The sequence below is a fragment of the Thunnus thynnus genome, chromosome 1 (genome assembly GCF_963924715.1).
Source record: "Thunnus thynnus chromosome 1, fThuThy2.1, whole genome shotgun sequence".
Taxonomy (NCBI): domain Eukaryota; kingdom Metazoa; phylum Chordata; class Actinopteri; order Scombriformes; family Scombridae; genus Thunnus; species Thunnus thynnus.
Window position 1 is genome coordinate 41,492,350 of NC_089517.1, and position 288,358 is coordinate 41,780,707.

The window sequence follows — 288,358 nt, forward strand, 5'->3', positions numbered from 1 at the left end:
TCACTTTTTACCGGGGTTCATCACTATGGTAACTTATGCTGAACAGCTAACCTGCTCCGGAGCAGGTTAACTTCAGAGGATCGGGTCACAACCTGTCAACACTGCGACCACTGACCAATCAGATCACTGGAAAAACAAATGAGTCATCATTCCCACAAGATCCCGACATGGACAATAAAATGACAAGTAAAAAAGAGCAATATATATTTTTATAGGTCAGTGGAAACATTTTATTGTTCCAGACTTTCTATTTCCGCTTTGGTTTTAAAACAGAGCCTCTAACAAATGGAGAGATAGTTTACAACACTAAACACATAATGATTATTTTAGCTGCCTTTTAATAGTATAAAATTTGTTTTATCCCTGGAGTGACAGCTGACAGTGTGAATGATTTTTCCATCACTACAGCTCAGAATAACATCATACAACTATGTGATGATAACGAAATGAAAACAAAATATTGTCTTTTATCAGAAAAATAGTCCACACTGTTAATCGGCTCCCATGATTATAAATGCAACATTTGGGTCAGATAGACCTCATCGGCCATTAACTACTTTTCCACTCTTTGCTTCAGTAGCAGAAACAGTTTGGCATTACTTTAAAGTTTCTTTTTTATGTGACATATTCAGAATGATTTCTATATCATCCAATTAAATAGCAAAAATACTCTCTCTATACTCAAGTTCAGTGAAGCCAGATAACGAAAAGATATCCTGGGTATGTTGAACTTGCTTCGTAGTACAGGCCTCAGCCCTATAACCCCAAATGTTTAACCGACTCACCGAGTGATGAAATAACACCATTGGTAAGCCAGCCCAGTGATGGAGTTTCCCCATTGGCCGTTGCTCTTTCAAAATGAATTGGCTCAAATTTTACATTACATCTTCAGGGGGCATTTACAATGGAGCCCGAGTGCAGCTCACTCTCAGCTGGACTGAGGTTGTTATAATGAGTATTAATTTAAATATTTACTATTTTCAACATAAGTGCAAAGTTTTGTGAGTTTTCGCACATCCTAAAGGCCTCGAACGTGTTCATTAAATGAAAATTGACACACAAAATCCAAAATGGCTGACTTTATGTTGGGTGGGAAATGAGAGCAGTGATCCCACCAAATTTCATGAACATCAAAGAAACTTTGTTCCAAAATGGCTCTGCATTTGGGGGCACTGTGGAGCACTCTGGCCACGCCCGAGCTCAATCATTGCAGAAATTTGCAATTTTTGCCAGCTCTGTCCCAATTTTCAGTTTTTGAGCTTCCCAAGCTCCCCAAAAATGCAATGGCGTACTAGAATATAATAATTAGAGCTGCAAGCAGGGCATGTTCGGGTATGCTGCAGTCGAAGGGTTTTATTATGGGTATGTAGACGGTTTTAGGCCTAGTTAAAATGATAACAGTGTGAGAGCTATCTTTGCTCTTTATTATTATTTTGTGAGAGCTGCTGCATACGTTGTGCTATAAAAACCATTCAAATGTCAATGTGTGCAGCTCACTCAGCAGATGTTTGCTTGTATTGTACTTTATTGTAATGTCTTACAGTGATTGTATATACATTTTTAAATATTAAAATTTATAATGGCAGTCTATGGGAGGAATTGTCCAACTGATTTGGAGCCTTTGTCACTTTGACACTCAACTGCTCGGATGTCCCTTATCCTACAGACGCCATTTGAACTTCAAAATGTTCACAAAACTTCCACTTTTGTTTAGTGATATCTTTTGTAGTTTTTCAGCAATTTAAGCCCAAAGTCAGGGGGTTTTCAGACTTTTTCAGGTCTCACCAGTGTGTCATGTGATCAGGCACAGTGGAGAGCACAGATAATTTTAGACCAGAAATGTTTTCTAAACTGCTGTCACTCCCACAATTTTAACTCCTCAAGCACATATCTTGTCTCAGTATGTTACCACAAGCCTCCTCTCTCTCAAAACGTGAGTACATTTCACATAGGACTTATAGTTTTTGAGATCTGAACCTTAATTGATAGAGAGTCCCTGTCATGTTCTCATTGACTGCAATACAGTCTGCAGGATGTGTGTCTCCTCTCACTCCGGTTTCTTAAACTTACAGATTCTCTCTTCTTTCAAACACTTTTTGCACATATCATTCATTCTCATGTTAAACTAGTCTTGCTTTCACTAATGATGTACAAATCTCTAGGCTTCAGGCTCTGGTTTGAGACAAATACATTTTCCTCATCAAAATGGAGATTTTTTCCTCACATTTTTGTGAATGTCTGTTGGCTCAGTGGTTTAGAACACTGTTCTCTGATGAGCTTCAACTTAGATGAAAAGGTTGTGTGTTTGATACCCGCTCACTGCAGTGTGTGTCTCATAATATTGCTGTCATGTACAAAGTTGCTTTCCATCTCTATCATGTACCATAAGTTAATTCCTCTCTAGCTTACTTCAACATTATCACCTAAAGTGTGGATTGCTATTCTTGTTAAATACATCTTTTCCACTTCTACAGATCCTGTCTGAGTAGTCCAGTGGTTTAAGTTCATGTCACCTCTCAGCTCCTTTTAGATCCAAAGGTTGTGAGCTCAAGTCCCACTCAGGGCAGAACTCAGTAGAGTTGAAGGATGCAGGAGTGCACAGCTGATGTCAATCTGCTTAATGAGCTGAACTGAACTGCTTTTTTTGTCAATTTCATGCAATTGGCAGACTAAATACCAAAATCTGGCCTAGCATTGCTGTGAGACATGTTAGCTCAATGCATAGCATGTCTGTCTTATAAACCTTAGGGTGTAGGTTCAATTCTACCCATTGCTAATTTTAATCTTGGTAGATTTTTCAATAGTGTTCAGCTTCCAGTTATGCAATCTGAATCCACTTTCAGCAATCACACGCAATGTCTACAGAAATTGCATTTTCTAGTTACATTTTGAGAGAGAGGAGGCTTGTGGCAACGTACTGAGGCAAGATATGTGCTTGAGGAGTTAAAATTGTGGGAGTGACAGCAGTTTAGAAAAACATTTCTGGTCTAAAAATATCTGTGCCCTCCACTGTGCCTGATCACATGACACACTGGTGAGACCTGACAAAGTCTGCCAAACCCCTGACTTTGGGCTTAAATTGCTGGAAAACTACAACAGATATCACTAAACAATCTGATAACTTTGAAAGTTCAAAGTTTTGTGAACATTTTACAGTTTGAATGGCGTTTGTACAATAAGGGACTTCCGAGCAGTTGAGTCTCAAAGTGACCAAGGTTCCAACTCAGTTGGACGGTTCATCTCATAGACTGCCATTATAAATTTTAATGTTTTAAAAAATTATATAAAATCGCTGAAACATGTTACATTTCAGAAAAATACAAGCACACATCTGCTGAATGAGTTGCACAGATTGACAGTTGAATGGTTTTTATAGCACAAAGTATGCAGCAGTTGAAATGCCACAAAAAACGTACGGATGACGGAATAAGAATAAAGCCTGAGAAGCACGATGTGTGATTGCTTCCTACGGAAAATGCATGTGAATGCTAAATACTGAAATAAATCGCAAATCATTGCTGAAAATACTAAACACTCGTTCAGGATCCCCATCAGTACGAATACAAGTTGATTACCATGGCATGTTACATTTAACAGATTTGGCAGTTAATAAGTTGTATAGTGGTGTTTTATTTATGACCACAACGTGGGGCTATTGGTGCCATAATTCAGTATGTTGTGCAGATTCTCATGGAAAACTTATCTACCAAGCTTCACTTCATTAAAGACAACAGAATTGCAGAAATATCATGTTAAAAAGTTACTTTAGCGCCCCCTTTGGGCAAAATTTTATGAAATGTTACACACTTCTGACAGTTCACCTTGTGTACAAAATTCCCAAATTTGGTCACAATCCGACTCTTAATTGAGGAGTTATTGTCCATTAAGTGCATTAGGCCACGCCTTCAAAAGTTTGCTAACCGATAACAGAAAAAACAAAGTTTGTCTACATTTTTTTGTATAAATTGTGCTTGTAGAGTGTAAGATGGGGAAGTAAGATCATAATGTTTTAAAAAATTTTGATAAAATTTGAAGGCCTGAACTGTCAGTGCGTGATGTCACTCATGACATCATGCACTCTAAGTTTGAACATTCCGTGCAATACACACTAATGTAAACATCTGAGAAGGGCTGAAAATTTCATAAAACTTCAACTGTGATTGTGTAAAAACCGTAAAAGATATCAAAAAGCTGAATACAAGTTTAATAGCTGAAAGTCTTGTGACCCGTTTAAAGCTGAAATGAAGTCTCTAGCTGAAAGTATGTGGAAGTAGTTGAATGTCAAAGTGGGGTGGGTTGAAGAGGATTTGAACATTCCGTCCATTCATTTCAATGGCAGAAATTTTTTGGAAAAAGCTGAATATTTTAAAAAGTATAAAAGATACAAAAAAGCTGAATACAAGCATAAATGTCCTTAAAGAGCTGAACATTTTGATATTTGAATGGTTGAAATAGCTGAAAGTATGGAGGAGTTGAAAGGTTGCGAAAAACGTACAGAAGAGGAAAAAGAATAATAATAATAACTAGAAAATGCATTTCCTGCGGAATATGCGTGTGAATGCTGACAGCTGAAATGAATCGCAAAAAATTGCTGCATAAAAGTACTTAAAGAGCTGAATATTGCGATATTTGAATGGCTGAAATAGCTGAAAGTATGAAAGAGGTGAAAGGATGTGAAAAAACTGCATAAAAGTATTTAAAGAGCTGAATATTGCGATATTTGAATGGTTGAAATAGCTGAAAGTATGAAGGAGTTTGTGAAAAAAGTATGGAATAATGATAATAATAATTAAAGCTGCAAGCAGCGATGATCGGGCCCTCGCGTCCTTGCGTATGTCGGGGCTCGGCGCTGGTGAAGGGCTTCTGTCACGGGCATATAGATGTCCCCAGACCTGGGCTGTTTTCAGACAGTGCAAGGGGAGATTAACGTCACATCCTCAATCACCTACTCTGCCTGCTGCAGGGGCTGCTGCATTGAAATGTCGTAGGGGGCCCCATGGAGCCAGTTTTCATCACTGACTGAATATTGCTATTTAGACGTGTTCAGGCTGGGAGTCTTATCAAACATATAAAGTTTGGTGTAGACTCCAGCATTTACACTAAAGTTATAGCAATTTCGCCTGTCATGGGGAAACATCAAAACTCAACGCCACGCCACGGCCATACGCTTCAATGATAACTAAATCTTTTCATAGCTTTTGATCACACACTAGTGTAGATGACACACACTGATTTTGAAGTCGTTACGATGAATTCTGTAGGAGGAGTTCGTTAAAATACAAGGTATGCGAAATGGTCAAAAAAACGCGAAAAATTACCACTTTTATGAAGATGGCCGACTTCATGTAGGACTTACAATACGGCTCCAAGAGGCTTTTTGAAAATTTTGAAATTTTCAAGGGGGCGCTGTTGAGCCATATTGCCATGCCTATGCAAATGACCTATCCAGGATTTTAACTGATGTCGCTCCAGACATGTGTGCCAAGTTTCGTGACTGTATACCCATCCCTTGTCCCTAAAATACAGCATCGTATTTCATGGCGAAGGATGTGTCGCCATGGCAACGGCGTTTGGTCATGGGTCATGACCTGCCCAATGTAGCATCACCAAGGTCTTACATCTTAGCTGAGTCAATTTCAGATGCATCGGCCAAATTTCCTAGGAGTAATACAACAAAGAACGACGCATGATATTTCCTGTTGCCAGTAGGTGGCGCAATGACTGTCACTAAATATGGGCCTGAAAATGTGTTCAGACTGGGACTCTTAACAAGCATATGAAATTTGGAAAAGATCAGACCATGTGGAGTCAAGTTATAAGGCTTTGAAATTTCATGGCGAGACATCGAAATTCGCCGCGTCGTCATGGCAACACCTTTCGAAGAAAAGTCATCTATTAAAGTTTGAAGCCGATACCATTAACGCCCTCGGAGGAGATAGCGTTTGTTCAGGGGCCAAAATTGGGGCAAAGTCTTATTTTGAAAAGCTGATTGCAGACTTCTTGTTGGATTTAGGTCAGGGGTGTCAGCGTATGATTTGTAGGTCTTGATGAGACGAATAATTGAGTTTTGGTTCGATCTCTCTACGACATTCCTACGGGCCGTGGCGGCCGTTTTAGATACAGAGGTGGCGCTCTCGAGCACATTTTGGCACCTCGGGGGTTAATTTTTACATTTTATCAAATTTTTCACCAGACCTGATGTGCGTGCCAAATTTGGTGAGTTTTTGAGCATGTTTAGGGGGTCAAATTTAGAGTTAAAGTGGCGTATTAATAAAGAATAATAATTAAAGCTGCAAGCAGCGTTGAACGGGCCTTTGCGCCCAGGCGCACAGCAAGCCGCGGCGCAGTCAGCTAAGCTTCTGGGAACCAAGAAAACGTTTGGAGATGATCAGTGTGAGAGTCTTTTGACACACAATACTAACCAGTGTCTCTCTGTGAGCTCAACCCTCTTTTCACAGACAATTATGAATTATGAAATCAAATTATTGTTAACCTTAATCAATAATTCAGGCACCAACTGTAGGATCTGTGAGGAACACAGTTGATTATTTGCAATAATTATCAATTATCAATAATGATTAATTATAACAATTAATAGAATTATTAATATGAACTAACAAATACGGAGCACCACCCGGAAACCGGGACTAATAACCGAACAAGGTAATCTCATAAATCGGAGTTCACCTAGAATGTTAATATCTGAGAGATAATCATTCGAACGGTTGAATTCGAGCTCTGACTCCTTCAATCAGCCACTTTTCACAATATGTTACCAATAATGACAAAAGAACTTCTCTTTAAAGATATAACAGTGTTTATTAAACTTAGCAAAATTAACAAAGTTAACAAATGCTTCATTCAATAAATAGCTATTCTAAAATCTAATTCTACCAAACAAAACACAAACAGCTTTGCACAGGGTTGGACACTTGCAGGTTGGACACTTTTGTCCGACATTATCTGACCATCAGATGTGCAAAACGATGTCGGTGCGTGTATCTGTGCGCGCGTGAGTGTGGTGTTAGTCACAAGAGAGGGAGGAGGGAAAGCGATCGTGAGAGAGAGAGAAGCGGTTCTTTTTCCACAGAGAGCGCACGTATGGACGGCAGTCTGTAACGCACGTTGTCTGGTTTCAGATCGACAAATCAGTTTACTTTCTCACTCACGGCAGGACAAACACAGCAGTAGTCCCGAGCGGGACAAACACAAAATAGTCTAGCGTGGTCAACACAACTAACAGGCAGCAAACAGGCAGCAGCGGAGCGTTAACTGCAGCATGACCGAAAGAAGCACAACCAGTTAGCCTCTGCTAGCCTCTCAGCTAACCCCGGCTCTCTGTTTAGATCCAAACGGAGCACCGAGTCCCGATTTGTTATTTAGGTTAAAGCGGAGAGAATCAGCGGGTCTGTCGGCCAGCTGAGTGAAGTGAAACCTGCGGAAAAAACACCGTGACCATCACAGTAAAACAGTCCGTAGAGAACTACTGTGTTCAGCTGCACAGATAGGAAATCCCTCGGCTGACAGGATGTACCACTCTGTGAGGAAAAATATTTTACCCTCCCCTTTTTGGTTTATAACAACGGTTGGCAACCAGCATATTAGGTGCATTACTGCCACCCTCTTCCTGAGTTTTTCCCTCATATCAGCTATAGTCTTTCTTGATCATTAGTACAATATATGATCACATGTGTAATAGTCCCCTCAGCCAAGTTAGAAAAAATATGTGCATGTATGAACAACAGCAATTGGAGAAGATGACAGTCAAAAAGTAATCATGTTAAATAATCATGATCTCAATATTGAACAAAAATGATCGTGATTATAATTTTTGCCATAATCAAGGAACCCTTAAAATCAGCAAATTGTGATTTACATACATACACACACACATACACACACACACACACACACAGTTTAAATATGTATGTGATAAATTGTAAATATGTATGTAATGAATTGTTTTCTGTAAGAAACTCTTACTTGAACATTTTTCAGTGTGCTCCTAAAGTTGTATGTATGCTCCTAATTTCTTTCATTTAGGAGCACATGTACTCCTTGAAAAAAAGTAAAGATTGAACACTGCTGTCAGATGTGTAGAAACACTAAGTAAGTGGAGTGTGGCACAGTCTAAGGGCTTCTGTCACAGGCAGTAGATGTTTACTTTACCCATCCCCCCCCTCCCATTCTCTCTCTCCCTCTCAGTTGGAAGGAAGGATTTCAAAGTGATCTTCTTGTGAAATATCCTCATAAATCCCATAACTTTGGCCAAATCCTACATAAAAATCACATTTTTATGATGTGCGTGCCAAATTTGGTGAGTTTTTGAGCATTTTTAGGGGGTCAAACTTAGAGTTAAAGTGGCGTATTAATAAAGAATTAAAGCTGCAAGCAGCGATGATCGGGCCCTCGCGTCCTTGCGTTTGTCAGGGCTCGGCGCTGGTGAAGGGCTTCTGTCACGGGCATATAGATGTCCCCAGACCTGGGCTGTTTTCAGACAGTGCAAGGGGAGAATAACGTCACATCCTCAATCACCTACTGTGCCTGCTGCAGGGGCTGCTGCATTGAAATGTCGTAGGGGGCGCTATGGAGCCAATTTTCATCACTGGCTGAATATTGCTATTTAGACGTGTTCAGGCTGGGAGTCTTATCAAACATGTAAAGTTTGGTGTAGACTCGAGCATTTACACTAAACTTATAGCAATTTCGCCTGTCATGGCGAAACATCAAAACTCAACGCCACGCCACGGCCACACGCTTCAATGATAAATAAATCTTTTGATAACTTTTGATCACACACTAGTGTAGATGACACACACTGATTTTGAAGTCTGTAGGAGGAGTTTGTTAAAATACAAGGTATGTGAAATGGTCAAAAAAACGTGAAAAATGACCACTTTTATCAAGATGGCCGACTTCCTGTAGGACTTACAATACGGCTCTAAGAGGCTTTTTTGTGCGTCTTCACATGATACATAAGCCTCCCGAATTTCTTTTTCCTAGGTTAATCTGGAAGGCGGGGCTACAATTTTGAAATTTTCAAGGGGGCGCTGTTGAGCCATATTGTCACGTCTATGCAAATGACCTATCCAGGATTTTAACTGGTGTCGCTCCAGACATGTGTGCCAAGTTTCGTGATTGTAGACCCATCCCTTATCCCTAAAATACAGCATCGTATTTCATGGCGAAGGATGTGTCGCCATGGCAACGGCGTTTGGTCATGGGTCATGACCTGCCCAATGTAGCATCACCAAGGTCTTACATCTTAGCTGAATCAATTTCAGGTGCATCGGCCAAATTTCCTAGGAGTAATACAACAAAGAACGACGCATGATACTTCCTGTTGCACTCTGGCCCGTCGGGATCAGATCACGCTTTTTAAAAATGAAGGATATTTCTTACAAGTGTGGTGTGCTTTTATTTTGAAAGTTTGATTGACATGTGTACTGTCAGGTGTGTAGAGACAATAAGTAACTGCAGCTGGACACAGAAAAATACTCATATATTTGAATGGAGAGTGTGAGCGAACCCACACCTTTTTGAACATTTACTGCTTCCACATAATTTTAGATACAAACTTCATTTGAACTTTAAGTGAGTCACGAGACTTTGACCTACAAATCTTGAATTTACATGTGTTTTCTATCTTTTATTGTTTTTGAGATATTAGAGTGTGAGTTTTAAAGTCTTTTCTTGCTCCTCCTGTGATTTTATAATGAGTGTGTATTGCGGAATGTTTCACAGCACTGAGGGAGTGACATCACCAGGAGCAGTTGGAGAGGAGGATTTTAGAGAACGCTTCTTGTGAAATATCCTCATAAATCCCATGACTTTGGCCAAATCTAACATTAAAAATCATATTTTAGTAGGAAATTTCGTTGCGAATCCATTGATACAGGTTTGAAAGTGGTCAGACCTATAGTTTAGACGCCAGAAGCCTCTGTTTGACACAAAGGCCTCCCCATTGGTTTACATTGTAAGGTGTAATGTCGCACTCCAACTTTCAGGGCTTACTAAATCTAAACCGTTCGAGTTATTACAAAGTTTTTAATAACTTTTGCTCAACACAGTGTGATAAGTCATGTATTCAAGTTTGAAGCCGATACCATTAACGCCCTCGGAGGAGATAGCGTTTGTTCGGGGGCCAAAATTGGGGCAAAGTCTTATTTTGAAAAGCTGATTGCAGACTTCCTGTTAGATTTAGGTCAGGGGTGTCAGCGTATGATTTGTAGGTCTTGATGAGACGAATAATTGAGTTTTGGTTCGATCTGTCTACGACATTCCTACGGGCCGTGGCGGCCATTTTAGATACATAGGTGGCGCTCTCGAGCACATTTTGGCACTTCAGGGGTTTAATTTTTACATTTTATCAAATTTTTCACCAGACCTGATGTGCGTGCCAAATTTGGTGAGTTTTTGAGCATGTTTAGGGGGTCAAATTTAGAGTTAAAGTGGCGTATTAATAAAGAAAGAATAATTAAAGCTGCAAGCAGCGTTGAACGGGCCTGCGCACGTCGGGCCGCGGCGCAGTCAGTTGAGCTTGTGGGAACCAAGAAAACGTTTGGAGATGATTAGTGTGAGAGTCTTTTTACACACAATACTAACCAGTGTCTCTCTGTGAGCCCACCCCTCTGTTCACAGACAATTATGAATTATGAAATCAAAATATTGTTAACCTTAATCAGTAATTCAGGTACCAACTGTAGGATCTGCGAAGAACACAGTTAATTATTTGCTATAATTATCAATAATAATTAATTATAACAATTAACAAAATTATTAATATGAACTAACAGATACGAAGCACCACCCGAAACTGGGACCAATAACCGAGCAAGGTAGTCTCATAAATGGGAGTTCACCTAGAATGGCAGTCTGTAACGCACGTTGTCTGGTTTAAGATCGACAAATCAGTTTACTTTCTCACTCACGGCAGCACAAACACAGTAGTCCCGAGCAAGACAAACACAAAATAGTCTAGCGTGGTGAACACAACTAACAGGCAGCAAACAGGCAGCAGCGGAGCGTTAACTGCAGCATGACCGAAAGAAGCACAACCAGTTAGCCTCTGCTAGCCTCTCAGCTAACCCCGGCTCTCTGTTTAGATCCAAACGGAGCACCAAGTCCCAATTTGTTATTTAGGTTAAAGCGGAGAGAATCAGCGGGTCTGTCGGCCAGCTGAGTGAAGTGAAAAAAGACCGTGACCATCAAGGTAAAACAGGTCGGCGAAAACACGGCAGCTGGCTCTGAGTGGAGTGGCGGAGAGAACAGCAGAGACGACTCGGCGAAGACGCGCAGGGCAGAGCCGGTCCACGTTATCCCGAAGTAACTTCATTTCCTCTTTCTCGGGGGAATTTGAGGACGCTGGTTGCAGCAGCGGTCTCTCTCGGGTCCAGGAATGTGTTCGGGTGAACACGGGCAAAGTCTCGTCTCGTCCGACGAGGGGAGTCTTCGATGAGGGGAAAACATGTTCGTGGGGTAGTCAAGCTAACTCACAGGGGAACAGGAGTTACCCCTAGCTCAGTGACATGGGAAAGACGTGTAGTTTGGGCGTGCTCGCTTATAAAGGGGTGGTGATGTCATGGCTGCGTCCTCAGGACGCTCCGCTGTGCAGGAGCATCTCCGCCAATGAGGGACCGATGTTGACTGGTCCCTGCTGAGGTGTGAAAATCGCAAAGCATCCTTGGAAATGGAGTTTGCTCCACCCTCATGGCAGGTCCATTACAGTTTTAATACGGAGCTCCGGAACTCCAGCCTTCCTGAGTTTTTCCCTCATATAGGCTATAGTTTTTCTTAATCATTACTACAATATATGATTACATATGTAATAGTCTCCTCAGCCAAGTTAGAAAAAATATGTGCATGTATGAACAACAGCAATTGGAGAAGATGACAGTCAAAAAGTAATCATGTTAAATAATCATGATCTCAATATTGAACAAAAATGATTGTGATTATAATTTTTGCCATAATCAAGCACCCCTAAAAACAGCAAATTGTGATTTACATACACACACACACACACACACACACAGAGTTTAAATATGTATGTGATAAATTGTAAATATGTATGTAATGAATTGTTTTCTTTAAGAAACTCTTACTTGAACATTTTTCAGTGTGCTCCTAAAGTTATATGTATGCTCCTAATTTCTGTCATTTAGGAGCACATGTACTCCTTGAAAAAAAGTAAGGATTGAACACTGCTGTCAGATATGTAGAAGCATTAAGTAACTGGAGTGTGGTGCAGTCCAAGGGCTTCTGTCACAGGCAGTAGATGTTTACTTTACCCATCCCCCCCCTCCCATTCTCTCTCTCCCTCTCAGTTGGAAGGACAGATTTCAAAGTGATCTTCTTGTGAAATATCCTCATAAATCCCATAACTTTGGCCAAATCCTACATAAAAATCACATTTTTTTGTAGGAATTTTCGTCGCGAATCCATTGATACAGGTTTGAAAGTGGTGGGACTTATAGTTTAGACGCCAGATGCCCCAGTTTGGCACAAAGTTCATGCCCAGAATTTGCCTCCCCATTGGTTTACATTGTAAGGTGTAATGTCGCACTCCAACTTTCAGGGCTTACTAAATCTAAACCGTTCGAGTTATTACAAAGTTTTTAATAACTTTTGCTCAACACAGTGTGATAAGTCATGTATTAAAGTTTGAAGCCGATACCATTAACGCCCTAGGAGGAGATAGCGTTTATTCAAGGTCCAAAATGGCAAAAAATGGTATTTTGAAATTGACATTGCAGATTTCCTGTTGGATTTAGGTCAGGGGTGTCAGCGTATGATTTGTAGGTCTTGATGAGACGAATAATTGAGTTTTGGTTCGATCTCTCTACGACATTCCTACGGGCCGTGGTGGCCGTTTTAGATACATAGGTGGCGCTAGAGAGCACATTTTGGCACTTTGGGGTTTAATTTTTACATTTTATCAAATTTTTCACCATTCCTGATGTGCGTGCCAAATTTGGTGAGTTTTTGAGCATGTTTAGGGGGTCAAATTTAGAGTTAAAGTGGCGTAACAAGAAAGAATAATAATAAAGAAACAAACACACGAAAAACAAGAGGGTCTTCGCCCTTTGGGCTCAGGCCCTAATAAAGAAACAAACACACGAAAAACAATAGGGTCTTCGCCCTTTGGGCTCAGGCCCTAATAAAGATTTGGATAACAATACACACTAACTAGAAAATGCAATTTTTGTAGAAATTGCGTGTGATTGCTGAAAGCGAATTTAGATTGTATAACTGGAAGCTGAAGAATATTGAAAAATCTAGCAAGATTAAAATCAGCAATGGGTGGAATTGAACCTACACTCTCATGCGTGTAAGACAGACATGATATGCACTCCGCCAAAGCTGGGGAACAATTATCTGTATAAGAAGGGGAAGAAGGGGGGAGAAGGGGGAGAAGGGGGGAAGGAAGAAAGCGAAATCACCGAGTTTGAATCCCATCCAATGCCACCAAAAGTTGAAGGTTTTTCCTGTGGCAAATGTTTATAATTTGTTTTTATTTGTTGAAATCCAAGTTCAATTCAATAATACACGATTACTTATAATATTAAATGCAGGGTGATTGTTTTCATGGCTGTTGTACCTGAATCAATTACATGCGGTCAACAGGAGGGAAGGAAGAAAAAGAAAACACAAAAGGCGGCCGTCAGAAGTTTAAGACTTTTCTAGCGGCAAATGATTATAATTTGTATTTATGTGTTAAATGTTTATAATTTGTGTGTATGTGTTAAAAATCCAAGTTCAATTCTTCTTCTTTTTGTTTTTTAGTGGCTTTTGGCATCTAAAATGTTGCATTACCGCCATCTACTGGATTTAATTTAAATAAGGTGTCATGGCTGAACATACCATACATTTTTCCTTCTTCCACTATTCTATTGCTATTATTCTTTTTTTTCTATTTTTATTTTGATATGTATATATACACACACAACATATATACATATATGGCCACTGAGTCTGGATTTGATCTCATGGTCTTCTCAAATAATTTATTTTGTATTTTGTATAATGTGTTTTGTGTGTTTTTTGCTTTGCACATTTTGTTGTTGTGCTGTTGTATGTTTTGATTGTGGGGGACTGCAGATGTAAATTAGCTTTGAGCTACCTCTGGTGCAGTGCATCATTTATGTTAAGAACTGTACACTGTCCCGATAAATAAATACAATTTACAATATATGCATGACAAAGTAAACAAGGCACCCGTGGACACTTACTTACTGTTTTTATTGAAAACAACTTCAAGTACGACACAATATACTTTCTGGAAGGGAAAAGTAAAATGGTTGCTGCTCTGCAGTGTATACATGAGAGCAATCTCTTCCAAATACAGTTTCAGAAATATGAAAGAAAAACATCTAACATATTGATAAAAATAAAGCAGTGCAAATTGACCACTTGTATTATAAGTCAACAAATGAATTCTGTTATATAGTCAGAGACTTTGCTGAGAGTGGAGCTCTCTCATCGATCAGACTGATAAAATAATAATAAAATATTAAAAAATACACATGTTCACAATTTTGTCTTAAAACTCTTGAACTTACAATAATTACAAAAAAATTCATTCAATTTTCTGATGATTGACTTGTTTCAGCACAAAAAATATTCACAGTAATATCAACAGTTAAAACTTGAGTATACCTAAAAAACATTAAAAACATCAAATAAGTAGTCAAAAAAGTATCAAAAAGAGCAGGGAAATGTATCAAAAAGAGCAGGGAAATGTATCAAAATGTATCATGAGTGTTTTTCTCATCTGCTCCAGCCACTGTTCTTTGCTGAGAGTCTCAGTGTTTGGGCAATATATTTTGCCCTTGTATTGGCTATGGCCAGTCTCTTGTGTGTGAAACTGTCCGCAACTCTTGCAAGTGTACGATGTGACCGACCGATTGTATTTGCGCTTCACTTGCGCAGCTGTGTCACTGGCAGGACTGTCAGAGGCAGTGTTGGTGGCACTCGGTCCAAGGACAGGACTGGGTGACGTCAATAACTGTGGCATGGCACCAGTTACTAAAAACAGCTGTGGTGGTAGTGCTGTTGGCTTAGGATGAATAAGCCTCAGCTCTGAGGTACCTGGAAGCTGCAGTGAAGGCGTTGATGGTTGGATCTAGGTGGAAAGTGACTGAAGGTGGGGGGCTGATGGCTCTGTAGAGGTAGCTGAAGGCTTGATCCGCCGAAACCTGGTTTTTGCCTGCCCAGCTGTGTTGGGTGGCATGTGGTAAGTGTGCATCTGATGGTGATATTGTGGAGGAACTGCAGGGTGTGTCTTTGCAAGTGTCAGTGGTTCACCTGCCACCGGCCGTGCCTCAGGCAGTTGCAACCCCTGCAGAAGCACAGAGACTTCCTGACCTTTCAGCCGTTGGTTATGCCACTGGATGAGGGTGGTCTGATTTACCTCAACCAGTTGAAGGGTGGTTTGCTGCATTATTACCCCGTTGCACAAAATCAGCTGCCTAATTTTTTTGTAGTCCTGCAGAATAAGAGACCATCTTGACATGCTGTGCTGTCCCATTTTTGGGGGGCTTGTGTGAATGTTGCACAGCCTAACAAAGATAGTCTCAACAAGATGACAGCAGTCAGGCCACTGAGCAGGCAAGCCACTTGAACCCAAAACACACCTCTTAGTGCTCTCAACACCAGGAGTAAAAACTGCCTTCTTTTTGGGGGACCTGAAGCGGCCTGTCAACAACCTGTCCTGATGCCGAGCAGCATACACAACCCTGTCCTTATCAAATTGTTCCAGGTTCTCCCACAGACCCACAACGGTGCTGGCCTGCTGATTGGTCAGTGTTAGGCCCGTCTCTGTACGCAGCTCTACCAGGTACTCTGCCAATTCATCCACACTATCCATTCCTGGTATGTTATGCCGATCCACTGCCTGGAAAAATAAAACAGATGTTTAAGACTGGCTCTGCAGTATCACAATTTCCTTGTGTCTACTTGAGCTTTAGTTATGACAAAACAAACTGACATGCAGTGTATTTGATTTGTATCTGTGTTGCTCATGAATAGATATACTGGTCTAAAAAGAGAATTGAGTGAATCATCACTTACAACTTGCTGAGAGCACACTGGGGGGGTAGACTGGAAAGGAGGCACAGCAGATGGAGGCTGGAATGGAGGTACTGCAGACTGAGGCTGAAGAGCAGGCACAGTGGATGGCAGCTGGAGAGGAGGCACAGCAGATGGCAGCTGGAGTGGAGGCACAGCAGACTGAGGCTGGACTGGAGGCACAGCAGACGGGCTGGAGTGGAGGCACAGCAGACAGGAGCTGGAGTGGAGGCACAGCAGACTGAGGCTGGACTGGAGGCACAGCAGACGGGCTGGAGTGGAGGCACAGCAGACTGGGGCTGGAGTGGAGGCACAGCAGACTGAGGCTGAAGAGGAGGCACAGTGGATGGCAGCTGGAGAGGAGGCACAGCGGATGGCAGCTGGCATGGAGGCACAGCAGACTGAGGCTGGAGTGGAGGCACATCTGATGGCAGCTGGAGAGGAGGCACATCTGATGGCAGCTGGAGAGGAGGCACAGCAGATGGCAGCTGGAGAGGAGGCACATCTGGAGGCACACAGCAATGCCGCCAAAGCACACAGCAATGCCAGGCCAGATTCTGCTGTTTAGTCTGTCAGTTGCATGAAATTGACAAAAAAGCAGTTAACCTCAGCTCATTAAGCGGATTGACATCACCTGGAGTCCTTCATCCTTCAACTCTACTGAGTTTTGCCCTAAGCAGGGCTCGAACTCACAACCTTTGGATCTAAAAGGAGTTCCAAAATAACATGACCTTGAACCACTGGACTACTCAGACATGCTGTATAATATAGGAAAAGATGTATTTAACAAGCATATCAATCCATATTTTAGGTAGTAATATTAAGGTAAGCTAGAGAGGATTTGAATTTTGGTACAGGATAAAGATGTGAGGCAACTTTGTACATGAAAGCAATGTTATGAGGAGCACTGCAGTGAGCCGGTATTGAACACACAACCTTGTCATCTAAGGTATTACTGATCATAAAAGCAGTGTTTTAAACCACTGAGCCAACAATCATTCACAAAAATGTGAGGAAAAAAATCTCCATTTTGATGAGGAAAATGTATTTGTCTCAAACCAGAGCTTGAAGCACAGAGATTTGTACATCATTAATGAAAGCAAGACTAGTTTAACATGAGAATGAATGATATGTGTAAAAAGTGTTTGAAGGAAGAGGGAATCTGTAAGTTTAAGAAACTGCAGTGAGAGAAGACACACATCCTGCAGACTGTATTGCAGTCAATGAGAGCATGACAGGGACTCTCTATCAATTAAGGTTCAGATCTCAAGAACTATAAGTCCTATGTGAAATGTATTTACATTTTGAGAGAGAGGAGGCTTGTGGCAACATACTGAGGCAAGATATGTGCTTGAGGAGTTAAAATTGTGGGGGTGAGACCTGTTTAAAAAAAATTCTGGTCTAAAAATATCTGTGCTCCCCACTGTGCCTGATCACATGACACAATGGTGAGAACGTCTGTAAAGCCCCTGACTTTTGGCTTAAATTGATGAAAAACATTTTATAGTTTGAATGGCATCTGTAGGATAAGGGACATTCGAGCAGTTGAGTGTCAAAGTGACAAAGGTTCCAGCTCAGTGGGACAGTTCGTCCCATAGACTGCCATTATAAATTTATAAAATCACTGTAAGATGTTACAATAAAGTACAATATAAGCAAACATTGCTTTCAGCAATCACACAATAAAGAGTGCGAAGAACAAAGTGTGATGCTTTCAGCAATCACACAATAACGAATAAGAAGAGGCCCTGTTGCACCTTGGAGATGGGAGCAGAGAGAAGAGATGGTGCAATGGGTGTGTAACATCCCTCAGGATGCTGTTGGCTCTACGGAGGCAGCGTGATCTGAATATGTCTTCCAGTGAGGGCAGGGGGAGTCCGATTATTTTCTGTGATGTGTTCATGACCCTGTGGAGAGCTTTCCTGTCTGCTGCAGAGCAGTTGGTATACCATGTTGTGATGCAGTATGTCAAGACATTCTCTATACAGCAGTGGTAGAAAGACTCAAGCAGCTTCGTGGACAGGTTGGTTTTCTTAAGTAGAGCCACTGTTGAGCCTTCTTGATCACAGCAGCGGAGTTGATTGTCCAGAAATGTGAAGAAATGTGGGTTGCCAGAAACTTAAAGCTGGAGACCATCTCCACTTCTCACTTAATGTTTAGGGCGTAGTGGTCCTCTCCTCTCCTCTCCTTCTTTGTTTATGTAGGTTTTAGAGGGTTAAACAAAACATTTAGGCCCCTGTTTTCATGCCTGCATGAGGTACAAAGTACAGTGGTGCAACAGCAAAGCTATTTTCCTAGGGCGCACTGAGGTTATTTCCTCAATTGCACCAGTTTGGTATCTTGGTAGCTGCACTCCATTTGGCCACGCTGGCACACTCACTGCTTGTTACATAGCAACAAGGACAGGGAAACCCTCTAAAATGGAGCTGATATGATGCTGATCTGCTGATGAATCAGTTTATAAACAATGGATGACAATCTGAGAAAAGCAGTAGTGGTCCTTGTTGAGGACAAAATATCACAGGATGAACAAGATATCAATTCGAGCAATGCCATTGCAACTCTCTAAGTTGGCCAGACTTAGACTGCGTTCACATTACAGGCCTTCATGCACACACACCCTATGGGCCTTATTTTAACAATCTAAAGTGCATGGTCTGAAGCGCATGGCGCAAGTGCATTTAGGGTGTGTCCAAATCCACTTTTGCTATTTTAACAGTGGAAAAATGGTCGCAGTGCCAGGCACATGGTTGTCCTTAGTCCCCGAATTAATCATGGGTGTGTTTTCGGCGTAACATGCAATAAACCAATCAGAGTGTCATCTCTGTGGTGTAGCCTGACCGGAGTGGCTGGTCACTTGGTAGGAGGCAGACACAGGAAACCTTATCCAGGTATCACAAGGTGGTTTATTTACAAGAAAAAGTGGCACCATGCTACACATGTAACAAAACAACAAAAAACAAAAAAAATTATGTACAAAACAAAAAAAACAACTAAATAGTTAACTTGGCCTAACTGATCAAAACTCAACTCATATCAACTGAACTTATATTAACTTATCATCATGTGCACACAGCTACACACTGATGTACTAACCCCCCGACAGCCAAAAAGCAACTGCTTAAATAGACCCTTCCATCAGCAGTCCATCAGAGTCAATCTGGGCTGTACCATTGCTGCAGGTGCATCCCATGTCTCTGCTAAAACAGGTCAGAGATAAAGTTATTCACTCTTACCAATCTCCATGGTGAAACACTTCATCATAGCTCACCACACAACACACTTCCAACCATACATACACTGATCAAAGTCACAGTAAATAACTCACTTAACATAATTAAGTACCACCCCCGCCACATTATCCAACCCAGTGACATCACCAATGATGTCACCCAGTGTATAAATACAGGCCATTGTTGGGTGCCTCCTCCTTTTGTCTGTGGAGCACATGGTGAGTATGGTAAGTAACACAGAAAGAATAGAATTGAATTATGAAATGCAGACTTCACCCAATAAACAATAACTAAACTTAACAATACTTGTCGGTGTTTTACTTTAACCAAAAATGTTGCTGGTATGTGAACTGTAACCAGACATAATGCAAACCACAAACAAACCCGGGATAGTATGTGTCTGCAAGTTACAGATTGATCATAAACATGTGGCTAAACAAACAATTACCAAGCATGGTTAAATTTGTGAGCTATGTGGCATTGATGGTGAAAGTAGGGACAAATGGTGTATTCTCACCCACTTTGTCACAATCTCCCATTCCCTTTAAAAGCCAGATGTGCTTGCACCCTGGTGGATTGCTATCATGATGGCATATTTGCCAAGTAGTAAGAAGGAGAGGAAACAGATCTGCTTGTGCGCAAAGTGAAAGCGCATGATCCATAACGAGCACACTGGCCCCTGCTGCTCCTCACGTGGCCAGCCCCCGACCACCAGTTTAAGATCCTGTTCATTAATTTGTTGAGTGTATTTTCGTTCAGTTTTTGTAAAGGTTTATTTTTTAATACAGCTTTGGTTTCTTTGAAATCGTTTTGTTCAGTAATGGAGTAACAGGTCAAATCAGGGGGGGTTTAATTGTTGACAGTATGGAAACCTGATCAATGTACTCTCAAGAATGTTAAAGAATATTTTTAAAATATTGTTCATAAATTAAATCATTAATTTTAATCATGTAAAGAATCATTAATACAGTTATCAGGACTTGATCAGCTCTCCAAGGTGCTGGCAGCAGCTAGAAGCTGTGCAGATTTATTTCCTTTGTTAGTTTAATTGTTTTCACCTCATTTATTTCCTCATATTGATGCCGCAGGAAAGTCGATCTGTGTCTGATCTGTTGTTGCCCGTCTGTTTAATACCTACGTGTATTGCCATGATTTGGTCAAATGATTAGACAACTTTATCCGTCATTACCGAGAATAGTTAATTCTGATAAATATTACACAATAATAGTCTTTCACATTCTAATCCTTTTATTTGTAATCTTATGCATGTTTGTGCACTGCTGCGCGTCCTGTGTATGTAACAAGCAGAGTTACGCACGTTGTGCACCCACCTTTGTTGGCACATATTACTGTCTTGATAATGTGCCCTTAAAATAACAGCGAAACACTGCGCCTTTGACTTCAGACCAGGTTTTTGTTGGTCAATAGCGCAGTCGCTTTCTGCTGCCTCAAGCAAGTGCATTTGCTATTTAAACAACATGGGTGCTGGATGGGAAAATGACAACTGCATCAGTGTTAAACTAACAAAGACACTTGCGTCGCACTTGGCGCCTCTTTGCACCGAGCGTAAGATAGAGCCCTGTAAGTGTCCAAACCTGATTATGGTGGCTAGTAGTTGTGCTACCGGTGAGGTGGCTGTAAGCTATAGCTGTTACTGTTAGCTTGGTCAGCTAACAACAGTGTTAGTTGCGTGGTGACAAACGAACATGTCCTCTCAGGCCCTGTTTACACCTGACATTAACATCCGTCTTGGGTGGTCTGATCACAAGTGAACAGCTCTAAGTACAGGTGTGAACACACTCAAGATGCATTGAGGACGCATTGAGACTGTTTGCTCAGACCACATTCAGAGGTGGTCTGGGCCACATTCTTTTAGCAGTGTGAACACAACGTGTCCTGGGCTACTTTGAAGGACTGCCTATTCAACTGACATCCTCTATTTCCTGGCAGACTAGGCATGGGAAGTGCATTGCTGCCTCCTGGTCTGTGAACCCTCCATCCAAAACTGTGTTCAACTTGTTTGATAATAGGATAAAGAAATGCATTATTTAGTTTTTCTGTTTTTTGTGTGAATTAAAAAAAACCTCACTTCCCGTTTTTTCCTGTTGCCTAACCCTAACCTGTTTTCATCTTCAGATTGGCAATTGGAATAGAAATTAAACCCACACCTCTCAATGGAGAGACACAGCTGCTGGGGGATCATTGCATATAACTCTATTTTTGTTATATATATTTGTTCAGACCCGGCGCTAGAGCAAATCAATAGGACAGGCATTTGATTTTCGTGAGGGGGAACACAACATATTGTATATTTATTTATCCTGTTATCAAACAAGTTGAACACAGCTTTGGAGGGAGGGTACCAGGAGCTGTAGAGTGGACTTTAGTGGACTTTGCCTCAGGAGACTGCTGTTTGTTTCCAATTTCCAACCGTTAGTGTCACATTTCCAACCACGAGTGAATTTTTTTAAAAATTGTAATTTCGATCATCCCTTAAAGGACAGGTTCACAATTTTTGAAGTCTTTCTTAAAACAATAGTCAGGTGCCCAAATGAACATTGAAATATATTGAAACAATAAAATTTTTCTTGCTGTAATCATTTCTCCTGTCCATACTGACCATTAGAAGACCCCTTCATAATGCACTTACAATGTAAGTGGTGGGGGACAAAATCCACAAGCCTTCTGTGCAAAAATGTATTTGAAAGTTTATCTGAAGCTAATATGAAACTTCAGCAGGGGTGCACAGTAACAAAGTACTTGAGTACTGTACTTAAGTACATTTTTTGAGTATCTGTACTTTACTTGAGTACTATACTTTTTGGAAACTTATGACTTTTGACTCCACTACATTTTTATGAAGGTTCTTGCTACTCATTACTTTGAAGCATAGCTTTGAAATCAGCGGATGAATTTTATCTCTGCTGTGGGCTGCTGACAACTCCTCAAGTGCTTCTGATGAAGACGATTTCTTCTCTAATATGAAGCATGTACACACACAGGAAACGACCAAACAACTGAATGCATACCTGATGTGTATAGCTGAAGGTATAGACATGTTGACATCTTAACCAGCTGTATCCAACCTGTCACGCAAGCTAAACACAGCCCTGCCTGCATCTGCTACCTGTGAACGGCTTTTCAACACAGCTGGTTTGATCCAAGAAGGGGAAGAATTAATTCACACAACTTCAAAAACCAGCTTCTTCTGAAGTTGAATAAAGACTTCTTCAAGTTTGACTAGTTTGACCAGACTGATAATTTTATGTGAGATGGACAGTACAATAGCTTTCTACCATATTTACAAGCTTTTTATTCTACAGGTTCTACAAGTCAGTGCATTTAGTATGTTGTTTAAAAGTCATTAAGTTATGTAAATGCATTGTGGCAACAATATAAGAATTAGTTGACATTAAAAAGAAATTGTACTTTTGAATACTTAAGTATTTTTGAAAGCAAGTACAGCATTTGACTGAACAACTTTCACTTGTATTGGAGTAATATTTGACCAGGAGTAGCTACTGTATACTTTGACTCAAGTAATTAAGTTGTGTACTTTGTCCACCACTGAACTTCAGCCATCCATATCAGTCAAATCAGCTTCTTTCCAAAGAAATACAAAAAGGGAACTGGATGATATAAAAGCTGTAAATGTGGCAGATATCAACTTGATACGACTAACTCAGACTCATAGAAGCTTCAGATCAACTTTTAAATGCATTAATGACTGTGTAAACACACTGTGGATTTTGCCCCCCATCACTTACCTTGAAAGCATATTTGAAGGGGATCTTTAAATAGCCAGTGGAGGAATGATTACAGCTAGGAAAACCACTATTGAACAATCACTGTTCAATGGACACCTGATTGCTGTTTTAAGACAGACCTGAAAATTGTGAACCTATTCTTTAACCTTAACTCTGTGGTTATTATTGTTGCCATGATGACAAAGGTTGCCTAACGCCTGGGACACAATGGAAGCGTGAGCAGCGTGTGTGTGTGTGTGACACTGAACTGCTGTGTCTTGTGCGCTTGCAGCGTCCACACAGGCAGCATATTAACTGCAACGCTTCTGCTACTGGCAGCCCTATCTTTCTCGTTTTCCCTGTCTATTTCCAGGTGTAAGGAAATTATAACTTTAACCCACACCAAGTGTTTCTCTAACATTAACACAGTGGTCAGTGGTTTTACCCAAACCATGATCTTTTCCTAAACGTAACCAAGTGTTTTTTGTTCCTAAACAGACAGACCTTAACCACAGCACTATAACATCATAAAACATCATTACTGTTTAAAAAGAATTTTTTGGAAAGCATAGACAAATGATGTTGTCCTACCAATTATTGCTGTGTTTAGGAGTGTTTTCTAATTGGCGCCAGATTAGAAAACACTCCTATGTATCATTCTGGAGTCACATGGTCAAACAATATATGTGGTCGCTTAATTTGGAGGACTTGTTACTTTTTTGGTATGCTAAATAAATTATGTACACCAGAGAGAAGAATGTAACAAATATATACATCTCAGAAGACTATACTTCTACACCGGGTGACTACAAGTCATTGCAGGTGAACCTGTAACAACACAAATATCTCATTCATTAAATTGTCAGACACAGCATGAAGGTTTCTCTTAACAGTTATGAAAAGATTCAGTGCGCGGGAATGGCTGTATATATGCTGGCGAGTCTGTGAATTTAATCAAACCTGTTACAGAAATATGTGATATGGAGTAGGAATGGAAAAAGTATGAACTGTGTAGGGTGTGTGAAATGATAAAAACAAACAGTAGGAATAGGAGTTAATATTATGTAGCACTATGGATTTAATTTGATTGGATAAGGCTGTAGACAGAAACAAAGGAGTACATGGAAATAAAGGATGAATTAATACATAAAGATGAATTCATCTCTGGGGACAGGCTTTTTTAATTATCCAAAATCAGTTTGACACACACTACTTCAGTTATTGTTTACAACTTATCATTGGTTTTACAGGCTGTATTCTTGTATGTTCACTTTTAATTTATGTATGTTTTCTCAAATATTTTTTTTCAAATATGTTTATCTTATGTTTAACTGTTAAAAAACAAATAACAGCTGATAAGTTGTTTTCAGATGTTTCAGTCTTTTAAATATCAACATTGATATCAGCCTAAAAAAACAGCAGCTTTAATGTAGGTGTGAGGTGGCCATTGTTCTATTCCTCACCTTATCTTTTGTGAAGGTGGAATTTCAGTCAAAAACTTTTTTAAAAATTATCTTGTTGCTGTAAAAGCATTCAATTTTATGTTGCATTTATTAAATTTGTGAAATTGTAAAATTGTGTCTTTATGTGGTTAAGGGAATACAACCTGAAGTACATAAAGAGTTTATAGAAAATTAAGAAATTATTCCTCATAATATTGCCTTTATATGGACCGTACCACATTACACTTTAAGCCAGGGAACTGTCACGTGTACTTTCACTTCCGTTGCAAAGAGCACTAAATACCAAAAATCGCTTATAAAGCACAATCTTTCTTTTCAGAAGACAACATTCTACACACATCCGTTTAAATATATTTTGAAGCACGTCACGTATAATGTTGGCTCGCACCAGTCACAGCCCCCCTACCGAGTAGCTGCCCAATGGTAACGGCCCTGCAGGAGAGGGACTGCCATTTTAACAGAGCTAAATCTCAAAAGTGATATCTTCCCCCCTGTAGTCAGCTTGTTTTCCATAAGTAGAACATTAATAACGTGATATTGTAAGCAAACATCCAAAACGACATCTTGTTTTTAAGTCAAATTGTCTGTGGCGTAAAAACACGGGTAAGTTTGTCATTTTAATTTAGTAAACGCTATTCTAGCTAACTAACGTTACCATAACATACGTCTGCTGCTGTCGCTATGTAGATTCTTATTGGCTGACAAGCATTGATGTGCTTGATGTAGCTGTTAGTCTGCTGTGATGAGCTGATTGTGACATTATTATGTTGATCAAATGACGTCATGATAGAGTTGGTTTGGCTTGCATATGGTGCAGTTATTCAGTAATAGTACCTGGCTTTGCTACAAAGCTTTTTAAATGTAGAAGTTGACGGTATTTATACCCGAAAGATGGTATGCACGTGATGTCACCGAACGCGGAAGCTGCCACTGTAACTCCTCCTACATGTCAGGATCAATATCTGTCAGGATCTGTCTGGTAGTGTGCATTCAAATGAAGAAACCTTACTAAAATAGTAACAATGATACAACAATAATGATACAATGGTACAACTTTTATTGTAAGTTTACACTGAAATTCATTTAGCATCCTTAGGCAGTTCTGTTCAAAACATTTTCACACAGATTAAGCAGTTACACATGTGAAACTGTTCATAGATGTACAAAACACATCAAACAATCATGACCATCATACGTATCACATTATATCCTCTGGATTCAGATCTGAATTAGCAGCACACTGATTTTGGTTTAGCAGCAGGATAGACTGATGTATAAAAGAATTCTTTCAGTCTGTTGCGTTTAAATTGAGGGACTCTAAATCGCCTGTTGGAGGGCAGAAGTTGCCTAAGTTGAAGAGAGACTCAGCAAAGTGGTACTTCGAAATGTTAACTATTCACACAGTTCACTGAATGAAATATCATAAAGTGAAAATATGTTAAAAAACCTAGAATGCTTTGAACTGCTTTGAACTCTGTGATTTTGATCAGGCAGACAAATCATACTTTGAAATGGGATCCTATCAGGGCTTACATTTATTTTTAAGAATTTAATTTTGAAGTCATTTAGGTTTAGAGTTCAGCTCTTGAAGAAACTGAATTTGCAGGTAACTACAACTGATATCTGTTGGCTGAGAGGACACAAACTGTTTTGAGTAGCAGTGAAGGATATAAAATGTTGATTAACTATGTATCCATTGCAATAACAGTAGCCTATTGGCTATGGCTCTCCTTATTTTTCACATGCAACTTTGTCCAAAAGCTGGAAGTTCTGATTGAGAATTATAAAGCTGATAACCATAAACTATTGATCCGATATGAATGACAGTTTAAGTGGGAGAATGTGATGTGATTTTACTAGAGAAGACAGTGAGCACTGCTTCACTCATTAGTGTTATGGAAAGCACAAAAATAAGAAGAGTGTTTTTGGCTGAGTAGACATCTGCTTGCAGAGAGCACACAAACAACACAAACAGCCAAGTTTCATTTTGTCATCAAGTTACTCATGTAATTAATGTTAATTAGCAACAGCTGATATGAAATTTAAATGTTTACCTCAAAAACTGTTGTTTACTTTCCAGAGTAATTATGAATTGTGATGTTAAAAACATAGCCGTTGCTAGTAATTTGTAGTGGCTGTGGCTCAGGAGGTAGAGCGGGTCGTCCACTAATCGGAAGATCGGCGGTTCGATTCCTGGCTCCTCTGGTCTGCATGTCGAAGTGTCCTTGGGCAAGAAACTGAACCCCAAACTACCCCTGATGGCTGTGCCATCAGTGTATGAATGTGTGTGAATGGGTGAATGTGACTAGTAGTGTAAAAGCGCTTTGAGTGGTCAGAAGACAAGAAAGGCACTATACAAGTACAGTCCATTTACCATTTATTAGTATTAAGTTGAACCAGAATACTTCACAACTGCCATCATTAAACATATATTGACATGCTACAGCACCAGACTAGAGAAAAACAGTTCATGCAGTGTAGTGCTGCACTGCTCACCTATCCATCATCTGCTGCTGTCTGTCTGTCTTTCTCTCCAGTGTTTTCCCCAAGGATTTTCTCCAGAGGGGGTGTTAGGCCCCCCGAAACTACTAGTTTTGTTGTGGGACGTGCATGTCATGGATACAGACTCTTAATCAAGAGAAATTTGGTGCAGGTTGGACAATGTACATTCAAGTTACAACTTCCTGCTTCATCACAAAACATCGAAGATCACTGCATCGCCACGGCAATAGCATACAGTGAAAACTCAAGATTTTGATAACTTTTCAACTTTTCAAAGGTCTTAAGACCTTTACAATAAAATGAATGAATGAATAAAATTTGAAGTCAGTCAAGTTAAATCTCTAGGAGGAGTTTGGTAAAATACAACACCTTTAAATTGCAAAACTGCACTAAAATGGCAAAGTAAATTAAAAATGGCTGACTTCCTGTTGGACTTTGGTTATTGCTCCAAGAGGCTTTTTTGTGTGTCTGGACATACATGTGACTACCAAACTTTGTTCATGTATGTCAGATTTAAAGATGGGGACCTTGATTTTAAAATATTGTAGGGGGGACTATTGTGCCATGTTGTAACGTCTCAGTCCAAGACCCATGTCATGCCAATTCTGATGAATGTGCAAACTTTTGTGAGTTATCGAGCACCCCTAGCACCTCAAAAATGCTAAAAGTAATTAGAGGGCGCTATAGAGCCAACATGTCACACCCAAGCCCATTTTTACTAATGCATACTAGTACAAACATACCTGCAAATTTTCATGAGTGTTTGCACATCCTAAAGGCTTCAGACGTGTTAGTAAAATGAAAATTTATGCATGGAATCCAAAGTGGCTGACTTACTGTCTGGCAAAAAAATTCTAACAAAAATTATTTCTGGGATAGAATGATGAGAGAAATGATCCCACTGAATTTCATGAAAATCAAAGCAACTTTGATCCAAAATGGCCATTGACTTCCTCCCATCAATTGGTGGCGCTATGACTGTGACTCAATATTGACATGTAGATGTGGCCTGGACCTCTATCAAGCATAGGACATTTGGGCCAGATTGGAAAAAGTCTGGTGGAGTTACAACAACTTCCTGTTTCATGGCAAAGCATGCAAATTGACCAGCACGCCACATCAAGGGAGTTACACAAAAACTCAAGATTTTCATAACTTTTCATCGCAAAACTCTTAAGATGACACCCACGAAATTTGAAGTCAGTCGGTTCAAATCTCTAGGAGGAGTTCGTTAAAATACAACGCCTGCAAATGGCAAAAATGGAGCAAAAATTGCAAAGTAAATTCAAAATGGCTGACTTCCTGTTGGACTTAGGGTATCGCTCCAAGAGGCTTTTCTGTCCGTTTGGACATGATACATGTACCTATCAAATTTCATTCACATACGTCAAATTAAAGGTGGGGGCTTTGAATTTGAAGTTTTGTAGGGGGTACCTGTGAGCCATTTTCCCACGACCTAGCCTGAGACCCATATCAGATATTATGTTTCACTACTTTTGACGTGTGTGCCAAGTTTCGTCAGTTTTTAAGCATCTCTAGCCACTCAGCTTCCTGTTTCATGGTGAACAATGCATCGCCATGGCAACAGCTTTTGGTAAGAACTCAAAAGCTTCAGGAGTTATCATCAACAAGGTCTTACATCTTAGCTGACTCAATTTCAGGTGCAGGAGTAATTAGACACAGCATTTGCACTAAAGTTATAGCAATTTCGTCTGTCATGGCGAAACATCAAAACTCCACGCCACAGCCAAATGCTTCGACGATAGCTAGCTAAATCTTTTGATAACTTTTGATCATACACTAGTGTAGATGACACACACTGATTTTGAAGTCGTTATGATGAATTCTGTAGGAGGGGTTCGTTAAAATACAACGTATGCGAAATGGCCAAAAAAACGCGAAAACTGACCAGTTTTATCAAGATGGCCGACTTCCTGTAGGACTTACAATATGGCTCCAAGAGGCTTTTTTATGCGTCTTGACATGATACATATGCCTCCTGAATTTCATTTTCCTAGGTTAATCTGGAAGGCGGGGCTACAATTTTGAAATTTTCAAGGAGGCGCTGTTGAGCCATATTGTCACGTCTATGCAAATGACCTATCCAGGATTTTAACTGGTGTCGCTCCAGACATGTGTGCCAAGTTTCGTGACTGTAGACCCATCCCTTGTCCCTAAAGTACAGCATCGTATTTCATGGCGAAGGATGTGTCGCCATGGCAACGGCGTTTTGATATGGGTCATGACCTGCCCAATGTAGCATCACCAAGGTCTTACATCTTAGCTGAGTCAATTTCAGGTGCATCGGCCAAATTTCCTAGGAGTAATACAACAAAGAACGACGCATGATACTTCCTGTTGCCAGTAGGTGGCGCTATGACTCTCACTAAATATGGGCCTGACAATGTGTTCAGACCGGGACTCTTAACAAGCATATGAAATTTGGAAAAGATCAGACCATGTGGAGTCAAGTTATAAGGCTTTGAAATTTCATGGCGAGACATCGAAATTCGCCGCGTCATCATGGCAAAACCTTTCGATAAAAAGTCACCAACTTCATAATATACGATCTCCAAGGTCTTTAGGCTATTCTGAGTAAATTTGAGGTGGATCCCATCACCGTGCGACCCACAGAGCGTCAAAGTGTAAAACATGTAACTTCCTGTTGCCAGTAGGTGGCGCTATGACTTACATCCAATATTGACACAGGAATGTGTTCAGGACAGGACTCTTTCCAAGCACAAAAGGTTTGGGTCTCTTAGGATCGTGCATGCCGGAGTTATGGCCGTTTGAATTTTCACGGCAAAGGATCGAAATTCGCCGCCCGACCACACCCCCTCGGCAATGTCGAAAACTCACCATTTTGATAACTTTTCATCTCCCAGGTCTGTAGATGATACTGACCGAATTTCAAGTTGCTGAGGTCAAATCCCTAGGAGGAGTTCGTTAAAGTACGCGGGCGAAAAACGGCAAAATTGGCCTGAAAATCGCAACTTTGAACCAAAATGGCTGACTTCCTGTTGAATTTAGGGTATGGCTCCAAGAGAGTTTTTGGTGTGTCTGGTCATGATATATAAGCACACCAAATTTCATTGTTCTACGACAATCTGTATCGTGGGGCTCGCTTTTCTTAATTTTCTAGGTGGCGCTGTCGAGTGAGTTTTGGTACACGTTTGTAGAAGTTATTTGAGGTCAAAGAGTTGTAATAATAATAATAATAATAATTAAAGCTGCAAGCAGCGATGATCGGGCCCTCGCGTCCTTGCGTATGTTAGGGCTCGGCGCTGGTGAAGGGCTTCTGTCACGGGCATATAGATGTCCCCAGACCTGGGCTGTTTTCAGACAGTGCAAGGGGAGAATAACGTCACATCCTCAATCACCTACTCTGCCTGCTGCAGGGGCTGCTGCATTGAAATGTCGTAGGGGGCGCTATGGAGCCACTTTTCATCACTGACTGAATATTGCTATTTAGACGTGTTCAGGCTGGGAGTCTTATCAAACATGTAAAGTTTGGTGTAGACTCAAGCATTTACACTAAACTTATAGCAATTTCGCCTGTCATGGCGAAACATCAAAACTCAACGCCACGCCACGGCCACACGCTTCAATGATAACTAAATTTTTGATAACTTTTGATCACACACTGGTTTAGATGACACACACTGATTTTGAAGTCGTTACCATGAATTCTGTAGGAGGAGTTCGTTAAAATACAAGGTATGCGAAATGGCCAAAAAAAACGCAAAAATTACCACTTTTATCAAGATGGCCGACTTCCTGTAGGACTTACAATACGGCTCCAAAAGGCTTTTTTGTGCGTCTTCACATGATACATAAGCCTCCCGAATTTCTCTTTCCTAGGTTAATCTGGAAGGCGGGGCTACAATTTTGAAATTTTCAAGGGGGCGCTGTTGAGCCATATTGTCACGTCTATGCAAATGACCTATCCAGGATTTTAACTGGTGTCGCTCCAGACATGTGTGCCAAGTTTCGTGACTGTAGACCCATCCCTTGTCCCTAAAGTACAGCATCGTATTTCATGGCGAAGGATGTGTCGCCATGGCAACGGCGTTTGGTCATGGGTCATGACCTGCCCAATGTAGCATCACCAAGGTCTTACATCTTAGCTGAGTCAATTTCAGGTGCATCGGCCAAATTTCCTAGGAGTAATACAACAAAGAACGACGCATGATACTTCCTGTTGCACTCTGGCCCGTCGGGATCAGATCACGCTTTTTAAAAATGAGGGATATTTCTTACAAGTGTGCTGTGCTTTTATTTTGAAAGTTTGATTGACATGTGTACTGTCAGGTGTGTAGAGACAATAAGTAACTGCAGCTGGACACAGAAAAATACTCATATATTTGAATGGAGAGTGTGAGCGAACCCACACCTTTTTGAACATTTACTGCTTCCACATAATTTTAGATACAAACTTCATTTGAACTTTAAGTGAGTCACGAGACTTTGACCTACGAATCTTGAATTTACATGTGTTTTCTATCTTTTATTGTTTTTGAGATATTAGCGTGTGAGTTTTAAAGTCTTTTCTTGCTCCTCCTGTGATTTTATAATGAGTGTGTATTGCGGAATGTTTCACAGCACGGAGGGAGTGACATCACCAGGAGCAGTTGGAGAGGAGGATTTTAGAGAACGCTTCTCGTGAAATATCCTCATAAATCCCATGACTTTGGCCAAATCCTACATAAAAATCACATTTTTTTGTAGGAATTTTCGTCGCGAATCCATTGATACAGGTTTGAAAGTGGTCAGACTTATAGTTTAGACGCCAGAAGCCTCTGTTTGACACAAAGTCCATGCCCAGAGATTGCCTCCCCATTGGTTTACATTGTAAGGTGTAATGTCGCACTCCAACTTTCAGGGCTTACTAAATCTAAACCGTTCGAGTTATTACAAAGTTTTTAATAACTTTTGCTCAACACAGTGTGATAAGTCATGTATTCAAGTTTGAAGCCGATACCATTAACGCCCTCGGAGGAGATAGCGTTTGTTCGGGGGCCAAAATTGGGGCAAAGTCTTATTTTGAAAAGCTGATTGCAGACTTCCTGTTGGATTTAGGTCAGGGGTGTCAGCGTATGATTTGTAGGTCTTGATGAGACGAATAATTGAGTTTTGGTTCGATCTCTCTACGACATTCCTACGGGCCGTGGCGGCCGTTTTAGATACATAGGTGGCGCTCTCGAGCACATTTTGGCACTTCGGGGGTTAATTTTTACATTTTATCAAATTTTTCACCACAACTGATGTGCGTGCCAAATTTGGTGAGTTTTTGAGCATGTTTAGGGGGTCAAATTTAGAGTTAAAGTGGCGTATTAATAAAGATTAAAGCTGCAAGCAGCGTTGAACGGGCCTTCGCGCCCTTGCGCACGTCGGGCCGCGGCGCAGTCAGTTGAGCTTGTGGGAACCAAGAAAACGTTTGGAGATGATCAGTGTGAGAGTCTTTTGACACACAATACTAACTACTTTCTCTCCGTGAGCGCACCCCTCTGTTTATCACAGATAATTATGGATTATGAAATCAAAATATTGTTAACCTTAATCAATAATTCAGGCACCAACTGTAGAATCTATGAGGAACACAGTTGATTATTTGCCATAATTATCAATTATCTAAGATAATTAACTAATTATAATAATTAATAGAATTATTAATATGAACTAACAAGCACGGAGCACCACCTGGGAACCAGGACCAATAACCGAACAAGGTAATCTCATAAATGGGAGTTCTGCGAGATATCAACATTCAAGGGTGAACAAAGAAGGGTTGAATTCAAGCTCTGACTCCTTCAATCAGCCACTTCTCACAATATGTTACACACAATAATGACAAAAGAACTGCTCTTTAAAGATATAACATTGTTTATTAAACTTAGCAAACTTAACAAAGTTAACAAATACTTCATTCAATAAATAGCTATTCTAAAATCTAATTCTACCAAACAAAACACAAACAGCTTTGCACAGAGTTGGACACTTGCAGGGGAATGCGTGTATGTATGTATGTATATATGTGTGTGTGTGTGTGTGTGTGTGTGTTAGTAGCAAGAGAGGAAGGAGGGAAAGCGATCGTGAGAGAGAGAGAAGCGGCTCTTTTGTCCACAGAGAGCGCACGTACGGACGGCAGTCTGTAACGTACGTTGTCTGGTTTCTGATCGACAAATCAATTTACTTTCTCACTCACGGTGGCACAAAAGTAGCAGGTGTCCCGACCGGGAAAAACACAAAATAGTCTAGCGTGGTGAACACAACTAACAGGCAGCAAACTTAAAATACTCCTCAGAGTAAAGCAGAGAAAAATGGACTCGGCGGTCCGTCAACTCACACAACAAGAACAATAGCAATAAAGCTAAAAAGGCTAAATGCTAAACAACAGCAACTGATGCTGAAAAGAACACACAACTAACACTGCCTATGCCCAGACTTATGCCTCTTACTTGGTCGCTTCAGAAAGTGCGCAGGTTGTGTGTGTGTGTAGTCCGTCTTAATGTCCATCTTTGTTCTTGGCTCGGAGGCAGACGGTGCCGTTCTCGCACGTCGGCGAAAACACGGCAGCTGGCTCTGAGTGCAGTGGCGGAGAGAACAGCAGAGACGACTCGGCGAAGACGCGCAGGGCAGAGCCAGTCCACGTTATCCCGAAGTAACTTTATTTCTTCTTTCTCGGGGGAATTTGAGGACGCTGGTTGCAGCAGCGGTCTCTCTCGGATCCAGGAATGTGTTCGGGTGAACACAGGCAAAGTCTCGTCTCGTCCGACGAGGGGAGTCTCCGTCGAGGGGAAAACATGTTCGTGGGGTAGTCAAGCTAACTCAGAGGGGAACAGGAGTTACCCCTAGCTCAGTGACATGGAAAAGACGTGTAGTTTGGGCGTGCTCGCTTATAAAGGGGTGGTGATGTCATGGCTGCGTCATCAGGACGCTCCGCTGTGCAGGAGCGTCTCCGCCAATGAGGGACCAATGTGGACTGCTCCCTGCTGAGGTGTGAAAATCGCAAAGCATCCTTGGAAATGGAGTTTGCTCCACCCTCATGGCAGGTCCATTACAGTTTTAATACGGAGCTCCGGAACTCCAGCCTTCTTGAGTTTTTCCCTCATATAGGCTATAGTTTTTCTTAATCATTACTACAATATATGATTACATATGTAATAGTCTCCTCAGCCAAGTTAGAAAAAATATGTGCATGTATGAACAACAGCAATTGGAGAAGATGACAGTCAAAAAGTAATCATGTTAAATAATCATGATCTCAATATTGAACAAAAATGATTGTGATTATAATTTTTGCCATAATCAAGCACCCCTAAAAACAGCAAATTGTGATTTACATACACACACACACACACACACACACACACACACACACACACACACACACAGAGTTTAAATATGTATGTGATAAATTGTAAATATGTATGTAATGAATTGTTTTCTTTAAGAAACTGTTACTTGAACATTTTTCAGTGTGCTCCTAAAGTTATATGTATGCTCCTAATTTCTGTCATTTAGGAGCACATGTACTCCTTGAAAAAAAGTAAGGATTGAACACTGCTGTCAGATATGTAGAAGCATTAAGTAACTGGAGTGTGGTGCAGTCCAAGGGCTTCTGTCACAGGCAGTAGATGTTTACTTTACCCATCCCCCCCCTCCCATTCTCTCTCTCTCCCTCACAGTTGGAAGGAAAGATTTCAAAGTGATCTTCTTGTGAAATATCCTCATAAATCCCATAACTTTGGCCAAATCCTACATAAAAATATCATTTTTTTGTAGGAATTTTCGTTACGAATCCATTGATACAGGTTTGAAAGTGGTGGGACTTATAGTTTAGACGCCAGATGCCCCAGTTTGGCACAAAGTCCATGCCCAGAATTTGCCTCCCCATTGGTTTACATTGTAAGGTGTAATGTCGCACTCCAACTTTCAGGGCTTACTAAATCTAAACCGTTCGAGTTATTACAAAGTTTTTAATAACTTTTGCTCAACACAGTGTGATAAGTCATGTATTAAAGTTTGAAGCCGATACCATTAACGCCCTAGGAGGAGATAGCGTTTATTCAAGGTCCAAAATTGGCAAAAAATCGTAATTTGAAATTGACATTGCAGATTTCCTGTTGGATTTAGGTCAGGGGTGTCAGCGTATGATTTGTAGGTCTTGATGAGACGAATAATTGAGTTTTGGTTCGATCTCTCTACGACATTCCTACGGGCCGTGGTGGCCGTTTTAGATACATAGGTGGCGCTAGAGAGCACATTTTGGCACTTTGGGGTTTAATTTTTACATTTTATCAAATTTTTCACCATTCCTGATGTGCGTGCCAAATTTGGTGAGTTTTTGAGCATGTTTAGGGGGTCAAATTTAGAGTTAAAGTGGCGTATAAATAAAGAATAATAAGAAAGAAACAAACACACGAAAAACAATAGGGTCTTCGCCCTTTGGGCTCAGGCCCTAAATAATAAAGAAACAAACACACGAAAACAATAGGGTCTTCGCCCTTTGGGCTCAGGCCCTAATAATAATTAAAGCTGCAAGCAGCGTTGGACGGGCCTTCGCGCCCTTGCGCACGTCGGGCCGCGGTGCAGTCAGTTGAGCTTGTGGGAACCAAGAAAACGTTTGGAGATGATCAGTGTGAGAGTCTTTTGACACACAATACTAACTACTTTCTCTCCGTGAGCGCACGCCTCTGTTTATCACAGATAATTATGGCTTATGAAATTAAAATATTGTTAACCTTAATCAATAATTCAGGCACCAACTGTAGCATGTATGAGGAACACAGTTGATTATTTGCCATAATTATCAATTATCTAAGATAATTAACTAATTATAATAATTAATAGAATTATTAATATGAACTAACAAGCACGGAGCACCACCCGGAAACCAGGACCAATAACCGAACAAGGTAATCTCATAAATGGGATTTCACCTAGAATGCTAATATCTGCGAGATATCAACATTCAAGGGTGAACAAAGAAGGGTTGAATTCAAGCTCTGACTCCTTTAATCAGCCACTTCTCACAATATGTTACACACAATAATGACAAAAGAACTTCTCTTTAAAGATATAACATTGTTTATTAAACTTAGCAAAATTAACAAAGTTAACAAATACTTCATTCAATAAACAGCTATTCTAAAATCTAATTCTACCAAACAAAACACAAACAGCTTTGCACAGAGTTGGACACTTGCAGGGGAATGCGTGTGTGTGTGTGTGTGTGTGTGTGTGTGTGTGTGTGTGTGTGTGTGTGTGTGTGTGTGTGTGTGTGTTAGTAGCAAGAGAGGAAGGAGGGAAAGCGATCGTGAGAGGGAGAGAAGCGGCTCTTTTGACCACAGAGAGCGCACGTACGGACGGCAGTCTGTAACGTACGTTGTCTGGTTTCTGATCGACAAATCAATTTACTTTCTCACTCACGGTGGCACAAAAGTAGCAGTTGTCCCGACCGGGAAAAACACAAAATAGTCTAGCGTGGTGAACACAACTAACAGGCAGCAAACTTAAAATACTCCTCAGAGTAAAGCAGAGAAAAATGGACTCGGCGGTCCGTCAACTCACACAACAAGAACAACAGCGATAAAGCTAAAAAGGCTAAATGCTAAACAACAGCAACTGATGCTGAAAAGAACACACAACTAACACTGCCTATGCCCAGACTTATGCCTCTTACTTGGTCGCTTCAGAAAGTGCGCAGGTTGTGTGTGTGTGTAGTCCGTCTTAATGTCCATCTTTGTTCTTGGCTCGGAGGCAGACGGTGCCGTTCTCGCACGTCGTCGAAAACACGGCAGCTGGCTCTGAGTGGAATGGCGGAGAGAACAGCAGAGACAACTCGGCGAAGACGCGCAGGGCAGAGCCGGTCCACGTTATCCCGAAGTAACTTCATTTCCTCTTTCTCGGGGGAATTTGAGGACGCTGGTTGCAGCAGCGGTCTCTCTCGGGTCCAGGAATGTGTTCGGGTGAACACGGGCAAAGTCTCGTCTCGTCCGACGAGGGGAGTCTTCGATGAGGGGAAAACATGTTCGTGGGGTAGTCAAGCTAACTCACAGGGGAACAGGAGTTACCCCTAGCTCAGTGACATGGGAAAGACGTGTAGTTTGGGCGTGCTCGCTTATAAAGGGGTGGTGATGTCATGGCTGCGTCCTCAGGACGCTCCGCTGTGCAGGAGCGTCTCCGCCAATGAGGGACCGATGTTGACTGCTCCCTGCTGAAGTGTGAAAATCGCAAAGCATCCTTGGAAATGGAGTTTGCTCCACCCTCATGGCAGGTCCATTACAGTTTTAATACGGAGCTCCGGAACTCCAGCCTTCCTGAGTTTTTCCCTCATATAGGCTATAGTTTTTCTTAATTATTACTACAATATATGATTACATATGTAATAGTCTCCTCAGCCAAGTTAGAAAAAGTATGTGCATGTATGAACAACAGCAATTGGAGAAGATGACAGTCAAAAAGTAATCATGTTAAATAATCATGATCTCAATATTGAACAAAAATGATTGTGATTATAATTTTTGCCATAATCAAGCACCCCTAAAAACAGCAAATTGTGATTTACATACACACACACACACACACAGTTTAAATATGTATGTGATAAATTGTAAATATGTATGTAATGAATTGTTTTCTTTAAGAAACTCTTACTTGAACATTTTTCAGTGTGCTCCTAAAGTTATATGTATGCTCCTAATTTCTGTCATTTAGGAGCACATGTACTCCTTGAAAAAAAGTAAGGATTGAACACTGCTGTCACTGCTGCAGTCCAAGGGCTTCTGTCACAGGCAGTAGATGTTTACTTTACCCATCCCCCCCCTCCCATTCTCTCTCTCTCCCTCACAGCTGCAGAGAAGATTTTAGTGTACTTTACTTAATTCCTACATAAAAATATCATTTTTTTGTAGGAATTTTCGTCGCGAATCCATTGATACAGGTTTGAAAGTGGTCGGACTTATAGTTTAGACGCCAGATGCCCCAGTTTGGCACAAAGTCCATGCCCAGAATTTGCCTCCCCATTGGTTTACATTGTAAGGTGTAATGTCGCACTCCAACTTTCAGGGCTTACTAAATCTAAACCGTTCGAGTTATTACAAAGTTTTTAATAACTTTTGCTCAACACAGTGTGATAAGTCATGTATTAAAGTTTGAAGCCGATACCATTAACGCCCTAGGAGGAGATAGCGTTTATTCAAGGTCCAAAATTGGCAAAAAATCATACTTTGAAATTGACATTGCAGATTTCCTGTTGGATTTAGGTCAGGGGTGTCAGCGTATGATTTGTAGGTCTTGATGAGACGAATAATTGGGTTTTGGTTCGATCTCTCTACGACATTCCTACGGGCCGTGGCGGCCGTTTTAGATACATAGGTGGCGCTAGAGAGCACATTTTGGCACTTTGGGGTTTAATTTTTACATTTTATCAAATTTTTCACCATTCCTGATGTGCGTGCCAAATTTGGTGAGTTTTTGAGCATGTTTAGGGGGTCAAATTTAGAGTTAAAGTGGCGTAACAAGAAAGAATAATAATAATTAAAGCTGCAAGCAGCGTTGGACGGGCCTTCGCGCCCTTGCGCACAGCAGGCCGCGGCGCAGTCACCTAAGCTTCTGGGAACCAAGAAAACCTTTGGAGATGATCAGTGTGAGAGTCTTTAGACACACAATACTAACCAGTGTCTCTCTGTGAGCCCACCCCTCTGTTCACAAACAATTATGGGTAATTATAGATTATGAAATCAAAATATTGTTCACCTTAATCAATAATTCAGGCACCAACTGTAGGATCTGCAAGGAACACAGTTGCTATAATTATCAATTATCAACAAGAAAGAAGAAAGAAACAAACACACGAAAAACAATAGGGTCTTCGCCCTTTGGGCTCAGGCCCTAATAATAAATAATTATAACAATTAACAGATTTATTAATATGAACTAACAAATACGGAGCACCACCCGGAAACCGGGACTAATAACCGAACAAGGTAATCTCATAAATGGGAGTTCACCTAGAATGTTAATATCTGAGAGATATCAACATTCAAGGGTAAACAAAGAACGGTTGAATTCGAGCTCTGACTCCTTCAATCAGCCACTTTTCACAATATGTTACCAATAATGACAAAAGAACTTCTCTTTAAAGATATAACAGTGTTTATGAAACTTAGCAAAATTAACAAAGTTAACAAATGCTTCATTCAATAAATAGCTATTCTAAAATCTAATTCTACCAAACAAAACACAACCAGCTTTGCACAGGGTTGGACACTTGCAGGTTGGACACTTTTGTCCGACGTTATCTGACCATCAGATGTGCAAAACGATGTCGGTGTGTGTATCTGTGCGCGCGTGAGTGTGGTGTTAGTCACAAGAGAGGGAGGAGGGAAAGCGATCGTGAGAGAGAGAGAGAAGCGGTTCTTTTTCCACAGAGAGCGCACGTATGGACGGCAGTCTGTAACGCACGTTGTCTGGTTTCAGGTCGACAAATCAGTTTACTTTCTCACTCAAGGCAGCACAAACACAGTAGTCCCGAGCGAGACAAACACAAAATAGTCTAGCGTGGTGAACACAACTAACAGGCAGCAAACAGGCAGCAGCGGAGCGTTAACTGCAGCATGACCGAAAGAAGCACAACCAGTTAGCCTCTGCTAGCCTCTCAGCTAACCCCGGCTCTCTGTTTAGATCCAAACGGAGCACCGAGTCCCGATTTGTTATTTAGGTTAAAGCGGAGAACAGGCAGCAAACAGGGAGCAGCGGAGCGTTAACTGCAGCATGACCGGAAAGAAGCACAACCAGTTAGCCTCTGCTAGCCTCTTAGCTAACCCTGGCTATCTGTTTAGATCCAACCGGAGCACCGAGCCCCGATATGTTATTTAGGTTAAGGTGGAGAGAACCAGCGGGTCTGTCGGCCAGCTGAGTAAGTGAAACCTACGGAAAAAACACCGTGACCATCACGGTAAAACAGTACGTAGAGAACTGCTGTGTTCAGCTGCACAGATAGGAAATCCCTCGGCTGACAGGATGTACCACTCTGTGCGGGAAAATATTTTACCCTCCTATTTCTGGTTTATAACAATGATTGACAACCAGAATATTAGGTGCATTACTGCCACCCTCCGCTTCAGGCTGTGAACCAATGATTAAATCCTACACATTATTCCTGTCTGTCTAATAAACTACATAACGAACCTGCTGCTCCACCCATCCCCCCCCCCCCCATTCTCTCTCTCTCCCTCTCAACTGCAGAGAAGGATATTAGTGTACTCTACTTGTGAAATATCCTCATAAATCCCATAACTTTGGCCAAATTCTACATAAAAATGACATTTTTTTGTAGGAATTTTCGTCGCGAATCCATTGATACAGGTTTGAAAGTGGTCGGACTTATAGTTTAGACACCAGATGCCCCAGTTTGGCACAAAGTTCATGCCCAGAGATTGCCTCCCCATTGGTTTACATTGTAAGGTGTAATGTCGCACTCCAACTTTCAGGGCTTACTAAATCTAAACCGTTCGAGTTATTACAAAGTTTTTAATAACTTTTGCTCAACACAGTGTGATAAGTTAAGTATTAAAGTTTGAAGCCGATACCATTAACGCCCAAGGAGGAGATAGCGTTTATTCAAGGTCCAAAATTGGCACAAAATTGAGATTGCGGACAATGATGAGATACATAAACGCGAAAAATGACCACTTTTATCAAGATGGCCGACTTCCTGTAGGACTTACAATACGGCTCCAAGAGGCTTTTTTGTGCGTCTTCACATGATACATAAGCCTCCCGAATTTCTTTTTCCTAGGTTAATCTGGAAGGCGGGGCTACAATTTTGAAAATTTCAAAAGGGCGCTGTTGAGCCATATTGTCACGTCTATGCAAATGAAGTTTCGAGGATTTTAACTGGTGTCACTCCAGACATGTGTGCCAAGTTTTGTGATTGTAGACCCATCCCTTGTCCCTAAAATACAGCATCGTATTTCATGGCGAAGGATGTGTCGCCATGGCAACGGCGTTTGGTCATGGGTCATGACCTGCCCAATGTAGCATCACCAAGGTCTTACATCTTAGCTGAGTCAATTTCAGGTGCATCGGCCAAATTTCCTAGGAGCAATACAACAAAGAACGACGCATGATACTTCCTGTTGCGCTCTGGCCCGTCGGGATCAGATCACGCTTTTTAAAAATGAGGGATATTTCTTACAAGTGTGGTGTGCTTTTATTTTGAAAGTTTGATTGACATGTGTACTGTCAGGTGTGTAGAGACAATAAGTAACTGCAGCTGGACACAGAAAAATACTCATATATTTGAATGGAGAGTGTGAGCGAACCCACACCTTTTTGAACATTTACTGCTTCCACATAATTTTAGATACAAACTTCATTTGAACTTTAAATGAGTCACGAGACTTTGACCTACAAATCTTGAATTTACATGTGTTTTCTATCTTTTATTGTTTTTGAGATATTAGAGTGTGAGTTTTAAGGTCTTTTCTTGCTCCTCCTGTGATTTTATAATGAGTGTGTATTGCGGAATGTTTCACAGCACTGAGGGAGTGACATCACCAGGAGCAGTTGGAGAGGAGGATATTAGAGAACACTTCTTGTGAAATATCCTCATAAATCCCATGACTTTGGCCAAATCCTACATAAAAATCACATTTTTTTGTAGGAATTTTCGTCGCGAATCCATTGATACAGGTTTGAAAGTGGTCGGACTTATAGTTTAGACGCCAGATGCCCCAGTTTGGCACAAAGTCCATGCCCAGAGATTGCCTCCCCATTGGTTTACATTGTAAGGTGTAATGTCGCACTCCAACTTTCAGGGCTTACTAAATCTAAACCGTTCAAGTTATTACAAAGTTTTTAATAACTTTTGCTCAACACAGTGTGATAAGTCATGTTTTCAAGTTTGAAGCCGATACCATTAACGCCCTCGGAGGAGATAGCGTTTGTTCGGGGGCCAAAATTGGGGCAAAGTCTTATTTTGAAAAGCTGATTGCAGACTTCCTGTTGGATTTAGGTCAGGGGTGTCAGCTTATGATTTGTAGGTCTTGATGAGACGAATAATTGAGTTTTGGTTCGATCTCTCTACGACATTCCTACGGGCCGTGGCGGCCGTTTTAGATACATAGGTGGCGCTAGAGAGCACATTTTGGCACTTCGGGGGTTAATTTTTACATTTTATCAAATTTTTCACCAGACCTGATGTGCGTGCCAAATTTGGTGAGTTTTTGAACATGTTTAGGGGGTCAAATTAAGGATTGAAGTGGCGTATTAATAAAGAATAATAAAGAAACAAACGCACGAAAAACAATAGGGTCTTCGCCCTTTGGGCTCAGGCCCTAATTAAAGCTGCAAGCAGCGTTGGACGGGCCTTCGCGCCCTTGCGCACAGCGGGCCGCGGCGCAGTCAGTTGAGCTTGTGGGAACCAAGAAAACGTTTGGAGATGATCAGTGTGAGAGTCTTTTTACACACAATACTAACCAGTGTCTCTCCGTGAGCCCACCCCTCTGTTCACAGACAATTATGAATTATGAAATCAAAATATTGTTAACCTTAATCAATAATTCAGGTACCAACTGTAGGATCTGCGAAAAACACAGTTAATTATTTGCTATAATTATCAATGATCAATAATAATTAATTATAACAATTAACAGAATTATTAATATGAACTAACAGATACGAAGCACCACCCCGAAACCGGGACCAATAACCGAGCAAAATAGTCTCATAAATGGGAGTTCACCTAGAATGTTAATATCTGAGAGATAATCATTCAAGGGTGAACAAAGAAGGGTTGAATTCGAGCTCTGACTCCTTCAATCAGCCACTTTTCACAATATGTTACCAATAATGACTAAAGAACTTCTCTTTGAAGATATAACAGTGTTTATTAAACTTAGCAAAATTAACAAAGTTAACAAATGCTTCATTCAATAAATAGCTATTCAAAAATCTAATTCTACCAAACAAAACACAAACAGCTTTGCACAGGGTTGGACACTTGCAAGTTGGACACTTTTGTCCGACGTTATCTGACCATCAGATGTGCAAAACGATGTCAGCAGGCAGCAGCGGAGCGTTAACTGCAGCATGACCGAAAGAAGCACAACCAGTTAGCCTCTGCTAGCCTCTCAGCTAACCCCGGCTATCTGTTTAGATCCAAACGGAGCACCGAGTCCCGATTTGTTATTTAGGTTAAAGCGGAGAACAGGCAGCAAACAGGCAGCAGCGGAGCGTTAACTGCAGCATGACCGAAAGAAGCACAACCAGTTCGCCTCTGCTAGCCTCTCAGCTAACCCTGGCTCTCTGTTTAGATCCAAACGGAGCACCGACTCCCGATTAGTTATTTAGGTTAAAGCGGACAGAATCAGCGGGTCTGTCGGCCAGCTGAGTGAAGTGAAACCTGCGGAAAAAACACCGTGACCATCACGGTAAAACAGTCCGTAGAGAACTACCTTGTTCAGCTGCACAGATAGGAAATCCCTCGGCTGACAGGATGTACCACTCGGTGAGGAAAAATATTTTACCCACGCCTTTTTGGTTGGCAACAACGGTTGGCAACCAGCATATTGGGTGCATTACTGCCACCCTCTTCCTGAGTTTTTCCCTCATATCAGCTATAGTCTTTCTTGATCATTAGTACAATATACGATCACATATGTAATAGTCCCCTCAGCCAAGTCAGAAAAAATATGTGCATGTATGAACAACAGCAATTGGAGAAGATGACAGTCAATAAGTAATCATGTTAAATAATCATGATCTCAATATTGAAAAAAAATGATCGTGATTATATTTTTTGCCATAATCAAGGACCCCTAAAAACAGCAAATTGTGATTTACATACACACGCACGCACACACACACACACACACACACACACACACAGAGTTTAAATATGTATGTGATCAATTGTAAATATGTTATAATGAATTGTTTTCTTTAAGAAACTCTTACTTGCACATTTTTCAGTGTGCTCCTAAAGTTATATATATGCTCCTAATTTCTTTCATTTAGGAGCACATGTACTCCTTGAAAAAAAGTAAGGATTGAACACTGCTGTCACTGCTGCAGTCCAAGGGCTTCTGTCACAGGCAGTAGATGTTTACTTTACCCATCCCCCCCCTCCCATTCTCTCTCTCTCCCTCACAGTTGGAAGGAAAGATTTCAAAGTGATCTTCTTGTGAAAAATCCTCATAAATCCCATAACTTTGGCCAAATCCTACATAAAAATATCATTTTTTTGTAGGAATTTTCGTCGCGAATCCATTGATACAGGTTTGGAAGTGGTCGGACTTACAGTTTAGACGCCAGATGCCCCAGTTTGGCACAAAGTCCATGCCCAGAATTTGCCTCCCCATTGGTTTACATTGTAAGGTGTAATGTCGCACTCCAACTTTCAGGGCTTACTAAATCTAAACCGTTCGAGTTATTACAAAGTTTTTAATAACTTTTGCTCAACACAGTGTGATAAGTCATGTATTAAAGTTTGAAGCCGATACCATTAACGCCCTAGGAGGAGATAGCGTTTATTCAAGGTCCAAAATTGGCAAAAAATCGTACTTTGAAATGGACATTGCAGATTTCCTGTTGGATTTAGGTCAGGGGTGTCAGCGTATGATTTGTAGGTCTTGATGAGACGAATAATTGAGTTTTGGTTCGATCTCTCTACGACATTCCTACGGGCCGTGGTGGCCGTTTTAGATACGTAGGTGGCGCTAGAGAGCACATTTTGGCACTTTGGGGTTTAATTTTTACATTTTATCAAATTTTTCACCATTCCTGATGTGCGTGCCAAATTTGGTGAGTTTTTGAGCATGTTTAGGGGGTCAAATTTAGAGTTAAAGTGGCGTAACAAGAAAGAATAATAATAAACAAACAAACGCACGAAAAACAATAGGGTCTTCGCCCTTTGGGCTCAGGCCCTAATTAAAGCTGCAAGCAGCGTTGGACGGGCCTTCGCGCCCTTGCGCACGTCGGGCCGCGGCGCAGTCAGTTGAGCTTGTGGGAACCAAGAAAACGTTTGGAGATGATTAGTGTGAGAGTCTTTTGACACACAATACTAATCAGTGTCTCTCTGTGAGCCCACCCCTCTGTTCACAGACAATTATGAATTATGAAATCAAAATATTGTTAACCTTAATCAATAATTCAGGTAGCAACTGTAGGATCTGCGAAGAACACAATTAATTATTTGCTATAATTATCAATTATCAATAATAATTAACTATAACAATTAACAGAATTATTAATATGAACTAACAAGCACGGAGCACCACCCGGAAACCAGGACCAATAACCGAACAAGGTAATCTCATAAATGGGAGTTCACCTAGAATGTTAATATCTGCGAGATATCAACATTCAAGGGTGAACAAAGAAGGGTTGAATTCGAGCTCTGACTCCTTCAATCAGCCACTTCTCACAGTATGTTACACACAATAATGACAAAAGAACTTCTCTTTAAAGATATAACATTGTTTATTAAACTTAGCAAAATTAACAAAGTTAACAAATACTTCATTCAATAAACAGCTATTCTAAAATCTAATTCTACCAAACAAAACACAAACAGCTTTGCACAGAGTTGGACACTTGCAGGGGAATGCGTGTATGTATGTATGTGTATGTATGTATGTGTGTGTGTGTGTGTGTGTGTGTGTGTGTTAGTAGCAAGAGAGGAAGGAGGGAAAGCGATCGTGAGAGGGAGAGAAGCGGCTCTTTTTCCACAGAGAGCGCACGTACGGACGGCAGTCTGTAACGCACGTTGTCTGGTTTCTGATCGACAAATCAATTTACTTTCTCACTCACGGTGGCACAAAAGTAGCAGGTGTCCCGACCGGGAAAAACACAAAATAGTCTAGCGCGGTGAACACAACTAACAGGAAGCAAACTTAAAATACTCCTCAGAGTAAAGCAGAGAAAAATGGACTCGGCGGTCCGTCAACTCACACAATAAGAACAATAGCAATAAAGCTAAAAAGGCTAAATGCTAAACAACAGCAACTGATGTTGAAAAGAACACACAACTAACACTGCCTATGCCCAGACTTATGCCTCTTACTTGGTCGCTTCAGAAAGTGCGCAGGTTGTGTGTGTGTGTAGTCCGTCTTAATGTCCATCTTTGTTCTTGGCTCGGAGGCAGACAGTGCCGTTCTCGCACGTCGGCGAAAACACGGCAGCTGGCTCTGAGTGGAATGGCGGAGAGAACAGCAGAGACAACTCGGCGAAGACGCGCAGGGCAGAGCCGGTCCACGTTATCCCGAAGTAACTTCATTTCTTCTTTCTCGGGGGAATTTGAGGACGCTGGTTGCAGCAGCGGTCTCTCTCGGATCCAGGAATGTGTTCGGGTGAACACGGGCAAAGTCTCGTCTCGTCCGACGAGGGGAGTCTTCGATGAGGGGAAAACATGTTCGTGGGGTAGTCAAGCTAACTCACAGGGGAACAGGAGTCACCCCTAGCTCAGTGACATGGGAAAGACGTGTAGTTTGGGCGTGCTCGCTTATAAAGGGGTGGTGATGTCATGGCTGTGTCCTCGAGACGCTCCGCTGTACAGGAGCGTCTCCGCCAATGAGGGACCAATGTGGACTGCTCCCTGCTGAGGTGTGAAAATCGCAAAGCATCCTTGGAAATGGAGTTTGCTCCACCCTCTGTCACAGGCAGTAGATGTTTACTTTACCCATCCCCCCCTCCCATTCTCTCTCTCTCCCTCACAGTTGGAAGGAAAGATTTCAAAGTGTGGAAAATCCTCATAAATCCCATAACTTTGGCCAAATCCTACATAAAAATATCATTTTTTTGTAGGAATTTTCGTCGCGAATCCATTGATACAGGTTTGAAAGTGGTGGGACTCATAGTTTAGACGCCAGATGCCCCAGTTTGGCACAAAGTCCATGCCCAGAATTTGCCTCCCCATTGGTTTACATTGTAAGGTGTAATGTCGCACTCCAACTTTCAGGGCTTACTAAATCTAAACCGTTCGAGTTATTACAAAGTTTTTAATAACTTTTGCTCAACACAGTGTGATAAGTCATGTATTAAAGTTTGAAGCCGATACCATTAACGCCCTAGGAGGAGATAGCGTTTATTCAAGGTCCAAAATTGGCAAAAAATCATACTTTGAAATGGACATTGCAGATTTCCTGTTGGATTTAGGTCAGGGGTGTCAGCGTATGATTTGTAGGTCTTGATGAGACGAATAATTGGGTTTTGGTTCGATCTCTCTACGACATTCCTACGGGCCGTGGCGGCCGTTTTAGATACATAGGTGGCGCTCTCGAGCACATTTTGGCACTTTGGGGTTTAACTTTTACATTTTATCAAATTTTTCACCATTCCTGATGTGCGTGCCAAATTTGGTGAGTTTTTGAGCATGTTTAGGGGGTCAAATTTAGAGTTAAAGTGGCGTAACAAGAAAGAATAATAATAAAGAAACAAACGGACGAAAAACAATAGGGTCTTCGCCCTTTGGGCTCAGGCCCTAATTAAAGCTGCAAGCAGCGTTGAACGGGCCTTCGCGCCCTTGCGCACGTCGGGCCGCGGCGCAGTCAGTTGAGCTTGTGGGAACCAAGAAAACGTTTGGAGATGATCAGTGTGAGAGTCTTTTGACACACAATACTAACTACTTTCTCTCCGTGAGCGCACGCCTCTGTTTATCACAGATAATTATGGCTTATGAAATTAAAATATTGTTAACCTTAATCAATAATTCAGGCACCAACTGTAGCATGTATGAGGAACACAGTTGATTATTTGCCATAATTATCAATTATCTAAGATAATTAACTAATTATAATAATTAATAGAATTATTAATATGAACTAACAAGCACGGAGCACCACCCGGAAACCAGGACCAATAACCGAACAAGGTAATCTCATAAATGGGATTTCACCTAGAATGCTAATATCTGCGAGATATCAACATTCAAGGGTGAACAAAGAAGGGTTGAATTCAAGCTCTGACTCCTTTAATCAGCCACTTCTCACAATATGTTACACACAATAATGACAAAAGAACTTCTCTTTAAAGATATAACATTGTTTATTAAACTTAGCAAAATTAACGAAGTTAACAAATACTTCATTCAATAAACAGCTATTCTAAAATCTAATTCTACCAAACAAAACACAAACAGCTTTGCACAGAGTTGGACACTTGCAGGGGAATGCGTGTGTGTGTGTGTGTGTGTGTGTGTTAGTAGCAAGAGAGGAAGGAGGGAAAGCGATCGTGAGAGGGAGAGAAGCGGCACTTTTGACCACAGAGAGCGCACGTACGGACGGCAGTCTGTAACGTACGTTGTCTGGTTTCTGATCGACAAATCAATTTACTTTCTCACTCACGGTGGCACAAAAGTAGCAGTTGTCCCGACCGGGAAAAACACAAAATAGTCTAGCGTGGTGAACACAACTAACAGGCAGCAAACTTAAAATACTCCTCAGAGTAAAGCAGAGAAAAATGGACTCGGCGGTCCGTCAACTCACACAACAAGAACAACAGCAATAAAGCTAAAAAGGCTAAATGCTAAACAACAGCAACTGATGCTGAAAAGAACACACAACTAACACTGCCTATGCCCAGACTTATGCCTCTTACTTGGTCGCTTCAGAAAGTGCGCAGGTTGTGTGTGTGTGTGTAGTCCGTCTTAATGTCCATCTTTGTTCTTGGCTCGGAGGCAGACGGTGCCGTTCTCGCACGTCGTCGAAAACACGGCAGCTGGCTCTGAGTGGAATGGCGGAGAGAACAGCAGAGACAACTCGGCGAAGACGCGCAGGGCAGAGCCGGTCCACGTTATCCCGAAGTAACTTCATTTCTTCTTTCTCGGGGGAATTTGAGGACGCTGGTTGCAGCAGCGGTCTCTCTCGGATCCAGGAATGTGTTCGGGTGAACACGGGCAAAGTCTCGTCTCGTCCGACGAGGGGAGTCTTCGATGAGGGGAAAACATGTTCGTGGGGTAGTTAAGCTAACTCACAGGGGAACAGGAGTCACCCCTAGCTCAGTGACATGGGAAAGACGTGTAGTTTGGGCGTGCTCGCTTATAAAGGGGTGGTGATGTCATGGCTGTGTCCTCGAGACGCTCCGCTGTACAGGAGCGTCTCCGCCAATGAGGGACCAATGTGGACTGCTCCCTGCTGAGGTGTGAAAATCGCAAAGCATCCTTGGAAATGGAGTTTGCTCCACCCTCTGTCACAGGCAGTAGATGTTTACTTTACCCATCCCCCCCTCCCATTCTCTCTCTCTCCCTCACAGTTGGAAGGAAAGATTTCAAAGTGTGGAAAATCCTCATAAATCCCATAACTTTGGCCAAATCCTACATAAAAATATCATTTTTTTGTAGGAATTTTCGTCGCGAATCCATTGATACAGGTTTGAAAGTGGTGGGACTCATAGTTTAGACGCCAGATGCCCCAGTTTGGCACAAAGTCCATGCCCAGAATTTGCCTCCCCATTGGTTTACATTGTAAGGTGTAATGTCGCACTCCAACTTTCAGGGCTTACTAAATCTAAACCGTTCGAGTTATTACAAAGTTTTTAATAACTTTTGCTCAACACAGTGTGATAAGTCATGTATTAAAGTTTGAAGCCGATACCATTAACGCCCTAGGAGGAGATAGCGTTTATTCAAGGTCCAAAATTGGCAAAAAATCATACTTTGAAATGGACATTGCAGATTTCCTGTTGGATTTAGGTCAGGGGTGTCAGCGTATGATTTGTAGGTCTTGATGAGACGAATAATTGAGTTTTGGTTCGATCTCTCTACGACATTCCTACGGGCCGTGGCGGCCGTTTTAGATACATAGGTGGCGCTCTCGAGCACATTTTGGCACTTTGGGGTTTAACTTTTACATTTTATCAAATTTTTCACCATTCCTGATGTGCGTGCCAAATTTGGTGAGTTTTTGAGCATGTTTAGGGGGTCAAATTTAGAGTTAAAGTGGCGTAACAAGAAAGAATAATAATAAAGAAACAAACGGACGAAAAACAATAGGGTCTTCGCCCTTTGGGCTCAGGCCCTAATTAAAGCTGCAAGCAGCGTTGGACGGGCCTTCGCGCCCTTGCGCACAGCGGGCCGCGGCGCAGTCAGTTGAGCTTGTGGGAACCAAGAAAACGTTTGGAGATGATCAGTGTGAGAGTCTTTTTACACACAATACTAACCAGTGTCTCTCTGTGAGCCCACCCCTCTGTTCACAGACAATTATGAATTATGAAATCAAAATATTGTTAACCTTAATCAATAATTCAGGTACCAACTGTAGGATCTGCGAAAAACACAGTTAATTATTTGCTATAATTATCAATGATCAATAATAATTAATTATAACAATTAACAGAATTATTAATATGAACTAACAGATACGAAGCACCACCCCGAAACCGGGACCAATAACCGAGCAAAATAGTCTCATAAATGGGAGTTCACCTAGAATGTTAATATCTGAGAGATAATCATTCAAGGGTGAACAAAGAAGGGTTGAATTCGAGCTCTGACTCCTTCAATCAGCCACTTTTCACAATATGTTACCAATAATGACTAAAGAACTTCTCTTTGAAGATATAACAGTGTTTATTAAACTTAGCAAAATTAACAAAGTTAACAAATGCTTCATTCAATAAATAGCTATTCAAAAATCTAATTCTACCAAACAAAACACAAACAGCTTTGCACAGGGTTGGACACTTGCAAGTTGGACACTTTTGTCCGACGTTATCTGACCATCAGATGTGCAAAACGATGTCAGCAGGCAGCAGCGGAGCGTTAACTGCAGCATGACCGAAAGAAGCACAACCAGTTAGCCTCTGCTAGCCTCTCAGCTAACCCCGGCTATCTGTTTAGATCCAAACGGAGCACCGAGTCCCGATTTGTTATTTAGGTTAAAGCGGAGAACAGGCAGCAAACAGGCAGCAGCGGAGCGTTAACTGCAGCATGACCGAAAGAAGCACAACCAGTTCGCCTCTGCTAGCCTCTCAGCTAACCCTGGCTCTCTGTTTAGATCCAAACGGAGCACCGACTCCCGATTAGTTATTTAGGTTAAAGCGGACAGAATCAGCGGGTCTGTCGGCCAGCTGAGTGAAGTGAAACCTGCGGAAAAAACACCGTGACCATCACGGTAAAACAGTCCATAGAGAACTACCTTGTTCAGCTGCACAGATAGGAAATCCCTCGGCTGACAGGATGTACCACTCGGTGAGGAAAAATATTTTACCCACGCCTTTTTGGTTGGCAACAACGGTTGGCAACCAGCATATTGGGTGCATTACTGCCACCCTCTTCCTGAGTTTTTCCCTCATATCAGCTATAGTCTTTCTTGATCATTAGTACAATATACGATCACATATGTAATAGTCCCCTCAGCCAAGTCAGAAAAAATATGTGCATGTATGAACAACAGCAATTGGAGAAGATGACAGTCAATAAGTAATCATGTTAAATAATCATGATCTCAATATTGAAAAAAAATGATCGTGATTATATTTTTTGCCATAATCAAGGACCCCTAAAAACAGCAAATTGTGATTTACATACACACGCACGCACACACACACACACACACACACACACACAGAGTTTAAATATGTATGTGATCAATTGTAAATATGTTATAATGAATTGTTTTCTTTAAGAAACTCTTACTTGCACATTTTTCAGTGTGCTCCTAAAGTTATATATATGCTCCTAATTTCTTTCATTTAGGAGCACATGTACTCCTTGAAAAAAAGTAAGGATTGAACACTGCTGTCACTGCTGCAGTCCAAGGGCTTCTGTCACAGGCAGTAGATGTTTACTTTACCCATCCCCCCCCTCCCATTCTCTCTCTCTCCCTCACAGCTGCAGAGAAGATTTTAGTGTACTCTACTTGTGAAATATGCTCATAAATCCCATAACGTTGGCCAAATCCTACATAAAAATATCATTTTTTTGTAGGAATTTTCGTTGCGAATCCATTGATACAGGTTTGAAACTGGTCGGACTTATAGTTTAGACACCAGATGCCCCAGTTTGGCACAAAGTCCATGCCCAGAATTTGCCTCCCCATTGGTTTACATTGTAAGGTGTAATGTCGCACTCCAACTTTCAGGGCTTACTAAATCTAAACCGTTCGAGTTATTACAAAGTTTTTAATAACTTTTGCTCAACACAGTGTGATAAGTCATGTATTCAAGTTTGAAGCCGATACCATTAACGCCCTAGGAGGAGATAGCGTTTATTCAAGGTCCAAAATTGGCAAAAAATCATACTTTGAAATGGACATTGCAGATTTCCTGTTGGATTTAGGTCAGGGGTGTCAGCGTATGATTTGTAGGTCTTGATGAGACGAATAATTGAGTTTTGGTTCGATCTCTCTACGACATTCCTACGGGCCGTGGTGGCCGTTTTAGATACGTAGGTGGCGCTAGAGAGCACATTTTGGCACTTTGGGGTTTAATTTTTACATTTTATCAAATTTTTCACCATTCCTGATGTGCGTGCCAAATTTGGTGAGTTTTTGAGCATGTTTAGGGGGTCAAATTTAGAGTTAAAGTGGCGTAACAAGAAAGAATAATAATAAACAAACAAACGCACGAAAAACAATAGGGTCTTCGCCCTTTGGGCTCAGGCCCTAATAAAGAAACAAACACACGAAAAACAATAGGGTCTTCGCCCTTTGGGCTCAGGCCCTAATTAAAGCTGCAAGCAGCGATGATCGGGCCCTCGCGTCCTTGCGTATGTCGGGGCGCGGCGCTGGTGAAGGGCTTTTGTCAGGAGCATATAGATGTCCCCAGACATGGGCTGTTTTCAGACAGTGCAAGGGAAGATAAACGTCACTTCCCCATTCACTTATTCTGCCTGCTGCTGGATCTGCTGCATTGAAATGTCATAGGGGGCGCTATGGAGCCAATTTACATCACTGACTGAATATTATCATGTAGACGTGTTCAGGCCTGGACTGTTCTCAAATGTCAACTTTCAGGCAGATCCGACCATGTTCACTAGAGTTATAGCAACTTCCTCTGTCATGGCGAAACATCAAAACTCAACGCCACGCCACGGCCACACGCTTCAATGATAACTAAATCTTTTGATAACTTTTGATCACACACTACTGTAGATGACACACACTGATTTTGAAGTCGTTACGATGAAGTCTGTAGGAGGAGTTCGTTAAAATACAAGGTATGCGAAATGGTCAAAAAAACACGAAAAATGACCACTTTTATCAAGATGGCCGACTTCCTGTAGGACTTACAATACGGCTCCAAAAGGCTTTTTTGTGCGTCTCGATATGATACATAAGCCTCCCGAATTTCATTTTCCTAGGTTAATCTGGAAGGCGGGGCTACAATTTTGAAATTTTAAAGGTGGCGCTGTTGAGCCATGTTGCCACGCCTATTAAAATTATCTACATAGGATTTTAACTAACATCACTCTAGACATGTGTGTCAAGTTTCGTGACTGTAGAGCCATCCCTTGTCCCTGAAAAACAGTATCGTATTTCTTGGCGAAGGATTTGTCGCCATGGTAACAGCGTTTGGTTTTGGGTCATGACCTGCCAAATATAGCATCACCAAGGTCTTGTTTATTAGCTGACTTAATTTCAGGTGCATCAGTCAAATTTCCTAGGAGTAATACAACAAAGAACGACGCATGTTACTTCCTGTTGCCAGTAGGTGGCGATATGACTTTCGCTAAATATGAGACTGAGCATGTGTTCAGACCGGGACTCTTAACAAGCATATGAAATTTGGAAAAGATCAGACCACGTGGAGTCAAGATATAAGGCTTTGAAATTTCATGGCGAGACATCGAAATTCGCCGCGTCGCCATGGCAACATCTTTCAGCGAAAAGTCACCAACTTCATAATGTACAAACTCCAAGGTCTTGAGGCTATTCTGAGTAAATTTGAGGTGGATCCAATCACTGTGCTACCCACAGGGCGTCGGAGCGTAAAACATGTAACTTCCTGTTGCCAGTAGGTGGCACTATGACTCAGATCCAATATTGTCACATGGATGTGTTCAGGGCAGGACTCTTAATCAATCACAAAAGGTTTGGGTCTCTTGGGATCATGTATGCCGGAGTTATGGCCGTTTCAAATTTCATGGCGAAGGATCGAATTTCACCCCCCAGCCACGCCCCCTTGGCAATGACGAAAACTCACCGTTTTGATAACTTTTAATCTCCTATGTCTGTAGATGATACAGACCGAATTCCAAGTGGCTGAGGTCAAATCTCTAGGAGGAGTTTGTTAAAGTATGCAGGCTGGAAATGACCAAATCGGTGTCAAAATCGCAACTTTGACACAAAATTGCCGACTTCCTGTTGGAGTTAGGCTATGTGTCCTTGAGACTTTTTGGTGCGTCTGGTCATGATACATATGCATACCGAATTTCGTTCTCCTACGACAATCTGTATCGAGGGGCTCAATTTTCTTGACTTTCTAGGTGGCGCTGTCGAGCCATTTTGTCCCGCTTTATTTCGAGACCCATAAAATATCGAAATTTTCGCCAGTCCTGACATCTGTGCAAATTTTCATGAGTTTTCGTGCATGTTTAGGCCCTCAAAAATGCGTTTGTTTCGGAGGAATAATAATAATAATTAAAGCTGCAAGCAGCGATGATCGGGCCCTCGCACCCCAGCGCATGTCGAAGTGACGCTCAGTCGAAGGGCTTTTGTCAGTGACTTGTTGTGTAAAGTTTGAGGCAGATCCAACCGTGTACACTCAAGTTATATCAATTTCCTCTGTCATGGCGAAACATCAAAACTCAACGCCACGCCACGGCCAAACCATCATGATCATACACTAGTCTAGATGACACACACTGATTTTTAAGTCCTTACCATGGATTCTGTAGGAGTTCTTAAAATACAAGGTATGCGAAATGGCCAAGAAAAGGCGAAAATGTACCATTTTTTTCAAGATGGCCGACTTCCTGTTCGACTTACAATAAGGCTTCAAGAGGCTTTTTTGTGCGTGTTGACATTATACATGTGCCCTGTGAATTTCATCTTTCTACGTTAATCTGGAAGGCGGGGCTGCAATTTTGAAATTTTAAAGGAGGCGCTGTTGAGCCATTTTGCCACGCCCATTCAAAGCGACCACATAGGATTTTAGCTGACATCACTCCAGACATGTGTGTCAAGTTTCATGACTGTAGAGCAATCCCTTCTCCCTGAAAAACAGTATCATATTTCATGGCGAAGGATGTGTCGCCATGGTAACAGCATTCAGTTTTGGGTCATGAGCTGCCAAATGTAGCATCACCAAGGTCTTGTTTATTAGCTGACTTAATTTCAGGTGCATCAGCCAAATTTCCTAGGAGTAATTAGACAAAGTACGACGCATGATACTTCCTGTTGCCAGTAGGTGGCGCTATGACTTTCGCTAAATATGAGACTGAACATGTGTTCAGATTGGGACTCTTAACAAGCATATGAAATTTGGAAAAGATCAGACCACGTGGAGTCAAGTTATAAGGCATTGAAATTTCATGGCGTCACATCGAAATTCGCCGCGTCGCCATGGCAACACCTTTCGACGAAGGGTCACCAACTTCATAATATAAGATCTCCAAGGTCTTGAGGCTATTCTCAGTAAATTTCAGCTAGATTCCATCACCGTGCTGCCCACAGGGCGTCAGAGCGTAAAACATGTAACTTCCTGTTGCCAGGAGGTGGCGCTATGACTCATATCCTGTATTGTCACATGGACCCGTTCAGGGCGGGACTCTTATGAAGCACAAAAGGTTTGGCTCCCTTAGGATCATGTATGCCGGAGTTATAGCCGTTTCATTTTTCATGGCGAAGGATCGAAATTCGCCGCCCAGCCACGCCCCCTAGGAAAGACTAATGAGAATTGTTTTAATAACTTTTAATCTCCTATGCCTGTAGATGATACGGACCGAATTTGAAAGTCCTGGGGTCAAATCTCTAGGAGGAGTTCGTTAAAGTATGCGGGCTGGAAATGACAAAATCGGTGCAAAATTTCAACTTTGATACAAAATGGCCGACTTCCTGTTGGAGTTAGGCTATGTGTCCTTGAGACTTTTTGGTGCGTCTGGTCATGATACATATGCATACCGAATTTCGTTCTCCTACGACAATCTGTATCGAGGGGCTCAATTTTCTTGACTTTCTAGGTGGCGCTGTCGAGCCATTTTGTCCCGCTTTATTTCGAGACCCATAAAATATCGAAATTTTCGCCAGTCCTGACATCTGTGCAAATTTTCATGAGTTTTCGTGCATGTTTAGGCCCTCAAAAATGCGTTTGTTTCGGAGGAATAATAATAATAATAATAATAATAATAATAATAATAACTCCTTCAGTTTCAATAGGGCTTCGCACCGGTCGGTGCTCGGGCCCTAATTAAAGCTGCAAGCAGCGTTGAACGGGCCCTCGCACCCTTGCGTATGTCGGGGCTTGGCGCTGGTGAAGGGCTTCTGTCATGGGCATATAGATGTCCCCAGACCTGGGCTGTTTTCAGACAGTGCAAGGGGAGAATAACGTCACATCCTCAATCACCTACTGTGCCTGTTGCAGGGGCTGCTGCATTGAAATGTCGTAGGGGGCGCTATGGAGCCAGTTTTCATCACTGACTGAATATTGCTATTTAGACGTGTTCAGGCTGGGAGTCTTATCAAACATGTAAAGTTTGGTGTAGACTCCAGCATTTACACTAAACTTATAGCAATTTCGCCTGTCATGGCGAAACATCAAAACTCAACGCCACGCCACGGCCACACGCTACAATGATAACTAAATCTTTTGATAATTTTTGATCACACACTACTGTAGATGACACACACTGATTTTGAAGTCGTTACGATGAATTCTGTAGGAGGAGTTTGTTAAAATACAAGGTATGCGAAATGGTCAAAAAAACGCGAAAAATGACCACTTTTATCAAGATGGCCGACTTCCTGTAGGACTTACAATATGGCTCCAAGAGGCTTTTTTGTGCGTCTTCACATGATACATAAGCCTCCCGAATTTCTTTTTCCTAGGTTAATCTGGAAGGCGGGGCTACAATTTTGACATTTTCAAGGGGGCGCTGTTGAGCCATATTGTCACGTCTATGCAAATGACCTATCCAGGATTTTAACTGGTGTCGCTCCAGACATGTGTGCCAAGTTTCGTGACTGTAGACCCATCCCTTATCCCTAAAATACAGCATCGTATTTCATGGCGAAGGATGTGTCGCATGGCAACGGCGTTTGGTCATGGGTCATGACCTGCCCAATGTAGCATCACCAAGGTCTTACATCTTAGCTGAGTCAATTTCAGGTGCATCGGCCAAATTTCCTAGGAGTAATACAACAAAGAACGACGCATGATACTTCCTGTTGCACTCTGGCCCGTCGGGATCAGATCACGCTTTTTAAAAATGAGGGATATTTCTTACAAGTGTGGTGTGCTTTTATTTTGAAAGTTTGATTGACATGTGTACTGTCAGGTGTGTAGAGACAATAAGTAACTGCAGCTGGACACAGAAAAATACTCATATATTTGAATGGAGAGTGTGAGCGAACCCACACCTTTTTGAACATTTACTGCTTCCACATAATTTTAGATACAAACTTCATTTGAACTTTAAATGAGTCACGAGACTTTGACCTTCAAATCTTGAATTTACATGTGTTTTCTATCTTTTATTGTTTTTGAGATATTAGAGTGTGAGTTTTAAGGTCTTTTCTTGCTCCTCCTGTGATTTTATAATGAGTGTGTATTGCGGAATGTTTCACAGCACTGAGGGAGTGACATCACCAGGAGCAGTTGGAGAGGAGGATTTCAGAGAACGCTTCTCGTGAAATATCCTCATAAATCCCATAACTTTGGCCAAATCCTACATAAAAATATCATTTTTTTGTAGGAATTTTCGTCGCGAATCCATTGATACAGGTTTGAAAGTGGTGGGACTTATAGTTTAGACGCCAGATGCCCCAGTTTGGCACAAAGTCCATGCCCAGAATTTGCCTCCCCATTGGTTTACATTGTAAGGTGTAATGTCGCACTCCAACTTTCAGGGCTTACTAAATCTAAACCGTTCGAGTTATTACAAAGTTTTCAATAACTTTTGCTCAACACAGTGTGATAAGTCATGTATTAAAGTTTGAAGCCGATACCATTAACGCCCTAGGAGGAGATAGCGTTTATTCAAGGTCCAAAATTGGCAAAAAATCGTATTTTGAAATTGACATTGCAGATTTCCTGTTGGATTTAGGTCAGGGGTGTCAGCGTATGATTTGTAGGTCTTGATGAGACGAATAATTGAGTTTTGGTTCGATCTCTCTACGACATTCCTACGGGCCGTGGTGGCCGTTTTAGATACATAGGTGGCGCTAGAGAGCACATTTTGGCACCTTGGGGTTTAATTTTTACATTATATCAAATTTTTCACCATTCCTGATGTGCGTGCCAAATTTGGTGAGTTTTTGAGCATGTTTAGGGGGTCAAATTTAGAGTTAAAGTGGCGTATTAATAAAGAAAGAATAAAGAAAGAAACACACGAAAAACAATAGGGTCTTCGCCCTTTGGGCTCAGGCCCTAATAATAAGAAACAAACAAACACACGAAAAACAATAGGGTCTTCGCCCTTTGGGCTCAGGCCCTAATTAAAGCTGCAAGCAGCGATGATCGGGCCCTCGCACCCCAGCGCATGTCGAAGTGACGCTCAGTCGAAGGGCTTTTGTCAGTGACTTGTTGTGTAAAGTTTGAGGCAGATCCAACCATGTACACTCAAGTTATATCAATTTCCTCTGTCATGGCGAAACATCAAAACTCAACGCCACGCCACGGCCAAACCATCATGATCATACACTACTCTAGATGACACACACTGATTTTGAAGTCCTTACGATGAAATCTGTAGGAGGAGTGCGTTAAAATACAAGGTATGCGAAATGGCCAAAAAAAGGCGAAAATTGACCAGTTTTTCAAGATGGCCGACTTCCTGTTCAACTTACAATAAGGCGTCAACAGACTTTTTTGTGCGTCTTGACATTATACATGTGCCCTGTCAATTTCATCTCTCTACGTTAATCTGGAAGGCGGGGCTTCAATTTTGAAATTTCAAAGGGGGTGCTGTTGAGCCATTTTGTTACGCCCATTAAGAGGAACTACATAGGTTTTTAGCTGGTGTCTCTCCAGACATGTGTGTCAAGTTTCGTGACTGTAGAGCAATCCATTCTCCCTGTAAAACAGTATTGTATTTCATGGCGAAGGATGTGTCGCCATGGTAAGAGCATTCAGTTTTGGGTCATGAGCTGCCAAATGTAGCATCACCAAAGTCTCGTTTATTAGCTGACTTAATTTCAGGTGCATCAGCCAAATTTCCTAGGAGTAATTAGACAAAGTACGACACGTGTTACTTCATGTTGCCAGTAGGTGGCGCTATGACTTTCGCTAAATATGAGACTGAACATGTGTTCAGACCGAGACTCTTAACAATCATATGAAATTTGGAAAAGATCAGACCACGTGGAGTCAAGTTATAAGGCATTGAAATTTCATGGCGTCACATCGAAATTCGCCGCGTCGCCATGGCAACACCTTTCAACGAAGGGTCACCAACTTCATAATATAAGATCTCCAAGGTCTTGAGGCTATTCTCAGTAAATTTCAGCTGGATTCGATCACCGTGCTGCCCACAGGGCGTCAGAGAGTAAAACATGTAACTTCCTGTTGCCAGGAGGTGGCGCTATGACTCATATCCTGTATTGTCACATGGACCCGTTCAGGGCGGGACTCTTATGAAGCACAAAAGGTTTGGCTCTCTTAGGATCATGTATGCCGGAGTTATAGCCGTTTCATTTTTCATGGCGAAGGATCGAAATTCGCCGCCCAGCCACGCCCCCTAGGAAAGACTAATGAGAATTGTTTTGATAACTTTTAATCTCCTATGCCTGTAGATGATACGGACCGAATTTGAAAGTCCTGGGGTCAAATCTCTAGGAGGAGTTCGTTAAAGTATGCGGGCTGGAAATGACAAAATCGGTGCAAAATTTCAACTTTGATACAAAATGGCCGACTTCCTGTTGGAGTTAGGCTATGTGTCCTTGAGACTTTTTGGTGCGTCTGGTCATGATACATATGCATACCGAATTTCGTTCTCCTACGACAATCTGTATCGAGGGGCTCAATTTTCTTGACTTTCTAGGTGGCGCTGTCGAGCCATTTTGTCCCGCTTTATTTCGAGACCCATAAAATATCGAAATTTTCGCCAGTCCTGACATCTGTGCAAATTTTCATGAGTTTTCGTGCATGTTTAGGCCCTCAAAAATGCGTTTGTTTCGGAGGAATAATAATAATTAAAGCTGCAAGCAGCGATGATCGGGCCCTCGCACCCCAGCGCATGTCGAAGTGACGCTCAGTCGAAGGGCTTTTGTCAGTGACTTGTTGTGTAAAGTTTGAGGCAGATCCAACCATGTACACTCAAGTTATATCAATTTCCTCTGTCATGGCGAAACATCAAAACTCAACGCCACGCCACGGCCAAACCATCATGATCATACACTAGTCTAGATGACACACACTGATTTTCAAGTCCTTACGATGAAATCTGTAGGAGGAGTGCGTTAAAATACAAGGTATGCGAAATGGCCAAAAAAAGGCGAAAATTGACCAGTTTTTCAAGATGGCCGACTTCCTGTTCAACTTACAATAAGGCGTCAACAGACTTTTTTGTGCGTCTTGACATTATACATGTGCCCTGTGAATTTCATCTCTCTACGTTAATCTGGAAGGCGGGGCTTCAATTTTGAAATTTTAAAGGGGGTGCTGTTGAGCCATTTTGTTACGCCCATTAAGAGGAACTACATAGGTTTTTAGCTGGTGTCTCTCCAGACATGTGTGTCAAGTTTCGTGACTGTAGAGCAATCCATTCTCCCTGTAAAACAGTATTGTATTTCATGGCGAAGGATGTGTCGCCATGGTAACAGCATTCAGTTTTGGGTCATGAGCTGCCAAATGTAGCATCACCAAAGTCTCGTTTATTAGCTGACTTAATTTCAGGTGCATCAGCCAAATTTCCTAGGAGTAATTAGACAAAGTACGACACGTGTTACTTCATGTTGCCAGTAGGTGGCGCTATGACTTTCGCTAAATATGAGACTGAACATGTGTTCAGACCGAGACTCTTAACAAGCATATGAAATTTGGAAAAGATCAGACCACGTGGAGTCAAGTTATAAGGCATTGAAATTTCATGGCGTCACATCGAAATTCGCCGCGTCGCCATGGCAACACCTTTCAACGAAGGGTCACCAACTTCATAATATAAGATCTCCAAGGTCTTGAGGCTATTCTCAGTAAATTTCAGCTGGATTCCATCACCGTGCTGCCCACAGGGCGTCAGAGAGTAAAACATGTAACTTCCTGTTGCCAGGAGGTGGCGCTATGACTCATATCCTGTATTGTCACATGGACCCGTTCAGGGCGGGACTCTTATGAAGCACAAAAGGTTTGGCTCTCTTAGGATCATGTATGCCGGAGTTATAGCCGTTTCATTTTTCATGGCGAAGGATCGAAATTCGCCGCCCAGCCACGCCCCCTAGGAAAGACTAATGAGAATTGTTTTGATAACTTTTAATCTCCTATGCCTGTAGATGATACGGACCGAATTTGAAAGTCCTGGGGTCAAATCTCTAGGAGGAGTTCGTTAAAGTATGCGGGCTGGAAATGACAAAATCGGAACAAAATTTCAACTTTGATACAAAATGGCCGACTTCCTGTTGGAGTTAGGCTATGTGTCCTTGAGACTTTTTGGTGCGTCTGGTCATGATACATATGCATACCGAATTTCGTTCTCCTACGACAATCTGTATCGAGGGGCTCAATTTTCTTGACTTTCTAGGTGGCGCTGTCGAGCCATTTTGTCCCGCTTTATTTCGAGACCCATAAAATATCGAAATTTTCGCCAGTCCTGACATCTGTGCAAATTTTCATGAGTTTTCGTGCATGTTTAGGCCCTCAGAAATGCGTTTGTTTCGGAGGAATAATAATAATAATAATAATTAAAGCTGCAAGCAGCGATGATCGGGCCCTCGCACCCCAGCGCATGTCGAAGTGACGCTCAGTCGAAGGGCTTTTGTCAGTGACTTGTTGTGTAAAGTTTGAGGCAGATCCAACCATGTACACTCAAGTTATATCAATTTCCTCTGTCATGGCGAAACATCAAAAGTCAACGCCACGCCACGGCCATACCATCATGATCATACACTAGTCTAGATGACACACACTGATTTTTAAGTCCTTACGATGGATTCTGTAGGAGGAGTTCTTTAAAATACAAGGTATGCGAAATGGCCAAGAAAAGGCGAAAATGTACCATTTTTTTCAAGATGGCCGACTTCCTGTTCGACTTACAATAAGGCTTCAAGAGGCTTTTTTGTGCGTGTTGACATTATACATGTGCCCTGTGAATTTCATCTTTCTACGTTCATCTGGAAGGCGGGGCTGCAATTTTGAAATTTTAAAGGGGGCGCTGTTGAGCTATTTTGCCACGCCCATTCAAAGCGACCACATAGGATTTTAGCTGACATCACTCTAGACATGTGTGTCAAGTTTCATGACTGTAGAGCAATCCCTTCTCCCTGAAAAACAGTATCATATTTCATGGCGAAGGATGTGTCGCCATGGTAACAGCATTCAGTTTTGGGTCATGAGCTGCCAAATGTAGCATCACCAAGGTCTTGTTTATTAGCTGACTTAATTTCAGGTGCATCAGCCAAATTTCCTAGGAGTAATTAGACAAAGTACGACGCATGATACTTCCTGTTGCCAGTAGGTGGCGCTATGACTTTCGCTAAATATGAGACTGAACATGTGTTCAGATTGGGACTCTTAACAAGCATATGAAATTTGGAAAAGATCAGACCACGTGGAGTCAAGTTATAAGGCATTGAAATTTCATGGCGTCACATCGAAATTCGCCGCGTCGCCATGGCAACACCTTTCAACGAAGGGTCACCAACTTCATAATATAAGATCTCCAAGGTCTTGAGGCTATTCTCAGTAAATTTCAGCTGGATTCCATCACCGTGCTGCCCACAGGGCGTCAGAGAGTAAAACATGTAACTTCCTGTTGCCAGGAGGTGGCGCTATGACTCATATCCTGTATTGTCACATGGACCCGTTCAGGGCGGGACTCTTATGAAGCACAAAAGGTTTGGCTCTCTTAGGATCATGTATGCCGGAGTTATAGCCGTTTCATTTTTCATGGCGAAGGATCGAAATTCGCCGCCCAGCCACGCCCCCTAGGAAAGACTAATGAGAATTGTTTTGATAACTTTTAATCTCCTATGCCTGTAGATGATACGGACCGAATTTGAAAGTCCTGGGGTCAAATCTCTAGGAGGAGTTCGTTAAAGTATGCGGGCTGGAAATGACAAAATCGGTGCAAAATTTCAACTTTGATACAAAATGGCCGACTTCCTGTTGGAGTTAGGCTATGTGTCCTTGAGACTTTTTGGTGCGTCTGGTCATGATACATATGCATACCGAATTTCGTTCTCCTACGACAATCTGTATCGAGGGGCTCAATTTTCTTGACTTTCTAGGTGGCGCTGTCGAGCCATTTTGTCCCGCTTTATTTCGAGACCCATAAAATATCGAAATTTTCGCCAGTCCTGACATCTGTGCAAATTTTCATGAGTTTTCGTGCATGTTTAGGCCCTCAAAAATGCGTTTGTTTCGGAGGAATAATAATAATAATTAAAGCTGCAAGCAGCGATGATCGGGCCCTCGCACCCCAGCGCATGTCGAAGTGACGCTCAGTCGAAGGGCTTTTGTCAGTGACTTGTTGTGTAAAGTTTGAGGCAGATCCAACCGTGTACACTCAAGTTATATCAATTTCCTCTATCATGGCGAAACATCAAAAGTCAACGCCACGCCACGGCCATACCATCATGATCATACACTAGTCTAGATGACACACACTGATTTTTAAGTCCTTACGATGGATTCTGTAGGAGGAGTTCTTTAAAATACAAGGTATGCGAAATGGCCAAGAAAAGGCGAAAATGTACCATTTTTTTCAAGATGGCCGACTTCCTGTTCGACTTACAATAAGGCTTCAAGAGGCTTTTTTGTGCGTGTTGACATTATACATGTGCCCTGTGAATTTCATCTTTCTACGTTCATCTGGAAGGCGGGGCTGCAATTTTGAAATTTTAAAGGGGGCGCTGTTGAGCCATTTTGCCACGCCCATTCAAAGCGACCACATAGGATTTTAGCTGACATCACTCTAGACATGTGTGTCAAGTTTCATGACTGTAGAGCAATCCCTTCTCCCTGAAAAACAGTATCATATTTCATGGCGAAGGATGTGTCGCCATGGTAACAGCATTCAGTTTTGGGTCATGAGCTGCCAAATGTAGCATCACCAAGGTCTTGTTTATTAGCTGACTTAATTTCAGGTGCATCAGCCAAATTTCCTAGGAGTAATTAGACAAAGTACGACGCATGATACTTCCTGTTGCCAGTAGGTGGCGCTATGACTTTCGCTAAATATGAGACTGAACATGTGTTCAGATTGGGACTCTTAACAAGCATATGAAATTTGGAAAAGATCAGACCACGTGGAGTCAAGTTATAAGGCATTGAAATTTCATGGCGTCACATCGAAATTCGCCGCGTCGCCATGGCAACACCTTTCAACGAAGGGTCACCAACTTCATAATATAAGATCTCCAAGGTCTTGAGGCTATTCTCAGTAAATTTCAGCTGGATTCCATCACCGTGCTGCCCACAGGGCGTCAGAGCGTAAAACATGTAACTTCCTGTTGCCAGGAGGTGGCGCTATGACTCATATCCTGTATTGTCACATGGACCCGTTCAGGGCGGGACACTTATGAAGCACAAAAGGTTTGGCTCTCTTAGGATCATGTATGCCGGAGTTATAGCCGTTTCATTTTTCATGGCGAAGGATCGAAATTCGCCGCCCAGCCACGCCCCCTAGGAAAGACTAATGAGAATTGTTTTAACAACTTTTAATCTCCTATGCCTGTAGATGATACGGACCGAATTTGAAAGTCCTGGGGTCAAATCTCTAGGAGGAGTTCGTTAAAGTATGCAGGCTGGAAATGACAAAATCGGTGCAAAATTTCAACTTTGATACAAAATGGCCGACTTCCTGTTGGAGTTAGGCTATGTGTCCTTGAGACTTTTTGGTGCGTCTGGTCATGATACATATGCATACCGAATTTCGTTCTCCTACAACAATCTGTATCGAGGGGCTCAATTTTCTTGACTTTCTAGGTGGCGCTGTCGAGCCATTTTGTCCCGCTTTATTTCGAGACCCATAAAATATCGAAATTTTCGCCAGTCCTGACATCTGTGCAAATTTTCATGAGTTTTCGTGCATGTTTAGGCCCTCAAAAATGCGTTTGTTTCGGAGGAATAATAATAATAATAATTCCTTCAGTTTCAATAGGGCTTCGCACCGGTAGGTGCTCGGGCCCTAATAATTCCTTCAGTTTCAATAGGGCTTCGCATCGGTCGGTGCTCGGGCCCTAATAACTCCTTCAGTTTCAATAGGGCTTCGCACCGGTCGGTGCTCGGGCCCTAATAATAACTCCTTCAGTTTCAATAGGGCTTCGCACCGGTCGGTGCTCGGGCCCTAATAACTCCTTCAGTTTCAATAGGGCTTCGCACCGGTCGGTGCTCGGGCCCTAATTAAAGCTGCAAGCAGCGTTGGACGGGCCTTCGCGCCCTTGCGCACAGCAGGCCGCGGCGCAGTCACCTAAGCTTCTGGGAACCAAGAAAACCTTTGGAGATGATCAGTGTGAGAGTCTTTAGACACACAATACTAACCAGTGTCTCTCTGTGAGCCCACCCCTCTGTTCACAAACAATTATGGGTAATTATAGATTATGAAATCAAAATATTGTTCACCTTAATCAATAATTCAGGCACCAACTGTAGGATCTGCAAGGAACACAGTTGCTATAATTATCAATTATCAACAAGAAAGAAGAAAGAAACAAACACACGAAAAACAATAGGGTCTTCGCCCTTTGGGCTCAGGCCCTAATAATAAATAATTATAACAATTAACAGATTTATTAATATGAACTAACAAATACGGAGCACCACCCGGAAACCGGGACTAATAACCGAACAAGGTAATCTCATAAATGGGAGTTCACCTAGAATGTTAATATCTGAGAGATATCAACATTCAAGGGTAAACAAAGAACGGTTGAATTCGAGCTCTGACTCCTTCAATCAGCCACTTTTCACAATATGTTACCAATAATGACAAAAGAACTTCTCTTTAAAGATATAACAGTGTTTATGAAACTTAGCAAAATTAACAAAGTTAACAAATGCTTCATTCAATAAATAGCTATTCTAAAATCTAATTCTACCAAACAAAACACAACCAGCTTTGCACAGGGTTGGACACTTGCAGGTTGGACACTTTTGTCCGACGTTATCTGACCATCAGATGTGCAAAACGATGTCGGTGTGTGTATCTGTGCGCGCGTGAGTGTGGTGTTAGTCACAAGAGAGGGAGGAGGGAAAGCGATCGTGAGAGAGAGAGAGAAGCGGTTCTTTTTCCACAGAGAGCGCACGTATGGACGGCAGTCTGTAACGCACGTTGTCTGGTTTCAGGTCGACAAATCAGTTTACTTTCTCACTCAAGGCAGCACAAACACAGTAGTCCCGAGCGAGACAAACACAAAATAGTCTAGCGTGGTGAACACAACTAACAGGCAGCAAACAGGCAGCAGCGGAGCGTTAACTGCAGCATGACCGAAAGAAGCACAACCAGTTAGCCTCTGCTAGCCTCTCAGCTAACCCCGGCTCTCTGTTTAGATCCAAACGGAGCACCGAGTCCCGATTTGTTATTTAGGTTAAAGCGGAGAACAGGCAGCAAACAGGGAGCAGCGGAGCGTTAACTGCAGCATGACCGGAAAGAAGCACAACCAGTTAGCCTCTGCTAGCCTCTTAGCTAACCCTGGCTATCTGTTTAGATCCAACCGGAGCACCGAGCCCCGATATGTTATTTAGGTTAAGGTGGAGAGAACCAGCGGGTCTGTCGGCCAGCTGAGTAAGTGAAACCTACGGAAAAAACACCGTGACCATCACGGTAAAACAGTACGTAGAGAACTGCTGTGTTCAGCTGCACAGATAGGAAATCCCTCGGCTGACAGGATGTACCACTCTGTGCGGGAAAATATTTTACCCTCCTATTTCTGGTTTATAACAATGATTGACAACCAGAATATTAGGTGCATTACTGCCACCCTCCGCTTCAGGCTGTGAACCAATGATTAAATCCTACACATTATTCCTGTCTGTCTAATAAACTACATAACGAACCTGCTGCTCCACCCATCCCCCCCCCCCCCATTCTCTCTCTCTCCCTCTCAACTGCAGAGAAGGATATTAGTGTACTCTACTTGTGAAATATCCTCATAAATCCCATAACTTTGGCCAAATTCTACATAAAAATGACATTTTTTTGTAGGAATTTTCGTCGCGAATCCATTGATACAGGTTTGAAAGTGGTCGGACTTATAGTTTAGACACCAGATGCCCCAGTTTGGCACAAAGTTCATGCCCAGAGATTGCCTCCCCATTGGTTTACATTGTAAGGTGTAATGTCGCACTCCAACTTTCAGGGCTTACTAAATCTAAACCGTTCGAGTTATTACAAAGTTTTTAATAACTTTTGCTCAACACAGTGTGATAAGTTAAGTATTAAAGTTTGAAGCCGATACCATTAACGCCCAAGGAGGAGATAGCGTTTATTCAAGGTCCAAAATTGGCACAAAATTGAGATTGCGGACAATGATGAGATACATAAACGCGAAAAATGACCACTTTTATCAAGATGGCCGACTTCCTGTAGGACTTACAATACGGCTCCAAGAGGCTTTTTTGTGCGTCTTCACATGATACATAAGCCTCCCGAATTTCTTTTTCCTAGGTTAATCTGGAAGGCGGGGCTACAATTTTGAAAATTTCAAAAGGGCGCTGTTGAGCCATATTGTCACGTCTATGCAAATGAAGTTTCGAGGATTTTAACTGGTGTCACTCCAGACATGTGTGCCAAGTTTTGTGATTGTAGACCCATCCCTTGTCCCTAAAATACAGCATCGTATTTCATGGCGAAGGATGTGTCGCCATGGCAACGGCGTTTGGTCATGGGTCATGACCTGCCCAATGTAGCATCACCAAGGTCTTACATCTTAGCTGAGTCAATTTCAGGTGCATCGGCCAAATTTCCTAGGAGCAATACAACAAAGAACGACGCATGATACTTCCTGTTGCGCTCTGGCCCGTCGGGATCAGATCACGCTTTTTAAAAATGAGGGATATTTCTTACAAGTGTGGTGTGCTTTTATTTTGAAAGTTTGATTGACATGTGTACTGTCAGGTGTGTAGAGACAATAAGTAACTGCAGCTGGACACAGAAAAATACTCATATATTTGAATGGAGAGTGTGAGCGAACCCACACCTTTTTGAACATTTACTGCTTCCACATAATTTTAGATACAAACTTCATTTGAACTTTAAATGAGTCACGAGACTTTGACCTACAAATCTTGAATTTACATGTGTTTTCTATCTTTTATTGTTTTTGAGATATTAGAGTGTGAGTTTTAAGGTCTTTTCTTGCTCCTCCTGTGATTTTATAATGAGTGTGTATTGCGGAATGTTTCACAGCACTGAGGGAGTGACATCACCAGGAGCAGTTGGAGAGGAGGATATTAGAGAACACTTCTTGTGAAATATCCTCATAAATCCCATGACTTTGGCCAAATCCTACATAAAAATCACATTTTTTTGTAGGAATTTTCGTCGCGAATCCATTGATACAGGTTTGAAAGTGGTCGGACTTATAGTTTAGACGCCAGATGCCCCAGTTTGGCACAAAGTCCATGCCCAGAGATTGCCTCCCCATTGGTTTACATTGTAAGGTGTAATGTCGCACTCCAACTTTCAGGGCTTACTAAATCTAAACCGTTCAAGTTATTACAAAGTTTTTAATAACTTTTGCTCAACACAGTGTGATAAGTCATGTTTTCAAGTTTGAAGCCGATACCATTAACGCCCTCGGAGGAGATAGCGTTTGTTCGGGGGCCAAAATTGGGGCAAAGTCTTATTTTGAAAAGCTGATTGCAGACTTCCTGTTGGATTTAGGTCAGGGGTGTCAGCTTATGATTTGTAGGTCTTGATGAGACGAATAATTGAGTTTTGGTTCGATCTCTCTACGACATTCCTACGGGCCGTGGCGGCCGTTTTAGATACATAGGTGGCGCTAGAGAGCACATTTTGGCACTTCGGGGGTTAATTTTTACATTTTATCAAATTTTTCACCAGACCTGATGTGCGTGCCAAATTTGGTGAGTTTTTGAACATGTTTAGGGGGTCAAATTAAGGATTGAAGTGGCGTATTAATAAAGAATAATAAAGAAACAAACGCACGAAAAACAATAGGGTCTTCGCCCTTTGGGCTCAGGCCCTAATTAAAGCTGCAAGCAGCGATGATCGGGCCCTCGCGTCCTTGCGTATGTCGGGGCTCGGCGCTGGTGAAGGGCTTCTGTCACGGGCATATAGATGTCCCCAGACCTGGGCTGTTTTCAGACAGTGCAAGGGGAGATTAACGTCACATCCTCAATCACCTACTCTGCCTGCTGCAGGGGCTGCTGCATTGAAATGTCGTAGGGGGCGCTATGGAGCCAGTTTTCATCACTGACTGAATATTGATATTTAGACGTGTTCAGGCTGGGAGTCTTATCAAACATATAAAGTTTGGTGTAGACTCCAGCATTTACACTAAACTTATATCAATTTCGCCTGTCATGGCGAAACATCAAAACTCAACGCCACGCCACAGCCACAAGCTTCAATGATAACTAAATCTTTTGATAACTTTTGATCACACACTACTGTAGATGACACACACTGATTTGAAGTCGTTACCATGAATTCTGTAGGAGGAGTTCGTTAAAATACAAGGTATGCGAAATGGTCAAAAAAACGCGAAAAATGACCACTTTTATCAAGATGGCCGACTTCCTGTAGGACTTACAATACGGCTCCAAGAGGCTTTTTTGTGCGTCTTGACATGATACATAAGCCTCCTGAATTTCATTTTCCTAGGTTAATCTGGAAGGCGGGGCTACCATTTTGAAATTTTCAAGGGGGCGCTGTTGAGCCATATTGTCACGTCTATGCAAATGACCTATCCAGGATTTTAGCTGGTGTCGCTCCAGACATGTGTGCCAAGTTTCGTGACTGTATACCCATCCCTTGTCCCTAAAATACAGCATCGTATTTCATGGCGAAGGATGTGTCGCCATGGCAACGGCGTTTGGTCATGGGTCATGACCTGCCCAATGTAGCATCACCAAGGTCTTACATCTTAGCTGAGTCAATTTCAAATGCATCGGCCAAATTTCCTAGGAGTAATACAACAAAGAACGACGCATGATACTTCCTGTTGCCAGTAGTTGGCGCTATGACTGTCACTAAATATGGGCCTGAAAATATGTTCAGACCGGGACTCTTAACAAGCATATGAAATTTGGAAAAGATCAGACCATGTGGAGTCAAGTTATAAGGCTTTGAAATTTCATGGCGAGACATCGAAATTCGCCGCGTCGTCATGGCAACACCTTTCGACAAAAAGTCACCAACTTCATAATATACGATCTCCAAGGTCTTTAGGCTATTCTGAGTAAATTTGAGGTGGATCCCATCACTGTGCCACCCACAGAGCGTCAAAGTGTAAAACATGTAACTTCCTGTTGCCAGCAGGTGGCGCTATGACTTAGATCAAATATTGACACATGGATGTGTTCAGGACGGAACTCTTTCCAAGCAGAAAAGGTTTGGGTCTCTTAGGATCGTGCATGCCGGAGTTATGGCCGTTTGAATTTTCATGGCGAAGGATCGAAATTCGCCGCCCGACCACACCCCCTCAGCAATGTCGAAAACTCACCGTTTTGATAAATTTTCATCTCCCAGGTCTGTAGATGATACTGACCGAATTTCAAGTTGCTGAGGTCAAATCCCTAGGAGGAGTTCGTTAAAGTACGCGGGCTAAAAACAGCAAAATTGGCCTGAAAATCGCAACTTTGAACCAAAATGGCCGACTTCCTGTTGGATTTAGGGTATGGCTCCAAGAGACTTTTTGGTGCGTCTGGTCATGATATATAAGCACATTTAATTGAAATGTGTACTGTCAGGTGTGTGGAGACAATAAGTAACTGCAGCCGCAAAAATACTTGAATAGAGAGTGTGAGTGAACCCATACTTTTTTGAACATTTACTGATTTCACACAGTTTTAGATACAGACTTCATTTGAACTTTAAATGAGTCACAAGAATTTCACCTACAAATCTTGGATTTACATGTTTTTTCTATCTTTTACAGTTTGTGAGATATTAGAGTCTGAGTTTTAAAGTCTTTTCTTGCTCCTCCTGTTATTTTATAATGAGTGTGTATTGCAGAATGTTTCACAGCACTGAGGGGAGTCACATAACGAGGAACAGTGCGAGAGGAGTACACTTCTGGTGAAATCTCCACATAAATCCCATTACTTTGGCCAAATCTTGCATTAAAAATCATATTTTAGTAGGAAATTTTGTGGCGATACATTGATACAGGTGACAGTGGTCAGACTTATAGTTTAGACATCAGAAGCCTCTGTTTGACACAAAGTCCATGCGTCCCCCATTGTTTTACATTGTAAGGGGTACATTTGATGTGATGTGACACTGCAACTTTCACTTATAAAATCCAAACCGTTCGAATTATTACAATGTTATGAACTACTTTTTTTTCAGCACAGTGTCATAAGGCGTCTATTAAAGTTTGAAGCCGATGCCATTAATGCCCTCAGAGGAGATAGTGTTTTTTCGGGAGCCAAAATTGAGGAAAAGTCTTATTTTGAAAGGCAAATTGCAGACTTCCTGTTGGATTTAGCTCAGGGGTGTCAGCATATGATTTGTAGGTCTTGATGAGGCAAATAATTCTATTTTGGTTTGATCTCTCTACGACATTCCTATAGGCCGTAGTGGTCATTTTAGTTACATAGGTGGTGCTAGAGAGCATATCTTGGCACTTTGGGGGTTAATTTTTACATTTTATCATATTTTTCACCACAACTGATGTGCGTGCCAAATTTGGTGAGTTTTTGAGCATGTTTAAGGGGTCAAATTTAGGGTTTAAGTGGCGTAATAATTAAAGCTGCAAGCAGCGTTGGCCAGATCATTTTGCTTTTTAAAAATGAGGGATACTTCTTACAAGTGTGGTGTGCTTTTATTTTGAAAGTTTGATTGACATGTGTACTGTCAGGTGTGCAGAGACAATAAGTAACTGCAACTAGACACAGAAAAATACTCACATATTTGAACGGAGAGTGTGAGTGAACCCACACCTTTTTGAACATTTACTGCTTCCACATAGTTTTAGACACAGACTTCATTTGAACTTTAAATGAGTCACGAGACTTTGACCTACAAATCTTGAATTTACATGTTTTTTTCTCTTTTACCGTTTTTGAGATATTAGAGTTTGACTTTTAAAGTCTTTTCTTGCTCCTCCTGTGATTTTATGAGTGTGTATTGCGAAATGTTTCACAGCACTGAGGGGGTGACATCACCAGGAGCAGTTGGAGAGGGGGATTTTAGAGTACGCTTCTTGTGAAATCTCCCCATAAATCCCATGACTTTGGCCAAATCTTACATTAAAAATCATATTTTAGTAGGAAATTTCGTGGCAAATCCGTTGATACAAGTTTGAAAGTGGTTAGACTTATAGTTTAGATGTCAGAAGCCTCTGTTTGACACAAAGTGCATGCCTCCCCATTATTTTACATTGTAAAGGTGATGTAGCACTGCAAATTTGAGGGTTTATAAAATCCAAACCATTCGAGTTATTTCAAAGTTTTTAACAACTTTTTTTCAGTATAGTGTCATAAGTCATCTTTGGGGATTCATTTTTAAATTTTATCAAATTTTTCACCACACCTGATGTGCGTGCCAAATTTGGTGAGTTTTTGAGCATGTTTAGGGGGTCAAATTTAGGTCTGAAATGACGGAATAATAAAGAAAGAAAGAAGAAGAAAGAAACAAACACACGAAATACGCCCTTTGGGCTCGGGCCCTAATAATAATAATTCCTTTGGATACAAGAGGGCTTCGCGCTGGTCAGCGCTCGGGCCCTAATAATTCCTTTGAATACAATAGGGCTCTGCGCTGGTCAGCACTCGGCCCTAATAATAATACTTCCTTTGGATATGAGAGGGCTTTGTGCTGGTCAGCACTTGGGCCTTAATAATAACAATAATAACAATGATAATGATAATAATATTTGGTGCTCAGGCCCGAATAATGATAGAGAAGAATAATTCTTTCAGTTACAATAGGGCCTTTGCACCATTAGGTGCTTGAGTCCTAAAAATATTTGATAATATTTATTCATTAATAAATAAATATTGTTAATATTTATTTATAACACATAATTAAATATAGGCCCTATGGATGATAGATGGACCAATCAGTGTATCTTAAAAAACAAATCTCAATTCTCACACCATCTATATGGTCCTGAATATAGATCAGTATTTGTATTACAACAAAATGACAAAACTTACTTATGGGGAATTAGTTTGGTCAAACTTAAAGCCAAATCAAGACAACAATTTGACTCATTGATGAATCAGTCAGATGAATGATGAATCAGCATGTTGTTTCCTAATAACTGAAAATAACTGTCAATCTGAGGTCTACAACCTTTTAATGGCTTAAGAAACCATGTTAATTGAGTTGTTGTGTAGTGTTAGTACTTGCTATTCAAAGATCTGTAAGTCCTTTTATAGCAGGTTCTAATCTTGTGTTTTGACTTTTGTTTGTTAGGATGTCCTTTAGTTTGGATAACAGATTGTGCCTTTAAAAATATTTACAGATCAGTAATTCATCTAGATACAGGTGTAAATCATACCTTACCAGTTTTTTCTGCCTCGTGCATTGATTGTGGTCATGTCTCTCCATCACCTGATGCCTGGGCTACCTCTATGTGTTTATCTTTCCTCCTTAAACTGTTTCTTTACATCTTGAATCACTTGCACCTTTGCACCACAGTTTGCACCTCTTTTTGAATCAATTCTTTACTTTCTTTTTGTTTTTCTTTCAACACCATTAATATTACATCCTGCAATTCTTCCTCTTCTTCTTCTGTCTCCTCCCCCGATTCCTCCACTCACTCTGGTAATGTAAAAAGCCTTCATTTTAAAAGTCTGATTGAGCATGAAGCAGAACTTTAACTTGTATGGTGTTAATTACAGTAATTGTGGAGAAATAACACACAGTGGGAATACACCAGCAGTCAAGATATCCAAACTATCAAGCCAAATTAACATTACTGTAATGTAAAGCAGCAGCAGCAGATAAACTGGAAAGTTTATAAGCTGCTACTTATGTCAATTTAACAAACTTAAGCTTCACTGAAGAGCTTTTCTAGCTACTAACTTTGATGTATTTTGTCTGACATTATTCGATGCTGCACAAGATGCATGCGTCGGCGTTGTGTTTGTCCACTACAATGGCGTCTACTAAAGAGTATACGCATACAAGATAATACGTTGGTGTTGTGGTTGTTCAACAGAAACTGTTATAAATTGACTTTTATGCAGTTTTAAGCCACATTTTTATGATTGTTTTTAACTCTATCTTTTAACTGGATAAAGGATTTTAGTCATTGGACGTCTGGATCTTAAGTTATCAAAGAAACAAGCTGAGCAAATGTTAGCAGCAGCGCGGTTAGCAGCCCCTCCCGGAAGTCTGGTGCTTGCGTAACATCATTAGAGAAACATTGATTTCTTTTATGTGAAATAGCTTTATTCAGTATTTTACAGTTTTAATCGCTGTGTATGTTTGCTTTTGGAGAGGAGGAGACCTCTTAGAATAATTTGGCTCCCAGTAGAAACCTGCTGAACATCTGGATCTAAAGTTATCAGAGAAACAAGCTGAGCAAATGTTAGCAGCAGCTCAGCTAACAGCCCCTATCGGACGTCCAGTGCCAGCCGAACAGCGTCAGAGAAACATTGATTTTTAACGTGAAACTGTTTTATTCAATGTTTTTGCCTGTTTTAATCACCAGATCTGTTTGTTCTGGAGAGGAGGAGACCTCTGCGGAGAATTCGGCTCCCAGTAAAAACCTGCTGAACGTCTGGATCTTAAGTTATCAGAGAAACAAGCTGAGCAAATGTTAGCAGCAGCTCGGCTAGCAGCCGCTACCGGACGTCCTGTGCCCACTGAAAACAGCATCAGAGAAACACTGATTTTCAAAGTGAAAATACTTTATTCAGTGTTTTTACCTGTTTAAATCACCGGGTCTGTTTGTTCCGGAGAGGAGGAGACCTCCAGATAATTCAGCTCCCGGTAAAAAGATCCTGAATGATGATCACTGGAGTAATCCTAACCCAAAGAAGCTGGTTGTTTACCGATGAAGACAACAACTCCCATGATCCCACGCTACTTCACACCGTCATCACACTCCGTCTTTTGTTATTGTTTTGATTGAGACCCCTAGTGGCTGAAATTACATATTGTGCGTGATGTCACTGACTAACACACCTCACATCTTCAAGTCATGTTGCAGTTTGGTTAATTTACTACAATAAACTATTTGGCATTTATTGGCATTTTGGTCTCCTTTCCTGTTTTTGTCATGGCCTAAGGGCTGGGTTATGACAATATCAATAACTAAAGGAAAACCAAATCTAAAGAGAACTTTACTGTTGTACATATTATGTAGAATAAATCACCAGAATTCTGGAAAAAAAGAGTTATTTTCATCTTTGCTGCTGGGCCAGTGAAAATATATAAGGGGCCAGTAAAACTATCTACTGGCCAAGTGGGCCAGTGGGGAAAAAATGTTATGTTGAACCCTGAAAAAGCAGAGAAATTTGTAAACCCACAAAGAACTTAACAGTTATATTACCAGTAGCGCTGATTGCTGCTCTCCACACCTCCACATCACTGTGTAGGAATTTGTGCACTCAAAAATCTTTATGATTTTATGGGGGAATTATAAATTATTATTGTGCACAACTCCAACATGAAATTATTCGTCCAGTGACATAACTCATATTAGAGTATGTGTAATAATAGGGAAATAGTCTTCCTTGTTGGACACACAAGAGAGGTCAATTATAATTATGATTGTTATTAATCTTAATAATGATTTTGCAAGGGTATAGGTCTTTTAAGGTTAAGTGACTGAGATGCAAGCATAAGAAAACACAAACAAGTTCACCTTAGTTACATACACATTTATTACTAATACTACAGATACAAGTACTTAACACTACAACATTTTACAAACAAGACACAAGAGGGAAAGGGAAACTGGTACACAAGGCTATGGCTTCTGAAAGTTCGAAATGCATGATGCGGAGTTATGTATTGTGTAGTTGGTATGGGAAACCTGATAAACAGATGAGATAACTGTTACCTGAGAAGCAGCAAGTCAAATAAACGGTACCACAGCTTAGTTCAGAATTGCCAACTGAAATTACAAATCATGAAAGCACCAGGGTTTAAGCAAGTTGATGGAGGTTTTGTATGAATACTTGCTTGCTCCCTAGGGTAGCTTCTTGTTGAGAATGGAGTCCGTTGTGCTGGGGTGAGGAGCTGGAGTCTGGATCTGGTAGTGATGAGTGAGTCGGCCGGTCCAGATTTGAAAAGTTCCCATTGGAAGAGAGCTCCTGATTTATGCTCTCATGCTCTCCTAGGCTTGATCCTCAACTCATGACTCCAGATTCAGAAGATGCTCTGAGTCACATCTTCAGACTAGCAAACTGCAAGCTTTCCACCGGCATGGCAGAAAGCAAGAAGAACCAGCAAGCAGCATCAAGCAGTCCAAAAGAGCTACCCAAAAACAGCTTAATAACAGCTTAAAAAACAGCAAAGGCAAAAACAGCACAGAGTCTCAGATAAGACACTGTTTCAAAGTTTCAGTCTGCCCGCCCAGATGGTGCATCTTGGCCAATCCCAGGGGTGGCAGTGTTCTGGGGGAGCAAAGTCAGTCCCCCCCTGTCCGCAGACAGTCGAGTACAGTTCCTGAATATGGTTACTCCATTAAACAAAGTATTTACAAATTAACAATTTAATGATTCCTAATTTTGCAATTTGGATAGTAGCTTTAGCGCTCTGACAGTGAAACAAGCAGATCAGTACCAAACATGATAGGGTTATCATGGATGATGGGATTATGTTGGTGGTACATGTCCTGGCTTAAAGGTAGTGGATTAAAGGAAGTCTAACCAAAATACATAACAACACACATATGATATACACACATACAACATACAACAATAATTGACAAAATTAGACATAATCTAAAACTAATCCATGGGTTTTACAGTCCCAGGTCTTTGGTCTGACTGCAAACGGCAGGGGTCCATGCCATTTGAGGGTGTGTGTGTGTGTGTGTGTGAATGCGGCATGGCATATAGTGCAGCATGTCTTGTGCCTTATGCTGGTTTGCCCAGTGATCAGTTCTTGGGTTGGTCACTCAAGTCCTGAAAATCAAAATCCACAGTGGGATTAAAGTTGTTGTCAGCTCGTCTGTGTGTGATTGGCTCTTAGAGGTGAGTTATGATAACCAATGGTCATTTATCCAAATGGTACTATCAATTCACACTGGGGTATGAATTGATCTGCCTATCTTGCTGGCTCTTGTAGCTTGAAGGATCAAAGATGATTTGGGTCAGTGGTCTGGTTTGGTGACCATGCAGGAGATTGGGGGTTCCTTATCTGAACCTTTCTGTTTGCAGGAGGTTGTTTAGATGGTCTGGTCAGTGAGGAGTCTTGGACTCTCACTTTATTGGCCAGGATTCCTGGGGGCTGAAGAAAGAGCTGGTCTGTTGTTTGAGGCTTGTGCTGTCTGCATTCGAAACATGCAGGGACTTTATCCTACAACTGCTAACAACTACCCGCAGATCTGTGAGGAAAACATGATGTGTGTGAGTTTGTCAGTCAGGTAAAATGCAGTTGTCTTTCTCACTGAATATTACAACTAAACACCCGTAAGCTAGCCCCACTTCAGTGGGTTCATGGCTTGTGCAAGTTCATAATGTTCAGTTCACACAGTTTCAAATAAACTAGTTCATACTCATAGTTCATAATTTTTAATTTTGAACTAAGTTCACAGTCCCAAAAAATGAACTAGTTCACATTCATTTCTTTCATTTTTTTTTAAATTGAGCTGCTCTGGGCTACTCTTTTTCAGCAGAACCTCCTCCTACCCATCCATCTCCAGCCCCCAGTTATTGCTACTGCCCATTTCCCAAACTAAATGAATTCCTGTATAGCACTAAAGAATCGCAGAAAGTGAATCCTTTTAAAAGCCAAGAAAAAACAATGTGAGTATATGTTTTACCACTAGGCTCTGCATCTAAAAAATCCTGGAGAATATTTTGAACTGCAGTTACTGTGAACACCAGAGTCCAGAAGATGCTAAGTATCAAGATCCTAAGTACCAACACAGGCAAAAATTGTAAGAAAAAAGAACCAACTAAGGTTGTGCCTAGTCTGCTCAAAGTACAATACTCAGCCAACATATTTTAACATATTCTAAAAAGAAAACAACTAAATGTAAACATTGAGTAAACAACGAGTGAGTCATTCTCATTCATTTTGATATTCTGTCTTCCTGACTTGTTTGCCCAGACAAAAAGCACAGCTCTGAAAACTCAGAAACGCACAGCATTTAGCTTTTAACAAACATAAATAGCTTTCAACATATCTTCTTTTTAGAAGCTGATCTCCCTTGTGTATTTTGGGTGTAAAAGTCAGAGCCTTTGGCCAAAGCCTCACAGTGCAGTTTTCAGCCAACATATTTTAACATCCTCTAAAAAGAAAAGAACTAAAAGTAAACAAATAAACAAACATAAAAAGTAAGTCATTCTCTATTGTTCTCATGCAGCTACACCTCTGCACACCAATACACTTATCCACAATATGTTGTACCACTTCCATAGCCCTACATAAAAAGTCACAAATCACAACAATAGATACTACCAGTCCAATCCACCAATAATAGAAGCTCAAATCTTTTTGTTGGCATTCAAAAGAAGATGCCTTTCGAAGTTGGCATCACTAAGCCAGTTTCTCCTGGACCTAAATATTTGACCACCAAGCTGAAGAGCCTCTCTACTGGAGTGCTTGAGGGGAGTACAGTGTTGTACTTTATGAACAACTTTTTGAGTTTGGACACAAATATGTACTCAGCAAACTCATCTGTTGTTGGTACATCCAAATAACTACTTCAGTCTGCTTCAGTTTTTCTGGGATTCTGTGGGGTCAGTTAAATCTGAAAAATGATGCTGCAGTGTCTTTCTTGCCAATGTCACCACTGGACTGGAATTGATCAGAGCCTCTTTCAATCAATCAATTTTCAATCAATTTTTATTTATATAGCGCCATATCACAACAGAAGTCATCTCAAGGCACTTTTCACATAGAGCAGGTCAAGACCGTACTCTTAATATACAGAGACCCAACAATTCCCCCATGAGCAAGCACTTGGCGACAGCGGTAAGGAAAAACTCCCCTTTAACGGGTAGAAACCTCAAGCAGACCCCGGCTCTTGGTGGGCGGCCATCTGCTTTGACCGGTTGGGTTGAGAGAGAGAAAGAGAGAGGGAAAGGGGGAGGGGGGACAGAAGAAAAAAATCACAACAACAACAACAACAAGCACGAGCAGCAACAGCCAGGGAAGGATGCCATCAGGACTGTGAAGGACCGCGAAGGTTCGGCCCGGGACTCAGCTTTTCCTGTGAGATGAGAAAGCACAAAAAACTCCGGGGAAGAAGCAAAGTTAGTGACATGCATTGATGTTACATGAATGCATACAGATGGAGAGGAGGAGAGAGGAGCTCAGTGCATCATGGGAAGTCCCCCAGCAGTCTAGGCCCATAGCAGCATAACTAAGGGCTGATCCAAGGCGAGCTTGGTCGGCCCTAACTATAAGCTTTATCAAAAAGGAAAGTTTTAAGCCTACTCTTAAACATAGAGAGGGTGTCTGCACCCCGGACTGAATCCGGTAGATGGTTCCATAGAAGAGGAGCCTGATAGCTGAAGGCTCTGCCTCCCATTCTACTTTTAGAGACTGTAGGGACCACCAGTAAGCCTGCATACTGGGAGCGCAGTGTTCTAGTGGGATAATACGGTATTATGAGCTCTTCAAGATATGATGGTGCCTGACCATTAAGGCCTTTGTAAGTTAGGAGAAGGATTTTAAATTCTATTCTAAATTTAACAGGAAGCCAATGTAGTGAAGCTAAAATCTTTGCTTCTGAGTCATCAGAGTCATCTTGTTTCAACATCGTTTCAACATCACTCAGTACTGCAGGTGTTTCTCCTCATCTTCTACTCAGTCAAGCCTGAATGTTGGCAGCAGCATAGCTGCCAATATGTGTTCCTTCTTCTCAAGCAAGCCTTCCAGTCTTGTTCTCAGTGACTGCATGTGATCAGACTTTTTGTAGCAGTGGGCTTTGTGCACTCATCTGGCAGACCATTCAAAACACTTTGCATTTGCACGATGGTTGGAGCCAAGTACCCAAGAAAGATGCTCTTCTGCCCCTGGAGGATGTTTAGTGCAACTGCTGTGTATGAAGTTGAAAGAATTGGCTAAAGCCAAACTCATCACAGACAGTGTGCAGGATAAGTTTGTCATATGCAGGAATGGCAGTGTCACCAGCCTCATTGGCATCTGCCTTGGGAGTTCATGTTGCTATGTGAGCCAGTGTGACGTCCCTCTCTCTGCTTTGCTTAAGAGGTTGCTTTGGCTTCCTGGCCCAGGAGCCAGTGGGCGGGGTTGGAGAGGATGTCAGGGAACTGCCTGCACCTGGTTGGTTTAGGCCTCCAGCCTATTTAGGTGTCTTCTTTGTTGACGTCTCGCATCTCTTCCTTCCAAGCCTTCACGAGCCAGATGGGTTAAACTTTTGTTTTGTTTTGCTTGCATGCATCACATATTTCACTCATCCACACATTGCATTCATGACTGATTTAGCCTACTATCATTTTATATATATGTATATATATATATATATATATATATATATATATATATATATATATATATATATATATATTAGTATTAAGTTGATGATGAATGTCATTTTTAGAAGCTTTATTCACATGTGATTCCCTTCTTTTGTCACTGACTCTGAGCCAGTTCATGACAGCCAGTCCACAAAGCAAATGCCTTTCCAAAAACAGCCCTAAAAAGTGTTTTGTATTGTCTGTCAGTTACCTTTTCCGTGTCTTTGGCAATAAGATTTAAGGTGTGAGCCATGCACCCTCTGTGAGGGGGAAGACGGAGATATTCCAAAGTTAAGAGAGGCTCACATTCCATTTTATCATCTTCATCTAAGCTCTCACTAGCAGCAGCAGTAGGAAAAGTAGATCCTGATTCATTGTCATCTTCATTTGCTTCATCATTGTTAACAACTGGCTCTGGATCATCAATAGCTATCCTCCACAAAACAGCTCAACCCTTCAACAAAATTTGCAGTGTTTTCCATTATGGTAAACACAATCTTGTTTTGGATTATGAATTCGTTATGCATATCTGTCAGTGCTTTTGCTAACACATTGTGTGTGTGCTCTTTTTTTGTGATTGAATTTTTTATTTTGTTTCTTTACAGTGTACCGATAATAAATCATATACATATAGCCGCATGTATTTCATTAATATGTGTCCATACATCTCTTTACACATTGTTGTGAACAGTGTAACTCAAGAAAGGAAAAAGAAGGAACCGATAATCCCACCCTCCCCTCCCCTCCCTGCCCACCCTGGCTTACTGCCTTCCCTTACCCTGGCTGGTTTTGGATGACTTGTGATATCTAGGAGTAGGTAGATAGTAGTATCTATAGAATAGGGGGGAAAGTTATTAAATAAATAAATATTAATATAGAAAAAAGTAAAAAGAGAAAGGGGAGATAAATACATAGAAAAATGATAATCAAATCAAATAATAATACTAGTAATAGGACTACTACTAATAAATGTATACACACATATACCGCATGTGTACACATACTATGTATATACAAAAAGTAATGTATTAACAATAATTAAATAATAAAAAAATAATTTAAAAAATACATTTAGCATAGTAAGCCATACATTATTGGCCAACCTGGTTCATATAGATAGATTAAGCCTAACCTTCTCCATTGCCTTAAACAGAACCTCAGCGTTATTTGTCATGGCCCCATTTGACCAGGCAATATAAAGTTCTAGAGAAATTATGTCAAACAACAAGGCAATCCAGTGAGTAATATGCAGTGTATGTGGGGGCTTCCTCCTCTGTATAAGCATTTTCTTTGCAGCTGTCAAACCTAAAGGCAACATTCTTCTCTGAGAAAAATTAAGAGATAATGGAAAATCGTCATTTTAAAGTATAGTAATCAGGGTACAGGATATGTCAATTGCAGTTACACCTCCCATCAATATCTTTGATATGCCAGCATGCAAGTACTGCAGAGCTTCTCTGAGACACATCAGTTTTGTTGAGCCAGTGAATCATGATGCCTATAAACGCTTTGTTCACAGCAGACCAGCAATCTGCAGGTGTGCATACAGCATCGATTTAAGAAAGTGCAACCTTTAGGTCACAAACATTTTCCTTGAATGCCTTGTTCAACAGTGTCTGTACCTGCCTTCTTGAAGGCACATACCTGGATGGCTGCAAACCAGTAACTAATCTGATGAACCATGGTTTTTCGATCTTGCTCAAAGGCTACAGATCTCCTACGATGTAGTCTAGTACAAGTCTGTCCACTTGTTGGGAAACGGTCCTTTACAAGATGCTGTGAGTTTGACTTGGGTGGAGGAATTCTGTGGCTGTTGGCTCATGATCTTACTCTTTATTAATGATTTCTTGTGCAGTTATTTACACTGTAGTATAGTAGTACACAATAGTTATTACACTGTGTTCATGGTGTCCTGATAATGACAGTAATAAGGGTAATGGAAATGGCTGGCGGTATTGATACTGTCAGCATGTTTCACCACAGTATATAGTAAAAACAGTATACTGGCATATCTTGCAGTGCAACAAGATCTGCCAGTAAGGGAGATTGGTACAAGCAATTTATTAACAACTGATGAACAAGAAGAACAATGTTTGCAGAAATGCTATGTCTTTCTTGTCTTTTACACCATTCTGTCCGCAGTCAACAAGATAATAGTTAGAATTTTATCATTAAAGAAGCTCATATAGTCGTTACTACTGAGAGCTATAGGAATACATGGATCAGTAGAGTTATGACTCTTTGTCAGCCTGGCCAAAGTGCTGAAAAGGAACCTAGGGCAGTTTTTATTCTCTTCTATTAATGCTGAGTAATAGGCGGCTCTGGCATTACAGAGGGCCTTCCTATATGTTTTAAGACTATCTTGCCAGACTAAGCGAGATTCTTCTACTTTGATGGAACGCCCAAATCCTTTCCAATTTTCGCGATGTTTGCTTTAATTTGCGGGTTTGGGAGTTATACCATTTAGCTAACCTCTTATGTTTTATTATCTTCTTTTTTAAGGGGGCGATGGAGTCGAGTGTTTGTCTTAGTGAGCCTGCAGCACTATCAATAAGATTATGAATTTGGGAGGGACTTAAGTTAACATAAGAGTCCTCTGTAGTATTGTGACATGGCAGTGAATTCAGTATTGACGGAATTGCTTCCTTAAATTTATCTACAACACTATCAGATAGACATCTAGTGAGGACATTTTTGTCTAATGGTGTATAATCCAGTAATAGGAATTCAAAAGTTATTAAAAAATGATCTGATAAAATAGGATTTTGTGGAAAAATTATTAAATGTTCAATTTCAATCCCATAAGCCAGAACAAGGTCTAGGGTGTGGTTAAGACGGTGAGTGGGATTATTTACACACTGAGAAAAGCCAATTGAGTCTAATAATGAGATAAATGCAGTGCTGAGACTGTCACTATCAACGTCCACATGAATATTAAAATCACCTACTATAATTACTTTATCTGTACTAAGGACTAAACACGACAAAAACTCTGAGAATTCAGATAGGAATTCAGAGTACGGGCCAGGAGGACGATACACTATAACAAATAGAACTGGCTGTAAAGTTTTCCAGGTTGGCTGAGAGAGACTAAGAACAAGGCTTTCGAATGAGTTATAATTAAATTTAGGTCTAGGGTTGATGATTAGGCTTGAGTTGAAAATGGCTGCAACTCCTCCTCCTCGGCCAGTGTCTCGAGGAATATGAGTATTAATATGACTGGGGGGAGTGGATTCCTTAAGGCTGACATATTCTTCATGACACAGCCAGGTTTCAGTGAGACAAAATAAATCAATATGATGATCTGAAATTAAATCGTTTACTAAAACAGCTTTAGGTGAAAGAGATCTAATGTTCAAGAATCCACATTTAATTATCTTATTTTGTTGTACTATTGCAGTAGTGGTTTTAATTTTTACTAGATTTTCATGAATGACTCTTCTTTTGTTTACTTTGGATTTAATTGATTTATGTGGTCGGGGGACAGACACAGTCTCTATGTGGTTTTGGGTGGGTAACTGCTCTAATGGAAGCGCAGAGAAGCGTGTAGGACTGCAGCTCTGCCTCCTGGTCTCAACTGTGGGTTGTCATGGTTTTGGTTTACTAATAAACTTGGCCATATTTCTGGATATGAGAGCAGCTCCATCCAAAGTGGGATGTATGCTGTCTCTCCTAATCAGACCAGGTCTTCCCCAGAAAGTCTGCCAATTATCTATGAAGCCCACATCGTTTGCTGGACACCACCTCGACAACCAGCGGTTGAATTGTGACATGTGGCTATACATGTCATCACTGGTCAGATTAGGCAGCGGTCCAGAGAAAATTACGGAGTCCGACATTGTTTTTGCAAATGTACACACCGACTCAACATTAATTTTGGTGATCTCCGATTGGCGTAATCAGGAGTCGTTGCCGCCGACATGGATGACAATCGTACCATATTTACGTTTATTCTTAAGCAGCAGTTTTAAATTTGACTCAATGTCGCCCGCTCTGGCCCCAGGAATACATTTAACTATGGCTGCTGGTGTCACTAACTTCACGTTTCTGACTATGGAGCTGCCAGTAATCAGAGTTTGTTTCTCAGCGGGTGTGTCGCTGAGTGGGGAGAACCTGTTAGAAACATGAACTGGTTGGTGGTGAACCGTGGGCTTCTGCTTAGGGCTATGCTTCCTTCGGACAGTCACCCAGCCGCCCTGGCTTCCCGGCTGCTCGGGAGCTACCAGGGGAGTGGGAGCTACGCTAGGTCGGCCTGCACCGAATACTAGGGGCTGGCTAACTATATTAGCAGCTGATTGTTTTTCCATGGTGCGGAGCCGTGCTTCCAATTCACTAAGCCTTGCCTCCAGTGCTGCAAATAGACTACACTTATTACACTTACCACTATCACTAAAGGAGGCAGAGGAATAACTAAACATTTGGCACACCGAGCAAGAGAGAGCAGGAGAACGAGAGGGAGAGAGAGAAGCCATCGCTAACTGCTTAGTTTAAGTTAGCTGCTAGTGCTAGCTGCAGAGCTAAAGTGACTAACAACTTGTGCGATTAGCGAGAAAAGTCGCTAAGAGAAAAGCGCTGAGAGTGCTTGTGTAAAACTAGCGAAAGTTTAAATATACAGCAGATATTAATCCACAGTAATGTGATATATATAGGAAAATGAACTGAGATGAGAGCAGCAACAACGCTATCAGTAGACACAGTTGGCAACCGGAAATGATACAATACGCTTACCGTAGCACGTCAGCTGTCCCTGCTTAATTATGACAGTCTTCATTTTTTCAAAGTGAGCATTTTACAAAGGGCATGACAATAAAAATATGTATTTCAAAAAACATGATAAGGTTAATATTACGCAGAGTTACAAGAATTACACCATTTTACATAATTTAAACTTCATTATTAAGACTATCTCCCATAAACAACTGAGTAAATAGGATGAGCAAAATTTCCTTAGCAGAATAGACTATCGGTCCTACAGCTATCCCTCTACAACACTAAATGGGAAGGGTGACTGCCAGGGGACTTAGTGGTTCATCTCTCCCTAATAGTCCAAACACCCTGTGGAGAGAGATACAAGTTAATCACCCCCACACAGGAAAGAAATATGATATAAAAGAATTCATTAACTGTCTCTCTACACTTTATATATATATATATATATATATATATATATATATATATATACCGTGGGCTATATATATATATATGTATGTATTTAGTCTTTCTATTATTTATTGAAAACAAGTAGACAGACATCATAGACTTCATCTTTTTGTTGTGACAACATCGAGCTGGACTTTTCAGTCTGTCCAGCCCAGCACTTGCTGTGTCATAACTATTGTGTGTGTTTATGTAAATGAGTAGTGCAGCATAGCCAATCGATTGCATGTTTCTATTTTTAAGATTATTTTTGGCATTTTCATCTTTATTGGACAGTCAATAGTGAAGAAGCAGACAGGAAAAAAGAGAGAGATAGAGACGGCGATAGGGGCATGACCATAGACTGTATATAAATATGGATGACGCGTCTCCACTTCCTACGGTTATGCAAAAGGGAAGCCAAAATATCTCCTTTTCAAGGGCTGCCATCTTGCTTGTGTGACGGCATTTGGAACCAGAGTCTCTGCAGCAGAGTGGGCGGCAGGATGACAGCCTGTGGAACATGCCCCCTCAGCTGTCCTGCTTCCTGATGGAAGTTTGAGAGTGGCTGTCACAGCTGTCAATCATGACGTCAGACCCCCTTTTTATAAAAACTTTTCTGAAAAATGAGCACATGAACATACATCAGTGTGATAAGAACTATCTAAAATGACAGAAACCGTCTTTGGGAAAAATTTATTTGACTGGTACTTTGATTTTTTAGTTTGGCTCATGTCCCATCCGCTAACATGGAGGGGGCAGGATTTATGACCTATACTTCAGCCAGCCACCAGTGGGCGATCAAGACATTTTTGCTTCACTTTTGGGGAGCCGTCATGACGTCCATATTTATATACAGTCTATGGGCATGACATGAAACAGCTGGAATCGAATCAGCAGCATCGCAGCTCCGAAGGTGCTCCCAATCGCATGTTTTTGACACCGTAACTGATGTGTTTTGATTTCAGACAGTAGACTGTAATGTATTAAGGGATGAAAAACAGGATGTTCAAAAAAGGAAGTCCAGCACTGGGCCTTTTACAAGAATGATTATTCATGTTCTATCAACTGTAACTGTTATGCTTACATAATAATGTATCTTCTGATCCTTCTGGTAATTTGTAAAAGTTTTTAACTGTGTTTCTGCTGCTGTTATTACAAACATGTCTGAACTAACCCCAAGCCTCAACTCGCCCATAGCTTTGGTACATCTGTGGAGCTGTGATGTTTTACCTGTGATGGTCTAGGGCTTATGGCAAACACTGTTTGTAATAGGCTATGAAAAAACAAAAATATTGAAAAATCAATGATATTGCATTGTTTTTTTGAAAATTTGCTGTACTTGTTACGACATATGGATAACTATGTTGTTGCCCCTTACTGGCCTGGAGTGCAAATGCCGACATAGCTTCACCCAAATAAAAACACCATTATTGGCTCCAACAGGGATTTGGAATGAGGTTTTCTCGCTTTTGGATCAGAACTGGGTTTCAATTCTGCTCTCTATCACTGTGATATCTTCGGATATCAAAACACATGCCAAGACTTCATCTTCAGTTGAACTTGCTTTATTACTGACAACAATTGGTAGCCTTTGACTAGAGAAAACTGTGAGAAAGGCTGTAGATTCCACTATCGCTCTGAGGGGGAAAATTTTAAACAACCGTAATGCACTGCATGCAAGGCTACTCATGGTGTCTTTATGGAAGACAGGTGGCAAAGGCACTTTCCAGTAGGGTGGCTGGTTAACAGAGACAAAGTTAGCATCAATCAGCATTAATCAGTGTTATATATCTTTACAAAGACTTATTTTCACCTACAAAATGTTTTTCCTCATCAAGTCTGATTATTTTGTAGGTAGTTAGTGAGAGTTAGTAATGTGGATCATTGCAAACTTACAGAGAGCTGAAGAAAAGTCAGAATGCTGCCAGGGCACATCGGTGGACAATCAAAAAACCTCAGTCTGCCATCTCCATCCCAGCTTAGTTTGGGAAAAAATGGTGCACAAAGGGGTGAAAGACAACAACCAATCACTGTTTCTTTTAATGCTATGGACAGCGAGGAACTGGGACCTAACTGTGCTAAAGCTGAATGCAGCCATGTAACAGTGCGTTCACACATATGGATGCAAGGTAGTAGGCAGTCTCTGTTGTGAAAATACTGCACTCTAAAGATGGCAGCTAACGCCTCTTGTTGGGAATAGTTATTTTCTGCAGCTAAAAATGTGCGAGATGCAAATCCTGTAGGTTTCTCATTTCTGCCCGGCATGCAGTCAGCAAGTACTGCTCCAACTTGATATGGCAAAGAAACGCAGGAAAGTATCAGTTCTGATCATAGTGCACTAACACACTGCTGGATTGTAAAAGTTCTTTAGACTACTTGATGGTCCTTTCCTGCTCAGGCCCCCAAGCCCACGATACATCCTTCCAAAGCCATTTATGCAGAGGTACCAGCAATGTAGACACGTTTTGCAGGAACTTCTTTGTCACTTCTGTTACTGATGTCCGAGCTCCCTGCACACCTTTCACCACTGCCGGAAGAGGGTGCAGGCCCTGTCTTGTCCGTTCAGTTTCCTAAGTCTCACTTCCTTCTCCATTAACTGGCACTTGCTCCTCTTCAAGTGCACTCCTGCATTTTCTAGTCACCGGAGCAGTGTCTGAATGCAATTTTTGTCATCTTCTCCGGCAGAGCTGGGCACTATACCTTATTTCAGTGTGTCCCCTATAATTGTACAGGCATGGTGGGCTTCCAGGCCAACAAGAACCCCTGCCAGGCCAAAAAAATATTCAAAATAAAATATTTTTTGGTGGCAACAACAACGTCAAATATCCATTCATTTGGAAATCAGTAGCATTTGGGAGCCTCTGTGCAGCGTTGTTCCGAAACATGAGTTAACCTCTGTGGCATTGCCCAGGAAACTCTTGGTAGTATTGCTCCTTTTAAGGAATAGGGCAGTGTTTATTTTGTGCGCGTAGAATGAGGGGTTATGTGAGAGAGCCAGCAGCAGGAAGGTGACGGTGAATGCAGGTGAGGAAACAGTTAACAGTAAGTTGTCAATCTGGCAGTAAATGCACAGTAGGGGAGAACGGGGTAAATAGAGCCAGTGGGTAAAATGAGCTACCCCCTTCTAGGTAACCATAAGCAAAAGTAATAATATGACCACAAATTAAGAAAGAATGGTTCACATTACTCAATCCATCTTGGACTCAAGCACATGGAGAGTGGTCAGCAAAATAGAGCAAAAAAAAAGATTTTTGTCATGCCAAGTGAATTCATCATGTTACTAAATTTATCAGGCTTGTATCTTAATTAAAGAAAATAAGTTTTGGACATTACTACATGTTAATTTAAGTCAGTGTAAGCTACAAAACAAGGTCATAAACTTAGCATAATTGTGGATCTGAGCCACTGTGTGAAACAGTTTTGTCAAAATGGAGGTTGTGGGGTAAAACGTGCCAGTGATGTTCGGGCAAGTTGAATCAATGGCTCAATTTACCCCCAAAATTATTTTCTGATATTCTAGAGAACAGAGACACTGTTCATGTTTGATCCCTACAATGTTGATGAATAAATACCTAATTGTTGACTAATGTTAAATTTAAGCCACAAACAAACATGCTGTACATACAGACAAATTAAAGGAAAAGCCGACATAAAGTGTAAAGGTGTTGGGCCACCATATGCTGCCCGAACAGCTTCAATACACTTTGGCATTGATTCTAAAAGTCTCTGAACTCTTCGGGAGGGATGAACACTATTCTTCAAAAAGATATTTCCTCATTTGGTGTTTTGATGATGGTGTTGGAGAACACTGTCTAACACCTCAGTCCAAAATCTCCCATAGGTGTTCAACTGGGATGAGATCTGGTGACTGTGAAGGCCATAGCATATGATTCACATCATTTTCATACTCATCAAACCATTCCATGACCTCTCATGCCCTATGGATCTGGGCATTGTCATCCTGGAAGAGACCACTCCCATCAGGATAGAAATGTTTCATCATAGGATAAAGGTGATCACTCAGAACAACTTTGTATTGATTAGCAGTGACCCAGCCCTCTAAGGGGACAAGTGGACCCAAACCATGCCAGCAAAATGCCCCCCACAGCATAACAGAGCCCCTAGACACCCACACTGTAGGGGTCAAGCATTCAGACCTGGACCAGTTTTTCCTTTAATTTGTCACCTGTCTGTATACACAAAAGCACATTTACACACATTCTTTCTGTACCTAACACACAAAGATCACAGTTTAATCTTTACTGAAAGTGTTTCCGTAACATATTGAACAACAAGACACAAACATATGATTTTACTTAAAAGTACAAGTTTTTGCCTCTGTTAAATTGATGGCATTAATAAAGTTCAAAATTATTTTTAATTTTATAATTAATTTGTTTGATTTTGTGTAATTTTTCCATCAGTATATAATGGTAGCACTATTTACCCCATCCCCATGCTCATTTTACCCCTACTTTGGGGTAAGTTGTGCCATTGGACTAACTTTTTTTGATGGCTCATTGTTCTTAAACCATAATAATTAGATAACTTGTTTTAATTTCCATGGGTACACAACAACCTGAGGTATATATAGTAACTATTATTTGAAACAAATACACTTTCATTTTGCAGTAAAATTATCATATGTAAAAAGTGGCTCATGTTACCCCGTTCTCCCCTACAGTATACAGTGTGCCAGTTAAATGCTGCAGCTCATCAAGACCAAGAAAGGTCACGTCTGTTGTTCCCCCAACTGCTGGAAAATGAAGGGGGTTAGCTCCAAAGTTAGCAACAATGGGCCAGCGTAACCTGCAGATGCTAAACAGAGAAATAGAGAATGAAGAAACATGTGGCTGCTGAGCCGACTGAGTTTTATTCTGCACGCATTCTGCGACCTTCATCAGGTTATTTTTGAAAATGATGAAGGTCTGTGTACCGAAACTTTATTCCAAATAAATCTTCTCTGGTTGCAAGTGAAATCTACACACTGCATCTTTAAGCACAATGTTAATCAGTCACATGTCATATTTTCCTGTCAGGCTCTTGGAAGTAGAACTGCAATGATGGATTGATTAATAATTTAGTTGATCAACAGAAAATTAATCTGGCACTATTTTGCAAACTAATTAAATAGTTTGTTATTTTTAAGCAAATGTCAAAAATTGTCTGGTTTCAGCTCCTCAAAAGCTAAGATTCAAAGGGAAACTTTGCTGATTTTTGACCAGCATTGTATCTGTGCAATGTGGGTAGGATATGCAAATGAAAAGTTTTTAACTTCCCTCTGTGTTGCCTGCACCCAGAGCTCCCTGCTCATTTGCCAGTAAATGTCCACCAGGTGGCGCAAAACGTGTCCACCGGCGGACAATAGAGATCTGCATCAGACAACAAACTACATTTCCTCTTTTCCTGTACTGGTGCCTTCAAGGACAGTAAAATGTGGGTCTCCCAAAACACTCCTGTCCCATTCTATGCTAGCAATAGGGAAAAGCAAACAGAAAATATCATACTGCTGAATATTTTAAAATATCAGTATATTTGGAAGAAAACTAGTTTCATGATACAAGGCTGAATATCGCACTGTGGAATCAGACTCTACAGAGTGTGGACTGTGGAGGAGGACCGGAGTGACAGCCGCAGTTAAGCTAATCTAAGCAAAACTACTAAGGTTCTCTGTGATTCATCCAGAAGAGCTGAATCCAACACAAAAAACTAGCTTTACAATATCAGAGCAGAGATGTGGCGCCATAATTACAATTTATGAGGCCATATTAATGCTGTGTTATCACATAAAACAGAGTGTGGACTGGAGGAGAAAGCGACCACCACAGCTACACTACAGCGCAGCCCAACACACAAACTTCAGTTGCCAAGTTTCTCCGTGATAACACAAACTACTGGCTTTCCAATACAGTGTTGGAGCAGAGATGTGGTGCCACTATTACAACTTATGAGGCCAAATATAGTGCTGTGGTATCAGACAAAACAGTGTGGAAGAGAGGGAGCTGTAACAGCATCAGCCGACTGCTGATAGAGATGCGCCTGCAGCCTGGGTGCCTGGTGATCGTCAGGGAGACTGACAGAAAAATCTGTGCTGCAAAAAACTTTGCGGTGCTTTGGTGAATCTGACTTTGTTTTCTGACAGATTATTATATCGGACTTTGGCAACTCTGAATACAGAACAGTGGACGTGTTACCTGTACTTGCAGCTACATCCAGCGGCACCCATGCAGCACTTGGTAAGTTGATCCATATAATGTAACTGACTCCAGTGCACTGGTTTGTTATGACCCCTTGAAAATGGGTGTGATTCAGCAAGACACAATGAGGAAAATGTTTTGTAAATGAAAATAAACCTCAGTAAAGAGATATAATGCTGCTGCTCACTAACTTTCACTTGGTGTTCTGCTGGATGTGAACACACTGTTAGAGTGAGTCAGTCTCATTGGATGGGACACGAACAATGCATTTCGGTTTTAGAAGGATTCCCCATTAAGAGTAGTGTGGGAAATCTACAAACTTATTCTTAGTTTTCTATTGTCAAGGGGCACAAAATTAAAATATAATTGCACATTACTACACAAGTGACCTACTTGTTACGGGCTAGAACAGAGAACCCCAGGGTGCATAACACAGAGACAGAGGTGAGGAACTGGAATCAGATTGGTTTTATTACAACTTGATGTTGAGGTAAAAAAGGAGCAGCAGAGTCTTAGTGGCCAGGGGAAGGCAGAGGCTGGCAGCTGAATCTGAGGCTAAGGCAGGTGCAGGGGGCTGAGCAGGGGAATTGGCAGAGTGAAGCAGGGCAGGAAGAGTCCGCAAGGCTTGGGGGAACGGAGGCGATCCTGAGCAGGTTCCAAGTAGATCAGATGGGAGTCAGAATCAGGCCAAGATTGCTGCAGGCAGAGGGAACATACCCAAGGAGGCGTTGGTAAGGTGTTGCAAGTGTACTCCACTGTGGGTGTATTAGCAGAGGTAATGCAGCGGAGTGCAGCCTCCATTTCCTGATTGGCCCCCTCGGTTTGGACTGGGGGTGATACCCAGAAGAGAGACTGACTGTGGCTCCCAGGGCTGAACAAAATGCCTTCCAAACCTGTGAGGTGAACTGCGGGCCTCGGTCAGACACAATTTCAGATGGGATTCCATGCAGGTGGAAGACATGGTCCACCAACAGGTCCGCAGTCTCCCTAGCAGAGGGAAGTTTGGATAGGGCAAGAAAAGTGCAGCTTTGGAAAAGTGATCTGTTATGGTGAGAATGTTTACCGTTTGATGGTGGGAGGCCAGTAACAAAATCCAAAGCGAAGCAAGAAGTTCCCAGTTACCGATATTGTAATTTCTTTCAGCAGGTGACAGCTTGCAGGAGAAAAAGGCACAAGGATGAAGTTTGTCATTTGATGATCGCTGGGATAGTACTGCACCTACCCCGCTGTCTGAAGCATCCAGCTCCACGACAAACTGGCAAGCAGGATCTGGTTGGATGAGGATGGGTGCTGAGGCGAAGCAGTTCTTAAGGTCTTTAAAGGCCACTTCAGCCTCAGGAGACCATAGGAAAGGAGTGTAAGTGGAGGTGAGAGCAGTGAGTGGAGCAGCTATGTGATTAATTTTTAATGAACCTCCTGTAAAAGTTTGCAAAGCCCAGAAAGCTTAGCAACTGTTTCAGGTTAGTGGGTTTTGGCCATTCTGTAACAGCTGTCACCTTAGCTGGATCCATCTGCACCTGCCCCTGTGCAATGATATAACCAAGAAACGACACAGAAGGTACATGGAAGTCACACTTTTCTGCTTTCACATACAGCTCGTTCTCCAGGAGGCGCTGTAAGACCTGGTGCACATGCTGCTCGTGTTCTGACTGGGTCTGGGAAAAGATCACAATATCATCAAGGTATACAATGACAAACAATTGATCATTTCAGGGGCATTAGTCAGACCAAATGGCATAACCAGATATTTAAAATGGCCCGTGGGTCTGTTAAATGCAGTTTTCCACGTGTCTCCTTCTCGGATACGGACAAGATTGCGCAGGTCCAGTTTGGAAAAGCTGGTGGCTCCATTGAGGTGAATAAAAGCAGAACTTATGATAGGCAAAGGGTATTTATTTTTTGACAGTGATGTTATTTAAGCCCCTAAAATCAATACAAGATCTTAAAGTTCCATCCTTCTTGTCCACAACCCCCCCCCCCCCAAAAAAAAAAAAAAAAAAAAAAACCTAGCACCCACCAGAGACCAGTGTACTGGGCAAGAAGAGAGATAATGACCAGGTCGACCACAATACATGCAGGAATTGGAGTTTACTCTGGGGGCCCTCTCCTCAGCAGTCAAACTGGCTCGACCTAATTGCATGGGCTCAGGCTCTGGGCTGCTGGAGGGGACTTGGGAGGGCTCAGGAGAACTGGGGAGTGGTCGCTGAGAAGTGGTTGATGGCACTGGGAAAGACTGCAGTCTTGACTTTCTCTACGGCGCTCATGGAGCTGATTGTCTATCTGGATTGCCAGAGAGATTAGTTTGTAAAGGTTGTCAAGTTCATCACAGGAGGCCAGTTCATCCTTAATGGAGTCATTTAAAGATTTCTGGAAGGCACCCTGGAGAGCCTTGTCATTCTAGCCACTCTTAGCAGCCAGAGTCCAGAACTCAATAGCCAACTCAGCAACACTGTGGGAACCCTGGTGGAGAGAGAAGAGTTGTCTGGCTGTGTCTCTTCCGCAGACAGGGTGGTCAGACACCTTCCGTATTTCTTTGGTGAACTCATGATAGGAGAGACCGATCTCACCTTGCCTCTCCCACACAGCTGAGGCCCACTCAAGGATGTCTCCAGCCATAAACCCGATCAGGTAAAAGGCTGCTGTTCAAAGACTAGGGAGCACTGGGTCAAAAAGGCTCAGCAGGAACCAAGGTCTCCATTGTAGGGTTGCAGGGCTGCGACAAAGGGCTCACGATAAGGAGGGAGAGACCTAGGGACCTGAGCTAGAAGGAGGAGGATCTGGATGAGCAGGGTGGGCAGGCACTGACTGTGAAGTTAAAGCTGTCACTTGATTAGTGAGAGGAGCAATTTGGTTGACCATGGCCTGATTACTTTTTGTGAGAGAATGAAGAATTTGGTCATGCTGCCCTAGGAGTATGCCTTGACTAGTGATAGCTTTTTGCACTGAGCCAGAGGCTGTCTCAGTGTCTAAGTCTGTGTCTGCAGGTTTCATCTTGTGGCCAGATTGTACTGTTATGGGCTAGTACAGAGAACCCCAGGGTGCAGAACACAGAGACAGAGCCGAGGAATTGGAATCAGATTGGTTTTGTTACAACCTGATGTTGAGGTAAAAAAGGAGCAGCTGAGTCTTAGTGGCCAGGGGGAGGCTGAGGCTGGCAGCTGAATCTGAGGCTAAGGCAGGTGCAGGGGGCTGAGCAGGGCAGAGCAGAGGAATTGGCAGAGTGAAGCAGGGCAGGAAGAGTCCGCAGGGCATGGGGGAATAGAGGTGATCCTAAGCAGGTTCCAGGAAGTCAAGAGGCAATCAGAGGCAGGAGTCAGGCCAGGAATGCTGCAGGTAGATGGAAACAATAATTAACAAAAAGCTTCAACAGGTAAAGATATTCAAGGACGTCACTGACAGTGTAACTGAGTCTACAATCTGGCAGAGTGTGGAGTTTGGGACCAGGTACTTGAAGCAGAGCAGGATGATGATGATGATGGCTGGCAGCTGGTTCCCTGACTCCACACACCTGACTCCACTCCTGCAATCAAACACATAGAGAGAGAGAGAGAGAGAGAGAGAGAGAGAGGAAAGGGAGAGGGAGAGAGGCTGCCAGCTAGGCAGAAGTAGAGGGCCTGACACTAGTTTAAAGAAATCATCATATTCACAGTGGTAAATTTTTCCTTTAATGCTTGTCTTTGTCATATAATATAGTAAACTGAATATCTTTGGGTTTGGGACTGTTGGTTAATTCTTGGCTGCATGACAAATGATTCAGTTCACAGTCAATTTCTGCTGTAGAGATGTTGGGAGAAGCCCGATTTTAATTTAAACAGGTGTCTTTAGCAACCCAACTTTTTGGTCTTGTCTTGAAATTTTAGATCAGAATTGAGCTTATTGACTTTGAGCAACTTATAATAAAGTTTTTTCAATGTAATATTAAAATGAAAAGACCACATCATATGGTTTCCATGTAAAATATTTCAGTACTATAAGTTCAGTGGTATTTTAATTGCGACATCTATGGAATTAAATTTGTATTGCTATAAATGAACAAAATCTCCCAAGATTTAAAAAAAAAAAAAAGCGGAAGTGAAAAAATTGCATTTGTTTTGGCCTTCCCTGGCTGAAAGCTAAAGCTAATGTGCTATTTAGCCAGCATTCCTGAAGGACATTGGACATTCCTTAGATGTAGTTAACGTTAATGTTAATTAAATCTGGGGGGGCTTTGAATCCTATAGGCATCAGCCCTGTGTGAAAAAAAGCAGCCCTCTCTTTATTTGAAAGGGGGCAGTGCTTTGATGTAGTGGGGGTGCCAACAGAGAGGGCTCTAGCAAAACAATGAAAGGTTGAACCTGGTTCAGCTTTTGATGTAATTCAATGTGAAGTCATCTGGCAAGGTGCTATGTCAACCAATCACAGACATGCAAGCACACAATTCTGGTGGATTACTTTGTAATGTGAATACTGTATTTGTTTTTACCTTGCTATTGTTGCAAGTTCAAAAGACAAAACAGCTGCCGCCGTAATAACTTTCTTGGGTTGTAAAATCCTGTCTGTGCATATTACAAACTGTGTGTTTTTTGGTGTGTGTTAAGCCTTTACACACATTAACCTGTTACTCCAACTGGACTTCCGGGTCGTATGTCATTGTCTTACGGGTACTTAACAACATATCCGCACCAACGCAGCCCCCTGCTCTGTTTTAACGCATGGCTCATTACTGTCTGAATCCCTGCTAAGCGCCTGTGGTATGCTGGTCTTTATCTCACAGCTCACCATGTCTGTTTCTTTATGTAATTCCTCCTTGCAATATTTAAAAATAATCAACTGACCAAATAGTACAGAATATGTCCATCTGTTGTTGTGTATTGAACGGCTCCACTAACTCATGATTGACACATTGCATTTCATATAATGAAAGTATGAAAAAGTGGTGACTTTTGACCAAGTAGTAGTAGTTTTTCTTTATCAGTCTTGTATGTCACTGCATGTTGCTGTTTTTGACAGACAAAGTCCCGCCTGTGCTCCACTTTAGCTTGGCTTACTGATTCATGTGTTGAGTGTCTTTGTTAAATGTGTAAATATTTGTTGTGTATTTATAATTGTTTCTTTGTGTGTCTGGTCCTCTGTGTTATGGATCCTGTGTGTCATAGCAGTAGTAGTGCAAGGCCCTGGATGGATAGCTTGGACCCTGAAACGCTGTATGTGTCTCCAGAGCAGGCTGGACAGCCCACATTTCCCATCCCTACCTCGGAAGTTTCCAACTTGGCACTAGGGGGGTAAGGAGTGTTGAGCCAAAGCTACTGTTCTCTCTATCTCTATCTGTTGTTAGCATGATCCATAAACAGGCTCCATGTTTTGGTTTTTATGTTTAGACACATTACATACAACTCATTCATAATTTGCAGATATTAGATGTAGGGATTGCTTAAATAAACAAAAAATACAATAATTGTACATCCTGTAAGTCTGATCAAGCAGTACCATAGTTTGTTACATTGGAGCATTTGTAAATTAAAGCTGCAAGCAGCGTTGAACGGGCCTTCGCGCCCTTGCACACGTCGGGCCATGGCGCAGTCGAAGGGCTTCTGTCACGGGCATGACATGTCTTCAGACCCAGGCTGTTTTCAGACAGTGCAAGAAGGAGAAAAACATCACTTCCTTTGTCCACTATTCTGTCTGCTGCTGGGGCTCCTTTGCTGCAATTTCGTAAGGGGCGCAATTCAGCCAGTTTGCATCACTGACTGAATATTGTCATGAGGACGTGTTCAGGCTTTGACTCTTATCAAACATGCAAAGTTTGGGGCAGACTGGAGCATTTGCACTAAAGTTGTAGCAATTTCCTCTGTCATGGCGAAACATCAAAACTCAACACCACCCCACAGCCACACGCTTCAACGCTAACTAAATTATAGCATATTAGGCACATTACTGCCACCCTCCGCTTCGGACTGTAGACCAAATATTAAATCCTACACATCAATCCTGTCTGTCTAATTAAAGCTGCAAACAGCATTGAACGGGCCCTCGCACCTCTGCGCACGTCAGGCTGCGCCGCAATCGAAGGGTTTCTGTGACGGGCATGTAGATGTCTTTAGACCCGGGCTGTTTTCAGACAGTGCAAGAAGAAGATAAACATCACTTCCTTTGTCCACTATTTTGCCCGCTGCTGGGACTTCTTTACTGAAATTTCGCAGGGGGCGCTATGGAGCTAGTTTGCATCACTGATGAAATATTGTTATGTACACGTGTTCAGGCCGGGAGTCTTATCAAACATGTTAAGTTTGGTGCAGACTGGAGCATTTACAATAAAGTTATAGCAACTTCCTCTGTCATGGCGAAACATCAAATCTCAACAGTGTGAGGATGAGAATTTTCTGCAGGGTGAGACATGGCTGCCTTGCTCACACCTGTGGCATCAAAATCATGCAAGTTTTACACCTATTCATTTGAATTTCAATTAGTAAATTGAAAACCCTTGATGAGTTTGTGTGTAAAAAAATTAATTTCCTAATTTTCATCAAGTCTATTTTTAGGAAAGTAAAGACTTTTAACTAGGGATGCACGACATTGGATTTTTGCCGATATCCGATATGCTGATATTTCCAACTCATTGTGGCCGATTGCCGATGCCGATATATGCACATATTTTTACCAGCTGGCTGAGGAGGCTATTATGCATGCAAGCATAGATTATACTATGATCAAGAAAGACAATATATGTAGGAAGAACTTAGGAAGACTGGAGTTCAGTAGCTCAGCATTAAAAGTTTAATGAACCTGCCAAGTGAGTGGAGCAGTAGAGTTTTCTTTGAGTTTATGAGACAGACAGGATAAATGTGTAGGATTTAATCTCTGGTCCACACTCCTGAGCAGAAGGTGGCGGTACTGCACCTAATATGCTGGTTGCCAGCTTCCTTCATATATTGTCTTTCTTGATCATGGTATAATCTATGTTTGCATGCATAATAGCCTCCTCAGCCAGCTGGTAAAAATATGTGCATATATCGGTATCGGCAATTGGCCACAATGAGTTGGAAGGTCAATATACATACAGTACATTATATACAAACTTTGTATGAAGTTTGGTGTTATTATCATTTATTTTACAATAATTATGAGTCTTATATGTATAATTCAGTAGTGGGGATGACCTATGAGGGGAAGGGAAAAAATGGAGTGAGGGTGACAGTTTAGTGATAAAGTGCTGCAGAAAACTAAAATTAAAACTAAAATTTGTAGCTCTGTACTGCAGTTTTTCCTTTATTAGGGCCCAAGCACCAAGCGGTTCGCTCACACTCTCCATTCAAATATATGAGTATTTTTCTGTGTCCAGCTGCAGTTACTTATTGTCTCTACACATCTGACAGCAGTGTTCAATGCTTACTTTTTTGTCGAGGAGTACATGTGTTCCTAAATGAAAAAAATTAGGAGCACACAGAAATTTAGGAGCACACTGTGTTGGGCCTCAAACCATGAGGTCACACAGAGAGGGCCTACATGTAACCTGTGAGGCCTGACCACGAGGTTCTTGTTCTTTTGTTTCCCCCGAGACAAAGGAATAGCGCCAAAATGCTGCTTACAGACAATGGGAGTCCATTGCAAACTCCATTTCCAAGGATACTTTGTGATTTCCACACTTCAGCAGGGAACAGTCAACATACAGTCTCATTGGCGGAGACTGATGACGCAGCCATGACATCACCACCCCTTTAAAAACTGAACGTGCCCTGAAGCACACGCCTTTCCCATGTCACTGAGCTAGGGGTAACTTCTGTTCCTCTGTGAGTCAGCTGACTAAAGGGGGTACCCCATGCACGTGTTTTCCCCTCATCGAAGACTTTCCTCGCCGGACGAGACGAGACTTCGACCGCATTCACCCGAACACATTCCCGGATCCGAGAGTGACCGCTGCTGCAACCAGCGTCTTCAAATTCCCTCGAGAAGGAAGAAAAACTTCTTCACCAAGTCGACTCTGCTGTTCTCTCCGCCACGCCGCTGAGAGCCAGCTGCCGTGCTTTTTGCCGGCCGTGCGAGAACGGCCACCGTCTGCATCCGAGCCCAGGACAAAGCCGGACACAAAGACGGACTACACACACACCCTGCTTGCTTTCTGAAGCGACCAAGTAAGAGGCATAAGTCTGGGCAGAGGCAGTGTTAATTGTGTGTTCTTATCAGCATCAGTTGCTGTTGCTTAGCATTTAGCTCTCAGCTTTTGCTATTGTTTGTTGTGCTGTTGACAGACCGCGGAGTCCATTTTTCCTGCTTTACTCTTAGGAGTATTTTAAGTTTGCTGCCTGTTTAGTTGTGTTCACCACGCTAGACTGTTTTGTGTTTGTCCCACTCGGGACTACTGCTGAGTTTGTGCCATCGTGAGTGAGAAAGTAAGTTGCTTTGTCGGTCAGAAACCAGACAACGTGCGTTACAGACTGCCATCCGTAGGCGCACGATCGCTTTCTCTCCTTCTTCCCTCTCTCTTCTGACTAACACATACACACGCGCGCACACACATACACGCACCAACATTTTTTTGCGCATCTGATGGTCAGATAACGTCGGACAAAGCTTTGCTTTGTCTTTCCTTATCCGCCATCAGACACTTGTGTTTTTCACAGAAGTGGGTGAGTGCAAGACGCCGACCACCAGACGGCGCCGTCTTGCTTCTGTCTAACCAAGACACCGCCATACTACCGCCATACTTCCGCCATCCGGCTCTCGCGCGACGTAACTTCCTCCCATAGTCACGTCCGTGTCGCAGACCGACGACGTCATCACGTCAGGCCCCATCGCCATCTTGTCGCACACACATACACGCGCGCGCGCGCACACACACACACACACACACACACACACACACACACACACCATGCATTCCCCTGCATGTGTCCAGCCCTGTACATAGCTGTTTGTGTTTTGTTTGGTAGGATTAGATTTTAGAATAGCTGTCTATTGAATGAGGCATTTGTTAACTTTGTTAATTTTGCTAAGTTTAATAAACAAATTTTATAGGTCTCGAACATGGGTGTGGCAAAATGGCTCAATAGCACCACCTAGAAAATTAAGAAAATTGAGCCCCTTGATATGGATTGTCATAGAAGAACAAAATTTAGTATGCATATGTATCATGACCAGATGCACCAAAAAGTCTCTTGGAGGGACACCCTAAATCCAACAGGAAGTCAGCCATTTTGGATAAAAGTTGCGATTTGGATGCCGATTTTGCCATTTCCAGCCCACATACTTTAAGAAACTCCTCCTAGAGATTTGACCTCAGCAACTTCAAATTCAGTCAGTATCATCTACAGGCCTTGGAGTTGAAAAGTTATCAAAATGAGTGAGTTTTCGACATTGCCAAGGGGGCGTGGTCGGGCGGTGAATTTTGATCCTTCGCCATGAAAATTCAAATGGGCATGATTTCGGCATGCATGATCCTAAGAGACTCAAACCTTTTGTGCTTGAAAAGAGTCCTGCCCTGAACACATCCATGTGTCAATACTGGATCTGGGTCATAGCGCCACCTACTGGCAACAGGAAGTTACATGTTTTACACTTTGACGCTCTGTGGGTCGCACGGTGATGGGATCCACCTCAAATTTACTCAGAATAGCCTAAAGACCTTGGAGATGGTATATTATGAAGTTGGTGACTTTCCGTCGAAAGGTGTTGCCATGACGACGCGGCGAATTTCGATGTCCCGGTCTGAACACATGTTCAGGCCCATATTTAGTGAGAGTCATAGCGCCACCTACTGGCAACAGGAAGTATCATGCGTCGTTCTTTGTTGTATTACTCCTAGGAAATTTGGCCGATGCATCTGAAATTGACTCAGCTAAGATGTAAGACCTTGGTGATGCTACATTGGGCAGCTCATGACCCATGACCAAACGCCGTTGCCATGGCGACACATCCTTCGCCATGAAATACGATGCTGTATTTTAGGGACAAGGGATGGGTCTACAGTCACGAAACTTGGCACACATGTCTGGAGCGAAACCAGCTAAAATCCTGGATAGGTCATTTGCATAGACGTGACAATATGGCTCAACAGCGCCCCCTTGACAATTTCAAAATTGTAGCCCCGCCTTCCAGATTAACCTAGGAAAATGAAATTCAGGAGGCTTATTTATCATGTCAAGATGCACAAAAAAGCCTCTTGGAGCCGTATTGTAAGTCCTACAGGAAGTCGGCCATCTTGATAAAAGTGGTCATTTTTCGCGTTTTTTTGACCATTTGGCATACCTTGTATTTTAACGAACTCCTCCTACAGAATTCATCGTAATGACTTCAAAATCAGTGTGTGTCATCTACAGTAGTGTGTGATCAAAAGTTATCAAAAATTTAGTTATCATTGAAGCGTGTGGCCGTGGCGTGGCGTTGAGTTTTGATGTTTCGCCATGACAGGCGAAATTGTTATAACTTTAGTGTAAATGCTCGAGTCTACACCAAACTTTACATGTTTGATAAGACTCCCAGCCTGAACACGTCTAAATACCAATATTCAGTCAGTGATGAAAACTGGCTCCACAGCGCCCCCTACGACATTTCAATGCAGCAGCCCCTGCAGCAGGCAGAGTAGGTGATTGAGGATATGACGTTAATCTCCCCTTGCACTGTCTGAAAACAGCCCAGGGGTCCGTTTCACAAAGCAGGTTCAACAAACTCTGAGTCTAATCCTGAACTCTGAGTTGATCTACTCTGAGATAGAAAACTCTGAGTTTCCGGTTCCAGAACAGCTGATTTGAGTCAGTTTAATCAACTCGGAGTAGTTTCACCTGGAGTTAAGTGCGTCTACCACAACTATAAAAAGCCAGCATCAATGGAGCCCCGATTCAACGAGTCACCATGGCAACGGGGAAGAGGATGGCTGTGTTTTTCGCCCCACTAGAACTAGACATCTTAATTCGCTCATACGATGAGTTTGAGCATGTTTTCAGAAAGAAGTGCAACACCGCTGCAGCTGCAAAAGAGAGGGAGACGGCTGCTGCTCGGTCAATGCGTAAGTTTAAATGTAGTCCTTTGTAATCACAATAATATCACAGAGGAAAACTGCTTGAATGGTCGCCTATTAATTTATTTCATTTAGGTCCAAGCGCACTTGGCAGCAGTTTAGGATGAAATTTAAAAACATTGTTCAAACAGGTGAGACCTCGGCATAATCTCATGGGGGTACCTCATTTTGATCATGTTTTACATTGTAAAGTAAATATTAAGTGACTGTTTGACTGTGCAGTTGTTTTATCCCCAACATAATGCTGGTTTCACACACATAAATGTCTTCTCATCTACATCATGTTCTGTTAAATAATTAATCCTATTTAAACTAACACAGACTTCTACTCAGCCAACAGAAAGAAGGCAGATGCCCGTAAAACGGGTGGTGGTCCAGCACCGCCACCTCTAACGGAGGCAGAGGAGCTGGCCCTAAGCCAGAACATAGGAAGGCCAGTGGCTGGCTCCGACATTGTACAAAAAACTTCCGTTTGCAAGGAAACGCAGCGCAACACACAATATCTGCTGGGATGTGAGAGCATGACTATGATTGGTAATGTTGCAAATGTAAAGACGGCTTAGGTTGTGTATGTAGATGATGGACTGTGACGTGAAATGGTACCGCTCAAAAAGATAATGGCTGGAAATGCTAGAACATCTATGCGCGGTCTGATAACCATCTCTCGACGAATATTTAATTCTCTGCGCAGTAATGCTGCACCTTCATCCACGGGATCGTTATCAAAAGGACATGCCATGTTAGTGAAAAAAAGTTGCCACTTACTGTGCCTAATGGACTTCTAATATACTGACTCTGATTTTTTTTATTTATTTTTTTATTTTTTTTAATGATTTTTTTAAATGACAGACGGCAGAACTAGGCTACGCCAAAACTCGCCTGCTGCCTGAATGAATGAGGAAATCAAATGGAGTGTGTGGCTCTGAAAGAGGGCGGAGACTGAGAGAAACTCGAGGTTCATTGAGAAAAACCTGGTCCCGACTAGGTTAGATTCATAAAGTCTGTTGCTACGGTAACTGACCGAGAGCTTAAGTTACCCCTCTCTCTGAAACAAGCTAGAGTTATCCCTCTTTCTCTGGTTTGAGTTACCTCCCTTTTTGAAACGGAAAACTCAGAGTTTCCCTCATTTCAGGGTTAACAGACTCTGAGTTTTCACTAAACCTGCTTTGTGAAACGGACCCCAGGTCTGGGGACATCTATATGCCCGTGACAGAAGCCCTTCACCAGCGCCGAGCCCTGACATACGCAAGGACACGAGGGCCCGATCATCGCTGCTTGCAGCTTTAATTAGGGCCCGAGCACCGACCGGTGCGAAGCCCTATTGAAACTGAAGGAATTATTAGGGCCCGAGCACCTACCGGTGCGAAGCCCTATTGAAATTGAAGGAATTATTATTATTATTATTATTATTCCTCCGAAACAAACGCATTTTTGAGGGCCTAAACATGCACGAAAACTCATGAAAATTTGCACAGATGTCAGGACTGGCGAAAATTTCGATATTTTATGGGTCTCGAAATAAAGCGGGACAAAATGGCTCGACAGCGCCACCTAGAAAGTCAAGAAAATTGAGCCCCTCGATACAGATTGTCGTAGGAGAACGAAATTCGGTATGCATATGTATCATGACCAGACGCACCAAAAAGTCTCAAGGACACATAGCCTAACTCCAACAGGAAGTCGGCCATTTTGTATCAAAGTTGAAATTTTGCACCGATTTTGTCATTTCCAGCCCGCATACTTTAACGAACTCCTCCTAGAGATTTGACCCCAGGACTTTCAAATTCAGTCCGTATCATCTACAGGCATAGGAGATTAAAAGTTGCTAAAACAATTCTCATTAGTCTTTCCTAGGGGGCGTGGCTGGGCGGCGAATTTCGATCCTTCGCCATGAAAAATGAAACGGCTATAACTCCGGCATACATGATCCTAAGAGAGCCAAACCTTTTGTGCTTCATAAGAGTCCCGCCCTGAACGGGTCCATGTGACAATACAGGATATGAGTCATAGCGCCACCTCCTGGCAACAGGAAGTTACATGTTTTACGCTCTGACGCCCTGTGGGCAGCACGGTGATGGAATCCAGCTGAAATTTACTGAGAATAGCCTCAAGACCTTGGAGATCTTATATTATGAAGTTGGTGACCCTTCGTTGAAAGGTGTTGCCATGGCGACGCGGCGAATTTCGATGTGACGCCATGAAATTTCAATGCCTTATAACTTGACTCCACGTGGTCTGATCTTTTCCAAATTTCATATGCTTGTTAAGAGTCCCAATCTGAACACATGTTCAGTCTCATATTTAGCGAAAGTCATAGCGCCACCTACTGGCAACAGGAAGTATCATGCGTCGTACTTTGTCTAATTACTCCTAGGAAATTTGGCTGATGCACCTGAAATTAAGTCAGCTAATAAACAAGACCTTGGTGATGCTACATTTGGCAGCTCATGACCCAAAACTGAATGCTGTTACCATGGCGACACATCCTTCGCCATGAAATATCATACTGTTTTTCAGGGAGAAGGGATTGCTCTACAGTCATGAAACTTGACACACATGTCTAGAGTGATGTCAGCTAAAATCCTATGTGGTCGCTTTGAATGGGCGTGGCAAAATGGCTCAACAGCGCCCCCTTTAAAATTTCAAAATTGCAGCCCCGCCTTCCAGATTAACGTAGAAAGATGAAATTCACAGGGCACATGTATAATGTCAACACGCACAAAAAAGCCTCTTGAAGCCTTATTGTAAGTCGAACAGGAAATCGGCCATCTTGAAAAACTGGTCAATTTTCGCCTTTTTTTGGCCATTTCGCATACCTTGTATTTTAACGCACTCCTCCTACAGATTTCATCGTAAGGACTTCAAAATCAGTGTGTGTCATCTAGAGTAGTGTATGATCATGATGGTTTGGCCGTGGCGTGGCGTTGAGTTTTGATGTTTCGCCATGACAGAGGAAATTGATATAACTTGAGTGTACATGGTTGGATCTGCCTCAAACTTTACACAACAAGTCACTGACAAAAGCCCTTCGACTGAGCGTCACTTCGACATGCGCTGGGGTGCGAGGGCCCGATCATCGCTGCTTGCAGCTTTAATTATTATTATTATTATTATTCCTCCGAAACAAACGCATTTTTGAGGGCCTAAACATGCACGAAAACTCATGAAAATTTGCACAGATGTCAGGACTGGCGAAAATTTCGATATTTTATGGGTCTCGAAATAAAGCGGGACAAAATGGCTCGACAGCGCCACCTAGAAAGTCAAGAAAATTGAGCCCCTCGATACAGATTGTCGTAGGAGAACGAAATTCGGTATGCATATGTATCATGACCAGACGCACCAAAAAGTCTCAAGGACACATAGCCTAACTCCAACAGGAAGTCGGCCATTTTGTATCAAAGTTGAAATTTTGCACCGATTTTGTCATTTCCAGCCCGCATACTTTAACGAACTCCTCCTAGAGATTTGACCCCAGGACTTTCAAATTCGGTCCGTATCATCTACAGGCATAGGAGATTAAAAGTTGCTAAAACAATTCTCATTAGTCTTTCCTAGGGGGCGTGGCTGGGCGGCGAATTTCGATCCTTCACCATGAAAAATGAAACGGCTATAACTCTGGCATACATGATCCTAAGAGAGCCAAACCTTTTGTGCTTCATAAGAGTCCCGCCCTGAACGGGTCCATGTGACAATACAGGATATGAGTCATAGCGCCACCTCCTGGCAACAGGAAGTTACATGTTTTACGCTCTGACGCCCTGTGGGCAGCACGGTGATGGAATCCAGCTGAAATTTACTGAGAATAGCCTCAAGACCTTGGAGATCTTATATTATGAAGTTGGTGACCCTTCGTTGAAAGGTGTTGCCATGGCGACGCGGCGAATTTCGATGTGACGCCATGAAATTTCAATGCCTTATAACTTGACTCCACGTGGTCTGATCTTTTCCAAATTTCATATGCTTGTTAAGAGTCCCAATCTGAACACATGTTCAGTCTCATATTTAGCGAAAGTCATAGCGCCACCTACTGGCAACAGGAAGTATCATGCGTCGTACTTTGTCTAATTACTCCTAGGAAATTTGGCTGATGCACCTGAAATTAAGTCAGCTAATAAACAAGACCTTGGTGATGCTACATTTGGCAGCTCATGACCCAAAACTGAATGCTGTTACCATGGCGACACATCCTTCGCCATGAAATATGATACTGTTTTTCAGGGAGAAGGGATTGCTCTACAGTCATGAAACTTGACACACATGTCTAGAGTGAGGTCAGCTAAAATCCTATGTGGTCGCTTTGAATGGGCGTGGCAAAATGGCTCAACAGCGCCCCCTTTAAAATTTCAAAATTGCAGCCCCGCCTTCCAGATTAACGTAGAAAGATGAAATTCACAGGGCACATGTATAATGTCAACACGCACAAAAAAGCCTCTTGAAGCCTTATTGTAAGTCGAACAGGAAGTCGGCCATCTTGAAAAAAATGGTACATTTTCGCCTTTTCTTGGCCATTTCGCATACCTTGTATTTTAAAGAACTCCTCCTACAGAATCCATCGTAAGGACTTAAAAATCAGTGTGTGTCATCTAGACTAGTGTATGATCATGATGGTTTGGCCGTGGCGTGGCGTTGAGTTTTGATGTTTCGCCATGACAGAGGAAATTGATATAACTTGAGTGTACACGGTTGGATCTGCCTCAAACTTTACACAACAAGTCACTGACAAAAGCCCTTCGACTGAGCGTCACTTCGACATGCGCTGGGGTGCGAGGGCCCGATCATCGCTGCTTGCAGCTTTAATTATTATTAGGGCCCGAGCACCGACCGGTGCGAAGCCCTATTGAAACTGAAGGAGTTGTTATTATTATTCCTCCGAAACAAACGCATTTTTGAGGGCCTAAACATGCACGAAAACTCATGAAAATTTGCACAGATGTCAGGACTGGCGAAAATTTCGATATTTTATAAAGCGGGACAAAATGGCTCGACAGCGCCACCTAGAAAGTCAAGAAAATTGAGCCCCTCGATACAGATTGTCGTAGGAGAACGAAATTCGGTATGCATATGTATCATGACCAGACGCACCAAAAAGTCTCAAGGACACATAGCCTAACTCCAACAGGAAGTCGGCCATTTTGTATCAAAGTTGAAATTTTGCACCGATTTTGTCATTTCCAGCCCGCATACTTTAACGAACTCCTCCTAGAGATTTGACCCCAGGACTTTCAAATTCGGTCCGTATCATCTACAGGCATAGGAGATTAAAAGTTGCTAAAACAATTCTCATTAGTCTTTCCTAGGGGGCGTGGCTGGGCGGCGAATTTCGATCCTTCGCCATGAAAAATGAAACGGCTATAACTCCGGCATACATGATCCTAAGAGACCCAAACCTTTTGTGCTTCATAAGAGTCCCGCCCTGAACGGGTCCATGTGACAATACAGGATATGAGTCATAGCGCCACCTCCTGGCAACAGGAAGTTACATGTTTTACGCTCTGACGCCCTGTGGGCAGCACGGTGATGGAATCCAGCTGAAATTTACTGAGAATAGCCTCAAGACCTTGGAGATCTTATATTATGAAGTTGGTGACCCTTCGTCGAAAGGTGTTGCCATGGCGACGCGGCGAATTTCGATGTGACGCCATGAAATTTCAATGCCTTATAACTTGACTCCACGTGGTCTGATCTTTTCCAAATTTCATATGCTTGTTAAGAGTCCCAATCTGAACACATGTTCAGTCTCATATTTAGCGCAAGTCATAGCGCCACCTACTGGCAACAGGAAGTATCATGCGTCGTACTTTGTCTAATTACTCCTAGGAAATTTGGCTGATGCACCTGAAATTAAGTCAGCTAATAAACAAGACCTTGGTGATGCTACATTTGGCAGCTCATGACCCAAAACTGAATGCTGTTACCATGGCGACACATCCTTCGCCATGAAATATGATACTGTTTTTCAGGGAGAAGGGATTGCTCTACAGTCATGAAACTTGACACACATGTCTAGAGTGATGTCAGCTAAAATCCTATGTGGTCGCTTTGAATGGGCGTGGCAAAATGGCTCAACAGCGCCCCCTTTAAAATTTCAAAATTGCAGCCCCGCCTTCCAGATTAACGTAGAAAGATGAAATTCACAGGGCACATGTATAATGTCAAGACGCACAAAAAAGTCTGTTGACGCCTTATTGTAAGTTGAACAGGAAGTCGGCCATCTTGAAAAACTGGTCAATTTTCGCCTTTTTTTGGCCATTTCGCATACCTTGTATTTTAACGCACTCCTCCTACAGATTTCATCGTAAGGACTTCAAAATCAGTGTGTGTCATCTAGAGTAGTGTATGATCATGATGGTTTGGCCGTGGCGTGGCGTTGAGTTTTGATGTTTCGCCATGACAGAGGAAATTGATATAACTTGAGTGTACATGGTTGGATCTGCCTCAAACTTTACACAACAAGTCACTGACAAAAGCCCTTCGACTGAGCGTCACTTCGACATGCGCTGGGGTGCGAGGGCCCGATCATCGCTGCTTGCAGCTTTAATTATTATTATTATTATTATTATTATTAGGGCCCGAACACTGACCAGCGCGAAGCCCTCTTGTTTCCAAAGGAATTATTATTATTATTATTATTATTATTATTATTATTAGGGCCCGAGTGCTGACCAGCGCGAAGCCCTCTTGTTTCCAAAGGAATTATTATTATTATTATTATTAGGGCCCGAGCGCTGACCAGCGCGAAGCCCTCTTGTTTCCAAAGGAATTATTATTATTATTATTAGGGCCCGAGCGCTGACCAGCGCGAAGCCCTCTTGTTTCCAAAGGAATTATTATTATTAGGGCCCGAGCGCTGACCAGCGCGAAGCCCTCTTGTTTCCAAAGGAATTATTATTATTATTAGGGCCCGAGCGCTGACCAGCGCGAAGCCCTCTTGTTTCCAAAGGAATTATTATTATTATTATTATTATTATTATTATTTTTTATTATTATTATTATTATTATTATTACAACTCTTTGACCTCAAATAACTTCTACAAACGTGTACCAAAACTCACCAAAATTGGCGTGCGCGTCAGTTCTGGTGAAAATCGCAGATTTTATGAGTCTCGCAAAAAATGCGGGGAAAAATGGCTCGACAGCGCCACCTTGAAAATTAAGAAAAGCGAGCCCCACGATACAGATCATCGTAGAACAATGAAATTTGGTGTGCTTATATATCATGACCAGACGCACCAAAAACTCTCTTGGAGCCATACCCTAAATCCAACAGGAAGTCGGCCATTTTGGTTCAAAGTTGCCATTTTCAGGCCAATTTTGCCGTTTTTAGCCCGCGTACTTTAACGAACTCCTCCTAGGGATTTGACCCCAGCAACTTGAAATTCGGTCAGTATCATCTACAGACCTGGGAGATGAAAAGTTATCAAAACGGTGAGTTTTCGACATTGCCGAGGGGGTGTGGTCGGGCGGCGAATTTCGATCCTTCGCCGTGAAAATTCAAACGGCCATAACTCCGGCATGCACGATCCTAAGAGACCCAAACCTTTTGTGCTTGGACAGAGTCCCGTCCTGAACACATCCATGTGTCAATATTGGATCTAAGTCATAGCGCCACCTGCTGGCAACAGGAAGTTACATGTTTTACACTTTGACGCTCTGTGGGTGGCACGGTGATGGGATCCACCTCAAATTTACTCAGAATAGCCTCAAGACCTTGGATATGGTATATTATGAAGTTGGTGACTTTTCGTCGAAAGGTGTTGCCATGACGACGCGGCGAATTTCGATGTCTCGCCATGAAATTTCAAAGCCTTATAACTTGACTCCACATGGTCTGATCTTTTCCAAATTTCATATGCTTGTTAAGAGTCCCGGTCTGAACACATTGTCAGGCCCATATTTAGTGAGAGGTGTAGCGCCACCTACTGGCAACAGGAAGTATCATGCGTCGTTCTTTGTTGTATTACTCCTAGGAAATTTGGCCGGTGCACCTGAAATTGACTCAGCTAAGATGTAAGACCTTGGTGATGCTACATTTAGCAGGTCATGACCCATGACCAAACGCTGTTGCCATGGCGACACATCCTTCGCCATGAAATACGATGCTGTATTTTAGGGACAAGGGATGGGTTTACAGTCACGAAACTTGGCACACATGTCTGGAGCGACACCAGTTAAAATCCTGGATAGGTCATTTGCATAGACGTGACAATATGGCTCAACAGCGCCCCCTTGAAAAAAATTTGGCTGATGCACCTGAAATTAAGTCAGCTAATAAACAAGACCTTGGTGATGCTACATTTGGCAGCTCATGACCCAAAACTGAATGCTGTTACCATGGCGACACAACCTTCGCCATGAAATATGATACTGTTTTTCAGGGAGAAGGGATTGCTCTACAGTCATGAAACTTGACACACATGTCTAGAGTGATGTCAGCTAAAATCCTATGTGGTCGCTTTGAATGGGCGTGGCAAAATGGCTCAACAGCGCCCCCTTTAAAATTTCAAAATTGCAGCCCCGCCTTCCAGATTAACGTAGAAAGATGAAATTCACAGGGCACATGTATAATGTCAAGACGCACAAAAAAGTCTGTTGACGCCTTATTGTAAGTTGAACAGGAAGTCGGCCATCTTGAAAAACTGGTCAATTTTCGCCTTTTTTTGGCCATTTCGCATACCTTGTATTTTAAAGAACTCCTCCTACAGATTTCATCGTAAGGACTTAAAAATCAGTGTGTGTCATCTAGAGTAGTGTATGATCATGATGGTTTGGCCGTGGCGTGGCGTTGACTTTTGATGTTTCGCCATGACAGAGGAAATTGATATAACTTGAGTGTACATGGTTGGATCTGCCTCAAACTTTACACAACAAGTCACTGACAAAAGCCCTTCGACTGAGCGTCACTTCGACATGCGCTGGGGTGCGAGGGCCCGATCATCGCTGCTTGCAGCTTTAATTATTATTATTATTATTATTATTATTATTATTATTATTATTATTATTAGGGCCCGAGCACTGACCAGCGCGAAGCCCTCTTGTTTCCAAAGGAATTATTATTATTATTATTATTATTATTATTATTATTAGGGCCCGAGTGCTGACCAGCGCGAAGCCCTCTTGTTTCCAAAGGAATTATTATTATTATTATTATTATTAGGGCCCGAGCGCTGACCAGCGCGAAGCCCTCTTGTTTCCAAAGGAATTATTATTATTATTATTAGGGCCCGAGCGCTGACCAGCGCGAAGCCCTCTTGTTTCCAAAGGAATTATTATTATTAGGGCCCGAGCGCTGACCAGCGCGAAGCCCTCTTGTTTCCAAAGGAATTATTATTATTATTATTATTATTATTATTATTATTTTTTATTATTATTAGGGCCCGAGCGCTGACCAGCGCGAAGCCCTCTTGTTTCCAAAGGAATTATTATTATTATTATTATTATTATTAGGGCCCGAGCACCGACCGGTGCGAAGCCCTATTGAAACTGAAGGAGTTATTATTATTATTCCTCCGAAACAAACGCATTTTTGAGGGCCTAAACATGCACGAAAACTCATGAAAATTTGCACAGATGTCAGGACTGGCGAAAATTTCGATATTTTATGGGTCTCGAAATAAAGCGGGACAAAATGGCTCGACAGCGCCACCTAGAATTGATCCCCTCGATACAGATTGTCGTAGGAGAACGAAATTCGGTATGCATATGTATCATGACCAGACGCACCAAACAGTCCCAAGGACACATAGCCTAACTCCAACAGGAAGTCGGCCATTTTGTATCAAAGTTGAAATTTTGCACCGATTTTGTCATTTCCAGCCCGCATACTTTAACGAACTCCTCCTAGAGATTTGACCCCAGGACTTTCAAATTCGGTCCGTATTATCTACAGGCATAGGAGATTAAAAGTTATTAAAACAATTCTCATTAGTCTTTCCTAGGGGGCGTGGCTGGGCGGCGAATTTCGATCCTTCGCCATGAAAAATGAAACGGCTATAACTCCGGCATACATGATCCTAAGAGAGCCAAACCTTTTGTGCTTCATAAGAGTCCCGCCCTGAACGGGTCCATGTGACAATACAGGATATGAGTCATAGCGCCACCTCCTGGCAACAGGAAGTTACATGTTTTACGCTCTGACGCCCTGTGGGCAGCACGGTGATGGAATCCAGCTGAAATTTACTGAGAATAGCCTCAAGACCTTGGAGATCTTATATTATGAAGTTGGTGACCCTTCGTTGAAAGGTGTTGCCATGGCGACGCGGCGAATTTCGATGTGACGCCATGAAATTTCAATGCCTTATAACTTGACTCCACGTGGTCTGATCTTTTCCAAATTTCATATGCTTGTTAAGAGTCCCAATCTGAACACATGTTCAGTCTCATATTTAGCGAAAGTCATAGCGCCACCTACTGGCAACAGGAAGTATCATGCGTCGTACTTTGTCTAATTACTCCTAGGAAATTTGGCTGATGCACCTGAAATTAAGTCAGCTAATAAACAAGACCTTGGTGATGCTACATTTGGCAGCTCATGACCCAAAACTGAATGCTGTTACCATGGCGACACATCCTTCGCCATGAAATATGATACTGTTTTTCAGGGAGAAGGGATTGCTCTACAGTCATGAAACTTGACACACATGTCTAGAGTGATGTCAGCTAAAATCCTATGTGGTCGCTTTGAATGGGCGTGGCAAAATGGCTCAACAGCACCCCCTTTAAAATTTCAAAATTGCAGCCCCGCCTTCCAGATTAACGTAGAGAGATGAAATTCACAGGGCACATGTATAATGTCAAGACGCACAAAAAAGTCTGTTGACGCCTTATTGTAAGTTGAACAGGAAGTCGGCCATCTGGAAAAACTGGTCAATTTTCGCCTTTTTTTGGCCATTTCGCATACCTTGTATTTTAACGCACTCCTCCTACAGATGTCATCGTAAGGACTTCAAAATCAGTGTGTGTCATCTAGAGTAGTGTATGATCATGATGGTTTGGCCGTGGCGTGGCGTTGAGTTTTGATGTTTCGCCATGACAGAGGAAATTGATATAACTTGAGTGTACATGGTTGGATCTGCCTCAAACTTTACACAACAAGTCACTGACAAAAGCCCTTCGACTGAGCGTCACTTCGACATGCGCTGGGGTGCGAGGGCCCGATCATCGCTGCTTGCAGCTTTAATTATTATTATTATTATTCTTATTATTATTATTATTGCGACTCTTTGACCTCAAATAACTTCTACAAACGTGTACCAAAACTCACCGAAATTGGCGTGCGCGTCAGTTCTGGTGAAAATCGCAGATTTTATGCGTCTCGCAAAAAATGCGGGGAAAAATGGCTCGACAGCGCCACCTAGAAAATTAAGAAAAGCGAGCCCCACGATACAGATGGTCGTAGAACAATGAAATTTGGTGTGCTTATATATCATGACCAGACGCACCAAAAAGTCTCTTGGAGCCATACCCTAAATCCAACAGGAAGTCGGCCATTTTGGTTCAAAGTTGCGATTTTCAGGCCAATTTTGCCGTTTTTAGCCCGCGTACTTTAACGAACTCCTCCTAGGGATTTGACCTGAGCAACTTGAAATTCGGTCAGTATCATCTACAGACCTGGGAGATGAAAAGTTATCAAAACGGTGAGTTTTCGACATTGTTGAGGGGGTGTGGTCGGGCGGCGAATTTCGATCCTTCGCCGTGAAAATTCAAACAGCCATAACTCCGGCATGCACGATCCTAAGAGACCCAAACCTTTTGTGCTTGGAAAGAGTCCCGTCCTGAACACATCCATGTGTCAATATTGGATGTAAGTCATAGCGCCACCTACTGGCAACAGGAAGTTACATGTTTTACACTTTGACGCTCTGTGGGTGGCACGGTGATGGGATCCACCTCAAATTTACTCAGAATAGCCTAAAGACCTTGGAGATGGTATATTATGAAGTTGGTGACTTTTCGTGGAAAGGTGTTGCCATGACGACGCGGCGAATTTCGATGTCTCGCCATGAAATTTCAAAGCCTTATAACTTGACTCCACATGGTCTGATCTTTTCCAAATTTCATATGCTTGTTAAGAGTCCCGGTCTGAACACATTTTCAGGCCCATATTTAGTGAGAGTCATAGCGCCACCTACTGGCAACAGGAAGTATCATGCGTCGTTCTTTGTTGTATTACTCCTAGGAAATTTGGCCGATGCATCTGAAATTGACTCAGCTAAGATGTAAGACCTTGGTGATGCTACATTGGGTAGGTCATGACCCATGACCAAACGCCGTTGCCATGGCGACACATCCTTCGCCATGAAATACGATGCTGTATTTTAGGGATAAGGGATGGGTCTACAGTCACGAAACTTGGCACACATGTCTGGAGCGACACCAGCTAAAATCCTGGATAGGTCATTTGCATAGACGTGACAATATGGCTCAACAGCGCCCCCTTGAAAATTTCAAAATTGTAGCCCCGCCTTCCAGATGAACCTAGGAAAATGAAATTCGGGAGGCTAATGTATCATGTCAAGACGCACAAAAAAGCCTCTTGGAGCCATATCGTAAGTCCTACAGGAAGTCGGCCATCTTGATAAAAGTGGTCATTTTTCGCGTTTTTTTGACCATTTGGCATACCTTGTATTTTAACGAACTCCTCCTACAGAATTCATGGTAACGACTTCAAAATCAGTGTGTGTCATCTACACTAGTGTGTGATCAAAAGTTATCAAAACATTTACTTAGCATTGAAGCGTGTGGCCGTGGCGTGGCGTTGAGTTTTGATGTTTCGCCATGACAGGCGAAATTGCTATAAGTTTAGTGTAAATGCTGGAGTCTACACCAAACTTTACATGTTTGATAAGACTCCCAGCCTGAACACGTCTAAATACCAATATTCAGTCAGTGATGAAAACTGGCTCCATAGCGCCAAAAGCACCAAAAAGTCTCAAGGACACATAGCCTAACTCCAACAGGAAGTCGGCCATTTTGTATCAAAGTTGAAATTTTGCACCGATTTTGTCATTTCCAGCCCGCATACTTTAACGAACTCCTCCTAGAGATTTGACCCCAGGACTTTCAAATTCGGTCCGTATCATCTACAGGCATAGGAGATTAAAAGTTGCTAAAACAATTCTCATTAGTCTTTCCTAGGGGGCGTGGCTGGGCGGCGAATTTCGATCCTTCGCCATGAAAAATGAAACGGCTATAACTCCGGCATACATGATCCTAAGAGACCCAAACCTTTTGTGCTTCATAAGAGTCCCGCCCTGAACGGGTCCATGTGACAATACAGGATATGAGTCATAGCGCCACCTCCTGGCAACAGGAAGTTACATGTTTTACGCTCTGACGCCCTGTGGGCAGCACGGTGATGGAATCCAGCTGAAATTTACTGAGAATAGCCTCAAGACCTTGGAGATCTTATATTATGAAGTTGGTGACCCTTCGTCGAAAGGTGTTGCCATGGCGACGCGGCGAATTTCGATGTGACGCCATGAAATTTCAATGCCTTATAACTTGACTCCACGTGGTCTGATCTTTTCCAAATTTCATATGCTTGTTAAGAGTCCCAATCTGAACACATGTTCAGTCTCATATTTAGCGAAAGTCATAGCGCCACCTACTGGCAACAGGAAGTATCATGCGTCGTACTTTGTCTAATTACTCCTAGGAAATTTGGCTGATGCACCTGAAATTAAGTCAGCTAATAAACAAGACCTTGGTGATGCTACATTTGGCAGCTCATGACCCAAAACTGAATGCTGTTACCATGGCGACACATCCTTCGCCATGAAATATGATACTGTTTTTCAGGGAGAAGGGATTGCTCTACAGTCATGAAACTTGACACACATGTCTAGAGTGATGTCAGCTAAAATCCTATGTGGTCGCTTTGAATGGGCGTGGCAAAATGGCTCAACAGCGCCCCCTTTAAAATTTCAAAATTGCAGCCCCGCCTTCCAGATTAACGTAGAAAGATGAAATTCACAGGGCACATGTATAATGTCAAGACGCACAAAAAAGTCTGTTGACGCCTTATTGTAAGTTGAACAGGAAGTCGGCCATCTTGAAAAACTGGTCAATTTTCGCCTTTTTTTGGCCATTTCGCATACCTTGTATTTTAACGCACTCCTCCTACAGATTTCATCGTAAGGACTTCAAAATCAGTGTGTGTCATCTAGAGTAGTGTATGATCATGATGGTTTGGCCGTGGCGTGGCGTTGAGTTTTGATGTTTCGCCATGACAGAGGAAATTGATATAACTTGAGTGTACATGGTTGGATCTGCCTCAAACTTTACACAACAAGTCACTGACAAAAGCCCTTCGACTGAGCGTCACTTCGACATGCGCTGGGGTGCGAGGGCCCGATCATCGCTGCTTGCAGCTTTAATTATTATTATTATTATTATTATTATTAGGGCCCGAACACTGACCAGCGCGAAGCCCTCTTGTTTCCAAAGGAATTATTATTATTATTATTATTATTATTATTATTATTAGGGCCCGAGTGCTGACCAGCGCGAAGCCCTCTTGTTTCCAAAGGAATTATTATTATTATTATTATTAGGGCCCGAGCGCTGACCAGCGCGAAGCCCTCTTGTTTCCAAAGGAATTATTATTATTATTATTAGGGCCCGAGCGCTGACCAGCGCGAAGCCCTCTTGTTTCCAAAGGAATTATTATTATTAGGGCCCGAGCGCTGACCAGCGCGAAGCCCTCTTGTTTCCAAAGGAATTATTATTATTATTAGGGCCCGAGCGCTGACCAGCGCGAAGCCCTCTTGTTTCCAAAGGAATTATTATTATTATTATTATTATTATTATTATTTTTTATTATTATTATTATTATTATTATTACAACTCTTTGACCTCAAATAACTTCTACAAACGTGTACCAAAACTCACCAAAATTGGCGTGCGCGTCAGTTCTGGTGAAAATCGCAGATTTTATGAGTCTCGCAAAAAATGCGGGGAAAAATGGCTCGACAGCGCCACCTTGAAAATTAAGAAAAGCGAGCCCCACGATACAGATCATCGTAGAACAATGAAATTTGGTGTGCTTATATATCATGACCAGACGCACCAAAAACTCTCTTGGAGCCATACCCTAAATCCAACAGGAAGTCGGCCATTTTGGTTCAAAGTTGCCATTTTCAGGCCAATTTTGCCGTTTTTAGCCCGCGTACTTTAACGAACTCCTCCTAGGGATTTGACCCCAGCAACTTGAAATTCGGTCAGTATCATCTACAGACCTGGGAGATGAAAAGTTATCAAAACGGTGAGTTTTCGACATTGCCGAGGGGGTGTGGTCGGGCGGCGAATTTCGATCCTTCGCCGTGAAAATTCAAACGGCCATAACTCCGGCATGCACGATCCTAAGAGACCCAAACCTTTTGTGCTTGGACAGAGTCCCGTCCTGAACACATCCATGTGTCAATATTGGATCTAAGTCATAGCGCCACCTGCTGGCAACAGGAAGTTACATGTTTTACACTTTGACGCTCTGTGGGTGGCACGGTGATGGGATCCACCTCAAATTTACTCAGAATAGCCTCAAGACCTTGGATATGGTATATTATGAAGTTGGTGACTTTTCGTCGAAAGGTGTTGCCATGACGACGCGGCGAATTTCGATGTCTCGCCATGAAATTTCAAAGCCTTATAACTTGACTCCACATGGTCTGATCTTTTCCAAATTTCATATGCTTGTTAAGAGTCCCGGTCTGAACACATTGTCAGGCCCATATTTAGTGAGAGGTGTAGCGCCACCTACTGGCAACAGGAAGTATCATGCGTCGTTCTTTGTTGTATTACTCCTAGGAAATTTGGCCGGTGCACCTGAAATTGACTCAGCTAAGATGTAAGACCTTGGTGATGCTACATTTAGCAGGTCATGACCCATGACCAAACGCTGTTGCCATGGCGACACATCCTTCGCCATGAAATACGATGCTGTATTTTAGGGACAAGGGATGGGTTTACAGTCACGAAACTTGGCACACATGTCTGGAGCGACACCAGTTAAAATCCTGGATAGGTCATTTGCATAGACGTGACAATATGGCTCAACAGCGCCCCCTTGAAAAAAATTTGGCTGATGCACCTGAAATTAAGTCAGCTAATAAACAAGACCTTGGTGATGCTACATTTGGCAGCTCATGACCCAAAACTGAATGCTGTTACCATGGCGACACAACCTTCGCCATGAAATATGATACTGTTTTTCAGGGAGAAGGGATTGCTCTACAGTCATGAAACTTGACACACATGTCTAGAGTGATGTCATCTAAAATCCTATGTGGTCGCTTTGAATGGGCGTGGCAAAATGGCTCAACAGCGCCCCCTTTAAAATTTCAAAATTGCAGCCCCGCCTTCCAGATTAACGTAGAAAGATGAAATTCACAGGGCACATGTATAATGTCAAGACGCACAAAAAAGTCTGTTGACGCCTTATTGTAAGTTGAACAGGAAGTCGGCCATCTTGAAAAACTGGTCAATTTTCGCCTTTTTTTGGCCATTTCGCATACCTTGTATTTTAAAGAACTCCTCCTACAGATTTCATCGTAAGGACTTAAAAATCAGTGTGTGTCATCTAGAGTAGTGTATGATCATGATGGTTTGGCCGTGGCGTGGCGTTGAGTTTTGATGTTTCGCCATGACAGAGGAAATTGATATAACTTGAGTGTACATGGTTGGATCTGCCTCAAACTTTACACAACAAGTCACTGACAAAAGCCCTTCGACTGAGCGTCACTTCGACATGCGCTGGGGTGCGAGGGCCCGATCATCGCTGCTTGCAGCTTTAATTATTATTATTATTATTATTATTATTATTATTATTATTATTATTATTAGGGCCCGAGCACTGACCAGCGCGAAGCCCTCTTGTTTCCAAAGGAATTATTATTATTATTATTATTATTATTATTATTATTAGGGCCCGAGTGCTGACCAGCGCGAAGCCCTCTTGTTTCCAAAGGAATTATTATTATTATTATTATTATTAGGGCCCGAGCGCTGACCAGCGCGAAGCCCTCTTGTTTCCAAAGGAATTATTATTATTATTATTAGGGCCCGAGCGCTGACCAGCGCGAAGCCCTCTTGTTTCCAAAGGAATTATTATTATTAGGGCCCGAGCGCTGACCAGCGCGAAGCCCTCTTGTTTCCAAAGGAATTATTATTATTATTATTATTATTATTATTATTTTTTATTATTATTAGGGCCCGAGCGCTGACCAGCGCGAAGCCCTCTTGTTTCCAAAGGAATTATTATTATTATTATTATTATTATTATTATTATTATTATTATTATTATTATTATTGCGACTCTCTGACCTCAAATAACTTCTACAAACGTGTACCAAAACTCACCGAAATTGGCGTGCGCGTCAGTTCTGGTGAAAATCGCAGATTTTATGCGTCTCGCAAAAAATGCGGGGAAAAATGGCTCGACAGCGCCACCTAGAAAATTAAGAAAAGCGAGCCCCACGATACAGATGGTCGTAGAACAATGAAATTTGGTGTGCTTATATATCATGACCAGACGCACCAAAAAGTCTCTTGGAGCCATACCCTAAATCCAACAGGAAGTCGGCCATTTTGGTTCAAAGTTGCCATTTTCAGGCCAATTTTGCCGTTTTTAGCCCGCGTACTTTAACGAACTCCTCCTAGGGATTTGACCTCAGCAACTTGAAATTCGGTCAGTATCATCTACAGACCTGGGAGATGAAAAGTTATCAAAACGGTGAGTTTTCGACATTGTTGAGGGGGTGTGGTCGGGCGGCGAATTTCGATCCTTCGCCGTGAAAATTCAAACAGCCATAACTCCGGCATGCACGATCCTAAGAGACCCAAACCTTTTGTGCTTGGAAAGAGTCCCGTCCTGAACACATCCATGTGTCAATATTGGATGTAAGTCATAGCGCCACCTACTGGCAACAGGAAGTTACATGTTTTACACTTTGACGCTCTGTGGGTGGCACGGTGATGGGATCCACCTCAAATTTACTCAGAATAGCCTAAAGACCTTGGAGATGGTGTATTATGAAGTTGGTGACTTTTCGTGGAAAGGTGTTGCCATGACGACGCGGCGAATTTCGATGTCTCGCCATGAAATTTCAAAGCCTTATAACTTGACTCCACATGGTCTGATCTTTTCCAAATTTCATATGCTTGTTAAGAGTCCCGGTCTGAACACATTTTCAGGCCCATATTTAGTGAGAGTCATAGCGCCACCTACTGGCAACAGGAAGTATCATGCGTCGTTCTTTGTTGTATTACTCCTAGGAAATTTGGCCGATGCATCTGAAATTGACTCAGCTAAGATGTAAGACCTTGGTGATGCTACATTGGGTAGGTCATGACCCATGACCAAACGCCGTTGCCATGGCGACACATCCTTCGCCATGAAATACGATGGTGTATTTTAGGGATAAGGGATGGGTCTACAGTCACGAAACTTGGCACACATGTCTGGAGCGACACCAGCTAAAATCCTGGATAGGTCATTTGCATAGACGTGACAATATGGCTCAACAGCGCCCCCTTGAAAATTTCAAAATTGTAGCCCCGCCTTCCAGATGAACCTAGGAAAATGAAATTCGGGAGGCTAATGTATCATGTCAAGACGCACAAAAAAGCCTCTTGGAGCCATATCGTAAGTCCTACAGGAAGTCGGCCATCTTGATAAAAGTGGTCATTTTTCGCGTTTTTTTGACCATTTGGCATACCTTGTATTTTAACGAACTCCTCCTACAGAATTCATGGTAACGACTTCAAAATCAGTGTGTGTCATCTACACTAGTGTGTGATCAAAAGTTATCAAAACATTTACTTAGCATTGAAGCGTGTGGCCGTGGCGTGGCGTTGAGTTTTGATGTTTCGCCATGACAGGCGAAATTGCTATAAGTTTAGTGTAAATGCTGGAGTCTACACCAAACTTTACATGTTTGATAAGACTCCCAGCCTGAACACGTCTAAATACCAATATTCAGTCAGTGATGAAAACTGGCTCCATAGCGCCCCCTACCACATTTCAATGCAGCAGCCCCTGCAGCAGGCAGAGTAGGTGATTGAGGATGTGACGTTAATTTCCCCTTGCACTGTCTGAAAACAGCTCAGGGGTCCGTTTCACAAAGCAGGTTCAACAAACTCTGAGTCTAATCCTGAACTCTGAGTTGATCTACTCTGAGATAGAAAACTCTGAGTTTCCGGTTCCAGAACAGCTGATTTGAGTCAGTTTAATCAACTCGGAGTAGTTTCACCTGGAGTTAAGCGCGTGCACCACAACTATAAAAAGCCAGCATCAATGGAGCCCCGATTCAACGAGTCACCATGGCAACGGGGAAGAGGATGGCTGCGTTTTTCGCCCCCCTAGAACTAGACATCTTAATTCGCTCATACGACGAGTTTGAGCATGTTTTCAGAAAGAAGTGCAACACCGCTGCAGCTGCAAAAGAGAGGGAGACGGCTGCTGCTCGGTCATTGCGTAAGTTTAAATGTAGTCCTTTGTAATCACAATAATATTACAGAGGAAAACTGCTTGAATGGTGGCCTATTAATTTATTTCATTTAGGTCCAAGCGCACTTGGCAGCAGTTTAGGATGAAATTTAAAAACATTGTTCAAACAGGTGAGACCTCGGCATAATCTCATGGGGGTACCTCATTTTGATCATGTTTTACATTGTAAAGTAAATATTAAGTGGCTGTTTGACTGTGCAGTTGTTTTATCCCCAACATAATGCTGGTTTCACACACATAAATGTCTTCTCATCTACATCATGTTCTGTTAAATAATTAATCCTATTTAAACTAACACAGACTTCTACTCAGCCAACAGAAAGAAGGCAGATGCCCGTAAAACGGGTGGTGGTCCAGCACCGCCACCTCTAACGGAGGCAGAGGAGCTGGCCCTAAGCCAGAATTTAGGAAGGCCAGTGGCTGGCTCCGACATTGTACAAAAAACTTTTGCAAACCATTTGCAAAGAAACGCAGCGCAACACACAATATCTGCTGGGATGTGAGAGCATGACTACGATTGGTAATGTTGCAAATGTAAAGACGGCTTAGGTTGTGTATGTAGATGATGGACTGTGACGTGAAATGGTACCGCTCAAAAAGATAATGGCTGGAAATGCTAGAACATCTATGCGTGGTCTGATAACCATCTCTCGACGAATATTTAATTCTCTGCGCAGTAATGCTGCACCTTCATCCACGGGATCGTTATCAAAAGGACATGCCATGTTAGTGAAAAAAAGTCGCCACTTACTGTGCCTAATGGACTTCTAATATACTGACTCTGATTTTTTTTTTAATTTATTTATTTTTTTTAATGATTTCTTTAAATGACAGACGGCAGAACTAGGCTACGCCAAAACTCGCCTGCTGCCTGAATGAATGAGGAAATCAAATGGAGTGTGTGGCTCTGAAAGAGGGCGGAGACTGAGAGAAAGTCGAGGTTCATTGAGAAAAACCTGGTCCCGACCAGGTTAGATTCATAGAGTCTGTTGCTACGGTAACTGACCGAGAGCTTAAGTTACCCCTCTCTCTGAAACAGGCTAGAGTTATCCCTCTTTCTCTGGTTTGAGTTACCTCCCTTTTTGAAACGGAAAACTCAGAGTTTCCCTCATTTCAGGGTTAACAGACTCTGAGTTTTCACTAAACCTGCTTTGTAAAACGGACCCCAGGTCTGGGGACATCTATATGCCCGTGACAGAAGCCCTTCACCAGCGCCGAGCCCCGACATACGCAAGGACGCGAGGGCCCGATCATCGCTGCTTGCAGCTTTAATTAGGGCCCGAGCACCTACCGGTGCGAAGCCCTATTGAAACTGAAGGAATTATTATTATTATTATTATTCCTCCGAAACAAACGCATTTTTGAGGGCCTAAACATGCACGAAAACTCATGAAAATTTGCACAGATGTCAGGACTGGCGAAAATTTCGATATTTTATGGGTCTCGAAATAAAGCGGGACAAAATGGCTCGACAGCGCCACCTAGAAAGTCAAGAAAATTGAGCCCCTCGATACAGATTGTCGTAGGAGAACGAAATTCGGTATGCATATGTATCATGACCAGACGCACCAAAAAGTCCCAAGGACACATAGCCTAACTCCAACAGGAAGTCGGCCATTTTGTATCAAAGTTGAAATTTTGCACCGATTTTGTCATTTCCAGCCCGCATACTTTAACGAACTCCTCCTAGAGATTTGACCCCAGGACTTTCAAATTCGGTCCGTATCATCTACAGGCATAGGAGATTAAAAGTTATTAAAACAATTCTCATTAGTCTTTCCTAGGGGGCGTGGCTGGGCGGCGAATTTCGATCCTTCGCCATGAAAAATGAAACGGCTATAACTCCGGCATACATGATCCTAAGAGAGCCAAACCTTTTGTGCTTCATAAGAGTCCCGCCCTGAACGGGTCCATGTGACAATACAGGATATGAGTCATAGCGCCACCTCCTGGCAACAGGAAGTTACATGTTTTACGCTCTGACGCCCTGTGGGCAGCACGGTGATGGAATCCAGCTGAAATTTACTGAGAATAGCCTCAAGACCTTGGAGATCTTATATTATGAAGTTGGTGACCCTTCGTTGAAAGGTGTTGCCATGGCGACGCGGCGAATTTCGATGTGACGCCATGAAATTTCAATGCCTTATAACTTGACTCCACGTGGTCTGATCTTTTCCAAATTTCATATGCTTGTTAAGAGTCCCAATCTGAACACATGTTCAGTCTCATATTTAGCGAAAGTCATAGCGCCACCTACTGGCAACAGGAAGTATCATGCGTCGTACTTTGTCTAATTACTCCTAGGAAATTTGGCTGATGCACCTGAAATTAAGTCAGCTAATAAACGAGACCTTGGTGATGCTACATTTGGCAGCTCATGACCCAAAACTGAATGCTGTTACCATGGCGACACATCCTTCGCCATGAAATATGATACTGTTTTTCAGGGAGAAGGGATTGCTCTACAGTCATGAAACTTGACACACATGTCTAGAGTGATGTCAGCTAAAATCCTATGTGGTCGCTTTGAATGGGCGTGGCAAAATGGCTCAACAGCGCCCCCTTTAAAATTTCAAAATTGCAGCCCCGCCTTCCAGATTAACGTAGAAAGATGAAATTCACAGGGCACATGTATAATGTCAACACGCACAAAAAAGCCTCTTGAAGCCTTATTGTAAGTCGAACAGGAAGTCGGCCATCTTGAGAAAAATGGTATATTTTCGCCTTTTCTTGGCCATTTCGCATACCTTGTATTTTAAAGAACTCCTCCTACAGAATCCATCGTAAGGACTTAAAAATCAGTGTGTGTCATCTAGACTAGTGTATGATCATGATGGTTTGGCCGTGGCGTGGCGTTGACTTTTGATGTTTCGCCATGACAGAGGAAATTGATATAACTTGAGTGTACACGGTTGGATCTGCCTCAAACTTTACACAACAAGTCACTGACAAAAGCCCTTCGACTGAGCGTCACTTCGACATGCGCTGGGGTGCGAGGGCCCGATCATCGCTGCTTGCAGCTTTAATTATTATTATTATTATTATTACAACTCTTTGACCTCAAATAACTTCTACAAACGTGTACCAAAACTCACCAAAATTGGCGTGCGCGTCAGTTCTGGTGAAAATCGCAGATTTTATGAGTCTCGCAAAAAATGCGGGGAAAAATGGCTCGACAGCGCCACCTAGAAAATTAAGAAAAGCGAGCCCCACGATACAGATCATCGTAGAACAATGAAATTTGGTGTGCTTATATATCATGACCAGACGCACCAAAAACTCTCTTGGAGCCATACCCTAAATCCAACAGGAAGTCGGCCATTTTGGTTCAAAGTTGCCATTTTCAGGCCAATTTTGCCGTTTTTAGCCCGCGTACTTTAACGAACTCCTCCTAGGGATTTGACCCCAGCAACTTGAAATTCGGTCAGTATCATCTACAGACCTGGGAGATGAAAAGTTATCAAAACGGTGAGTTTTCGACATTGCCGAGGGGGTGTGGTCGGGCGGCGAATTTCGATCCTTCGCCGTGAAAATTCAAACGGCCATAACTCCGGCATGCACGATCCTAAGAGACCCAAACCTTTTGTGCTTGGACAGAGTCCCGTCCTGAACACATCCATGTGTCAATATTGGATCTAAGTCATAGCACCACCTGCTGGCAACAGGAAGTTACATGTTTTACACTTTGACGCTCTGTGGGTGGCACGGTGATGGGATCCACCTCAAATTTACTCAGAATAGCCTCAAGACCTTGGAGATGGTATATTATGAAGTTGGTGACTTTTCGTCGAAAGGTGTTGCCATGACGACGCAGCGAATTTCGATGTCTCGCCATGAAATTTCAAAGCCTTATAACTTGACTCCACATGGTCTGATCTTTTCCAAATTTCATATGCTTGTTAAGAGTCCCGGTCTGAACACATTGTCAGGCCCATATTTAGTGAGAGGTGTAGCGCCACCTACTGGCAACAGGAAGTATCATGCGTCGTTCTTTGTTGTATTACTCCTAGGAAATTTGGCCGATGCACCTGAAATTGACTCAGCTAAGATGTAAGACCTTGGTGATGCTACATTTAGCAGGTCATGACCCATGACCAAACGCTGTTGCCATGGCGACACATCCTTCGCCATGAAATACGATGCTGTATTTTAGGGACAAGGGATGGGTTTACAGTCACGAAACTTGGCACACATGTCTGGAGCGACACCAGTTAAAATCCTGGATAGGTCATTTGCATAGACGTGACAATATGGCTCAACAGCGCCCCCTTGAAAATTTCAAAATTGTAGCCCCGCCTTCCAGATGAACGTAGGAAAATGAAATTCGGGAGGCTTATGTATCATGTCAAGACGCACAAAAAAGCCTCTTGGAGCCATATTGTAAGTCCTACAGGAAGTCGGCCATCTTGATAAAAGTGGTCATTTTTTGCGTTTTTTTGCCCATTTGGCATACCTTGTATTTTAACGAACTCCTCCTACAGAATTCATGGTAACGACTTCAAAATCAGTGTGTGTCATCTACAATAGTGTGTGATCAAAAGTTATCAAAAGATTTAGTTATCATTGAAGCGTGTGGCCGTGGCGTGGCGTTGAGTTTTGATGTTTCGCCATGACAGGCGAAATTGCAATAAGTTTAGTGTAAATGCTGGAGTCTACACCAAACTTTACATGTTTGATAAGACTCCCAGCCTGAACACGTCTAAATATCAATATTCAGTCAGTGATGAAAACTGGCTCCATAACGCCCCCTACGACATTTCAATGCAGCAGCCCCTGCAGCAGGCAGAGTAGGTGATTGAGGATGTGACTTTAATCTCCCCTTGCACTGTCTGAAAACAGCCCAGGTCAGGGGACATCTATATGCCCGTGACAGAAGCCCTTCACCGGCGCAGAGCCCCGACATGCGATAGGACGCGAGGGCCCGATCATCGCTGCTTGCAGCTTTAATTAGGGCCCGAGCACCGACCGGTGCGAAGCCCTATTGAAACTGAAGGAGTTTTTATTAGGGCCCGAGCACCGACCGGTGCGAAGCCCTATTGAAACTGAAGGAGTTATTATTAGGGCCCGAGCACCGACCGGTGCGAAGCCCTATTGAAACTGAAGGAATTATTAGGGCCCGAGCACCGACCGGTGCGAAGCCCTATTGAAACTGAAGGAGTTATTATTAGGGCCCGAGCACCGACCGGTGCGAAGCCCTATTGAAACTGAAGGAGTTATTATTATTATTATTAGGGCCCGAGCACCGACCGGTGCGAAGCCCTATTGAAACTGAAGGAGTTATTATTATTAGGGCCTGAGCCCAAAGGGCGAAGACCCTATTGTTTTTCGTGTGTTTGTTAGGGCCTGAGCCCAAAGGGCGAAGACCCTATTGTTTTTCGTGCGTTTGTTTGTTTATTATTATTCTTTCTTGTTACGCCACTTTAACTCTAAATTTGACCCCCTAAACATGCTCAAAAACTCACCAAATTTGGCACGCACATCAGGAATGGTGAAAAATTTGATAAAATGTAAAAATTAAACCCCAAAGTGCCAAAATGTGCTCTCTAGCGCCACCTACGTATCTAAAACGGCCACCACGGCCCGTAGGAATGTCGTAGAGAGATCGAACCAAAACTCAATTATTCGTCTCATCAAGACCTACAAATCATACGCTGACACCCCTGACCTAAATCCAACAGGAAATCTGCAATGTCAATTTAAAGTATGATTTTTTTGCCAATTTTGGACCTTGAATAAACGCTATCTCCTCCTAGGGCGTTAATGGTATCGGCTTCAAACTTTAATACATGACTTATCACACTGTGTTGAGCAAAAGTTATTAAAAACTTTGTAATAACTCGAACGGTTTAGATTTAGTAAGCCCTGAAAGTTGGAGTGCGACATTACACCTTACAATGTAAACCAATGGGGAGGCAAATTCTTGGCATGGACTTTGTGCCAAACTGGGGCATCTGGCGTCTAAACTATAAGTCCGACCACTTTCAAACCTGTATCAATGGATTCGCGACGGAAATTCCTACAAAAAAATGATATTTTTATGTAGGATTTGGCTAAAGTTATGGGATTTATGAGGATTTTTCACAAGAAGATCACTTTGAAATCTTTCCTTCCAACTGTGAGGGAGAGAGAGAGAATGGGAGGGGGGGGATGGGTAAAGTAAACATCTACTGCCTGTGACAGAAGCCCTTGGACTGCACCACACTCCAGCTACTTAATGCTTCTACATATCTGACAGCAGTGTTCAATCCTTACTTTTTTTCAAGGAGTACATGTGCTCCTAAACGACAGAAATTAGGAGCATACATATAACTTTAGGAGCACACTGAAAAATGTTCAAGTAAGAGTTTCTTAAAGAAAACAATTCATTACATACATATTTACAATTGATCACATACATATTTAAACTCTTTGTGTGTGTGTGTGTGTGTGTGTGTGTGTGTGTGTATGTAAATCACAATTTGCTGTTTTTAGGGGTGCTTGATTATGGTAAAAATTATAATCACAATCATTTTTGTTCAATACTGAGATCATGATTATTTAACATGATCACTTTTTGACTGTCATCTTCTCCAATTGCTGTTGTTCATACATGCACATATTTTTTCTAACTTGGCTGAGGAGACTATTACATATGTAATCATATATTGTAGTAATGATTAAGAAAAACTATAGCCTATATGAGGGAAAAACTCAGGAAGGCTGGAGTTCCGGAGCTCCGTATTAAAACTGTAATGGACCTGCCATGAGGGTGGAGCAAACTCCATTTCCAAGGATGCTTTGCGATTTTCACACTTCAGCAGGGAGCAGTCAACATCGGTCCCTCATTGGCGGAGACGCTCCTGCACAGCGGAGCGTCCTGAGGACGCAGCCATGACATCACCACCCCTTTATAAGCGAGCACGCCCGAAATATACGTCTTTCCCATGTCACTGAGCTAGGAGTAACTCCTGTTTCCCTGTGAGTTAGCTTGACTACCCCACGAACATGTTTTCCCCTCATCGAAGACTCCCCTCGTCGGACGAGACGAGACTTTGCCCGTGTTCACCCGAACACATTCCTGGACCCGAGAGAGACCGCTGCTGCAACCAGCGTCCTCAAATTCCCCCGAGAAAGAGGAAATGAAGTTACTTCGGGATAACGTGGACCGGCTCTGCCCTGCGCGTCTTCGCCGAGTCATCTCTGCTGTTCTCTCCGCCACTCCACTCAGAGCCAGCTGCCGTGTTTTCGCCGACCTGTTTTACCTTGATGGTCACGGTGTTTTTTCCGCAGGTTTCACTTCACTCAGCTGGCCGACAGACCCGCTGATTCTCTCCGCTTTAACCTAAATAGCAATTCGGGACTCGGTGCTCCGTTTGGATCTAAACAGAGAGCCGGGGTTAGCTGAGAGGCTAGCAGAGGCTAACTGGTTGTGCTTCTTTCGGTCATGCTGCAATTAACGCTCCGCTGCTGCCTGTTCTCCGCTTTAACCTAAATAACAAATCGGGACTCGGTGCTCCGTTTGGATCTAAACAAAGAGCCGGGGTTAGCTGAGAGGCTAGCAGAGGCTAACTGGTTGTGCTTCTTTCGGTCATGCTGCAGTTAACGCTCCGCTGCTGCCTGTTTGCTGCCTGTTAGTTGTGTTCACCACGCTTGACTATTTTGTGTTTGTCCCGCTCGGGACTACTGTGTTTGTGCTGCCGTGAGTGAGAAAGTAAACTGATTTGTCGATCTTAAAACAGACAACGTGCGTTACAGACTGCCGTCCGTACGTGCGCTCTCTGTGGAAAAAGAACCGCTTCTCTCTCTCTCACGATCGCTTTCCCTCCTCCCTCTCTTGTGACTAACACCATACTCACGTGCGCAAAGATACACGCACCGACATCGTTTTGCACATCTGATGGTCAGATAACGTCGGACAAAAGTGTCCAACCTGCAAGTGTCCAACCCTGTGCAAAGCTGTTTGTGTTTTGTTTGGTAGAATTAGATTTTAGAATAGCTATTTATTGAATGAAGCATTTGTTAACTTTGTTAATTTTGCTAAGTTTCATAAACACTGTTATATCTTTAAAGAGAAGTTCTTTAGTCATTATTGGTAACATATTGTGAAAAGTGGCTGATTGAAGGAGTCAGAGCTCAAATTCAACCCCTCTTTGTTCACCCTTGACTGATTATCTCTCAGATATTAACATTCTAGGTGAACTCCCATTTATGAGACTACCTTGCTCGGTTATTGGCCCCGGTTTCGGGGTGGTGCTTCGTATCTGTTAGTTCATATTAATAATTCTGTTAATTGTTATAATTAATTATTATTGATAATTGATAATTATAGCAAATAATTAACTGTGTTCTTCGCAGATTCCTACAGTTGGTACCTGAATTACTGATTAAGGTTAACAATATTTTGATTTCATAATTCATAATTGTCTGTGAACGGAGGGGTGGGCTCACAGAGAGACACTGGTTAGTATTGTGTGTAAAAAGACTCTCACACTGATCATCTCCAAACGCTTTCTTGGTTCCCACAAGCTCAACTGACTGCGCCGCGGCCCGCTGTGCGCAAGGGCGCGAAGGCCCGTTCAACGCTGCTTGCAGCTTTAATTTCTTTCTTCTTTCTTGTTACGCCACTTTAACTCTAAATTTGACCCCCTAAACATGCTCAAAAACTCACCAAATTTGGCACGCACATCAGGAATGGTGAAAAATTTGATAAAATGTAAAAATTAAACCCCAAAGTGCCAAAATGTGCTCTCTAGCGCCACCTATGTATCTAAAACGGCCACCACGGCCCGTAGGAATGTCGTAGAGAGATCGAACCAAAACTCAATTATTCGTCTCATCAAGACCTACAAATCATACGCTGACACCCCTGACCTAAATCCAACAGGAAATCTGCAATGTCAATTTCAAAATACGAATTTTTGCCAATTTTGGACCTTGAATAAACGCTATCTCCTCCTAGGGCGTTAATGGTATCGGCTTCAAACTTGAATACATGACTTATCACACTGTGTTGAGCAAAAGTTATTAAAAACTTTGTAATAACTCGAACGGTTTAGATTTAGTAAGCCCTGAAAGTTGGAGTGCGACATTACACCTTACAATGTAAACCAATGGGGAGGCAAATTCTGGGCATGGACTTTGTGCCAAACTGGGGCATCTGGCGTCTAAACTATAAGTCCCACCACTTTCAAACCTGTATCAATGGATTCGCGACGAAAATTCCTACAAAAAAATGATATTTTTATGTAGGATTTGGCCAAAGTTATGGGATTTATGAGGATATTTCACAAGAAGATCACTTTGAAATCTTTCCTTCCAACTGTGAGGGAGAGAGAGAGAATGGGAGGGGGGGATGGGTAAAGTAAACATCTACTGCCTGTGACAGAAGCCCTTGGACTGCACCACACTCCAGTTACTTAGTGCTTCTACACATGTGACAGCAGTGTTCAATCTTTACTTTTTTTCAAGAAGTACATGTGCTCCTAAAAGACAAAAATTGGGAGCATACATATAACTTCAGGAGCACACTGAAAAATGTTCAAGTAAGAGTTTCTTAAAGAAAACAATTCATTACATACATATTTACAATTGATCACATACATATTTAAACTCTGTGTGTGTGTGTGTGTGTGTGTGTGTGTGTGTGTGTGTGTGTGTATGTAAATCACAATTTGCTGTTTTTAGGGGTGCTTGATTATGGCAAAAATAATAAACACAATCATTTTTGTTCAATATTGAGATCATGATTATTTAACATGATTACTTTTTGCTTGTCATCTTCTCCAATTGCTGTTGTTCATACATGCACATATTTTTTCTGACTTGGCTGAGGGGACTATTTTACATGTGATAATATATTGTACTAATGATCAAGAAAGACTATAGCTGATATGAGGGAAAAACTCAGGAAGAGGGTGGCAGTAATGCACCCAATGTGCTGGTTGCCAACCGTTGTTGCCAACCAGAAAGGGGAGGGTAAAATATTTTTCCTCACAGAGTGGTACATCCTGTCAGCCGAGGGATTTCCTATCTGTGCAGCTGAACACGGTAGTTCTCTACGGACTGTTTTACCGTGATGGTCACGGTGTTTTTTCCGCAGGTTTCACTTCACTCAGCTGGCCGACAGACCCGCTGATTCTCTCCGCTTTAACCTAAATAACAAATCGGGACTCGGTGCTCCGTTTGGATCTAAACAGAGAGCCGGGGTTAGCTGAGAGGCTAGCAGAGGCGAACGCGTTGTGCTTCTTTCGGTCATGCTGCAGTTAACGCTCCGCTGCTCCCTGTTTGCTGCCTGTTCTCTGCTTTAACCTAAATAACAAATCGGGACTCGGTGCTCCGTTTGGATCTAAACAGAGAGCCGGGGTTAGCTGCGAGGCTAGCAGAGGCGAACTGGTTGTGCTTCTTTCGGTCATGCTGCAGTTAACGCTCCGCTGCTGCCTGTTTGCTGCCTGTTAGTTGTGTTCACCACGCTAGACTATTTTGTGTTTGTCCCGCTCGGGACTACTGTGTTTGTGCTGCCGTGAGTGAGAAAGTAAACTGATTTGTCGATCTTAAACCAGACAACGTGCGTTACAGACTGCCGTCCATATGTGCGCTCTCTGTGGAAAAAGAACCGCTTCTCTCTCTCTCACGATCGCTTTCCCTCCTCCCTCTCTTGTGACTAACACCATACTCATGCGAGCACAGATACACGCACTGACATCGTTTTGCACATCTGATGGTCAGATAACGTGGGACAAAAGTGTCCAACCTGCAAGTGTCCAACCCCGTGCAAAGCTGTTTGTGTTTTGTTTGGTAGAATTAGATTTTAGAATAGCTATTTATTGAATGAAGCATTTGTTAACTTTGTTAATTTTGCTAAGTTTAAAAAACACTGTTATATCTTTAAAGAGAAGTTCTTTAGTCATTATTGGTAACATATTGTGAAAAGTGGCTGATTGAAGGAGTCAGAGCTCGAATTCAACCCTTCTTTGTTCACCCTTGAATGATTATCTCTCAGATATGAACATTCTAGGTGAACTCCCATTTACGAGACTACCTTGCTCGGTTATTGGTCCTGGTTTCGGGGTGGTGCTTCGTATCTGTTAGTTCATATTAATAATTCTGTTAATTGTTATAATTAATTATTATTGATAATTGATAATTATAGCAAATAATGAACTGTGTTCTTCGCAGATCCTACAGTTGGTACCTGAATTATTGATTAAGGTTAACAATATTTTGATTTCATAATTCATAATTGTCTGTGAACAGAGGGGTGGGCTCACAGAGAGACACTGGTTAGTATTGTGTGTAAAAAGACTCTCACACTGATCATCTCCAAACGTTTTCTTGGTTCCCACAAGCTCAACTGACTGCGCCGCGGCCCGACGTGCGCAAGGGCGCGAAGGCCCGTTCAACGCTGCTCGCAGCTTTAATTAGGGCCCGAGCACCGACCGGTGCGAAGCCCTATTGAAACTGAAGGAATTATTATTATTATTAGGGCCCGAGCACCGACCGGTGCGAAGCCCTATTGAAACTGAAGGAGTTATTAGGGCCCGAGCACCGACCGGTGCGAAGCCCTATTGAAACTGAAGGAATTATTAGGGCCCGAGCACCGACCGGTGCGAAGCCCTATTGAAACTGAAGGAATTATTAGGGCCCGAGCACCGACCGGTGCGAAGCCCTATTGAAACTGAAGGAGTTATTACTATTATTAGGGCCTGAGCACCGACCGGTGCGAAGCCCTATTGAAACTGAAGGAGTTATTATTATTATTAGGGCCCGAGCACCTACCGGTGCGAAGCCCTATTGAAACTGAAGGAATTATTATTATTATTATTATTCCTCCGAAACAAACGCATTTTTGAGGGCCTAAACATGCACGAAAACTCATGAAAATTTGCACAGATGTCAGGACTGGCGAAAATTTCGATATTTTATGGGTCTCGAAATAAAGCGGGACAAAATGGCTCGACAGCGCCACCTAGAAAGTCAAGAAAATTGAGCCCCTCGATACAGATTGTCGTAGGAGAACGAAATTCGGTATGCATATGTATCATGACCAGACGCACCAAAAAGTCTCAAGGACACATAGCCTAACTCCAACAGGAAGTCGGCCATTTTGTATCAAAGTTGAAATTTTGCACCGATTTTGTCATTTCCAGCCCGCATACTTTAACGAACTCCTCCTAGAGATTTGACCCCAGGACTTTCAAATTCGGTCCGTATCATCTACAGGCATAGGAGATTAAAAGTTGCTAAAACAATTCTCATTAGTCTTTCCTAGGGGGCGTGGCTGGGCGGCGAATTTCGATCCTTCGCCATGAAAAATGAAACGGCTATAACTCCGGCATACATGATCCTAAGAGAGCCAAACCTTTTGTGCTTCATAAGAGTCCCGCCCTGAACGGGTCCATGTGACAATACAGGATATGAGTCATAGCGCCACCTCCTGGCAACAGGAAGTTACATGTTTTACGCTCTGACACCCTGTGGGCAGCACGGTGATCGAATCCAGCTGAAATTTACTGAGAATAGCCTCAAGACCTTGGAGATCTTATATTATGAAGTTGGTGACCCTTCGTTGAAAGGTGTTGCCATGGCGACGCGGCGAATTTCGATGTGACGCCATGAAATTTCAATGCCTTATAACTTGACTCCACGTGGTCTGATCTTTTCCAAATTTCATATGCTTGTTAAGAGTCCCGATCTGAACACATGTTCAGTCTCATATTTAGCGAAAGTCATAGTGCCACCTACTGGCAACAGGAAGTATCATGCGTCGTACTTTGTCTAATTACTCCTAGGAAATTTGGCTGATGCACCTGAAATTAAGTCAGCTAATAAACAAGACCTTGGTGATGCTACATTTGGCAGCTCATGACCCAAAACTGAATGCTGTTACCATGGCGACACATCCTTCGCCATGAAATATGATACTGTTTTACAGGGAGAAGGGATTGCTCTACAGTCATAAAACTTGACACACATGTCTAGAGTGATGTCAGCTAAAATCCTATGTGGTCGCTTTGAATGGGCGTGGCAAAATGGCTCAACAGCGCCCCCTTTAAAATTTCAAAATTGCTGCCCCGCCTTCCAGATTAACGTAGAAAGATGAAATTCACAGGGCACATGTATAATGTCAACACGCACAAAAAAGCCTCTTGAAGCCTTATTGTAAGTCGAACAGGAAGTCGGCCATCTTGAAAAAAATGGTACATTTTCGCCTTTTCTTGGCCATTTCGCATACCTTGTATTTTAAAGAACTCCTCCTACAGAATCCATCGTAAGGACTTAAAAATCAGTGTGTGTCATCTAGACTAGTGTATGATCATGATGGTTTGGCCGTGGCGTGGCGTTGAGTTTTGATGTTTCGCCATGACAGAGGAAATTGATATAACTTGAGTGTACATGGTTGGATCTGCCTCAAACTTTACACAACAAGTCACTGACAAAAGCCCTTCAACTGAGCGTCACTTCGACATGCGCTGGGGTGCGAGGGCCCGATCATCGCTGCTTGCAGCTTTAATTATTATTATTATTATTAGGGCCCGAGCACCGACCGGTGCGAAGCCCTATTGAAACTGAAGGAATTATTATTATTATTATTATTCCTCCGAAACAAACGCATTTTTGAGGGCCTAAACATGCACGAAAACTCATGAAAATTTGCACAGATGTCAGGACTGGCGAAAATTTCGATATTTTATGGGTCTCGAAATAAAGCGGGACAAAATGGCTTGACAGCGCCACCTAGAAAGTCAAGAAAATTGAGCCCCTCGATACAGATTGTCGTAGGAGAACGAAATTCGGTATGCATATGTATCATGACCAGACGCACCAAAAAGTCTCAAGGACACATAGCCTAACTCCAACAGGAAGTCGGCCATTTTGTATCAAAGTTGAAATTTTGCACCGATTTTGTCATTTCCAGCCCGCATACTTTAACTAACTCCTCCTAGAGATTTGACCCCAGGACTTTCAAATTCGGTCCGTATCATCTACAGGCATAGGAGATTAAAAGTTGCTAAAACAATTCTCATTAGTCTTTCTTAGGGGGCGTGGCTGGGCGGCGAATTTCGATCCTTCGCCATGAAAAATGAAACGGCTATAACTCCGGCATACATGATCCTAAGAGAGCCAAACCTTTTGTGCTTCATAAGAGTCCCGCCCTGAACGGGTCCATGTGACAATACAGGATCTGAGTCATAGTGCCACCTACTGGCAACAGGAAGTTACATGTTTTACGCTCTGACGCCCTGTGGGCAGCACGGTGATGGAATCCAGCTGAAATTTACTGAGAATAGCCTCAAGACCTTGGAGATCTTATATTATGAAGTTGGTGACCCTTCGTTGAAAGGTGTTGCCATGGCGACGCGGCGAATTTCGATGTGACGCCATGAAATTTCAATGCCTTATAACTTGACTCCACGTGGTCTGATCTTTTCCAAATTTCATATGCTTGTTAAGAGTCCCAATCTGAACACATGTTCAGTCTCATATTTAGCGAAAGTCATAGCGCCACCTACTGGCAACAGGAAGTATCATGCGTCGTACTTTGTCTAATTACTCCTAGGAAATTGGGCTGATGCACCTGAAATTAAGTCAGCTAATAAACAAGACCTTGGTGATGCTACATTTGGCAGCTCATGACCCAAAACTGAATGCTGTTACCATGGCGACACATCCTTCGCCATGAAATATGATACTGTTTTTCAGGGAGAAGGGATTGCTCTACAGTCATGAAACTTGACACACATGTCTAGAGTGATGTCAGCTAAAATCCTATGTGGTCGCTTTGAATGGGCGTGGCAAAATGGCTCAACAGCGCCCCCTTTAAAATTTCAAAATTGCAGCCCCGCCTTCCAGATTAACGTAGAAAGATGAAATTCACAGGGCACATGTATAATGTCAACACGCACAAAAAAGCCTCTTGAAGCCTTATTGTAAGTCGAACAGGAAGTCGGCCATCTTGAAAAACTGGTCAATTTTCGCCTTTTTTTGGCCATTTCGCATACCTTGTATTTTAACGCACTCTTCCTACAGATTTCATCGTAAGGACTTCAAAATCAGTGTGTGTCATCTAGAGTAGTGTATGATCATGATGGTTTGGCCGTGGCGTGGCGTTGAGTTTTGATGTTTCGCCATGACAGAGGAAATTGATATAACTTGAGTGTACATGGTTGGATCTGCCTCAAACTTAACACAACAAGTCACTGACAAAAGCCCTTCGACTGAGCGTCACTTCGACATGCGCTGGGGTGCGAGGGCCCGATCATCGCTGCTTGCAGCTTTAATTAGGGCCCGAGCACCGACCGGTGCGAAGCCCTATTGAAACTGAAGGAATTATTAGGGCCCGAGCACCGACCGGTGCGAAGCCCTATTGAAACTGAAGGAGTTATTATTATTATTATTATTAGGGCCTGAGCCCAAAGGGCGAAGACCCTATTGTTTTTCGTGTGTTTGTTTCTTTCATTATTATTACGCCACTTTAACTCTAAATTTGACCCCCTAAACATGCTCAAAAACTCACCAAATTTGGCAGGCACATCAGGTCTGGTGAAAAATTTGATAAAATGTAAAAATTAAACCCCAAAGTGCCAAAATGTGCTCTCTAGCGCCACCTATGTATCTAAAACGGCCACCACGGCCCGTAGGAATGTCGTAGAGAGATCGAACCAAAACTCAATTATTCGTCTCATCAAGACCTACAAATCATACGCTGACACCCCTGACCTAAATCCAACAGGAAATCTGCAATGTCAATTTCAAAATACCATTTTTTGCCAATTTTGGACCTTGAATAAACGCTATCTCCTCCTAGGGCGTTAATGGTATCGGCTTCAAACTTTAATACATGACTTATAACACTGTGTTGAGCAAAAGTTATTAAAAACTTTGTAATAACTCGAACGGTTTAGATTTAGTAAGCCCTGAAAGTTGGAGTGCGACATTACACCTTACAATGTAAACCAATGGGGAGGCAAATTCTGGGCATGGACTTTGTGCCAAACTGGGGCATCTGGCGTCTAAACTATAAGTCCCACCACTTTCAAACCTGTATCAATGTATTTGCGACGAAAATTCCTACAAAAAAATGATATTTTTATGTAGGATTTGGCCAAAGTTATGGGATTTATGAGGATTTTTCACAAGAAGATCAGTTTGAAATCTTTCCTTCCAACTGTGAGGGAGAGAGAGAGAATGGGAGGGGGGGGATGGGTAAAGTAAACATCTACTCCATTTCCAAGGATGCTTTGCGATTTTCACACCTCAGCAGGGAGCAGTCAACATCGGTCCCTCATTGGCGGAGACGCTCCTGCACAGCCATGACATCACCACCCCTTTATAAGCGAGCACGCCCGAAATACACGTCTTTCCCATGTCACTGAGCTAGGGGTAACTCCTGTTCCCCTGTGAGTTAGCTTGACTACCCCACGAACATGTTTTCCCCTCATCGAAGACTCCCCTCGTCGGACGAGACGAGACTTTGCCCGTGTTCACCCGAACACATTCCTGGAGCCGAGAGAGACCGCTGCTGCAACCAGCGTCCTCAAATTCCCCCGAGAAAGAGGAAATGAAGTTACTTCGGGATAACGTGGACCGGCTCTGCCCTGCGCGTCTTCGCCGAGTCGTCTCTGCTGTTCTCTCCGCCACTCCACTCAGAGCCAGCTGCCGTGTTTCCGCCGACGTGCGAGAACGGCACCGTCTGCCTCCGAGCCAAGAACAAAGATGGACATTAAGACGGACTACACACACACACACAACCTGCGCACTTTCTGAAGCGACCAAGTAAGAGGCATAAGTCTGGGCATAGGCAGTGTTAGTTGTGTGTTCTTTTCAGCATCAGTTGCTGTTGTTTAGCATTTAGCCTTTTTAGCTTTATTGCTATTGTTCTTGTTGTGTGAGTTGACGGACCGCCGAGTCCATTTTTCTCTGCTTTACTCTGAGTAGTATTTTAAGTTTGCTGCCTGTTAGTTATGTTCACTACGCTAGACTATTTTGTGTTTGTCCCGCTCGGGACTACTGCTGTCTTTCTGCCGCCGTGAGTGAGAAAGTAACTGCTTTGTCGATCTGAAACCAGACAACGTACGTTACAGACTGCCGTCCGTACGTGCGCTCTCTGTGGACAAAAGAGCCGCTTCTCTCCCTCTCACGATCGCTTTCCCTCCTTCCTCTCTTGCTACTAACACACACACACACACACACACACATACATATATACATACATACATACATACACGCATTCCCCTGCAAGTGTCCAACCCTGTGCAAAGCTGTTTGTGTTTTGTTTGGTAGAATTAGATTTTAGAATAGCTATTTATTGAATGAAGCATTTGTTCACTTTGTTAATTTTGCTAAGTTTCATAAACACTGTTATATCTTTAAAGAGAAGTTCTTTTGTCATTATTGGTAACATATTGTGAAAAGTGGCTGATTGAAGGAGTCAGAGCTCGAATTTAACCGTTCTTTTTACCCTTGAATGTTGATATCTCTCAGATATTAACATTCTAGGTGAACTCCCATTTATGAGATTACCCTGTTCGGTTATTAGTCCCGGTTTCGGGATGGTGCTTCGTATTTGTTAGTTCATATTAATAATTCTGTTAATTGTTATAATTATTTATTATTGATAATTGATAATTATAGCAAATAATCAACTGTGTTCCTTGCAGATCCTACAGTTGGTGCCTGAATTATTGATTAAGGTTAACAATATTTTGATTTCATAATCTATAATTACCTGTGATAAACAGAGGGGTGCGCTCACAGAGAGAAAGTGGTTAGTATTGTGTGTCAAAAGACTCTCACACTGATCATCTCCAAACGTTTTCTTGGTTCCCAGAAGCTCAGCTGACTGCGCCGCGGCCGATGTGCGCATGGGCGCGAAGGCCCGTTCAACGCTGCTTGCAGCTTTAATTAGGGCCTGAGCCCAAAGGGCGAAGACCCTATTGTTTTTCGTGTGTTTGTTTCTTTCTTTATTATTACGCCACTTTAACTCTAAATGTGACCCCCTAAACATGCTCAAAAACTCACCAAATTTGGCACGCACATCAGGAATGGTGAAAAATTTGATAAAATGTAAAAATTAAACCCCAAAGTGCCAAAATGTGCTCTCTAGCGCCACCTATGTATCTAAAACGCCCGCCACGGCCCGTAGGAATGTCGTAGAGAGATCGAACCAAAACTCAATTATTCGTCTCATCAAGACCTACAAATCATACGCTGACACCCCTGACCTAAATCCAACAGGAAATCTGCAATGTCCATTTCAAAGTATGATTTTTTGCCAATTTTGGACCTTGAATAAACGCTATCTCCTCCTAGGGCGTTAATGGTATCGGCCTCAAACTTTAATACATGACTTATCACACTGTGTTGAGCAAAAGTTATTAAAAACTTTGTAATAACTCGAACGGTTTAGATTTAGTAAGCCCTGAAAGTTGGAGTGCGACATTACACCTTACAATGTAAACCAATGGGGAGGCAAATTCTGGGCATGGCCTTTGTGCCAAACTGGGGCATCTGGCGTCTAAACTATAAGTCCGACCACTTTCAAACCTGTATCAATGGATTCGCGACGAAAATTCCTACAAAAAAATGATATTTTTATGTAGGATTTGGCCAAAGTTATGGGATTTATGAGGATTTTTCACAAGAAGATCACTTTGAAATCTTTCCTTTCAACTGTGAGGGAGAGAGAGAGAATGGGAGGGGGGGGATGGGTAAAGTAAACATCTACTGCCTGTGACAGAAGCCCTTGGACTGCACCACACTCCAGTTACTTAATGCTTCTACATATCTGACAGCAGTGTTCAATCCTTACTTTTTTTCAAGGAGTACATGTGCTCCTAAACGACAGAAATTAGGAGCATACATATAACTTTAGGAGCACACTGAAAAATGTTCAAGTAAGAGTTTCTTAAAGAAAACAATTCATTACATACATATTTACAATTGATCACATACATATTTAAACTCTGTGTGTGTGTGTGTGTGTGTGTGTGTGTGTATGTAAATCACAATTTGCTGTTTTTAGGGGTGCTTGATTATGGCAAAAATTATAATCACAATCATTTTTGTTCAATATTGAGATCATGATTATTTAACATGATTACTTTTTGACTGTCATCTTCTCCAATTGCTGTTGTTCATACATGCACATATTTTTTCTAACTTGGCGGAGGAGACTATTACATATGTAATCATATATTGTAGTAATGATTAAGAAAAACTATAGCCTATATGAGGGAAAAACTCAGGAAGGCTGGAGTTCCGGAGCTCCGTATTAAAACTGTAATGGACCTGCCATGAGGGTGGAGCAAACTCCATTTCCAAGGATGCTTTGCGATTTTCACACTTCAGCAGGGAGCAGTCAACATCGGTCCCTCATTGGCGGAGACGCTCCTGCACAGCGGAGCGTCCTGAGGACGCAGCCATGACATCACCACCCCTTTATAAGCGAGCACGCCCAAACTACACGTCTTTCCCATGTCACTGAGCTAGGGGTAACTCCTGTTCCCCTGTGAGTTAGCTTGACTACCCCACGAACATGTTTTCCCCTCATCGAAGATTCCCCTCGTCGGACGAGACGAGACTTTGCCCGTGTTCACCCGAACACATTCCTGGACCCGAGAGAGACCGCTGCTGCAACCAGCGTCCTCAAATTCCCCCGAGAAAGAGGAAATGAAGTTACTTCGGGATAACGTGGACCGGCTCTGCCCTGCGCGTCTTCGCCGAGTCATCTCTGCTGTTCTCTCCGCCACTCCACTCAGAACCAGCTGCCGTGTTTTCGCCGACCTGTTTTACCTTGATGGTCACGGTGTTTTTTCCGCAGGTTTCACTTCACTCAGCTGGCCGACAGACCCGCTGATTCTCTCCGCTTTAACCTAAATAGCAATTCGGGACTCGGTGCTCCGTTTGGATCTAAACAGAGAGCCGGGGTTAGCTGAGAGGCTAGCAGAGGCTAACTGGTTGTGCTTCTTTCGGTCATGCTGCAGTTAACGCTCCGCTGCTGCCTGTTTGCTGCCTGTTAGTTGTGTTCACCACGCTTGACTATTTTGTGTTTGTCCCGCTCGGGACTACTGTGTTTGTGCTGCCGTGAGTGAGAAAGTAAACTGATTTGTCGATCTTAAACCAGACAACGTGCGTTACAGACTGCTGTCCGTACGTGCGCTCTCTGTGGAAAAAGAACCGCTTCTCTCTCTCTCACGATCGCTCTCCCTCCTCCCTCTCTTGTGACTAACACCATACTCACGCGCGCACAGATACACGCACCGACATCGTTTTGCACATCTGATGGTCAGATAACGTCGGACAAAAGTGTCCAACCTGCAAGTGTCCAACCCTGTGCAAAGCTGTTTGTGTTTTGTTTGGTAGAATTAGATTTTAGAATAGCTATTTATTGAATGAAGCATTTGTTAACTTTGTTAATTTTGCTAAGTTTCATAAACACTGTTATATCTTTAAAGAGAAGTTCTTTAGTCATTATTGGTAACATATTGTGAAAAGTGGCTGATTGAAGGAGTCAGAGCTCGAATTCAACCCTTCTTTGTTCACCCTTGACTGATTATCTCTCAGATATTAACATTCTAGGTGAACTCCCATTTATGAGACTACCTTGCTCGGTTATTGGCCCCGGTTTCGGGGTGGTGCTTCGTATCTGTTAGTTCATATTAATAATTCTGTTAATTGTTATAATTAATTATTATTGATAATTGATAATTATAGCAAATAATTAACTGTGTTCTTCGCAGATTCCTACAGTTGGTACCTGAATTACTGATTAAGGTTAACAATATTTTGATGTCATAATTCATAATTGTCTGTGAACGGAGGGGTGGGCTCACAGAGAGACACTGGTTAGTATTGTGTGTAAAAAGACTCTCACACTGATCATCTCCAAACGTTTTCTTGGTTCCCACAAGCTCAACTGACTGCGCCGCGGCCCGCTGTGCGCAAGGGCGCGAAGGCCCGTTCAACGCTGCTTGCAGCTTTAATTATTAGGGCCCGAGCACCGACCGGTGCGAAGCCCTATTGAAACTGAAGGAGTTATTATTATTATTCCTCCGAAACAAACGCATTTTTGAGGGCCTAAACATGCACGAAAACTCATGAAAATTTGCACAGATGTCAGGACTGGCGAAAATTTCGATATTTTATGGGTCTCGAAATAAAGCGGGACAAAATGGCTCGACAGCGCCACCTAGAATTGATCCCCTCGATACAGATTGTCGTAGGAGAACGAAATTCGGTATGCATATGTATCATGACCAGACGCACCAAAAAGTCCCAAGGACACATAGCCTAACTCCAACAGGAAGTCGGCCATTTTGTATCAAAGTTGAAATTTTGCACCGATTTTGTCATTTCCAGCCCGCATACTTTAACGAACTCCTCCTAGAGATTTGACCCCAGGACTTTCAAATTCGGTCCGTATTATCTACAGGCATAGGAGATTAAAAGTTATTAAAACAATTCTCATTAGTCTTTCCTAGGGGGCGTGGCTGGGCGGCGAATTTCGATCCTTCGCCATGAAAAATGAAACGGCTATAACTCCGGCATACATGATCCTAAGAGAGCCAAACCTTTTGTGCTTCATAAGAGTCCCGCCCTGAACGGGTCCATGTGACAATACAGGATATGAGTCATAGCGCCACCTCCTGGCAACAGGAAGTTACATGTTTTACGCTCTGACGCCCTGTGGGCAGCACGGTGATGGAATCCAGCTGAAATTTACTGAGAATAGCCTCAAGACCTTGGAGATCTTATATTATGAAGTTGGTGACCCTTCGTTGAAAGGTGTTGCCATGGCGACGCGGCGAATTTCGATGTGACGCCATGAAATTTCAATGCCTTATAACTTGACTCCACGTGGTCTGATCTTTTCCAAATTTCATATGCTTGTTAAGAGTCCCAATCTGAACACATGTTCAGTCTCATATTTAGCGAAAGTCATAGCGCCACCTACTGGCAACAGGAAGTATCATGCGTCGTACTTTGTCTAATTACTCCTAGGAAATTTGGCTGATGCACCTGAAATTAAGTCAGCTAATAAACAAGACCTTGGTGATGCTACATTTGGCAGCTCATGACCCAAAACTGAATGCTGTTACCATGGCGACACATCCTTCGCCATGAAATATGATACTGTTTTTCAGGGAGAAGGGATTGCTCTACAGTCATGAAACTTGACACACATGTCTAGAGTGATGTCAGCTAAAATCCTATGTGGTCGCTTTGAATGGGCGTGGCAAAATGGCTCAACAGCGCCCCCTTTAAAATTTCAAAATTGCAGCCCCGCCTTCCAGATTAACGTAGAGAGATGAAATTCACAGGGCACATGTATAATGTCAAGACGCACAAAAAAGTCTGTTGACGCCTTATTGTAAGTCGAACAGGAAGTCGGCCATCTGGAAAAACTGGTCAATTTTCGCCTTTTTTTGGCCATTTCGCATACCTTGTATTTTAACGCACTCCTCCTACAGATGTCATCGTAAGGACTTCAAAATCAGTGTGTGTCATCTAGAGTAGTGTATGATCATGATGGTTTGGCCGTGGCGTGGCGTTGAGTTTTGATGTTTCGCCATGACAGAGGAAATTGATATAACTTGAGTGTACATGGTTGGATCTGCCTCAAACTTAACACAACAAGTCACTGACAAAAGCCCTTCGACTGAGCGTCACTTCGACATGCGCTGGGGTGCGAGGGCCCGATCATCGCTGCTTGCAGCTTTAATTATTATTATTATTATTATTCCTCCGAAACAAACGCATTTTTGAGGGCCTAAACATGCACGAAAACTCATGAAAATTTGCACAGATGTCAGGACTGGCGAAAATTTCGATATTTTATGGGTCTCGAAATAAAGCGGGACAAAATGGCTCGACAGCGCCACCTAGAAAGTCAAGAAAATTGAGCCCCTCGATACAGATTGTCGTAGGAGAACGAAATTCGGTATGCATATGTATCATGACCAGACGCACCAAAAAGTCTCAAGGACACATAGCCTAACTCCAACAGGAAGTCGGCCATTTTGTATCAAAGTTGAAATTTTGCACCGATTTTGTCATTTCCAGCCCGCATACTTTAACGAACTCCTCCTAGAGATTTGACCCCAGGACTTTCAAATTCAGTCCGTATCATCTACAGGCATAGGAGATTAAAAGTTGCTAAAACAATTCTCATTAGTCTTTCCTAGGGGGCGTGGCTGGGCGGCGAATTTCGATCCTTTGCCATGAAAAATGAAACGGCTATAACTCCGGCATACATGATCCTAAGAGAGCCAAACCTTTTGTGCTTCATAAGAGTCCCGCCCTGAACGGGTCCATGTGACAATACAGGATATGAGTCATAGCGCCACCTCCTGGCAACAGGAAGTTACATGTTTTACGCTCTGACGCCCTGTGGGCAGCACGGTGATGGAATCCAGCTGAAATTTACTGAGAATAGCCTCAAGACCTTGGAGATCGTATATTATGAAGTTGGTGACCCTTCGTTGAAAGGTGTTGCCATGGCGACGCGGCGAATTTCGATGTGACGCCATGAAATTTCAATGCCTTATAACTTGACTCCACGTGGTCTGATCTTTTCCAAATTTCATATGCTTGTTAAGAGTCCCAATCTGAACACATGTTCAGTCTCATATTTAGCGAAAGTCATAGCGCCACCTACTGGCAACAGGAAGTATCATGCGTCGTACTTTGTCTAATTACTCCTAGGAAATTTGGCTGATGCACCTGAAATTAAGTCAGCTAATAAACAAGACCTTGGTGATGCTACATTTGGCAGCTCATGACCCAAAACTGAATGCTATTACCATGGCGACACATCCTTCGCCATGAAATATGATACTGTTTTTCAGGGAGAAGGGATTGCTCTACAGTCATGAAACTTGACACACATGTCTAGAGTGATGTCAGCTAAAATCCTGTGTGGTCGCTTTGAATGGGCGTGGCAAAATGGCTCAACAGCGCCCCCTTTAAAATTTCAAAATTGCAGCCCCGCCTTCCAGATTAACGTAGAAAGATGAAATTCACAGGGCACATGTATAATGTCAACACGCACAAAAAAGCCTCTTGAAGCCTTATTGTAAGTCGAACAGGAAGTCGGCCATCTTGAAAAAAATGGTACATTTTCGCCTTTTCTTGGCCATTTCGCATACCTTGTATTTTAAAGAACTCCTCCTACAGAATCCATCGTAAGGACTTAAAAATCAGTGTGTGTCATCTAGACTAGTGTATGATCATGATGGTTTGGCCGTGGCGTGGCGTTGACTTTTGATGTTTCGCCATGACAGAGGAAATTGATATAACTTGAGTGTACACGGTTGGATCTGCCTCAAACTTTACACAACAAGTCACTGACAAAAGCCCTTCGACTGAGCGTCACTTCGACATGCGCTGGGGTGCGAGGGCCCGATCATCGCTGCTTGCAGCTTTAATTATTATTAGGGCCCGAGCACCGACCGGTGCGAAGCCCTATTGAAACTGAAGGAATTATTAGGGCCTGAGCCCAAAGGGCGAAGACCCTATTGTTTTTCGTGTGTTTGTTTCTTTCTTCTTATTATTATTCTTTATTATTACGCCACTTTAACTCTAAATTTGACCCCCTAAACATGCTCAAAAACTCACCAAATTTGGCACGCACATCAGGAATGGTGAAAAATTTGATAAAATGTAAAAATTAAACCCCAAAGTGCCAAAATGTGCTCTCTAGCGCCACCTATGTATCTAAAACGGCCACCACGGCCCGTAGGAATGTCGTAGAGAGATCGAACCAAAACTCAATTATTCGTCTCATCAAGACCTACAAATCATACGCTGACACCCCTGACCTAAATCCAACAGGAAATCTGCAATGTCAATTTTAAAGTACGATTTTTTGCCAATTTTGGACCTTGAATAAACGCTATCTCCTCCTAGGGCGTTAATGGTATCGGCTTCAAACTTTAATACATGACTTATCACACTGTGTTGAGCAAAAGTTATTAAAAACTTTGTAATAACTCGAACGGTTTTGATTTAGTAAGCCCTGAAAGTTGGAGTGCGACATTACACCTTACAATGTAAACCAATGGGGAGGCAAATTCTGGGCATGGACTTTGTGCCAAACTGGGGCATCTGGCGTCTAAACTATAAGTCCCACCACTTTCAAACCTGTATCAATGGATTCGCGACGAAAATTCCTACAAAAAAATGTGATTTTTATGTAGGATTTGGCCAAAGTTATGGGATTTATGAGGATTTTTCACAAGATCACTTTGTAATCTTTCCTTCCAACTGTGAGGGAGAGAGAGAGAATGGGAGGGGGGGATGGGTAAGTAAACATCTACTCCATTTCCAAGGATGCTTTGCGATTTTCACACCTCAGCAGGGAGCAGTCAACATCGGTCCCTCATTGGCGGAGACGCTCCTGCACAGCCATGACATCACCACCCCTTTATAAGCGAGCACGCCCGAAATACACGTCTTTCCCATGTCACTGAGCTAGGGGTAACTCCTGTTCCCCTGTGAGTTAGCTTGACTACCCTACGAACATGTTTTCCCCTCATCGAAGACTCCCCTCGTCGGACGAGACGAGACTTTTCCCGTGTTCACCCGAACACATTCCTGGACCCGAGAGAGACCGCTGCTGCAACCAGCGTCCTCAAATTCCCCCGAGAAAGAGGAAATGAAGTTACTTCGGGATAACGTGGACCGGCTCTGCCCTGCGCGTCTTCGCCGAGTCGTCTCTGCTGTTCTCTCCGCCACTCCACTCAGAGCCAGCTGCTGTGTTTTCGCCGACCTGTTTTACCTTGATGGTCACGGTGTTTTTTCCGCAGGTTTCACTTCACTCAGCTGGCCGACAGACCCGCTGATTCTCTCCGCTTTAACCTAAATAGCAATTCGGGACTCGGTGCTCCGTTTGGATCTAAACAGAGACCCGGGGTTAGCTGAGAGGCTAGCAGAGGCTAACTGGTTGTGCTTCTTTCGGTCATGCTGCAATTAACGCTCCGCTGCTGCCTGTTCTCCGCTTTAACCTAAATAACAAATCGGGACTCGGTGCTCCGTTTGGATCTAAACAGAGAGCCGGGGTTAGCTGAGAGGCTAGCAGAGGCTAACTGGTTGTGCTTCTTTCGGTCATGCTGCAGTTAACGCTCCGCTGCTGCCTGTTTGCTGCCTGTTCTCCGCTTTAACCTAAATAACAAATCGGGACTCGGTGCTCCGTTTGGATCTAAACAGAGAGCCGGGGTTAGCTGAGAGGCTAGCAGAGGCTAACTGGTTGTGCTTCTTTCGGTCATGCTGCAATTAACGCTCCGCTGCTGCCTGTTCTCGGCTTTAACCTAAATAACAAATCGGGACTCGGTGCTCCGTTTGGATCTAAACAGAGAGCCGGGGTTAGCTGAGAGGCTAGCAGAGGCTAACTGGTTGTGCTTCTTTCGGTCATGCTGCAATTAACGCTCCGCTGCTGCATGTTCTCGGCTTTAACCTAAATAACAAATCGGGACTCGGTGCTCCGTTTGGATCTAAACAGAGAGCCGGGGTTAGCTGAGAGGCTAGCAGAGGCTAACTGGTTGTGCTTCTTTCGGTCATGCTGCAGTTAACGCTCCGCTGCTGCCTGTTTGCTGCCTGTTAGTTGTGTTCACCACGCTAGACTATTTTGTGTTTGTCCCGCTCGGGACTACTGTGTTTGTGCTGCCGTGAGTGAGAAAGTAAACTGATTTGTCGATCTGAAACCAGACAACGTGCGTTACAGACTGCTGTCCGTACTTGCGCTCTCTGTGGAAAAAGAACCGCTTCTCTCTCTCTCACGATCGTTTTCCCTACTCCCTCTTGTGACTAACACTACACTCACGCGCGCACAGATACACGCACCGACATCGTTTTGCACATCTGATGGTCAGATAACGTCGGACAAAAGTGTCCAACCTGCAAGTGTCCAACCCTGTGCAAAGCTGTTTGTGTTTTGTTTGGTAGAATTAGATTTTAGAATAGCTATTTATTGAATGAAGCATTTGTTAACTTTGTTAATTTTGCTGAGTTTCATTAACACTGTTATATCTTTAAAGACAAGTTCTTTTGTCATTATTGGTAACATATTGTGAAAAGTGGCTGATTGAAGGAGTCAGAGCTCGAATTCAACCGTTCTTTGTTCACCCTTGAATGATTATCTCTCAGATATTAACATTCTAGGTGAACTCCCATTTATGAGATTACCTTGTTCGGTTATTGGTCCCGGTTTCGGGATGGTGCTTCGTATTTGTTAGTTCATATTAATAATTCTGTTATTTGTTATAATTATTTATTATTGATAATTGATAATTATAGCAAATAATCAACTGTGTTCCTTGCAGATCCTACAGTTGGTGCCTGAATTATTGATTAAGGTTAATAATATTTTGATTTCATAATCCATAATTGTCTGTGAGCAGAGGGGTGGGCTCACAGAGAGACACTGGTTAGTATTATGTGTCAAAAGACTCTCACACTGATCATCTCCAAACGTTTTCTTGGTTCCCAGAAGCTTAGCTGACTGCGCCGCCGTGCGCAAGGGCGCGAAGGCCCGTCCAACGCTGCTTGCAGCTTTAATTATTATTATTATTATTATTAGGGCCTGAGCCCAAAGGGCGAAGACCCTATTGTTTTTCGTGTGTTTGTTTCTTTCATTATTATTATGCCACTTTAACTCTAAATTTGACCCCCTAAACATGCTCAAAAACTCACCAAATTTGGCACGCACATCAGGAATGGTGAAAAATTTGATAAAATGTAAAAATTAAACCCCAAAGTGCCAAAATGTGCTCTCTAGCGCCACCTATGTATCTAAAACGGCCACCACGGCCCGTAGGAATGTCGTAGAGAGATCGAACCAAAACTCAATTATTCGTCTCATCAAGACCTACAAATCATACGCTGACACCCCTGATCTAAATCCAACAGGAAATCTGCAATGTCAATTTCAAAATACGAATTTTTGCCAATTTTGGACCTTGAATAAACGCTATCTCCTCCTAGGGCGTTAATGGTATCGGCTTCAAACTTTAATACATGACTTATCACACTGTGTTGAGCAAAAGTTATTAAAAACTTTGTAATAACTCGAACGGTTTAGATTTAGTAAGCCCTGAAAGTTGGAGTGCGACATTACACCTTACAATGTAAACCAATGGGGAGGCAAATTCTGGGCATGGACTTTGTGCCAAACTGGGGCATCTGGCGTCTAAACTATAAGTCCCACCACTTTCAAACCTGTATCAATGGATTCGCGACGAAAATTCCTACAAAAAAATGATATTTTTATGAAGGATTTGGCCAAAGTTATGGGATTTATGAGCATATTTCACAAGTAGAGTACACTAAAATCTTCTCTGCAGCTGTGAGGGAGAGAGAGAGAATGGGAGGGGGGGGATGGGTAAAGTAAACATCTACTGCCTGTGACAGAAGCCCTTGGACTGCAGCAGTGACAGCAGTGTTCAATCATTACTTTTTTTCAAGGAGTACATGTGCTCCTAAATGACAGAAATTAGGAGCATACATATAACTTTAGGAGCACACTGAAAAATGTTCAAGTAAGAGTTTCTTAAAGAAAACAATTCATTACATACACATTTACAATTTATCACATACATATTTAAACTTTGTGTGTGTGTATGTGTGTACGTAAATCACAATTTGCTGTTTTTAGGGGTGCTTGATTATGGCAAAAATTATAATCACAATCATTTTTGTTCAATATTGAGATCATGATTATTTAACATGATTACTTTTTGACTGTCATCTTCTCCAATTGCTGTTGTTCATACATGCACATATTTTTTCTAACTTGGCTGAGGAGACTATTACATATGTAATCATATATTGTAGTAATGATTAAGAAAAACTATAGCCTATATGAGGGGAAAACTCAGGAAGGCTGGAGCTCCGGAGCTCCGTATTAAAACTGTAATGGACCTGCCATGAGGGTGGAGCAAACTCCATTTCCAAGAATGCTTTGCGATTTTCACACCTCAGCAGGGAGCAGTCAATATCGGTCCCTCATTGGCGGAGACGCTCCTGCACAGTGGAGCGTCCTGAGGACGCAGCCATGACATCACCACCCCTTTATAAGCGAGCACGCCCGAAATATACGTCTTTCCCATGTCACTGAGCTAGGGTTAACTCCTGTTCCCCTGTGAGTTAGCTTGACTACCCCACGAACATGTTTTCCCCTCATCGAAGACTCCCCTCGTCGGACGAGACGAGACTTTGCCCGTGTTCACCCGAACACATTCCTGGACCCGAGAGAGACCGCTGCTGCAACCGGCGTCCTCAAATTCCCCCGGAGAAAGAGGAAATGAAGTTACTTCGGGATAACGTGGACCGGCTCTGCCCTGCGCGTCTTCGCCGAGTCATCTCTGCTGTTCTCTCCGCCACTCCACTCAGAGCCAGCTGCCGTGTTTTCGCCGACCTGTTTTACCTTGATGGTCACGGTGTTTTTTCCGCAGGTTTCACTTCACTGAGCTGGCCGACAGACCCGCTGATTCTCTCCGCTTTAACCTAAATAGCAATTCGGGACTCGGTGCTCCGTTTGGATCTAAACAGAGAGCCGGGGTTAGCTGAGAGGCTAGCAGAGGCTAACTGGTTGTGCTTCTTTCGGTCATGCTGCAATTAACGCTCCGCTGCTGCCTGTTCTCCGCTTTAACCTAAATAACAAATCGGGACTCGGTGCTCCGTTTGGATCTAAACAGAGAGCCGGGGTTAGCTGAGAGGCTAGCAGAGGCTAACTGGTTGTGCTTCTTTCGGTCATGCTGCAGTTAACGCTCCGCTGCTGCCTGTTTGCTGCCTGTTAGTTGTGTTCACCACGCTTGACTATTTTGTGTTTGTCCCGCTCGGGACTACTGTGTTTGTGCTGCCGTGAGTGAGAAAGTAAACTGATTTGTCGATCTTAAACCAGACAACGTGCGTTACAGACTGCCGTCCATACGTGCGCTCTCTGTGGAAAAGAAACCGCTTCTCTCTCTCTCACGATCGCTCTCCCTCCTCCCTCTCTTGTGACTAACACCATACTCACGTGCGCACAGATACACGCACCGACATCGTTTTGCACATCTGATGGTCAGATAACGTCGGACAAAAGTGTCCAACCTGCAAGTGTCCAACCCTGTGCAAAGCTGTTTGTGTTTTGTTTGGCAGAATTAGATTTTAGAATAACTAGGCCTATTTATTGAATGAAGCATTTGTTAACTTTGTTAATTTTGCTAAGTTTAATAAACACTGTTATATCTTTAAAGAGAAGTTCTTTAGTCATTATTGTGTGTAACATATTGTGAAAAGTGGCTGATTGAAGGAGTCAGAGCTCGAATTCAACCCTTATTTGTTCACCCTTGAATGATTATCTCTCAGATATTAACATTCTAGGTGAACTCCCATTTATGAGACTACCTTGCTCAGTTATTGGTCCCGGTTTCGGGGTGGTGCTTCGTATCTGTTAGTTCATATTAATAATTCTGTTAATTGTTATAATTAATTATTATTGATAATTGATAATTATAGCAAATAATTAACTGTGTTCTTCGCAGATCCTACAGTTGGTACCTGAATTATTGATTAAGGTTAACAATATTTTGATTTCATAATTCATAATTGTCTGTGAACAGAGGGGTGGGCTCACAGAGAGACACTGGTTAGTATTGTGTGTCTAAAGACTCTCACACTGATCATCATCAAACGTTTTCTTGGTTCCCAGAAGCTCAGCTGACTGCGCCGCGGCCCGCTGTGCGCAAGGGCGCGAAGGCCCGTTCAACGCTGCTTGCAGCTTTAATTATTATTATTATTATTATTCCTCCGAAACAAACGCATTTTTGAGGGCCTAAACATGCACGAAAACTCATGAAAATTTGCACAGATGTCAGGACTGGCGAAAATTTCGATATTTTATGGGTCTCGAAATAAAGCGGGACAAAATGGCTCGACAGCGCCACCTAGAAAGTCAAGAAAATTGAGCCCCTCGATACAGATTGTCGTAGGAGAACAAAATTCGGTATGCATATGTATCATGACCAGACGCACCAAAAAGTCTCAAGGACACATAGCCTAACTCCAACAGGAAGTCGGCCATTTTGTATCAAAGTTGAAATTTTGCACCGATTTTGTCATTTCCAGCCCGCATACTTTAACGAACTTCTCCTAGAGATTTGACCCCAGGACTTTCAAATTCGGTCCGTATCATCTACAGGCATAGGAGATTAAAAGTTGCTAAAACAATTCTCATTAGTCTTTCCTAGGGGGCGTGGCTGGGCGGCGAATTTCGATCCTTCGCCATGAAAAATGAAACGGCTATAACTCCGGCATACATGATCCTAAGAGAGCCAAACCTTTTGTGCTTCATAAGAGTCCCGCCCTGAACGGGTCCATGTGACAATACAGGATATGAGTCATAGCGCCACCTCCTGGCAACAGGAAGTTACATGTTTTACGCTCTGACGCCCTGTGGGCAGCACGGTGATGGAATCCAGCTGAAATTGACTGAGAATAGCCTCAAGACCTTGGAGATCTTATATTATGAAGTTGGTGACCCTTCGTTGAAAGGTGTTGCCATGGCGACGCGGCGAATTTCGATGTGACGCCATGAAATTTCAATGCCTTATAACTTGACTCCACGTGGTCTGATCTTTTCCAAATTTCATATGCTTGTTAAGAGTCCCAATCTGAACACATGTTCAGTCTCATATTTAGCGAAAGTCATAGCGCCACCTACTGGCAACAGGAAGTATCATGCGTCGTACTTTGTCTAATTACTCCTAGGAAATTTGGCTGATGCACCTGAAATTAAGTCAGCTAATAAACAAGACCTTGGTGATGCTACATTTGGCAGCTCATGACCCAAAACTGAATGCTGTTACCATGGCGACACATCCTTCGCCATGAAATATCATACTGTTTTTCAGGGAGAAGGGATTGCTCTACAGTCATGAAACTTGACACACATGTCTAGAGTGATGTCAGCTAAAATCCTATGTGGTCGCTTTGAATGGGCGTGGCAAAATGGCTCAACAGCGCCCCCTTTAAAATTTCAAAATTGCAGCCCCGCCTTCCAGATTAACGTAGAGAGATGAAATTCACAGGGCACATGTATAATGTCAAGACGCACAAAAAAGTCTGTTGACGCCTTATTGTAAGTTGAACAGGAAGTCGGCCATCTTGAAAAACTGGTCAATTTTCGCCTTTTTTTGGCCATTTCGCATACCTTGTATTTTAACGCACTCCTCCTACAGATTTCATCGTAAGGACTTCAAAATCAGTGTGTGTCATCTAGAGTAGTGTATGATCATGATGGTTTGGCCGTGGCGTGGCGTTGAGTTTTGATGTTTCGCCATGACAGAGGAAATTGATATAACTTGAGTGTACATGGTTGGATCTGCCTCAAACTTTACACAACAAGTCACTGACAAAAGCCCTTCGACTGAGCGTCACTTCGACATGCGCTGGGGTGCGAGGGCCCGATCATCGCTGCTTGCAGCTTTAATTATTAGGGCCCGAGCGCTGACCAGCGCGAAGCCCTCTTGTTTCCAAAGGAATTATTATTATTATTATTATTATTAGGGCCCGAGCGCTGACCAGCGCGAAGCCCTCTTGTTTCCAAAGGAATTATTATTATTATTATTATTATTATTATTATTATTCTTATTATTATTATTATTATTGCGACTCTTTGACCTCAAATAACTTCTACAAACGTGTACCAAAACTCACCGAAATTGGCGTGCGCGTCAGTTCTGGTGAAAATCGCAGATTTTATGCGTCTCGCAAAAAATGCGGGGAAAAATGGCTCGACAGCGCCACCTAGAAAATTAAGAAAAGCGAGCCCCACGATACAGATGGTCGTAGAACAATGAAATTTGGTGTGCTTATATATCATGACCAGACGCACCAAAAAGTCTCTTGGAGCCATACCCTAAATCCAACAGGAAGTCGGCCATTTTGGTTCAAAGTTGCGATTTTCAGGCCAATTTTGCCGTTTTTAGCCCGCGTACTTTAACGAACTCCTCCTAGGGATTTGACCTCAGCAACTTGAAATTCGGTCAGTATCATCTACAGACCTGGGAGATGAAAAGTTATCAAAACGGTGAGTTTTCGACATTGTTGAGGGGGTGTGGTCGGGCGGCGAATTTCGATCCTTCGCCGTGAAAATTCAAACAGCCATAACTCCGGCATGCACGATCCTAAGAGACCCAAACCTTTTGTGCTTGGAAAGAGTCCCGTCCTGAACACATCCATGTGTCAATATTGGATATGAGTCATAGCGCCACCTACTGGCAACAGGAAGTTACATGTTTTACACTTTGACGCTCTGTGGGTGGCACGGTGATGGGATCCACCTCAAATTTACTCAGAATAGCCTAAAGACCTTGGAGATGGTATATTATGAAGTTGGTGACTTTTCGTGGAAAGGTGTTGCCATGACGACGCGGCGAATTTCGATGTCTCGCCATGAAATTTCAAAGCCTTATAACTTGACTCCACATGGTCTGATCTTTTCCAAATTTCATATGCTTGTTAAGAGTCCCGGTCTGAACACATTGTCAGGCCCATATTTAGTGAGAGTCATAGCGCCACCTACTGGCAACAGGAAGTATCATGCGTCGTTCTTTGTTGTATTACTCCTAGGAAATTTGGCCGATGCATCTGAAATTGACTCAGCTAAGATGTAAGACCTTGGTGATGCTACATTGGGTAGGTCATGACCCATGACCAAACGCCGTTGCCATGGCGACACATCCTTCGCCATGAAATACGATGCTGTATTTTAGGGATAAGGGATGGGTCTACAGTCACGAAACTTGGCACACATGTCTGGAGCGACACCAGCTAAAATCCTGGATAGGTCATTTGCATAGACGTGACAATATGGCTCAACAGCGCCCCCTTGAAAATTTCAAAATTGTAGCCCCGCCTTCCAGATGAACCTAGGAAAATGAAATTCGGGAGGCTAATGTATCATGTCAAGACGCACAAAAAAGCCTCTTGGAGCCATATCGTAAGTCCTACAGGAAGTCGGCCATCTTGATAAAAGTGGTCATTTTTCGCGTTTTTTTGACCATTTGGCATACCTTGTATTTTAACGAACTCCTCCTACAGAATTCATGGTAACGACTTCAAAATCAGTGTGTGTCATCTACACTAGTGTGTGATCAAAAGTTATCAAAACATTTACTTAGCATTGAAGCGTGTGGCCGTGGCGTGGCGTTGAGTTTTGATGTTTCGCCATGACAGGCGAAATTGCTATAAGTTTAGTGTAAATGCTGGAGTCTACACCAAACTTTACATGTTTGATAAGACTCCCAGCCTGAACACGTCTAAATACCAATATTCAGTCAGTGATGAAAACTGGCTCCATAGCGCCCCCTACGACATTTCAATGCAGCAGCCCCTGCAGCAGGCAGAGTAGGTGATTGAGGATGTGACGTTAATTTCCCCTTGCACTGTCTGAAAACAGCTCAGGGGTCCGTTTCACAAAGCAGGTTCAACAAACTCTGAGTCTAATCCTGAACTCTGAGTTGATCTACTCTGAGATAGAAAACTCTGAGTTTCCGGTTCCAGAACAGCTGATTTGAGTCAGTTTAATCAACTCGGAGTAGTTTCACCTGGAGTTAAGCGCGTGCACCACAACTATAAAAAGCCAGCATCAATGGAGCCCCGATTCAACGAGTCACCATGGCAACGGGGAAGAGGATGGCTGCGTTTTTCGCCCCCCTAGAACTAGACATCTTAATTCGCTCATACGACGAGTTTGAGCATGTTTTCAGAAAGAAGTGCAACACCGCTGCAGCTACAAAAGAGAGGGAGACGGCTGCTGCTCGGTCATTGCGTAAGTTTAAATGTAGTCCTTTGTGATCACAATAATATTACAGAGGAAAACTGCTTGAATGGTGGCCTATTAATTTATTTCATTTAGGTCCAAGCGCACTTGGCAGCAGTTTAGGATGAAATATAAAAACATTGTTCAAACAGGTGAGACCTCGGCATAATCTCATGGGGGAACCTCATTTTGATCATGTTTTACATTGTAAAGTAAATATTAAGTGGCTGTTTGACTGAGCAGTTGTTTTATCCCCAACATAATGCTGGTTTCACACACATAAATGTCTTCTCATCTACATCATGTTCTGTTAAATAATTAATCCTATTTAAACTAACACAGACTTCTACTCAGCCAACAGAAAGAAGGCAGATGTCCGTAAAACGGGTGGTGGTCCAGCACCGCCACCTCTAACGGACAGAGGAGCTGGCCATAAGCCAGAATTTAGGAAGGCCAGTGGCTGGCTCCGACATTGTACAAAAAACTTTTGCAAACCATTTGCAAAGAAACGCAGCGCAACACACAATATCTGCTGGGATGTGAGAGCATGACTACGATTGGTAATGTTGCAAATGTAAAGACGGCTTAGGTTGTGTATGTAGATGATGGACTGTGACGTGAAACGGTACCGCTCAAAAAGATAATGGCTGGAAATGCTAGAACATCTATGCGTGGTCTGATAACCATCTCTCGACGAATATTTAATTCTCTGCGCAGTAATGCTGCACCTTCATCCACGGGATCGTTATCAAAAGGACATGCCATGTTAGTGAAAAAAAGTCGCCACTTACTGTGCCTAATGGACTTCTAATATACTGACTCTGATTTTTTTTTTAATTTATTTATTTTTTTTAATGATTTCTTTAAATGACAGACGGCAGAACTAGGCTACGCCAAAACTCGCCTGCTGCCTGAATGAATGAGGAAATCAAATGGAGTGTGTGGCTCTGAAAGAGGGCGGAGACTGAGAGAAAGTCGAGGTTCATTGAGAAAAACCTGGTCCCGACCAGGTTAGATTCATAGAGTCTGTTGCTACGGTAACTGACCGAGAGCTTAAGTTATCTCTCTCTCTGAAACAGGCTAGAGTTATCCCTCTTTCTCTGGTTTGAGTTACCTCCCTTTTTGAAACGGAAAACTCAGAGTTTCCCTCATTTCAGGGTTAACAGACTCTGAGTTTTCACTAAACCTGCTTTGTAAAACGGACCCCAGGTCTGGGGACATCTATATGCCCGTGACAGAAGCCCTTCACCAGCGCCGAGCCCCGACATACGCAAGGACGCGAGGGCCCGATCATCGCTGCTTGCAGCTTTAATTATTCTTATTATTATTATTATTGCGACTCTTTGACCTCAAATAACTTCTACAAACGTGTACCAAAACTCACCGAAATTGGCGTGCGCGTCAGTTCTGGTGAAAATTGCAGATTTTATGCGTCTCGCAAAAAATGCGGGGAAAAATGGCTCGACAGCGCCACCTAGAAAATTAAGAAAAGCGAGCCCCACGATACAGATGGTCGTAGAACAATGAAATTTGGTGTGCTTATATATCATGACCAGACGCACCAAAAACTCTCTTGGAGCCATACCCTAAATCCAACAGGAAGTCGGCCATTTTGGTTCAAAGTTGCGATTTTCAGGCCAATTTTGCCGTTTTTAGCCCGCGTACTTTAACGAACTCCTCCTAGGGATTTGACCTCAGCAACTTGAAATTCGGTCCGTATCATCTACAGACCTGGGAGATGAAAAGTTATCAAAACGGTGAGTTTTCGACATTGTTGAGGGGGTGTGGTCGGGCGGCGAATTTCGATCCTTCGCCGTGAAAATTCAAACAGCCATAACTCCGGCATGCAGGATCCTAAGAGACCCAAACCTTTTGTGCTTGGAAAGAGTCCCGTCCTGAACACATCCATGTGTCAATATTGGATATGAGTCATAGCGCCACCTACTGGCAACAGGAAGTTACATGTTTTACACTTTGACGCTCTGTGGGTGGCACGGTGATGGGATCCACCTCAAATTTACTCAGAATAGCCTAAAGACCTTGGAGATGGTATATTATGAAGTTGGTGACTTTTCGTGGAAAGGTGTTGCCATGACGACGCGGCGAATTTCGATGTCTCGCCATGAAATTTCAAAGCTTTATAACTTGACTCCACATGGTCTGATCTTTTCCAAATTTCATATGCTTGTTAAGAGTCCCGGTCTGAACACATTTTCAGGCCCATATTTAGTGAGAGTCATAGCGCCACCTACTGGCAACAGGAAGTATCATGCGTCGTTCTTTGTTGTATTACTCCTAGGAAATTTGGCCGATGCATCTGAAATTGACTCAGCTAAGATGTAAGACCTTGGTGATGCTACATTGGGTAGGTCATGACCCATGACCAAACGCCGTTGCCATGGCGACACATCCTTCGCCATGAAATACGATGCTGTATTTTAGGGATAAGGGATGGGTCTACAGTCACGAAACTTGGCACACATGTCTGGAGCGACACCAGCTAAAATCCTGGATAGGTCATTTGCATAGACGTGACAATATGGCTCAACAGCGCCCCCTTGAAAATTTCAAAATTGTAGCCCCGCCTTCCAGATGAACCTAGGAAAATGAAATTCGGGAGGCTAATGTATCATGTCAAGACGCACAAAAAAGCCTCTTGGAGCCATATCGTAAGTCCTACAGGAAGTCGGCCATCTTGATAAAAGTGGTCATTTTTCGCGTTTTTTTGACCATTTGGCATACCTTGTATTTTAACGAACTCCTCCTACAGAATTCATGGTAACGACTTCAAAATCAGTGTGTGTCATCTACACTAGTGTGTGATCAAAAGTTATCAAAAATTTAGTTATCATTGAAGCGTGTGGCCGTGGCGTGGCGTTGAGTTTTGATGTTTCGCCATGACAGGCGAAATTGCTATAAGTTTAGTGTAAATGCTGGAGTCTACACCAAACTTTACATGTTTGATAAGACTCCCAGCCTGAACACGTCTAAATACCAATATTCAGTCAGTGATGAAAACTGGCTCCATAGCGCCCCCTACCACATTTCAATGCAGCAGCCCCTGCAGCAGGCAGAGTAGGTGATTGAGGATGTGACGTTAATTTCCCCTTGCACTGTCTGAAAACAGCTCAGGGGTCCGTTTCACAAAGCAGGTTCAACAAACTCTGAGTCTAATCCTGAACTCTGAGTTGATCTACTCTGAGATAGAAAACTCTGAGTTTCCGGTTCCAGAACAGCTGATTTGAGTCAGTTTAATCAACTCGGAGTAGTTTCACCTGGAGTTAAGCGCGTGCACCACAACTATAAAAAGCCAGCATCAATGGAGCCCCGATTCAACGAGTCACCATGGCAACGGGGAAGAGGATGGCTGCGTTTTTCGCCCCCCTAGAACTAGACATCTTAATTCGCTCATACGACGAGTTTGAGCATGTTTTCAGAAAGAAGTGCAACACCGCTGCAGCTGCAAAAGAGAGGGAGACGGCTGCTGCTCGGTCATTGCGTAAGTTTAAATGTAGTCCTTTGTAATCACAATAATATTACAGAGGAAAACTGCTTGAATGGTGGCCTATTAATTTATTTCATTTAGGTCCAAGCGCACTTGGCAGCAGTTTAGGATGAAATTTAAAAACATTGTTCAAACAGGTGAGACCTCGGCATAATCTCATGGGGGTACCTCATATTGATCATGTTTTACATTGTAAAGTAAATATTAAGTGGCTGTTTGACTGTGCAGTTGTTTTATCCCCAACATAATGCTGGTTTCACACACATAAATGTCTTCTCATCTACATCATGTTCTGTTAAATAATTAATCCTATTTAAACTAACACAGACTTCTACTCAGCCAACAGAAAGAAGGCAGATGCCCGTAAAACGGGTGGTGGTCCAGCACCGCCACCTCTAACGGAGGCAGAGGAGCTGGCCCTAAGCCAGAATTTAGGAAGGCCAGTGGCTGGCTCCGACATTGTACAAAAAACTTTTGCAAACCATTTGCAAAGAAACGCAGCGCAACACACAATATCTGCTGGGATGTGAGAGCATGACTACGATTGGTAATGTTGCAAATGTAAAGACGGCTTAGGTTGTGTATGTAGATGATGGACTGTGACGTGAAACGGTACCGCTCAAAAAGATAATGGCTGGAAATGCTAGAACATCTATGCGTGGTCTGATAACCATCTCTCGACGAATATTTAATTCTCTGCGCAGTAATGCTGCACCTTCATCCACGGGATCGTTATCAAAAGGACATGCCATGTTAGTGAAAAAAAGTCGCCACTTACTGTGCCTAATGGACTTCTAATATACTGACTCTGATTTTTTTTTTAATTTATTTATTTTTTTTAATGATTTCTTTAAATGACAGACGGCAGAACTAGGCTACGCCAAAACTCGCCTGCTGCCTGAATGAATGAGGAAATCAAATGGAGTGTGTGGCTCTGAAAGAGGGCGGAGACTGAGAGAAAGTCGAGGTTCATTGAGAAAAACCTGGTCCCGACCAGGTTAGATTCATAGAGTCTGTTGCTACGGTAACTGACCGAGAGCTTAAGTTATCTCTCTCTCTGAAACAGGCTAGAGTTATCCCTCTTTCTCTGGTTTGAGTTACCTCCCTTTTTGAAACGGAAAACTCAGAGTTTCCCTCATTTCAGGGTTAACAGACTCTGAGTTTTCACTAAACCTGCTTTGTAAAACGGACCCCAGGTCTGGGGACATCTATATGCCCGTGACAGAAGCCCTTCACCAGCGCCGAGCCCCAACATACGCAAGGACGCGAGGGCCCGATCATCGCTGCTTGCAGCTTTAATTAGGGCCCGAGCACCGACCGGTGCGAAGCCCTATTGAAACTGAAGGAATTATTATTATTATTATTCCTCCGAAACAAACGCATTTTTGAGGGCCTAAACATGCACGAAAACTCATGAAAATTTGCACAGATGTCAGGACTGGCGAAAATTTCGATATTTTATGGGTCTCGAAATAAAGCGGGACAAAATGGCTCGACAGCGCCACCTAGAAAGTCAAGAAAATTGAGCCCCTCGATACAGATTGTCGTAGGAGAACAAAATTCGGTATGCATATGTATCATGACCAGACGCACCAAAAAGTCTCAAGGACACATAGCCTAACTCCAACAGGAAGTCGGCCATTTTGTATCAAAGTTGAAATTTTGCACCGATTTTGTCATTTCCAGCCCGCATACTTTAACGAACTCCTCCTAGAGATTTGACCCCAGGACTTTCAAATTCGGTCCGTATCATCTACAGGCATAGGAGATTAAAAGTTGCTAAAACAATTCTCATTAGTCTTTCCTAGGGGGCGTGGCTGGGCGGCGAATTTCGATCCTTCGCCATGAAAAATGAAACGGCTATAACTCCGGCATACATGATCCTAAGAGAGCCAAACCTTTTGTGCTTCATAAGAGTCCCGCCCTGAACGGGTCCATGTGACAATACAGGATATGAGTCATAGCGCCACCTCCTGGCAACAGGAAGTTACATGTTTTACGCTCTGACACCCTGTGGGCAGCACGGTGATCGAATCCAGCTGAAATTTACTGAGAATAGCCTCAAGACCTTGGAGATCTTATATTATGAAGTTGGTGACCCTTCGTTGAAAGGTGTTGCCATGGCGACGCGGCGAATTTCGATGTGACGCCATGAAATTTCAATGCCTTATAACTTGACTCCACGTGGTCTGATCTTTTCCAAATTTCATATGCTTGTTAAGAGTCCCGATCTGAACACATGTTCAGTCTCATATTTAGCGAAAGTCATAGCGCCACCTACTGGCAACAGGAAGTATCATGCGTCGTACTTTGTCTAATTACTCCTAGGAAATTTGGCTGATGCACCTGAAATTAAGTCAGCTAATAAACGAGACCTTGGTGATGCTACATTTGGCAGCTCATGACCCAAAACTGAATGCTGTTACCATGGCGACACATCCTTCGCCATGAAATATGATACTGTTTTTCAGGGAGAAGGGATTGCTCTACAGTCATGAAACTTGACACACATGTCTAGAGTGATGTCAGCTAAAATCCTATGTGGTCGCTTTGAATGGGCGTGGCAAAATGGCTCAACAGCGCCCCCTTTAAAATTTCAAAATTGCAGCCCCGCCTTCCAGATTAACGTAGAAAGATGAAATTCACAGGGCACATGTATAATGTCAACACGCACAAAAAAGCCTCTTGAAGCCTTATTGTAAGTCGAACAGGAAGTCGGCCATCTTGAAAAAAATGGTACATTTTCGCCTTTTCTTGGCCATTTCGCATACCTTGTATTTTAAAGAACTCCTCCTACAGAATCCATCGTAAGGACTTAAAAATCAGTGTGTGTCATCTAGACTAGTGTATGATCATGATGGTTTGGCCGTGGCGTGGCGTTGAGTTTTGATGTTTCGCCATGAAAGAGGAAATTGATATAACTTGAGTGTACATGGTTGGATCTGCCTCAAACTTTACACAACAAGTCACTGACAAAAGCCCTTCGACTGAGCGTCACTTCGACATGCGCTGGGGTGCGAGGGCCCGATCATCGCTGCTTGCAGCTTTAATTAGGGCCCGAGCACCGACCGGTGCGAAGCCCTATTGAAACTGAAGGAATTATTATTATTAGGGCCCGAGCACCGACCGGTGCGAAGCCCTATTGAAACTGAAGGAGTTATTATTATTATTCCTCCGAAACAAACGCATTTTTGAGGGCCTAAACATGCACGAAAACTCATGAAAATTTGCACAGATGTCAGGACTGGCGAAAATTTCGATATTTTATGGGTCTCGAAATAAAGCGGGACAAAATGGCTCGACAGCGCCACCTAGAATTGATCCCCTCGATACAGATTGTCGTAGGAGAACGAAATTCGGTATGCATATGTATCATGACCAGGCGCACCAAAAAGTCTCAAGGACACATAGCCTAACTCCAACAGGAAGTCGGCCATTTTGTATCAAAGTTGAAATTTTGCACCGATTTTGTCATTTCCAGCCCGCATACTTTAACGAACTCCTCCTAGAGATTTGACCCCAGGACTTTCAAATTCGGTCCGTATCATCTACAGGCATAGGAGATTAAAAGTTATTAAAACAATTCTCATTAGTCTTTCCTAGGGGGCGTGGCTGGGCGGCGAATTTCGATCCTTCGCCATGAAAAATGAAACGGCTATAACTCCGGCATACATGATCCTAAGAGAGCCAAACCTTTTGTGCTTCATAAGAGTCCCGCCCTGAACGGGTCCATGTGACAATACAGGATATGAGTCATAGCGCCACCTCCTGGCAACAGGAAGTTACATGTTTTAAGCTCTGACGCCCTGTGGGCAGCACGGTGATGGAATCCAGCTGAAATTTACTGAGAATAGCCTCAAGACCTTGGAGATCTTATATTATGAAGTTGGTGACCCTTCGTTGAAAGGTGTTGCCATGGCGACGCGGCGAATTTCGATGTGACGCCATGAAATTTCAATGCCTTATAACTTGACTCCACGTGGTCTGATCTTTTCCAAATTTCATATGCTTGTTAAGAGTCTCGGTCTGAACACATGTTCAGTCTCATATTTAGTGAAAGTCATAGCGCCACCTACTGGCAACATGAAGTAACACGTGTCGTACTTTGTCTAATTACTCCTAGGAAATTTGGCTGATGCACCTGAAATTAAGTCAGCTAATAAACGAGACTTTGGTGATGCTACATTTGGCAGCTCATGACCCAAAACTGAATGCTGTTACCATGGCGACACATCCTTCGCCATGAAATACAATACTGTTTTACAGGGAGAATGGATTGCTCTACAGTCACGAAACTTGACACACATGTCTGGAGAGACACCAGCTAAAAACCTATGTAGTTCCTCTTAATGGGCGTAACAAAATGGCTCAACAGCACCCCCTTTAAAATTTCAAAATTGAAGCCCCGCCTTCCAGATTAACGTAGAGAGATGAAATTCACAAGGCACATGTATAATGTCGAGACGCACAAAAAAGTCTGTTGACGCCTTATTGTAAGTTGAACAGGAAGTCGGCCATCTTGAAAAACTGGTCAATTTTCGCCTTTTTTTGGCCATTTCGCATACCTTGTATTTTAACGCACTCCTCCTACAGATTTCATCGTAAGGACTTCAAAATCAGTGTGTGTCATCTAGAGTAGTGTATGATCATGATGGTTTGGCCGTGGCGTGGCGTTGAGTTTTGATGTTTCGCCATGAATGAGGAAATTGATATAACTTGAGTGTACATGGTTGGATCTGCCTCAAACTTTACACAACAAGTCACTGACAAAAGCCCTTCGACTGAGCGTCACTTCGACATGCGCTGGGGTGCGAGGGCCCGATCATCGCTGCTTGCAGCTTTAATTATTATTATTATTCCTCCGAAACAAACGCATTTTTGAGGGCCTAAACATGCACGAAAACTCATGAAAATTTGCACAGATGTCAGGACTGGCGAAAATTTCGATATTTTATGGGTCTCGAAAGAAAGCGGGACAAAATGGCTCGACAGCGCCACCTAGAAAGTCAAGAAAATTGAGCCCCTCGATACAGATTGTCGTAGGAGAACGAAATTCGGTATGCATATGTATCATGACCAGACGCACCAAAAAGTCTCAAGGACACATAGCCTAACTCCAACAGGAAGTCGGCCATTTTGTATCAAAGTTGAAATTTTGCACCGATTTTGTCATTTCCAGCCCGCATACTTTAACGAACTCCTCCTAGAGATTTGACCCCAGGACTTTCAAATTCGGTCCGTATCATCTACAGGCATAGGAGATTAAAAGTTATTAAAACAATTCTCATTAGTCTTTCCTAGGGGGCGTGGCTGGGCGGCGAATTTTGATCCTTCGCCATGAAAAATGAAACGGCTATAACTCCGGCATACATGATCCTAAGAGAGCCAAACCTTTTGTGCTTCATAAGAGTCCCGCCCTGAACGGGTCCATGTGACAATACAGGATATGAGTCATAGCGCCACCTCCTGGCAACAGGAAGTTACATGTTTTACGCTCTGACGCCCTGTGGGCAGCACGGTGATGGAATCCAGCTGAAATTTACTGAGAATAGCCTCAAGACCTTGGAGATCTTATATTATGAAGTTGGTGACCCTTCGTCGAAAGGTGTTGCCATGGCGACGCGGCGAATTTCGATGTGACGCCATGAAATTTCAATGCCTTATAACTTGACTCCACGTGGTCTGATCTTTTCCAAATTTCATATGCTTGTTAAGAGTCCCAATCTGAACACATGTTCAGTCTCATATTTAGCGAAAGTCATAGCGCCACCTACTGGCAACAGGAAGTATCATGCGTCGTACTTTGTCTAATTACTCCTAGGAAATTTGGCTGATGCACCTGAAATTAAGTCAGCTAATAAACAAGACCTTGGTGATGCTACATTTGGCAGCTCATGACCCAAAACTGAATGCTGTTACCATGGCGACACATCCTTCGCCATGAAATATGATACTGTTTTTCAGGGAGAAGGGATTGCTCTACAGTCATGAAACTTGACACACATGTCTAGAGTGATGTCAGCTAAAATCCTATGTGGTCGCTTTGAATGGGCGTGGCAAAATGGCTCAACAGCGCCTCCTTTAAAATTTCAAAATTGCAGCCCCGCCTTCCAGATTAACGTAGAAAGATGAAATTCACAGGGCACATGTATAATGTCAACACGCACAAAAAAGCCTCTTGAAGCCTTATTGTAAGTCGAACAGGAAGTCGGCCATCTTGAAAAAAATGGTACATTTTCGCCTTTTCTTGGCCATTTCGCATACCTTGTATTTTAAAGAACTCCTCCTACAGAATCCATCGTAAGGACTTAAAAATCAGTGTGTGTCATCTAGACTAGTGTATGATCATGATGGTTTGGCCGTGGCGTGGCGTTGAGTTTTGATGTTTCGCCATGAAAGAGGAAATTGATATAACTTGAGTGTACACGGTTGGATCTGCCTCAAACTTTACACAACAAGTCACTGACAAAAGCCCTTCGACTGAGCGTCACTTCGACATGCGCTGGGGTGCGAGGGCCCGATCATCGCTGCTTGCAGCTTTAATTATTATTATTCCTCCGAAACAAACGCATTTTTGAGGGCCTAAACATGCACGAAAACTCATGAAAATTTGCACAGATGTCAGGACTGGCGAAAATTTCGATATTTTATGGGTCTCGAAATAAAGCGGGACAAAATGGCTCGACAGCGCCACCTAGAAAGTCAAGAAAATTGAGCCCCTCGATACAGATTGTCGTAGGAGAACGAAATTCGGTATGCATATGTATCATGACCAGACGCACCAAAAAGTCTCAAGGACACATAGCCTAACTCCAACAGGAAGTCGGCCATTTTGTATCAAAGTTGAAATTTTGCACCGATTTTGTCATTTCCAGCCCGCATACTTTAACGAACTCCTCCTAGAGATTTGACCCCAGGACTTTCAAATTCGGTCCGTATCATCTACAGGCATAGGAGATTAAAAGTTATTAAAACAATTCTCATTAGTCTTTCCTAGGGGGCGTGGCTGGGCGGCGAATTTCGATCCTTCGCCATGAAAAATGAAACGGCTATAACTCCGGCATACATGATCCTAAGAGAGTCAAACCTTTTGTGCTTCATAAGAGTCCCGCCCTGAACGGGTCCATGTGACAATACAGGATATGAGTCATAGCGCCACCTCCTGGCAACAGGAAGTTACATGTTTTACGCTCTGACGCCCTGTGGGCAGCACGGTGATGGAATCCAGCTGAAATTTACTGAGAATAGCCTCAAGACCTTGGAGATCTTATATTATGAAGTTGGTGACCCTTCGTTGAAAGGTGTTGCCATGGCGACGCGGCGAATTTCGATGTGACGCCATGAAATTTCAATGCCTTATAACTTGACTCCACGTGGTCTGATCTTTTCCAAATTTCATATGCTTGTTAAGAGTCCCAATCTGAACACATGTTCAGTCTCATATTTAGCGAAAGTCATAGCGCCACCTACTGGCAACAGGAAGTATCATGCGTCGTACTTTGTCTAATTACTCCTAGGAAATTTGGCTGATGCACCTGAAATTAAGTCAGCTAATAAACAAGACCTTGGTGATGCTACATTTGGCAGCTCATGACCCAAAACTGAATGCTGTTACCATGGCGACACATCCTTCGCCATGAAATACGATACTGTTTTTCAGGGAGAAGGGATTGCTCTACAGTCATGAAACTTGACACACATGTCTAGAGTGATGTCAGCTAAAATCCTATGTGGTCGCTTTGAATGGGCGTGGCAAAATGGCTCAACAGCGCCCCCTTTAAAATTTCAAAATTGCAGCCCCGCCTTCCAGATTAACGTAGAAAGATGAAATTCACAGGGCACATGTATAATGTCAACACGCACAAAAAAGCCTCTTGAAGCCTTATTGTAAGTCGAACAGGAAGTCGGCCATCTTGAAAAAAATGGTACATTTTCGCCTTTTCTTGGCCATTTCGCATACCTTGTATTTTAAAGAACTCCTCCTACAGAATCCATCGTAAGGACTTAAAAATCAGTGTGTGTCATCTAGACTAGTGTATGATCATGATGGTTTGGCCGTGGCGTGGCGTTGAGTTTTGATGTTTCGCCATGACAGAGGAAATTGATATAACTTGAGTGTACATGGTTGGATCTGCCTCAAACTTTACACAACAAGTCACTGACAAAAGCCCTTCGACTGAGCGTCACTTCGACATGCGCTGGGGTGCGAGGGCCCGATCATCGCTGCTTGCAGCTTTAATTATTATTATTATTATTATTCCTCCGAAACAAACGCATTTTTGAGGGCCTAAACATGCACGAAAACTCATGAAAATTTGCACAGATGTCAGGACTGGCGAAAATTTCGATATTTTATGGGTCTCGAAATAAAGCGGGACAAAATGGCTCGACAGCGCCACCTAGAAAGTCAAGAAAATTGAGCCCCTCGATACAGATTGTCGTAGGAGAACGAAATTCGGTATGCATATGTATCATGACCAGACGCACCAAAAAGTCTCAAGGACACATAGCCTAACTCCAACAGGAAGTCGGCCATTTTGTATCAAAGTTGAAATTTTGCACCGATTTTGTCATTTCCAGCCCGCATACTTTAACGAACTCCTCCTAGAGATTTGACCCCAGGACTTTCAAATTCAGTCCGTATCATCTACAGGCATAGGAGATTAAAAGTTGTTAAAACAATTCTCATTAGTCTTTCCTAGGGGGCGTGGCTGGGCAGCGAATTTCGATCCTTCGCCATGAAAAATGAAACGGCTATAACTCCGGCATACATGATCCTAAGAGAGCCAAACCTTTTGTGCTTCATAAGTGTCCCGCCCTGAACGGGTCCATGTGACAATACAGGATATGAGTCATAGCGCCACCTCCTGGCAACAGGAAGTTACATGTTTTACGCTCTGACGCCCTGTGGGCAGCACGGTGATGGAATCCAGCTGAAATTTACTGAGAATAGCCTCAAGACCTTGGAGATCTTATATTATGAAGTTGGTGACCCTTCGTTGAAAGGTGTTGCCATGGCGACGCGGCGAATTTCGATGTGACGCCATGAAATTTCAATGCCTTATAACTTGACTCCACGTGGTCTGATCTTTTCCAAATTTCATATGCTTGTTAAGAGTCCCAATCTGAACACATGTTCAGTCTCATATTTAGCGAAAGTCATAGCGCCACCTACTGGCAACAGGAAGTATCATGCGTCGTACTTTGTCTAATTACTCCTAGGAAATTTGGCTGATGCACCTGAAATTAAGTCAGCTAATAAACAAGACCTTGGTGATGCTACATTTGGCAGCTCATGACCCAAAACTGAATGCTGTTACCATGGCGACACATCCTTCGCCATGAAATATGATACTGTTTTTCAGGGAGAAGGGATTGCTCTACAGTCATGAAACTTGACACACATGTCTAGAGTGATGTCAGCTAAAATCCTATGTGGTCGCTTTGAATGGGCGTGGCAAAATGGCTCAACAGCGCCCCCTTTAAAATTTCAAAATTGCAGCCCCGCCTTCCAGATTAACGTAGAAAGATGAAATTCACAGGGCACATGTATAATGTCAACACGCACAAAAAAGCCTCTTGAAGCCTTATTGTAAGTCGAACAGGAAGTCGGCCATCTTGAAAAAAATGGTACATTTTCGCCTTTTCTTGGCCATTTCGCATACCTTGTATTTTAAAGAACTCCTCCTACAGAATCCATCGTAAGGACTTAAAAATCAGTGTGTGTCATCTAGACTAGTGTATGATCATGATGGTTTGGCCGTGGCGTGGCGTTGACTTTTGATGTTTCGCCATGATAGAGGAAATTGATATAACTTGAGTGTACACGGTTGGATCTGCCTCAAACTTTACACAACAAGTCACTGACAAAAGCCCTTCGACTGAGCGTCACTTCGACATGCGCTGGGGTGCGAGGGCCCGATCATCGCTGCTTGCAGCTTTAATTATTATTATTCCTCCGAAACAAACGCATTTTTGAGGGCCTAAACATGCACGAAAACTCATGAAAATTTGCACAGATGTCAGGACTGGCGAAAATTTCGATATTTTATGGGTCTCGAAATAAAGCGGGACAAAATGGCTCGACAGCGCCACCTAGAAAGTCAAGAAAATTGAGCCCCTCGATACAGATTGTCGTAGGAGAACGAAATTCGGTATGCATATGTATCATGACCAGACGCACCAAAAAGTCTCAAGGACACATAGCCTAACTCCAACAGGAAGTCGGCCATTTTGTATCAAAGTTGAAATTTTGCACCGATTTTGTCATTTCCAGCCCGCATACTTTAACGAACTCCTCCTAGAGATTTGACCCCAGGACTTTCAAATTCGGTCCGTATCATCTACAGGCATAGGAGATTAAAAGTTGCTAAAACAATTCTCATTAGTCTTTCCTAGGGGGCGTGGCTGGGCGGCGAATTTCGATCCTTCGCCATGAAAAATGAAACGGCTATAACTCCGGCATACATGATCCTAAGAGAGCCAAACCTTTTGTGCTTCATAAGAGTCCCGCCCTGAACGGGTCCATGTGACAATACAGGATATGAGTCATAGCGAAACCTCCTGGCAACAGGAAGTTACATTTTTTACGCTCTGACGCCCTGTGGGCAGCACGGTGATGGAATCCAGCTGAAATTTACTGAGAATAGCCTCAAGACCTTGGAGATCTTATATTATGAAGTTGGTGACCCTTCGTTGAAAGGTGTTGCCATGGCGACGCGGCGAATTTCGATGTGACGCCATGAAATTTCAATGCCTTATAACTTGACTCCACGTGGTCTGATCTTTTCCAAATTTCATATGCTTGTTAAGAGTCCCAATCTGAACACATGTTCAGTCTCATATTTAGCGAAAGTCATAGCGCCACCTACTGGCAACAGGAAGTATCATGCGTCGTACTTTGTCTAATTACTCCTAGGAAATTTGGCTGATGCACCTGAAATTAAGTCAGCTAATAAACAAGACCTTGGTGATGCTACATTTGGCAGCTCATGACCCAAAACTGAATGCTGTTACCATGGCGACACATCCTTCGCCATGAAATATGATACTGTTTTTCAGGGAGAAGGGATTGCTCTACAGTCATGAAACTTGACACACATGTCTAGAGTGATGTCAGCTAAAATCCTATGTGGTCGCTTTGAATGGGCGTGGCAAAATGGCTCAACAGCGCCCCCTTTAAAATTTCAAAATTGCAGCCCCGCCTTCCAGATTAACGTAGAAAGATGAAATTCACAGGGCACATGTATAATGTCAACACGCACAAAAAAGCCTCTTGAAGCCTTATTGTAAGTCGAACAGGAAGTCGGCCATCTTGAAAAAAATGGTACATTTTCGCCTTTTCTTGGCCATTTCGCATACCTTGTATTTTAAAGAACTCCTCCTACAGAATCCATCGTAAGGACTTAAAAATCAGTGTGTGTCATCTAGACTAGTGTATGATCATGATGGTTTGGCCGTGGCGTGGCGTTGAGTTTTGATGTTTCGCCATGACAGAGGAAATTGATATAACTTGAGTGTACAAGGTTGGATCTGCCTCAAACTTTACACAACAAGTCACTGACAAAAGCCCTTCGACTGAGCGTCACTTCGACATGCGCTGGGGTGTGAGGGCCCGATCATCGCTGCTTGCAGCTTTAATTAGGGCCCGAGCACCGACCGGTGCGAAGCCCTATTGAAACTGAAGGAGTTATTATTATTATTATTAGGGCCCGAGCACCGACCGGTGCGAAGCCCTATTGGAACTGAAGGAATTATTATTATTATTAGGGCCCGAGCACCGACCGGTGCGAAGCCCTATTGAAACTGAAGGAATTATTATTATTATTATTATTCCTCCGAAACAAACGCATTTTTGAGGGCCTAAACATGCACGAAAACTCATGAAAATTTGCACAGATGTCAGGACTGGCGAAAATTTCGATATTTTATGGGTCTCGAAATAAAGCGGGACAAAATGGCTCGACAGCGCCACCTAGAAAGTCAAGAAAATTGAGCCCCTCGATACAGATTGTCGTAGGAGAACGAAATTCGGTATGCATATGTATCATGACCAGACGCACCAAAAAGTCTCAAGGACACATAGCCTAACTCCAACAGGAAGTCGGCCATTTTGTATCAAAGTTGAAATTTTGCACCGATTTTGTCATTTCCAGCCCGCATACTTTAACGAACTCCTCCTAGAGATTTGACCCCAGGACTTTCAAATTCGGTCCGTATCATCTACAGGCATAGGAGATTAAAAGTTATTAAAACAATTCTCATTAGTCTTTCCTAGGGGGCGTGGCTGGGCGGCGAATTTCGATCCTTCGCCATGAAAAATGAAACGGCTATAACTCCGGCATACATGATCCTAAGAGAGCCAAACCTTTTGTGCTTCATAAGAGTCCCGCCCTGAACGGGTCCATGTGACAATACAGGATATGAGTCATAGCGCCACCTCCTGGCAACAGGAAGTTACATGTTTTACGCTCTGACGCCCTGTGGGCAGCACGGTGATGGAATCCAGCTGAAATTGACTGAGAATAGCCTCAAGACCTTGGAGATCTTATATTATGAAGTTGGTGACCCTTCGTTGAAAGGTGTTGCCATGGCGACGCGGCGAATTTCGATGTGACGCCATGAAATTTCAATGCCTTATAACTTGACTCCACGTGGTCTGATCTTTTCCAAATTTCATATGCTTGTTAAGAGTCCCAATCTGAACACATGTTCAGTCTCATATTTAGCGAAAGTCATAGCGCCACCTACTGGCAACAGGAAGTATCATGCGTCGTACTTTGTCTAATTACTCCTAGGAAATTTGGCTGATGCACCTGAAATTAAGTCAGCTAATAAACAAGACCTTGGTGATGCTACATTTGGCAGCTCATGACCCAAAACTGAATGCTGTTACCATGGCGACACATCCTTCGCCATGAAATACGATACTGTTTTTCAGGGAGAAGGGATTGCTCTACAGTCATGAAACTTGACACACATGTCTAGAGTGATGTCAGCTCAAATCCTATGTGGTCGCTTTGAATGGGCGTGGCAAAATGGCTCAACAGCGCCCCCTTTAAAATTTCAAAATTGCAGCCCCGCCTTCCAGATTAACGTAGAAAGATGAAATTCACAGGGCACATGTATAATGTCAACACGCACAAAAAAGCCTCTTGAAGCCTTATTGTAAGTCGAACAGGAAGTCGGCCATCTTGAAAAAAATGGTACATTTTCGCCTTTTCTTGGCCATTTCGCATACCTTGTATTTTAAAGAACTCCTCCTACAGAATCCATCGTAAGGACTTAAAAATCAGTGTGTGTCATCTAGACTAGTGTATGATCATGATGGTTTGGCCGTGGCGTGGCATTGAGTTTTGATGTTTCGCCATGACAGAGGAAATTAATATAACTTGAGTGTACACGGTTGGATCTGCCTCAAACTTTACACAACAAGTCACTGACAAAAGCCCTTCGACTGAGCGTCACTTCGACATGCGCTGGGGTGCGAGGGCCCGATCATCGCTGCTTGCAGCTTTAATTAGGGCCCGAGCACCGACCGGTGCGAAGCCCTATTGAAACTGAAGGAATTATTATTATTATTATTATTATTATTATTCCTCCGAAACAAACGCATTTTTGAGGGCCTAAACATGCACGAAAACTCATGAAAATTTGCACAGATGTCAGGACTGGCGAAAATTTCGATATTTTATGGGTCTCGAAATAAAGCGGGACAAAATGGTTCGACAGCGCCACCTAGAAAGTCAAGAAAATTGAGCCCCTCGATACAGATTGTCGTAGGAGAACGAAATTCGGTATGCATATGTATCATGACCAGACGCACCAAAAAGTCTCAAGGACACATAGCCTAACTCCAACAGGAAGTCGGCCATTTTGTATCAAAGTTGAAATTTTGCACCGATTTTGTCATTTCCAGCCCGCATACTTTAACGAACTCCTCCTAGAGATTTGACCCCAGGACTTTCAAATTCGGTCCGTATCATCTACAGGCATAGGAGATTAAAAGTTGCTAAAACAATTCTCATTAGTCTTTCCTAGGGGGCGTGGCTGGGTGGCGAATTTCGATCCTTCGCCATGAAAAATGAAACAGCTATAACTCCGGCATACATGATCCTAAGAGAGCCAAACCTTTTGTGCTTCATAAGAGTCCCGCCCTGAACGGGTCCATGTGACAATACAGGATATGAGTCATAGCGCCACCTCCTGGCAACAGGAAGTTACATGTTTTACGCTCTGACGCCCTGTGGGCAGCACGGTGATGGAATCCAGCTGAAATTTACTGAGAATAGCCTCAAGACCTTGGAGATCTTATATTATGAAGTTGGTGACCCTTCGTCGAAAGGTGTTGCCATGGCGACGCGGCGAATTTCGATGTGACGCCATGAAATTTCAATGCCTTATAACTTGACTCCACGTGGTCTGATCTTTTCCAAATTTCATATGCTTGTTAAGAGTCCCAATCTGAACACATGTTCAGTCTCATATTTAGCGAAAGTCATAGCGCCACCTACTGGCAACAGGAAGTATCATGCGTCGTACTTTGTCTAATTACTCCTAGGAAATTTGGCTGATGCACCTGAAATTAAGTCAGCTAATAAACAAGACCTTGGTGATGCTACATTTGCCAGCTCATGACCCAAAACTGAATGCTGTTACCATGGCGACACATCCTTCGCCATGAAATATGATACTGTTTTTCAGGGAGAAGGGATTGCTCTACAGTCATGAAACTTGACACACATGTCTAGAGTGATGTCAGCTGAAATCCTATGTGGTCGCTTTGAATGGGCGTGGCAAAATGGCTCAACAGCGCCTCCTTTAAAATTTCAAAATTGCAGCCCCGCCTTCAAGATTAACGTAGAAAGATGAAATTCACAGGGCACATGTATAATGTCAAGACGCACAAAAAAGTCTGTTGACGCCTTATTGTAAGTCGAACAGGAAGTCGGCCATCTTGAAAAACTGGTCAATTTTCGCCTTTTTTTGGCCATTTCGCATACCTTGTATTTTAAAGAACTCCTCCTACAGATTTCATCGTAAGGACTTAAAAATCAGTGTGTGTCATCTAGACTAGTGTATGATCATGATGGTTTGGCCGTGGCGTGGCGTTGAGTTTTGATGTTTCGCCATGACAGAGGAAATTGATATAACTTGAGTGTACATGGTTGGATCTGCCTCAAACTTTACACAACAAGTCACTGACAAAAGCCCTTCGACTGAGCGTCACTTCGACATGCGCTGGGGTGCGAGGGCCCGATCATCGCTGCTTGCAGCTTTAATTAGGGCCCGAGCACCTACCGGTGCGAAGCCCTATTGAAACTGAAGGAATTATTATTATTAGGGCCCGAGCACCTACCGGTGCGAAGCCCTATTGAAACTGAAGGAATTATTATTATTATTATTATTCCTCCGAAACAAACGCATTTTTGAGGGCCTAAACATGCACGAAAACTCATGAAAATTTGCACAGATGTCAGGACTGGCGAAAATTTCGATATTTTATGGGTCTCGAAATAAAGCGGGACAAAATGGCTCGACAGCGCCACCTAGAAAGTCAAGAAAATTGAGCCCCTCGATACAGATTGTCGTAGGAGAACGAAATTCGGTATGCATATGTATCATGACCAGACGCACCAAAAAGTCTCAAGGACACATAGCCTAACTCCAACAGGAAGTCGGCCATTTTGTATCAAAGTTGAAATTTTGCACCGATTTTGTCATTTCCAGCCCGCATACTTTAACGAACTCCTCCTAGAGATTTGACCCCAGGACTTTCAAATTCGGTCCGTATCATCTACAGGCATAGGAGATTAAAAGTTATTAAAACAATTCTCATTAGTCTTTCCTAGGGGGCGTGGCTGGGCGGCGAATTTCGATCCTTCGCCATGAAAAATGAAACGGCTATAACTCCGGCATACATGATCCTAAGAGAGCCAAACCTTTTGTGCTTCATAAGAGTCCCGCCCTGAACGGGTCCATGTGACAATACAGGATATGAGTCATAGCGCCACCTCCTGGCAACAGGAAGTTACATGTTTTACGCTCTGACGCCCTGTGGGCAGCACGGTGATGGAATCCAGCTGAAATTTACTGAGAATAGCCTCAAGACCTTGGAGATCTTATATTATGAAGTTGGTGACCCTTCGTTGAAAGGTGTTGCCATGGCGACGCGGCGAATTTCGATGTGACGCCATGAAATTTCAATGCCTTATAACTTGACTCCACGTGGTCTGATCTTTTCCAAATTTCATATGCTTGTTAAGAGTCCCAATCTGAACACATGTTCAGTCTCATATTTAGCGAAAGTCATAGCGCCACCTACTGGCAACAGGAAGTATCATGCGTCGTACTTTGTCTAATTACTCCTAGGAAATTTGGCTGATGCACCTGAAATTAAGTCAGCTAATAAACAAGACCTTGGTGATGCTACATTTGGCAGCTCATGACCCAAAACTGAATGCTGTTACCATGGCGACACATCCTTCGCCATGAAATACGATACTGTTTTTCAGGGAGAAGGGATTGCTCTACAGTCATGAAACTTGACACACATGTCTAGAGTGATGTCAGCTAAAATCCTATGTGGTCGCTTTGAATGGGCGTGGCAAAATGGCTCAACAGCGCCCCCTTTAAAATTTCAAAATTGCAGCCCCGCCTTCCAGATTAACGTAGAAAGATGAAATTCACAGGGCACATGTATAATGTCAACACGCACAAAAAAGCCTCTTGAAGCCTTATTGTAAGTCGAACAGGAAGTCGGCCATCTTGAAAAAAATGGTACATTTTCGCCTTTTCTTGGCCATTTCGCATACCTTGTATTTTAAAGAACTCCTCCTACAGAATCCATCGTAAGGACTTAAAAATCAGTGTGTGTCATCTAGACTAGTGTATGATCATGATGGTTTGGCCGTGGCGTGGCGTTGAGTTTTGATGTTTCGCCATGACAGAGGAAATTGATATAACTTGAGTGTACATGGTTGGATCTGCCTCAAACTTTACACAACAAGTCACTGACAAAAGCCCTTCGACTGAGCGTCACTTCGACATGCGCTGGGGTGCGAGGGCCCGATCATCGCTGCTTGCAGCTTTAATTAGGGCCCGAGCACCGACCGGTGCGAAGCCCTATTGAAACTGAAGGAGTTATTATTATTATTCCTCCGAAACAAACGCATTTTTGAGGGCCTAAACATGCACGAAAACTCATGAAAATTTGCACAGATGTCAGGACTGGCGAAAATTTCGATATTTTATGGGTCTCGAAATAAAGCGGGACAAAATGGCTCGACAGCGCCACCTAGAATTGATCCCCTCGATACAGATTGTCGTAGGAGAACGAAATTCGGTATGCATATGTATCATGACCAGACGCACCAAAAAGTCCCAAGGACACATAGCCTAACTCCAACAGGAAGTCGGCCATTTTGTATCAAAGTTGAAATTTTGCACCGATTTTGTCATTTCCAGCCCGCATACTTTAACGAACTCCTCCTAGAGATTTGACCCCAGGACTTTCAAATTCGGTCCGTATTATCTACAGGCATAGGAGATTAAAAGTTATTAAAACAATTCTCATTAGTCTTTCCTAGGGGGCGTGGCTGGGCGGCGAATTTCGATCCTTCGCCATGAAAAATGAAACGGCTATAACTCCGGCATACATGATCCTAAGAGAGCCAAACCTTTTGTGCTTCATAAGAGTCCCGCCCTGAACGGGTCCATGTGACAATACAGGATATGAGTCATAGCGCCACCTCCTGGCAACAGGAAGTTACATGTTTTACGCTCTGACGCCCTGTGGGCAGCACGGTGATGGAATCCAGCTGAAATTTACTGAGAATAGCCTCAAGACCTTGGAGATCTTATATTATGAAGTTGGTGACCCTTCGTTGAAAGGTGTTGCCATGGCGACGCGGCGAATTTCGATGTGACGCCATGAAATTTCAATGCCTTATAACTTGACTCCACGTGGTCTGATCTTTTCCAAATTTCATATGCTTGTTAAGAGTCCCAATCTGAACACATGTTCAGTCTCATATTTAGCGAAAGTCATAGCGCCACCTACTGGCAACAGGAAGTATCATGCGTCGTACTTTGTCTAATTACTCCTAGGAAATTTGGCTGATGCACCTGAAATTAAGTCAGCTAATAAACAAGACCTTGGTGATGCTACATTTGGCAGCTCATGACCCAAAACTGAATGCTGTTACCATGGCGACACATCCTTCGCCATGAAATATGATACTGTTTTTCAGGGAGAAGGGATTGCTCTACAGTCATGAAACTTGACACACATGTCTAGAGTGATGTCAGCTAAAATCCTATGTGGTCGCTTTGAATGGGCGTGGCAAAATGGCTCAACAGCGCCCCCTTTAAAATTTCAAAATTGCAGCCCCGCCTTCCAGATTAACGTAGAGAGATGAAATTCACAGGGCACATGTATAATGTCAAGACGCACAAAAAAGTCTGTTGACGCCTTATTGTAAGTCGAACAGGAAGTCGGCCATCTGGAAAAACTGGTCAATTTTCGCCTTTTTTTGGCCATTTCGCATACCTTGTATTTTAACGCACTCCTCCTACAGATGTCATCGTAAGGACTTCAAAATCAGTGTGTGTCATCTAGAGTAGTGTATGATCATGATGGTTTGGCCGTGGCGTGGCGTTGAGTTTTGATGTTTCGCCATGACAGAGGAAATTGATATAACTTGAGTGTACATGGTTGGATCTGCCTCAAACTTTACACAACAAGTCACTGACAAAAGCCCTTCGACTGAGCGTCACTTCGACATGCGCTGGGGTGCGAGGGCCCGATCATCGCTGCTTGCAGCTTTAATTATTATTATTATTCCTCCGAAACAAACGCATTTTTGAGGGCCTAAACATGCACGAAAACTCATGAAAATTTGCACAGATGTCAGGACTGGCGAAAATTTCGATATTTTATGGGTCTCGAAATAAAGCGGGACAAAATGGCTCGACAGCGCCACCTAGAAAGTCAAGAAAATTGAGCCCCTCGATACAGATTGTCGTAGGAGAACGAAATTCGGTATGCATATGTATCATGACCAGACGCACCAAAAAGTCTCAAGGACACATAGCCTAACTCCAACAGGAAGTCGGCCATTTTGTATCAAAGTTGAAATTTTGCACCGATTTTGTCATTTCCAGCCCGCATACTTTAACGAACTCCTCCTAGAGATTTGACCCCAGGACTTTCAAATTCGGTCCGTATCATCTACAGGCATAGGAGATTAAAAGTTGCTAAAACAATTCTCATTAGTCTTTCCTAGGGGGCGTGGCTGGGCGGCGAATTTCGATCCTTCGCCATGAAAAATGAAACGGCTATAACTCCGGCATACATGATCCTAAGAGAGCCAAACCTTTTGTGCTTCATAAGAGTCCCGCCCTGAACGGGTCCATGTGACAATACAGGATATGAGTCATAGCGCCACCTCCTGGCAACAGGAAGTTACATGTTTTACGCTCTGACGCCCTGTGGGCAGCACGGTGATGGAATCCAGCTGAAATTTACTGAGAATAGCCTCAAGACCTTGGAGATCTTATATTATGAAGTTGGTGACCCTTCGTTGAAAGGTGTTGCCATGGCGACGCGGCGAATTTCGATGTGACGCCATGAAATTTCAATGCCTTATAACTTGACTCCACGTGGTCTGATCTTTTCCAAATTTCATATGCTTGTTAAGAGTCCCAATCTGAACACATGTTCAGTCTCATATTTAGCGAAAGTCATAGCGCCACCTACTGGCAACAGGAAGTATCATGCGTCGTACTTTGTCTAATTACTCCTAGGAAATTTGGCTGATGCACCTGAAATTAAGTCAGCTAATAAACAAGACCTTGGTGATGCTACATTTGGCAGCTCATGACCCAAAACTGAATGCTGTTACCATGGCGACACATCCTTCGCCATGAAATATGATACTGTTTTTCAGGGAGAAGGGATTGCTCTACAGTCATGAAACTTGACACACATGTCTAGAGTGATGTCAGCTAAAATCCTATGTGGTCGCTTTGAATGGGCGTGGCAAAATGGCTCAACAGCGCCCCCTTTAAAATTTCAAAATTGCAGCCCCGCCTTCCAGATTAACGTAGAAAGATGAAATTCACAGGGCACATGTATAATGTCAACACGCACAAAAAAGCCTCTTGAAGCCTTATTGTAAGTCGAACAGGAAATGGGCCATCTTGAAAAACTGGTCAATTTTCGCCTTTTTTTGGCCATTTCGCATACCTTGTATTTTAACGCACTCCTCCTACAGATTTCATCGTAAGGACTTCAAAATCAGTGTGTGTCATCTAGAGTAGTGTATGATCATGATGGTTTGGCCGTGGCGTGGCGTTGACTTTTGATGTTTCGCCATGACAGAGGAAATTGATATAACTTGAGTGTACATGGTTGGATCTGCCTCAAACTTTACACAACAAGTCACTGACAAAAGCCCTTCGACTGAGCGTCACTTCGACATGCGCTGGGGTGCGAGGGCCCGATCATCGCTGCTTGCAGCTTTAATTATTATTATTATTATTATTCCTCCGAAACAAACGCATTTTTGAGGGCCTAAACATGCACGAAAACTCATGAAAATTTGCACAGATGTCAGGACTGGCGAAAATTTCGATATTTTATGGGTCTCGAAATAAAGCGGGACAAAATGGCTCGACAGCGCCACCTGGAAAGTCAAGAAAATTGAGCCCCTTGATACAGATTGTCGTAGGAGAACGAAATTCGGTATGCATATGTATCATGACCAGACGCACCAAAAAGTCTCAAGGACACATAGCCTAACTCCAACAGGAAGTCGGCCATTTTGTATCAAAGTTGAAATTTTGCACCGATTTTGTCATTTCCAGCCCGCATACTTTAACGAACTCCTCCTAGAGATTTGACCCCAGGACTTTCAAATTCGGTCCGTATCATCTACAGGCATAGGAGATTAAAAGTTGCTAAAACAATTCTCATTAGTCTTTCCTAGGGGGCGTGGCTGGGCGGCGAATTTCGATCCTTCGCCATGAAAAATGAAACGGCTATAACTCCGGCATACATGATCCTAAGAGAGCCAAACCTTTTGTGCTTCATAAGAGTCCCGCCCTGAACGGGTCCATGTGACAATACAGGATATGAGTCATAGCGCCACCTCCTGGCAACAGGAAGTTACATGTTTTACGCTCTGACGCCCTGTGGGCAGCACGGTGATGGAATCCAGCTGAAATTGACTGAGAATAGCCTCAAGACCTTGGAGATCTTATATTATGAAGTTGGTGACCCTTCGTTGAAAGGTGTTGCCATGGCGACGCGGCGAATTTCGATGTGACGCCATGAAATTTCAATGCCTTATAACTTGACTCCACGTGGTCTGATCTTTTCCAAATTTCATATGCTTGTTAAGAGTCCCGGTCTGAACACATGTTCAGTCTCATATTTAGCGAAAGTCATAGCGCCACCTACTGGCAACAGGAAGTATCATGCGTCGTACTTTGTCTAATTACTCCTAGGAAATTTGGCTGATGCACCTGAAATTAAGTCAGCTAATAAACAAGACGTTGGTGATGCTACATTTGGCAGCTCATGATCCAAAACTGAATGCTGTTACCATGGCGACACATCCTTCGCCATGAAATATGATACTGTTTTTCAGGGAGAAGGGATTGCTCTACAGTCATGAAACTTGACACACATGTCTAGAGTGATGTCAGCTAAAATCCTATGTGGTCGCTTTGAATGGGTGTGGCAAAATGGCTCAACAGCGCCTCCTTTAAAATTTCAAAATTGCAGCCCCGCCTTCCAGATTAACGTAGAAAGATGAAATTCACAGGGCACATGTATAATGTCAACACGCACAAAAAAGCCTCTTGAAGCCTTATTGTAAGTCGAACAGGAAGTCGGCCATCTTGAAAAAAATGGTACATTTTCGCCTTTTCTTGGCCATTTCGCATACCTTGTATTTTAAAGAACTCCTCCTACAGAATCCATCGTAAGGACTTAAAAATCAGTGTGTGTCATCTAGACTAGTGTATGATCATGATGGTTTGGCCGTGGCGTGGCGTTGAGTTTTGATGTTTCGCCATGACAGAGGAAATTGATATAACTTGAGTGTACACGGTTGGATCTGCCTCAAACTTTACACAACAAGTCACTGACAAAAGCCCTTCGACTGAGCGTCACTTCGACATGCGCTGGGGTGCGAGGGCCCGATCATCGCTGCTTGCAGCTTTAATTATTATTACAACTCTTTGACCTCAAATAACTTCTACAAACGTGTACCAAAACTCACCAAAATTGGCGTGCGCGTCAGTTCTGGTGAAAATCGCAGATTTTATGGGTCTCGCAAAAAATGCGGGGAAAAATGGCTCGACAGCGCCACCTAGAAAATTAAGAAAAGCGAGCCCCACGATACAGATCGTCGTAGAACAATGAAATTTGGTGTGCTTATATATCATGACCAGACGCACCAAAAACTCTCTTGGAGCCATACCCTAAATCCAACAGGAAGTCGGCCATTTTGGTTCAAAGTTGCCATTTTCAGGCCAATTTTGCCGTTTTTAGCCCGCTTACTTTAACGAACTCCTCCTAGGGATTTGACCTGAGCAACTTGAAATTCGGTCAGTATCATCTACAGACCTGGGAGATGAAAAGTTATCAAAACGGTGAGTTTTCGACATTGCCGAGGGGGTGTGGTCGGGCGGCGAAGGATCGAAAATTCAAACGGCCATAACTCCGGCATGCACGATCCTAAGAGACCCAAACCTTTTGTGCTTGGAAAGAGTCCCGTCCTGAACACATTCCTGTGTCAATATTGGATCTAAGTCATAGCGCCACCTACTGGCAACAGGAAGTTATATGTTTTACACTTTGACGCTCTGTGGGTGGCACGGTGATGGGATCCACCTCAAATTTACTCAGAATAGCCTAAAGACCTTGGAGATGGTATACTATGAAGTTGGTGACTTTTCGTCGAAAGGTGTTGCCATGACGACGCGGTGAATTTCGATGTCTCGCCATGAAATTTCAAAGCCTTATAACTTGACTCCACATGGTCTGATCTTTTCCAAATTTCATATTCTTGTTAAGAGTCCCGGTCTGAACACATTGTCAGGCCCATATTTAGTGAGAGTCGTAGCGCCACCTACTGGCAACAGGAAGTATCATGCGTCGTTCTTTGTTGTATTGCTCCTAGGAAATTTGGCCGATGCACCTGAAATTGACTCAGCTAAGATGTAAGACCTTGGTGATGCTACATTTAGCAGGTCATGACCCATGACCAAACGCCGTTGCCATGGCGACACATCCTTCGCCATGAAATACGATGCTGTATTTTAGGGACAAGGGATGGGTTTACAGTCACAAAACTTGGCACACATGTCTGGAGCGACACCAGTTAAAATCCTGGATAGGTCATTTGCATAGACGTGACAATATGGCTCAACAGCGCCCCCTTGACAATTTCAAAATGGTAGCCCCGCCTTCCAGATTAACCTAGGAAAATGAAATTCGGGAGGCTTATGTATCATGTCAAGACGCACAAAAAAGCCTCTTGGAGCCATATGGTAAGTCCTACAGGAAGTCGGCCATCTTGATAAAAGTGGTCATTTTTCGCGTTTTTTTGACCATTTCGCATACCTTGTATTTTAACGAACTCCTCCTACAGAATTCATCGTAACGACTTCAAAATCAGTGTGTGTCATCTACACTAGTGTGTGATCAAAAGTCATCAAAACATTTACTTAGCATTGAAGCGTGTGGCCGTGGCGTGGCGTTGAGTTTTGATGTTTCGCCATGACAGGTGAAAGTCCTATAAGTTTAGTGTAAATGCTCGAGTCTACACCAAACTTTTCATGTTTGATAAGACTCCCAGCCTGAACACGTCTAAATATCAATATTCAGTCAGTGATGAAAACTGGCTCCATAGCGCCCCCTACGACATTTCAATGCAGCAGCCCCTGCAGCATGCAGAGTAGGTGATTGAGGATGTGACGTTAATCTCCCCTTGCAATGTCTGAAAACAGCCCAGGTCAGGGGACATCTATATGCCCGTGACAGAAGCCCTTCACCAGCGCCGAGCCCCGACATACGCAAGGACGCGAGGGCCCGATCATCGCTGCTTGCAGCTTTAATTATTATTATTACAACTCTTTGACCTCAAATAACTTCTACAAACGTGTACCAAAACTAACGAAAATTGGCGTGCGCGTCAGTTCTGGTGACATTCGCAGATTTTATGGGTCTCGCAAAAAATGCGGGGAAAAATGGCTCGACAGCGCCACCTAGAAAATTAAGAAAAGCGAGCCCCACGATACAGATCGTCGTAGAACAATGAAATTTGGTGTGCTTATATATCATGACCAGACGCACCAAAAAGTCTCTTGGAGCCATACCCTAAATCCAACAGGAAGTCGGCCATTTTGGTTCAAAGTTGCCATTTTCAGGCCAATTTTGCCGTTTTTAGCCCGCGTACTTTAACGAACTCCTCCTAGGGATTTGACCTGAGCAACTTGAAATTCGGTCAGTATCATCTACAGACCTGGGAGATGAAAAGTTATCAAAACGGTGAGTTTTCGACATTGCCGAGGGGGTGTGGTCGGGCGGCGAATTTCGATCCTTCGCCGTGAAAATTCAAACGGCCATAACTCCGGCATGCACGATTCTAAGAGACCCAAACCTTTTGTGCTTGGAAAGAGTCCCGTCCTGAACACATCCATGTGTCAATATTGGATCTAAGTCATAGCGCCACCTACTGGCAACAGGAAGTTACATGTTTTACACTTTGACGCTCTGTTGGTGGCACGGTGATGGGATCCACCTCAAATTTACTCAGAATAGCCTCAAGACCTTGGAGATGGTATATCATGAAGTTGGTGACTTTTCGTCGAAAGGTGTTGTCATGACGACGCGGCGAATTTCGATGTCTCGCCATGAAATTTCAAAGCCTTATAACTTGACTCCACATGGTCTGATCTTTTCCAAATTTCACATGCTTGTTAAGAGTCCCGGTCTGAACACATTTTCAGGCCCATATTTAGTGACAATCATAGCGCCTCCTTCTTGAAACAGGAAGTTTTAAGTGCCACTCTTTTGCTAACTACTCCTAGCAGGTTGGTCAGAAACACATAAAATTTTGTCAGCCAAGGTGTAAGGCCTTGATAATGATAACTCCTGAAGCTTTTGAGTTTTCATCAAAAGCCGTAGCCATGGCAACACATTGTTCGCTACAAAGTACAAAGCTGTTTTTAAGGGGCTCGACATGCTTGAAAAGTCACAAAACTGTGCAAAAACATCTTAAAATCTGTAAAATTTTATAACTGGCGGGCATGGGTGTGGCAGAATGGCTCCACAGCGCCCCCTGTAATATTTCAATGAAGCAGCCACGCGCCACGTTAAACTGACATGTATGAAAATTGGTACACACATGTTTCATGCCAGGATGCACAAAAAAGTCTCTTGGACCCATAGCTTAAACTCAACATGAAGTCGGCCATTTTGAATTTAGTGCTTAATTTTAGCGATTTCGCATACCCTGTATTTTAACTCCTCCTCCTACAGAATTCATCATAAGAACTTCAAAATCAGTGTGTGTCATCTAGACTAGTTTGTGATGAAAAGTTATCAAAAGATTTAGTTATCATTGAAGCGTGTGGCTGTGGCGTGGCGTTGAGTTTTGATGTTTCGCCGTGACAGAGGAAATTGCTAAAACTTTAGTGTACATGGTTGGATCTGCCTGAAACTTCACATGTTTGATAAGAGTCCAGGCCTGAACACGTCTACACGACAATATTCAGTCAGTGATGCAAACTGGCTCCATAGCGCCCCCTACAAAATTTCAGCGGAGCAGCCCCAGCAGCAGGCAAAACAGTGGACAGAGGAAGTGATGTTTATCTCCTTCTTGCACTGTCTGAAAACCATTCGGGTCTTGAGACATCGACATGCCCATGACAAAAGCCCTTCGACTGCGTTGCACACCGACGTGCACAAGGGTGCGAGGGCCCGATCATCGCTGCTTACAGCTGTAATTTTTTTTTGAGTTTATTAGACAGACAGGATTGATGTGTAGGATTTAATATTTGGTCTACAGTCCGAAGCGGAGGGTGGCGGTAATGTGCCAAATATGCTATAATTTAGCTATTGTTGAAGTGTGTGGCTGTGGTGTTGAGTTTTGATGTTTCGCCATGACAGAGGAAATTGCTATAACTTTAGTGCAATGCTCCAGTCTGCCCCAAACTTTACATATTTGATAAGAGTCGAAGCCTGAACACGTCCTCATGACAATATTCAGTCAGTGATGCAAACTGGCTGAATAGCGCCCCCTATGAAATTGCAGCAAAGCAGCTCCAGCAGCGGTCAAAATAGTTGACAAAGGAAGTGATGTTTATCTCCTTCTTGCACTGTCTGAAAACCATTCGGGTCTTGAGACATCGACATGCCCATGACAAAAGCCCTTCGACTGCGTCGCACACCGACGTGCACAAGGGTGCGAGGGCCCGATCATCGCTGCTTACAGCTGTAATTTTTTTTTGAGTTTATTAGACAGACAGGATTGATGTGTAGGATTTAATATTTGGTCTACAGTCCGAAGCGGAGGGTGGCGGTAATGTGCCAAATATGCTATAATTTAGCTATTGTTGAAGTGTGTGGCTGTGGTGTTGAGTTTTGATGTTTCGCCATGACAGAGGAAAATGCTATAACTTTAGTGCAATGCTCCAGTCTGCCCCAAACTTTACATATTTGATAAGAGTCGAAGCCTGAACACGTCCTCATGACAATATTCAGTCAGTGATGCAAACTGGCTGAATAGCGCCCCCTATGAAATTGCAGCAAAGCAGCTCCAGCAGCGGTCAAAATAGTTGACAAAGGAAGTGATGTTTATCTCCTTCTTGCACTGTCTGAAAACAGCCCGGGTCTGACGACATCTACATACCCGTGACAGAAGCCCTTTGACTGCGCCGCAGCAGGCGCATGCACTCATGTGCATGGTCATATGGCCTCTCCAATTCCCATTCCACTACTACCACTTAGGAATTCTGCAACATTATGTCTGTATGTGAATCAAACACAGGACAAGTTGGCAAGATTTAGCTAGGTAGCTCCAGTTCCATCACATAATGTCCGCTATAATGGCAATTTAGCTGTGGATAGGACAGAAGATCCACCCATCAGTTGTTAGCAGCATGTAGATAGCTGTTAAAGCTGTCCAGAAAACCTTGTTTCTCTGTAGAGATTTGGTAGGACACCTCTTTAGATGTGTTTTTGTTACTTCACAGATCTGTGTATGATAGGGGTATTAAAATAAAGTAATATGTGTTACTGAGGAGATGTGAGTGCATATTGCACAATAGATAGGTACCAGTTTGTGAAACAAACAAAAAAAAATGTAATATAGTAAAAAATAAAAATAAAAGTTGATATGCTGCAGTCAGGTTTTAAATCCAGCCAACAATTACTTTAGGGCAGGTTGGCAGATACTGTTGTCCACTGTTAAGTAAAATTCCCATTCCACTTAAAAATGTGTTTTGCTTCTTGTTCCTTCACTTAGATGTTTGAGCTTCACCATGCAGAATGATTGATGATATATTCCCGACTTTTCAGTTTTTCAGTTTTAAGACTCTCTAATTAGGTAATGTGTTATGGGGATCTTAAAGCTCTTTTCAGACATGGAATACGTAACATTAAGGTGCATTACTGCTTTGACTGTCACAGTAAACTCACTGACACATTTTGACATCTATTTCATCATTTAACGTTATTAGAGAGCAAATTCTGCTGCCTGTCCCACATGCACATGCAATGAGAGGACACTGAGTTGGGACTGCAGTTTAACTCCTGTTTGCTCATATGCTCTATGTAAAGCGTTTTGCTGGATATGAATTTATTCATCCATGCAGATGGCATGAATGAAAATCTAAAATATAAGAGATTGCTGGTAAGATTATAACTGTGTCTGTAAGAAGGGGTTTTAACCTCTTTTGTCCCAGTCACACTGTGAGGGAAGAATTGTTTTATAGATTGATCTGACATGAGAAGAATCTCTTCAACAACTTCAAGTTGCTTCTTTCAGGGCATTTTATAGTTTATTAGACTAATTTTATTGTGCATAAGAGATGAAAATAGAGATAATAAATGTATAACAGTGATCTAAGAAGGCAGAACAAGACATGTGCTATCTCTCTGTACATGTTTGACCGTGTGCTGCTGTGGTCTTTATGTTGATTCGACAGCATTCAGTTGTGGTTGTGGTTAAAATGATACACAAATGTTACAGGTCTGATCTTGTAAGATTGCTGTTGTGACTTTCACATAAAACTACCTGGGACACTTTTTCAGACATGAGACAGACTTGTTAAATTGCCATTGGATTAATATAAACATAACATAAACATGCCATTGCATATCTGGAAGGGCTTGCATATACCCTTGGAGCTCATCTCACTACATAGGTGTGAGTGTGCTTGTGTGTGTGCTGTGGGGTGCACAAAAACCAAAGCCAGTGTCATATGACATTGGCTCCCTTCCGTTTTTACACACACAAATCACACACAGACCACTGCAGCCTGTAGGACAACAGGGCAAACACAGCCCCCCTCGGGCCGGAACCTAATTGTTAGCCCCTGGTGTGGCTAGTCCAGGGATTAGCTGCTGGCTGGGGAGTGCTATTCACTCCCTCTTTCATTCCCTCTGCCCACTGGGCCTTATCACCATCAATCTGACACCCTGTTTATCTGACGCTGCAGCCAGATCTGCTGGCCTAGGAGAAATGTTCACAAAGGCCATGGGTCATCAGCACTTTGATTGTGGGACTGCAAATGTCCATTACTCGCTCTGGCCCCAGTGATCCCAGCAGCCCTCTGTCTCCATGATATCCAAGCAGTGGTTGGTCCCAGTCCCAGAACCTGGAAAGCCAACCTGAAGGCCTGTCACTTTGTGTCTTTCTGTCATTTGTGCTCTTCTTCCATCTCTAACGCAGGTGTTTCCTCGGTCATATTTTCTTTGTTGTATTTGTGTTCCAGAGGACAGATTCTCCATGTGGATTGGTTTGTTGCAGCACGCTGTTTGTCTCTGCCTTTTGTGCACTGTCGACTGTCTCATTATACCAGTCGCCAGGGACTTACAAACAAGTGTATGATCTGGAGTTTACCACCACCATCTGATCACTGTGTCCATTTAGCTTCACTGTCTGAAAGAAGAAAGAAAAAGAAACTGATTTTGCCATCATGGCCTCTTTTAAGCTGGATTTTCTCCCCGAGATGATGGTGGACCATTGCTCTTTGAATTCTAGTCCTGTGTAAGTAACTTCCTCTGACCAGCTTTGTATGTTTCGTATGTAATCCAAAGGTTGTGTTGTGCCTCTGAAAATTGTCGGAAAAATCTGAAAGTTTAAGATCTTTTTTGTGATTTGGTATCTAATAATAATAATAATAATAATAATAATAATAATAATAATAATAATGGTCCACTCACCATTATTATGATTATTATTATTAATAATGATAATCATGTTGTAGTGTGTCAAGGTAATAATAGGCTTTAGAATGAGAAGTTTCCTCTTTCTCATTAGTTTGTTTTCTCTTTGCAAGTTTTTTCAAAGGTTCCTGATGTAATGTTTAGATTTAGTATGAAGTGGGTTTTATTCTCACAATTATTTTCCTCTTGGAGTAAAAGACATAGGTAAAAAAGTTCTAACCTTTCTTTTGAACCTTTAAACTATTAAACCCAGTGGGTTTGTTGCCCCCCGCTTTTCAGTGGAATATTTTTCTGTAGAAGCTGTAAATCTGCTTACTCTTTCCAACAATACAGGGTCCTTCTATGTCCATTGAAATGTCTGCAAGAATTCTCCCCAAAATTTGGTCAGAACCTGTAGTATCTAGATAGCATTCCAGTGTACTAAGAGGTGGTGTGGTACCTTCCTATACCCTTTCCTTTAAGATTGGGTATTATTTGTTTTTGATAGATTCTGAGTCCAATTCAGATTCTGGTAATCGATTCCTATTCTAATTTAAACTTGTTTCCGATTTTTAGCATACTATTTTTGCAAGGAACAACACAGTTCTGTGTTAAAGAGGCTGCTCTAACAGACTAAAATCAAAGTGAATGCCTCTCCCTCTTTAGTCATTGTAACCTCATCATCAGTATTTTTGTTTCCCAAAATTGCCTTTTCAACAAATTCCCAATGAAAGCAAGAGTTGTCATCCATAAGTAATGCCAAAGTGTATATTGATATTAAGGTCTTTGATCACAATCGTGGTGATACAAGGGCATCCTTGGACTTGGGATGCTTAAATAATGAAGACACCATTATCAAGACTGATAACAGTCACAGGATGATTGTAGGTTAATGACAGACTTCAGGCATATTGGGAGTACTCCCAATAACTGGGAGCATTGAGAGCTAGGATAATTGTGATGTGATGATTTTTAAGAGAACTACAAAAAACTCTTTATGACTAGTGTTTTTTTGTTAATGCTTAATACTTTTTCCAGAGTTAAGTTGACTTTTAACACATTCACATACCCACACATCTTGTTAAATGACAGCATCTGTTTTTGGATGGGTCGGTCAGTGTATTTTGCAAATATTGGCAAAAGATAAAATGTGGACATGGGCGGCTGTTGCTCAGGAGGTAGAGCGGGGCGTCCACTAATCGGAAGATCGGAGGTTCGATTCCCGGCTCCTCCACCACATGCCGATGTGTCCTTGGGCAAGACACTTAACCCCAAATTGCTCCTGATGGCTGTGCCATCAGTGTATGAATGTGTGTGAATGGTTAGCTTCCTCTGATGGGCAGGTTGGGACCTTGCATCGTAGCCCCTGTACCCATTCAGCGTATGAATATGTGTGAATGGGTGAATGTGATTTGTAGTGTAAAAAGCGCTTTGAGTGGTCGGAAGACTAGAAAGGCGTTATATACATTTACCATAATGAACTTGACTATATTCTATATTCCCATATTTGCTGAAAACAGTACTACCCCTGGTTTTTGACAGTCCTCTGATTGTTAAAAAAATTCCCAGGACCACCTTCCCAAATAAATTGAAAAAAGCAAACAAACAAAATAAACATTACATGACAATAAAACTGGGCTATAAATATTTGTTATGCTGCTGTCAGCTGTAATGACCAAATACTTACCATCAGTGAGACACTTGGGCTTGCTTCTGAGAAATAATGAGATCAAGTCATGGCAGGATGGGTGAGAGGCTGACACACAGAGTAGCATTCCAAGTTGCTTTCAGTTTGTTCCTTGCCTTTGATTTTGTGACAGTCACAATTGAAACCCCTGACTCACATAAATAGGTGGTGGTGAAATGCAACAGAAATTTGATTGCCTGTTTGACAGAGAGGGATATTGACTGGCAGCCAGTATCCAGAATGAAGAAATGTCAATGTATGTGAGCTGAAGCTTCAGGCTGCTGTCTGCTGATAGTTCCATCAGTTCATTTTCCAACACTGTGGAGAGAGCCATGTCTTCTCAAGTGGGATCCACAGAGAAAGCTAGCTAACGAACAGTGGCAAAACACGGTTGTCTCTACCTAATGATGTGTCGTGATTGGTGTGATGACATTAAGACATAACTGGTCATTGAAATTATGCATCTAAATTTGATGTTTTTATTCATGTGAATTCTTGAGCAGATTTAGATATAAAAATAACTAGCTTTGTAAATTACCAAATTTTTTTTTAACCATTTGGCAGTACCACTGCCTCAGCAGCCCACCAGATGGTGCCCTGAGGCCCACCTCTGGGCCGCAGCCCACTGGTTGAAAATGGCTGCTTTAGGTGATGCGCTCAGTTTGTGGTGTTTTGTTCTCTTTGTTGGCACAGCTTTTTGATGTTTATAATGTACGTTTCCACCTGTTTTCTGTCAGACATGAAAGTTGCACTTAACAATATATTATACTTTATTAACAATGGAAAATACCAGCAGTTCTCCTCAGCGCTACAGAGATTTTTAGTGTTTTTCACTATTTAGTTTTTATGGCTGACAATTTACTGTTTTGGTTGACTCCCTGATAGAGCCTGACTCATACATGGGCGGGCTGATTTTATTGGCTGATTTAGGCTAATTGCATATAAATCCGTATCTGTATTTATAATGTCCAATAAGTAACAAGAAATTAAAGTAATGGAAAGCCAAAGATGGGTGCTTGATCTTTTTTATTACCATTGTCGCTATTACGTAGTTTGTCCACTAATAGTGTTCTTCCATGGCTTTTGGGGTAGTTGTGCTGAAACATGCCGTAAGCAGTCAAGCTGTGCTGGCAGGCTGCAAGTGTTTTTTCCACAGCACACCACAGCACAAGGTAAACAAGGTAAAATAAGATGTTTACCTGTATGAGGTGTGCTGTATGGAGAAAATGTAGTCAGAGCCTGTTGTCTGCAGCTCCTCATCTAACATGTCACTGTGGCTGTTTCTGCTTGTACCATTCCTCCCTGCAGTATTTATAACTGATTTGCTGACCAAATAGCTCCAAATATCTCCAGATCTTGTTTTGTAGATCTGTTTTTACTGAAGAATAGCTGTGGTCGGCCCTGCTAGCAAGCAGGTGTGTAGCAGCATGGCTTGTCATGGCTATCCCCTGCTGTTAGGCTGTAGTAGAAATGCATTTCATTTCATCGTGGGTGGGCTTGGCACGCTAAAGCGGACCGACCTGGGCTAATGGAAAAACCCTATTAGAGAGCACGGCGACTTCACTGTTGGCAACACCCTAATCTCTGTGAGGTCACTGAACGCAACACAGCTCAGCTGACTGCATAGATGATACAGAATACTTAGGTGACCAAAAATTATGGCTTTCATACCAATATACTGCTAATATTACTACAATAAATCAGAGTTGAGCCTTGCTTTTGTAGTTATTTTGTAAGTATATTCTATTTTCTTATTGCATTGTAATAGGACTACTATGATGATTTTTTTGAAATACAGAAAATAGAAACTCACCCATGTTTTTTAATTGTATATTTTCTTGTATATTGTCTTTTTGATATTCATATTTTACATCTCGCACTACAAAATTACATATAAAATGTAAAATGAAGATGAGTTGTGTGCACTGCATGTTGAGATAGGTGTAAAAGACTGTTATAAAATACTGCAAATATTAATAACCCTTGAACAACACCACTATACAGAGCTGTTTTCTTAAACTGCCACTTGCATTTGCAGAGTGTGGGCTTTTTCTTTGTTATCTTGCCTCAATTTGTGAAAGCTGCTAAATTCAACATGTTCATGACAGTAGAATGTTTTAAAATAAGTACTGGTCTATTAAATGATATCCTTGTTCTTTGGTTTTGGCATTTCCCTGGCAGATCTGTTATCCTTTAAAATCCTCAAATACTGTATTGGCATCAGCCTTAAAAATCTTATATCAGTCACATTTACCATATCAACTTTTTGAGGTGATAATACATCAGTGTTGTAATTTCAGTATTGCCACACCTGAAGGATTGAAATGATTGAAAGAACTTCAGAACAAAAAAAATGCATTTCTTAAGTCTGGGGAACTGTTTAGGAGCAAGGAGGTTGCAACCCAGGCTTAACATTTATTCCAATGATTTCCGAAATTTAAAAAAGCTGAAAAGCACTGAATATTTTAAGTACCCCTCCACTCAAAAAGGTGACAAAAAGTGTTTTGCTTATTGTTTGTTAACTAGGAATTATACCATGGCCAAATGGCCAGTGCCTTGGATGCCCAGGAGTGTTGCCATAATGCTCTCTCTAAAATTAACTACCCACACGGCCAGTTTGGCATGCCCTGTTTTGAACTGGCCGCAGATTTCCTCATTTAAAACTTCATGCGACGCAGCAAATAAACAAACTCACGTTACCCAGTGTCTCCGTCATCACGCTGGACATCAACAGTTGTGCAAGATTTCTGCCATTCCTGCAAATATCCATGTAACGTTAATGTAAACATTAACAGCTAACCTCCTAGCTAACATTAGCTAACAACTAACGTTATGTGATAAGCATAAGCTGTACAGTGTAAGTATTAATACACATAGTGTTTTAAAGTTTGCCAGGATATTGCTGCATAATGTTAGCTAACTATGAACTTACATATAATTTATAACTTGCTGTAAGATCTGACGGGGTGCTACTTTTCAACACAATGTTAAAACACACACAGACACACACACACACAAATCCATTTCTCTGTGAGCAGACACAGCCACTTCTCAGTTAAGACAGATGTGTAAAAAAGTGTTTTAAGTCATTTGTGTGACTGCTCCTATGATCTCAGACTCAAATGCTAGGGTGTTGAAACTTGTTCAGATGAATATTGATCACCCTTAAATAGGGCTGGGAGATAAAAAGATCTTCATACGCTATCGCAATAAAAATTATGTCGATAACGATGATAAACTTTAGACGTTTTTTACTGTAACAGCCTATCACACAGCAGAAATAAAAGCAACAACAGCCAGTCAGTCTGCAGCTTTCGGCTCGCAGGTCAAAGTACACACCCATTTCCTACCGCAAAGCACTGTTTGAGCTACTGGTGAAGAAAGTGGAATTCCTCTGGAAAAGAGCATTAGCAGGGCTACAGCTGGAGTCCCCTTCACATCTAAAGTAACCCTAGCCAAAAAAAGCTGCATCCTGTCATCACATACGATCGTTTTAATGAGGCTGCTTTGACTGTGGATTCAAAAAGCTAACTGTTAAACTAGGCTAAGCACAAAGCTAAGTAAACAGAATAGCAACAAAAGGCAAAAAGAGTTACCCACTAACACTGATGTTATTTCATAAAGAAAACTAGCAAATCTAGTGATATGTGAACTAAGCACACATATATATATAAAGATGTAACATAGTGATCACTGGTTTACAATTTTGCACTTCTTACTCATAATTTTACCTCTAAAACATTTGAGAGATGGCCAGAGAAATTTGATAGTAGATAATAGTCACAGCTTTTAGTTTTATTCACATTACTTTAATGTTACAAGCTTACTAACTTGTATTGTTTTGTTAGGCAGATAAAATATGTTTGCAAAGTTAAATGTTTACATTATGTTCTTCTGCTTTTTATATTAATAAACTATTCTAAAGTTTAGCTAATGGACCCTCTGGTTTCTTCAGTCTTCAGTCATTATCATGATACTGATTTATGTCTCTAGGAACGGTGGCTGGATTTTATCACCTGCCCTGGTCAGTGATTTTAATTGAGTGTGGAGAGTGTATGTGGGTAATTTATCACCCCACCCCAGTAAAAATTGTAGGCAATACAGTCTTTTGACTCGCTTGTCCTGTGATTTAAATCCCACCCAGAGTGACGTCCTTTTTTAAAGTGGAATCCCTGAGTTTATTCTGCAAGCTGCTTTTCCTTCTATCAGCTGTGTCACATTTGACTTTTGTGTGAAAATGAGGGAAGTTGAAAATATTTTTGACACAGTGTTGTCGAAATGTTAGTCTGTTTGCACAATTAAAGGCTACAAATTAGTCACTGTGCTCCAGTCGCTTCTGTTTTTGAAAATATTTTTGTTAATCCGATAGAAACATGTTGAGATCACTTCATCATATAAGCCTATTTGTGAATCAGTAGGACAGGAAAAAATATAAGCCATCAGGAGAGCAAGACCCTGTAAGATCATCAAATAAGTGGTTGTAAAGTCCATGTCCATGTCTGTTACAGACCACATTCTATAATTTTGCGATCGTTAAAACGTAATCTGGAACAATTAGTTAAATTACTGAGGAGCACAGTGAATATTTTATTCCCCACCTCCCCATGTAATGTTTATCCTGTCCGAATGAAGCTTTGGTATTTTCAACCTGAACCATATTTTCCCATCATTTTGTGTCTATGTGACTAATGGGAACAGCAATTTTTGAAATTGGTCCAGTATTGAGTGAAAGCACTGTAGCCGGCAGCTACGAAACGGGCTGCAATGTAATTCGATGGGGCAATAGCACTCCGTCAATATACGTCTACTAAAAGTGCTTGTTTTTGCCACTGACAGGCTCAGATTGTTTATAAGTGTCTGACAACATTATGGAAAGGACCATATAGAGAAATAAAATATTTTTCTTTACCTTTTGCTTGATCCCGTCTGTTTGTTATTGTGTCTAACCAAGTCTTGCTCAAGGAGATGTCTTGCTCTGAAATCTCTCAAGAGTTGAGTTGTCGTTGAAATCAGCTAAATATTCAATCATGGCTTTGAAAATCCTTTGGAGTATTTTTAGAGAGAGTATTTTCATATATCTTAAAACATGTATTGAGAGGATTTTTTAAAAGAAAAGAATATGTAAAAACACACTAAATCACAACAAACATTGAAAATGAGTTAGATTACAGTGGTTCGATAGTACAGACCATCCAGAATAATTTGGTGACAGTGGACTTAATGGTACAGAAGCAGCATTACATCAGGCACACTACATCAGGCACAGACATTAGGCCTCATACATATACATTTTTGTATTCTACTAACAAGCTACCCAAAGTTTTGAGAGCATTTGACAGTCTGAAAGCCTATCCTCTGGTGGCATTCCAGTGTTAGCAGAAATTTGTTGCTGGGAAGTGGTACCTGGCAGTGAATAATGGAGGTAGCATGACATGATAAAACAGCAGGCGTAAAAATGTTGCAGCAATGTAAGAAAGCTTTAGCAACATTTTTTTTGGTCTTGTTCTCATCGTGGCATTTTTATAACTTCCACTCTATATATTTCCACTTTATTTGATAGTGATAGTAGAAAGATACAGGAAAGGCAGGGGAGAGAGAGGGGATGACATGCATCAAAGGGCCCGGGCTTGGATTCAAACCTAGGCTGCTGCGGTAAGGACTCAGCCTTGATACAAGGTGCACACTCTACCAGAGCTACTGGGCGCCCTATATTACTGTTTTTTATCAATAAGGATCGTGTATTGTGTTTGTACAAAGAAATTAAAAACTAAGTAATGTACACCTCCGTTTCTACAATTTGCTCATGCACTTCAATAAATACCTGCCTTAATGTGATAAGTATACTTATCTGATTACTCATAGAAATGAAAAAAAGAAAGGTGAGGTAGAAAAAAACATTTACATTGAAAAATGTAAATGTCCAACAATGGCTCATTGGCCAAAACTATTACTGAAACAGTTTAGTTGTGCCACAGTGGAAAAGGAAAACTTTTCTGTTTCTTGCAAGGAGTCAGGACACCTGCTGACAGCTATTTTATGCTGATTATGGTCTAACTGTATATAAAGTAGTTGAAACTAGCTCCACCTCCAGTTGCTACAACAGTAACAGGCTGCTCTAACACTGATGTTTCAGTATTAATAATCTAATGATGTCATATATAATAATATAGGTAAAATATGGAAAAATTTGAAGCCATGTCAAAAGTCCATGTAACTGAAAATTGCAACTGCTTTATTTGAGTTGGATTTAGTCTCTTCCTTGTGTGTTTGATGTATGTATAACTTATGTTGTGTTTTATTTCTGCTTAAACTGTAAGTGGTGTGCTTCTCTTGGCCAGATCTCCCTCAGAAAAGAGATTTCAATCTCAAGGAACTTCCTGGTTAAATAAAAAATATCAGTCAGGGGGACCAAACCACTACTTTTACTTTCATACTTTTTAACTACATTTTTCTTTCTTAGAACTGGTTCTTGTGATGTGCTGTCTCACCATGTCAGAAATCAAATGTCATTATTGTTGTTCTAAACAGCTTCACTCAAAGGCTTCACTCAAAGCAGACCATCACAGAGAGGAGAGGGAGACAGGGACATGTGGTATTGTTTCACTACGGCGATATTGGAGCATATTTTAATAACAGTGTTGCACTCGGTCAGTGTTATGGGTCTCTTGTTTGTCATTCTGATGGCAATGACACTACAGAATAACCAGGCTACTTTTGCTTAGCCAGCTACCATACACCCATGAGCATTCTACAGCTGAGTGGTGTGCTGCCAAAATGTTTTGGGTGGAACATGTTCTAGAATTATTGTTCTGCAAGTCAGAGTAAGTGGATTATTAAACTGTTTTGACAGTTAAGTGTTTGTGTCATAGAGTGTATTCTTCATATGACGGCATGCACTGAACCATAATGTTCGGGATGAGTACACATACTGTTACACCCCTATATTTGACACATTTACCCAACATGCTGCTGTTGAGTTGTTGCAGTTAATATAGGGAATCAACATGTTTGTTTCTAGTCTCCATATAATGCACTAATATTTGTCTTTGTAGAGGGAAGAAGATGAATGGATCTCTGGACCACCCCGACCAACCAGACGTGGATGCCATTAAGATGTTTGTGGGCCAGATTCCACGATCCTGGTCCGAGGAGCAGCTTCGTGAGCTCTTTGAGCCGTATGGAGCTGTCTATGAGATCAATGTTCTCCGAGACCGTAGCCAGAATCCACCACAGAGCAAAGGTCGGCCTGTAGTGACACACACACATATGCAGGAAAGAAAAATTACAGTGTACAATTAAGAAATAGAGGATACTAAAACTAGCATTATGAGGCATTATGCAACAATAAAATGGCATGTTGTATGAATATGGAATAGTCAAATATGTAACCCTTAAATGTAGCAGTGTAGTGTGTCATTTCACCGGGTTGCACTTTGCAACAAATTTAATAAAAATATTCAGTTTGTAGCCACAACTAGATGGACTTGGCCAACATGGCATTATCAGTGTGATAAAGACTATATAAACCACTTCCCAACCTCTTTTTTTTTTCTCTTTTTCTGAACAACTCAATTTTTCAGATAAAAGGATGTTTTGGCTTGTTTTTGTGTTTTGTTTATTTTCCTTGAGGATAGGGAAAAACATATTTTTAAAGAAAGACCAATTTACATTTCAACTGATGTACATCAGTTACATCAGTTGCTGAACATTAGTGGACTAGAAAAAGTAAAACTCCTTATGCTGTGCACATTATACTTCTAAGGATGTAGCAGTGTTTTTTTTTTTTTTTTACATTAACATTGTATCATGACTGATTACATTGTATCCTTGTTTGTTCCTGTGTTAATAATAATTCCTATATAATTATTATTGTTTTTTTATTCTTATTAATAAGGACCTCTGGTGTCTTTTTCATTCGTCTGGCAGGCTGCTGTTTTATAACGTACTACACTCGCAAATCAGCCTTGGAAGCACAGAATGCTCTGCACAACATGAAGATTCTGCCAGGGGTAGGTGACAGCCTCCTTAATCTGCTCTTTCAGTGCATGCTGGTTCATATGGAAGCCCTTGACTACTTCTTTGTGGCTGACCATTAACAGCTGCACTAAAGGTGGGATGCAGCTTCAGTGTGGAGCGTGGACTGTGAACATAAACAGACCGTCATAATACAGGGTTCTCTAGCTTCCATGAAGTGTGGGCGCTGATTCAGCAATCAGATATACTGTTACTTTTCTTCCTCACCCACTTCTTCCTTTCTTCCTTCCTTCCCTCCTGCCTTCTACTGTCTTCTCATCAACAAAGAATGGCAGTATGTTCCATAGCTGCTTTTCACATGAAAAGCATCAAACTGCCTGTCTCATGCAATAGGATGCATGCATTCTTTAAGAACAATCTCTCAATGGTTTCATGATAGTAACTGACTGAATTGGTATGAGTACAGTTCTGAAAAATTATTAAACATGGAATGTAGTACTGTTGTGGAACTATGATGAGCTTAAAGGGGACATATTATACTTTTTTGCATTATTTTAATACTGTTAATGTCAGATGTCTACACCAAAGTACCAAAATCTGATGTTAACATATGTAAAATATGTAAAAATGCCCCTTTCAAGTCAAAAGCCAGAGCTTCAGCCTACTCTGAATGCTTCGATTGCAAAGTTACCTGTACTTCCTCTTTGTGATTGTTCACGCACAGATGGCCTTCTGTTTCGTAGCCTTTGCAGGTAAGATTGTTGCTATGGTGGTTCCATGGGTTGTTCATGTTGTCCGCCTTGCATATTCTGGATCGTATTTGGGCTCAAACATGTACAGATGTATTTGAGAAATTGCCAGAAGTGAATTGTTCCAACCAGTATTTTACCAATTTCAAACAATCATTTAATTTTAACACACAGTATAATACACTGAGGGCCCCATTGACATGACACCGCAACAACCATCACAAGCTGAGCTATTCCAATTTGACATTTTTTGACCTTGAAATTTGCTTTGCCCATCTGTCTGGCATTTTGGTGCAGAGTGCAGCAAGGTGAGGTGCAAATGAGTGGAACACTCATTCAAATGAAGCAGTGCAAGGAGAGTTGTTGGTATTCTGGTGGGAATAGAGTACGTGTATTTATTAATCACCACACTCTCCATCTGTATTCCACTGCTGCACATACAGGAACCAAAATAGCTGGTGCTCAGTCTGTGCACCCAGGAAACTTTGCGCTTGTCGTTACTCTTGCACAATTAAACGCACAATATGTAATTTCTGCTGCTAGGGGTCTCTCAATCAAAACAGTAACAAAAGAGGGAGTTTGATGACTTGTGAAGTAGCCTTGGAACGTGGGAGTTGTTGTCTTCATTGTTAAACAACCAGCTTCTCCCGTAGGGGTGCACGATTCACACTGACTAATCACACTGAATCAAATGTAAACTTTTACTACTCAATGTCAACCTGAGTAAGATTTATTTTCTTTTAGTCCACTCAGTCAATAGGAAACCAAGGCAGCCCTGAGACAAAGGGTAAAATGAATACTTAATACAAAAATCAAAATGATTGCAAAGATAAACTGCTAAGTGCAAAACTTCAAATAATAACTTAAATTGTGGGGCGCTGTGAGAAAGTTGAACTAGAATCAACTTTTGGAGAAATGTAACCTGTAACGCTGTTCAACCCTGCCATGAAGAAAGACAAAAACATTACTAGGAAGAGAAGTAAGAAGTAAAGTTAGGCTTTGCTGATGGCTTCCCAATTCATTTTAAGAAAGACGAGAGAAAGCGAGAGAGAGAGAGAGAAGCAGTGGTCGAGCGAGCTAGAGAGTGGATGAGGAAAGCGAGCGGTGGTTGCAAGAAAGCCGGTGGATGAGAGGAATAAAATGTTATTTTCTGATTGTTTCACAGCAATTACAAATAAATATGCCCACAACCACACAAATCTGCGGAGGTGCACTGCAACGCCTGATAATGACTTGAGTCTTGTCAAGCTCCTTCTTCCCTTCGAGATAATAAAATCCAAAATATGTTCAAATGATTGCCTTCATTGCCGATGGGGCAAGTTGTATTTGTTTTTCTGTCAAGTACTCCATTGCTTGTGGTCTTTCCATAACACACACTTCACTTCCCTCTTGCCCCTGGAGTTGGGTCTGGGCATTGCGCCATCTGTGGGATTTAGCAGGCTAACTAAAAATAGAAAACAGCGTCATGGCAAGACTGAAAAATGTGAATTGTTTCTTGGAATTTCTGAATCAATTCTGAATCGGCACAGATAGAATCGTGGTTCTTCTGTGAATCAATTTTTTTGCGCACCCGTATTCTCCAGGTTAGGATTACTACAGTATTCATCGTTTAGGAAGTTTTTACTGGAAGCTGAATTATCTGCAGAGGTCTCCTCCTCTCCAGAACAAACTGACTCGGTGATTAAAACCAGTAAAAACACTGAATAAAGCAGTTTCACGTTAAAAGTCAGTGCTTCTCCAATACTGTTCAGCAGACAGAGGAAGTCTGCTAGGGGCTTTGTGTAAGCCGAGTTGCTGCTAATGTTTGCTCAGCTTGTTTCTCTGATAACTTAAGGTCCAGACGTCCGATGACAAAAATCCTTCATATAGTTATGATAGTTATATATAGTAAAAACGACCAAGATTTAAAAAGTTTATCGTAAAAATGTGGCTTAAAACTGGATAAAAGTCAGTTTATGACAGTTTCCACAATGCCGATGTATTATCTTGTATGCGTATACTCTTTGGTAGATGCCATTGTGGTGGACAACCACAATGCTGATGCATGCATCTTGTGCATGTATACACTTTGGTATATCATTGACAAGTGACCAAATGAAATGAACTGTTACCTTGATTAAAATTACGGATTTCTCTGGGTTTGAAAATTGTTGAAAACATTTGGCATAATGTAAGTACACAACTCAACAAAATACATAACATAGGTCTAGTCATTTTTAGACATTTTAATGCAGAATAGTTACATATTATAGCTTTAAAAATAGAGCCCTAAATTACCACTGGAACTGCAGGCTCACAGGTGAGCTCTGGGGCCGGTTTCACAAAGATAGACTTTGACTAGGGATTTAACAGATAGTCAGAATTCAGATAGACATCAAAATTCATCCATTGCACAAAGCAGTTTAGTTCTTGACTATCTTAAGTAGGACTACGGTACAATGAATTCTGGGTAAATTAAGATCTTTTTCAAACAAAAAAAATGGCCAATGAGTGACCGCATCCAACCGCTCAACTCTGTTTATTCCAGCAGAAAATATGTGTTTTTTGGAGGAATTCAACAGTTACAAGGACATTTTACTTGTAAAATTTAGTGGAGTGTAATAATAAAAATAAATAAATAAATAAAAAAAAACTGATATGGAAAAAATTGCAGCGACAGTGAACAGTGTTAATCCCACAGTTGAGGGGGGCATCAAAGACGTTCAAAAAGATATAAAAACATGGTACAAGATGCAAAGAAAGAAATGTGATCCTCTTTTTTTTGTTGGGTGCTACTGGTCAGTTGGTGTCACTGATTGTTACCATGGTAACATGGGTCCTAGGCCTGAGTTAGCCCAGGGGTAAAGTGTCTAATTTTTTATGTTCGTCTTTATGTTTGTGAAACAGTCTAACTTGCATTAGACTAATCTATGAGCAAAATTAAGACTGGCTTAACACTACAGACCAGTCTAAAATACTTTTGTGACACCAGCCCCTGATGTCATAGTGAACAGTCTAGCTCTAACTTCATGAGTTAATTTAAAATACAAGTATAAATACAAGTGAAAGTTTTGGGAAGGTTTAAAGAAAGGCTGAAGCATAATGTCATTAGCTGCAGGACACTCTTGACTGAAAATCACAGGCTGAAAGGAGGACAGGGCTACAGGACCTCAGATGAAGTTTGAAAATGGTTGACAGCAGACAGGTGCTTCAAATAGAGTAGTGCTGGTTATTTTTTCATTTATTTTCTCATGACATTTATTTACAAAATCTACCATATCTGAATTTTAAATATTAAATATAATCCTAGATGTATTTTTGGTAAAATTATATCTGAAATATCTGTTTAAAATCAGAAAAAATGTCAAATGATCATTTTGGATTTATGGAATATATATGTTTTGAATAAAGTAAACATTTTGCAGCTCTTCCTGTGTGTGTGTGTGTGTGTGTGTGTGTGTGTGTGTGTGTGTGTGTGTGTGTGTGTGTGTGTGTGTGCGCGCGCGCGTGTGCGCGTGTGCGCGCGCGTTTGCGCACACACACACATACACATTTGCTCCCTTTTTCTTCCATTACACACACACACACACACACACACACCTGTGTGTATTTGCCTAACTTTTGCATGTTTTGTGCATGTGTCATATCAAGCACAGCGTTTGTTGCTATTATTACATCACATGTTACATCTTTTTTTACACAAATAGCTTTTATTTGTTGGAAACTGACAAAATTACAAAAATTAAAAAGTCTGAATACCTCAGTTACCAATGGATAGAAAACCAAACAAGTATGTATCTAGCATACAAACCATCTTTGAAACATTATCACACAGACATGGTATCTCATCTATTAGCCAACATTACGAAAATGCATTACAACATAGACATACATTTTTTATCATTAGGAGTACTAATGTGTTATTTGTTGCCTTGTCTAGATGCACCACCCAATCCAGATGAAGCCAGCCGACAGTGAGAAAAACAATGGTAAGGAGTTTTTATCATTACTGTCTGTTGTCTCTGTCCTTTCATACTAGCAGACAACTCTGTGTTGATTCCCTTGCTAATAATTATGATAACCCTAATAAAGCATATTACTCTAAACAGTCACAGTTATCTAAGTTTTCAATCTAATTAGACTTCTGAAACTGTTTAATGTCATCATTAACACTGGTGAAATGCTAATTGAGTGAGCGGTGCTGTTGCCAACCTGTGAGTTAATGAATATAGTTTGGTTATAGTTAATCTCAGTAGGTAGGTAGATCAATATTTGTCATACTTCAGTGACTACCACTGTTGTTTGTGACATACATCACAGGTTTTCTTCATTAGCCAGTATTTCATTATGGTGACAAAATTTCTTGATTTGTTTCTTGAGTCACTTATAGCAGGCATATGTAGTGATCTGAATGAGACAGAGGCTGTGGCTGGTTATTAAACAGTTAGACATTTAATACTACTTCTGTCTCTCTTGATGGGCAAAATGGCTCCTGTGCTTATAGCTGAGTATGATGCAGTTTGGTGTTGTCGTGCCATTTTGTCTGAAATATTCCCTATTTTAAAAATGACTTTTCATTATTGCATGTTTTTCTCCTTTTAGTAGATCTGAGCTGTGTCTATACTTATGTGGATACATCAGAAAATACTTTTAATCTCTGAAGTGAGGTTCCCTCCACCTGCTGAAAGACCAACACAATAAAGAAAGGGTTAAATTCCCTCTTCCTTTTTCAGTTTATTTTTCAAATGTATTCACTTTAAATAGCTGCATCATTCACTTCATCCACATTAGTGTGGGCATGGCTTTAAACATTTAGAAAGTAAATTGAGCAAAGTTCCTTGCAGAACTCAGCTGTTAGGAGATATTATCCCAAACCTCAGTGATGTTTCAGAATTACTTTCAGAAGGCAAGTCAATATATATGGTGATGGCCCACTTTCTTTGATGGCATAAGTTACAAAAGAGCCACTATTAAACATATGTGCATGCTGAGTGTTGTAATGCACCATTTACCTTGACACAGAGCAGGTGTGTTTGATGTTGTGTTGTGCTGAATACAGCAGTGGAGGACAGGAAGCTGTTTATTGGAATGATCTCCAAGAAATGTAACGAGAACGACATAAGATTGATGTTCTCACCATACGGACAGATAGAGGAGTGCCGAATACTTCGAGGCCCTGATGGACTCAGCCGTGGTAAGGCATATTCTGTTCTTACACACACACACACACACACACACACACACACACACACACACACACACTGAGTGTTCGGAAGATTACTTTTGAAATGTAATAGGTTACAGAATACTAGTTACTAGGGTAGGGTATCGTTTGAATTTTATCGATTCCGATTCTTGATTCCGATACTGCTAATTGATTCTGGTTCTTGTTGATTCCTGGCTTCCACTCCAATATGGTAAAAAAAAAAAGAGAAAAAAGAGGTCAAATGTTAAGAAAACAAAAAGATCTTTATTCTTTTAAGTATTTACTTCGACTTTTATTGTTTCATTAAAATAAGTAAATTCAAAGTGAACGTTTTTAACTGAACATTATACTTTTGTTTTGAGTACTTGCTGTCTCATCTTTCCCTCAATACCATAGTGTGCTGTCACTGTCACTGTATAATTCATGGACTTGCACACGGTTCTGTTCAGGCTTTTTTCGGAGGTCCGTGGACACAAACATGTCACATGTGCACATTGGTAAACAGGGTTGCAGCATGATAACTTTCCAGAGTTAAAATCAGAGAGTAAAATCCAGTCTGTGAATATTACAAACCGCTATACAGAGTTTTTTTGATCAGACTTTAAATGCCAAAATCTGTTACTCCAACTGGACTTGCTGGATCGTATTTCATTGTTTCACCGCTGTTACAAATCAATTGGTTTTCCTGTTGACTTGTTATCCAATCATGGAGAGGAAACGTTGCTGACCTTGTAAATGCCTGATTGTGATATTATTATTATATTATTATATCAGTCATTATTCCATAGGCTAGGCTATCCATCTGATTAATTCAGATTATTGATGGTTTATGGATCTATGAAAAATGTTTAACTTCAGAGGTGCAAGAAACTGGGTTTGTGTGGCTGCTATCATTGCAATAACAGAGGTCACAAGTTAATCTAGCAGAGGCATTTTAAAACCCAAAGATAATATACAGTTGTTTTTGCTTCAAAATAGGCTGTGTGTTTGGGTATATAGGTAGTTCTCAAAGCCGCATTGCTCAGTGGTGTAGCACAATGTACTGCAAGTTTTCCTTTAGATTTAACACCTGGTGTCGAAACCTGGGTGGGGAGTTTTTATTTTGAAGAAAATACATCAAAATATGGTTAAGAATATTTCTGATCCCACAGTTTCATTGAACTCCATTAATCAGATGGATAGTCAAGTCTATGAAATTATGAATGATATGAAATCATAATCAGGCATTTGCAAGGTCAGCAACATTTCCTTTCTGTGATTTGAACATCTGCTGTCGCCATGAGAAACACCTGACAGTTATAAACAAAGGTAACAAGTTAACAGGAAAACCAGTTGATTTGTAACACCTGCACTTTAAACAGCAAGCCCCCACCAACACAGCCCCTTGTGTTGTTTTACACAGTGCTGTTTTCAGTCTGAATGCAGCTGAGGAGATCCTGTATGTTGCTGAACAACTAAAAGTCGAAAAATGGTAAATGGACTGTACTTGTATAGCGCCTTTCTAGTCTTCCGACCTCTCAAAGCGATTTTACATTGCAAATCACATTCACCCATTCACACACTGAATGGGTACAGGGGCTACCACGCAAGGTCCCAACCTGCCCATCAGAAGAAACTAACCATTCACACACATTCATACACTGATGGCACAGCCATCAGGAGCGATTTGGGGTTAAGTATCTTGCCCAAGGACACATTGGCATGTGGACTGGAGGAGCCGGGAACCGAATCGCTGATCTTCCGATTGTTTTAAACTGGGATGTAAAGCTAAGTTGAGCACATACTGCCGAATGAATAGAGCCTGTCTAGATGTAGAGACAGCTCCTTGTAAGTCAGTAGTGTAGGCAGAAATCAGTTTGGGTGGGCACAGAGAAAATCAGGTGGGCCTAGCCTGTCCAAGAGCAATTATACTTTATAGGTTCTGAAATGCATATGTTAACCAAAATAGGCCATTACAACTATACTTCCCTGAATGCACCACAGTTCAATCATACAAGCCCTATAGATCATCAGAGGTAATGTTATAGGCACCAAGATGAACATTAACCGCATCACATTAGCCTGGCAGGGTAGCCACATATTCACACACAGACACAACAGCATCATTGATCAAACGTATGGATAGAGGTACACCAGCACCAACATGACACTTGAACATAGCCTGGCACGGCAGCCACATAAACCACACACGTACACACACACACACACACACACACACAGATGGTAGACACAGCAACATCAGCATACAATCCAGTTGTACACCCAACCAAATATATACCCAGTAAACAATAATATTGAAATAGGCAATAGGCTACTATAGTCCAAAATTGTAAATTAGCTTACTTTTGATGGTGGACAGCGGGAGATGACAGGGCTTGATGTTCAACACTGACATTATTTGATTATAGTCCAATGATTCAGTCAGTTCTTGGATGTCGTCACTGGAGAATCACGTGCTAAATCAAATGCTGCTGCTAACGGGGAAAGGGCTGAATTAGCAGCCACATTCATGAACTACATGAATGTGGCTGCTAATTCAGCCCTTTCCCCCCACTTGGCACTTGTTGAGGAGAAACTGATGCAGCAATAGGTGTCTGGGTTGAGAATGATGGCTGAACTTGAGCTGAATTCTCTTCCTCCTGCTCTTCACAACGTCTTTTTGTGACATGCTTAACCTACATTAAAAGCAACTAACTAGTGGAAAGTAGCCCTCTGTTCCTCTGCGCAATGCGTGGGCTGTACACTGAGTACAGCCCATGCTTGCCATCTGACCTTTGCGAAATGCACTACCACTCAAAAAGTCTAACCTATCATCATTATCTGGTGGCTTTGCTGAGTGTTGCCTCATGTTGTCCGGAAATAAGCCAAAAGAAGGCATTCCTGTATGGCGAAAAGGTGCAAACCAACAGAATGAATATAAGCTTTTTACCAAAAAGCACAAGAGCATATTTCACCTATTTTGGCTTCACTCCACTGGCTGCCCATCCATTTTAGGATTCATTTTAAAATGATTTTATTTGCTTTTAAAGTCTTGAATGGCCTAGCCCCACTTTACCTCTCTGAGCTGCTGCACCCCTACAATCCCAGCCACTCTCTCAGGTCAGCTGACCAGCTGCTTCTGACAGTGCCTAAAGCTAGGTTTAAGCTCAGAGGTGAACGAGCATTTGCTGTTGCAGCTCCAAAACTGTGGAATGGATTGCCGCTGCACATTAGACAGGCCTCCTCACTGTCTCATTTTAAATCTCTTCTTAAAACCCACCTCTTCTCTCTTTGATTTTATCTTATTTTATTTTATTTGATTTTATCTTATTTTATTTGATTTTATCTTATTTTATCTTATTTTATTTGATTTTATCCTATTGTGTCCTTCATCATTTTATTGTGTTCTGTTGTGCTATTTATTGTGTTTTTTATCTTGCTGTGCAGCACTTTGGAAACCTTGTGTTTGTTAAAATCATGCTATATAAATAAAGTGGATTAGATTGGATTGGAAATAGAATATATTCGAATGTAACCCCTTCGTAATCACGAACATTTTCATTAGTAACTGTAATTTAATTACACATTTTTTTCTCAGTAACTGTAACAGATTACAATCACATTTATTTTGTAATTCAGTTATAATACGCCGTTACATGTAACTAGTTACTTCCCAGAACTGCAGACACACACATACACACACATCACACACATAACTTGTTAATGCTGAGAGTGCTGCCAAATAATGAACATGCTTGTTAATTGAGGCTGATGTATTTAATTGGTGGCTTAATTCTTTTCTGTTTGGCTTACTATTATTTGACTTGAATCTTCATTACGTAAGGTTAGCTTGATGAAATCATTAATGACTGAATAACTTTGTGTTTATTGGAGTGATTTTAATATGGATTTGGTATCAATGTGATAATGTGCATTCACTTCTCACATACTTAGTTCATTGGATTAGCCAAAATTCCTGTCTGATTATTTTATTTGTCAAGTCTTTCTCATTAGATTTTACTATACCACAATATTTTATCCATCCCTAATTGAAATCAAGAAAACAACATAAAAAGTACAAACATCTAGATGACCTCCTTAAAAGAGAGATAGAAAAGAAGGCTACATTCATGAAAACAGAAAAAACGGTCAGAGACCTCTTACAAGCTAAGAGACCCGCAGACCAACCAAATATTTTATGAATCAAAGGAATACTGTAAAAAGTTCCACTCTAAACCTCTGATAAAGACATCAGAAATGTGCTGAACTCTCTTAACCTGCTATCTATTTTAAAACCTGTTTTAAAACTATTCAGTTTTAATCCTGAATTGGTGGCCCCCAACTAATTTTAGAATCAGATGGAATTCAATTGTGTGTGTTAATTTTTTTCCTATTTTACATCACTTATTTATATCAAATGTTACTCAACAAAAATCTCCAGTGCTCTTGATAAAATTATAGACTTAAAAATGAACAAAAACAATAAAACATGGTTTTTGGTTCCTGCTGCAAGTTCTGGTGCTTTTTAAAATGCTCCTAGCCTCATACGAGTGGGAAAGAGTCATGTATTAATCTACCATCATTTCTAACTAGTAGCCAATACTTTGTATCTGCCTGGTGAGCTAATGGTTAGTAGTAAATGACAGACACAGTTGTGTCAGATCCTAAAAACAATGGCAAAGGCCAAGTTTTGATCTCAGTGCAACTGATCCAACAGCTGATCCAAGATGCTTTAGAGCACAGAGAGAAATCACTAAAGAGAGGATGACAAAAAAGTAAAAAGTATTAGTTAAAAAGTAAGAGTACACAAAATACAGTAGCCTCAGTCTAATGCAGGAAATCAGGCAGAAATCAGGCACAGTTATTGGCAGCTAAAATTGTTGAAAATCCACTCTGATCCAAGTTCAGTGTTGGATAAAGATACTGATATGTTAACAACATAAATTTTCCCTCAAATAGATCTGTATGAGTAATGATACATTGTGTTTCTCTCTTTCAGGTTGTGCATTTGTGACATTCACAGCTAGACAAATGGCCCAGTCAGCCATCAAGTCCATGCATCAGTCCCAGACCATGGAGGTGAACTACAATTTCACACTAAACATAATATGTGAAGTGGTCAAATTGTGACCTTGATTTCAAAATTGCTGGATTATATTGTTTCTGTTCAAATATTACCAATAATTTGTATACCATATTTCAAAGCAGCAGAACTTTTTAAAATAATCATTATTTGACTTGCACTTAAATTGCAAATTTGTCTTAAAACAATCATCAGGTGACCATATGAACATAGAAAGAGGTTTTGCTTGCTATAATCATACCTCTTGTTCATACTGACCTGATGTTTAAATTATGTTTTAATCAGCATTTATAACAAGTTAATCAAGCTCAAGCCAGAGTATAAAAGATTTCCTGCATCTGTGTTTAGGGCTGTTCGTCACCCATTGTAGTGAAGTTTGCAGACACTCAGAAGGACAAGGAGCAGAAGCGCATGGCCCTACAGCTGCAGCAGCAGATGCAGCAACTCAGTGCTGCTTCCATGTGGGGAAACCTCACTGGGCTCAACAGTCTGGGGCCACAGTACCTAGCAGTGAGTGTGTGTTTTAGGGCCTCTATAAAATGTGATGATTAACCTATTGACAAAGCAATTTCACCAGTTTCACCGTGGCTTTCACTTCCACTTTGGCATGTTGTTTCTCATTTCTCCTCCTGGCTTTAACACTGACTGTGGAATCATCTGTGTTTGGTGTAAATGTGTAGCTTTACTTACAGTTGCTGCAGCAGTCAGCCTCCACAGGGAGTGCACTCAACAACCTGCATCCTGTATCAGGTACAGGTACACACACACACGCTTGGACATTCCACCATGACAGATCATGCTGTTATACGAGATCCAAATATGTGAATATGGATTTTTGGGTGAATAATCATCTCAGTCATGGCCTCTGGGTTTGGAAGAGGTTGGTGTCAAGGTGGTTTAATTATCAATCTGGATGCTAAGCAAGACCTAAAGAAGGCAATAGTTTACAATGCCCTGCCTCAAACTCATACATCCAGCAAACCCCAGGGGAGAACTCATCCTTGTATAATGTTTTTATGAACAATAGTGGTCAGAAGAAGCCATGGGGGGAGTCTTGAATGAATCTTTAAATGAAAATCTGCAGACTTTTGAGTTTGTACATGTTGCATTTGCCTTAAACACATTTTTATTTTTACCCGAAATATAAGACAAAAAATGTTAAAAAATGCTCAAATATGTTGTTGATATCTGTCTGCTAGGTTAGTCATTAGTGATTCTAATCTATCCCATGTGTGTATGTGTGTGTGTCTGTCAGGTCTTAATGCCATGCAGAACCTGGCTGCCTTAGCAGCAGCAACTGCCACACAGGCCACGCCCACAGGCTCCAGTGCCATGACAACATCTAGTAGCCCATTAAGTGCACTAACAAGCTCAGGTAAAAAAGCACTACAGTACACATAGTCTGAAATCAGTCAGAAATATATAAACTTAGCACAAAAAGTAAGGAAATTAGTGTTTGGTAGATTATTTCTTTGTTGTAACAATGCTTCTTGGCAATAAATTTTATACCGTTGGAAAGCCTGTTTATTTCCTTTTTAAATAGTGCCACATTTGTAAGTAACATGCATTTGTGGGATGAGCAGCAGAGCTGAGTATGTGGCTTGTGTCCATGAAAAATTTGCCAAATTTTCTCTGAAAATGCCAAGCAGCTTATTCTGCCATTGACTCTTGTTTGGTGGATTGGATGATTGAAGTTTGAAGAAACAAGACATATTGGCAATTTAACAATTTATTCATCTAACAAACAGGAGCCTCAGTAGCATGTGGAAGAACCATACACAGCCACAACAGCCTGGCACCTCCTCCTCATGCTGGTCACCAGCCTGGTCACACACTGCTGTGGGATGGCATCCCATTCTTCAACCAGCATTTGTCGCAAGTCAGCCAACGTGGTTGTGTTGGTCACTCTGGCATGAACAGCACACCCAAGCTGATCCCACAAGTGTTCAATGGGGTTGAGGTCAGGACTGCTGGCAGGCCATTCCATCCTCTCCACTCCCAAATTCTGGAGGCAGTCTCTGATAAACCCCGCTCTGTGGGGATGGGCATTGTCATCTTGGAGGATAGAGTTCAGTCCCAGACTGTGGAGATATGGGATTGCCACTGGTTGCAGAATCTTATCACAATATCTCTCTGCATTGAGATTGCCTCCAATGATGACAAGCCTCGTTTTTCCAGTGAGGGAGATGCCGCCCCACACCATCACACTGCCTCCACCAAAAGATGTTACTCTATCGGTGCAGCAATCAGCATGGCATTCTCCACATCTTCTCCACACGTTGACCCTACGATCCAACTGCTGTAGGCAGAATCTGGACTCAATGCTGAACATAACATTCCTCCACAGCAGTGTGTGACCAGGCTGGTGACCAGCATGAGGAGGAGGTGCCAGGCTGTTGTGGCATTAAATAGTGTATGGTTCTTCCACACACTATTTAGGCTCCTGTTTGTTAAATGAATAAATTGTTAAATTGCCAATATGTCTTGTTTCTTCAAACTTCAATCATCCAATCCACCAAACACCAAACAATGTCAATGGCAGAATAAGCTGTTTGGTATTGGCAGATAAGATTTGGCAAATTTTTCATGGGCACACGCCACATACTCAGCTCTGCTGCTCATCCCACAAATATATATATATATATATATATATATATATATATATATACACACAAAGTTTAAGGTTTTTCTCAGATTGGTAATATTCCTCTTCTTTTAATAGAGATAGTGTATCATATATTTTAGTTTGTTGTGAAGTCAAAATGATGGTGTGAAAATGTTGACATTGCTGGCGTCTAACACACAGATTGTAGCACTGTAACACGGTGGTGTCTAATATTTTCCAGTTGTGTTTATTGTTGTATTTAACATTGACACTAAATGTTCCCCCTGAGCAGGCTCCTCCCCCACCTCCAGCAGCACCTCCTCAGTGAACCCCATAGCTTCTCTTGGAGCCCTGCAGTCTCTGGCTGCTGGTACTGGAGCTGGCCTCAACATGGGCTCCCTGGCAGGTACTAACCCTAAGCTGGACCTGTGCTTGTTGTCTGCACAGGTCCAGCTTAGAGACTGAAAATTTCCTCTGATTAGATTACTATGAGGCAGTATACTAGATGTAAATCTTTCTCTTAAACGCAGACGAGGCTATTTTGTGAATGTGATGGTGTGCTGATGTTAGCTTCCTGTATGTACCATTAGCCACACCTGTCGGCATATTGCCACTCTTAGTAATCTTATGCTGTCAGTGCAATGGAAAGAAATTGCACAGAGCCTACAAGTATGAAGGCAAAAGTAATGCCTCACTCAAACTTCCCACACATGTTCATAATTTCACATAGTGGGCTGTTAAGTTGCAGGAACAGTTTATTTATGAAAACACTGTTAGAACACATGATGTACTGAAATAAAATCCCAGTTATTGTGTAATCCCTGTCAACATACAGGCTCAACAGTAATTTACTCAGAAGTTAAACCTTTAGCCTATAATGTGTTTAAGTTTTCCAAATTCTTATATTTAATTTGTCATGTAACGCATCTTTGAGTCGACAGAGGCTTTAATTGACCTTGTCTGAATGAATAGTGCAGGGGCAGCTGTGGCTCAGGAGGTAGAGCGAGTCGTCCACTAATTGGAAGATTGGCAGTTCGATTCCCGGCTCCTCCAGTTCGCATATCGTGTCCTTGGGCAAGATACTGAACCCTAAATTGCTTCTGATGGCTGTGCCATCACACATACAAGGAGTGTATGAATGTGTGTGAATGGTTAGTCTCATGGGCATGTTGGGACCTTGTATGGTAGCCCCTGTACCCAATCAGCATATGAATGTGTGTGAATGGATGAATGTGACTCGTAATGTACAAAGAGATTTGAGTGGTCGGAAGACTAGAAAGGCGCTATACAAGTATAGTCTATTTACCATTTACCATAATAAACAGTGAAACTGATATCAGTTCTTCTTTTCAGACTATTGTGTTGAACTCAACATCACTTTGAATCATAAGAGTTCACATTTCCACTCATGTCATTTTTGTTTTCTTGTAACTCTGATGCAGGCATGGCAGCACTTAATGGCAGCCTTGGCTCTGGAGGCCTGTCTAATGGCTCAGGAAGCACCATGGAGGCACTGAGCCAGGCCTACTCAGGCATCCAGCAGTATGCTGCTGCTGCCCTCCCTAGCCTGTACAACCAGAGCCTGCTGTCCCAGCAAAGTGTCTCAGCTGCAGGCAGCCAAAAAGAAGGTGGGTGCTGTGGATTGGGTGTGGGAGGAAGGAGATGACATGGTGGGTGGTAGAAAGTACAGACGGAATGATCAGAGGATTTAAAAAAGCTGTAAAGAGAGCGGGGGAGCTCAGGATTCTTTACTAAAACCAGTTCTGGAAATTGACACATTTTACTTGAGTGAACCTCTTGTAAAGACATTCAGCACATAATCACCTGTAGAAAACATGTTTCTTTAGTCCAATTCAGTCCAGTCTCCATTCATGTTGACCAGACATTAAGGCAAACAAAAACCTTATTGATACATGAAAAGGTTTGAGAGCTGCAGGCTAAACTGTGAGTTGGAGTTTGAACTACTTCTCCTTATATGCCTTTTTCATGAAACTGACTTGTTCAAATAGATAAGATAAAAGAAAGAAAGCTAACCATAAGTAACAGAATCCAATCATACACAGTTTTGAGTGATGGGATTCTCCAGAGTATTTAGTGATACCTGGTTTAAAATGACTTGTTCAAATAGATAAGATAAAAGAAAGAAAGCTAACAGTAAGTAACAAAATCCAATCATACACAGTTTTGAGTGATGGGATTCTCCACAGTATTTAGTGATACCTGGTTTAAAATACTGCCGTTGGCAGGCTGCTAGAGATGTGTGTGCTGTGTGTTGGTCTCACCTTCTGCTAAGGATTCTATCTTCTTTTAAATCTGCGGCATCAGCCAGCAACAGTCGCAGCACTGGTAAGACGCCACTATGCTTTTAACAGCTCCACTTTAAAACAAGCTCAAGTCCATAACAGATGGCTTGCCCCCCCATTTGTGTGTTAATGGTAGCCCTTCTCCTGAAGTCTGCTCACTCCTATTGTTTGATTTTTTTTAAATTAATCCTTTATATGAAGCAGCTGTTATTGCATTTGTTGAAGATGTAATTTGATCATGACCATATTTTGAAGAATTAGATGAAATTTTTTGAGTCATTGATGAAATTGTTCAAATATCACTGTGAGTAATATTTGTGTGATTAGTAAAACAGACTTAATGATGTGCAGGTCCAGAGGGTGCCAACTTGTTCATTTACCACCTGCCTCAAGAGTTTGGAGACCAGGACCTGCTCCAGATGTTTATGCCCTTTGGAAATGTCATCTCTGCTAAGGTCTTCATTGACAAACAGACAAACCTCAGCAAATGTTTTGGTGAGTTCACAGAAACTGCTGTACATAAGCCTGCACAAGATCAGTTAAATATTTGAGTCAGTCCAACCAGCATCTTGCAGTGTTGTGTTGCAGTTGTTGTAACTGACTCTGCTGCAGCTTCAAAGATTTTGGTGTATCACTGTATTTTAGTGTATGTAAGTTTCAATTTGGAAGGTAAATGTGAGCATTTGGTACTAGGAAAATGAACATTTGACACTGATACACAATGTCAAATGTTCATGTTACAGTTATTGTGGTCAATAATATCACTAAAGGTATTGTAGCGTGTATAGTAAAACCCGACCGATACATAGGCAGGACAATTTTATCAGCTGATTTAAACTATTGCAAATCAATCAATATCGGTGTTTATAATGATCGATAAGTAACGAAAAATTAAAGTAATGGAAAGCCAAAGATAGTTGTTTGAGCTATTTTATCACCAGTGTCACTATTGCATAGTTTGTACAGACAGCACTGTGACTCTCTGTGGCACTCGCTGATGGTAACACACTAATCCCGGTGAATTCACTGAACACATCACATTCAGAGCAGAACAGAGTTGGCGTTTGGGTGTCTGTTATATGACTTCATAGTAAGATGGTCATTTGTTATTGAAGTGCATGAATTGAATGATAATAAACCATGCTCCCTCATTTGACCTTATTGTATAGGCTAAGTAATCCTGACTGCAGTTGAATCAGTCATGCCTGGTTTTGCTACAGTCAGCTGTGGTCAGTCACCTCCTCTCATGACTCACAGCACAGCAGTTGAGTGGTGTAAAGCCTTGTGACAAACCTGGTTTCACATTTATTTGTGAAACAGTCAGTAAGAAAGTTCTAGTGAGTAAATGAACAGCAGCCCTATCATTTTCTGTTGTCAATATAACTATGACAGATGCTATAAAACACACGCTTGTAGTTAATCTGTTGTGAAATTAGTTCCCTAGTTAGCCATAAAGCTAGCTAATGTTATGGCAGTAGAGTGAAGGTAGCTAATGAGTTATTAACATGTTGCATTATACTGATTCTGCCAAACTGACGGAATGGTAAATATATCCATGACTTACATTTCAGTACGTGTTAGTACAGTTAGTGAGTCAGTGCTTTGGAAACACGTCTGATTTTCACCAGTGAAATGAAACTGACAGTTTGTCCAAAGTTTAAGGCACAGTGCCTTTTCAGAGTTACTGAACCCCTCAGCTAATGTCTGATCATCACAGTACAGAACAGACTAGAACTGTAATATTAGAGGGATTATTAGGCGGAAAAAAAACACAATAAAATGTGTGCACATTGAGACAAGTAAATGACAGTGAAAGCTGGATTCAGTTGTTGTTGGTCTTGTTTCTGCAGCAGCTTTTTTTTAAACTGCACCTGACACTGTCAACATTAATAGTGATTACAAAATGCTTCTCTGTTGCTTGTGTTGTATAGAAATAAAAGAGTGCTGGTAAATGGATGAACTGGATAAATTAATACATGAAAATGAAACGGTCATCGGTGTCTATAAAGTAGAACCCTTGCTTACTAGCCAATTATAATGATAATAAAACAATAAAACAATTAATAATAAAAGTGAAGGTTATTGGTGCAGTTGCTGTTATGTTTTTGACTGTGGCTCAGGAGGTAGAGTAGGTTGTGGCACTAATCATGGGGTTTGCAGTTTGATCCCCAGCTGGGTAAGTCAGGGTCAATTCATCACATTTGGATCGCTTCATCATAGATATTTATGAAACTTGGCATGCTGATTTGGTCATTTTAAAAACCCATGGAACCGAAATTGCACTTGTCTCAGATCGCTATTAAGGGAGATATGGGCTAACAAAGTTTGAACTAATTAGTGTGACATTTATCTTCAGATTCATGATTCCACCCATGTTGTATTTCTTTGAGCACACTATCTAGTGGCCTGTAAGCCCATCAAGAAAGTGTTGCATTGTAATTTTGCATATGTCTGACCATACACTGATCAGTAACTGCTGTTCAACAACATTGTAAGGAATTAGTGATGTGATGCCACTTCAGATAAGTAATGACATCTCAGCAACAACTCAAAAACCAAAGACTTTCTGGAGGTGTTAATGACATTTTAACCTAACTTTGGTGAAAATTTTTACCCTTTTTTAAAAATAAGTTGTTTTTAATTCAACTTTCAAGACTATAATCACTCATAACACTGTTACTTTCCATTTTGGGGTTAACATGGCAGACAGTAAAATATAGAGCTGGAAAAGGGCTTTAAAATGATATGAGAACCATTTCTCTATGACCTATGTCAAGGGAGATATGGCAAGTCAAAGTCATAGAGGCACGCTAATTAGTTCAGACTTTGTTAGCCCACATCTCTATTAATAGTGATCCAAGACAAGTGCAATTTCGGTTCCACAGGTTTCTTATATGACCAAATCAGCAAGCCAAGTTTCATTAATATCTATGATGATGCGGTCCAAAAGTGTGATGAATTGACCCAGACTTACCCACCTAACACTGTCCACATGTCAAAGTGTCATTGGGCAAGATACTAAACCTCAAATTGCTTCCGATGATCAAGCAGCACCTTGCTTGGCAGCTTGCTGCACTTTGAATAAAAGCACTATATAAATGCTGCCAAAACATGTTTATTTTTCAACCACATAATGTCATACTAAGTACGTATCTTTTTTAGAACCGTTCAATAACTGAATGTATGAGATCCTTATCAAAAATGTGTATGTTACGAGTTTCTGTCAAAAATGAATATTGGCTGATGTATCGTTATCAGATTTTTAAAATCCTGTATTTAAAATATCAAAATTGGCATCGGCCTTAAAAATCCTGGCTTTAATCTATGTAGTGAACATACTGTACTATTCACAGTGAACATGGGCTGGACATTAAATTAATTAAATATATTTCCAGACACTAAGTTGCTCTTTTGTTTCTTTGGAGCTGCAGGGACTCCAATATTAAAAGATTTACACACACAAAAGAGTTGAGTTAATTACAATGTTAACACATAATGAACACTGAAAAGATAAAATGTGATGCACAGGCGAATAAGGGAGAGTGACATGGATAACAATGTCTAATCAATTATAAAATTAATGATCATAATATGTTTCCTTCTTTAGTCCTGACACTCTAAGACTTAATAATAATCAAAGGTAGGAGAGCAAGAGAGTGATCAATGACTGAACCAACTTAGAATATGAAAGTAGGCCTATGCAAGATTCAAATATGGAAAATACATAAAGATTTCTTTGACAGTTTAGTGATGCTACTCCTGGAAGAGTTGAGAATTAGATTATTTCTGGTAAGATCTTGGAACACCCCATGAACAACCTATAATGCATGGACAGTGCCAATCATGATATTCATTAAACTTGAACATAGTAAAAGTACTTCACACCATGTTTTCCATAGAAGTTTATTAAACCTAACAAACACAAACAAATCAACATATAATATACTTATATACGTATTATTATTATTATTATTATTATTATTATTATTATTATTATTGTTGTTGTTGTTGTTGTTTTATTTGCAATAATTCCTGTAATTGTCAGATTGCACATTCCTTGATGGACTATTTAAAGCAATCCTCTGTTGCCATTCTAAGTGTCTGTGTTTTCCCTCCAGGCTTTGTGAGCTATGACAACCCTGTATCATCACAGGCAGCCATCCAGTCAATGAATGGTTTCCAGATTGGTATGAAGAGGCTGAAGGTGCAGCTGAAGCGCTCAAAGAATGACAGCAAGCCTTACTGAAGGTGCTGAGGCATGACAGACTTAGTTAGGAAGGGTGATGTTATGGTAAGTGGAGTATGAATAACCAACTAAGACTGGTCCACTCAGAAACTTGTCTGTGCATTACAGGGTGACGTCTGCTGCTCTGCCTTTTCTGGTCATTATCACATGTCCAGGCAAAGAGACACATGAAGCTACATGCAAGGGTTTTCAGGCCAGACTGGATTCTTCCTGTGCTCTGTTGTGATTTATGCACTTTGTTTTCCTTTTAGCCAATAAGAGGAACAGGTGTATTTTCATTTAAGTTGAAATGTTATCAGTTTGCTGTGGTACATAAACACATATGAGTTGATTGTTAGGATGTGTTGCACATTGACAGTTAGGTGCCGAAATCCACCTGTTTTTTACTTCTGGTTCACCTTCCTTTCCACCACCCAGACCCAGCATAAAGCTTCTGAAAGCAGGCAGCAGCTGGAAAAGACAGAGTAACATTTGATTAGGAAAAAGTTTTCTATTACATTTTCTCAAACCACAATGTATGCTTTTATCATTCTTGTATTAGGAATCTCTATTATCTCTTGAAATGGGGAGAGATCACATACTGTACACCTAAATTAGTTTTAATATTCTATCACCAAAATAATCAGAAACTCAGATTGTTCATGAGGAGGTGCCTCCCCAAAACATGCAGTTTGGATTTTAACATATTTGTCCTCATTGTAAAAAACATATGTGTGTGTGTTAGTGTTATGATGGCAGATTATAAGTCAGTGACTGTGTGACAGTTAAGCAGCCTCTGTTGATGCTGTGAAGAACTTGTTCCTGTTCTCTGGTGTTTCAACCCTGAACTAAAATCACTGAGGTTGGGTTTAACCTCCAGCCCATCACCTTCGTGTTGACAGAGGGAGAGAGGAGCTGTTGTATTGAGATGGCTGTCTCTGTTATCTGTTCTCATCTGAGCTGTGTGGTCCGACAGGATCACTGCTTGTTTCTGAGTTACATCTTAAAATGACACATTAATGCCTGTTTATATTTGACTTGTTGTCTGTGTGTAGCAGTTATTGCATGGCTTACTTTTATCAAGTGGCCTTGTGTGGATGGCTACACAAGTGTGTATGGATTGTGTTGTTTACAAACTAATACACACACAGACTGGAATTGATTTCTGTATGACGTGGATATTATACTTCTGTCAAGCAGTACTCATTGCTTTTATTGTATTTTTCTTTATCTGGAGGTTAGTAAAACAAAATAATTCTAATACAGTTGAAAATGCATTTAAGTATAGACTTTTCTAGAGGACTAAACTCGGCATGTTTTGGTGGCGCTCCTCCTGTGCTGCTGCACTCTGAGTCAGAAGACGGGCTGATGTGGCTGTTGAAGCCCAACTGCTGGCTGTAACTAGCAATACTGTGAAGTTTGGCTATAAGACCAAACATCATGGACTTATTCCACTCATCTTAATATCCATAAGTGTGTCTAATGCAAATGTAATGATTTGTATAAAGACATTTCATGTTTTTAGTTAGTTTCTACTTTGAATCCAGGTGTTTTGTAAAAATTCATCAACGTCCCTCAGCTACTGTCCTGCTAGCTAGCGGCTGGCTAATCTATAGAGGGCTATACCACTATGTCTTTCACTGAATATCTTCTGTGATTGGAGAATTCATATAAATGTCAAATTGCTTCAGACAAACCTGTAAGTTGCTTATACTTCCAAGAAATCATGTTTTTTTTTTTTTATAGAACTAGGAAGTGAGGCAGTTGTTGAGATGTATATTGAAAACTATTATGCCTTTTCTATTTTTATATAGGTTTTATACTTCTCCTGTGTGTTGGGGAACTATTTATTGCCTAAATTATTTATCTGAATTGAAATTATTTTGAAAGACAAATGTGAAGTCCAACAACTCAATTTGATCTCCTGGTGTGTGTCCTCTCCTTGCCTGTTAAGTGTTGCTTCATTTTGGTGATGTGTACCATGTGTCAGAGTAGCATGGAATGTGTGTGTAGGATCCATCAGTGCTGCTACAGACTTCATAGAAGCCCCTTTCTGTCACACATGCATTCATCTGAATAAATCTCTCATTTCCCAAAAACCCAGGGAGCATAGTTTATTCTAAAAGTTGACTTCAACATGTGCCTGTTGGTCCTGTCTTACAATATGGATAAATAGTCATCTTATTTGAGTTGTTGACAACTGTGCACCAGGGGAAGTCCTGGACCTATTTACTAGAACTAGTTTTAAAACGGATTCCAGGTCCACGTCCAAAAACATGACGGCCTTCAGATGACCAAGGTGCTCAGAGAATCTCTCATTGCTACAGGGTCATTCATGTAAAAGCAGCTGAAGATCACTGTGTTTTGTGTAATATTGCCCCATTTACTTTATGTTATGTGAGACATTTCTTGGTATGTAGTAGACAAAAGCATTCTTGCGCAAAAATCACGATTTTATATCAGGGACTTTTCAGTGACAGCTAATCCAGCTGTGTTGTGATTTAAGACCACGGTTTGATTCTAAATCTAAAGAAAGCATAAAATGAGCTGTCACCTGTGATTTAAAGGCATACTATGCAGGATTTTACTAAAAAACAATGTATAGACTCATGCAAAAGTAATCCCTCTCAATCATCGCTTATGATCCACTACGCTTCTGGGTGTCAACCTTTAGGCAGTGGGAGTGTAGCCTCTAGCCAATACCAGCATGCAGGGTATGAAGCTGGGACTCGTAGTGTAGCAACCAGGTTTCAACACTGTTTTTATCTGATTCAGTGTTTCCCCTGATTCTTCTATCTCCCTCCTCTGCTGTGTGCAGAGTGCTGTTCCTCTGCTGTCACTGTGTCTGTTTGACCGACACAAATACATGCAGAGCAGAGAGGGGGCATGTTATTGGTGCTTTAGAACGTAACCGCTGTGAAACAATCAGAAAATAACATTTTATTACTCTGATTCATGGCTTTGTTCTTGTCAGTACCACTGCATGACTACTGCTATCTCTCTTTCCCTCATGGGGCTTGGGAGGGACCAACTTTAAAAGCTGTGTGTTTGCAAACACCAACTGACAATTCCTGCATAGAATACCTTTAATAGCTGTGAGATAGTTTCATAGATTTATGGCTTTGCTGGGATTATCCAAAATAAAACTTTCAAATGTACAGTCAAATCACGTTGTGGGGTCAGACCTGAGGGTCTGCTCATAGAATTGGTGGACAATATGTAGAATATCACCTTGAAAATGGAAGTTGCCAGGAAAAAGCAGGAGGCACATGAATTGTCAGATGGAATAACAACATGAAAAGACAAAAGTAACATCTAACTACAAATCATGTAGACTTTACATTTTTACTGACCAGTTTCAAATACATGCTAAATGGTTTTTGATTTTCAGATATAATTTTCCCTCTGTTCCAGGCAACTATTGGTGTCCATTCATTTCTTTATGATATGAAAATCAAATGGCACACTATTGAAACTGAAACTGTTGAATCTTACAGAAATGGATGGAAACTAGTGTCTGCCTGAATGGTAGAAAAAGACCATCCACAAATCTAAAACACAGCAACATGTTATGCACAGTGGTTAATGGAATACTACTGGTATGGTACTTAAAAGACCTTTTTGAAAATCATTGTCCAAATTCACTGACACATTCAGTCATTTGGAAACAGATGACTTGAAGTAGCATGTAGTATTGACCATTTTACGTTCTTTTACATTACATTCTTAGTTTGTTTATTGCATCATTTAAATGTCAGTTAACAATTTCTAATAAGTGATTATAACAGACAAGATTATTCTAGGCACTCTCCGGCCATCATATGTGTAACATGTTTAGATAGCGTAATAGATTGAAGCTGCTGGCCCAGTACTCTGGAGGCCTGCTCTGACCTGCATGTTGTCACTGACTTTGTGTTGGCAGATTATTTAGGCTGTTATATGTATGTGTTGCTCTGCTGCTATCCCCCTCAGTTCTTGGTAGCATGTGGCTTATCTTCACGCTGTCCCAACACTGACTGCTGAGTGTTTAGACTGTTATCAACCCCCACACAGGGGAGATCATTCTTGGTTTCTTTTCTCTCTCCTGTCTGTGTTCCATTGCTGTTTAACCTAGGTTTGTCTCCCTGTTGTGTTTTTCTTTTTGTTGTTTCTAGATCTCTTCCTGTTTGCCCTAGCATGTTGATGTGGCGTCACAGTTCATCGTCCAGTCCTTGTCTTCTGCGCTTCTCTGATGCTTCCAATTTCACCTTTGACCTTGTGTTTGACATTGATTACCAGGAGGTTTTGTTTTGTTGTTTCCTATAAGTCCTTTGTGCTGCCAATAGGGGCACTAGAAAGACTGCCACTGAACATGTTTAAAAGTTACATTATTACAAGCATAAAAGAGAATCTATTTTTCTAGAACTGACTGGCATACAGTAACCACTAGATTTTTGCAAAATCAGTTTGACACGAGTATGACCTTTAACTTTGTTTTTTTCTCTTGTGTTGTCAAGCAGTCCTCCCAGTGCCCCATCCTCCAGTTTTGTTGTGGTTTTTGTGTGAAAGCAGGTAACCTGTCTTTAGACACTGTTTTTGAGTGCTGGTGTGTGTCTCCTAAGTTAGAAAAACCTTTCGAGCAAATTAGTGATCACATTTTGTTAGACATTTGTAATTTCATTCTAAGCCAGCTAAGGGTTCACCTTGGGAGTTCTATTTGAGTGATGTTATGAGGAGGTAACATTTACTGATCAGTTGTTAATTTCAACCTGTTGGCTGACCATCACAACCACATGATGCTGTTATGCTCTTTTTTATGTGGAGAATCAGCCACAAACTCCACAGAAGAGAGGCTTGTTTTGTCGCATCAAAGTATATTTAGTATGCATGTTTTTTTATATCTGCACTGAAATTCATGGCAAAATGTGATCTAGTTTGTGCTGATTTAAAAATGATGAATAAACTGGTGCCAAATGTTTTGCTCAATCAGTATTTTCCCCTTCCAGTGGACTTGCTTCACTGGTCAGATTAGTTGTAGAAGCAGGGGTTGATTGGTGTGGCAAGTGGCATCATGTACAGCAGGTTTTACTGAAGAACTGACTCAGGCTTGATGTTAAGTTGACTGGTTGAGATGTTAAATTAGTTGTTTTGTGTGGAACTATGCAGATCCAGAGTGCTCACACACCAATATCAAATACAAGTGCCCTACTCATAAGCAGTGGTGTGTATACTGTATGTGTTAGTGTGTAATCATTGAATATAAACCAGAGACCTTTCAGCCTACTAATTTACCCCGTAGTCTGTCTGTTTCCCTGACCAGTGGACCAATGTTGTGGCTACCGAGTGTGATATACAAGTGTAAAGTTAAAAAGCCAAAAGCTGTCATTCACTCATCATCTCATCCTGCTTGAATATTCAATTTAACTTTATTTTGCAGTTTCCTACATTGTCCTAGAAAGGAGCTGAAATGTAACTGTAAATTCATAGGAGGGCTCCTGGAAAGACCTGGGTAACTCAGTACTAACTGAAGGGAAAATGGAAATGGGTTCAATTGGTATTCTTTTAGTCAGAGCACAGCAGATCAGCTAAACATGCAAAAATGCTGAAAAAACAATTCAATTCAACATACATTCAACATACATTATATAAAACTTCCAATAATAAATAAATAAATAAAGAATGATTATTAATTAACTGAACTCAAACTCAAATAACAGTCTTATAATTTGGTCTCTCCAGGAAACTTCATAGTAAATTTAGTTTGAATTTTTAGGAAATTACAAACCTGTTAAAATAAAGAATTCTCCAAATACATACTTAAAGGACCATAACATTGTTTCAGTAGCAATTAAAAATTGTACTTTATGAACAGGTTCTCCCACAAACCGTGTTTTCATAGAATAAAAGAAACCTAAGTTCTCAAATGTGTGTGTTTCCCAAATACAAGCAGACATGCCAGAACTTACAGGAAAAAAATGCAGTCTAAAGGTGGCAGACGTATGATTAAAATCAGTGATTAAAATCAGAAATTGTCTTATTAAGAAAAAAAATCAAAAAAACAATATTATGAATCAGAGCAGACATTTGATGCAGATTGACAGTTTTTGACTGAGACATTTTAGTGTATACCAAAAAAAGAGAAAAGGTTTGATACCAGGTTTGACCACTTTACTACAAATCATGTATATATTTCATTACTACCAATTTTCTAAAATGGACCATCAATCCATTTTCATACATTATGAAAATCAATGTAAAGATACTTGAAAATTTCTTGACCTGGCTCATCCATCCTGTGTGCTTTAATAGTTGTGTGAGATATGTTCAGTAATGCAGGGCAAACATTTTCAGCACTTATAACTGCATTACAACACATTGGTAACGCCACATGAATGGCCATGATTTTCATTGGTTTATTGCATAACTGAAGCATGTCATGTTGACTCTACCTGCTGCCTGGAAGGCAGCTATGGAGCCCAGGAAGGAACATGGAGGGAAATATTGTAATCATGTAAATAGCTGTGTACGGGACAATTTGAGACTCCTCTGATTAATAATGCACAAATAATTTGTTTTAATACTCCCTCTGACACTGACATTTTACCTGTACTTGTGTTAAAAAAGGATGAATAGGACCTTCATATCAGCCGCACATTGTATTTAGACAAAAATGAACTTTTTCAATAGATAGTTTTATTTTTTATTTTCTGTTACAGCAGAATCCTGCTGATTGAGATTGTTGAACACATTACATTTGTTACTGCACATAGATATTTCGATCCAAAAGAGTCCGACAGATTGGCCAGGCTGATATAACTGGCTGGTTTTAGTTTATCACATATATCTTAGTATCAGTGTAGAATGCAGCCAGTAGATAACAAAAAATGTCAGAAGAGAACTGTCAAAGATATGTTTGAGGTTATTTAGAAACAGTCTCTCTATTACATAGTTTGTCCACCAGAAAGCTTTGACAAGTTTATGTTTAAGCTGTGAAACATAGGTGTAGATTTGGTTATGGAAAAGTAGGGACATGTCTCTGCAAATATGTTCAACAATCTCAATCAGTTATCATTTTAATTCCTATAGTGTTACAAATAAGGTCTAAGCAGAGTTGTCGAGTGGGTTTGTTTCTTGTATTTTAATTAGGAGTGATAGTAAGATATGGGGGATACCTGACATGATGATCTGGCAGCATTGTCAGCTAGCTCCAGCGCTGGCAGCAGAGTCTGTCAGATGACATCACAGAATTGAATATGGTCCCAGCAAGCCGTATTGGGTAGGGTATAGGAGCCACACAATTCTGTTCTTGTTCGACAGAATGCAACTGAAAAAAACAAATCGAGAGGTTAAATTAAAAATTAAAATGATAAAATCAAATCATTAATAAGAAAAACAGAGTCTTGCATGGTCTCATCTGAATATTCTTAAAAGGTAAAACTCTGCAAGTGAACTGATTTGATTGTTTTGAGTTGTGGGTGTCATGTCTTTGTTGAATATAACATCAGTTAGTTTTGTGTCTACATTTCAGGAGTTAAGTGTTGGTCAAACATCAACCAATGTTGTAATGTCAAGCAAAAATACTTAACATTACAACAAAAGGCATATGAAGGAAGAAATCAAGTCTTGAAAAAAAAGACAGAACTTATTAAGTAACTTTATTTATATAGCACCTTTCGAGAGACATCACAAAGTGCTTCATAGAAGAAATAAAGAATAAACATACATACTGACATAAAACACAACAAAAACAGAATTAAAGAGAAAAAATACATAAAGGCAAGTCTAAACAAATTAAGCGTGTCCACACTTTACAGAGGAATTGAGTCTTAATTAGACTCTACTCCAAGTTTGTCAGCCCATTATATCCAGGCTATGGTTAAATTACACATATTGTAGTAGTATTGTTATTTTTCTCAGAACAGTTGATGATCCATGCTTTCATTTAGTGGTGTGGAGTTTAACTACAACATTACAGTTTTTCCACTATTTTTAAACATCTAAAAATTCTCTGTCTCTCTTTTAGTTACCCAATAAACTGCTCCATTGGTGATTCCCAGATGACTTGAAAGTGCATTGATCTTTGTGTAGAATTTTTTAAAATTCTTTTACTCATAATATCTACCTCCATGTCCCTTCCAGGCACAGCTTTGAAAAATGATTAGCATTAATAAGGAAGACCTGATTTGTAAGAAAACAAAAAAAGTTATTAAAATAGGTACAACCACTGATATGGTCCTTTAAATTTGTCATCAAAGATGAATTGCTAATACTAGGTAAGGCACTCTGCCTTTCACAAATCAAATGAATCTGAATGGAAGGCTAAATGAATGATGGATTTATGATTTAAGTGAAGTAAAGTCTGTTCTATGCTGTGGAGCAAGAAAGAGCAAGCAGACGCTCTACAGATGTGGTTCATTTCAGAGGGCTTTCCTCTCATGTCACAGAATTGGATACAGTATTTCTTCCTGGTATAATTTGGCTGACAGTGTTCAGTTTTGGATAAACATATATTCTGTTTTCCTACAACAACCATCCTCCTGCTCACTGAGACTGAAACAGTTTGAAGGTAAAAACTCTGACCAAACACCCCACTCATATGTCTAGAACATGAACTGATGAAGCCTTTTGAAATATTTCTGTGAAGTTGCCTTTCGCTGCATTGCATTGAAGTAAATGCATTTTTGTTATTTTTGTTAAGTATTTCATTGTTGTTATTTCAATGTGAGACGTTGCTGAATCACTAAATGGACAAAAACCCCAGTTAGTGTTTTTTTCTTTGGGGTGGGAACTGTGTCTCCAGTGTTTGGATTATTTTCAAGGTTTGGATCTTTGCTGTCTGTACCAATGAGAAATGACAGCTGGACTGCACTGCAGTCCAGCTGTCATTTCAGCTATGAGCTGACGATGTGATCCCTTTTGCTTGGTTGGTTGGTTGGTTTCTGTGCAAATAAAATGTTTGAGAAACCTTCACCTTTCATGTGTTTTCTGTCAAAACTCCAACAATGTGCTTCGCATTGTATTTCTGGAAGACTGGTACTGCCAATGTTGTCACCATACAATCCTCCACGGTATCTATTTTAGAGATAATGGTATGCAAGGGAATTAGCGCTTGGCTTGAGCCCCAGGTGGTTCTGGCTCCCACAAAAATTTGATAGTGGACAGTTACATTTCTTTGGAGCCAGTGTCCCCACCATAGACACTTATGTATCCAATGATTACTTATATTTTAATCATTCCTAAAGAGAATGCAGTGATAACAGCCTCTGGATGTGGAAAAACAACAATTAAATAGCTACATATCATTAACAATGATATGTAGCTACATATCATTAACAAATGAATTGTTGTCTTATATAGTTATCCATTATAAAAAGTATTTTTTTATTCCCTACAACTAACAACTTTAAAAAAAAAAAAAATCAAATACATCACACTACCACCACTTAACCCACCCTAACTAATGTGTTATTTGTCTGTGTGTTTGTCTAATAGCCAACAATCTTTTTGTAAAAACAGCTTACACCAGTGCTGGAAATTACACATTGATCTGTGTCATCCTTATAACTGCTGTGTAACAACTTCATAGTTTGGATGTAATGTTGACATGAACAAATAATTACCTGTAGTATGCAACTTGGTTAATTGTGGTATTCAGTAGTGGCTGGTGACTCAAAAGATTGGGGAGGACAGGAGGAAAACCAACATGGAATCTTACAACATACCACATCAAACTATATCACTGTTCCCCACCCAATGAAATCGGAGGGGTGGGGGACAATTTTATATGCCAATAAAACAATTTGCTTTCAAAAACAAAAACCCTTGACTGGTGAAAAGGCTGCTTCTTTAAAGACATTTAGCATATACATATTGATTCTAAACAAAGAAGTGCTCATTTTAGCCATGTAGTGGTTCAAATGTTTCATTTTACTAACAAAGTTAAATTCAAATTTATAGTATTGTTCTATTGTGACAACGGATTTATGTTCTCATCAAAAACAGACAACATATCACATGATTTACACGTGTTTCCTGTGTATTTTCTTAGTATACAGAAATATATAAAGTAGCACAAAGTTTATAATCTGATAGAGGTACAGATCAGAGCTGAATACTAGAAAGACTGAACACTAAAAACATTCACAAATCTAAAAGTGTAGGTTCACATCAGAAAGTATTAATGCATGTATCAAATACATGACTTACACACTCCTATCTATATGCACAACATACAAAATATAGTCTACAAAGCTTACATGTTAACACTTGTTATTCTGGTTACTTTAAGCCTATTACTCAATATAGACTCAGCTTAAAAAAGAACTGAAGAAATTTTGTCACAAGCAAGCAGCAAGACCTCCTGCATACTTATTCACAAATCACACAACATCAACAGGTAACTGAACAACCACTCAATTAAAAACTGGATCAATTCTAAATGAATGAGTGAGTCCAGACAGCTCACTGTAACTTCAACAACTACCTACAAACACATTATGTGATCTATGGTGCATTCTTGTTAAGGAGATAAATTGACAAAACAGCCACAGAAGAGACATTTAACCATCAGAGATGAAATTAGTGACCAAAGAGACAGAGAGAGAGAAGCTGTATCTGACTCATGTTATCTGACGTCTTCTTCTTTCTATCATGGAGATGAAGTATCCATGTCATAACATCCATTTGTGGCTGTTGGTCATTTTGTTTGTGAGTTAACAGAACTTTTTTGCTGCTGGTTATTAACAATGACAAACAAGCTAACTCTCCTGGTTGTTTCATTTAAATTATTTTGTTAACTTTCTATTGTTTTTGAGGAGTTCACTTCAGAGCAGTGGTATGTTGGGCGGCAGCATGTCACTGTAGTCCTGCTGAGGGTCCAGCCCAGACAGCTGAGGCAGCAACACCCAAGGCTGCGCCAGCAGAGCAGTGCTCTCCAGCTGCTCCCCAGTGGCGTCCTGCCACTGCTGTGTAGCCCATCCAAATCCATTCTCCCATTGGCTTAACCATAGTCCTAAACAGTACTTTAAGGCTGCTACAACAAGCCAACTGTTGCGTTGGCTAACGGAAGCAGCTATCTACTGCTCGATAAAAGAAATGAAACGCAATCTCTAAATCTGAAAAAAGGAAATTTGGATCATCACTTAACCACATACAGTGTAGAGTTTGGAGAGGAAATTTGGAAACTGTCATTGGACCAACTCGATGTCAATATTGTATTCTGGTTGTTGATTGGTTAGGGAGGACTTCTGCCCTTGGAGTGTCATTTTATGTGTCCTGGCCAATCATAGATTAGCATGAAAAAAATGAAGTTCATTAAATTGATGTATGAGATCCCACCCTAAAGAAGACAGCAGGAGCCTGTCCTCCGCTGCCCCCTCACTGCCTCCCACCACCACTTCACACAGACTGTCCTTTCTCCTCCTGCCCTGCAGGTGTCACGGTTGAAGCATTTTAATCAGAATTTCAATAATGGATTTTTTCCAAAGAAGAGAGAAAAAATATTCTATAAATGATACTGAGATTTGGTAATGGTTTATTTCAACCAAATATTCTTTTTTATATTTTGATCTCCCTCTTGTCTCTCAAAAAATGAAGGAGGAGCAACCTCCTCTGTCTCTATGGACCAGCCTCTTCTGTTGGTATTGTTCTATATATCCAATGTTACTAGGGGTCTATTCCAGAAAGCAAGTTCAACAAACTCTGAGCCTAACTCTGAACTGGTGAACCCTGAGATAGGATACTCTGAGTTGTGGGTTACAGAACAGCTGATCTGAGTCAGTTCAATCAACTCTGATGATGTTCGCTCTGAGTTAAGCACATGCGCAGAGAATGAAAATACACAAAATCATGACCAGTTAGTGTCATACAAGAGAGCCCAGGCAGTGGTGAGGAAAACAATAAGACAAGCAGGGAGAGGAAGTTGGCAAAGATTTTGTAATGAGATATTGGGAGATCAACTCCAGTAGGAGATGTGTGGAGTATGATTAAAAGAACTGGGGCATTTGTACAGATACATAGTTCAACATATTTGAAGAAGGAAGAGGAAAAAGAGAAATAACAAAGATAACATTTAGGAGCTGGGGAGGAGTAGGGCTGTGGTGGATCAACCAATCAACTTTCCATTCACTTTAGATGTCGATTTCTTTGCATGTCGATGAAATATGCCGCAGGCGATACAGTTTAGGGGGCGCTATTGAGCCTTTTTGTCATGCCCATCCCCAAGACCCATAAAATATTAAATTGTTCACTGCTTCTGGTGAATGTGCAAAGTTAATATTAATAATTCCTTTGGATACAAGAGGGCTTTGCACTGGTCAGCACCCAGGCCCTAATAATAATTAAAGCTGCAGTGATGAACGGCGCTCCGGGACTTATATTGAGTCATAGTCATAGCGCCACCTACTGGCAACAGGAAGTCTTAAGCGCCTGGCAATGGCTTTTGAGTTTTCACCAAAAGCCATTGCCATGGCAACACATTGTTCGCCACATAGTAAGAAGCTGTTTTTAAGGGGCTAGACATGCTTGAAAACTCACAAAACTTTGCACACACATGACAGGTCTTAAAGTCTGTAACATTGTACAGGTGGTGAGCATGGATGTGGCAAGATGGCTCAACAGTGTCCCCTACAATATTTCAATGAAGCAGCCCCCACACCACGTTAAACCTACATGTACCAAAATCAGTACACACATGTATCATGCCAGGGCACACAAAAAGTCTCATGGACCCATAGCTTAAACCCAACAGGAAGTCAGCCATTTTGAATTTACTGTTCGGTTTTTGTGATTTCCATGCCTTGTATTTTAACAAACTCCTCCTAGAAATTTAAGTTGACTGACTTCAAATTTGGTCAGTGTCATCAAAAGACCTTTACAATGAAAAGTTATCAAAATCTTGAGTTTTAATTGAACGTCGTTGCCGTGGCAATGTGGGAACCTTTGATGTTTTGCACTGAAGCAGGAAGTTGTTGTAACTTGAATGTACGTTGTCCAACCTGCACCAAATTTCTCATGCTTGATAAGAGTCCTAACCTGAACATATCTACATATCAATATTGAGTCATAGTCATAGCGCCACCTTCTGACATCAGAAAGTCAGCCTTAAGACAAATATCATCTGATTCACATGAAATTTTCATGGTGTGGTCTACAGTTGATATATAACATGATGTGTACTTAATGGGTTTTCTCTAGCACCACATAGTGGACACAGGAAATGATATTTAACTCTTTCATGCAATGTTCGATAACAGCCCGGTCCTGACCACAACTGCTTGCCTGCAATAAAAACCCTTCGACTGCACCATCCCCCGACGTGCACAAGTGTGCGAGGGCCCGATCATCGCTGCTTGCAGCTTTAATTAGCACTAAATGGTGCAAAGGCCCTATTGGATCTGAAGGAATTAATTTTCTCTATTATTATTAGGGCCCGAGCGCTGACCAGCGCGAAGCCCTCTTGAATCCAAAGGAATTATTATTATTATTGTTATTATTATTATTATTATTATTATTATTATTATTATTATTATTACTATTATTATTATTATTATCATTTCAACTCAATCACAAATAACTCAAATGCGCATATCACAAAACTCACGAAAATTGGCATCAGTTCTGGTGTAAATCGCAGATTTTAATGGTCTTGTAATAAGGCGGCAAAAAATGGCTCGACAGCGCCACCTAGAAAATTAAGAAAAGTGAGCCCCGTAATATAGATTGTCTTAGAACAATGAAATTTGGTGTGCATATATATCATAACCAGACGCACAAAAAACTCGAGTCTACACCAAACTACACCAATCGTTTGATAAGACTCCCAGCCTGGACACGTCTTCATACCAATATTCAGCAAGTGATGCAAACTGGCTCATTAGCGTCCCCTACGATATTTCAATGAAGCAGCCCCAGCAGCAGGCAAAACAGCAAACAAAGGAAGTGATGTTAACCTCCTTCTTTCATTATCTGAAAACAGCCCTGGTCTGGAGACATCTACATGCCTGTGACTGAAGCACTTTGACTGCACCCGACCTGACGTATGCAAGAGTGCGAGGGCCTGATCATCGCTGCTTGCAGCTTTAACTATTATTATTATTCCAAAAGAAAAACATTTTTGAGGGGCTAAATGTGCTCGAAAACTTATTTTAGCACAGTTTTTGCAATGTGCAGATAGTGGACACAGGAAATTAACTACTACGTGCAACGTCCTGTAAGTGCGTCCAGATGTGCAGCCACATTCCAGATCATCGGCATAGGTTTGAACGTACATACAGGGAGGCCAGCCAGTAAGGAGTTGATATTACGAGAGCCTGTACCAGGAGTTATGCTGCATGCTCAGACAGGCAGGGTCTGATCCTCCTGATGCCCTCCAGGGCAACTGACACAACAAAGTGACTGAGGCCACGTGAACCTTAAAGGTTAGTTGGTCATTGATCATGACAACCAAGTTCTGGGCAGACTTTCTGGGCATGAGTTGGGTTGATTTGAGCTGGATGCTGATGTTTTGTTGTATGGAGGGACTGGCTGGGATGACAAGGAGCTCGGTCTTAGAGATGTTGAGTTGAAGGTGGCGGTCTGTCATTCATGCTGATTAATTAGCAAGGCATGATGAGATCTTAGCCGAGACTGTGTGGTCTTCCAGTGGGAATGACAGACCGAATTGTGAAGACTTAATTGTGTAAAGACCTGCGAGTCTACCATGTGAGTCCATGTTGATTTGCAGTTGGCAAGCTTTTTTATCATTAATAGCAGAATAATCATAATTAAAGCTGCAAGCAGTGATGATCGGGCCCTCGCGCCCTTGCGTACGTCGTGTCAGACGCAGTCGAAGAGCTTCAGTCACAGGCATGTAGATGTCTCCAGACCCGGGCTGTTTTCAGATAGTGAGAGAGGAAGGTTAGACCAAGGTCTTAAATTGTTCTATGACGATCTGTGTCGTGGGGCTCGATTTTCTTAATTTTCTAGGTGGCGCTGTCGAGCCATTTTCCCCCGCATTTTTTGTGAGACCCATAAAATCTGCAATTTTCACCAGAACTGACGCGCATGCCAATTTTGGTGAGTTTTGGGATATGCGCATTCGAGTTATTCACGATCAAAGTGTCGTAATAATAATAATGATAATTAAAGCTGCAAGCAGCGATGATCGGGCCCTCACACCTTTGCGCGTTTCGGGATGCAGTGCAGTTGCAGGGCCTCTGTCACGGGCATGTAGATGTCTTCAGACCAGGGCTGTTTTTCAGACAGTGCAAGAAGGAGATAATCATCACTTCCATTGTCCACTATTTTACCTGCTGCTGTGGCTGCTTCATTGAAATATCGTAGGGGGCGCTATGGAGCCAGTTTGCATAACTGATTAAATATTATCATGTAGACGTGTTCAGGCCTGGACTGTTTTCAAATGTCAAGTTTCAGGCAGATCCAACCATGTACACTAAAGTCATAGCAATTTCCTCTGTCATGGCGAAACATCAAAACTCAACACCACGCCATGGCCACACGCTTCAATGATAACTACTCCGAGTTGATTAAACTGACTCAAATCAGCTGTTCTGGAACCGGAAACTCAGAGTTTTCTATCTCAGAGTAGATCAACTCAGAGTTCAGGATTAGACTCAGAGTTTGTTGAACCTGCTTTGTGAAACGGACCCCTGGGCTGTTTTCAGACAGTGCAAGGGGAGATTAACGTCACATCCTGAGAGGACTGAATCCAGTAGATGGTTCCATAGAAGAGGAGCCTGATAGCTGAAGGCTCTGCCTCCCATTCTACTTTTAGAGACTGTAGGGACCACCAGTAAGCCAGCATACTGGGAGCGCAGTGTTCTAATGGGATAATACGGTATTATGAGCTCTTCAAGATCAAGATGGCCGACTTTACAATACGGCTCCAAGAGGCTTTTTTGTGCGTCTTGACATGGTACATAAGCCTCCAGAATTTCTTTTTCCTAGGTTAATCTGGAAGGCGGGGCTACAATTTTGAAATTTTCAAGGGGGCGCTGTTGAGCCATATTGTCACGTCTATGCAAATGACCTATCCAGGATTTTAACTGGTGTCGCTCCAGACATGTGTGCCAAGTTTTGTGACTGTACACCCATCCCTTGTCCCTAAAATACAGCATCGTATTTCATGGCGAAGGATGTGTCGCCATGGCAACGGCGTTTGGTCATGAGTCATGACCTGCTAAATGTAGCATCACCAAGGTCTTACATCTTAGCTGAGTCAATTTCAGGTGCATTGGCCAAATTTCCTAGGAGAAATACAACAAAGAACGACGCATGATACTTCCTGTTGCCAGTAGGTGGCGCTATGACTCTCACTAAATATGGGCCTGAAAATGTGGTCAGACCGGGACTCTAAACAAGAATATGAAATTTGGAAAAGATCAGACCATGTGGAGTCAAGTTATAAGGCTTTGAAATTTCATGGCGAGACATCGAAATTCGCCGCATCGTCATGGCAACACCTTTCGACGAAAAGTCACCAACTTCATAATATACGATCTCCAAGGTGTTTAGGCTATTCTGAGTAAATTTGAGGTGGATCCCATCACTGTGCTACCCACAGAGCGTCAAAGTGTAAAACATGTAACTTCCTGTTGCCAGTAGGTGGCGCTATGACTTACATCCAATATTGACACAGGAATGTGTTCAGGACGGGACTCTTTGCAAGCACAAAAGGTTTGGGTCTCTTAGGATCCTGCATGCCGGAGTTATGGCCGTTTGAATTTTCACGGCGAAGGATCGAAATTCGCCGCCCGACCACACCCCCTCGGCAATGTTGAAAACTCACCGTTTTGATAACTTTTCATCTCCCAGGTCTGTAGATGATACTGACCGAATTTCAAGTTGCTCAGGTCAAATCCCTAGGAGGAGTTAGTTAAAGTACGCGGGCTAAAAATGGCAAAATTGGCCTGAAAATGGCAACTTTGAACCAAAATGGCCGACTTCCTGTTGGATTTAGGGTATGGCTCCAAGAGACTTTTTGGTGCGTCTGGTCATGATATATAAGCACACCAAATTTCATTGTTCTATGACGATCTGTATCGTGGGGCTCGCTTTTCTTAATTTTCTAGGTGGCGCTGTCGAGCCATTTTTCCCCGCATTTTTTGCAAGACCCATAAAATCTGCGATTTTCACCAGAACTGACGCGCACGCCAATTTTGGTGAGTTTTGGTACACGTTTGTAGAAGTTATTTGAGGTCAAAGAGTTGTAATAATAATTAAAGCTGCAAGCAGCGTTGAACGGGCCTTCGCACCCTTGCGCACAGCAGGCCGTGGCGCAGTCACCTAAGCTTCTGGGAACCAAGAAAACGTTTGGAGATGATCAGTGTGAGAGTCTTTAGACACAATACTAACCAGTGTCTCTCTGTGAGCCCACCCCTCTGTTCACAAACAATTATGGGTAATTATAGATTATGAAATCAAAATATTGTTCACCTTAATCAATAATTCAGGCACCAACTGTAGGATCTGCAAGGAACACAGTTGCTATAATTATCAATTATCAATAATAAATAATTATAACAATTAACAGAATTATTAATATGAACTAACAAATACGGAGCACCACCCGGAAACCGGGACTAATAACCGAACAAGGTAATCTCATAAATGGGAGTTCACCTAGAATGTTAATATCTGAGAGATATCAACATTCAAGGGTAAACAAAGAACGGTTGAATTCGAGCTCTGACTCCTTCAATCAGCCACTTTTCACAATATGTTACCAATAATGACAAAAGAACTTCTCTTTAAAGATATAACAGTGTTTATGAAACTTAGCAAAATTAACAAAGTTAACAAATGCTTCATTCAATAAATAGCTATTCTAAAATCTAATTCTACCAAACAAAACACAACCAGCTTTGCACAGGGTTGGACACTTGCAGGTTGGACACTTTTGTCCGACGTTATCTGACCATCAGATGTGCAAAACGATGTCGGTGCGTGTATCTGTGCGCGCGTGAGTGTGGTGTTAGTCACAAGAGAGGGAGGAGGGAAAGCGATCGTGAGAGAGAGAGAGAAGCGGTTCTTTTTCCACAGAGAGCGCACGTATGGACAGCAGTCTGTAACGCACGTTGTCTGGTTTCAGATCGACAAATCAGTTTACTTTCTCACTCAAAGCAGCACAAACACAGTAGTCCCGAGCGAGACAAACACAAAATAGTCAAGCGTGGTGAACACAACTAACAGGCAGCAAACAGGCAGCAGCGGAGCGTTAACTGCAGCATGACCGAAAGAAGCACAACCAGTTAGCCTCTGCTAGCCTCTCAGCTAACCCCGGCTCCCCGTTTAGATCCAAACGGAGCACCGAGTCCCGATTTGTTATTTAGGTTAAAGCGGAGAACAGGCAGCAGCGGAGCGTTAACTGCAGCATGACCGGAAAGAAGCACAACCAGTTAGCCTCTGCTAGCCTCTTAGCTAACCCTGGCTCTCTGTTTAGATCCAACTGGAGCACCGAGCCCCGATATGTTATTTAGGTTAAGGTGGAGAGAACCAGCGGGTCTGTCGGCCAGCTGAGTAAGTGAAACCTACGGAAAAAACACCGTGACCATCACGGTAAAACAGTACGTAGAGAACTGCTGTGTTCAGCTGCACAGATAGGAAATCCCTCGGCTGACAGGATGTACCACTCTGTGCGGGAAAATATTTTACCCTCCTATTTCTGGTTTATAACAATGATTGACAACCAGAATATTAGGTGCATTACTGCCACCCTCCGCTTCAGGCTGTGAACCAATGATTAAATCCTACACATTATTCCTGTCTGTGTAATAAACTACATAACGAACCTGCTGCTCCACCCATCCCCCCCCCCCCCCCCTCTCTCTCTCTCTCCCTCTCAACTGCAGAGAAGGATATTAGTGTACTCTACTTGTGAAATATCCTCATAAATCCCATAACTTTGGCCAAATTCTACATAAAAATCACATTTTTTTGTAGGAATTTTCGTCGCGAATCCATTGATACAGGTTTGAAAGTGGTCGGACTTATAGTTTAGACACCAGATGCCCCAGTTTGGCACAAAGTCCATGCCCAGAGATTGCCTCCCCATTGGTTTACATTGTAAGGTGTAATGTCGCACTCCAACTTTCAGGGCTTACTAAATCTAAACCGTTCGAGTTATTACAAAGTTTTTAATAACTTTTGCTCAACACAGTGTGATAAGTTAAGTATTAAAGTTTGAAGCCGATACCATTAACGCCCTAGGAGGAGATAGCGTTTATTCAAGGTCCAAAATTGGCACAAAATCATATTTTGAAATTGAGATTGCGGACAATGATGAGATACATAAACGCGAAAAATGACCACTTTTATCAAGATGGCCGACTTCCTGTAGGACTTACAATACGGCTCCAAGAGGCTTTTTTGTGCGTCTTCACATGATACATAAGCCCCCCGAATTTCTTTTTCCTAGGTTAATCTGGAAGGCGGGGCTACAATTTTGAAAATTTCAAGGGGGCGCTGTTGAGCCATATTGTCACGTCTATGCAAATGAAGTTTCGAGGATTTTAACTGGTGTCGCTCCAGACATGTGTGCCAAGTTTTGTGATTGTTGACCCATCCCTTGTCCCTAAAATACAGCATCGTATTTCATGGCGAAGGATGTGTCGCCATGGCAACGGCGTTTGGTCATGGGTCATGACCTGCCCAATGTAGCATCACCAAGGTCTTACATCTTAGCTGAGTCAATTTCAGGTGCATCGGCCAAATTTCCTAGGAGCAATACAACAAAGAACGACGCATGATACTTCCTGTTGCGCTCTGGCCCGTCGGGATCAGATCACGCTTTTTAAAAATGAGGGATATTTCTTACAAGTGTGGTGTGCTTTTATTTTGAAAGTTTGATTGACATGTGTACTGTCAGGTGTGTAGAGACAATAAGTAACTGCAGCTGGACACAGAAAAATACTCATATATTTGAATGGAGAGTGTGAGCGAACCCACACCTTTTTGAACATTTACTGCTTCCACATAATTTTAGATACAAACTTCATTTGAACTTTAAATGAGTCACGAGACTTTGACCTACAAATCTTGAATTTACATGTGTTTTCTATCTTTTATTGTTTTTGAGATATTAGAGTGTGAGTTTTAAGGTCTTTTCTTGCTCCTCCTGTGATTTTATAATGAGTGTGTATTGCGGAATGTTTCACAGCACTGAGGGAGTGACATCACCAGGAGCAGTTGGAGAGGAGGATTTCAGAGAACGCTTCTTGTGAAATATCCTCATAAATCCCATGACTTTGGCCAAATCCTACATAAAAATCACATTTTTTTGTAGGAATTTTCGTCGCGAATCCATTGATACAGGTTTGAAAGTGGTCGGACTTATAGTTTAGACGCCAGATGCCCCAGTTTGGCACAAAGTCCATGCCCAGAGATTGCCTCCCCATTGGTTTACATTGTAAGGTGTAATGTCGCACTCCAACTTTCAGGGCTTACTAAATCTAAACCGTTCGAGTTATTACAAAGTTTTTAATAACTTTTGCTCAACACAGTGTGATAAGTCATGTATTCAAGTTTGAAGCCGATACCATTAACGCCCTCGGAGGAGATAGCGTTTGTTCGGGGGCCAAAATTGGGGCAAAGTCTTATTTTGAAAAGCTGATTGCAGACTTCCTGTTGGATTTAGGTCAGGGGTGTCAGCGTATGATTTGTAGGTCTTGATGAGACGAATAATTGAGTTTTGGTTCGATCTCTCTACGACATTCCTACGGGCCGTGGCGGCCATTTTAGATACATAGGTGGCGCTAGAGAGCACATTTTGGCACTTCGGGGGTTAATTTTTACATTTTATCAAATTTTTCACCAGACCTGATGTGCGTGCCAAATTTGGTGAGTTTTTGAACATGTTTAGGGGGTCAAATTAAGGATTGAAGTGGCATATTAATAAAGAATTAAAGCTGCAAGCAGCGATGATCGGGCCCTCGCACCCCAGCGCATGTCGAAGTGACGCTCAGTCGAAGGGCTTTTGTCAGTGACTTGTTGTGTAAAGTTTGAGGCAGATCCAACCATGTACACTCAAGTTATATCAATTTCCTCTGTCATGGCGAAACATCAAAACTCAACGCCACGCCACGGCCAAACCATCATGATCATACACTACTCTAGATGACACACACTGATTTTGAAGTCCTTACGATGACATCTGTAGGAGGAGTGCGTTAAAATACAAGGTATGCGAAATGGCCAAAAAAAGGCGAAAATTGACCAGTTTTTCCAGATGGCCGACTTCCTGTTCGACTTACAATAAGGCGTCAACAGACTTTTTTGTGCGTCTTGACATTATACATGTGCCCTGTGAATTTCATCTCTCTACGTTAATCTGGAAGGCGGGGCTGCAATTTTGAAATTTTAAAGGGGGCGCTGTTGAGCCATTTTGCCACGCCCATTCAAAGCGACCACATAGGATTTTAGCTGACATCACTCTAGACATGTGTGTCAAGTTTCATGACTGTAGAGCAATCCCTTCTCCCTGAAAAACAGTATCATATTTCATGGCGAAGGATGTGTCGCCATGGTAACAGCATTCAGTTTTGGGTCATGAGCTGCCAAATGTAGCATCACCAAGGTCTTGTTTATTAGCTGACTTAATTTCAGGTGCATCAGCCAAATTTCCTAGGAGTAATTAGACAAAGTACGACGCATGATACTTCCTGTTGCCAGTAGGTGGCGCTATGACTTTCGCTAAATATGAGACTGAACATGTGTTCAGATTGGGACTCTTAACAAGCATATGAAATTTGGAAAAGATCAGACCACGTGGAGTCAAGTTATAAGGCATTGAAATTTCATGGCGTCACATCGAAATTCGCCGCGTCGCCATGGCAACACCTTTCAACGAAGGGTCACCAACTTCATAATATAAGATCTCCAAGGTCTTGAGGCTATTCTCAGTAAATTTCAGCTGGATTCCATCACCGTGCTGCCCACAGGGCGTCAGAGCGTAAAACATGTAACTTCCTGTTGCCAGGAGGTGGCGCTATGACTCATATCCTGTATTGTCACATGGACCCGTTCAGGGCGGGACTCTTATGAAGCACAAAAGGTTTGGCTCTCTTAGGATCATGTATGCCGGAGTTATAGCCGTTTCATTTTTCATGGCGAAGGATCGAAATTCGCCGCCCAGCCACGCCCCCTAGGAAAGACTAATGAGAATTGTTTTAATAACTTTTAATCTCCTATGCCTGTAGATGATACGGACCGAATTTGAAAGTCCTGGGGTCAAATCTCTAGGAGGAGTTCGTTAAAGTATGCGGGCTGGAAATGACAAAATCGGTGCAAAATTTCAACTTTGATACAAAATGGCCGACTTCCTGTTGGAGTTAGGCTATGTGTCCTTGAGACTTTTTGGTGCGTCTGGTCATGATACATATGCATACCGAATTTCGTTCTCCTACGACAATCTGTATCGAGGGGCTCAATTTTCTTGACTTTCTAGGTGGCGCTGTCGAGCCATTTTGTCCCGCTTTATTTCGAGACCCATAAAATATCGAAATTTTCGCCAGTCCTGACATCTGTGCAAATTTTCATGAGTTTTCGTGCATGTTTAGGCCCTCAAAAATGCGTTTGTTTCGGAGGAATAATAATAATAATAATAATTCCTTCAGTTTCAATAGGGCTTCGCACCGGTAGGTGCTCGGGCCCTAATAATAATAAAGAAACAAACGCACGAAAAACAATAGGGTCTTCGCCCTTTGGGCTCAGGCCCTAATTAAAGCTGCAGGCAGCGATGATCGGGCCCTCGCGTCCTTGCGCATGTCGGGGCTCTACGCCGGTGAAGGGCTTCTGTCACGGGCATATAGATGTCCCCTGACCTGGGCTGTTTTCAGACAGTGCAAGGGGAGATTAAAGTCACATCCTCAATCACCTACTCTGCCTGCTGCAGGGGCTGCTGCATTGAAATGTGGTAGGGGGCGTTATGGAGCCAGTTTTCATCACTGACTGAATATTGATATTTAGACGTGTTCAGGCTGGGAGTCTTATCAAACATGTAAAGTTTGGTGTAGACTCCAGCATTTACACTAAACTTATTGCAATTTCGCCTGTCATGGCGAAACATCAAAACTCAACGCCACGCCACGGCCACACGCTTCAATGATAACTAAATCTTTTGATAACTTTTGATCACACACTACTGTAGATGACACACACTGATTTTGAAGTCGTTACCATGAATTCTGTAGGAGGAGTTCGTTAAAATACAAGGTATGCCAAATGGCCAAAAAAACACGAAAAATGACCACTTTTATCAAGATGGCCGACTTCCTGTAGGACTTACGATACGGCTCCAAGAGGCTTTTTTGTGCGTCTTGACATGATACATAAGCCTCCTGAATTTAATTTTCCTAGGTTAATCTGGAAGGCGGGGCTACAATTTTGAAATTTTCAAGGGGGCGCTGTTGAGCCATATTGTCACGTCTATGCAAATGACTGATCCAGGATTTTAACTGGTGTCGCTCCAGACATGTGTGCCAAGTTTTGTGACTGTAAACTCATCCCTTGTCCCTAAAATACAGCATCGTATTTCATGGCGATGGATGTGTCGCCATGGCAACGACATTTGGTCATGGGTCATGACCTGCCCAATGTAGCATCACCGAGGTCTTCCATCTTAGCTGAGTCAATTTCAGGTGCATCGGCCAAATTTCCTAGGAGTAATACAACAAAGAACGACGCATGATACTTCCTGTTGCCAGTAGGTGGCGCTATGACTGTCACTCAATATGGGCCTGACAATGTGTTCAGACCGGGACTCTTAACAAGCATATGAAATTTGGAAAAGTTCAGACCATGTGGAGTCAAGTTATAAGGCTTTGAAATTTCATGGCGAGACATCGAAATTCGCCGCGTGGTCATGGCAACACCTTTCGACGAAAAGTCACCAACTTCATTATATACCATCTCCAAGGTCTTGAGGCTATTCTGAGTAAATTTGAGGTGGATCCCATCACCGTGCGACCCACAGAGCATCGAAGTGTAAAACATGTAACTTCCTGTTACCAGTAGGTGGCGCTATGACTTAGATCCAATATTGACACAGGAATGTGTTCAGAGACCCATAAAATCTGCGATTTTCACCAGAACTGACGCGCACGCCAATTTTTGTGAGTTTTGGTACACGTTTGTAGAAGTTATTTGAGGTCAAAGAGTTGTAATAATAATAATAATAATAATAATAATAATAATAATAATTCCTTTGGAAACAAGAGGGCTTCGCGCTGGTCAGCGCTCGGGCCCTAATAATAATAATAATAATAATAATAATTCCTTTGGAAACAAGAGGGCTTTGCGCTGGTCAGCGCTCGGGCCCTAATAATAATAATTATAATAATAATTCCTTTGGAAACAAGAGGGCTTCGCGCTGGTCAGCGCTCGGGCCCTAATAATAATAATAATAATAATAATAATAATAATTCCTTTGGAAACAAGAGGGCTTCGCGCTGGTCAGCGCTCGGCCCTAATTAAGCTGCAAGCAGCGATGATCGGGCCCTCGCGTCGGGGCGCGGCGCTGGTGAAGGTGTGCGGGCATGTAGATGTCCCCCGACATGGGCTGTTTTCAGACAGTGCAAGGGGAGATAAACGTCACTTCCTCATTCACGTATTCTGCCTGCTGCTGGATCTGCTGCATTCAAATGTTGTAGGGGGCGCTATGGAGCCAATTTGCATCACTGACTGAATATTATCATGTAGACGTGTTCAGGCCTGGACTGTTCTCAAATGTCAAGTTTCAGGCAGATCCGACCATGTACACTAGAGTTACAGCAACTTCCTCTGTCATGGCGAAACATCAAAACTCAACGCCACGCCACGGCCACAAGCTTCAATGATAACTAAATCTTTTGATAACTTTTGATCACACACTAGTGTAGATGACACACACTGATTTTGAAGTTGTTACGATGAATTCTGTAGGAGGAGTTCGTTAAAATACAAAGTATGCAAAATGGTCAAAAAAATGTGAAAAATTACCACTTTTATCAAGATGGCCGACTTCCTGTAGGACTTACAATACGCATAAAATCTGCGATTTTCACCAGAGCTGACGTGCACACCAATTTTTGTGAGTTTTGGTACACGTTTGTAGAAGTTATTTGAGGTCAAAGAGTTGTAATAATAATAATAATAATAATAATAATAATAATTATAATAAATAATTATAATAATAATTCCTTTGGAAACAAGAGGGCTTCGCGCTGGTCAGCGCTCGGGCCCTAATAATAACAAGAGGGCTTCGCGCTGGTCAGCGCTCGGGCCCTAATTAAAGCTGCAAGCAGCGTTGAACGGGCCTTCGCGCCCTTGCACACATCGGGCTGCGGCGCAGTCAACTAAGCTTCTGGGAACCAAGAAAATGTTTGGAGATGATCAGTGTGAGAGTCTTTTGACACACGATACTAACCAGTGTCTCTCTGTGAGCCCACCCCTCTGTTCACAGACAATTATGAATTATGAAATCAAAATATTGTTAACCTTAATCAATAATTCAGGCACCAACTGTAGGATCTGTGAGGAACCCAGTTGATTATTTGCTATAATTATCAATTATCAATAATAATTAATTATAACAATTAATAGAATTATTAATATGAACTAACAAATACGGAGCACCACCCAGAAACCGGGACCAATAACCGAACAAGGTAATCTCATAAATGGGAGTTCACCTAGAATGTTAATATCTGAGAGATAAACATTCAAGGGTGAACAAAGAAGGGTTGAATTCGAGCTCTGACTCCTTCAATCAGCCACTTGTCATAATATGTTACACAATAATGACAAAAGAACTTCTCTGTAAAAATATAACAGTGTTTATTCAACTTAGCAAAATTAACAAAGTTAACAAATGCTTCATTCAATACATAGCTATTCTAAAATCTAATTCTACCAAACAAAACACAAACAGCTTTGCACAGGGTTGGACACTTGCAGGGGAATGCATGTATGTATGTATGTATGTATGTATGTATATATGCGTGTGTGTGTGTGTGAGAGAGATGGCGACGGGGCCTAACGTGATGACGTTGACGGTCTGCGACGCGGACGTGACTGTGGGAGTAAGTCACGTCACGCGAGACCCGATGGCAGAAGTACGGCGGTGTCTTGGCTAGACAAAAACAAGGTGACTGGTGGTGGGCGTCTTGCCCTCACCCAATCCCGTGAAAAACACACATGTCTGATGGCAGATAACGAAAGACAACGCAAAGCTTTGTCCGATGTTATCTGACCATCAGATGTGCAAAAAGATGTCGGTGCGTGTATCTGTGCGCGCGTGTGAGTGTGTGTGTTAGTAGCAAGAGAGGAAGGAGGGAAAGCGATCGTGAGAGGGAGAGAAGCGGCTCTTTTGTCCACAGAGAGCGCACGTACGGACGGCAGTCTGTAACGCACGTTGTCTGGTTTCAGATCGACAAAGCAGTTACTTTCTCACTCACGGTGGCAGAAACACAGCAGTAGTCCCGAGCGGGACAAACACAAAATAGTCTAGCGTAGTGAACATAACTAACAGGCAGCACTTAAAATACTCCTCAGAGCAAAGCAGAGAAAAATGGACTCGGCGGTCCGTCAACTCACACAACAAGAACAATAGCAAAAAAGCTTAAAAGCTAAACAACAACAACTGATGCTGAAAAGAACACACAACTACTCTGCCCCCGCCCAGACTTATGCCTCTTACTTGGTCGCTTCACAAAGCGAGCAGGGTGTGTGTGTAGTTCGTCTTAATGTCCAACTTTGTCCTTGGCTAAAAATAGATGTGTGCGAAGTGGAAAAAAAATACTTGTACACTGTGCGACTACTAATTGCAACCATAAAAGTATATGAATTCTAGAGGGATTGAAAGTTGAAACGACGGATACAGGAAGTGGCGACGCTTGTAAGGGCAGCGGAGCATTAACTGCAGCATGACCGAAAGAAGCACAACCAGTTAGCCTCTGCTAGCCTCTCAGCTAACCCCGGCTCTCTGTTTAGATCCAAACGGAGCACCGAGTCCCGATTTGTTATTCAGGTTAAAGCGGAGAGAATCAGCGGGTCTGTCGGCCAGCTGAGTGAAGTGAAGCCTGCGGAAAAAACACCATGACCATCACGGTAAAACAGTCCGTAGAGAACTACTGTGTTCAGCTGCACAGATAGGAAATCCCTCGGCTGACAGGATGTACCACTCTGTGAGGAAAAATATTTTACCCTCCCCTTATTGGTTTATAACAACGGTTGGCAACCAGCATATTAGGTGCATTACTGCCACCCTCTTCCTGAGTTTTTCCCTCATATGAGCTATAGTCTTTCTTGATCATTAGCACAATATATGATTACATGTGTAATAGTCTCCTCAGCCAAGTGGGAAAAAATATGTGCATATATGAACAACAGCAATTGGAGAAGATGACAGTCAAAAAGTAATCATGTTAAATAATCATGATATCAATATTGAACAAAAATGATCGTGATTATAATTTTTGCCATAATCAAGCACCCCTAAAAACAACAAATTGTGATTTACATACACACACACACACACACACACACACACACACACACAGAGTTTAAATATGTATGTGATAAATTGCAAATATGTATGTAATGAATTGTTTTCTTTAAGAAACTGTTACTTGAACATTTTTCAGTGTGCTCCTAAAGTTATATGTATGCTCCTAATTTCTTTCATTTGGGAGCACATGTACTCCTTGAAAAAAAGTAAGGATTGAACACTGCTGTCAGATATGTAGAAGCACTAAGTAAGTGGAGTGTGGCACAGTCTAAGGGCTTCTGTCACAGGCAGTAGATGTTTACTTTACCCATCCCCCCCCTCCCATTCTCTCTCCCTCTCAGCTGGAGAGAAGGATATCACTGCACTCTTCTTGTGAAATATCCTCATAAATCCCATAACTTTGGCCAAATCCTACATAAAAATCACATTTTTTGTAGGAATTTTCGTCGCGAATCCATTAATACAGGTTTGAAAGTGGTCGGACTTATAGTTTAGACGCCAGATGGCCCAGTTTGGCACAAAGCCCATGCCCAGAGATTGCCTCCCCATTGGTTTACATTGTAAGGTGTAATGTTGCACTCCAACTTTCAGGGCTTACTAAATCTAAACCGTTCGAGTTATTACAAAGTTTTTAATAACTTTTGCTCAACACAGTGTGATAAGTCATGTATTAAAGTTTGAAGCCGATAGCATTAACGCCCTAGGAGGAGATAGCGTTTATTGAAGGTCCAAAATTGGCACAAAATTGTACTTTGAAATTGAGATTGCGGACTTCCTGTTGGATTTAGGTCAGGGGTGTCAGCATATGATTTGTGGGGCTTGATGAGTCGAATAATTGAGTTTTGGTTCGATCTCTCTACGACATTCCTACAGGCCGTGGCGGCCGTTTTAGATACATAGGTGGCGCTCTCGAGCACATTTTGGCACTTTGGGGGTTAATTTTTACATTTTATCAAATTTCTTCTTGCACAGACAGTGCAAGAAGGAGGTAAACATCACTTTCTTTGTCCACTATTTTGCCTGCTGTTGGAGCTGCTTTACTGAAATTCTGTAGGGGGCGCTATTCAGCCGGTTTGCATCACTGATGTAATATTGTCATGTACATCTGTTCAGGCCGGAAGTCTTATCAAACATGTAAAGTTTGGTGCAGACTGGAGCATTTACAATAAAGTTATAGCAACTTCCTCTACCATAGTGAAACATCAAATCTCAAATGTGTGAGGATGAGAATTTTCTGCAGGGTGAGACATGGCTGCCTTGCTCACACCTGTGTCATAAAAATCATGCAAGTTTTGTGCCCATTCACTTGAATTTCAATTATTGAATTGAAAACCCTTGATGAGTTTGTGTATAAAACAAATTAATTTCCTAATTTTCATCAAGTCTATTTTTAGGAATATAAAGACTTTTAACTAGGGATGCACGACATTGGATTTTTGCCAATATCTGATATGCTGATATTTCCAACTCATTGTGGCCGATTGCCGATGCCGATATATGCACATATTTTTACCAGCTAGCTGAGGAGGCTATTATGCATGCAAGCATAGATTATACTATGATCAAGAAAGACAATATATGAAGGAAGAACTTAGGAAGACTGGAGTTCAATAGTATTGGTCAGTAAACATTGGTCTATGCAAAATGTTTTGTGCTGTTTGGTCAGTAGATCAATTTTATATATTGCAAAGGAGAATTGGTAAAAGAGGAAACAGCCAAGGTGAGCTGGGAGACATAGAACTGCAAGCAACAGGCTCTTTTACTACAGTTTATGTCATTAAGGGTAAACAACATATTTTGTTCTGCTGTCCAGTCTGAGGGAAAACCATTTGCATTGTGCATCACAGATTTAATTGCAGTGGTTCACTATTCAGTGTGGGTATTTCTGCCATATGGAAGAAGGCCATTAGATTTCTGTAAACATGGTGCACAACAGAATTAACTAATTGGAGTAATGATGGATTAAATTGTTTAATTATTTGACCAAATCGTGTAATCATGTAGGTATTTAAACAGGCAGACAGCAACAGACCAGACACAGATCGGCTTTCCTGCTGCATCAATACATGATGACATGAGGAACACATGAGGAAATAAATGAGGTGAAAACAATGATTAAACTAACGAGGGAAATAAATCTACACAGCTTCTAGCTGCTGCCAGCAGCCGGATCAGAACCTTGGACAGCTGATCAAGTCCTGATAACTGTGTTGATTCTTTACATGATTCAAATTAATTCTTTGATTTTTGAACAATATTTAACAAATATTCTTTAACATTTTTGAGAGTACAGTGATCAGGTTTCCATACTTTCAGCAATTACAACCCTGCTGATTTGACCTGTCACTCCATTACTGAACAAAACGATTTTAAAGAAACCAAAGCTGTAATTAAAAAAATAAACCTTTTCAAAAACCAAACGAACATAAATTTGCAACAAATTAATGAACAGGACCTTAAACTCGTGGTCTGGCACCAGGGGAAGTTCCAGGAGCAGCAGTGTGCTCATTAGCGCTCCTTCTTACTACTTGGCAAATGCGCTGTTATAATGGCAATCCGCTAAGGTGAAAGCGCACCTGGCTCTTAAAGGGAATGGGAGATGACACTGTGATTGGTTTATTGCATGTTACGCTGAAAACACACCCATGATTAATTAGGAGACTATGGACAACCCCTTTGAACCATGCGCCTGGCGCAGCGACTATTTTTCCGCCGTTAAAATAGCAAAAGTGGATTTGGACACACCCTCAATGCAATTGCGCCATGCGCTTCAGACCATGTGCTTTACATCATTAAAATAGGGCTCTCAGTGTTTTTGTATGATTCTTGGCTACCTCTGATGAGAAGTCACTAATAATTCCACCATGAAGGTGTAAAGGTTTTTTACTAGGGAGAAGTTTCCTAGAACACTGTTTTTACAGCAGAAACAATGAAAGATGGACAGATGTGATGTAAAGAGTATTTTATCTATCAGTTATGAACCTCTTTCCAGAAACACTGTTTTTGGAGAAGAAACTGGAAAAAGGACAGAAGTAAGACAAAAGGCCTTTGTCTGTTTATACTGAAACACTTTATAGAATCCGTGTTTTTCTATGATTTTGGACTAGATCTGACAAGAAACCACTAACTTCCATATTAAAGTGAAAAGGATTTTTGTCGTGATGAGCTCCCAGACCACTGTTTCTAAGGAAGAAGAAGTGGAAAATGGGCAGAGGTGAAATAAAAAGGAATTTCTCTGTGTATCCTGAAACTCCTCATATATTCACTGTTATTCTATGATTCTGGTCTAGTTCTGATGAGAAGACACTAATTTTTCATCCAAGTATATACATTTTTTTTCTAGGGAGATGTTCCTGGAACACTGTTTTTACAGCAGAAACAATGAAAGATGGACATATGTGGTTTAAAGAGATTTTTACACCACATCAGTCCTGAAACTCTTTCCAGAAACATTCTTTTAGGAGAAGAAAAAGTGGAAAAAGGACAGAGGGGAGGCAAAAGGTTTTTGTCTCTTCATACTGAAACTCTTGATAAAATCAGTGTTTTTCTATGATTGAGCATTAGATCTGATGATGAGAACACATCATGAAAGTGGAAAAATGTTTTCTAGTGATTTGCTTTCAAACACTTGTTTTTAAGGAAGAACAAGTGGAAAATGGGCAGAAGTGAAAGAGAAAGGTATTTCTTTGTGTATCCTGAAACTCCACAGATATTCAGGGTTTTTGTATGATTTTGGGCTAGATCTGATGAGAAGAAATGAATTCTTCCACCATGAAAGTATAAAGGTTTTTTTCCTAGGAAGACTTTCTAGGAACATTGCTTTTACAGAAGAAACAATGAAAGATGGACAGATTTGGACTAAATAGGTTTTTATCTATTGGTCCTGAAACACTGTTTTTGGGGAAGAAACAGTGGAAAAAAGACAGAGGTGAGGCAAAAGGTTTTTGTCTCTTCATACTGAAACTCTTTATAAAATCAGTGTTTTTCTATGATTTTGGGCTAGATCTGATGAGAAAACAGTATTTTTTTCATCATAAAAGTGGAAAGGTATTGTTGTAAGGAGAAGCTCCCAGAACACAATTTTACAGAAGGAACAGTGGAAAAGAAGACAAAATATTTTTCTCTGTGTATCCTTAAACTCTATAGAATTAAAGCTGCAAGCAGCATTGAACGGGCCTTCGCGCCCTTGCGCACATCGGGCCGCAATCGAAGGGCTTCTGTGACGGGCATGAAGATGTCTTCAGACCCGGGCTGTTTTCAGACAGTGCAAGAAGGAGATAAACATCACTTCCTTTGTACACTATTTTGCCCGCTGTTGGGTCTGCTTTACTGAAATTTTGTAGGGAGCGCTATTCAGCCAGTTTGCTTCACTGATGGAACATTGTCATGTAGACGTGTTCAGGCCGGGAGTCTTATCAAACATGTAAAGTTTGGTGCAGACTGGAGCATTTACAATAAAGTTATAGCAACTTCCTCTGTCATGGCGAAACATCAAATCTCAACTGTGTGAGGAATTTTCTGCAGGGTGAGACATGGCTGCCTTGCTGACACCTGTGTCATAAAAGTCATGCAAGTTTTGTGCCCATTCACTTGAATTTCAATTATTGAATTGAAAACCCTTGATGAGTTTCTGTGTAAAACAAATTAATTTCCTAATTTTCATCAAGTCTATTTTTAGGAATATAAAGACTTTTAACTAGGGATGCACGACATTGGATTTTTGCCAATATCCGATATGCTGATATTTCCAACTCATTGTGGCCGATTGCCGATGCCGATATATGCACATATTTTTACCAGCTGGCTGAGGAGGCTATTATGCATGCAAGCATAGATTATACTATGATCAAGAAAGACAATATATGAAGGAAGAACTTAGGAAGACTGGAGTTCAGTAGCTCAGCATTAAAGTTCTTCCCACATAAAGGCTATAGTCTTTCTTGATCAATAGTACAATATATGCATGTGTAATAGTCTCCTCAGCTAAGTGGAAAAAATATGTGCATATATCAACATCGGCAACTGGAAAAAATGACAGTCTAAAAGTAATCATATTAAATAATCATGATCTCAATATTGAACAAAAATAATTGTGATTATGATTTTTGCCATAATCGAGCACCCCTAAAAACAACATAAATTGTGATTTACATACACACACACACACACACAGAAAGAGTTTAAATATGTATGTGATAAATTGTAAATATGTATGTATATTAGACGCCCGAGTTTGGCACAAAGTCCATGCCCAGAGATTGCCTCCCCATTGGTTTACATTGTAAAGTGTGATGTCGCACTACAACTTTCAGGGCTTACTAGATCTAAACCGTTCGAATTATTACAAAGTTTTTAATAACTTTTGTTCAGCACAGTGTGAAATTTTTCACCAGACCTGATGTGTGTGCAAATTTGGTGAGTTTTTGAGCTTGTTCAGGGGGTCAAATTTAGGGTTGAAGTGGTGTATTAATAAAGAAAGAATAAGAAAGAAACAAACACACGAAATACAATTGGGTCTTAATAGGGTCTTTGCCCTTTGGGCTCAGGCCCTAATAAGTGTTCTTCTATGATTGTGGGCTAGATCTGATGAGAAAACACTATTTCGTGTTTTGCTAAGGAGTAGCTCCCAAAACACTGTTTTAACTTAATAAACAGTGGGAAATGGACAGAAGCGAAGAAAAAAGGTTTTTATTATTCTACACTGAAACTCCAGAATCATTGTTCTTCCATGTTTCTGGACTAGATCTGAGTAGACAATGATATTTTTCAACCATGAAAGTGGAAAGGCATTTTTCTACAGAACAGCTTCCAGAAAATTGTTTTTACAGAAGAAGAAAAACAGAGAGACGTGAAGAAAAGAATAACAGAAGAGCTGAGGAATAGCAGAATAACAACAATCATAACAATAACAATAACAGCAGCAACAGCAGTAGCAACAGCCAGGGAAGGATGCCAATAGGACTGCGAAGGACCGCAAAGGCTCAGCCTGCAACCCAGGGTTTCCTGCGAGATGAGAAAGCACAAAAAAGTCTAGGGAAGAAGCAAAGTTAGTGACATGCATTATTGTTACATGAATGTATAGTCCCCCAACAGTCTAGGCCTACAGCAGCATAACTAAGGACTGATCCAAGGTGAGCCTGGTCGGCCCTAACTATAAGCTTTATCAAAAAGGAAAGTTTTAAGCCTACTCTTAAACATAGAGAGGGTGTCTGCACCCTTGACTGAATCTGGAGGATGATTCCACAGGAGAGGAGCCTGATAGCTGAAGGCTCTGCCTCCCATTCTACTTTTAAAGACTGTAGGAATCACCAGTAAGCTGCATTCTCGCAGTGTTCTAGTGGGATAATACGGTACTATGAGCTCTTCAAGATATGATGGTGCCTGACCATTAAGGGCTTTGTAAGTAAAGAGAAGGATTTTAAATTCTATACTAGATTTTACAGGAAGCCAATGTAGCAAAGCTAAAATGGGAGAAATATGATCTCTTTTTCTAGTTTTAGTCAGTACACGTGCAGCTACATTCTGGACCAGCTGGAGAGTCTTTAGAGACTTGTTAGGGCAGCCTGATAATAAGGAATTGCAATAATCCAGCCTAGAAGTAACAAATGCGTGGACTAGTTTTTCTGCATCTTTTTTGACAGGATGTGCCTGATTTTTGCAATATTATGTCGGTGAAAAAAAAAAAGAACACGGACAGAAGTAAAGAAACTTTCCATCATCACTGCTTTTTGATGATTCTTTGCTAGTCCTGATGAAAAAATGGTTTACACCACGAAATTGGAAAGCCTCCTTTTTAGGGAAACAAGGACAAGAATACTGTTTTTAAAGAAGAAACAATGGAAAATGGACAGAAGTGTAAGAAAAAGGTTTTTGGTTGTCCATCCTTTCTAGAATCACTGTTTTTTGATGATTTTGGGCTAGATTTGATGAGAATACACAGGGTTTTCACCATGAAAATGGAAGGTTTTTTCTAGGGAGAAGCTTCCAGAAAACTGTTTTTAAATAACACACGATGAAAAATGAAGAAAAAGACAGAAATGTAGAAAAACGGTTTTTGTCTGTCTTTCCTGAAAGTCTTTCCATCATTGCTGCTTTTCTATTATTGTTGGCTAGATCTGATGAGAAAATGCTATTTTTACACTGTGGTGGTGGAAAGCTGTTTTTCTGGGAAAAAAAACTCCCAAGAATGCTGTTGTTAAAGAAGAAACAGTGGAAATTGGATACAAGTACAGAGAGGTTTTCGATGCCCATCCTGAAACTCTGCATAGAACCACTGTTTTTGATGATTTTGGGCTGGATTTTATGAACTGGATTTGGGCTGGATTCTATGAGAATACAAAGTTTTTTCATCACAGTGGTGGAAAGGTTTTTTCTAGGGACAGGATACCAGAATACTGTGTGTTTCTAGGTAGAAGACACAATGGAAAATGGACAGACATAAAGAAAAAAGGTTTTTGTCTGTCTAGCCTGAAACTCTTTCCACTGTCACTGCTTTCCTATGATTCTGGGCTAGATCTGATGAGAAAATTCTATTTTTACACTGTGAAAGTGTAAAGCTGTTTTTCTAGGGAGAAGTTCCCAGAACACAGAATACACAATGGAAAATTGACAGAAGTGAAGAAAAAAGGTTTTTATCATTCTATCCTGAAACTCTTTCCAGAATCACCGTTTTCCTATGTTTCTGGGCTAGATCTGATTAGACAACGATTTTCAACCATGAAAGTCGAAAGGCGTTTTTCTACAGAGAACCTCCCAGAACACAGAAGCAGTGGAAGACAGACAGAAGTGAAGAAAAAGGGTCTTTGTCTGTATATTGTGAAATCTTTCTGCTGCTTTTATATGAGTCTAGGCTAGATTTGATGAGAAATAGCTATTTTTACACCTTGAATGTGGAATCCTCTTCTTCTAGGGAAGAGTTCCCAAGATTACTGTTTTTAAAGAAGAAACAGTGGAATACTGACAGAGGTGAAGAAAAAAGGTTTTGGCTGTCCATCCTGAAACTCTTTCTAAAATCATGTTTTTGATGACTTTGGGCTGGATTTCATGCAATATGCAGTTTTTTCACCATGAAAGTGGAAAGGTGTTTTTCTTGGTAGAAGCTCCCAGAACACTGTTTTTACAGGAGACACAATGGCAAATGGAGAGAAATGAAGAAAAAAAAGGTTTTTGTCAGTCTATCCTGAAACCCCTTACAGAATCACTGTTTTTGATGATTTGGGGCTAGACTTGATCAGAATAGGCATGTTTTTCACCATGATAGTGAAAGGCATTTTTCTAGGGAAAAGCTTCTGTTGGGACGGGCAGTAGTGCGTTTGGTTATTAGCAATAATTCATAATTATCATAGATAATTATGAATTATGAAAATAAGATATTGTTAACCTTAATCAATAATTCAGGCACCAACTGTTGGATCTGTGAGGAACACAGTTGATTATTTGTAATAATTATCAATTATCAAGGATAATTAACTAATTATGACAATTAATAGAATTATTAATATGAATTAACAAATACGGGGCACCACCTGGTAACCGGGACCAATAACCAAACAAGGTAGTCTCATAAAAGGAGTTCACCTAGAAGGTTAATATCTGAGAGATATCAACATTCGAGAATGAACAAAGAAGGGTTGAATTCGAGCTCTGACTCCTTCAATCAGCCACTTTTAACAATATTACACACAATAATGACAAAAGAACTTCTCTTTAAAGATATAACAGTGTTTATAAAACTTAGCAAAATTAACATAGTTAACAAATGCTTCATTCAATAAACAACTATCCTGAAATCTGATCCTACCAAACAAACACAAACAGCTATGTACAGGGTTGGACACTTGCAGGGGAATGCATGCGTGTGTGTGTGTGTGTGTGTGTGTGTGTGTGTGCGTGCGTGTGTATGTGTGTGCGACAAGATGGCGACGGGGCCTGACGTGATGACGTTGTCGGTCTGCGGACGTGACTATGGAAGGAAGTCACGCGAGAACCGGATGGCAGAAGTATGGCGGTGTCTTGGTTAGACAGAAGCAAGATGGCGCCGTCTGATGGTCGGCGTCTTGCACTCACCCACTTCTGCGAAAAACACACGTCTGATGGCGGATAAGGAAAGACAAAGCAAAGCTTTGTCCGACGTTAGATGCGCAAAAAGATGTCGGTGTGTGTATGTGTGTGTGCGCGCGCGTGTATGTGTTAGTCAGAAGAGAGAGGGAAGAAGGAGAGAAAGCGATCGTGAGGGGAAGAGAAACGGTTCCTTTGTCCACAGACAGCGTGTGTACGGACGGCAGTCTGTAATGCACGCTGTCTGGTTTCTGACCGACAAAGCAACTTACTTCCTCACTCACGATGGCACAAACACAGCAGTAGTCCCGAGCGGGACAAACACAAAACAGTCTAGCGTGGTGAACACAACTAAACAGGCAGCAAACTTAAAATACTCCTAAGAGTAAAGCAGGAAAAATGGACTCGGCGGTCCGTCAACAGCACAACAAACAATAGCAAAAGCTATGAGCTAAATGCTAAGCAACAGCAACTGATGCTGAAAAGAACACACAATTAACACTGCCTCTGCCCAGACTTATGCCTCTTACTTGGTTGCTTCAGAAAGCGAGCAGGGTTTGTGTGTAGTCCGTCGTTATGTCCGGCTTTGTCCTGGGCTCGGATGCAGATGGTGGCCGTTCTTGCACGGTCGGCGAAAAGCACGGCAGCTGGCTCTCGGTGGCGTGGCGGAGAGAACAGCAGAGTCGACTTGGTGAAGAAGTTTTTCTTCCTTCTCGAGGGAATTTGAGGACGCTGGTTGCACCAGTGGTATCTCTCGGATCCGGGAATGTGTTCGGGTGAACACGGGCGAAGTCTCGTCTTGTCCGGCGAAGGGAGTCTTCGATGAGGGGAAAACATGTGCGTGGGGTACCCCCTTTAGTCAGCTGTATCAGAGGAACAGAAGTTACCCCTAGCTCAGTGACATGGGAAAGACGTGTGCTTCAGGGCACGTTCAGTTTTTAAAGGGGCGGTGATGTCACGGCTGCGTCATCAGGACGCTCCGCTGTGCAGGAGCGTCTATGCCAATGAGGCTGTATGTTGACTGTTCCCTGCTGAGGTGTGAAAATCGCAAAGCATCCTTGGAAATGGAGTTTAGAATGGACTCCCATTGTCTGTAAGCAGCATTTTGGCGCTATTCCTTTGTCTCGGGGGAAACAAAGGAACAAGCACCTCGTGGTCAGGCCTCACAGGTTACATGTAGGCCCTCTCTGTGTGACCTCATGGTTTGAGGCTCAACACTTCCACAACACTTTTTTTACAGAAGAAACCAAGGAAAACAGAAAGAAGTGAAGAGAAAAGGTTTTTGTCTGTCTATCCTGAAACTCTTTCCATCATCACTACTTTTCTATGATTCTGTGCTAGATCTGATGAGAAAATGCTATTTTTCCAGAAAAACAGTGTGTCATGAATGTGCACAGTTGTTTTTCAAGGGAAAAGCATCCAAGAATACTGTTTTTAAAGAAGAAAGGCTGTTTCTAGTGAGATGCAACCAAAACACTGTTTTTAAGGAAAACAGATAGAAGTTAATTGAAAAGGTTTTGGCTTTCCATCCTGAAACTCTTTCTAGAATCACTGTTTTTGATGATTTTGGGGTAGATTTGATAAAAATATGCAGTTTTTTCACCATGAAAGTGAGAAGGTGTTTTTCTAGAGAACAGCTTCCAAGATTACTGTTTTTAAAGAAGAAACAATGGATAATGGACATGGAATGGAAGTGAAGAAGAAGTTTTTGTTGGTCTATCCTGAAAGTCTTTCCATTATCACTGCTTTTCTTTGATTCTGTTAGATCTGATGAGAAAATGCTATTTTTACACCATGAATGTGGAAAGCTGTTTTTATAGGGAAAAGCTCCCAAGAATACTGTTTTTAAAGAAGTAACAGTGGAAAACAGATAGAAGTTAATTAAAAAGGTTTTGACTTTCCATCCAGAAACTCTTTGCAGAATCACCGTTTTTGATGATCTTGGGCTAGATTTGATGAGAATACACAGTTTTTTCACTGTGAAAGTGGAAAGGTATTTTTCAAGGGAGAGGCACTATTCTTACAGAAGACACAATGGAAAATGTGTCAACCTCAAGGCCCATGCTTGGACCAGTACAACCCAATTTATAACCCCTAAAGATGGAAAATTCCACAACAAGTGGGAAATGGACAGAAGTGAAGAAAAAAGGTCTCTGTCTGTCCATCCTGAAACTCTTTCTAGAATGACTGTTTTTGATGAATTTGGGCTACATTTGATGAGAATATGCAACTTTTTCATAATGAAAGTGAAAAGGTGTTTTTCTAGGGAGAAACTCTCAGAACACTGTTTTTAAAGAAGCAGTGCAAAACAGACAGAAATGAAGAAAAACTAGAGGCTGGAGACTGGAGGACAACTGCCCTGTGGTGGGGTTCATTGGTCATCCTGTTTACTTACTTTCCAGGTTGTTGCAGTGACTTTATCTGGTCATGCCATCCTCCTCACAGGCATCCATGTAAATTCATCATCCTCCCAATCTCCAAACCAATCCTTGTATCTGCTTTCCATAGAAATGTCAATGAGTTGTCCAGGCCTCTAGTTGTTTCACAAGTAATTTAGATATAGTTCTCCATGATTTTATCTATTGGCACAATAACAAAATTAAAAAGTATCTAGCCAAGATTCAGATAGCATCTAGTGTAACACTGACAGCAAACTATAGCTCTATTATTTTATCTATGCATACTGGTCAAGGTGCTTATCTATCTTGCCTAGTATGTAATTCTGTATGCACATCTAAGATGTCAAATATACCCTTGTATTTACTGTACTGGTCCTGGGTACTGAGGGGCCCTAATTTCAGCGTGATAATCGTCTTAGTCCCCTTGGTGGTCAAAGGCAAGCAAGCTCTGTGCCACCAAGGACTAATGTAGTACCCCGTAGTGGAGATCTATGGTACTAAGTTCTAGTGTCAATCTTTCAGGCAATGTGTATGTCTCAGTTTTCCAAGAATGACACCTTACATCAGCCACATAGATATGGTACGGCTCTATGAGCACAGGGCAATCTTTTGACTGCACTGTATTTTTAGTCAGATGATGTCTTGTCTGTGACTAATACAAAGATATAGGACCATATGGCAAATAATCTAAAATAGGTTGGAGCCTCTGATTGTATTGTTTTTTTCTTTTTCTCAACTGTCCGTTGCGTGCCTGTGGCCATGAGAGTGTAATAGTGGGTGATGATTCTCCTTTGGTTTGTTTCGAATCAATTCCTGGCTGGACCTAAAAACACAAAAGTATGAAACTATAAACAAATAACACAATCTACATCATCTGCATCAGTCTTTATCAGCCCCTGTGTACATACATATTCTCTGAGTTCTACTGCCCCATCCCTCTATCAGGCAAAGCTTGTCTTTGTACTGTCTGTACTTGGTTCTACATATTGCCCCTGTTCTGTCAATGTATTCCCTGCCTTCCAGTATGGTACTCAGGTGGGTGCTCAACATAATTAAATGTCCAAATCTTATAGTGATCATGTCTTGGCTCTCTATGGTGGTTAGGAGTCGACAATAACCATGTCTTCCATTCTTTCAAACTTGATCATATATCCAGGAACATGTGACCTTTGTAACACCACATTAAGGCCTTTGGCAGAGGGTAGCTTGCGGTTTTCCAGGAATGGCATCCTACCTCAGTAATCCATATTTCATAAGGATGGGGTTATAGGGGGAAACCGTCAGACTGAGAAATACCTGTTATCCTGTGTAAGGTTTCTGATTAGTGTATTGATGGGCAGCCAATTTAAGATTTCTTTTCCTTTTTCTTGGGCTAGGCTCATAGGGTTCTTCTTTGGTTATCCTGTTAAGACATAATCTACCAATGTGGCTTCTCTGTATTTTCTAGTTCACAAATATCAGTGTCAATAATGCTACTGTCTATGTCAATGGCTGGATTTACAGGAAACCGTCCAGTCACTGTGGCCATTGCTTTTTTAACCATTGCTTGGATCATAGGAAACACACAGCACATGACTACCATTAGCATTAGCAACATTATTCCTATAACCATGCCTATCTTAGTCAGAATTCCCTTTACTGATGTAGATTTCAGCCAGTCCCATAAGGCATTACTACCAGTGTTCCAATTTGAGCTCTGGACATGCTCATTCCTTAGGTTTTTCAATTTTTACAAGGCCTTAGTTAGACTGCCCTCTGTGCCTGTATTCATCAGAATAACTGTACATTAAACATTAACTGAAGATTCTTCTGCATGCTTATACACTCCTTGTTCTTCTGCTAACATTGTGTCTAAGATGAACTTGTTCTGCAATGTCATTACAGAAGTAGCATACAGCTGCGTGTAGTTGATAAATCTCTGTTGATTATACCATAAATAGTTCAACCATCTACTGTTTCTTGCTATGTATTGGGCAATAGCTATAGTCCATGCAATAAGCAGTAATCCTGCAATACGTCCTGCTATTATCCAACTTTCTCATTGAGCTTGATGCTTCTCAGGTATACCATAAGGCTCCTGATTCCATGCTACAACATATACCTTTTAATCTTTCTTCCGTTCTGTAGCTACATCCCATTTTGCCTTTTTCTTTATATCCAGACAAGTAGTGCCCTGTTAGCATAACTGGTGCACACATCCTTGTCAAATTTTTGACCACTGATCTGATCTGCCTGTCTTCTTCACAATACCAAAACTCATCTTCTATGGGGTGGGTGCCATTAGAATAATCAAAATAATCAAACTGACGGGCTTCTGTCTCATTCCTGTAGTAGACAACCTGTTTTCCATTTCCAACAACTTGTTGACATTTGATTTTTGCTAATTGTGTTGTATTACAGACTTTCTGGACTAGTAGTACATTATTTTGACATTTGATTAGGCCCTTGGTGTCTGTCAAGTTTTTGTGTCCTTATTCACAACTTCTTCCAGCTCCTGACCCCTTACAATGCAAAAGGGAAATGTGACATCGTCAGGCACTTGTACCGCTGGTGGCACCAAGAATTCTTCCTCTTGCTTTGTTCTATTCAATATTTCTGGGCATAGGTGGTACCCCATCTGGACATGGTCTCGATTGCGCCTCAGGCAGCACAGGACCTGGCTGCCACCCCACTAACATTTTGCCCAGAGAGGAGTACCCCACCAACCTGTGATCTGACCTGTGATCGAGCATGACCTGTGTCAGCCTGGTTTGAAGGATAACTATAACAATTTCCCACATGACCAGGTTGTTGCTTCAATAAAGCATGGTAAATTGGGAAGCTCAGGCATTGTGGCACAACAGTGGTTAGTTTATTCAGCTAAAGTTAGAGACTGTTTTGCTTCTGTTGCTGGCTTTTTGGCAAAAATTCCAATGAAACTGCTGGGAAAGGCTGGGCTGATTAATGGATGGGCTTTTCTACATATAAGAAAGGGACAGAGCAGATTGAGATGCATGAAAAGTCCAGTGCTCACTGTGAGGCAGAGAAGTCATATTTAATGACAAAGTTCTGTATTACTCAGGACAGCACCATGGTTGCAGAGCTGTTAAAAGCTGAGAGAGAGCAGGTGGAAAGGAACAGGAGGATCTGACGCCTCTCTTTCTTTAGCTTGACAGGGCCTGGCCTTCCGTGGCCACAGGGAATATGATGGGCTGGGTGCCCCTGACTCAATTGAAGGGAACTTCCTGGAACTTCTGAAATTACTGGCAAACTACAACTCAATCCTTGAGCAGCACCTGACAAGCCCAGTAAGCCATATAACATACCTCAGCCACCAGTCACAAAATGAGCTTATCGAAGCTCTTTTGGTGAGACACTGAGCACTATAATAGATGAAGTCAAGGCAGCAAAATGTTCCTCTGTTATTGTAGACTCAACCATAGACATAACGAGAATAAATTACTTTTCTTTATCACTGAGATATGTCACCAAAACAGGCAATAGCATTGAACACTTTATGAAATTGTTTGACGGTGGTGCGGAGTCGTTTTATGAACGTCTTATAAACACACTCACTAAGGACATTAGTCTCAATGTAAATCACATGTGGGGGCAAGCATAACATGGGGTGAGGATGAGTGAAGCAAAACTGTTCCGACAAAGCATTTTATGTCCACTTCTGTGCACATAATAATGCTGCGTGTTCTTTGTGTAGCACTAAAGGGTTTTTTGCTACACTTGAAACCTTGTACTGCTTTTTAACTTTGAGCCTTCCGAGGTTTAAAGTACTAGAAGAACAGGATAACATGCAATGGGAGAGAACTGTTCTAATGCTGAAGAGCCTGTCAGACACAAGTTGCACTTCAAGGAAGCAGGCCACAGAAGCTGTGATACAGAGCCTGCCCGCAATGCTCAAAGCCCTGCACCCTATCAAGCACCATAACCACAGTGTTGTGGAGGAATGCTGATCAATGGTCAACTCATCAGGAAGAAGAAAGTGTCCAGCAGCCTTGATGTCTTATACTGAGAATATTTATTGAACACTTGGTCAAGTGGAGAACAGAAACAGTAAACATCAAGGTGTTCTGCACTTAGATGCTGTCTCTTCCCGTTCTGACTTCTGAAGGTCTGACTTTTAGTCTTTGACCCCAACAAATCATCCCACAATGTGAAAAATTAGTCTATTGGTTCATTTAGTTTCTAAACAAGGAACTGCACTTTACTCGTGTTAGTTCAGGTCACATTGCATGGAGCTTCAGGTCATCATCAGCACATTCTGGTTTGAATGTCTGATTATGCCCATGAATCTACTCATTCACTTATCTGTGTTGTGTGGGGAGTCTCGGGCCATCTCCCTGACCTTGGTTACCGGGACGACGCTGGTTCACTCTTTATCAGAGTGGCTACTGCTTTCCCCAAACATCCAGACAGTTACTCTGAGTCTCAAGGAGAGGAGAGAATGTCTCCTTCTGCTTAAGAATCATAGTGTGACCCCAAGGCCCATGCTTGACCTAGTATAACCCAATTTGTATCCCCTAAAGTTAGGATTTTTCCATGACACACAGCACACCCCAGGCGGCCTCTGAAGCCGATGGCCTGCTGTCAAAACTCAGCACATTTGAGTTTAAATTCATGTTGGTGTTTTGGAATGATTTACTTAAGAGGACATACATCTTGTCTAATTATCTGCAAAAAGAGTCACTAGATGTTAACACTGCTGTGGATGTCATTGACACCGCTATGACTCAGATCAGAAAATTTCGCACAGATGAGGCCTTTGACATCATGGAGAGCACCACAAAAATGATGGCCAGAGAAAGCAATGCAACCACTGAGTTTGCAGAGTAGAGAGTTTGCAAGAGGAAGAGGCATTTCGATGAGGATGCAGAGGATGACCCAGTCCAGGACAGTAGAAGTTGCTTTAAAACCGAGGTTTATTTTACATCCTCAATATTATGTTGGAGCAGTTTGAGAATCTATTTTCTGATGTCAAAGAAATGGCAAAAATTTTCATGGTACTCAACCCAAAGTGCTTTGAGCGCGAGAAAAAATACTGGAGCTTGCACGTTTCTCTAAGCCAGAAGAAGTTGTGGATAAGTTCCACTCTTTTTGTACCTTGTTTTCTGAGTTAGCCATGGTTCTTAATGCCATGGTTCTGATACTGTCCTACCATTCCTCATTGCCAACAACATGGATTGAGCATACCCACATCTGACCATTCTCCATAGAATTTACAAACCATTCACATCAGCAGCACCAGTGCTGAACGAAGTTTCAGCTATCTGAGGCTCATTAAGAGCTATTTGTGTTCCTGCATGGATGAGGCCAGACTATTCAATCTTACTTTGCTGTGTGTTGTTAAACATTGATAAAGACAAAGCGGTTGGCAGGTTGCCACTATGGAGGAGAGGAGGCGGAAGTTTTAAAAAAGGGCCATCACAATATGTACAAAGTTCATTAACCTGAAATAGACCGCCATGTCTATTTCATATTTGATTATCTGTATCATCTGTATTGTATATTTATTGTATAATTACAGCATTAACTGTTGTATATGCTTTTTTATCACCATGTAGTATGTTCTTAACTATACATATTATATATATATATTATATATGTACATATTGTGTTATTTTTTATTATTCTAGGATGGCTAAAAATATCAGGCAAAGGGACTGCCGATATAAACTAGCATTTTGGCTAACATGGGTACATTTAATTTTCTTGAATGTTTATTAATACACATTGTCCTTTTTCAAATAAAAAAAAATAATTAAAAAATTAAATTAAAATAAATTAAAATATGCCTTGTAGTTAGTGTCTATTTTATATTTGAACATGCCTTGTATAGTTTTATAGACCACCATGTCTATTTCATATTTGAATATGCCTTGTATAGTGTTATAGACCGCTATGTCTATTTTATACTTGAATATACCTTTTATAGTGTTACAGACTGCCATGTCTATTTCACATTTGAATATGCCTTGTATAGTGTTATAGACCGCTGTGTCTATTTTATACTTGAATATACCTTGTATAGTGTTATAGACCACCATGTCTATTTCATATTTGAATATGCCCTGTATAGTGTTATAGAGCGCTGTGTCTATTTCATATTTGAATATGCCTTGTATAGTGTTATAGACCGCTGTGTCTATTTTATACTTGAATATACCTTGTATAGTGTTATAGACCGCAATGTCTATTTCATATTTGAATATGCCTTGTATTGGGTTATAGACCACTGTGTCTATTTTACACCTGAATGTGCCTTGTATAGTGTTATAGACCACCATGTCTATTTCAAATATGAAATAGACATGGCATATATATATAGGTATAGTGTTATAGACTGCTAAATCTATGTTATTCCTATGTAAGAAAGATGTGGTCGTGACACAGTACACTTGGCCTGGTGGCGTTCAGCACCAGCTCTTTGTGCTGTCACTGTGGTGCTGAACAGTGTGCTGTCCTCGGTGTTAAATCATTTGAGTGCAACTGGGCAACGTGTTCTCTGTTTTTGTTCTTCAGAACAAATTTGTCTGACAAAGTAGCTTCACTGTATGTTTTCTTAGACATAGGCTTGTTTGGCTCAATAGGTGGCAATTTGTGTTTATGGATAGGACAGGACAGGATATATCAGTTATTTTACAGTTGTGAATTTTAAAATGACTTTATCAGAAGGGCCTCTCTAGAATGCTCTGCCCACTCTGCGCTGAGGAGTCTAGCTCCACCCCTGCATGCCACCTCTTGGCTATCTTCATACCGAAGCACAGAGCAGACAGTGCAGTGTATGGCAGGGTGCTGTGAGGAAAGAAAGAGGGGTCTGCAAAGAACAGTCTGAATTCTGGTTTAATAACAAATGCATATAGCTTAATACTCTAGTGGGTCATACAGGTTTCTTGTTTGATGTAAAATCACATTATTTATTATGTAACCAAATAAAAGAGTAGACAGTAGACTTGAAATATAGAATTTGATCTAATCATTCAGGTTCTTGCTCAGAATAGAATACTGGACACAAACTGGATGACAGTACAAGTATAGAGTGACTAATACACAGAACAACAAACAAATGGTTAAGTCCCTATATAAACAGATTATTTACTGTGTTCCAAATCAGCACCATAAAACACATGTAGTGGCAGTTTATGTATCAAATATAGTGTGTGTGCAACTAGAAAAGTACAGTACGAGAACAATGCTGATGTGGTGCATATTTGCAAGCTGGGAAAAGTTAAAACACTGGAGGTCAACAAAAACAAGACTTAGAGCTACCGTTAAGTTGGTCTTTAGGTCACACTGGTCAGATGTGAAAAGATTTATTATTTAGATCACTGTGCTGGTTGCATTGAGCAGCTCAAAGGCAGAATTTCAGCTTAAATTCAATAATAATCAATATGTTTTAATCATAATCCCATTGTCTTTCAAGTTAATGTGGCTGTCTATATCTCGTTATATGTGCCAAAACTTTTAACTGCTATAGCGCAGGTGATGTATAAAACCCATCAATTACAAGCATTATCTTTCTCATATATGATGGTAAAATGTAATATGAACTAATTTCTTTGTGTGAAAAGCCAACACTGAAAAGGTTTATATTTTGTCATCAACTTAATTCTTAATTTGCATTGTCTAAAGACCTCAGTATGCTTCAAACAGTCAGATTATCTACTAGCATCTAAAACCCTCTTTCCCATGGCAGAATCAGGGGAGGGCTGCATCTGACAATTTTTGCAACTTTCTGAAGCAGCCAATCCCACCTTCATACAGTGATTGGCCAGGCCTGTGAAGGAGTGAAAGTAGGCAGGATTTGAACCTTTCTCTAAATTTCTTTTCATTCTTCAAACAACTACTTCTGTCATTTTTTGTGTTAACAAAGTGCAACATCATGAATGGTTAAAGGAGATGGTATGTAACTGATGCTGCTGGTTTAGTGTAAAGCAGCAGCTGGAAATGTTTAGTTTTCATTCACTTTGAACAGAAAATACAGCTCAGATACAGCAGAAAGCAACCAGCAAACAATGAAATAAAGCTTATATGTAGAGTAGGAATAGGAATGTAAGTGTGACACTTAAATCTAAACCTCACAGATTCTGTTGGAAACTAAAAAACAATTAAGAGTTGAACAAAGAGACTTTTAAGAACGGATCTTTCACTCAAGTCACCAGCACAGACAGGGCTTTTGGTTTGAGAAAAGACAATGTCAGGTTGGCTGCGGCAGCATCTGTCCCCTGTTGAAAGGCTGCACTGGAAACACATATAGCAGTGGTAGGCAAATAGTGGCCTGTGGGCTAAATTTGGCCCGGCAGAAAAGATATTCAGACCCCTGAAGAAAGTTTTGACTTTTATAATTTACAACAAAAATTTTAAAAATTTTGTTTATAAATCTACTGTAGATAACAAAACAAATACCAAGGCTTCTGTAAACCCCAATTATTGCAATATAACCTTGTTACATCTAATACTGTCCCCACACAAGGAGAGGCATTAAAACTATAGTTGCACCATACTATTTGAACAGTACATGTTGCTGAAATGAAGTCTAATAAACCTACCACAAATTAAAATTTAATGCGTGAATTCTAACACTGTTTGATTTCCACAACTATGTGACCCTAACAGATTTGTTCTTCATGAACATAAATGGTTGGAGAAAAACAGTGTGTTGATACAGTTTTTTCGCTCCAAGATTAGATCTTAAATCAATTAAAAGAAATAAACAAAACATATAGCCCTGCGTTTACACTGCACTAGTTAACAGCCCCAATGAAAAATCCTGAAAAAACTGGACCATGGTTGAAACTAATTGCTGACCCCTGACACACAGTATGATCATGGCTTGGAGCAGCACGGAGTGAATAAAGTGAGCTTAAAAAGGCAATGTATAGTTAAAATGAAGTAGCACATACAACATGTCATCTGACCATGCCTGAAGGCCACAGTATTTATAGTTGTTCTGAACAGCCACAATCAAATGCAGGGTAAAAGTCTGTCATCATAGAGAGGGGGGAGATATGATAATTTGGGATAAGGGTGCACACTTTGGAATAGTCTCTCATAGAAGGTACTACACTCAGTTGTACTAATGAAAGCGACTGAAGTAGTTGTGTGAAGAATCAAAAAAGAGAGAGTAGTTTAAATCCTGCTATCATCTTTATGGTGACGCATCTGAACATAAAGAGGGCCTGATTTTCAGATTGTTAGTTTGGAAAGTTGGAAAGTTGTCGGTCACAGGCATCCACCCAGAGTCCACCATCAGAAAGGTGTGTGGGGAGGGCATTTCAGGTGCTGTTCCACTATCCAACAAGCACATCAGTTGAAGCATACTGATGTCTTTGCATTTTCTGTAGAAAAACTGTATCTGTTTTTTTTTTTTATATGTCTCACCTGATGGCCCACTTACCCGAGAAGATTGCCTCTGAAAAGAAACATAACACAACCATGTACCTATAGAGTGTATCTTTATGCTCCGACCATGTTCTGCTACATGAGCTACCGATGGCCCTCCAACAGACCTGTGGATCAGTGGGTCTCCTCTCGTTAGCTGGGGTGATTCACTGTAATCCTACAGTATTTTAGCATTGCTCCTGATCAGCAATTACGCATTATTACATTATACTTAATTATTACTAAGTATCATCATTTTACTTATATAAACCTATAACAGTTATTGGAAATTGATACAATTAGCCATAATACAGCAAAACAGAGTAAAATATTAACAGCAGAGCATTAAGGAAGATATGGGAGGAGAGAGCTCTTGCTAACTCATTTTCTGATGATATCTGCTACACCTGGCAGAAAAAATCAAGCACTTATTTTAAATCATTCTATGCAATGGACTGACGTTCTAAAGGCTACCCCATTTTTTGTTGTTGTTTTGTTTAGTTTTTTGGTGTACAGACGACTTTTCAAGTCTTCATCAAAACTTAGAAGCTTACAAGCCGATTTCAAATGTGCACTTCTGTGTTCACTTCTCATTTTCTTTTGTAAATATAAAGAGTTCCATCAATAATAGATATTGTTTTCTTATAACATTTAACAACATTAAAAAAAATAACATAAAAAGCACTAGTTGGAGTATGGTAGGTGCATTTGGTCATTAGCTCTTGTGCAGTATCTTCTTAGCATAAAAGTCCTTACAGGTTTCACAGCAGCGCTGGTACCACCTCATGTCCTGACAGAGGTTCTTCTCTCTGATCACATGGCAGTACACTATCCACTGGTCCCCCATGCATTTGTAGGTCAGAGCAGCTGGAGGGGGGACAGGAGAGAGGGGGGACAGGAGAGAGGCAGGAGGTCAATGTACAAAAGTTGAAACACAGTTACAGTAAGTCTTCCAAGCTAAACAAAAAGAAAAAATGAAAAAAAAAAACAAAACATGTTTCTCATACAGATGTATCATATCTGTATTTTCTGATTTGATGCCCCTATTGGCAGGATGATATTCTCTATACCTTCTGAAGAATTTAGTAAAAGAATAATCTCAAGGTTTTCTGATATGCTACCTTTTTGGTATTGGTTTAGTTTGGTAAAGGCTAAAAAACATTACGTGGTTAAGGTGAGGGAAAAATCCTGTCATGGCTGGAAGAAGCTGTTAAAACCACTGTTGGAGTGTTAGGGTGTGATATGTGCTGCAAAGAACAAAAAAGTCTTTCTGCTGTTTAGACAATCCTTGTCACAGTTGCAAATGATGAGAGCTCACTCTCCAAGCTCAAATATACTAAAAACAATTGAGTGCAGTGACACAAGAAAGGCTGAGTGAAGTGTCATACCAGCAAAAAAGTTAAAGAGATCCTGGCTGCAGACACAAGATGACATTCACAGCAGTTGTATTTCGCTTGATGGCAGAAGCCTATTCCGCAAAACTTTTTTTAATAAATACTTTATTTAAACAGACAAGTCATTACGTTTGTTCCTTAACCTTTTGACAAAAACCAATAGTTTTTCCCATAACCTTTATTACCTTCATTTAAATAGTCTTTAATAACTGAAGCCAAAAAATGTCAGCCATTTTAACATGTTTGTAACAATGTAGATCTACCATTTTGTTTCACTATTGAGTAATTAAAAAACTATTTTAGATGTATGAATTTACATTTGTGAATATGATATTCATATTCATATTTATATATTTTTTTAGTTGTACAAAAATACTGAGCAAATCTAACAAAAAAGTACAGATGCAAGCAGTCATGAACACACTGGAGGGAGCAGCAGTGGTACTGCCACTGGAGGTCGGTTAACATAGCTCTGACTTTTCAGCATTATCGGACAATGTGTGAATGGATAAAGTATTATCCTGTGTGCAGTGCATGGCACTAGAGATGACATACTGGATATTGTGTATACATTTGATGAACTATGTCATTTAGGTTTCACTTGCCTGTAGACAATACTGCATAGGTGAAATATAAATGCCGCAATAAATTTTTTCAGAGGGCAACTAACATGGATATACATTTTCATGAATACTGGACATAAAATGTCACTTCCTGTGTCCACTATGTGATGCCTACTATTTATACATCATGTTTCTATATATCATGTGTAGACCACCATGTAAATTTCATGTAAATCGGATGATGTTTGTCACATAAAGCTGACTTCCTGTTGCCAGTAGGTGGCATTATGATTATGACTCAATATTGACATGTAGATGTGTTCAGGCCTGGACTCTTATCAAACATGAGAAATTTGGGCAGACTTGACATTGTAAAGTGGAGTTACAACAACGTCCTATTTAATGCCCCAAACATGTTTTGGGCAAAACTGATGCCATGTCAAGGGCATTCCATGAATATTAAAAAGCTTCACAATTTAGCATTGCAAAGGTCTTTAAATGTCACCTACCAAATTTGAAGTTGCTTGGGTTAAATCTCCAGAAGGAGTTTGTTAAAGTACGATACCTGTCAATGACTTCACTTTGTGAAAGAAACGCAAAGTAGATTAAAAATGGTGGACTTCCTGTTGGATTTAGGGTAAGGCTCCAAGAAGCTTTTTTTAAAGACTGGAGATGTTACATCTCCCGATCAAATTTTGTGCATGTAAATCAAATTTAAAGGTCCAGTGTGTAATATGTGCGGTATTTAGCAGCCTCTATCGGTGAGGTTCTAGATTGAAGCACTCTGCCGCTCACCCCTCCCCTTCCTAAGACCTTGGAGAGGTTCCAGAAGCTATGGTGGCCTTCAAGGACAAGAAGCTATTTGCTGAAGATGGCATCATTCACGACAGGTTCCAGCGTTTCTTCAAGGTCAAGTGATGAGGTGAAGATGTATTTATTTACTTAGTCTATAATACTATAGGTTATAGCTCACAAGTTAGATAGCAATTATGAGTGTTTTATTGTTTTGGTAATACAAGCTAACATTAGCGACATAATGCTAAACAAAACTAACGATTATTTTATTCTAAAGTTAGGCATTATTGATAGTGAGATAGCATTGGGAAGATAACATTACATATTTATTGTCCTTTGCAGAGTCAAGTACCGGAGGTTAGAGGGAGAAGAAGAGGGCGAGGACGAGGATGAGGTAGAGGTGCTGCTGCAGGCAGGGCCAGGCGAGGGAAGAGAAGCAGGAAGAGAAGAAGAGGAGAGGCTGGGGACCCTCCAAAGGGACCGAAGGGAGGCGACTGAGGTTTGTAATGTTATTTATAAAATCATTTTATCATATTACTACCTGATCTACACGATATTAAAAATACCAATACAAAGTGGTATTTACAAAGCAGCTCTGTGCTTTACATCACTGTAGCCTGTATAGTTTGATATGTTATCAGTGTAACGTGAGTCAGTAGCCCCTTTTACACAGCCTGTTCAAGGTGGGAATACTGCGCCTGTTATCCGCCTAGCTGTTCTGTATGGCGGGTGGTGGTAGTCGGAGCAGATAGAGTGCGTGTTAATGTGACAGCCGGCACGGTGGGACAGAGAGCTGACGCTGTTCTGTAGAGCCCATGTTCAGACCAAATCAGGCGGTGAGAGAAAGAAATAATGTTAATCGATCTGATTCACCAGCTTCCTCACTACCAGCACTCCCTCTCGTCATTCACCCTCCAGCTCACTCAACCATAGCTGCTCTCTCTCTCCCTTGTGCTCTCAGCTGCTCTCCTTTTCTCTCGTCTTTTTTAAAATGAGTCGGGAAGCCGACAGAAAAGTCTAACTCAACTTTTAAAGTTATCAAACGAAGAGAAATGTTCTCCCCTTGTCCTAATAACGTCTTTGTTCTTCCTTGTGGCAGAGTTTATGATCAGTCTGATCTCCATCATGCCTCTGAATCCGGAACGCCGGCATGCGGAGGTGGCTTTATGCTGGCTTTGCATGGTTCAGTGTAAAAAAGGAAAGGCTGCTCAAAGGGATCCTCTTTATGGCTATAATGTGAGTTCTCTGTATAAAAGAGGCTACTGAAAACATCAGCAACACCACTGAATGATTATATAAATACTATATAGGAACAGTATCATGAAGCGATATTTTGATTTTTTTCCAATCATGTTATTGTTGTAGACATGTTTGGGAAACGCTGCCTACAATCCATATTCTGCACTACCATTACCATATTTCTAACATAATATAATATGTACATACTTACAACTTATAAAACCTGATGTTTTTTCCTGTGTTTTATTTTTTCAGAGACTTCTAGAGGACATGACCCTGGAGGAGCACAGGCAGCTCACCAGCGAGCTCCTTCAGTGACAGCCAGGGTTAATTTTTGATGCCTTGATGATGCATCAGCGCAGGCATGGTGTCCCACCATTTGCAGGAGTTCCAGGGGTACCATGGTGTACTTGTGGTAACTGTAGGGACATGCCTACGGACCGGGACAGGAAATGCTGTGGCCAGGACCCTGCAAATTGTGTGAGCCTAATACTGTACTTCTCCCAGTGCTGCCTTGAAGAAGGTTTTTTACGCATTCACAGGCAGTACCAGGAGGACATTACGGTATTAGGCCAGACCAGGGAGCCTGGGGAAGACAAGCGGGAGTACCATTATGCTGCCCATAGACATCTCATCTATTGGCAGCATGGCTCTTTAGGCCAGGGAAACCGACTTGTTATCCCCAGTTGCTGTGTTTGGAGGACAGTACACTGGTTTCACACCTGGCCTCTGAGTTTCCTTCCAGGCCCTCTGGAACGTCCACACAGTATCTCAAGTACTCACACACCTGCCTGTTCATCATCAAGGTGTCAAATCATCCCTTATTTATTTGTTACATTTTTGATATTTTATTTATTGTATTTGTTCTATAGATTCTCTATATTTATTTATTGGATTTACTGGATAATTATTACATTTGTTCAATTTAAATTTGGAAGTTTACAAAATAAAAAGATATTCATCAGATGTATGCGCTGTAATTATTGCAATGATATACTTATACAATAGCTATGATGGTACTTACCTACAGTGTCAGTATATTGTCACTACCACTTTGGGTTATATTAATTTATATTTTCATTATAGGGGACAGTTGTATTTTACAAGTTGAAATACTATATTTGTGTAAAAAACAACACTGAAAAAGAAAATGGTACTTTGACTCAGTGTCAAATACTATCAAATAAAATGTGTGTATTATAAAGCAACATAAAACAGTTGTGAAGTTGGAATACCAATGAGCCTCAAAATAAGGCATTATAGTACATGTTAGGCTAATCGCTTCAGGTTATGTAAACTGTAATTTAGTAGTTTGAACCACAAAATTAAATTTAAAAAACAACACTACGAATAATGCCATTTGTAATATAAATATCCTTTATTTAACAAAGACATCTATCTACTATGTTTACTTCAGGCCTGCCAGGGCAGGAACAAGGTCCAGGTGTCCACATAGTCCAGGTGTGAATGTCACAGACATGATGAATAATGCCAACCCATAGTGCCTGAGAAAAATAAAACACTACTATGAAAAGAATGAACTTATTAGAAATCACACACACACACACACACACACACACACACACACACATATATATATATATATATATAAATGTGCTCACTAGAAACTGCTCAGTTATGTTAGCTGTCTTAGAGCACCACCAAAAATGGTGAAAATGTCTTTCAGCCAGTTGAGTAGAATAGACTGTCCTTTTATCTTTACTGCCTTGAGGGGAGAAACAAAACATACATAATAATTTAGGACATGAGTATTTAACCGTATTCCATGGAGGGCTGAGAGTATGCAGATTTTCATCCTAATGAAAGACAAAATCAGACTAGAAATGCATTTCCTGCAGAAAATGCGTGTGAATGCTGAAAACTGCGATAAATCGCAAAGCGCTGCTGAAAATATTAAACACTCGTTCAGGATCCCCATCTGTATGAATACATTTTGACTACTATGGAATGTTATATTTAACAGATTTGGTAGTTAATAAGTAGTATGGTGCTGTTTTATTTATGACCACAAGGTGGGGCTATTGGTGCCATGATTCAGCATGTCATGCAGATTCTCATGGAAAACCTGTGTACCAAGTTTCATTTTATCAAAGACAACAGAATTGCTGAAATATAAAGTTATAAGGTTAGTTTAGCGCCCCCTTTGGGCAGAACTATATGAAATGTTATACACTTCTGTAAGGTCACCTTTTGTACAACATTCCCAAATTTGGTCGCAATCCGATTCAGTATTGAGAAGTTATTGACCATTAAGTGCATTAGACCATGCCTTGAAAAGTTTGCTAACCAATTACAGACAAACCGTAAGTGATATCTGAAAACAAATAAATAAGTTGTGTTTGGGGTCCTCTAAATATGGTATGTACCAAGTTTGGTGAAGATTGCATGAAATATGTGCCAACAGAAGCAAAACATATGTTTATTAAAAAAAACAAAATGACAGAAAACTTTTAGTGGCGCAAATGGGCGTGGCCTATATCAGTCTAATCAGCATCATCCAAGGCACATGCTGACCAAATATTTCTTTCATAAGACTTACCGTTCATGAGTAATTAGCCAAAACGCAAAACATTTAGTAACTGACCACAAGGTGGTGCTATTGGTACTATGTTTTAAAATTGTTAAGCATTTACAGATGGGACACCTGTATATTAAAAATCAACATTATACCACTTTAGTTTTTGAGATATTAGCTTTCAAACATTCCTCCCATAGACTTCCCATTATAAATTTTAATATTAAAAAAATATATATAAAATCACTGGAATATGCTAGAAAGCTGAAAAGTAATAGCTCACATGTCCCTTAAGAGCCGAACATTTTGATATTTGAATGGTTTCTGTTGCTCAAAGTATAGAGGAGTTGAAAGCTTGCAAAAAACGTATGGAAGAATAACAAGAAAATACAATTTCTGTAGAAATTGCGTACGATTGCTGAGAGCGAATTTAGAAAAAAGGTTTAGAAAAAAAGTTTTATAGCACAAAGTATGCAGCAGTTGAAACGCGGCAAAAAACATACGGAAGACGGAATGAGAATAAAGACTGACAAGAATAAGAAAGTGTGATTGCTCTCAGCATTCACACTAATTATTTAATTGATTAACACACAGATGAGTAGCTATTCAGAGAAATCAACTTTTGTTGTCTTTGACTGTAATGAAAACCTATGTACTCTCGGCCATTAATGGCACATGGTGAAATACCCCTGATTTAACACAGTCACTTTAGTATGAAGATATAGGCAAAACCATGAGCTACTTATTAAACTTACAGCAGCTTTTTTTGACCAGGTTCTTGGCACCATGCCACATGTCCAGACTGTGATGAATTCTGAGGTCCTTGTATCTGCCTTTGTCTGGGTCTGTGAAGTGTGGAATAATTTAATTTTACTATAGTATTTCAATAATCTTTTCACCACATGTATTCATACATTATATCAGATGAGTACTTACTCATAAGAGCTCCAATCTGGGTATGAGCATATGTACAGATCTCCACTAGCTTTATCTGTGATGTCATTTTGTCAACAGTCTGTATAAAACTCTCCTTCTCCATGACGACAGAGTTCCATGATGTCTGCTGCTTGTCTATGGTGGCAACATGAATTATCACCTTAGTGTCATTCTCCATGGTGGTGTAGCTGCAGTTATAGGCTGGGAATTCCACCTCCACATGCTGTGTCCATTGGGACAGATCTAAAAGTCAAATAAAAGCAATAGTTGCATTTACCATGTACAGCACTGGCTTTTACAAGAAATTTGCCTTTTTATGCAACCATACAGTTATGATATGCCATGACTGTTAAGACTTACCCATACGATGCTCATTGATGTGCCCCCTTGAAGTGATTTTGACCTTAAAGGGGGCAACACAGTTGCACAACACATCAGTCTTCAAAAGGCTTGAGCATTTATCCGCAGGCAGGATCACAAGTGTAGCCAGTTGTCTCAAGCAGTCCTCATATACTATTGAAGCTCTGGCACCTATGATGTCATCTTCACAAAGGACACGCTGTGGGGCTGGGAAAACAGGTGCCTGATCACAGGGAGAAGGCTCATCCGGAGGGTCTTCATGTGAAGGCTGGTCATGCACCGTCTCGTCGATTCCAATAACTTCCAGTCGATCAATAGATGGTGCTTTCTGTGATGCTCCACCCATTCTGTTGAGGCACGACATAAAGGCATATGTGTAAAAATTTGCAAAAAAACAGACACCACACAAAAATAGCTAAGTAAAGACTGAGTGATAACACACTGTATACTAATTGGTGGAAGATACTCTTCATCAGAACTGTCAGCATTCTCTCCATCATCTTTTCAATGAAAGGAAGGAGAACCTTCATCTGCCCAATCAATTCTGTAAAGGACATACTCACAAAACAATTACTTCTACAAAGAAAAGACTAAATAGTAATAAATGTCATTAGGATGTACTACTTACACACTGTGGTTGAAAACATTTTCCTCCATGTCCTCCTCAACAATGCTCATGTCATATAACCTGTAGAAAAAAATCATTAAAAATATATAAATTATGAATTTATAAAAATACAAGACATGTAGTGCAAAAAGCCATGACAGTTGAACTGCTACCTTTGTTCAAGGACCTGCATTTGTGTGGCTTCTGCAATGACATCCAGATGCTCATCTCTGTAAATAATTAATATAACATGTTCTATACATCACACCCATGGAGACATAACAGTAAACATAAAGTTTACTGTTATTTACTATATTAAAACAATTAATCAGCAACCTTTTGTTTGTAATAAGACATATTTGGACAGCAAAAATATTTCAATATGATTACTTGCCTGTCTGCCCCACTAGAAAGACCAATACTAGACACTGCTGGAGTTGTGCCATGAAAAGGAGTCGATGCTGTGAGACCTCTCTCATAGCTGGAGAAACAACAGCAACATCAAGAAAATAAGTGCTACATGACACAGTCTCATACCCCTGTAATGCATTATGTTACGTCCTAAGATGCTGGGAGCCTTGGCTGGTATGGATAAACATACCAAAATAAATAACATAAAAATTCCACTTTTGACTGATAAATGTAAAATTAAATTTCTGGTTGCAATTACATATTTTTCAATGTTGAAATGGGGAAAAGGTTACTTGTGTTGGACTATAAGCTAACCCCACCTCCCCCAGTGTGCATGTGCTCCTAAATGACAAATTAGGAGCATACAAAGAAATTATGGAGCACTATGAAAAATATTCACAGAATGTATTAACTCGGCGTTGACTTCTCCTCAGTTTATCTTTCACACTACGTTAACTCATTGCTCTGACTTACTGTGTTTAGCACATCACCAGCGCTAAATAGCTTAGTTAGTTATCGGTCCATGTGTTGTCTTACTGCCACAGAAAATGAATAAATCTTTGCGTTATTAGCACAACATCGCCTCTCTGTTGTCTCTTAGACTTGCTAACGCTACGTTACCACCACCTCTGTGAGAGGCACAAACTGAGGCTAAAGTGTGCTAATATTTAATGTTATACGTGGTGACATTTCTTTTCAGTGAAATTAGTGTATTGCTAACACGCATTGCACATCATCCAAGTTTTGAACCATTAGCAACAGGGGGAAATATATATTACATTCCGTTGTAAATTTCAATGTTTCTCTTACCTGTCCAGCAGAAAACAGGAAACTTTGTTTGATCCTTGTTTTATGTTGTCGTTTGTTCCAATTCCGTTTGACTTCATCGTGTTTTCGTTTCTTTGACGATGATGATTCACGCTCCTGTGATTTTCCTAAGTGATAAGTATGGTCCTCCATGTGTTAGTTTTTGGTACCAAAACTTCTCACGATACAAAATGTTTGGCGGGGAAAAGCAACCACTCTCTCCTTCTTCGTCTACTTCAAACTGGTGTATTTCCGGTAGCCACCCACTAAATCTAAAAATGCGTAAGGCTCTCAAGAGAGCCAGTATTAGGTTTGTCCGTTCTGCGTTATGGTAGAAACATGGCAATGCAACATTGAAGCCACCGTGGAGGGGGAACTGCTCCTATGTAGATATAAAGGGCTTATTTCTAAGGTAACGAAAACACAACAATTATTATTTTCAGCTGATTAGACATTAATTAAAATATACTCATAAATAATCTATTCAGTTTTTACCAAGGCTATTGTTTTAGATGCCACTAAATACTACACACTGGACCTTTAAAGGTGGGGGCTTTGACTTTAAAATTTTCTAGGGGGCACCCTTGAGCTGTTTTGCCACATCCATGCCCACGACCCATATCAGATATAAAGTTATGCCTCTTCTGATGCATGTGCAAAGTTTCATGAGTTTTGGACACCCCAGGACTTCAAAAATACTAAAAGTAATTGGGGGGGGGGGCGCTATAGAGCCAATGTGCAATGCCCAAGCCCAACTGTGATACTAATCGCAATACTTACTATTTCAAACATAGCTGCCTTAAACATGTGTGTAAAATGAAAATTGACACAAAAAATCCAAAATGTCTGTCAAATATATGTCAAATATCAAATATGTAAATATGTATTAGATCGAGAATGATGATGATGTTGTATATATTTGATGAACTATGTGTCATTTAAGCCTTGCTTCCTGTTGCGTGTAGGCAATACTACATAAGTGAAATATTGATGCAGCAATACATTTACCAGAAGGCAAATGACAGGAATATGTATTTTCATGAATATTGGACATTACACATAGAAAATAACTATCACTTCCTGTGTCCACTATGTGGCGTTAGAGAACACCAACTAATGATCCGTCATTTTGCTGTATATCATGTGTATAGACCACACCATGAAAATTTCATGTCAATCGAATGATGTTTGACATGTTTATGACTGTGACTCAATATGACAGGCCTGGACCCTCATCAAACATGGGAAATTTGGTGCAGATTGGACAATGTAAAATGGAGTTACAACAACTTCCTGTTTAATGCCCCAAACATGTTTTGGGCAAAATTCACTGCAACCCCAGGCCAAGGGTGTTCCATGAATATTATAAAGCTTCACAATTTAGCATCGCAAAGGTGTTTAGATGTCACCTACCAAATTTGAAGTTGCTCGGGTTAAATCTCCAAGAGGAGCTTGTTAAAATACAACACCTGTCAATGGCTTCACTTTTTGGAAAAAATGCAAATTAGATTCAAAATGGCTGACTTCCTGTTGGGCTTAGGGTGTGGCTCCAAGAGGCTTTTTTTTGGAGATGGTACATCTTCCTACCAAATTTCATACATCTGTGTCAGCTTTAAAAGTGGGGGCTTTGACTTTGAAATTTTCTAGGGGGTGCCCTTGAGGCATTTTGCCACACCCAAAACTAAGACCCATATTAGATATCAAGTTACACCAGTACTGATACAAGTGCAAAGATTTGTGAATTTTGAGTACCCCTAGTACCTCAAAAATGCTTAAAGTAATTAGAGGGTGCTAAAGAGCCGAGATGCCACGCCTAAGCTCAATTTTGATACTAATTGAAGCATTTATTAGTTCAAATATATATGCAAAGTTTCATTAGTTTACATGTCTCCTAAAGGCCTCAAATGTGTTTGTAAAATGAAAATTGGTGCATGAAATCCAAAATGGCTGACTTCTTGTTGGGTGAAAAAATTTGAAAAAATATGTATTAGGATGAGAATGATGAGCGCAATGAACCCACTGAATTTCATGCACATCAAAGAAACTTTGTCCAAATGGCCCTGCATTTGGTGGTGCCATGGAGGCCGCTGTCCACACCCGAGCCCAATCACTACAGAACTTTGCAGTATTGACGTGTGTGCCAATGTTTGTGAGTTTTCAAGCACCCTCAAAAATGCAATGGCGTACTAGAATAATAATAATAATCCCTTCAAAAACAGTAGGTTCCTTGCACTTTCAGTGCCAGGGACCCAACAGTCCCTGGCACTTTCTTGCTCAGGCCCTAACAATCCCTTCAAACCACTCAGTGGCCCTAAAAATCTTTCAAAAAAACAACAATAACCTAATAATCCTCCCAATTACAATAGGGTCTTCGCACCACTCAGTGTTTGGGCCCTAATCAACGATAGCAAAATCTTTTGATAACTTTTGATCATCGACTAGTCCAGATGACACACACTGATTTTGAAGTCGTTATGATGAATTCTGTAGGAGGAGTTTGTTAAAATAAAAGGCCTGGAAAATTTTTCCAAAATGGCCGACTTCCTTTTGGATGTACAGTATGGCTCCAAGAGGCTTTTTTGTGCATCTTGACGTGATACATATGCCCGGTGAATTTCACTTTTCTACGTTAATCTGGAAGGTAGGGCTTCAATTTTCACATTTTCAAGGGGGCGCTGTTGAGCCATATTGCCACGTTCATGCAAATGACCTATCCAGGATTTTAACTGGTGTCAATCCAGACGTGTGTCAAGTTTCGTGACTGTAAAACCATCCGTAGTCCCTCAAAAAAGGCACTTTCCAAGCACGTTTAGGCCCTCAAAAACACTTTTAATCACAGAGAATAATAATAATTAAAGCTGCAAGCAGCGATGATCGGGCCCTCGCGTCCTTGCGTATGTCGGGGCTCGGCGCTGGTGAAGGGCTTCTGTCAGGAGCATATAGATGTCCCCAGACATGGGCTGCTTTCAGACAGTGCAAGGGGAGATAAACGTCACATCCTCAATCAACTACTCTGCCTGCTGCAGGGGCTGCTGCATTGAAATGTCGTAGGGGGCGCTATGGAGCCAGTTTTCATCACTGACTGAATATTGGTATTTAGACGTGTTCAGGCTGGGAGTCTTATCAAACATGTAAAGTTTGGTGTAGACTCGAGCATTTACACTAAAGTTATAGGACTTTCGCCTGTCATGGCGAAACATCAAAACTCAACGCCACGCCACGGCCACACGCTTCAATGATAACTGAATCTTTTGATAACTTTTGATCACACACTAGTGTAGATGACACACACTGATTTTGAAGTCGTTACGATGAATTCTGTAGGAGGAGTTCGTTAAAATACAAGGTATGCCAAATGGTCAAAAAAACGCGAAAAATGACCACTTTTATCAAGATGGCCGACTTCCTGTAGGACTTACGATACGGCTCCAAGAGGCTTTTTTGTGCGTCTTCACATGATACATAAACCTCCCGAATTTCTTTTTCCTAGGTTAATCTGGAAGGCGGGGCTACAATTTTGAAATTTTCAAGGGGGCGCTGTTGAGCCATATTGTCACGTCTATGCAAATGACCTATCCAGGATTTTAACTGGTGTCGCTCCAGACATGTGTGCCAAGTTTTATGACTGTACACCCATCCCTTGTCCCTAAAATACAGCATCGTATTTCATGGCGAAGGATGTGTCGCCATGGCAACGGGATTTGGTCATGGGTCATGACCTGCTAAATGTAGCATCACCAAGGTCTTCCATCTTAGCTGAGTCAATTTCAGGTGCATCGGCCAAATTTTCTAGGAGTAATACAACAAAGAACGACGCATGATACTTCCTGTTGCCAGTAGGTGGCGCTATGACTCTCACTAAATATGGGCCTGAAAATGTGTTCAGACCGGGACTCTTAACAAGAATATGAAATTTGTAAAAGATCAGACCATGTGGAGTCAAGGTATAAGGCTTTGAAATTTCATGGCGAGACATTGATATTCGCCGCGTCGTCGTGGCAACACCTTTCGACAAAAAGTCACCAACTTCATAATATACCATCTCCAAGGTCTTGAGGCTATTCTGAGTAAATTTGAGGTGGATCCAATCACTGTGCTACCCACAGGGCGTCGGAGCGTAAAACATGTAACTTCCTGTTGCCAGTAGGTGGCACTATGACTCAGATCCAATATTGTCACATGGATGTGTTCAGGGCAGGACTCTTAATCAATCACAAAAGGTTTGGGTCTCTTGGGATCATGTATGCCGGAGTTATGGCCGTTTCAAATTTCATGGCGAAGGATCGAATTTCACCCCCCAGCCACGCCCCCTTGGCAATGACGAAAACTCACCGTTTTGATAACTTTTAATCTCCTATGTCTGTAGATGATACAGACCGAATTCCAAGTGGCTGAGGTCAAATCTCTAGGAGGAGTTCGTTAAAGTATGCGGGCTGGAAATGACAAAATCGGTGCAAAATTTCAACTTTGATACAAAATGGCCGACTTCCTGTTGGAGTTAGGCTATGTGTCCTTGAGACTTTTTGGTGCGTCTGGTCATGATACATATGCATACCGAATTTCGTTCTCCTACGACAATCTGTATCGAGGGGCTCAATTTTCTTGACTTTCTAGGTGGCGCTGTCGAGCCATTTTGTCCCGCTTTATTTCGAGACCCATAAAATATCGAAATTTTCGCCAGTCCTGACATCTGTGCAAATTTTCATGAGTTTTCGTGCATGTTTAGGCCCTCAAAAATGCGTTTGTTTCGGAAGAATAATAATAATAATAATTAAAGCTGCAAGCAGCGATGATCGGGCCCTCGCGTCCTTGCGTATGTCGGGGCTCGGCGCTGGTGAAGGGCTTCTGTCACGGGAATATAGATGTCCCCAGACCTGGGGTCCGTTTTACAAAGCAGGTTTAGTGAAAACTCAGAGTCTGTTAACCCTGAAATGAGGGAAACTCTTGAGTTTTCCGTTTCAAAAAGGGAGGTAACTCAAACCAGAGAAAGAGGGATAACTCTAGCCTGTTTCAGAGAGAGGGGTAACTTAAGCTCTCGGTCAGTTACCGTAGCAACAGACTCTATGAATCTAACCTGGTCGGGACCAGGTTTTTCTCAATGAACCTCGACTTTCTCTCAGTCTCCGCCCTCTTTCAGAGCCACACACTCCATTTGATTTCCTCATTCATTCAGGCAGCAGGCGAGTTTTGGCGTAGCCTAGTTCTGCCGTCTGTCATTTAAAGAAATCATTAAAAAAAATAAATAAATTAAAAAAAAAATCAGAGTCAGTATATTAGAAGTCCATTAGGCACAGTAAGTGGCGACTTTTTTTCACTAACATGGCATGTCCTTTTGATAACGATCCCGTGGATGAAGGTGCAGCATTACTGCGCAGAGAATTAAATATTCGTCGAGAGATGGTTATCAGACCACGCATAGATGTTCTAGCATTTCCAGCCATTATCTTTTTGAGCGGTACCGTTTCACGTCACAGTCCATCATCTACATACACAACCTAAGCCGTCTTTACATTTGCAACATTACCAATCGTAGTCATGCTCTCACATCCCAGCAGATATTGTGTGTTGTGCTGCGTTTCTTTGCAAATGGTTTGCAAAAGTTTTTTGTACAATGTCGGAGCCAGCCACTGGCCTTCCTAAATTCTGGCTTAGGGCCAGCTCCTCTGCCTCCGTTAGAGGTGGCGGTGCTGGACCACCACCCGTTTTACGGGCATCTGCCTTCTTTCTGTTGGCTGAGTAGAAGTCTGTGTTAGTTTAAATAGGATTAATTATTTAACAGAACATGATGTAGATGAGAAGACATTTATGTGTGTGAAACCAGCATTATGTTGGGGATAAAACAACTGCACAGTCAAACAGCCACTTAATATTTACTTTACAATGTAAAACATGATCAAAATGAGGTTCCCCCATGAGATTATGCCGAGGTCTCACCTGTTTGAACAATGTTTTTAAATTTCATCCTAAACTGCTGCCAAGTGCGCTTGGACCTAAATGAAATAAATTAATAGGCCACCATTCAAGCAGTTTTCCTCTGTAATATTATTGTGATTACAAAGGACTACATTTAAACTTACGCAATGACCGAGCAGCAGCCGTCTCCCTCTCTTTTGCAGCTGCAGCGGTGTTGCACTTCTTTCTGAAAACATGCTCAAACTCGTCGTATGAGCGAATTAAGATGTCTAGTTCTAGGGGGGCGAAAAACGCAGCCATCCTCTTCCCCGTTGCCATGGTGACTCGTTGAATCGGGGCTCCATTGATGCTGGCTTTTTATAGTTGTGGTGCACGCGCTTAACTCCAGGTGAAACTACTCCGAGTTGATTAAATTGACTCAAATCAGCTGTTCTGGAACCGGAAACTCAGAGTTTTCTATCTCAGAGTAGATCAACTCAGAGTTCAGGATTAGACTCAGAGTTTGTTGAACCTGCTTTGTGAAACGGACCCCTGAGCTGTTTTCAGACAGTGCAAGGGGAAATTAACGTCACATCCTCAATCACCTACTCTGCCTGCTGCAGGGGCTGCTGCATTGAAATGTGGTAGGGGGCGCTATGGAGCCAGTTTTCATCACTGACTGAATATTGGTATTTAGACGTGTTCAGGCTGGGAGTCTTATCAAACATGTAAAGTTTGGTGTAGACTCCAGCATTTACACTAAACTTATAGCAATTTCGCCTGTCATGGCGAAACATCAAAACTCAACGCCACGCCACGGCCACACGCTTCAATGCTAAGTAAATGTTTTGATAACTTTTGATCACACACTAGTGTAGATGACACACACTGATTTTGAAGTCGTTACCATGAATTCTGTAGGAGGAGTTCGTTAAAATACAAGGTATGCGAAATGGTCAAAAAAACGCGAAAAATGACCACTTTTATCAAGATGGCCGACTTCCTGTAGGACTTACGATATGGCTCCAAGAGGCTTTTTTGTGCGTCTTGACATGATACATTAGCCTCCCGAATTTCATTTTCCTAGGTTCATCTGGAAGGCGGGGCTACAATTTTGAAATTTTCAAGGGGGCGCTGTTGAGCCATATTGTCACGTCTATGCAAATGACCTATCCAGGATTTTAGCTGGTGTCGCTCCAGACATGTGTGCCAAGTTTCGTGACTGTAGACCCATCCCTTATCCCTAAAATACACCATCGTATTTCATGGCGAAGGATGTGTCGCCATGGCAACGGCGTTTGGTCATGGGTCATGACCTACCCAATGTAGCATCACCAAGGTCTTACATCTTAGCTGAGTCAATTTCAGATGCATCGGCCAAATTTCCTAGGAGTAATACAACAAAGAACGACGCATGATACTTCCTGTTGCCAGTAGGTGGCGCTATGACTCTCACTAAATATGGGCCTGAAAATGTGTTCAGACCGGGACTCTTAACAAGCATATGAAATTTGGAAAAGATCAGACCATGTGGAGTCAAGTTATAAGGCATTGAAATTTCATGGCGTCACATCGAAATTCGCCGCGTCGCCATGGCAACACCTTTCCACGAAAAGTCACCAACTTCATAATATACCATCTCCAAGGTCTTTAGGCTATTCTGAGTAAATTTGAGGTGGATCCCATCACCGTGCCACCCACAGAGCGTCAAAGTGTAAAACATGTAACTTCCTGTTGCCAGTAGGTGGTGCTATGACTCACATCCAATATTGACACATGGATGTGTTCAGGACGGGACTCTTTCCAAGCACAAAAGGTTTGGGTCTCTTAGGATCGTGCATGCCGGAGTTATGGCTGTTTGAATTTTCACGGCGAAGGATCGAAATTCGCCGCCTGACCACACCCCCTCAACAATGTCGAAAACTCACCGTTTTGATAACTTTTCATCTCCCAGGTCTGTAGATGATACTGACCGAATTTCAAGTTGCTCAGGTCAAATCCCTAGGAGGAGTTCGTTAAAGTACGCGGGCTAAAAACGGCAAAATTGGCCTGAAAATCGCAACTTTGAACCAAAATGGCCGACTTCCTGTTGGATTTAGGGTATGGCTCCAAGAGACTTTTTGGTGCGTCTGGTCATGATATATAGGCACACCAAATTTCATTGTTCTACGACCATCTGTATCGTGGGGCTCGCTTTTCTTAATTTTCTAGGTGGCGCTGTCGAGCCATTTTTCCCCGCATTTTTTGCGAGACGCATAAAATCTGCGATTTTCACCAGAACTGACGCGCACGCCAATTTCGGTGAGTTTTGGTACACGTTTGTAGAAGTTATTTGAGGTCAAAGAGTCGCAATAATAATAATAAGAATAATAATAATAATAATAATAATAATAATAATAATAATAATAATAATAATAATAATTCCTTTGGAAACAAGAGGGCTTCGCGCTGGTCAGCGCTCGGGCCCTAATAATAATTAAAGCTGCAAGCAGCGATGATCGGGCCCTCGCGTCCTTGCGTATGTCGGGGCTCGGCGCTGGTGAAGGGCTTCTGTCACGGGAATATAGATGTCCCCAGACCTGGGGTCCGTTTTACAAAGCAGGTTTAGTGAAAACTCAGAGTCTGTTAACCCTGAAATGAGGGAAACTCTGAGTTTTCCGTTTCAAAAAGGGAGGTAACTCAAACCAGAGAAAGAGGGATAACTCTAGCCTGTTTCAGAGAGAGGGGTAACTTAAGCTCTCGGTCAGTTACCGTAGCAACAGACTCTATGAATCTAACCTGGTCGGGACCAGGTTTTTCTCAATGAACCTCGACTTTCTCTCAGTCTCCGCCCTCTTTCAGAGCCACACACTCCATTTGATTTCCTCATTCATTCAGGCAGCAGGCGAGTTTTGGCGTAGCCTAGTTCTGCCGTCTGTCATTTAAAGAAATCATTAAAAAAAATAAATAAATTAAAAAAAAAATCAGAGTCAGTATATTAGAAGTCCATTAGGCACAGTAAGTGGCGACTTTTTTTCACTAACATGGCATGTCCTTTTGATAACGATCCCGTGGATGAAGGTGCAGCATTACTGCGCAGAGAATTAAATATTCGTCGAGAGATGGTTATCAGACCACGCATAGATGTTCTAGCATTTCCAGCCATTATCTTTTTGAGCGGTACCGTTTCACGTCACAGTCCATCATCTACATACACAACCTAAGCCGTCTTTACATTTGCAACATTACCAATCGTAGTCATGCTCTCACATCCCAGCAGATATTGTGTGTTGCGCTGCGTTTCTTTGCAAATGGTTTGCAAAAGTTTTTTGTACAATGTCGGAGCCAGCCACTGGCCTTCCTAAAGTCTGGCTTAGGGCCAGCTCCTCTGCCTCCGTTAGAGGTGGCGGTGCTGGACCACCACCCGTTTTACGGGCATCTGCCTTCTTTCTGTTGGCTGAGTAGAAGTCTGTGTTAGTTTAAATAGGATTAATTATTTAACAGAACATGATGTAGATGAGAAGACATTTATGTGTGTGAAACCAGCATTATGTTGGGGATAAAACAACTGCACAGTCAAACAGCCACTTAATATTTACTTTACAATGTAAAACATGATCAAAATGAGGTTCCCCCATGAGATTATGCCGAGGTCTCACCTGTTTGAACAATGTTTTTAAATTTCATCCTAAACTGCTGCCAAGTGCGCTTGGACCTAAATGAAATAAATTAATAGGCCACCATTCAAGCAGTTTTCCTCTGTAATATTATTGTGATTACAAAGGACTACATTTAAACTTACGCAATGACCGAGCAGCAGCCGTCTCCCTCTCTTTTGCAGCTGCAGCGGTGTTGCACTTCTTTCTGAAAACATGCTCAAACTCGTCGTATGAGCGAATTAAGATGTCTAGTTCTAGGGGGGCGAAAAACGCAGCCATCCTCTTCCCCGTTGCCATGGTGACTCGTTGAATCGGGGCTCCATTGATGCTGGCTTTTTATAGTTGTGGTGCACGCGCTTAACTCCAGGTGAAACTACTCCGAGTTGATTAAACTGACTCAAATCAGCTGTTCTGGAACCGGAAACTCAGAGTTTTCTATCTCAGAGTAGATCAACTCAGAGTTCAGGAT

The 288,358-nt window shown here is 41.6% G+C and overlaps 2 protein-coding genes and 1 pseudogene across 25 annotated transcripts; 1 reads left to right on the forward strand and 2 right to left on the reverse strand.

Moving 5' to 3' along the window:
• Positions 1-24,952: 24,952 nt before the first annotated feature.
• On the forward strand, positions 24,953-229,372 carry celf1 (cugbp, Elav-like family member 1). Of its 23 annotated transcripts, none has more exons than XM_067598286.1 (16): positions 24,953-25,113; positions 92,351-92,444; positions 93,549-94,087; positions 97,541-97,666; positions 199,373-199,560; positions 200,247-200,329; positions 204,963-205,011; positions 206,082-206,216; positions 211,207-211,286; positions 211,639-211,800; positions 211,971-212,040; positions 212,546-212,665; positions 214,188-214,301; positions 215,338-215,523; positions 216,550-216,693; positions 220,317-229,372. In XM_067598286.1, exons 4-16 carry the CDS (start codon positions 97,563-97,565, stop codon positions 220,442-220,444), a joined length of 1,563 nt encoding a protein of 520 aa, XP_067454387.1. In that variant the 5' UTR covers positions 24,953-25,113; positions 92,351-92,444; positions 93,549-94,087; positions 97,541-97,562; the 3' UTR covers positions 220,445-229,372. The 23 variants fall into 23 exon arrangements, with proteins under 23 accessions (XP_067454387.1, XP_067454403.1, XP_067454438.1 ...); XM_067598302.1 differs by having other exon boundaries at positions 93,552-94,087; XM_067598337.1 differs by lacking the exon at positions 93,549-94,087.
• Positions 83,560-85,545, reverse strand: LOC137188773 (uncharacterized; annotated as a pseudogene).
• Positions 229,373-274,036: 44,664 nt separating the features above from the next.
• Positions 274,037-279,029, reverse strand: LOC137189703 (uncharacterized). Of its 2 annotated transcripts, XM_067599740.1 has the most exons (7): positions 278,363-279,029; positions 277,315-277,622; positions 277,163-277,222; positions 276,535-276,881; positions 276,175-276,417; positions 275,994-276,083; positions 274,037-274,207 (listed from the first exon to the last, which is right to left on the reverse strand). In XM_067599740.1, exons 2-7 carry the CDS (start codon positions 277,332-277,334, stop codon positions 274,173-274,175), a joined length of 795 nt encoding a protein of 264 aa, XP_067455841.1. In that variant the 5' UTR covers positions 277,335-277,622; positions 278,363-279,029; the 3' UTR covers positions 274,037-274,172. The 2 variants fall into 2 exon arrangements, with proteins under 2 accessions (XP_067455841.1, XP_067455851.1); XM_067599750.1 differs by lacking the exons at positions 277,163-277,222; positions 277,315-277,622; positions 278,363-279,029 and adding an exon at positions 276,977-277,147 and having other exon boundaries at positions 274,039-274,207.
• Positions 279,030-288,358: the final 9,329 nt, after the last annotated feature.

What these genes read in the sequence shown, in the direction of transcription:
- celf1 (XM_067598232.1), top strand. Translation starts at nt 139,440, where the DNA reads ATGAAGTTACTTCGGGATAACGTGGACCGGCTCTGCCCTGCGCGTCTT. An exon ending in GAATCCACCACAGAGCAAAG is followed by an intron (nt 199,561 to 200,246) that starts GTCGGCCTGTAG and finishes TTCGTCTGGCAG; the next exon opens with GCTGCTGTTTTATAACGTAC. An exon ending in CAACCTGCATCCTGTATCAG is followed by an intron (nt 212,041 to 212,545) that starts GTACAGGTACAC and finishes TGTGTCTGTCAG; the next exon opens with GTCTTAATGCCATGCAGAAC.
- LOC137189703 (XM_067599740.1), bottom strand. Translation starts at nt 277,334, where the DNA reads ATGCAGGTCCTTGAACAAAG. An exon ending in CATCAATGAGCATCGTATGG is followed by an intron (nt 276,418 to 276,534) that starts GTAAGTCTTAAC and finishes TTTGACTTTTAG; the next exon opens with ATCTGTCCCAATGGACACAG. An exon ending in CCAGATTGGAGCTCTTATGA is followed by an intron (nt 276,084 to 276,174) that starts GTAAGTACTCAT and finishes CACACTTCACAG; the next exon opens with ACCCAGACAAAGGCAGATAC.